The sequence below is a fragment of the Drosophila grimshawi genome, unplaced genomic scaffold (assembly GCF_018153295.1).
Source record: "Drosophila grimshawi isolate 15287-2541.00 unplaced genomic scaffold, ASM1815329v1 contig_1367, whole genome shotgun sequence".
In the NCBI taxonomy this organism is placed as follows: Eukaryota; Metazoa; Arthropoda; class Insecta; order Diptera; family Drosophilidae; genus Drosophila; species Drosophila grimshawi.
The window spans coordinates 6,474,201-6,761,926 of record NW_025062889.1 but is presented as its reverse complement, the minus strand read 5'-3'; the positions used below and the strand labels follow the sequence as shown (position 1 = coordinate 6,761,926).

General features: G+C 39.4%; 24 protein-coding genes across 29 annotated transcripts; 15 read left to right on the top strand and 9 right to left on the bottom strand.

Moving 5' to 3' along the window:
• The first annotated feature begins 31,693 nt into the window (after positions 1-31,693).
• On the top strand, positions 31,694-51,052 carry LOC6560190 (metabotropic glutamate receptor 2). Its single transcript, XM_043215450.1, has 18 exons — positions 31,694-31,903; positions 32,012-32,897; positions 35,218-35,360; positions 37,750-37,920; positions 38,345-38,489; positions 42,578-42,720; positions 43,164-43,272; positions 43,358-43,529; positions 43,596-43,702; positions 44,892-45,041; positions 45,165-45,298; positions 46,319-46,509; positions 46,675-46,809; positions 46,876-47,038; positions 47,147-47,360; positions 47,736-47,887; positions 50,250-50,433; positions 50,570-51,052. The coding sequence occupies exons 1-18, from the start codon at positions 31,730-31,732 to the stop codon at positions 51,043-51,045; spliced, it is 3,849 nt and encodes a 1,282-aa protein (XP_043071385.1). The 5' UTR covers positions 31,694-31,729; the 3' UTR covers positions 51,046-51,052.
• A 2,404-nt stretch (positions 51,053-53,456) lies between these two features.
• On the top strand, positions 53,457-55,605 carry LOC6560189 (maltase A1). The gene is made up of 3 exons (XM_001985914.3): positions 53,457-55,023; positions 55,161-55,304; positions 55,382-55,605. The coding sequence occupies exons 1-3, from the start codon at positions 53,465-53,467 to the stop codon at positions 55,446-55,448; spliced, it is 1,770 nt and encodes a 589-aa protein (XP_001985950.1). The 5' UTR covers positions 53,457-53,464; the 3' UTR covers positions 55,449-55,605.
• A 3,778-nt stretch (positions 55,606-59,383) lies between these two features.
• On the bottom strand, positions 59,384-61,401 carry LOC6559038 (maltase A3). Its single transcript, XM_001985913.3, has 3 exons — positions 60,265-61,401; positions 59,599-60,194; positions 59,384-59,530 (listed from the first exon to the last, which is right to left on the bottom strand). The coding sequence occupies exons 1-3, from the start codon at positions 61,384-61,386 to the stop codon at positions 59,464-59,466; spliced, it is 1,785 nt and encodes a 594-aa protein (XP_001985949.1). The 5' UTR covers positions 61,387-61,401; the 3' UTR covers positions 59,384-59,463.
• A 4-nt stretch (positions 61,402-61,405) lies between these two features.
• On the bottom strand, positions 61,406-64,022 carry LOC6559030 (maltase A3). The gene is made up of 6 exons (XM_001985912.2): positions 63,722-64,022; positions 63,189-63,649; positions 62,675-63,118; positions 62,152-62,606; positions 61,943-62,086; positions 61,406-61,719 (listed from the first exon to the last, which is right to left on the bottom strand). The coding sequence occupies exons 1-6, from the start codon at positions 63,930-63,932 to the stop codon at positions 61,530-61,532; spliced, it is 1,905 nt and encodes a 634-aa protein (XP_001985948.1). The 5' UTR covers positions 63,933-64,022; the 3' UTR covers positions 61,406-61,529.
• Positions 64,023-64,706: 684 nt separating this feature from the next.
• On the bottom strand, positions 64,707-66,786 carry LOC6560350 (maltase A3). The gene is made up of 4 exons (XM_001985911.3): positions 65,892-66,786; positions 65,578-65,776; positions 65,043-65,494; positions 64,707-64,974 (listed from the first exon to the last, which is right to left on the bottom strand). The coding sequence occupies exons 1-4, from the start codon at positions 66,755-66,757 to the stop codon at positions 64,755-64,757; spliced, it is 1,737 nt and encodes a 578-aa protein (XP_001985947.1). The 5' UTR covers positions 66,758-66,786; the 3' UTR covers positions 64,707-64,754.
• Positions 66,787-67,580: 794 nt separating this feature from the next.
• Positions 67,581-69,641, top strand: LOC6560349 (maltase A3). The gene is made up of 4 exons (XM_001985910.3): positions 67,581-67,746; positions 67,820-69,185; positions 69,251-69,394; positions 69,463-69,641. The coding sequence occupies exons 1-4, from the start codon at positions 67,596-67,598 to the stop codon at positions 69,527-69,529; spliced, it is 1,728 nt and encodes a 575-aa protein (XP_001985946.1). The 5' UTR covers positions 67,581-67,595; the 3' UTR covers positions 69,530-69,641.
• A 215-nt stretch (positions 69,642-69,856) lies between these two features.
• Positions 69,857-71,785, bottom strand: LOC6559349 (maltase A2). The gene is made up of 3 exons (XM_001985909.3): positions 70,271-71,785; positions 70,081-70,209; positions 69,857-70,024 (listed from the first exon to the last, which is right to left on the bottom strand). The coding sequence occupies exons 1-3, from the start codon at positions 71,767-71,769 to the stop codon at positions 69,952-69,954; spliced, it is 1,701 nt and encodes a 566-aa protein (XP_001985945.1). The 5' UTR covers positions 71,770-71,785; the 3' UTR covers positions 69,857-69,951.
• Positions 71,786-73,903: 2,118 nt separating this feature from the next.
• Positions 73,904-74,390, top strand: LOC6560077 (larval cuticle protein 1). Its single transcript, XM_043216103.1, has 2 exons — positions 73,904-73,927; positions 73,991-74,390. The coding sequence occupies exons 1-2, from the start codon at positions 73,916-73,918 to the stop codon at positions 74,330-74,332; spliced, it is 354 nt and encodes a 117-aa protein (XP_043072038.1). The 5' UTR covers positions 73,904-73,915; the 3' UTR covers positions 74,333-74,390.
• A 960-nt stretch (positions 74,391-75,350) lies between these two features.
• Positions 75,351-77,300, top strand: LOC6560363 (maltase A1). The gene is made up of 3 exons (XM_001985907.3): positions 75,351-76,701; positions 76,773-76,968; positions 77,033-77,300. The coding sequence occupies exons 1-3, from the start codon at positions 75,375-75,377 to the stop codon at positions 77,238-77,240; spliced, it is 1,731 nt and encodes a 576-aa protein (XP_001985943.1). The 5' UTR covers positions 75,351-75,374; the 3' UTR covers positions 77,241-77,300.
• Positions 77,301-77,345: 45 nt separating this feature from the next.
• On the bottom strand, positions 77,346-79,841 carry LOC6559401 (cytochrome P450 4e5, mitochondrial). The gene is made up of 6 exons (XM_001985906.3): positions 79,589-79,841; positions 78,904-79,013; positions 78,488-78,840; positions 78,060-78,429; positions 77,827-77,998; positions 77,346-77,761 (listed from the first exon to the last, which is right to left on the bottom strand). Exons 1-6 carry the CDS (start codon positions 79,746-79,748, stop codon positions 77,346-77,348), a joined length of 1,581 nt encoding a protein of 526 aa, XP_001985942.1. The 5' UTR covers positions 79,749-79,841.
• Positions 79,842-82,427: 2,586 nt separating this feature from the next.
• On the top strand, positions 82,428-86,140 carry LOC6559400 (probable cytochrome P450 4ad1). The gene is made up of 9 exons (XM_001985905.2): positions 82,428-82,696; positions 83,690-83,799; positions 83,854-84,133; positions 84,559-84,628; positions 84,698-84,824; positions 84,884-85,048; positions 85,106-85,346; positions 85,404-85,586; positions 85,658-86,140. The coding sequence occupies exons 1-9, from the start codon at positions 82,531-82,533 to the stop codon at positions 85,879-85,881; spliced, it is 1,566 nt and encodes a 521-aa protein (XP_001985941.1). The 5' UTR covers positions 82,428-82,530; the 3' UTR covers positions 85,882-86,140.
• A 2,422-nt stretch (positions 86,141-88,562) lies between these two features.
• LOC6560686 (COP9 signalosome complex subunit 7) lies at positions 88,563-96,501 on the bottom strand. Of its 2 annotated transcripts, none has more exons than XM_032735055.1 (5): positions 96,216-96,501; positions 95,913-96,165; positions 89,112-89,332; positions 88,893-89,046; positions 88,563-88,805 (listed from the first exon to the last, which is right to left on the bottom strand). In XM_032735055.1, exons 1-5 carry the CDS (start codon positions 96,399-96,401, stop codon positions 88,783-88,785), a joined length of 837 nt encoding a protein of 278 aa, XP_032590946.1. In that variant the 5' UTR covers positions 96,402-96,501; the 3' UTR covers positions 88,563-88,782. The 2 variants fall into 2 exon arrangements, with proteins under 2 accessions (XP_032590946.1, XP_001985940.1); XM_001985904.3 differs by having other exon boundaries at positions 88,887-89,046; positions 96,216-96,457.
• Positions 96,502-108,749: 12,248 nt separating this feature from the next.
• Positions 108,750-122,298, top strand: LOC6559298 (UNC93-like protein). 3 transcript variants are annotated; one of them, XM_032735195.1, is made up of 7 exons: positions 108,750-108,884; positions 119,133-119,464; positions 120,557-121,093; positions 121,274-121,433; positions 121,508-121,775; positions 121,830-121,992; positions 122,054-122,298. In XM_032735195.1, the coding sequence occupies exons 2-7, from the start codon at positions 119,145-119,147 to the stop codon at positions 122,118-122,120; spliced, it is 1,515 nt and encodes a 504-aa protein (XP_032591086.1). In that variant the 5' UTR covers positions 108,750-108,884; positions 119,133-119,144; the 3' UTR covers positions 122,121-122,298. The 3 variants fall into 3 exon arrangements, with proteins under 3 accessions (XP_032591086.1, XP_032591087.1, XP_001985939.1); XM_032735196.2 differs by having other exon boundaries at positions 108,769-108,877; positions 119,130-119,464; positions 122,054-122,256; XM_001985903.3 differs by lacking the exon at positions 108,750-108,884 and adding an exon at positions 108,986-109,029 and having other exon boundaries at positions 122,054-122,256.
• A 535-nt stretch (positions 122,299-122,833) lies between these two features.
• LOC6560251 (dual specificity protein kinase splA) lies at positions 122,834-203,561 on the bottom strand. Its single transcript, XM_043216387.1, has 14 exons — positions 203,324-203,561; positions 178,226-178,546; positions 177,766-178,144; positions 131,279-131,708; positions 130,753-130,815; positions 130,525-130,695; positions 130,111-130,431; positions 128,195-129,461; positions 127,894-128,129; positions 125,223-125,403; positions 124,176-124,229; positions 123,663-123,746; positions 123,428-123,576; positions 122,834-123,332 (listed from the first exon to the last, which is right to left on the bottom strand). Exons 2-14 carry the CDS (start codon positions 178,513-178,515, stop codon positions 123,208-123,210), a joined length of 3,750 nt encoding a protein of 1,249 aa, XP_043072322.1. The 5' UTR covers positions 178,516-178,546; positions 203,324-203,561; the 3' UTR covers positions 122,834-123,207.
• LOC6560250 lies at positions 150,545-151,598 on the top strand. Its single transcript, XM_001985901.3, has one exon. The coding sequence runs from the start codon at positions 150,672-150,674 to the stop codon at positions 151,398-151,400; it is 729 nt and encodes a 242-aa protein (XP_001985937.1). The 5' UTR covers positions 150,545-150,671; the 3' UTR covers positions 151,401-151,598.
• Positions 152,480-156,494, top strand: LOC6571023. 3 transcript variants are annotated; one of them, XM_043216386.1, is made up of 2 exons: positions 152,480-154,775; positions 155,031-156,494. In XM_043216386.1, the coding sequence occupies exons 1-2, from the start codon at positions 152,544-152,546 to the stop codon at positions 156,417-156,419; spliced, it is 3,621 nt and encodes a 1,206-aa protein (XP_043072321.1). In that variant the 5' UTR covers positions 152,480-152,543; the 3' UTR covers positions 156,420-156,494. The 3 variants fall into 3 exon arrangements, with proteins under 3 accessions (XP_043072321.1, XP_043072320.1, XP_043072319.1); XM_043216385.1 differs by having other exon boundaries at positions 152,481-155,160; positions 155,212-156,494; XM_043216384.1 differs by having other exon boundaries at positions 152,481-155,183; positions 155,235-156,494.
• Positions 157,162-158,305, top strand: LOC6560282. The gene has a single exon (XM_001985900.3). The coding sequence runs from the start codon at positions 157,277-157,279 to the stop codon at positions 157,997-157,999; it is 723 nt and encodes a 240-aa protein (XP_001985936.1). The 5' UTR covers positions 157,162-157,276; the 3' UTR covers positions 158,000-158,305.
• LOC6560281 lies at positions 159,645-160,744 on the top strand. The gene has a single exon (XM_001985899.3). It carries the CDS (start codon positions 159,780-159,782, stop codon positions 160,611-160,613), a length of 834 nt encoding a protein of 277 aa, XP_001985935.2. The 5' UTR covers positions 159,645-159,779; the 3' UTR covers positions 160,614-160,744.
• LOC6559364 lies at positions 161,896-163,039 on the top strand. Its single transcript, XM_001985897.2, has one exon. It carries the CDS (start codon positions 162,053-162,055, stop codon positions 162,929-162,931), a length of 879 nt encoding a protein of 292 aa, XP_001985933.2. The 5' UTR covers positions 161,896-162,052; the 3' UTR covers positions 162,932-163,039.
• LOC6560797 lies at positions 163,078-164,258 on the bottom strand. Its single transcript, XM_001985896.2, has one exon. It carries the CDS (start codon positions 164,217-164,219, stop codon positions 163,317-163,319), a length of 903 nt encoding a protein of 300 aa, XP_001985932.1. The 5' UTR covers positions 164,220-164,258; the 3' UTR covers positions 163,078-163,316.
• Positions 203,562-269,091: 65,530 nt separating the features above from the next.
• On the top strand, positions 269,092-270,962 carry LOC6560910 (venom serine protease). The gene is made up of 5 exons (XM_001985893.3): positions 269,092-269,381; positions 269,451-269,775; positions 270,082-270,180; positions 270,255-270,420; positions 270,484-270,962. Exons 1-5 carry the CDS (start codon positions 269,157-269,159, stop codon positions 270,869-270,871), a joined length of 1,203 nt encoding a protein of 400 aa, XP_001985929.1. The 5' UTR covers positions 269,092-269,156; the 3' UTR covers positions 270,872-270,962.
• A 350-nt stretch (positions 270,963-271,312) lies between these two features.
• On the top strand, positions 271,313-273,492 carry LOC6560472 (venom serine protease). Its single transcript, XM_001985892.2, has 4 exons — positions 271,313-271,570; positions 271,657-272,086; positions 272,157-272,325; positions 272,716-273,492. The coding sequence occupies exons 1-4, from the start codon at positions 271,313-271,315 to the stop codon at positions 273,083-273,085; spliced, it is 1,227 nt and encodes a 408-aa protein (XP_001985928.2). The 3' UTR covers positions 273,086-273,492.
• An 817-nt stretch (positions 273,493-274,309) lies between these two features.
• Positions 274,310-275,430, top strand: LOC6559077. The gene is made up of 2 exons (XM_001985891.2): positions 274,310-275,106; positions 275,198-275,430. Exon 1 carries the CDS (start codon positions 274,464-274,466, stop codon positions 275,076-275,078), a length of 615 nt encoding a protein of 204 aa, XP_001985927.1. The 5' UTR covers positions 274,310-274,463; the 3' UTR covers positions 275,079-275,106; positions 275,198-275,430.
• A 4,114-nt stretch (positions 275,431-279,544) lies between these two features.
• On the bottom strand, positions 279,545-281,674 carry LOC6559076 (spermosin). The gene is made up of 3 exons (XM_001985890.2): positions 281,441-281,674; positions 280,336-281,122; positions 279,545-280,231 (listed from the first exon to the last, which is right to left on the bottom strand). The coding sequence occupies exons 1-3, from the start codon at positions 281,672-281,674 to the stop codon at positions 279,570-279,572; spliced, it is 1,683 nt and encodes a 560-aa protein (XP_001985926.1). The 3' UTR covers positions 279,545-279,569.
• Positions 281,675-287,726: the final 6,052 nt, after the last annotated feature.

Genomic DNA, 287,726 nt, shown 5'->3' with positions numbered 1-287,726 from the left:
CAAGCAGTATGCCAGTTGCAGTGATACGAAAGTCAGAACTGTTATACAACTTCTCCAGCGCACGCTAACAAGTGTTTGTTCCATTCATAAATTGACGACTTGCCGACTAACCCAATGGCCCCGTTTTGCACATTCGAACTGTGCTACAAAGCCGAGTCTGTTTAGTACACATCCCCAACACGACCGAAGCACGTACGATTACGAGTCCTGCACTCGGGCGCCAATATAGCTGTAAGGCGTTCGAGCATCGATATCGTTCTTCAGTTGCACGCCGGCCCTACAACGATGCAGACGCACCTTCGGCACCTTGAGAACAGTTATCAGTAATCGCCTCGAAGTGAACTCCCGAACATTAGTGCGGCTTGAGTTGGGTTTGACAAATGTAACGATTAACGGCTTAGCTCTGATAAATTGGGATAGTTTGCAAGTGTAACAAATTCAAATAAATTGTTTTATGCCAAAAACACTATGAAATATATTTTTATTAAAAAATAAAAAAATAATAATAAAAAAATAACATCAAATAAAAATAAAAATTATAATCAGCTTAATGAATTCTTTTGAAGTTGAATTATTTATATACATAAATAAAATTGAAGTGTGGTAAGAATAGAACAAAAGAAAAGCCGTCTTATGTGATTTAATAATGATGGGCCATGATAAATTATTAAAACATCGCGAAACCATTTAATTCTTGAAAAATAAACAAGTATAAGCAAAAAAAAAAATAAATAAAAAATTCATAAGCCAAACCTTAACTTGATAACAAAAAAAAGAAGAGATTATAATAATTAAACATTTAAAAATAAAATAAAAAAATTCATTGCATTTAGCATTAAATGGAAGCTGAATAAAATAATTAGCTAAATGTAAAACCATTAGGGCCTTTAACTTTAAATGCCTCTCTGGTTAATCTACTCTAATTGTGTTACCCAAAATCCCTTTATTGTGGAGCATTAAAAAGCAAATACAATCCTGAATTTTAAGCCACAAAACATAAATATAAATATTGAGCCTTAAGTCGTCTCTGTTGGGGATACTAATTTAATTATCTAAATACATAAATAACTGCAAGGACTCGTTATATTTTCATTGCTGTCCCCTCGAGTCAGACTGAAACTTGGTGTCACTTCAAAAAGTCCAAAGTAAATAATAAATATAAATAATTCTGTGAGCTTCAAGCAAAAAGAAAAAAAAAAAAAAAAAAAGAAATAAGAGAGCGTTGAAAAAGTGAAGTTTGCGTTCTGCTTCATATTCTACCTTTAATTATAAGTTGTTTTTTAATCATTTTTTTATTTTCCGTCCGCCGGACTTTTGTGAGTTGTTTGCTTCTGTGTTTTTGGCGAGGACGATGACTGGGCACTTTTTCGTTGTCTCGGAAATGAAAATAGGAAAAGTTAATTGCCAGAGTTTGAGGCGTTGAAGTATTTTAATTAAAGTGTTGACAGCACAAAAGGCAATCAAAATCTTCTTCGTTGTCCTGGCCAACCAACCAACAAACTCTCGAAGCAATTTGCCTTCCAAACATGTATCTATTTCGCTACACAAAGAAATACAATAAACGTATCTATTTAATTTTTATTTTGTCTTTTCGTTTTGCATACCAAACTAGTTTCCAAACATTACACTAATGGCTGGTTGCACATTCTGCGAAAAATGTTATGAAAACTCCAGGAAATTACCTTTTTGTTCCACGTGAAAGCGAATCCCAAATTGTTTGAAAATGTGCAAAGCAGTTGCTCAAACGATACGTGGCTCACAGGTGTGTTCCTGCCGCACTCTGATAAACTTCTGGCTAAGCCAAGGATAACTAGGAAAAGTTCTCCCCGGCGTCAAGGCAATTAAAAACATTTTAAATTGATTATAATATTATGCAAAATACACAAAATTTCAGCAGTTGCATGTGTGGCAAATGTTTATCAAAAATCACAGGCCAAGCAAAGCCCGAGACTGGAGACCAATTTATTGCTGCCCGACCTAATAAAAATGTAAATACAATTATGCAGCATGTGTGTGTGTGTGTGTGTGTGTGTGGCAGTTGATTGCCATAAGCCGCTGGCTTCCCGTCTCCAGTAGCACATACAGGATATTTAATTTCCTTACTTGGGCAACAATTGTTTGCCTTCTGCAAAATGTTATTTCCACTTTAAGTATATTAGTAGCAGCAGCAGCAGCAGCAGCAACTTTTTATCTGACAGAAAGGCAAACGGCGAACTCAGCACTATTATCTATGTGGTATTTACAAGTGTGAGTCCACGTTGCTTATACAAATCTGCAGCTTAGTTCCCATTGTTATGTGCGTGCAGATGTTTTCAAGGATAGTTGAGTTGTTTTTTTTTTTAGCTCTGGTCACGTATTGTATGCTCTGTGATAAATGCTGCCACAAGCCCAGTGGGCCAGTCGTTGACACATTGTCGTCTATGCTCGAGCTGACCTTTGTTTAATTATAAAATGGTATCCCCTCTGTTAATGAACTGGGCAGCGCTTGTATCCCATTTATCATATAAGCTGTCCGACCCTTTTCGTACGCATTCAAACACACGAGTTGTAAAATTGTGAAATCACCAGCAAGTATTTTGCTATAAAACAAACTTTTGGCTCTTGTGAGCAGTAGTTTTGGTATTTTGCTATAAAACAAAATTGTTCCTCATATGCTGAGCACTTTTCTTATCTTATGGCCTGGAAACAGGCATCTGGAATCAACAATTCATACACACAGGATGTCAGTTTGATGCCTGTCCATTTTCCCAAAGGAGATAACGTTCTGTACCTTATATTTTTGTTAACTTTGTTATTATTAACTTACCAAGAGAAATAAAAATAAGCCGATTATATGTTTTATTTAAATCGAGCAGTAATTTTGCCACTGACACGTTAACGACATCAAAGACTTATTACGGACTGTGAATGTTGGCCAGTAAATTACAATTAAATTGGAATACATTGTAATATATCTTGCAGAGGTTGAAGCAACAACAGCTTGGCTTAGCTAATATTTAATATACATATATAAATTATATATATTTGTTGAGTAATTATTCAAATGAAGAGTTGAAAATGCTTTTGATTTAACTTTGTTTACAGCATATAAATGCATCTGCCAAGTATTCGAAGCTTATACAATGACATATGGCCGTAATTTGTGCAACTATTTTTTGTCTCATTAATTTTGCATGTCTTACCTAATTGCGATTTGATAACAGCAGCATCTAATTGCATTTTAATGTCTGATATTTTGTTGCACACTGTCGAAAAAACCCTTTGGGCAAATTAATTACGCTTGAAACTTTGAATGCGAAAACTTTTGTATGTCCTTGTGGATGGTGTGACAAATATATTGTCGAGCTCTGAACATCGATGAAGCTTACAAAATGTAGTTCATATTTTATATTAGCTGAGATTTATGGAAATTAGTTCAGACTGGTGAAGCTTGTCATCGTCGGCGATAGCACCCATATTTTAAATTTATTGATATGCAATTTGGTGAACTCAAGCGTAAAAGTTGAATTGACAGTCTTTGAAAATGCAACACATCCCACTTATGTCTATGTTTTGATATTATTTTAATTTATACATATAAACAAGTATATATGAATAAGGCATAAAAAGGCAGCTGTAAGGGTTGGAAATTCAAATAACGACTGTATGGAGCAGCAGTAAGCTATAGCAATAGGGCAAATAAGTGCGTCTAATGAGCCACTTGACCCACAATACTCACATACACCCACACACACACCCCCACACACACACCCCCACACACACACCCACACATATCAATCTATGTGGGCGCAGGGGAAACCGTTAATTTATTTATGGCCAAGCCAAAGCCTTTAAACCCCATTTACATTTTGTTGCTTACCTGTTACCTGTTGCCCAGACACGCAATAAATTCTCATGAGTAAAATAATTAGAAAATCAAATAGCAGTTGCCCCGGACGCGAAAATAACAGGGGCATTGGAGTATGAGAGCGGAGTGTGAAAATGGCGCACAACGGAAACGGAAATGGTGCCTCAGCGTTCAACCTTAACTCGGGCGTGAAACATCAACGGAAACAGGCAAAAAAGTTGTGTGTTTCGCGCCGAGTTAGAAAACAATCATTCCGGGCAACAGTTTGACATTTTTACACATAAATTATAAGGCCACAGCGAAGCTTTCTAATTAGTTTGACTAAGCAGCACTTAAAGGCTGGCAAACGCACAAAAAAAATACAAGTGTGCTATTTACACTCAGGTAGTTGTTCTGTGTTGCCGCACAAACTTGTCAAACTTGGCCCTGATTGCCGCACTGGCTGCCTTTGTGCTTTTGGCTCCGATCTCGTGTGTGAGTTGGCTAAAGTTTTGCATTCTTTATGACTGCGAAAACTTTTATAATTGAGTTCATTTGCAAATGGCAGCCAGAATGTGAATGTCAAAAAATTGCCAAGAAATGCTGTTCAATGGCAGCCAATTTAAATGGCAGACTTCCCCAACGATTTTTCCAGATGCAAAAATTATTATTTTGACTTCAACTGGGCGACTGCAGTCTGCTTACTGTTCACACACACACACACACACACACACACACACACACTCACACACACACACACACACACACACGTACACAATCACGTACACACATGCACTGCATAAGACATGCGCCACTAATTATCCAATTAATTTGTGCAGTTGCTTGTTTTTTTATTTTTTTATTTATATTTAATTTTTTTTCCAACAAACAGTTTTACGACTTTTTTTTAATGAACTCTGCGTAACTTTTGCTGACGCTGAGAGGGATTTTCTCTCTTTTTTTTAATGGTGTCGAGCAGCGCTTAAGTTTAAATTGTTTTTAGATAAGGTTTAATTGAGTTTTGTGGCGCAAGGGCGGCCAAGCCAAAGTTAAATTGACTTTGGCGAGAACTGGTAGTAAAAGACAGTTGCAATGGCAAAGTTGACAGATAATTGATGATTTAACTGCTATTAATAGCAACCACTTGAGCTTTGGGTTTTATTTAGTAGTTTATTACAAATCCCCACCGAAATTCTTTGACATTCCTGTTGCAGTCTCTTGTTAAGAGGCACATTGAGATATATGCGAGTTTTTCATTTCACTGGCGAACATAAAAAGTTCGAGTGTGGTGGACATCAAATAAAATTAGATGCGTGACGCACGCTCTATCATAAAACATAATGAAAACAAATGCCGCACAAGAGACCCAAATCAAAGGACGCAACAAAATTGATAGCTGTCCAAATTAAAGCACACTTCAGGGCGCAGAATTAAATACAAGTATGTATTTGTTATTTACATACACATATGCCAAATATATGTATGCCTCTCCTTTGTTATACCTATTGGACTCAGCATGCCACGCTGGCATTTAATAGTTAGTTGCATAGCAGGCAAAAAAAAAAAAAAAGATTATATATATATATATTTATGGATATGATGAAGATATATAAAAAGCTATAAAATATTTAGTACTAAGTTTTTGTGCAGCGCTGAGTGTGTGTGTGTGTGTGTGTGTGCAGCGGCAAATAAAAGCCTCGACAGAATGCTAAGCATTCTTGAAACTGCCAGACAATAGACACTGTGGTAATGATCTTTTTGTTGCTCATATCCGGGACAGAAATTGGGAGGCAGAGACCGAACAGGCACACACAAAATACACACACAACCCAAAACAGACGCAAACAAACGAAAGCTCACACGCACACCCACACCACACACATACACACACGCACACACACACACGCACACACTCACTCACACACGCACACTCATGGTAAATTATTTGGTTGTGTTTGTCATGACTTTGCGCTTTTGGATACCAGCAACAGCAACACCATAAAACAAAAAACACACCCAAAAAAAAGCACGAACTCCAGCTTATATATTTTTCTCGTCTTTTGTTTTTTTTTTTTTGTTTTGGTTTTTGGTTTTTGGTGCTTTGTGTCTTGTTTTTTTGATGGCACACAATTCGGGAGCCGCCTGAGGTGACCATGCCAAGCAAATTATTATTTTGTTGATTCAATCAACAATTCAGCAAAACAGAATTTGTGCCTATCTGCTAATGAGAATTCGTATTCATTGCTTAGTTTTAGCAATCGTTTTAGAATTGGCAAACATGCAAATCTTGTTGCTGACAAGTGCTCTGCCCATTTGAGGGCAGTGCTCTGGAATTAAAGTAATGTTGTAGACAAGAATGAGGCGTTTTACACTTGTTACGAAAAAATGTAATTATTACTCAGAAATAAATAAGCTTTACAAAGAGGCCACCACACAATAAACATAATATATTACAGAATTCCCGGAAATAAGCCAGCTACAAATCCTCAACAGATTTGCACATTACATGCGAATTTTTTTGTGTGTTGCGACCGGCTTGGAGATGGGCGTGTGTCGATAATTTTTAACTCCAAGGACTAAGCAGACAATACAATTGTACCCAACACAACTAAGTAAACGATACGTATTGCACTTTGAAAGAGCTTAGCTTGTTAAATATAAACATGTCGGAATGCTGTTGTCGAGTGAGCTCAACTACGAGATACCCTGAACCCATCTCTTAAATATATTATTCTAGTTTTATAGCCTAATTTCCCTTTAAATGCGTGAAAGTGCTCTCGTTTCATATTGGAGATGCGTCCTCCTGGTCATTACATACTTTTGCATGAAACCATTATACCCATATTACCCATTTTTAGGGGGTTCGGGGTAAAATAAGATTTGGCTCAATATACTCCTAGAAATTATATATCTGAAGTAATCTAGATAGGTATTTTATTAATTTTATTTGTCGTGTATGCCGAACATACGAATTGTTGTTAAACTCATGGGTATCGTTGACTCATGTGGTTCTGTGACACGAAAGAAGATACGCCCAATTCTAGGCGACGATATTACAAAGGGGCGTTGCCTGAAAGTGAGCAATAGATTTGTTGCTTTCAATTTGTGTTACTCGACAATGGTTATGCAAGTCACGTGCTTTGTAAACCAGATCAGGCTGGCTAATAATTTGGCTCAAATGTGGCAGCGTGGTAAGAGGCAAAATGCACTTGCAAGCTGTGGCAAGGGCACTGGGGAACGCCACTTGTGTGTGTGTAAGGGTGTGTAGCTCTGGTGACTTATGCGGCATTTCCTCATATACATTTGTCCGTCATTAATATTTGCCTTGTCTCGGCAGCTGACTTGTGACTAATTTGATGTCGTTCTTATTGATTGTGTTTCTGCGCCTGTTTTCAGCATTGTATTTGCCTATTCACTTGTTTGCCCTGTCAGCAGGGCAGCTGGGCGTCAGCCCGGAAATGTTGGTTCATGTCATCACCATCGTATCACCATTCATTGTTGGTCAAATAGTAGATGCCAGATTAATATAGATTGCCTGCACAGAGAAAAGGAAAGGCTTTTAGCTTTTATTTGCCAGCGTCAATTGTTCGCTAATTAACTGTCAATTTGAGCTCTTGACGTAAACGGTGACTACTGTAATTACATACACAGGACAACAAGTTGTTATGGCTATTTTTGGCTGGACGTAGACTGCAGAGCGTAGTCAACTTAATTTATTATTTAATACTCATTATAAACAGAGTCCAAGATTATAGTTATTTCAATTTAATTAGTTGCACATTTAAATTCACTTTGTAGACGATGATTAAAAGGATTCCATCCAGACTAACTCCATTTACGTTACTCTGTTTCTTCGATTTCACCTGTTTATTTATTTATCTATTTGTTTATTCACCAACATTATCCTTTAATTTAAGCAACAGAAATTTCCATTCTTCGAGGACTTTCATTTACCATCAGCCTCAAGGTACAATTCACACCCGCCATTTTTGTTTATAATGCAAATGAACGGAATTATTTTATAATTTCATTACAAGCACATTGTTTTTTTTTAATAAATATTAATATAGACAGGCAAAAGCTTAAACTGAGGCAGAAGTTTGGATTGAAACAGACAGATATTCACAGTAAAACATAAGTCTACACTTCAGAGTAATTATTTAATGATTAATTATAATTGAAAACTTATGAAGGCATTAAAAGGAAATAAGCTGCACTTCTTACGCTTGAACTAATGAATAATGATTGCGTCAAGTGAGTGCTGATAATGCATTTTAAAAATAATTGCATGGCATCAGGCAGTGAATAAAGTAAAAACTTCCTGGCAACGAGAACAAATAAAATAATAATTAAAAAGTTTTCAAACAGCTTATGGGTGGTAAAAATCTTAATTTTCATGGATGGCTGCCACTTGGCTGTCTGCCCATTCAATTTATTAAATAGTTTAAACAGACAGTTTGTCGGAAATTGCACAAGTTGTGCATAAACAGTTTGGCCTGTCTTGGATACATTTTGCCTTAAAGAGCCAAATTTATGCACACTCAAATCGACGTTAACTTTGGCAAGTGGCTTTGACTGACTTTAACAGAGACCAAAACGAAGGTCATCGCATGCGGGGCCAAGCACACAATTAAGCGCAGCCATCTATAAAATATCAAAATATCCATCAGAAGTTTATCATGCGAGGCAATCTATACACGCTTAAAAAAGCTAGGGTATCAATAGCTAAACTGTCTGGTATTGCAACAACAAAAAAAAAGAGAAAAAATTCAGTTCGAGCTGGTAGACCTTGACTCAATATCATTTTTTTACTTACTTAATACTCAAGATGTATTTATAAAAATTCTTTTATGTTGTTGTAATGATTTATGCAACGACAGGGTAACTTAGTGTCTGCCACATACAAACAGTTATGAGTGTACGGCATATGAGAATGGCTGTTTCTGTATGTAAGTAGCTGTCTAAGTGGGTGCCAGTCGTGCCAGGCGTATGCATTGCCTCGAGGATTTGAGCTACCCGTATTCTAACAATATTTACGCAGTCTGCGTCTGTTGCCTGAAACTACAAGCTTCAAGCCGAAGCTATACACATCAAAGTCCTCATTCCATTCGCCGCCACCCCCTCAACTGCTCATCCAACGAAAATAGGACTCCGAAAAGGTGCAGGACTAGGCAGGCAGAGGCCTTTGGGGTTTTCGCACTCTCTCGCACTCCATCTCTCTCTCTCGCTCTATCTAACTGTTTCTAGTGGCACGATGGCTTGAGCTGAGGCTGGCAGGCGGCTGGTACATAAAAATAAAGAAAGGAAGAAAGCAAAAAAAATTGAAATTTATATTTATGCAACACATAAATTTCGACTTTTCGACTTGCGCTATGTGTGTATTAGTGTTTATAGTGCGTACGTGTGCGTGTTGGCCTTATGAAATATGCATGTATGCGTGTGTGTGTGTGTGTGTGTGTATATGTGTGTGTGTGTGGCGGTATGTGTTAGCAGCTGACACACGCTGAGATGCGGCTTGTCAGCTATTTTTGTGTGTGTGTGAGTTAGCGTGTCTGTGGCATGTAATCAAATTAAAAGTTCTTCACAGCAAGAAATAGCTCTTAAAGGTACTTAAATATTAGGCACAACTCTCCTTTGAATTTCTGCAGTTGCTCTGCGTCAATCTGCTGGTCACTAAAACTCATTAAATGCACTTGCCTTGAAAATCATTACGGATTGTAATTTTCGTCTATTGACAGCGCCGAGAAGTGTGCTACAAAAAGTTCTCAAGCGTGTGGTGAAAATGAGCTGCTGACACGTAATCGGCCAGCTGCCACAAACTAAAACCGTGTTCACGAAGCAATGGCAACTGAGAGAATAACTTAATTACATTTTTGGTGGGTGTGCTATGTTGTTCTTTTCTCGGTATTCTTTTTTTTTTTTCGCTCTCTATATTCTCTTTTGTCAATTAGGCTGCATGCTGCGAACCTGTCGAAAACAGGCAAGCGCAGATAGTCAGGCAAGCGCAGATAGTCAGGCAAGCGCAGATAGTCCGGAGGTAGATAGTCAGGCAGTCAGCCAGGCAGCCAGGTGGGTAGAGACATGTGTATTATCAACTGCCAGTCATTAGGGGCACCCACTCCACCACAAGTCGAGCTTCTACTCGTCACAGACCTATGCCCACTTGGTTGTCGTTATTTATCTCAAGCGCTGTTGTTAGCTCTACACGTGTGCACACATGTATACATAAGCACTCACACATTCGAACGACAGACAGACAGACATAGAGAGAGATGGAGAGAGAGAGCGACGCAGCTCTAAGTGAAAATAATTAAGTGGCGTTATGCGAGTTACACGTCCCCATCTCCATAAGTTTATGGCACTGTGGAGTTCTCATAAATAGCTAGAGATGACAACGTGTTCATAATTGGCATGTTTTTCCACTTCGAAAGAGAATGAGTTTTGTAGTAGTTTGTATAAGCGTTTGATTTAGCCAATATCTATTTGGGAAGCCTGATGATATTGCTGAAGAAATTTCAAAAAATTCAGAGACAATTTTATGTGTCAGTCTCAATTATTTGACTACACGAGCAACTCATGGTGTTGGAACATATTTATTTATTTATACCTTAAGTGAAAACACATCTCTAGCAAAGAGCAAGTCAGTCGCCAGGCGACACCTGCCGTGCTTTAATTGCCATTTGGGCGTCACATTTATGGGCTCTGCTTGGCTTGCACTTTTACCTGACACCATTACAGAAAAGTTGACTGAATGTTAGCTGCCGCCTGCCGCCTGCCGCCAGTCTCCTGTCTCCTGTCTCCTGCCACCTGCCACCTGCCACTTGCCACCTGTTTTACACATGCCCTTCACAGCTACTTGGGGGTGGCTACTTAACCAGTTCTGTATCCCAGCAATTCTTTGCTTCACTTGGTTTCCTTTTTTTCCTTTTTTTTTTTGCCTTTTTTTTGGATGTCATGCAGTAGGTAAAATGGCATTCATGCTTAGCCAAGTATATTATGATTATTATGCATATTTAGCTAATTGAATATGTAGGATTCCTGACTGCTATGCGTGACAAGAAAAGCACAGAGTCAAGCAGTGGAATTGTTAAGCCTGAAACAGCATTAAATTAATTAGCTTTTCAATACGACTTAACAAAATTGCTGTGCGACCAGCCTTCAATCTACAATCCGTAATACATACTACGCATATAAATGTTGCATGTAAACAAATTTCTATACATACATAAAAATTGAGAAAATTGCCATAGTTTGGGAGCAAAAGGTAACTCACCTTATTATTGAGAAAGTATATTTATATAACTGAAGGTTGTGTCAACAGATTTCTATCTTTCTAAGGTGATTTCTTTTCTGAGTGTATATATATTTCCATTTCGTAGCTAACCACATTTCGTAAGCGAGTATTGAATTTAAATATTGAAAGCATGCAGACTGGCATCCACAGTAACTATATGAAGTACTGTGGCATTGAGCTCATGTGGTGAATGTTGCATGCAATTTGCATAAGTTAACTTTCTGTTATATATTTTGCTTGCGTTTGCGGTTTCATTTTTCAAAAGTTGCAATCATAGCTGTTTGGAAGATGTTTCAAATGCAAGCAAAAATAAAATAGAATTAAATGCTTTGTACATAAGATTGAATACTTAATATTTGCTGGAAGAGTCTCAGGTCTAAAACTCGTTCGAAATTGAAAATTTCATTACAAGTTGAATTTCAGCACTGCATGATAAAAACCCTCACATAAAATACAATTTGACCAAAAATGAACCAACTTTGTCGAGTCTATTTGCATATCACTGAAGTGCAAATTATTTTTTAGTTTATAAGATATTGGAATTACTTTTTTTACTTATCAAAAAAAAGGGAGATTTTGTGCAATATTTAGATGTAAAACTGATGCAGACTTTTGGCAAATTGACTGAAACCAAATGAAAAGCAAAATGGACTTTAAAAATTATGGCACTCCCATTGAAAACAGTCATTTGAGTAATCTGCAAAAAGGGCACATTTCCCAGAACTAATTAAGCCGCTTTAAATTCAACGAAGCGCATTTGTTTGTCGAACACATAAACCATGGGGGGAGTTACTTGTTTGTCCTTTAATTAACGACAACTTCTGCGCTTCAGCTGCTGCAGCTGCGCTCGTTTGTTATTCGTGCTGCTCCTCCTCGCATCCTGTTGACTTAAGCGAACATGGTATTTGTGTCATAAAGTACAATTTGCGCACTGAAAAACGATAGAATAGCGAAAAGGGACATCAGTTTAGAGTAAATATGTAAGCCGAAATGAACGAGGAGAAGGCAAAAACAAACATGTAACACATTTGACCCTTTTTGCATATTATCAATTTGTGCACGCACACATCAACACACACAAACACACACCAACACACACAAACGCACACCAGCACACACACCAACACACACTCGCATCTGCAGCAGCTGTCTCGCTCATTCATCTTTGCCCATCTCTGTCTGTGCAGTCCCTGCCATTGATTACATATTAAAACGGCTGTCAAACGGAGTGAAAACGGCTGCCGTTTGGCTTTTTATTGCTCTTTTGCTATAAATATTATATTCTTTAATTTAGCATAGCAATTTAGGCAAACACAAAAATCGTATATGTAAAGTGCTGACTCTCAATTAAATACACATCAAATATGGTTAGCAAACGCATATTTCGGAAATGCTTTACACAACCGAAAAAATATATATTTTTTTAATTTTGACAAATTATTTGAATATTTTACAGTTTTCTCTTTTACTGTGATCCCTTAAAAAATCGTTAAAAAGGGTATAATGGTTTTGTGTAAAAGTATGTAACGGGTAAAACATATATATTGTGAGTATTCTTAGACTTTGTCTGTCTGTTCAGATTAAGTTTATTTCCTTTTATCGACAACTGCTGCCACAATTGTAATTAATATATCTTAAAATTTTGTTTGATCAACTGCACAAATTGAATCAAGATCGATTAAGAGATAGCCAAATTCCTGTGCACAACGTATTGATTTCATCACATAATATTTCAGGTTATCTAGTAGTCGAAGCTCACTCGACTGCAGCATTGTGTGTGTGATGGCAACATTATTGTGGGTGGCCTTATTTAAGAATTTAATGTGCTTAAAGCATTTTGACACAATTTGCACAATCAAATCGAAAACTGTGACCCGGACTTGACCCTTTTCTGTACTTTTCGACCCGCATTGTGCGTAGTCAGCGTCAAATGCCGAGCTTAGCAGCAGCTTGACCGCATTTGAAAAGGACCCAGACTATAGGGTGCTGGATGCTGTGTGCTGGCTGCTGGGTGCTGGGTGTTGGGTGTTGGGTGCTCGACTCGCCGCAGGCCTCCCCTCCAATTTACACAAGTTTTGGGGCATTTGTAAGCTGTGCTTATTATTGCGCCATGGCTGCTTTTTGCTTTGTCTTACCAGTTGTGAGCTGCGAGCTGCGTGTTTTTATAGCCTGCCATTAACGACTTCAACTATTTGCAGCTGTGCATAAGAAACACCGGGAATCATTTCCCAGGATTTTTGTTGCTTCTTTTCTTGCCGTACACTTTTAGTCTTCGCTTTTTGTTTTTTTTTTTGCCCGTTTTTTTTTCTACTTTTTTTTTTTATCTGAGCGCGCGGCATCGTAAAAATAGGAATAAAAATAAAAATATTTATGCAGCTCTACGGTTTCGGTCGACGCTTTATGGGCGCGCTCTCCATTTCGGCAGCATTGGCTATTAAAGGGCGTACGGAACAACAAAAAAATATTTGAAAATTGGCTACCAAGCACAAGAATTTGCCGCCCAAGGACGCACACAGATTTCAGGCAGCACACGCAGCTGAGTAGCCCGAAGAGTTGTAGGCGAATAAGCAGGCAGCTGGAGCTGGAGCTGGGGCAAAGGCAGATGCAGGACTCTGTCCCTTGATTAATTCCAATACATTGAATTTTGTATAGACAATGGCATGTTTTGCATGTAAATCCGATTAAAATGCCGAACACGTGCCCTCCTGCATCATATCTTCTGCCGCCTGCCTATGCGGTCATTACAAAGCTTAAAGCCTTCTGGGATGCCAAAAATTTAAAGCCTTTCACTGCTCACAATCTGTTGCCCTGGCACTATACACACACAAATGTCGAATTTGGGTATATGCAGCCAATAGATATAGACACATAGCTTCAATTTTATGTAAATTAAAATAAACTTGTTTGCAATATTATAAACAGATTAATATTTTAAACTTTAACTGTAGTAAATTAGATAATGTTTTAACATCTGTTTAGAAAACAATAGCAATCTAAAACAATAGATAGAAATATTAGATTAAAATTAGTATACTTTCCTACTTTTTTCATTACAATTTTAATTTCTGCTATGCACTACTATTTCACCATTATTATTTTGGCCGGCACTTTAATTCATTTTTTATAATTTTATAGCTTTCCCAACTTTCAACGTTTACTTATCTTTACTCGTATTGACTCGTTCTGTTCAAATACAATTTTTTTAAGCTTTATTTGTACTCTGTTCTTCAAATATTTTCGAATATTTTCTTTTGATCATAGTTGTACTTATGTAAAATGTAAGCTGAAATAATCAGTTACATTTTTTCAATTTTTATAAAGAATATTTAAAAAATTGATGAATTTAGTTCTTGAAAATCAATGCAACTTAATAAAAACTACAGATAAACTTATTGTTTCACATTATTGTTTACTGCTGTGTTTGAAAATAATTTGAAAACTCTTAGCAAACTGATTTATGAACATTAAAAGTTAAAGTAAACTCCAACTTGTGGGAAAATTTGTAGTCAAGCGATTGCCGCAAAGAATTTTTAAAGTTGTGCGCTTAGCTGCCGCCAAGTGAGGCAGACACAAAAGAGCCTAATGAATTTAATACCCAGCAGGCAGACGCAGAAGTAGCGATGGCAAATAATTCGCTTTCCATGATGACAATAATTAACGGCAGGCAAATTCGAGCGGGTTGGCTTTGGCTTTGTTTATGAATATGTTTCTGACTCTTAGCAAAACGTGGCTAGAATGCCACATTTTTATTTATGAGCTGTCAAATTGTGCGCCATCAAAGATAACTCAACGATGACTGCAAATTAAACGCGAAATTTGTTCTTCACTCACAATTTCTTGAATTTGTGGCCTGCCAGCTTGCTTCCTTATATAGTAGATGCTGGAATTTAAATAAGCGTTTGCAGTTTTGGCACATTTGATGCTGAGAAGTACTTGGCATGTTTAATATGAGAAGCACTTCTTACATTGTGGCGTTGAAAATTAAAATACACAACCTTGAAAGCCAGCCGTATCCCTTAGTGCCCATATATCACTGTGATAAAACTGTTAGTTGAATTTTTAATTGAATTAAATATTTTCAAAACAGTTAAGTGTAGTTTATCGAAAGCCGTTTGCTCATTTTTGTGTATGTCGACAAGAAGTTAATTTATTTATTCTGAATGAGAATATTTACATCAGAATTGCCTGTCACAAGTTTGTTTCTCCCTCTTTTGCCAATCTGTACATTTTTGTTATGTGGTAGAAAATTCAAACAAAAATCAATTTCCGCACTCGCAAACTATTAAAAACATTTTCGTCACAAAAGTAAAAATCTTTGTTTTTTATGGTTCCATCGTCTCACTCTTCCGCTATCTCGCTCTCCCTCTATGTCTCTCTCTCTCTCTCTCTCTCTATTTTGTCACAAAAATTCATTTACGTCGCGTGCATTGAAGCTAAAACATCAAAATGGCGTAAGTAGGCAGTGAGAATGTGGCATTGCCATTTTCCCGGAAGTGCGAAAGTGATGCAATATGTATAAAAGCACCGTTGTCCTTGCAGAATTTCCAAAGCATGTAGGCCAAGAAAAGGATGCAATCAGTTACTGTTTTAACAGGTGATTTGTGTATGGCACACAAAGGGGCAAAATGTTAAATCTTAAAATGGTTGAAAATTTTCTTATTACATTCTCCAAGTGTCAATCGCTTTGAAGCTGGCTGACAGCATGCTGCACAGACATTATTAAAAGCACTTCAACGTTTTTGAGTCTCTCTATCCCTCTCTTTTTTTCTTTTCCACATCTCTCTCTCTCTGTTTCTCTATCTGTCTTCTCACGCTATTTTTTCTGACTTAATGCAAAGCGTGATATCCTGACTGTTTGTCATAATAATAAAAAGAATGTCAATTTATTTTATGGCTGACATTTAGAGCTTTGCTTTCATTTTCCTTTGAAGTTGATTTTTATCGCAAGCTGGTTGTTTTCGTAGCTGCCTCTGCCTTTGTTTATTTGCTTGTGAGCTGGCCATACAAATCGTCTTTGCTTCACGTGTGCCTGGCACCAGACGAAAAACACTCATTTGTCTCTGGCCAATGATATGTCTACAAATACACATAAATACTTATAAACATATATATATAAATATATATATATGCGTTGAGGAGCATTTAAATCCGTATTTGTTGGCCCATTCAAAGTAGATAACAATTCGATTATATTCTGATATATTCAAATACATTTTATGATAACGTCAAAGCAAAGCCAACCAAATGTGATACATTGTAAGCAGCAGCTTAGCAAGAATGTAACTTTCAATTGGAAATCAACGTAAAAACAAGCCTTGAAAATATATACAGATATATATATAAATACATACATATACATATAATAAATATAATGCAGACCACGTAAGCCGTATGGCCATATCCACAGCCTTGAAGCCACATTATGCAGGAAGTACACTTGTATTGAACAGCCCATAATAGCACCTTCAATTTGTTTCGCCAACACATGGGAAAATGTACCTTGTGGCCACAGCATGACGCAGCTTCTGGACATTTTCCAGCTTACATTAAAGCCATAAATCAACAGTGGCCCAGTCAGTCAACAAGCACGACCAGCAGCAGCAGCAGCAGCAGCAGCAGCAGCAGAAAGTCAATGTTTGGAGTTAACACACTTCGATTTCTTTGCTTTTTTGCATACTTTCTGCCAGTGATTTATAAGTCCGATAAAGAGAGTGAGAAATTCAGAGACAGAGACAGAGATAGAGAGAGAGAGATAGAAAAAGTTGTTGGCTATTTGTTCATTGTGACTTTTTAAGTGACTGCATAATTTATGGTTTATTTATGTTGCATATTTGATTTGCTTCAGTTCGGCCTTTTGTCGCACATTATTTTTTCATAACTTCCCATCCTAATGTTAGTGGTCTGGTTTGTTAGCGTAAATCAAAGTTATTTTTCTGGCCAAGGTTTCAAAAGTTTGTCCTTTCATATGACAAGGTAAATGCATTAACATTAACGCTTTATACGGTTCAACTAGAAAGAATTTAAGACATCAATCAATTTCGGATGAAATATTTAATCGAAAATTTCGAAAAATCTCTCGTATAAAAATTACCTGTTCCTGTCTTTTGATATCTTTAACAAAACATATTCAGAAATAATTCAAACTTTTTCTTTCTACAATTACTAAAGCACCCACGATATGAACGAAAACTTACTGATGTCAAGTAAATAATAAATATTTCAAAGAAAAATATTGGGTGACAAGTTCAAGTTTAATTCGCTCTGCATGCAAATTAATGCGAAGCTCTTCTACCCCTCCGCCAGTCAGTCTGCCCCCCCACCCTATCCCGCCCTACAGGCGCGGAAAAAACCAAACATAATTTGAATTATTGATTGGCAAGCCAACCAAGCATAGTGCGTTTCGTGAAGACGACCCAAAACAATGTCTAAATTTGTGTCATGCCACAAGGATGCCACGCCCACTTAACCGCCCACTACGGGTACCACCTACCATAACGCCACACCTATTTGTATATGAACTTTATGCAAAAATTGCTTTTCAGCCAATTTCGTTTTATAAAATTTTCGCCTTGTCACAAAAAAAAAAAAAAAAAATGTATTTGCCCTTCCCCTGTCCAGGGCCCAAGGCTTTGTCATTTGAGCTTTGTTGTTGGCGGTTGTTAGTGTTATTGCTGTTGCTGTTGCTGTTGTCGTACTTCGCTTCCGGCTGTTATCAGCAATCGACACTCCACTGCGCTTCCTTCGTGCTCATTTGTATACACTTGCTTTCTCTCAGAACTCTCAGTGTTCGCTTTATATTTCTTTGGCATCTCTTTCCTGCGCTTCGCTCTGGGTGCGGTGTTAATGTAATTTCTTAGCGGGGGGACTAACCCCCCCTGCTGCCACTCCTCCCAAGAAAAATATTTTCAACGCTCTGTTTGAACTTTAACTCAGCTGTGCTTCGGGGCGTTGCCGCGCCCACCCGCATCTGCCGCCTGTCCGCCAGTCCGCCTGTCCACTGACTGAGCTGTCTGCGCTGTATGTGTGTTGACTTTATTGAACCATTTTGGCAAACTTGATTGACTTATTGTTGTTGCTGCTCAGGCCACACTTTTTTTCGTTTTGCTTTTTTGCTGCTTATTTATCGTGGCCCTGGTTCGCTGCGAGAATTTCGCTTTAGATGGCCAACAGGCCAACAGGCAAACGTCTAAGCTCAGTCTTTCGCTTTGGCTTTCGCTTTCTTCGCGCCTGATATAAGTCAATTTCGAATGTCAATAAAATGGAAATTTTATAATTTTCCCATGAGATGCTCAAACACACACACACACGCGCTTTGGCGTCTAACCATATAACCGCTGCATCCACTCGACTCCACACCACTCCACTGCTGCCACGCTGTTGCGGCTTCAACTTAATGAGATTTTATTTATTGGCTCTTGATAGCAGCCGCATCGCAGGCTGAAGACAACGCTGCTGCCACTGGTGCTTCTGTTGCCACGCCTATATGCCCTAAGTGCTTTATTAATGCTTTTTATGGTCGCTTAGGTAAATGTCGCTGACGTCAGCTGCTACATATGCACACACTCACATATTTACACATATATCTATGCCAGATATCAATCCATCGTGCTCAAGTGGCAAATACTAAATAGATCGCTGTCAAGTCTTGACTCGTTGCAATTAAAGCTAACTCAACTCACACTTATACTGTGAGTACTGCTATAAGCTGTAGCTTAGCTCATATTCTCGTACTTTTAGCTATTCATTCATGTATAATAAAAAGTGTATTTTTGCAGGATAATGAATATCTAAATTGAAAAAGCAAAAAGAGAAAATGAAAACAATAAGGAAAATTTCAATATACTTTCCATAAATATTTTATAAAAATTCAGCTCTCCATTCCTCCATTTCATATCAATAGTTAATGAGGCCGCATTGCAAATGCAAGTGGCAGCTTCAATTGCTTGTTGTTGCCACAAAGTATTCGATTTCATATCGAGTGAAAACTCATTTTTGGTACAAGAGTGTTTCAAGCATGAAAGCTTCACAAAATGCACACACCGCTGGCAGCTGCGTAATCTTACCAAAATTTCGTTTAAAATTAAAACTGTAATGTTCACGTGCTTAAGCAAAGCACACACACAGGATGTGCATAACCACTGAGTATGCTTGTATTTTTGTGGCGAGTAGCGAAATCCTGTGGCTGCAGTTAGCCAGTTGAGCTGGCAGCTTAATGAAAAAAAAAAAACGTATATGAAACATACAGAAAAAGCAGAGAGAAATGTTTAAAAATAAAATGCATTTTTTTGTAAAAGTTCAAGTTGATAGCTTGGGCGTTTGATTGTTATTACTATAACGCTTTCCACTGTTTGCCCTTTGGCCTCTGCGCAAATATGCCAAAGGCAAACTAATCGATGCCAAAAGGTTTGTCTCCCAAATGATAATAAAGAGAGATAGAAAGAAAAAAAAAAAGGAAAGAAAACAGCTGGCAGACAGAGGCTCATAAATATCAATCCATCAAGTTAAACTTGACAAAAGTGATGCCGTCAACAGCTCTATGGGCTGACGGCGGGTTAGCAATTCAATAAAACTCCCCCAGCTGGCAAGTGGCCGACACATAATGCATAGTCAATCACCGAGTCTGGTCACACTGGCGCAAAGCAAACAGCGCTGGCTTTACTGCGTTGTTTGTATATTTGCTTGGTGCAAAGGGAAAAGTTTTCAATTCAGAGCAAATTTTATGCATGGCACATTTTTATTGAGCAGTGTGACAGTAATTGTATATTCACTGAATAAAATTGGGTAATTGCATCAGTTTTTTAATAACATCCTTCCCCAAATATATAGATATTTGTATATATATTTTTTATCGCATATAAATGGAAATGTAATAAAACGAAATTTTTCTCTATTTACCGCATTCTGAACATAAAAAGCGTTTGTAACTTAATGTGTTTTTCCTACTTATTATTTATTGCATCATTATAATTTAATCAATTTTGCATTGGCAAAAATTACTGAAATCAAACTGCAGTTGAACATTTTGTCACCATCATTACATCTAAATTTTATTACAAATTCGTGTTGAGAATAACATTATGAGGACATTTTTAATATGCCAAAAATTGAATAACTAAATATCGAAAAACGTCAACATGTTATTTAAAATATTGATTCAAGTAGATTAAATTAAATAGAGGTCGAAAATTGAATTCTTGTATATATTTATTATGTTTGCTGTAATAAAAGTTGTAATATACTGCCAGCAGCTAAAAGACGAATATAAGCCACATTTAATCAAGATTACTTCAAAACTGAGGGACCCGTTGGCATTGATACAGACAGATTGACAGGCGGACAAGAATTTTTCGGCTCGAATGGTGCTGATCAAAAGATGATTTTATGTTGCCTGCTGAGTTGCAGGTTGGGTTCGATGGTTGTTGGCCAACTCACTTAGGCCATAATTGGACCTTTGTGCTGTTATGCTACCATATTCAGATACTACTTCAGTGCAAACAACGAGATAAGAGGGGGACCAAGAGATAATACAGATGCATAAAAAACGTTGCCGAAAAAAATGTAGTACCCTCTTTACAAAAAGCTGTAATCTGTTGATGTAACAGATCGCTCAATTGAACGAAAATAATATGTACTGCATTTTTTATTTAAACTCAAAATCCACCGGGCACTGAGAACTACGTACATATTTATAGGGTGGGTGCAACGTGCAAAGTGTATATATTTTTTATGCCATTATTATTATTTTAATGAACCCTTTTATGCCCGACGCACAGCTGGTAACGTTAGTTTTTCTATTATTTGCCATTGCAATGCGTTCGCTTTTTCTTCTTTTTTTTTTGGTTATGACAGCAAAAAACTACGCCATTTTGCACAGCTTTGGCTGTAACGGTAACGGTAATGGTAACGGCAGCAGTAACTGAAATTGAATGAACCAAAAGCGGAAATTGCAATTTGAGTGTTTTTAAATTACACTCAGTGCTCTCTCGGCAAAGATGTATGTACATATGTCGGCCTCTTAAGGGATTTGGTGTTGGGTTAATGGGGACACAGTTTTGACAAAGCTCAACAATTATCAACGATTTTCTTTTGAAGGCGATCGAAAAACCAATATTGCAAAGCAAACTCGAATGTGGTTTTAAAAAGTTTGCCACTCGCTGCGAATAATGCTTTTGGTATTAAGCTTCAAAGTTTCGTTGAGCTGAGAGCAAATTTTTAATTGCTTAACGAAAGCTGAGTTTTGCAGTAAAATGTTATTAAAGAAAATATGACAGCAAAAAATAAAAATGAAATTGTTGAAATTACAAAAGACAAAAGCAAACAATTTAATGACTCCTAAAGATGTTCTAAATTCAGTGTTTACACGTCCACTTGACATTCGTTACATATGCTCAGGCATACACTCGACACTCATAAGCCGGCGATAAACTTAATTTTATTATTCCAAATTTTACACAAATCGTAAAAAAGTTTGATGTGACGTATAAGTAAGTATCTTGTTGCTTGTCACATGTCACTTTTCACTCGCATTGCATATAAAAAAAAAACACAGACAACTGACATTTTATGGTAGATGACTAACATAAGGCAGCACTAATTATTTACGATCTTTAGGCAAAGAAAGAATTATATTGTTATCGTAAAAAGTAAATATGGCATTTACGTGCCTCGCACTCAGTCTTCGCATGTTGCCGTGTTAAATTAATGCACTCGGGCGTCATGCAACAACAGCCACAACAACAAGAACAACAAGAACAAAAGGATACAAAACACATACACTTAAAGCCGCATAACACTTTATTACCACCAACATTTTCAGGCGCCAACACTTTGCACCTAATTCCATCTGCTTCCGCTGGGGAAAGTAGGATGTCGAATGAGTTTGAATACGACGCCAACTTATATTCGTTGCACCAAATCTCTTCTTTTTTTTTGTGCCCTACGCAATTACAGTAGCCGCTGGGGGGCACTTCAAAAATTAATGGGCATTGATACAGCGCTCAATTCCAACGCGGCTGGTCATTGTGGAATACTCTCAGCACATCGGGCACCAGCAGCTCGCAATACTCGAGTGCTTTCGCAATGTTAAAGTGCTTGTTGTGGCATGACTACAATCTGAACTTAAAGCATAATCATAAAATGTTCTCTAGACGAAAATGCAAATCAAAGCTAGATTTATGTAGTCCGCTTGGTTCTCTTCGAGGAAAACTATGATTTATCAGTAATTTCGAAACGTTTTCTTCGAATTTTAAATGAGTTTTTTTTTGCATTTTAATCTTTTTTTTCAAACTTGCTAAAAATGCAATGGAAAGCTTGTCAACTTCTTCAAAATACCACTAGCCACTTGCCGCTTTCTGCCACCTAAGCTGCATAGTTTGTTAGCCTGGTCAGTGAACTGCATAAATAAGGTAACCCCATTTGAAACCTGCATGGTTTCTGGCAGGCAAGTGGAGCCCAAAAATGTTTCTTGGTACTTTGTTGCATGTCAGGAGCCAGTAAATTAACTAACTGCTTCTGATTTATGTTGACTGTCCGAAATCGGCGCGCATGTTGGATTTAATTATGACCCGGCTAGTTAGGTGCAACAGCTAAAATAACAATGATTTAATTTCCGCGGGCGGAACTTAGGCAACAGCATGTTTTATATGATTTGCATGTTAAGTTTTAGTATCGCACGAAATTTGCATAGAAATGTAAAATTCTGGAACTGAACTCGTTGGCCATGTGATTTATTTATGATGCTCTTAAACTTGTCAGTTTCATAAAAATTTTAATAAACCATTGACGTCATTTGAGCAATGCATATGCATAAGGCAAGCTTAACTTTCCTCGCTGTGCATCATGATTTTGCTTCCTTCTGCATATTATACAGTTTCGCATAAAATTATTATATCCATTTTAAATGGATAAATCAAATAAACTTATTAATTAAAATACTAATTTAAAGTCATTTTCTATTTCCGAGCTTGAACAATAAACAAATTAGTAGCTTTAGAATATATTTGCAGTTTATAATAATGTTTCTATTATTAATTTTCAATTTGTAGGAAATTTTACCAACTTCTCTATATTATATATATATTTATTATTCTATTGTGCTATATAGGGGAAGGGAGTAGAGCGGGGTGTGGCTGCTGCCCCCTATTGTTACTACATCTGCTACTGTTTGTTAGTAATGTTTGTTTAAAACTCGAATGAATTGAATTAGTCATGCCAAAATGATATGATTTCTTGAGTTTATAAATTGCAAAACTATTGCTGCAATACCTTTATAGACTATTTATTAAATCATTTTTTCATCTATCTAAATTTAAGTTTAACAACTCAACTGAATGAATTTGATCGGTTACCCAATGCAGCCACATTATGTTGTTGGCCCTTCTCTCGCCCGGTCGATTCCAGTGACGTAAAGTTAGCTTACATGTGTGCAAATTTGACTTAAGAGCCAATATACCATATTAATTTGTCACACCAGCAAACAAACTGATGCCATCTAGTGTGGATATTGACACTCAGAGCTTACAGAGTTGCTAGCCAAACGTGCAGCTTCTTGTTGGTAAAGTAAACATGAAATAGATTATTTACAGCGCCATGCACAGCGATTTAAGCAAACAGAATGCCACAGCTGCCATTCAAGCTTTGATCCAACAACTCTAATTTTCGAACATACACACAACCAACACACCCACATCGATTGCAAAAGTGCCAGCTAAAAGCATAAAAAATGTGAGAAGTGTGAACCGGTACTGATAAGCGTGGGGAGCGAACTGTTGTCGCTTGTCAAAAGAAAAATTGTTTATGGCCCCACACGAATGCACAAATGAAATTGTGCAAGCAAGATTGACGACATGTGGCAGTAAATGCTGATGAGAGCCAGCTGCCAGGCTGCCAACAGCTGCCCCACGTTGCCCACTCGCTCGATGTTGGCCACTTGCTCAGTTACGCAGTTGCCAGTTTCCCAGTTTCCCAGTTGCCAGCTGACTGAGCTGACTGGAAAATATATGCCAGTAGGGCGTGAGAGCAGCTGATGTGAGACCCTTTAATTTACTAACTCGCAAGCAAATAGCTCAATTCTAGTTTTGGCCATGATTAATAGTCACTGTGCCAAAGAAAAGTCCATCAACTGTGACTTTCAGTGATCGTCTATGTCTTATAAATGTCTTCTGCGCACAATCTCTTATAAATCGTTTTTGATTTTCTTTTCTTTTTTGCTTTAGATTGAAATTCTTTTGGAAATTTCACATCACAAACTCAGCGACTCTGCAAGCTGCCATTTAAATAAAATATATTAAACAGAAATGCAAGTTCAATTCTGAAGCAAAACTTGATCAAATCAATAACGTTTAACTAAATGCAATAAAAATGAAATTATTTTAATTGTTTTTAACATGAAATTCAATTTTTTTTTTATGAAATATATACGAAGTATATATTTTTCTTCTGCTCAAATTTTTTGTAACTGACAACAATTTACTGCAAATAGATTAAATGAACTTGTGGGCATGTGAAACCTCAATGATCGTAACCACAAGGCAACTATTAAACTGTGCATAATAAAAATGAGTAGAGGAAACTAAGCATAAAGAGGAATTCAAGCATTTTGCATTCGTTAGACAAGCATAAATAACTATAAATAGTCACATTAGGCCTAAGTCACCTCAGGAATTCAATTAGCCAAATGGCCGAAAGTCATTGCATATAACGGACAGCAGACGTTCTCTGAAATTCCACCAGCGAGACTAATGCATGCCAAATGTGTACAAATGTTAGCTATGCAAAAATGCCAACTATTCGCCATTTGGCTAAATTCAACAACAAATTCAGCTCGTTCGCAGCCAGGCGCATCAATAATTCAGTAGACGTCTGTGTCTGTGTATGCAACACTTGATTGTCGCTGGATTGAGGATTGTTAGGCGCGGTCAGCCACGGTGTTGGCCAAAAAAGTGTGTGACTGGCCTGCCTGTTTGTCTGTTTCTATTTTTGGTCGCTTTTTGAGACTATTCTTGTTGGCATTGGGCAAACAGTCGTCCAAATTGACGCGTCAAAAACTGGACAAATGACTCGCAAACATGGTAAATGTGAAAACAGTGGCCAACGAGGCCTGGTTCGGGCTTGAGGTTGAGTTCGCTGTCTCTCTGCGCTGGGACCGACAGACCCTAACAACTTAAAGCCCACAAAAATTAATTATGAAAATTTTCACTGTACGTCTGAGTTTTGGTTACTTGTAACTTTGTTAAGTTAATGCGTTTATTTGGCGTGCACAATTTAATTATAAAAATGTCTCATATTTCAGCAAAGTGAAACGCTTCCAGTACTTTTAATATACTTCAAACTATGCAAAGAGCATGTCAAATGATGAAAAGTGTAAAATGGCTGAAAGTTTTCTCTTGTTTTTAATATTAAATTTGTTTGCAAATTTGCAACGCGTTGAAGGAGTCGTCTCTGATCAGCGCCTCTAGCCAAGTCGACATAGTCAAACTCAGAACAAATCTTTATATGTCTGCAACTTAATTCTGATCTACAAGGGTATGTAAGCTTCGGTGTGGCCAATATAAGCGTTCTCTGCTGTTATAAATATAATAGTAGTGAGTTTAATTAAAACTTTTGAGTGACTTTCAAGAGTCAGTAAGAAATTTAATACAGAGCAAATTTAAATAAAGAAGATTCGATGACGTTATTAACCTTTATCGCTTGAAGGTAATTCAAATTTAAGCTGATGTTCTCATCGTTTAGTGTAAACTATCCAAAAACTATAAAACAAAAAGTTGCATATTGTTAATTAATACCTCAATATTGTGCAATCAACGTATGTGTGTAGAGCATGTGGCATGTGTACATGTGCTGCACTGTGCAACCTGATGTTTGATTGAGTTCGGTCTGCCTGCAGCTGTCATTTGAAAGAAAACAATTTGCTGTTAAATTGTTACATGGCGGCGCTTGTCGGTTTCCTAACGTGACGTGGTCTGCTTTAGTTGCTGCTCCTGCTGCTGCTGCTGCTCCTAGTTGCACCCTTTCCCCTTCGCTTCATATCTGTCTCTATCTTATCGGCACGTGTATGACTAAGCGTTGTATGAGAACCCTTGTGATGGTGTGTGTAAGTGTGTGTGTGTATATAATCATTATGTATTTTTATGACACTTCCGCTGCGCTGTAGTTTATCTGGCTTTGACATTGCCCTTTGCTTAATTTTGCTCATACATTTTACTTAATTACTTGCACCATAAATATCACTGATTGCTTTTCATTGTTGTTTGCTTATTCAATTTGTTATGCACTTGACACAATAATAGAAATTATTATTATTATTTCTTTCTTTTTTGAATTATCATCCAGTGAATGAGAGACCAAAAATAGATTTGATTACAATTTATTAACGTTGACTTCATTTTGTAAGCAAAAATATGCAAATATTAAAATACGTTCGTTTCGCACTAATTAATTAAGTGCTTTTCCTGTCACATTTACATTATTCGTATAAAATGTTTTTGTTTGATAGCTTAAAAGTTTCGTATATCAAACTTATATTTTACTAGAATTTCCGATTTACTTTTACATTCATCTCATGGCCAAAAATTGTATAATCAGGCCCCAAAATACACATTTTGTCTCTCCAAACACACGAGAACCTGTTGTTTGAGCTGCGTGCCTAGACGGGATTATTAGCCGCATTTTGTGGCCTAAAGGCGCAAAGCGTTAAACACACGAAACCAATTACAATTCTTCCATTTTGTATGTTCCACAGCACATGCACAACTTGGATTGTGGTGCGGGGTTTGTGGTTCGGGTTGCTGGCTAAGTCGCTTGCCTCAGTTTAGTCTGTCGGCACACAAATCTCAGGTATTTTGGTAGCTAATAAAGTTTGCCTTAAAGTATTTGGCTGCAGAAGTTTCTTTGGACCCGTGGTCTCCACTCAAGCATATTTGTTTTAATATTAGTTAGCCTCAGGCATGCATGAAATGCGTATACACAACATCTAAGGGTTGTTTACCTAGTTTAGCAACAGACTCAACTTCACCTCCAGCTTCAGCGTCAGCTTCAGCTCAGGATACGTGCTTTGAGCTACGCCCACATTGAGTAGCAATTTTTATGCGCCCAATATCAATAATTTTGTAGGTTTTATTGTTATTTGCGCATATTTTTATGTATTTACTGGGCCGTTCCACGAACTTAGCTCAAAGTGAAACCCCAGCCCAAGTCCAACTGGTATACGGGCAAAAAGTTGGCACGGCATCGAAAGTTTTTACATTGCGTCGCTTTGCTTAGGACTGGATAGGAAATGAAAGTGAAATTGTTTTCTTGCCATATTTATGTTTGCTGACCTTTATTAAAATGACTTTCGTAGCTTTGTTGTGTGTCATTGCTGTGTGGCAAGCAAATGCCTGCCGCTCATTAATATGTCTCACGTAATGAAATCACCAATTATTTTCGATGGGTAGACACAATTACGTTGCCAAGGAGTGTCCTGTCGAGTGTTAGCTTGATTTGAAAGATATTATAATTAATTAAGCCGCTGGAGTAACTGATTGACATTGTTTTTATTTGAATAATACAGAGGTACATAGTAGAAAATTGCATTCGTATGCCTTGATACCAAGATCTCGAATATCGATATATATCGACGACTTCCGATTGCAATAAAAGCCACAATTTAAATGGCAAAGACTTCTAAATCATATATAATAGAACATGACACATAATCTCAAATGTATTTTAGGGTATCTCGTATTCGAGATCACTTGACTAATGTAATCTTATCAGATTTTTGCCTTCTCTCAAAATGCTTCCCTTCTATTAGATTCTTCATTAACTTTTATTTGTTTCTCGGTTAAAATAATGCTCTCATATTAGATGATATATTAGAATGGGCCACTCACACATCTCTGCCATAGCTAATCAAATTAAAAATGTTTGTGCAACTGTCAAAAGTGTCGCTGTTGCTGATTACCTGACATCCAGACATAACCAAGTACGCACCACCTACGCCTGGCAACGTCGTACAGCAGTTGCCAGTGTCGCCCACATTTTTTTCCGGCTCTACACCCCCCCAACTCCCTCGTCGGGTGTCGCTAAAATTTATCACACCGTCGCAGACATTTGTAACTGACGTACACGGGCATAAAGAAACATTTTGAGAGGGGATTGCGGTGTGGAAGGGAATTTGCATATCTGCTCATATGTGTACACCTGTCAAAGTTATTCATATTTTAGACGTTGTGCAGCATTTTGGCTTTGTCTTTCTTTGTTTTTTTTTTTTACATGTGTTGCTATTAATTTTTTGCTCCGCCGCGTAGCAAATTGGAGACGTCGCCTAATCTGCATTACAGTGGTGCGTAGGTGCTGTCAAGCCATTAGCTGCAGGACGCTGACATCCTTGTCCAGGTGTCAGCCTGCGCATAAGAATACACCAAAAGTATGATTGAATATTATTTGATGTGAATTTCGAAATTTCCTTATGCACGCTTGCCATTTATGTAAATGTCACAATTTGTTTTGCTTACTTTATGGCTGTCATCGAAATGTTGACAGGTTGGAGGGGATGAGGATTTTGGGGCGATGGGGGTGAAAATAACCTTGTATTTCAAGTGTTACAAATAAAACTTTTGTGATTGCTGTTGAAATTTATGATACTGTGGGGGAAATTCAATTGTCGCAGCAAGTAAAGTTAATTGTGCTACAGTTGTGAAATGAAAATTAATCACTTATCAACATTTTTGTTTGGCACACAATCTGCGGGTGCAAAGGTATCTTAGCGTATCTGGGTACTCAATGGATATTTTTGTAATTTCTGCACGGCTGAAATTGTAAGCCTGGCAGAGACTATATGCAACAGTGGCAACAGTGGCAAAAACCAATCGGCTTGTCCCCGGGGCGTTAAAATGAATGCATAAATTACCAGCTGTGCGCATCTTTTTTCACAGCCTACTTATCAGCGCAACGAGTATTATTTTGTGTCGTTATGCTGCCTCTCCTTCATTTTTTTTTTTTTTTTGTGTACAGTTAATACGATATTGGTTTTTGAGAGGCCATCGCATCGAGTGTTTGACCTTGGGCCCGGCTTTGCACAAACACATTAAGTGGCAACTTATGCAACTTTGTCTGCTATCGATGGAAATCAATTTGGACAAGCTGAAGTTGAAGCTGAAGCTGAAATCCAACACGGAGTCTCGCAGGCGGACGGTCTACACAGGATACGCAGGATACGGGCTGTCACGCACCCACACGATACAAATTGGTCGCATTCAGAAGTTGTCCCTGGCAATCACAAATTATCTTTAAATCCGGGCCTTGGCATTTCCCGGATTTTTCCAATGCATTCGTATTTTGATTTCGATGCCCGTCTCCAAATTCAAATAAGCGCAAAAAGGGACAACACAAGTGAGCGAATGCTCAATCAACTTAAGTTTCCCACCCCGTCCCCTTTCTTTTCTTTCCCTCCCCGTAATCAAATGCGAAATAAGACAAAGGACGTAGGACAAAGGACACATCGCAATGACGGAGTGTCAGCTACAGTCTTGCCATTGTACAGCAGACTCAACAGCCGTGTAACCAAGGATAAGCCTAGATAAGACATCCGGCACTGCATGCATACACTGTAATATTTTATGCACTGAATTTCCAATGAGACTATTCTCATTCGTTTACATACAGAGTTGTTCAACTCCTGCTGAAGTTGCCTTTTCAGAGTTGTGCGATGAAATTCGAAATTTTACTCTTAAAGTAAATTCGGAAAGAATTTAATAGAACACTTTTAGAATTGTTCGATAATAAATTATTAATTCATCCTTAATATGATTCAGCTAAATATATTATATTTTATTGTTCTATGAGCAGTCTACATAGCTAAATAATTACTTATAAATTCAGTGATGAGCCTATGTAGTTAAATTACGACATTTATTTTTAATTCTAAAATTAATATGTTCAAGTAAACAGTTAAGAATGTTGTCATTAATTATGCAATGTTGCCTTGTGACCTAAAAGCGGCTATCAAATGAAATATAATTATTCTAATTAATCATTCAGCCCTGCTCACTATTCATTCATACAAAAAGCATTTTCCTATAGCTTTATTTATGTCCAGCGGAGCGATATCCAGACAAGCTTGTACTTTTCGTTAAGGTAACTTAATTACCTTTAATATCATATAAATAGGCACAGCCAGTGAAAATGATACTTATTCGAATTGTTTGTAGTTTTGGCTGTATTCGGCTTTCAAATTAAGCTACGAATATTCCTAACAAACTTTAATACTCTTTACTTAGACTAGCCCAAATAGACCATTATGGTGAGTGAAAATTTGTATAGACAGAGAGAGAGAGAGAAAGAGAGAGAGAGAGAGAGAGAGAGAGAGAGACAAAGCGAGAGAGAGTGAGAGAGAAAGAAAGAGAGATAGATAGCAACAAATGTAATCAAAATAAATTACGAGCGTGTAAGCAGCCTCCGGTGTCTATTAAGGGCAATAAAAGGAAAGCACCATTTGTTTAACGCAATCTCATTATTAGATGCGTCCCGAAGCCGTAGGCACAGCTGCTGCAGCCATAAGCCGCAAGCATCCCTTCCAGGCAGGCAAGCAGGCGCCCTTGACAGTGACAAGTATTGAGGTCAGGGCGCAATGGCAAAACCGACCCCGCCACCCACCCACCAGACCTCCACCCTCCACATTCCTACCCTTATCTTGATAATGCTGCTGATTATGCTGACGATAAGTAATTTTGTATACTCCAAGTGCAGACCGAGGATGCCTCGTAAGCGGCGCTAATGCGCCCGTTGATTAGTCAGAGTCAAACTCAGAGTCGGAGTCAAAGACGGAGTCAGAGTCGGAGTCAGAGTCAAAGTCAGAGTCGCAGACAGAGTCCCTGGCGAAGTCTCCGCTTGGGGTGGTGCTCCGACACGCCGACAAGCTCATTATGCCGCCAACAATTTGATTAATTACCTCTTGCTACAGTTTTCCTCTTCTGTTTATTTTGTTTTTTTTTTTTTTACATCTACTTGTAAAAAGTCGCTGCAAAGTATTTGTGCATTATGTGTGTGGGTCGCAGTTTTGCTTCCGTTTTGTGTTGTGCCTTCGCGAATAAATTATATGCAAAATTATCATTTACCTAAGGCCAACTACGAGACAGAGGCAATAATTTTTATGAGCAAATTCCCAGCGGCGCTCGGCTCACCGCTTATTATGGGGTTGACATTTATAAGTCGACTGCTGTCCTATTAATATCCGACTTCGGTTGCAATAATGCTCCGCCTCTGACAGCAACACAACAATTTCAGCCATTTTAATGACAATGCAATACTAATAAAAAACCGCTAACATTTAATTACAATGAAAACGCACATAAATACTTTCCAAATTAAAATTATAAATCAAGCACATTGTGTGCATAAACAAGTGTAAATATAATTTGTGAAATTATTTAAAGTGAATTAAATGGCATATTTCTAGATCAAGTAAGTGGGACTAAATGCCAAGTCATTTGCTGCAATCATGCGCGCAAATCGACAGCAATCAACTTGTTTCTCTAACCCAACAATGGAACTAAGATATACAAAATCGAAAATCAATTAGTAAGCAAACCACAACTAAACAAAAACTTCAATACAAAGTGGATGCAAACATGAAATTATCATGTTTCAGCCGGTTGTCTGTGCATATTTGTGTTGTTCTGCTTTTGGTGCTGGTCACGATAAGAGCTGTCAGTGCTGAGAAAGTTGTAATCGGTGATATATATGAAAAGTGGACAAGCAACGATGACGATGACGAACAGAAGGATCAACAGCAGCAGCAGCAACAGCAGCAGCAACATCAGCAGCAACAGCAGCAGCAGCAACAGCAGCAGCAGCAGCAGCTGGCGGAGCAAAAGGGACAAGACCAGCATCGACTGTTTCCGGCTCAACAGCTGGACAACTACATAACCTCGAGGAATCATCATTACCATCATCATCAGCAGCAACATCATCATTATCATCATCAGCACCAGCATCGTCAGCACCGTCAGAATTTGCATTCAAATAAGCACATTCATCATGTCCACAATCGCATTCACAGACGCAATCATTACAAGGCTCTTGAATTGGAAGAGCGACAACAGCAGCTGGGCAAACACTCGCACTGGCTGCACTCGACAATTACCACGCCAACATCTTCAACACTATTACCCGACTATATCAATGATGATGGTGGGGAGGAGCAGCAACAACACTGGCAACAGCAACAGCAACCACAACAGCAACAGCATAATCAAAATGACGACGACTTTGTCAGTCATTTCGATTTGGAAAGCTATCCGGGCTATGCGAACATTGAGTTGCCCAACTCGGGGGCGCCACGCTCTGGCCGTCATAGGGGGCGACATGTGATAACGCACAGTAACAGCCACAACATGAATAACAACATTAATAATAATCATGTTAACAATGTAATGCTGCCACTGATCTCAGAGCTGGGTGGCAAGTATCTGCGCTCGCTACCCGACTCCGTTGACTTCCTGCAGGATCGTCTGTATGCCACACAGCCGCAACGGCATTGGCCCGTCAAACGGGAGGCCATTGTCGAGGGCGATGTCATCCTGGGCGGTCTGATGATGGTCCATTCGCGTGAGGACAGCATCACCTGTGGCCCCATCATGCCCCAGGGCGGCATTCAGGCCCTGGAGGCCATGCTCTATACCATCGATCGCATCAATGAGATGGACTTACTTCCCAATATAACGATTGGTGCACATATTCTCGATGATTGCGATAAGGATTCGTATGGCTTGGAAATGGCTGTGGATTTTATAAAAGGTAAATTTTATTTATCACTTAGGCATCTGGGTAAAATCTAAAAATAAGGAATCGGATTTACTTGGTTTCCAGTTTGAGGAGGGTCAGCACAAAAACATATTTAATTATAAAAACAGTAAGCAATTATTTATCAAAACTTCAATTAATTATTACTGCTGTTTTATTTGATGTTTGTGAATAATCAATGCTATCGCAATAACAATCAAGCATCAATAATAGCCAAGCTTCAATAAATGAATACAAAAGCATCACAATTAATGTTTGCAAATTGTGCAGAGCTTATATTTTGCCATTTCTTTTTTCCAGCTTTATTTTATTATTGTGCATTCATTTTGTCTTAAACAACACTTGGTTTCATTTGAACAAAGCTGACGCAAATTCTCCGCCGTTTGCGATTTACTCAAGCGTCGAACACTTTATTAACAAACAAAATTAATAAATAAATTATGCGATTTCTCAGCGGGCAACTCGGCAACGCTTAAGCTCTCCGAGCGCTGTTCATGCGCCTAAACTAATATACATAATTCCCTTAAGACAAAACGGTGTCATTTATTGAATTTTGCACACAAACACACACACACACACACACACACACACGCACACACACACACACACAAAACACACACATGTAAGCGGAAAAAAAGCAAGCAACTTAAGGCCCACGTGTCAATGTGAGCAAAAATTAAGAACATTGCCGGAGATCAACTTGCAAGAAAGTTGGTGAGATTGTCTTTGGATTTCAAGGCGCTGCCACATGGCCACATAGATATATATATATATATGTGTGTGTGTGTGTTTCCCAGTTGGCGCAAGTGCCTCAGTTTTGTCTGGCACTCTGCCAGGGCACATAAAAGGGACGCTTATTGCTTTTATCTGGCAACAAAGCGGCACATGAGACAGCGGCAATGACAACGACAGCCACAACGATCTAAATCAATAGCTGCGGGATGTGGCAAGTCTTTGCCTTGGCTGTTACAAATGCTGTTGTCGTTGTCATTGTTGTTGTTGTAGTTGTTGTTATTGCGTTAGGCCTGAACACTTTCTAATCTCCATAATTTCATTATTTATGTGCGCGGCAAGGATTTATTTGAGGGACGTGCCGTATTGACTAGCGTCCCTCACTGCCTTCGCTCATTCGCAACTGACGTATGAAAAATATAATTTTCCAAGTCACTGAATTATATTGACAGGATTAAGCATGCCGCAAACTATGTGCCAAAACTCTCTCCCTCTCTCTCTCTCTCTCTCACAGTGTCTATAAACAACCAACTAACGTAAATACAACAAAGCCATCAGCTTCATAATGTTGAGCAACTTTCCTGCCGATAGAGTTAATTAATTTGTATTTACGTAAAGCTGCCCAAAATGTGGTCCGTACCGATGCCGTTTGTGTGGGGGGTGGCAGAGGAAAGTGGGTGATAACTGATAACGGAGGCGTGGCAGTCTCATAATAATAACCAGCTCAATAGCCGACCCAAACATTTGTATGATCTGCCATCTGTGTGCTGGCGTCTCTGAATTGAATCGATTCGAGTTTACTTTAATTGAATCTGATGCTGGCAGCTTAGTCCAGAGGGATAGAAAGGAACGTCACATCTTTCACCACACAAAGCAATGTGAAACCACAGCCAATAATTACCACTGTGCAACTGTAATTTTATAGAAAATAGAATCGGAATGTGTGAAGGGAATTCTGAGGTGAAACCAAACAATACTCAATGTTAATTATAAGCCCGGAATGCAATGCAGTAATGCAAAGTAGAAAGCTGTATGACTATATATATCTATGTCTACATCTATATCTGTATCTATATACAAATCTATTTTTATATTACCAAATGATGCGCAGGATACATTATGTTTTATGGACACCCTTAATAAACACTAATCAATTAGTTATAGGGTATGCGCCAGCTCCGAGTGGAGACTGAACAGGAAATTAAACAAAATAATCGGGAGAATATTCGTTTTTATTGATTTTTCCTTTTTTTTGGGCAGTTAACATAAACATAATAAAATGTAATAAAACGCAATTAAAAGTACAAAAAACCAGATATAAAAACGGTATAAGGGCGGAATACGTATTTGCTTAGGGTTCAATTCGCTGTTAGCACAGTTTGAGCTTAAATTAATAATTCTCTTTTCACTATGTTGTATTAATTATTTATGGTTAGTATAAGCTTAAACAAGTTAAAAACTTTCGAATAATTCGTAACGATATATATAGAGATATTTTTATAAATTAAATATAATCACATACTGCAGTTCTATCTACTTTTCGAATTGACTCTAATTGATTTCCATTGTTTGATTTTTACAGGTTCGATTAGTAACATTGACGATGCCGAATACCATTGCAACAAGACGCAAGTGCGGAAGGTGATTTCTGGCGTGGTTGGTGCTGCCTCTTCGGTGACATCCATACAGGTGGCCAATTTGCTGAGACTTTTTCGGATACCTCAGGTGGGTCTATGTACATGAAGTATACGTAACATTTCTCAAAGCAAACATTTTTTTTTTCTGCGGAACCAATCTGGTTATCGGTTTGTCGCGGTTGTCCCAACTTTTTGCAGCTGTGTGTTCGCCATCTGCAATTTTGTTGGTTTGGCAGTGGTAATGAAAAGTTTTTGTGGCTGTAATTAAAAATTGAACAAAAATCATTGCGTGATATAGAAGTTGAAATTAGTTTTAGGAGCGGCACGTGGTACATTACTAGTTGGCTCCATAAGGGACAAGAAATTAGGCAAAGTGCAGCTGCTGCACAGTATCAAATCTATTAGACGGCTTCCCTTTCAGCCTAGTTTTCGTTTTCTTTCTCTTTCTGTGCCTGTCTCCGAATAGAGATTCATTCTCCAAAATGTCACGTCGCGTTGGAAAATTGAGCAGCCGCAGCGCTGCCACTACGTGCGCAATGGCCAAAAGTCAATATGGGCCATTATGTCGCAACCGTGCTGGCGGCAAAGTAAGGCTTCAAGTATGCCATAAAACGCACACACAGCCAGGAAATCATTCAGTGCAGCATCCAAAACACGACCAGCTATAAATCAAATGCATTTTAGTGTTAGTTGATGGCTATTTGGCTATGCTACACTAAGATATAAAATAAATGAAAGAAGATATACTTTTTTCTTGTGAATGAATATTCACAATTTGTTGTAAATGATTCAATGTTATATATTGCTCTGATTAAAAAAGTCTAATTAATTAAACAAATAGATTAAAGACTTTTTCAAAAGGCAACAAATTGCTATCTATACAAGAATTCATTGAAGAAGGCTTGCATATAAATTCTTCGTCAATAAAGCAAAACTAAACTGCTTTAATTTTGTTTTCTATGAACGCAACGCCCACAGCAACAAAAAGTCCAGAGTATTGCTATTTGCGTAGACCACATTGGAATTTGAAATGCTTGAACAACTTCACGCGAAACGGCGACAGTTTGCTGAGCATTCTTTGAATTTCATTATCTACCTCGGAGACTGTGCAAACACTTGTCGAGCAAAACTGTTGACACGCAAACGAGGGCAGAGCCAGAGAAGGTTGTGGGGGACAGTGGCAAGAGCGCATTCGATATGATAATGATACTTAATTAGAAATCAAGTTGTTAGTTAAATGCCTGCAACTTTGGTGCAACCCATCCGAGCACTCAGCACACTCCCACCAAGGATACCGTGTGCGAATTTTAGCAGCCCTCAAATATTCAACTGCAATCGGAACGAAATTTGCTTTGACTTTTATTGCCACTCCCCACAAAACGCCCAAGTGTGTTACAACCGCAAACATCGTTAATGTGTATAGGTGTTAAATTGGATTTTAATGACTTTGGGGTTTCTCTTCTCACAATTGGAAAACTTTCAGGCGATAGAATGGGTTGTCAAAGGTTTCTGGTTGTTTGTCTTGAACTTTGACTTCGATTTTAGTGCATTGGCAACGGATTTGTAGTTCGTTGCCTGCACAGCTGTGCAACGTGAGGCAAACAGCATGTTGCAAAGCTGAAAGACGCAGAACGGATGGAAAATCTTGTTGTCAACAGATGTCGAGCATAAAAAGGGCAAAAATTACATGTACTGAAAATAAGAGTAGCAGAAAAAGAAACTAAATTTATTGATTTATTGAAAATCTACGGTTAAATCTAAAGAATACCTACAAGTAATATTATGTATTCCCATTCTGTTTGTGTTGTTAAAAATATACATTCTCAAACATACGATGAGTTTTGTGAGAAATGACGAGAATTTCGTAAGCAAATACGCCTGAACAAATACCTATTTTGTGAAGAGTAACAACTAGCTTTATAAATCATTTTAAATGATGTCACTTTAAGTTGTCATGAAACCCACTCGAGAATACTTTGTGACTGTAAAAAAGTGCATACAAAGCTACTTTTCTTCTTTTTTTTTTGTGCTAGCTAGCCGCGAATGCAGTTTTTGTTATGCTCTATATTGGTTTCAGCAGTCAATGTCAGTCATGATGTATTTCTGTCTGTTTGTCTGTCCAAAGACTAAAAGCTTTTTGTCTTGAAAACTGATATAATCGATAATCGAAAAGTTACCAAACTAGATATGTTGATTACTAGGAAACTTCTCTTAAGATTGGTAGGAACATTTCTTGGACATGCCCATCAGGGAAAGCCACTTTGCCCCGTATTTACAGAAAACTAAACTTGAAACTTTCACTTCCACAAGAACGTTCTTTGCCAACTGTGATCAGCTGGTGTAACAAGAGCAAGAGAGTATTCTGCAGTCGGTTACACCCGACACTTGTTACTTGTACAATTTGGATGTCGCTTTTGTAAAAGTCTTCTTCGAAATTTTACGTGTGCATCTCTTCGTTTTTCCTGTTTTGCTTGCAGGTCTCATATTTCTCCACAAGTCCGGAGTTGAGCAACAAGCAGCGGTTTGAATATTTCTCCCGTACAATCCCCTCGGACCACTACCAGGTTAAGGCCATGGTTGAGATTGTGAAGAGTATGGGCTGGACCTATGTCTCGATTATTTACGAGGAGAGCAACTATGGCATCAAGGTGAGTACAACGTAGACAGACATTTATTGAAAAAAAAAAACTACAATATTTAGAATTTAAGCTGTGTTTTTTTTTCATCTTCTCTATATTATGTCTATATTCTTTAATACGATTGAAAATTATATTTCTTTGTGAATTGAAATTGAAATTGCAAGAGTTTAAGATCTGAAGCGATTTCGAAATCAGCACGACACTTGTGTTAAGGTATATTGCGTGTTTGGAGACAGTTTCGATTCAACGGTTTCCATTCGCGCTGGGTTTTCTTTATTTTTTGTCAAGAGACATTTTGTGTGTGCTTTGTATGTTTTTATTTATGGACTTCGGGGTTGGACACCACATATGTGCCGGATGTAGCACGACTGTGTGAAATGCTCTCCTACTTCCGCAACCTATACTAAAATAATTTTTCCATTTCCTTGTGCAGGCATTTGAGGAACTAGAAGAGCTGTTGGCACGTCACAACATTTGTATAGCCATTAAAGAGAAGCTCGTCAAGGATTCGGGAGTGGCTGAGGATATTGCATATGATAATATTGTGCAGAAGTTGCTGACGAAACCGCGTGCTCGAGGTAAGTTCAGTGCAAATGTAACACAATAGATGCAACTGAGACACATAAAAACAAAATCTGAAACGAGTCAGAGTGGCCCACTTGAGACTGATCAGCTAGGACAGAATGCTGTGTTCGCTACTTGATACTTGATTTGTGAATGCTATTTGCAAACTATTTTTTTTTAATGTTTTAATACTCTTTATTTACTTAATGCCTCTGGCTGTCTGTTACAGACACTAGCTCCACTCCACCATAAACATTTAAATTAATTTATTATAATTGTTGTTTATACAGAAAAAATTTTAATTGAAATGTCAGCGGATAACCATCAAAAGTCCACACCAAAATTCCTTGAAAACTGAATTTTTTCGTTGCACCAGAACATTTTTTATTTTGTCCAGTACAGGCTGCAAATGTGTACAAGGGGTATTATAAAAATGTACAAATTCAGACAGTTGGTAGTAGAATATAAGTTAACCAAATACAAAGAAATTTGCATGCAAGTGTTGGAAATTGTCACATTATTAAAATATTATTTTGTGTACAGATGCTTATAGATGAAGATATGCCTGTTATAGTTAGAGGAAAGTACATCTCATAGTCAAGCAATCCCTTCAGTCGAGTTTCGAAGAGTCCAGTTTCGCCGAGTCAATTTTACAACGTTGGATCGCAATTTTCCAGCGCAGGAAATTAAAATGTTACGTTCAGCGACTTTACAAATAGCAAAACAAACTGTCAAGCGCCCGAGTAAAATTTACTAGACTCCATTTGACGCTGTGCTGCGAATAAATTTATAATTTACGTGCAATTTGCGAAAAGAGTGGAGAATATTTGTCTTGGGCGTTGTCTTGCCAATGGTTGGCACAGTCAACCAGTGTATAAACTTATTCACTGTCACTGTATGCAAATCAAAAATCGCCCAAATGTTTTTGAATATGTATAAAATAATAATTTAATTTTTTGACTAAAATCGAGTCTTTAATATACGAGTATATTAAAAGTTCTTTTTTTACCTTGCTTCACAAGTCTCCTTAAATTTGCATTCAACTTAATTGAGATTAACAGACATGCATGAAGTTGAATAACATAAAGATATTTATTAAGTCGAATAGAGTAATATACGCTCGTCTACCCATAATGAAAATCACTTCAGCCTCAACAGCATAAGTCAATAAAGATAATCACAAGAACGGCACTTGAACACAAAATGTAAATTAAGCAGCCAATATAAACAATATCGAGAGCCAATGACAACCGCAAATAGCCATGATAAAAACAATCGTTTAAAATGAATACAGTGAAAAAAATGTAAAGGTTTTTCTTGTTTTTGTTGATGCTTTATTCATTAAATAAACAGACACCGAGAGAAGACAGAAGGAGTTGCTGTAGAACGATTGAAGGATACTTCGAGAGCCTGTTCTCAAAATGCAAAAACCAAGCAAAAAATTCTTGTTGGATGACCAGCTAGCCACTTAACACTCTTTGTCTTGAGTTTGTGCCATATTCTTTGAGGGCTGTTAATGACGGGCAAGAAGTCTCCATTTTATTGACGCATGACAGTGCTAGCTCCTGAGCAGCTGAATCCCTTGACGATGTTACTTTCATTGTTATGACTTTCATTGTTATGGACAAACAAACTACGTCTCCCTTCACTTTGTATACTTGGCCGACTGCAGTTGTCATTTCTTATCAGCAACAGTAGCTTTAATCATCCTCATTCCCCCGTCCCCATTCTCACTTTCAGTCCACTCTCTGCCATTTCGCATTGATGCTTTTGTTTCGCGCCATCATTTTTCCTGGCAAGCTCTTGGCTTTGCCCACGACATAGCTTCCAGTTTCTGCTTACTATGAAAAACTTATCGATTGGCTTTTGTGTCAAGCTGAAAGTTGGGCGAAACTTAATCAGGCGCAGCAGCAACAGCTGCACACAGAATACTGAATACAGAATACTGAATTCGAAAGAGAAAGAGAAAACTTGACGACGTCTTTGAGCGCTTCCATTTGATTTACACTCAAGCCAATTCTTTGTTCTATGTGACTGGGCAGCTAAAAGCTTCGAGATAGGAGCTGTTCAGTCTGTTAGATAGTAATTCACCAATTCTAGCTACATCTGCAAGAAAGTCCAAGTTCCAAGACGAAATAGATAAGAAGTCAATAAATGCAAATTTTAGAACGAAGGCAAAAAAGAAATAAAGCATATAATAAATCTTGGAGTACTCAGATGTAAAGTAGTTCAAAATTTATTGCAAGAACTAAGAAGGCAGAAAGTGAGAGAGGAAATAAAAAAATCCGAAATATCGCCTTGAAGTCGTTCCACGATGAGATTCGATTTATATGGAAGTATGTATAAGACAAAGAAAAACATTTCGACCAATGTTAAAATTGTCTAAATCATTATTCGGAAAGTATAATGAAAGCCAAATTTATGGATTTAGTCTAATGCAAAATTGAACCAGTTATCTTCTGAATAAATATCGCTAAAATATACACAAAGACTCTAAATTGGACGTTCGAGTTCACGTGAGTATTTATTTGGTATTTAAATTATTCACTATGCTTTTCATTCAGAGCGAAACGAAAAAATTCAAGCACTCAGTGCCAAAATTAATTGACTGTATTGTGCGGTAAAAAGCAAAAACATGTCAACGGGAAAAACCTTCATATAGGGTCACACCCAGTGGGCACATTAAACGACAAACTTCACCCACGCTGGCAATTGGCAGTTGCAGTTACTCTAACACTTTGATGTATAATTTTTCAAGCAGACCAGAACTTGAAGCCCTCACATATGTAAAATTCCAGCGCAAATACTTTGTCAGTTCGATTAATCACCTGACTAAGCAAAGGGAGGCCAGAGGCCATTGAATGGAAAAATGCTGGTAAATGGCGTCAAATCACAAATCACAATAAATAATGATTGCACTGGCAACCCTTTTTCGTCTGATAAAGGTGCCTTCTACTACCGTATAGTATAGTCAGTCAATTTTTTTTAACGACTACTGATGGCGTATTTATGTAAATCAGCAGACGGCGCGCGCCCAGATGCCAATGTTATTGGCCCCGGCAATTTAACACGACGGCACCGCCATCTGGAGTTCATTCTTTGGCAGCGTCGCCCCCGCTGATTAATGATATACGTTAGACCCGGGGATGGTAATTATTTTTAATATATTTCTTCTTGGCAGTCTGTAACTGGCATTTGATTAATATTTGCAAATCAATGCGACTTTTACGTACATTTCGAATACCTGAAGGCAATAAAAAATTCAAGTAGCAGTTTGCACGACGCGAATGCTCGACAAGAAAGTACCCTTTTAAAAATCTAATTAATAATCGCATACAATTTCGAAAGAAAACAATTTTACAATTAAATATAACATTAAATGTTTCATATAAATATCAGCTCAAAGAGTCTCTTATATTATTCATCATACCCTTCTTACATTTTTTGGTTGAAAGTCAATTTAAATGGATTCCTATTTAATTTTGTGTACCACTGTGCGAATTTGAATTTTAGCTGATAAAACGATTTGAATAGGAGATTTTTATTTACTCTGCGTTTTTTACCGTTTGTCATGTTAGACGTCAAAAAGTTTTGGCAATAAAGCATTGTGAGTGTGTAGAGGATGAAGCTGGGGCTCAAAGAGTCATTTTTTACGAGTTCAACGAGTCGAACTGATGAATTGACGATAAATCAAATACAATTCATTTATACGTATACATAAAACTGTGTCTGAAACTGAATTAATATATAGTTCAATTTTAAATTGCCTAGATACTTGTGGTGTTTTAAAGCTACGATTGCATTTAATATTCAAAAGTTAAGTAATCAAGTGAGATTGGCCCTTTTGTAGCCGCCGTGAAAATGCAATATACAATCATCAAATTGCTGTTGAAAGAGGTCAGAGTGAAATGAAATGCAATATGGAACGAATTATTGAAAATTGTCATATGCGAGATATTGTTGATTGTATGCCAATTCGCTTATTTAATATTTTATGCAATCACAAATAAATTCGGCATTTTCGCCTCACTCTCTCTTCCTGTTAATATGATGCTCTCAATCCAATTGAAAATGGACAAATGAATAATCGGATCGTTGCCAGGCGCCATAATATTTGGCTCGGATCAGGAAGTGCGTCAAGTGATGCGTGCAGTGAGGCGTTCAAATGCAACAGGCGCCTTTTCCTGGATTGGGTCGGATGGATGGAGCGCTCGGAATCTTGTTTCGGACGATTATGAACCGGAGGCAAGTAGAAAAACTACATTTCCCCATTTGTAACTAACCGCGATTCATAAATCATAAGCGTAAATGTGCGAGAAGGTATTATTAATGAATCGTTGAGCAAAATTGTTGATGTGTCACGCCCACAGATGAGTGATGTCGGGTGTGCAGTAAAATGAGACCAACTACAGCTAGAACTACAAATTTATAAATGAACGCAACACAGACAACAACGGAATGCGGTTACTATGATGAATTATGGTTTAATTGAAATAAATTGTGCATGCCTGACACTGGGCGAGGCTGTGGCAAATTAATTTGGCACCCTAGCAACCCCAAAACAACCCCAACCCCCAAGCATTAAATGGCTAAACTCAAATTAATTACGCATACGCATCGTTGGCGCCCTTATATTAATTTGTCTCTCTGTTTGTCTATAATGCTCGCTCCTCCTCCGTGTTGTGCAGGTTGAGGGCACATTGTCCGTGCAGCCGCAGGCAAATCCAGTGCGAGGCTTCGAGGAATATTTTCTGAACCTGACCGTGGAGAATAATCAGCGCAATCCCTGGTTTGTGGGTACGTGAAGCGATGCACTTTAGCTTTTGCACATTCTCCCTTTTGGACACGCCTGAGGCGATTACTGACTGAACTGTCATTGCAGAATTCTGGGAAGACCATTTTCAATGCCGTTACCCGGGCAGCACAAGCACACCATACAATAACTATACTCGCATCTGTACCACAAAGGAGCGCCTGTCTCGCCAGAACACCGATTTTGAGGATCAATTGCAGTTCGTTAGTGACGCGGTAATGGCATTTGCATATGCCTTAAGGTAAGCTGCTCAGACAATCCACAGGCAATCGATTACACTTATTTTTAATTGCTTAAACCTTCACAGGGACATGCATCGCGATTTGTGCGGCGGTCGACCTTCACTCTGTGATGCGATGAAGCCCACGAAGGGAGCCGATTTACTCAAGTATTTACGTAAAGTCGAATTTAAGGGTAAGTTGCAAAATCATCAACTTCAGTGCTTGGTGTACTCTGATACCGAAGGTGAAAGAGTATATTGGATTTGCGCAATATCTGTTGGATGTATTTGTTTAAAGCTTAAAGCTAGAGACTTGAAACTTGAAACATATACTCGACTGTGCCTGCTTTGCTCTGCGAATGGGGGAGCTACGTTAATTATGAGGTTAGGTAATCGATAAAATCGTTAATTGAAAATCGATAGATTACTAGGTCAAGTCAAGATTATCAGGACATTTTCGTGGCCAAGCCCACTCTGATCTTTGTCACAGGATATCAGCTGGTATTACATTGATATCACACTCTTCACCCACTTCAGTGTGTGCTAGTTGGCAAATGGAAAGCATCAGAGCTGTTCACTCAATAAAATTAAATCATTTATTGAAAGATATTGAGTTAAAATACCTGCAAAGGAATTAAAGCTTCCAATTAAAATACAAAACAATCAATTTATCAGTCATGTATTTAATAATGTAAACCTTTAATTTTAGCATCCAGGTCTCTGGTACATATACAAAATGCAAAGAAATTTGTGCCTGCCCAAAATCTGGGTCACCAAAAGTTATTCAAAAAACTATGACATGCACTAATGGTTCTGAACGGAAATAGAAATCTAAATAAACTACAATTTTAGTAGATTATAAGAATTTAAAAATGAATTATTCAAGTGGCTGCTAAAATATTGATTTAAGGTCTTATGGGTTGCAAGTTGGCATACGGATTTTATGCTTTTTGTTTCGGTGTCGCAAGTGTTGCACAAATAATTTAAGTGGTTATATCCATTGCGAATAGATGAATAAGGAGCGGGAAGGGAAGGGAAGTTGAAGGGCCCTCTGCCCCCTGCCCTTGCTAGTCCTAGTCCTAGTCATAGTCATTGCTGTACCCACAATGCGCATTGGCCATGCTTTCGAGTGGAAAATTGACTTGCTTGTCATCGTCATTGAACTCAATTTGAAATTCAATAAATTATACAAGAAGGAACAGGCCAGACCAGCACGCAATCGGCAATTGGCAACAGGCAAACAGGCAGACTGATGCCAAACGCGCAAATTGTCAATTTTCTGATAAGCAGCCGCTGGATGGAGTCTTGGGCCTTGGGTCCTTTTCATGGTTCTGCGCGTCAGGCCGTAAACGTATTTAACTCCGAGCATCTTTCATTGTGCAGGCCTCAGCGGCGATGATTTTCGTTTCGACGGCAATGGGGACGGACCCGCCCGCTACAATATCATCCACTTTAAGCAATCTGTGGCGGGTCAGTACCGCTGGGTCAAGGTGGGCGAGTACTACGAAGGCGAGCTGCGCCTCAACATGTCCGGTAAGTAGATGTATTTCACAGCCACTCTACAGGTGCTCCTCAACAGCTGTAACTGCCACATTCATTCACATGAATATTAATATATGCTTCCTTCTTTGCTTGTTTGATTGGTATGTACGATAGAGGTAAAGTTCAAACTGTTGCATCCGAAACCACCGGAATCCGTTTGCAGTCTGGACTGTGAGCGTGGTCAGGCGAAGAGATACGTTGAGGGCGAGAGCTGCTGTTGGCATTGTTTCAACTGTACAACTTATCAAGTAAGTGAAATCACATTCCTTCAATTTCCTTCTCCTCTCTTAGCACAACAGCAATTCAAACGCATTGCAGTGTGCATTCAGCTGGTCGACTAACTTGTGCAAGTGGAACTGAGACTTTCCGCAGGAGGTGGCGCAAGTTTCGTAATTTATTTGCAAGACAATTGTCCTGATTGGAATGTAATATAGTGTAGAAAAGTGAATGAAAAGTTGCCATACTCCAGCCGGACTGCAGAAAAAAAAAGAAGAAAATTAAAAAGAAATCTGTGCTAAGGATTTTGAGAGGCGAAAAAACAAGAGCATACAATGAAATTGAAAGACGAGCTGCATCTATTTTTCATTTAATTTTACCTGTCCGTGGTGATATCTAAAAGACTTGAAGGCTTTTTTTGTTTAGGTCTTTAACTGTGCTCTAAGTTCACAGTACAATTTTTTAAAGTCAGAAAATAAATTTTAAAAAATAAAATGGTCCGAAGATTTACCCAGAGAAAGCACAATCAGATCAAAAGTTGATCAGCGCTAGTAAATTGTGAAAGTAAAAATGGTAAGGAGGCAGAGGGAAAGAGACAGATTAAGTAAAAAGAAAAAGTAGGCAAATCTCTAAATTTGTGGAGGAAGATAATATAAGATGTATCCCAAGTAAGTTTAGAACGCCAGAAATGAGAAGCAACTCAATTGTCCTGAGTCTTTCGAATTTGAATCTGATTAAACACTTTAAATTCAACATTAAATGTGTTTCAAGCTTTTAAACATTCTTTTTTTTTAATAGTACGAACATGTTCAACAAATTATTTATATCTGCAGTACATCATTCCGATGAGCATTTGCTTGTTCAGCATGCTTAGCTGTGTGTACTTTTGATATATACCCATTACTACTTTATCTTAACAATCATTTATTTCGCCAAATTACAATTCGTTGCGTGTCTGCAAAGATTCGGTCTGTTACCTTCAATAATACGTTGAGTGACTCGCAGTATTTGTATCTATTTTTTGTCATTTTTTTTTTTGTTTTCTTTTGCAGATACGCCACCCGGACGATGAGACGCACTGTCTGGTCTGCCAGCTGGGCACACTGCCCGACGCCCACAAGCAATACTGCGTGGCCATACCAGAGGTGTACCTGAGACCCGAGTCGGCTTGGGCCATTGGGGCAATGGCGTTCAGTGCAACTGGCATATTGATAACTCTCTTTGTCGTTGGTGTGTTCGTCAGGTGAGCCTAACTGCCATTTTGTGTGTATTTGATGTGGTTTTTTTTGATCTTCCCATGCAAAGTTTTCACATTGTGTGTGTGTCAATTAAAAAGTTGGTTGCTGGATGTCGTTGCACATGGTGCAATTTCATTTAATTGGCATTTTGTTTTTATTTTTTCTTTAAGACACAACGAGACGCCAATTGTGCGCGCTTCTGGGCGTGAGCTGAGCTATATATTATTGGCTGGCATTTTTATGTGCTATGGCGTGACCTTTGCCCTTGTGCTTAAGCCAACGAATATTGTCTGCGCTATTCAGCGGTAAGTGTTTGTTGCACATTTCTATCCTCAGATCTGGCACTTGAACTATATTTTATGTGATTGCAGCTTTGGAGTTGGTTTCTGTTTTACGGTTGTTTATGCCGCACTTCTGACCAAAACGAATCGCATTGCCCGCATCTTTAAAGCTGGCAAACAATCCGCAAAGCGGCCCTCATTTATTAGCCCCAAATCACAGTTAGTGATTTGTACGTGCCTGGTGAGCGTGCAGGTAAGCGAAAATGCTCAGCAAAAATGCTCTCTTTCTTTCTAATTAAGTATGCGATTTTCTTTTTATTTTTATTTTACTGTTTTTTTGGCTGATGCGCTCTCATTGCAGATACTCATTAATGGTGTTTGGATGGTAATTGCCCCATCACATGCCATGCATCATTATCCGACACGCGAGGATAATCTGCTGGTGTGCGACTCATACATAGACGCCTCATACATGATTGCGTTCTCTTATCCCATTGTCCTGATTGTGGTATGCACCGTTTATGCGGTGCTCACCCGCAAGATACCGGAGGCATTTAATGAATCAAAGCATATCGGTGAGCTCAGGCATAATTATAGTACTAATTTTTAATGTACTTGTTAATGTTGCCTATTAATACTATTTAGCGTGTATGTATCTAATAATACTTAATCTTTATGCCCATTGAAACTCAAGCTTTAAAATGCAAATAGATTTTGAGTGGTTTGTTGTTGAAGATGCACAGTAAGAAATTTGAAATTGAATGATGACGACTAACTAAATAAGTTGAAGCTCGAGATTGAGTGGTGTGATTAGTAAGAAATATCAATTTGAGTGATACAACAACTAAATCATTAGCGGATGAATATGAATTGTGATTCGAATGAGACATGATTAGGGTGTAATCAGCTTTGGACTTATGGGTGGCACATTTAATTGGATTTCATTTCAGGCTTCACCATGTACACCACCTGCGTCATTTGGCTGGCCTTTGTGCCCCTATATTTTGGGACTGCCAACCACGTTCCGCTGCGAATAACGAGCATGTCCGTGACCATAAGCCTCTCCGCCAGCGTTACGATTGCCTGCCTCTTCTCCCCCAAGGTAAGCGAACCGGTGATTAACAATTTATGACTTGTCTGTAGAGTTTGCGAATTGATTGCCAAACGGACTGCTCTTAATTGCCATTATTTCTATATTAATAATTGAGTCATGCAATGTGCGGTCTGATCTTTCGCTGATTACAATTACCTTGCGATTTGATCTGTAATATTTAATGCTTTGCCTCATCTTAGTGCTTTAATAGCTTTTAGCGTAGAGTCAGCTAAGTGCAATGTACCTCCTCCTCGTTCTCCCTCTATGTAGGCCTTACCACACGCCTGCGGCTGCTGTCTTTGCCACAACATTTTTAATAACGCTTCATTATTAGCCATCAAGTTGCGGCAAACTGCAAGTCAAGCTTAATTTCTGCAGCAATTTATGGGCATACCACTGGTCTCCAATGGGGCCAAGAATTGGGCTGTGCGAGGGTATGGGTAGTGAGGAAGAGTTGGGATTAGTAATGGCGCTTGTGCATTGACTTGAGTTGTCTGCACACAGGGAACATAAAAGTTCACCAACAATCTACTTGGACAGTTTCAAGATTTACAACTTGCTTAGCCCGCAGGCAGAGCAGGCTTAAATTGTAGCATTAAGTTGTCAACTTAAAGTTTGCCAAAAAGTACAACGATGTCGTAAGGATGTCTGCAAGCTTGCACAAGACAATAAATAACAATATGAGCAGCATGAATGCAAGTTTGAGTTGCAAACCTGATAGGGCTGCAATTCCCCAGAAGCCAGAAGTATAAATAAGTTAAGTTGAGAGTTTATAACTTTTTAGGAGGCAAAAATCGGTTTACGAAATTTAAATGTCGTATTTTTTCTGTGGCTTTTGAAAATCGTTTCACATTTGACGAAGTTGTGGCTGTGAAAATTTTTAAAATACCCCAAATAACTTTTAATGAGAAGTGCAAAAACAAAGTTCATTCTAAACTTATCAAAACCAATGTAAGAAGTTATCGCTTTAAAAATCCTGTTCAGTGCTGCGGCTGTGGAATAACAGTTCCCAAGTGACTTGTTCTCAATTTAAGTGCAGTCTCATTCAGGATGCCAAAACTTGACGAGAACTTTGGACTTTTCAGCTCCGAATTTGTACATGCATTTTTAACAAAAATCCAGTTGCTAAAATTAGATGTAGTAATGACTTGGAAGCCAATCTACGTCCAAAATTAATATGGATGATGAAGTTAAGGCAGTTCACAATTCTCCCCAGTACCTAAGTGAATTCGATTTTTTTGGGTAGGCCTTTTGTATTCAGCATGAAAAGTAAGCTACTGCTTTGTATATTATTATTTATTATTTACACGTACGAACTGTAGACAAGAAGTTACGATCGAAACATTCTCCTAATAATGCCACTATGCAGAACTATGTAATGCGAGCTCCTGTGGTGTGCAACAATTTCCAACTAGTTATTATAAAATACTTCTGGTGCTCAGCAATGATAAACGCTAAGCGGAGTTGTTATTATTAAACCACAGAATGGGAGCTATTTTGCTGCTGGGAAGGCTGACAGGCAAAAGACCGCATAGCTATCCAATGTCGCATAATGCACACTTTGCAACCACACACATACACACTCACACCGAGGCAGGCAAATAAAAAAATACACACACACACACACGCACCTGATGGCCATAAACACCTCAGGCCATAAAAATGCAATTTAGTATTTGCTGTTTTGCCAACTACGAAAGGAGCGACAAACAAATAGCCAGATACAAAGCAAGCAGGGATCAGTGAACTAAGGTAACAACTAGTAGATCCCTTTAAGTCTCCCCCAGGTACGGTGTTTGGGTGGGGCGTGGCACACACATAAACACACAAACACACAAACATACACACACAGAGGTAAGACTAGAAAGCAACTGCCTTGCCTTTAATATATTTCTTTGGCTGGTCCGCTTCCTGTGTGCCGTGTTCCGTTGTTTGTTTGTGTTGAAGGTAAAACAATAATAAACGGCGGCAAATGGTAGCCAGGGCGGAAATGGCAGCGCATTACGTAGCGCAACGCAAGAGCCTAACGTAACGTATAATCGTAGTCAACACGCCGTTCAGCGCTTTGACATTTTAATGGCATGGAATTGCTGACCGTCGCCTCAGTGTCAGTGGCCTTTGATAATAATTACCGTACAGCCGCAAAATACCAGAAATTTACTAATGGCACCAGCACTTTGTGGGCGTGTCGCGGCGTAGAAAGCCATAAATACCTACCGTACACCGGGGCGTATGATTAATGAATGAACCAAGTAATTTTTGGCTTGTGCTTTTGTATGGGGCTAATTTAAGTTGTCACTGTTACAAGGTAGCTCTGACCCTTCTTTACTATCCCCTTCCCACTCTCTATCTCTATGTTTTTTTTTTTTAGCTGTATATAATACTTGTGCGTCCTGAGCGTAATGTGCGGCAAAGCATGATGCCGCCACGTTATGGCAATATGCATCGCACTGCGGGCACTGGCCCCTCTTCGATGATGGCAGCAGCAGTTGTTACCGCCGCCACCTGTGCACAGGAGGAGAAATTACAGAAACATATTACGCCCACGGAAACAGGTGGGTGATCCAAATAAAAATACGTTTATTTCCCTTATTTCTTGTAGTATATTTAACAATAAGCTAGTCAAGTTAGCAAGCAAGTTGAAATAGCCTTACTTACTAGCCAAAAATATGCATGGGATTCTTTTTGCAGAGCACTCGGTAAAGGCGAAAAAATTGTGCGAAATGGCCACACAGACAATTGCATTATCTAGCATATTTGCATCCTTGGACTGCAATGCGTACAATCAAATACCCTATGCCGATCAGTATGTGCCAAATAACACAACAGCAACAACGGCCACAGCAGCCACAGAGCCAACCGACGAGCAAGTGGTGGCAAATAATAATAAAATAAATCAGCAGCATCATTGCCAAGCAAATGTTGTAGCTGCTGTTGTAGCGGTTGCCGTCACCCCGACCAGCAAGCACAACGCGAGCAGTCCAGTTGCTGCAAGCACAACAACAATAACAACAGCAGCAACAGTAGCAGTAGCAACAACAACAGCGCCAGTGGCAGCAGTCACAGCCAACGTATCGGATGCTGCAGCGTGCCCGGCGGAAGTTGTTGGCACGGCGACGATAAACGGCAGCAGCAGACGAGCTCCAGTGTTGCAAACAAATTTATAGCTAAACGCGCAGCAACTGCAACAGCAACTGCTGAAGGAACAGCAACGCCAGCAACAACAGCAACCTGACTTGACCAACCAGTTGGAGGCAGATCAACCGCAACCGCCGGCTGCCGCCGAGGGTAGCACCAGCAACAACAATGGCAGCGATGTTGCAAGTGTTGGCAGCAACAGCGGGAGCACCGCAACGATCGGCAACGGAAGCAACAAGAAACGCGCTGCGATACCAGTTTAAGCTGACGTAAGCAAAATGTATCTTTAGATAGAAATGTTTAAATACATATTTATGTCTGAAGTGTGGTTTGATTGCCAACTCTTGCATTGTCGTTTATATATATTTTGAATTGGTTATAAATTAGTTATCTCTGTAATTTGTAAGTAGCATTTTAAAAGAAATTTGCAACTAAATATAATTCTATTGCGCGATCAAATAATAATCAAATACAGGTGACCAGTTTTAGGTTAATTAATTGTTATTGAAATTGTTAACACAAGAAATACTCATCGTTTTGTCAGAGACAGGTAATATGGCTGAATTATTATATTTATTTAGCACCATATTCATTTATGTGAATTGTTTCCATATATGTATTTTTAATCAGTACTGATTAGCTAAATCATTTTGCGCCATCTAGAGAATATAAATATACATATATATTGTGAAATTTGGCGACACAAAAAAAAGTGTTGCAAACAATTCTTGCAATAAACCCCAACGAAATGTCAAAAATAATTGTCAGCCATATTTAATAAAATTAAATTGCGAAAGGTTTTTAAATGTTTTATCCTTAAGCTTAACTAGTTTTAGAGTGTGTGGTTCGGTTGCAGTCGCAGCAATGTTTACCAAAAAGAAAAAAATGTGATATAATTTCAAAAATGTGTGTTTTCTAAACCGAAACCAAAAAATAGAAAAAGAAAAACTAATCTCGTACTTGCTAACTGTTAGGTTAAGTTGTAAACATCTAGTTTATAAATGACATCAGCGCACTCCAGTCTATTGTTGGTGTGATTAAGTATGTTATAAAGGGGTTGCATGCAGCATATGCTACATGCTACATGCTACATGCTACCGCAGCCCCCTTGCAACGTAGCGGCATTGGCGGCGTCTTAACAATTGCATTTATTGTGTTGTTTGAGCCCAGCAACATGGTAGATTTAATTGTTAAGTGTTCAGAATATCAAGGCGTCAAAGGCCAACATTTTAATTGTAAGCGAGTTGTATATACACTTAAAAAAATCTAGCTGTACGTTCTTTTTCCGTATTCATTATTATTATTAATATTAAATGTGCTACAGTTTAGCATTTCTACCAAGAATTAAAAACACTTATAACAAATTTAAATTGCTTAACTTAAGGTCATGTGAAGAGGTGATAAAGAAAAAAACACGCAAATAAATTTAATTCAATGTTAAGTCAAATATTAAAAGTCTAGCCAAATTATAAGAGTTTAACTGTTAGCAAAATGCATGTGTATTAACTATTTGGTGTGTAATAAATGTAATTAAGCTACAAACTAAAAACCAAAATGCATATGAAAATACAAGCCATATTTATACATATATATAACTAAATGTCTCGAGAAAATACTTTAAAATATATTGCGTATAATATATATAAATAAATGTACATTAAAAGCTGCTAAATGTTGTTGGGTGGTATATATATATTTAATTGAACTTACAAAGCATTGAACAAAAAACTATCAATAAAATAATAACTGATTTCAACAATATTGGGCTTTATTCCATGCTTAAAACTAAGACTTCCCCAGGCGTCAAGTGAACTCCTGGCAAGCATATTTAATCAAACAAAAATGTCCTCAGTAAGTAACTTATATTTGGTGGCACCTTTTGGTAGAGTTTTTGAGCTCGCTTTCAGCCTTATTAGCTAGTTAAACTAGTTAGATTTTCAAGTGAGATTTTCAACCTTATCTACAAGTAGGAAATTAGATAGGTTCCGATAAGTTTTTAATTGTCCAAGCTAGCAATGCATTGCAGGTGAGGGAAGCTATTATGCACTAATATCGATGGACGATGAGTATATTGTAGTTGTCATAGAGCGACCAGGCGTCAGTAGAAGAATTCAAGAGGAAAACAAAATGCTATTGTAAATGATTTGAAATTAAAGATGCATTCCAAAAAAGATTAAGACTTTAAAGTAATGAAGATAATCTTCTAGAAACATCGCATGTCTCTTTGAGGGTATTTTAGAATCGGTTTTCTTACAGACTTATTTGTTGCACACATCTTAAGTATGCACTTGAAGCTATGAATGTAAACTCCTCGAGTGCATGACAAATTCCATAGCTACTTGAAGGGCGCTTATCATTTAAGCCCAGTTAAGCTGGCCAGCTGTCAACTCGTAGCTGGTTGGCTGTATAAAAGTCAGAGTGATGACCGACCACAAGCCATTAATTAAAATGCAATCCCTGCAAGTGCTGATTCCAGTGTTCTGCCTGGCACTCCTTGGCCAGGCATGCCAGGACACAACAACAACAACAACAACAGGCACCAAGGATTGGTGGCAAAATGCGCAGTTTTATCAAATATATCCACGTTCCTTCATGGACTCTGATGGCGATGGTATTGGCGATCTAAATGGCATCACCAGCAAGCTGGAGTATCTCAAGGATTTGGGAGTAACAGCAGCTTGGCTCTCGCCTATTTTCACGTCTCCGATGGTGGACTTTGGTTATGACATCTCCGACTTCTTCGACATACAGCCAGAGTATGGTACAATGGATGATTTTCGTGCGCTCATTAAGAAGGCCAACGAATTGGGTCTAAAAATTATTCTGGACTTTGTGCCCAATCATTCAAGTGATGAGAACGAATGGTTCAAGAAGTCCGTGAGGCGGGAAAAGGGCTACGAGGACTTTTATATGTGGCACGATGGTAAAGTTAATGCGGAGACTGGCAAACGGGAGCCGCCATCCAATTGGCTCCAGGGGTTCAGGGGCAGCGCCTGGCAATGGAATGAGGAACGTCAGCAGTACTACCTGCATCAGTTTGCTGTGCAGCAGCCGGATCTAAACTATCGCAATCCGGATGTTGTGGCTCAGATGAAACGTGTGCTGCGCTATTGGCTGAATGAAGGAGTCGCTGGATTCAGATGCGATGCGCTTCCAGTGTTGTTCGAGGTGGAGCCAGATGCGAACGGCCAGTATGCGGATGAGGAAGTGAGCGGACTGACTGATGATAAGGATGACCGTAACTATTTAAAGATGGACCTTATTGAGAATCGCCCCGAAACCATTGATATGACATATCAGTGGCGCACAGTGATGGACGATCATCAACGCATTTATGGCGGGGATACAAGGGTTCTACTAATTGAGACCTATGCTCCGCCAGCGTATACAATGCAGTTCTATGGCAATCGCTCTGTGGAGGGAGCACATCTGCCCTTCAATTTCAATCTGATTACGGAGCCGGCGAAGAAAGGTGTCTCGGCCAGTTCCATTAAGACAGCTGTGGACAACTGGCTGCTGAATATGCCCGCGGGACGCACTGCCAACTGGGTAATTGGCAATCACGACCAGCGAAGATCGGCTAGTCGTTATGGCGTGTCCAATCTAGATGCCATGAATATGATAGTCATGATTCTGCCCGGTGCCAGTGTTACCTATCAGGGTGAGGAGCTGGGTATGATTGATGGCTGGATTAGCTGGGCAGATACTCAGGATCCCGCTGCTTGTAATTCCAATCAGGAGATCTATGAAAAGTTTTCCCGTGATCCCTCTCGCACACCCTTCCAGTGGACAAGTGGCTTAAATGCGGGTTTCTCCACAGCATCGAAGACATGGCTGCCTCTCGCCGAGGACTATAAAACGACTAATGTGGAGACGGAATCAGCAGCAGCTCGCTCTCATCTCAAGATCTACAAATCACTGGTTGAACTGCGCAAGAGCTCGAAAACTCTACAGAATGGTGCCACCAAGTATGATGTGGTCAGTGAGAATGTGTTTGTGGTCAAGCGGTAAGTTAAGAATAACAAGAAAGAAAATATTCAAGTTTCCCAGTCGATGAAAGCAAACCGAAACATATCAAAGTCAAAGCTTTTATAATTCTTTCAGTAATCGAATAAATAACTACATTTTCTTTGTTTCGTAACAGCTCACTGTCTGGCTCGCCCAGGATTATTCTTGTGGCTAATTTGGGCAGCAGAGGCATCACCATTAATCTGGACCAGTTTGACACGACTTTGCCAACACATTTGACCCTGAAAATACGTAGCCTGAACTCGAGCAAGGCAGAAGGGTAAATTATAATTTTTTTTTTTTTTTTGGCTCTGCTCAGAATTTGGTAATCTTTACTTATCTGCATATATTTTCCAGGGCTCTGTTTGAAACGAATGGTCTTAGCCTGGCTGCTGGGGAGGCTCTGGTCTTAAGCGACAGTTAAATACAATAAAGTTTTTTCAGTTGGACTAATTTTTTAAGTCTAACCAATTAAATTTGCTATCGCACTTTCAAAAACTTTCGACAGCTCAGGCAGCTTTCGGGTGTTCCCAAAAGCAAGTATGCCGACTCTTGTATAAATAAATAAGCAAACAAACAAATCGACAAACAAACCACTCAGTCCACCGCACATACACATGCACATAAACCTTCGCACACACTCACAAACAAATCCACACACACACTCACATGCTCTCAGATAGGCTCAAGTGCCCGGCGACCTCATGTAATTTCCGGCAAGGCGCGGGGTCTGCAACGAGGCTCGCCATTTAAAGTGTTTACACACAAATTAAAGTCAAGCTGCGAACCGTCTCGTATTTTGTATTTTGTGTTTGTGTTTTATTTTTTTGTGTTTGGTACTTTGTATTTTACATATTGCTTGCTCAAAGGGAAACAGCAACCGAAAAGCAAAGTATGCGTAACGCAAAGTAAATACAGATACAAGTGGGGGGCCTATAGGCTCCAACAGAAGTCCTGGTCGCCTTTGAAGTCGCAAAGCTAAAAGCGAGGGTCGCTTTAAATCGTTGTAAAGAAAAATCAAAGACAAGTAGTTAAATTATACAAATACCTTATCTTTCCCTAAATCCCTTTATCGTTATTGTATATTGCTACGAACTTACAAATAAATAAAGAATTGTATATTGTGGACTTCTATATATGGACAACCTTTGGCCTACTCTAAGAATAATGCAATTAACCCTCACTGTCGAACTTTCGTATTGGTTAGGCTTCTGAAAGTGAAATTTCAATTACGCTATAGATAATTAAATTGCGTTTGCACGTGGTAATTTGTAGTTGTCAGCCATGCAAGGGGAATGACGCATACCACGACACGTACACAACCCAAAAACATAAATTCTGCAGCCATAGAATAAACATTTGTTGCCAAGAGATCCCAAAGAGATAAGAGCTGGAACACAATTTGAGTAAACAACAATCGAGTCATTAACACGCATCTGGGCGAAGTCCCTTCAAGTACCTTTTCGGATTTTATCTGCACACTTAAGTGGCCTTATGACTTGATTAAAGAGAGAGTTAACTACCAAGACAAAAATATATACCCTTTGAATTTAATGAAAGCGTATAACCAAAAAGCCCTCAACGTTGTCGAGACATTATTAATAATAATACAAAAATAGCCTAAGCGCTCGGTTAATGTCTAGCGCATGAGCAATTATAAAAGTTGTAAGAGAATACACAAATCAAGTTAAAAATAAAAGAAAACAATTTGTGTATACATATAAAGCGGTTTTGTTTTGTTTTAATGGGAAATGGGAAATGTGTCAACTCAACATCGTGTTGTTTGCAGACTGCGGATTAACTTCGACACAGATTAGGTTGCAGCATTGGCTAAGAAAATGGAAAATGCTGCATGCTTTGAGGGGCCAACAGGTGATTGAACTATATTCAAAGTTTAAGGGGTCATCTAAGAACTTAAACACTTGCAAAGGTTTTTAATCTATGTTATTGGTACAATTAAATAGTACTGATAAAGGGTTGATGTGTAGATATCCAACTGATATAAGTCGTCATAAGCTTAATTCTATTGCTCACTCCACAAAACTGCAACAGCGACCAATGGACTTTTATCTTTTATCCCCTTTCGGTTACATTAACTGTCATCGTTTTGGTTTCAGTTAAGTGGGCAGCGTATAAATTAGCCCACAAACCCACATCTCAGCCCTTTTCTTAACGATGCCCAGCGGTTATGTGCCAAGTTCGTGGTGAGTTTAATGACAGAGAGATGAGTTACTCTGGCTTTTGGCTGGATACTAATTAATCCAAAAGTATTAGCTACAGTAAGTGCACTCCAAATAGCTGCAGTTTAAGTTTCAAGGTATAATTTAATTATGCATAATTTATGTACTGAGAGATGCGCCTTTTAATGCGGGTTAAAATTCTTAAATCTTCTGTTTTTAAAAGGCAGTTGAAAATTATTTGAAAATGTTGTGAACCATAAAAACTTGATGTGTTTGCCTTGATGGGATTAAAGCCACATAAATTCGAATATACAAATCATTGAAAGGTTAAAGTGACTTTCCAAGCTTACCTGACCAAACCCGTACGTGATTCGCATAGAGCAGATCAAAAAGCAGAGAAAACGGACGAGGCTCGTTAACAACTTAATAATAACAACAACAACAACAACAACTGAACAGGGACCTAAATATATCCGGAAAATTAGAGAAGGTAAATGCAGGTGAGACGCACTCAAATATTAAGCATACGATGCTTGTACAAACAAAAATTAATATGCAAACGCTGTTGTGGCTGAAATACATTTAGTAAATGTGTCGCTGCATGCTTTCTGCTTACAAAATTACAACAGCTTACAAACTTAATGCATTTCAAAGTTTTCGTCGATGACGAGGTAAAAGTTTTCGTCCTGCTTTCATCGTAAATCTGCGAAAAGCGTCTTAAACTTAATACGTAGTGCGCTGATTTTTTAAGCGTCCTCTTTTCTCGAAATTAACTTCATTATCTTCAAAAAAAGAAAATATACAAAGGCCCGCAAACGAGGCAACATGAAGGCAACAACCTGGCTTCTTCTTGCGGTTTTGGACTACACATATATGTATGTATATAGCATATTCCTTATTCATTTTTATTTATTTATTTTTTAGTTAAGTTTCAGGTCACGTAACCGGGAGTAAAGTGCCTCAGACTCTGGATTGGATTGTGTCTGCGACCCTTTTAATGGGTTGTCGAGTCACGCGGCCATTTACACGATTTTTATACATTTTGTAGGCCGCTTTGCCGCATACTGCTAATTTTCCAATGTCCGCACAATACCGCAATGACTACAAAAAGATGAATGTATGAATTTATATCGGCATCACTTTCAATTCCTATAGCTTTGGGCTTCAAATTGTGATAAGCGGCTTAAGCCGACATCCGCATATTATTTTCAATTCCTGTTGTACTTTTTGAAACTAGTTTTGACTTGTGCTATGTTCTTGTACACATTTCCATCATAGACAATTCGACTAGAGTTATGACATTGAATTTATATTTTCAGTGATATATATAAATGTATCTATATACAGATATATGTATATGTTCATTATTTATATAACAGTTTCATCCACATCCAGCAATTTTTCTCTACCTACCCCGGTCAGGTATATCCTCTATTCGAGCAGTGAACTCTAACTTTGTAGTTAAATCGTTCAGTTAAAAATCCTTTAATTTTTCCTTGTTTTCCTTGAACATTATCTTTACACAACTATTTTTAGCATGCATGCAGCCATTTTACGGCTACCATTTCAGACTAAAATACGAACTGCTTTAACCCACATTTATTTTTTTTCTTTTTAGTTTTTTTTCTTCTTTTTTTTACGTAATTTGTAATTTGCTGCTAACAGGGTACTGTTTGAGTTACAGTTCCGGGCATGTTTCTGATGGTTTCGTGGTTGGGGGAAGTGCGCAGTACATCATGAGAATAGCCCCGAGGTGAAAACTCATAATAATTTCACTTCATTTTTTATGAGTAAATTAAAAAGCTAACCCCCATTCGTTGCTGGATGTCGTTTGCCATTCTGGTCGTGTCTGTGCCCGCACCACGCTACCGCATCCACCCACATTATAGGTGGGAATCGTGAAGGGGGCCAAGTGGCGGAGGCAACGTCAACAAGGGAAACTTTACGGAATCAGAGAGTCGAAGGTTTTTCTGCTGTCTGCTGCAACACACTGCGTATGCGTGATTTGTGTGTCTTATCAATCACGTCTAATGGAATTTCTTTTCTGCGGCCACATACTTGAGGCAGACAAAGTTCCCTAATATTTCATAATAATTTCGTGTTAAAATTGAAAAGTTGTCCAATGTTGTTTGACAATGAATTCTATACAGGAAAGAAAAATCACACATACACATACATATATATATGTATATATATATTTATATTTATATTCATATTATTTTGGTTAACTTATGACAAGGCATATAATTTGAAGGACACCTAAACAGACTCCACAATCAAAGCCGCGTATGGCTGTAATGTAAGGTTGTTTAATGTGACGCTATCCCTGTAAGTAGAATAAAAACGAATGTCATAAATTGAGCTATTGATTAAGAAATGGTTTTGTTAACTTACCCAACACTGGCCTTGGCTTCCGGATTGAGCAGCTTGATCTTATAGTTGCCCGAGGCATAAAGTACGCTGGCCACATCAACTCCACTGACACTGGTGTCCAGCACATTGGCCACCAGCACATAGCTTTGCTGTCCACTCAGCGATCTCTTAATGGCCAACACATTATCATTGATAGCCGCATATCTCGTTGCACCATATTGCAACGTCTTCAGTTGACGCAGCTGCACCAACTGTTTGTACAGCTTGAGATGACTCGAATCAGCGGCACTCTCTGTTGCCACATTAACCGACACATAGTTGGGATTGATGGGCAGCCATGTTTTGCTGCTTGTGGAGAAGCCCGCGTTCAACTCGCTGCTCCAGTGGAAGGGCGTTCTCGCCGGATCTCGCGTGAACTGCTCGTAAATCTCCGGATTCGAATTGCAGGCAGCCGGATCACGTGTGTCCTCCCAGCTGATATCCAAATCAGTCATGCCCAGCTCCTCACCCTGATATGTAATGCTCACGCCCGGCAGGAACATTTGCAGCATGTTCATCAAATCGATGCGCTGCTCTCCATAACGGCTGCCAACGCGACGCTGATCGTGATTGCCCATCTACAAAGAATATTCAAAGCATATTATTTTCCATTTTATTTACCAGTTAATTAGTCTTTAAAATACTTACCACCCAATTGGCTGTCTGCCCGGCTGGCATCTGGCTCATCCAGCTATTGATGATCTTCACAAAACCGCCTGCATTCATTTGTGTGTTGTTCTTGTCACCCTGACCGCCGACAATGAACTGAAAGTTGAATGGTATCTGAGCGCCCTTCGTGGTGTGATCTCCATAGAATTGCATGACATAGTCCAGGTTTGAATAGGTCTCCACCATGAGGACTCGAGTATCGCCGCCATGCACGCGCTGATAATCGTCGAGCAGTTGACGCCACTGATAGACCATGTCCACAGTTTCGGGCAGATCCTGCGTGTAGATGTGCTTCAAGTAGGAGGAATCATCTGGATCATCTGTATATCCACTCAGTGGCTCGTCCGGATAACGGCCCTCAGAGTCGGGCAGCACCTCAAAACACCAGGGTACGGCATCAATGCGAAAGCCGGCCACGCCACGATCCATCCAATAGGTGAGAACACGTTTCATTTGGGCGACGACCGCTGGATTGCGATAGTTGAGATCGGGCTGCTTGACCGCAAACTGGTGTAGATAATATTGTCCACGTTGCTCATTCCATTCCCAGGCGCTGCCTCGAAAGGCCTGCAGCCAATTGGATGGCGGCTGCCGGTCGCCAGTGGCATTGAGATACCCATCGTGCCACACATAGTAATCCTCGTAGCCCTTCTCGCGCCTAACGGACTTTTGGAACCAAACATTCTCATCACTCGAATGATTGGGCACAAAGTCCAGGATAATCTTCAGTCCACGCTCCTTGGCTGCTGCAATCAGTTCATCAAAATCCTGCAGTGTGCCATACTCTGCCTGAATATCATAGAAGTCGGCAATATCATAGCCAAAATCAGCCATAGGTGAGGTAAAAATGGGCGATAGCCAAGTGGCCGTCACGCCCAGATCCTTGAGATAGTCCAGCTTGGAGATGATGCCCTGCAGATCACCAATGCCATCGCCATTGGAGTCCTTGAATGAGCGCGGATAGATCTGATAAAACTGCGCCACCTGCCACCAATCACGAGAGCCGCTCGCTCTCTCCAGGTCCACAACAGCCGCCTGGCTGCTCCAGCAGATCGGACCCAAACAGAGCAACGTAACTAACAACTTATATAAATATTCCATGACTGACTAGCAAATTTTTTGAAAGCGGCTTATATACGAAATACACAGAGTGATAAGCATTGAGTGCATTGCTTGTATATAAGTATTTATTTGGTTAAGCGTTCTAAGTATATTAATTAAATAAAACAAATGAGTACCCGCTATCAATTAAGTGTGAGAAGAGCTCGACGATAGCTCAGATAGAGCGCTACTTGAGCCAATAGCAAATAAATACCAAAAACGGGCAGCTGGCGAAGCTCTCCATTCGTATAGTAAGTGTAATAAGTAGTTGTGCTTCTCACAATCAGCGACTCCTTGGGAAGCAATTGCAATGAGCTGGTATCGATGAGATCACTAAGAATTTGAAAAGAAATGAATATCGTGTAATTTCCTATATATAAATTAAAATTTGCAGAAAAATTGAGTATGACTGGCAGTAGGCAGGCAGAGTAACTCTCGAGTTTCTCGATTATCTTGATAATATATAAACCATGTTCTTCTGACCAGAAGTATCATAGATGAAGATATTAATAATTTCGCCAACACAATCTGTAGTTGTTAGTTTTTCATTACTTACCCCACTTTCAATTTGGAGTTGCCTGCTACGAGCACCACTTTCATTTGGGCTGGCAAGTCACTAAAGCTCTGCTTGAGATTGACTGTCTCCACGTCATCGAAGATATTCATCAGTGTCAAATAGATGAAGTCATGCTGAAGATAGCTAAGTAAATACAGAGGGCATCAGATAAAATGGACTTCAAGCACTGAAACCCACAGAGCACATACCGCTTAACACCGAGTACAGCACCACACAAGGCCTTCACTTCCGTTTTGCCCAGTTGCAGCGTTTTCGTTTGTTTTTTCAGCTGCATCAGCTGCTTGTAGATATTAAGGTGACTCTGGGGCTGCTGGCGTTCCTGGTCTACGTTGACCAGCTTGTAATCCGGGGCAATTGGTAGCCAAGTTTTGCTGGCATTGCTGAATCCTGCATCACTGCTGGCACTCCACTGGAAGGGTGTGCGTTCGGGATCGCGTGAGAATCGCTCATAGATGCTGGCATTGGTATTGCAGGCCGAGGGATCCTGTGTGTCCTTCCACGATATCCACACATCTGTCATGCCCAGCTCTTCACCTTGGTAGGTCACACTGGCACCCGGCAATGTTGTTATCAGCATATTCAACATGTCGACGCGATCGGAGCCCAGGCGCGAACCCACACGCGACTGATCGTGATTGCCCAGCTGTAAATTACAAGATCAGGGGATTAACTTAAGCATATATATATATGTATATATCAAGGGATGCTTACCACCCAGTTGGCAGTGCGACCCTCTGGCATGTGCTGCAGCCATTTGTTAATGGTTCGAGCATAATCCTCCGCATTCGACTTGTTTGAGATTTCGGTTATCAGCAGAAAGTTGAACGGCAGCTGAGCACCATCCACGGTTGCATTGCCGTAATACTGCATCTCAATATCGATGGGTGAATAGCTCTCGGCCAGTAAAATGCGTTCAGCGCCATCGTGGAACTCATCGAGTACGGCACGCCACTCGTACACCATCGCTATTGTCTCCGGCTGGTCAACAGTGTAAATGTGCTGTAGATAGCCATAATCATCGGGATCGTTGACCCAATCGTTGCGCGGTTCATCGCGATACTGACCCTCAGCATCGGGCGCTATCTCGAACAGACTCGGCACAGCATCGATGCGAAATCCAGCCACACCCTTGGACAACCAAAAGCGCAAAACATTCTGCCGGGCAAGATTTTGAAGATGATTAATGTCAAGATCTGCGTAGATCAGACACGATCCCTCTGCTCACCTTCATTGTGTCTCGCACTTTGGGGTTGCGATAGTTGAGATCCGGTTGCTTCTTCAGAAACTGATGCAGATAATATTCCTTTCGGGTCTCGTGCCATTGCCAGGCGGAACCGCGAAAGACGCTCACCCAATTGCTGGGCGGGTAGCGAGTACCGTTCACCATTCGCCCGGGATGCCACACATAGAAGTCCTTGTAGTCCTCCTCACCAGCCGCCGATCGCTTGAACCAGTCGCATTCATCGCTCGAGTGATTGGGCACAAAGTCCAATATGATCTTCATATCCAATTTCTTGGCGATCTTCATCAGTCGCTCAAAATCGGACATGGTGCCAAAGATTGGCGCTATCTCCGTGAAGTTGGCAATATCGTAGCCAAAATCCGCCATCGGTGATGTGAAAATGGGCGAGAGCCAAGTGGCCGAAATACCCAATTCCTTCAGATAAGGCAGGCTGTCCGCAATGCCTGAAATTGCCAAGTGTTTTTTTCATTCTACACCGCTGCTTTGTTCTCATTTTTATTTTGATATTGGCTCACCATTCAAGTCGCCCACGCCATCACTATTGCTATCTTTGAATGACCTTGGATAGATTTGATAGAAGGCGCCAGCTTGCCACCACTTGGGCTGATTATCATCGTGATCGATGTCCACAAAGTCTGCATGATAGTTGGGAAATGGCTGACTCAATGTCGGTCCAATGAACTGCAGCATCAACCACACTAGCAAAACGCCCATGCGGTTCACCATTTTCTCCTCTTTCCACTTTTTTCCTCAGCTTTATTATTGTGTATACCGTCGCTGCTGGATCTGAACGTGACAAGCAAGCAGAGATGACTGATAATCAAATGCAAAATACTTGCGTACCATGCCAATTTACAAGCGATTACCTCTCCACTCTCTTTGCGTACAGCTCTCTGGCAACGCTGAGCTTTTATTTTTAGTATTCATGTGATCGATGCTGATCTCTTGAGAGAAAAAGAATAGAGAGAGAGATAGGGAGAGAGAGAGAGAGAGAGAGAAGGAGAGAAGGAGAGAAGGTAGACAAACATATTTAACATTCAATATGCAAAATCTGTACTTCCGCCACATGCCAAACTTTTGTGTTGTTTTCATTTATTTACTGTATATGTATATTTGTAGTTGTCAACCACTGTATCAGTATACATGCAATATTTATTGCATGTTGTCGTTTATCGGATTTGCATGTTTCTAATAATATACATACTTACATACATATGTATATATGTACACTTGTATGCATGTTTATACTTATGTGAAGTGTCCGAGGCGTTAGAGATTAGATGATAACATTAACACTATCGATTCATTGTTTATTATTATAGATAATCGTAATAAATAACTCTTGTTTAAATTGTATATTAATTTGGATTGATTATACACATACATATTTCATGTCAATTAAATGATTTTCAATTAAATTCAATACACAAGCATATGTATGTTTACAAACACGGTCTCAAGACTTGTCCCCATAAAATCAGTCCACAAACGAATCAATCATCAAGATAAAATGCATTTTTATTATAATACAGAACTCTATGTTTCGGCTCATACAGTCGTTGTGGAGCGCAGAACAATGGACTCGTAGGGCATTAGGGTGACACTGCTAGCGGAGACCTTGTCGCCCAGCTGCTTGATGGACTTGCGGGTGACCAAGGCGTACTGGAAATTATCTGGCAATCCGTCGAAGACATCGTGCAAGTTCACATTCTCAATATTGTCGAAAATATTTAGCAGTGAGATGTAAACGTAATTGCCACTCAGATAGCTGTCAAGTGATTAATATAGATAGTCATTAGGGGCAAAATTGGGAAACCCATGGGGATCTTAGCTTACCGCTTGTTAGCCAGGACATAGTGGCTGACTGCCTTGACATCGGCGGCACCCTGCTGGATGGCTGGCTCCTTGCGCAGCTGCTGTAGCTTCTTGAAGACATTCAGATGGCTGAGTGCAGCACCGCGCTCCGTCTGCACATTGCGCTGGGCATAGTCCTGGCCAATTGGCAGCCATGTTGTGCTGCCGGTGGTGAAGCCAGCCATGTTGCCATCGGTCCACTGCATGGGTGTTCTAGCCGGATCACGTGACATGGCCATATAGTTCTCCTCATAGCCATTGCATGCCTGAGGATCTACCGTATCCTTCCACGAGACATAGCCATCCAGCATTCCAATCTCCTCGCCCTGATAGGTGATACTGCATCCGGGCAGTGTCAGCAGCAGAATATTGAACAGGTCAATACGATCGGCACCGAAACGGGAGCCCACGCGGTTCTTATCGTGATTACCAATCTGTGCGCCGTATCGGCGTCAATTGATTACCGTTAGCAATTAGTCACATGGTCTATTATGAGTTCTTGAAGTTCTCAACTTACCACCCAGTTGGCGCTCTTGCCGTTCGGCATTAGCGATAGCCAGTTGTTAATCAAGTACTCGTAGTGATAGGCATCGGAGTCTCTGTTCAGATTGCTTATCAGCTGGAAATTGAAGGGTATCTGTGCCCCCTCCGCCGTCGAGTTGCCATAATAGTGCATCACAACCTCAATTGGGGACCAGGTCTCCACCATGAGTATGCTACAATGACAAAGATCATTACGTAAAGGAGATGACTTTGGTCAGAGTTTATATTGTTCAAGTGCCCCGGAAAAGAGTAAATGTTTCCCCAGTGAGCACTTTCTCGCTGACTTACCGCTCTTCACCGCCGTTGTCCGCCTGGAACTGATCCAGAATCTCACGCCATTCGTACACCAAATGCGGCGTCTCGGGCTGATCGACCGTATAGATCTTGTGGGTGTAGCCGTACTCATCGGGATCGTTGGTCCAGTCGTTGCGGGGCTCATCTGGATAGTTGCCATTGCCATCAGCCTGAATCTCGAAGGCGTGATAGATGGCATCCACACGGAAGCCATCGACGCCCTTCTCCAGCCAGAAGCGGAGCACATCGTTCATCTCCTCGCGGACGACGGGGTTGCGGAAGTTAAAGTCGGGCTGCTTCTTATGGAATTGATGCAGATAGTACTCCTGGCGACCCTCGTGCCACTCCCAAGCGGAGCCACGGAACACGCTCACCCAGTTGCTGGGCGGTCTGCGCACGCCGTTCTCAACGAATCCTGGATGCCAGATGTAGTAATCCTTGTACTTCTCCTCGCCGGCAGCGGATCGAATGAACCAGTCGCAATCATCGCTCGAGTGGTTGGGCACAAAATCAAGGATGATCTTCACATTGAGCTGCTTGGCACGCGACACCATATTCTCAAAATCCTCCATCGTGCCAAAGAGGGGATCCACCTCCTTAAAGTCGGCAATATCATATCCAAAGTCGGCCATAGGTGAAAGCAGGAACGGCGACAGCCAAGTCGCAGTAACTCCGATCTCCTTGAGGTATTCCAACTTCTCAGTAACACCATTCAGATCGCCAACGCCATTGCCATCGCTGTCCTTGAAAGAACGCGGATAGATTTGATAGAATGAGGCTGTCTGCCACCAGGGGGCAGTGGCATTTACGGCCAAAAAGCCCAATCCCACTAATAAGACAATGCCAAACCAAGTGGTCATTTTGAACTAAAGGAGTTGCAAGGTCCATCCAACTCTTATATGCCCTCAACGGCGATGAAAATGATCGAATCTAAATTGTAAAACATATGGAATTAATGGCTTATCGGTCACCCTCTTCACTGGTTGCCAATTTTATAAATTTATGGATCAATTGGCTTAGATTTCATATGGCAAAATATTCCGATTAAGGCACTTCAACCGCTCATGTCAAATATTAAGTAAACATTTAGGCAACCAAGTGTTAATACAAAGTGGGGACTATATTCTAATTTTTGCTTAATGCATAGTTAATTATGTTAAAAATTTAATTTTGTTTTGGGCTACAAGCCAATATATTTCACAAATTTATTTATGTCGTCAAATAACTTCAGATCATTTCAATTTAGGAAAATATGTTAATGCCAATTTTCTGTATTTTACTATCTGCGTAGGCATTTTATGCCTGCTCAAAATGTATTTGCTAAAAATACCCCCAGCAGAAATATGGTCATAAATTGATAAATCGACCATGGGCCTGGGCAGGGTCATATCTTTTATGAAACAACGAAATGTAATTGATGTTTATCTGTCGCATGATCTAGAAACGTGAAACCAGAATAGCGATAACATAAAGCTTCCATAAATGCCCACTACGTAGTTTATTATGCAGAGACTATTGCAACTTGAACATGCTTTGGCCATAAACAATTCCTAAATGGAGCCCCAGTTCTAATCAGTGTGCGATAGTTTCCAATAATGGTGGGCTTATCTCGTCCTTAGCTTATCACTTATCAGTGCGGCCCGAGTGCATAAATAGAGGCCGTGGTTAATCCGTTGCCGCAATCGCCATTCCGACACCATGTTGGCAAAAGCTTTGACATTGTGCTGCCTGATGGCACTCGCACTGCCAACTTTGGCTGAGGAAGGCTGGTGGCGCTCGGCACAGTTCTATCAGATCTATCCGCGCTCCTTCAAGGATAGCGATGGCAATGGCGTTGGTGACTTGCAGGGTATGTCTGAATTTCCTATGTGGTGCAAACCAAACCCAAACTAAATTTTATATTTGCTATTGCTTCTTTTTAGGTATTACGCAACAGCTGGCATATCTGAAAGAGATTGGCATCACAGCCACTTGGCTATCGCCGATTTTCACGTCGCCCATGGCGGACTTTGGCTATGATGTGGCCAATTTCTATGAAATTGATCCGGTCTTTGGCACCATGTCTGATTTCGAGGCACTTGTGCAGAAAGCCAACCAGATGAATATTAAAATTATTTTGGACTTTGTGCCAAATCACTCGAGTGATGAGTGCGATTGGTTCATCCGATCGGCAGCTGGCGAAGAGGAATACAAGGACTTCTATGTGTGGCATACTGGAAAGGTGGTCAATGGAATTAGGCAGCCACCAAATAATTGGATTAGCGTATTCCGTGGATCGCAGTGGACCTGGCATGAGGGTCGTCAGGCCTACTATCTGCATCAGTTCCATGCCAAGCAGCCGGATCTGAACTACCGCAATCCCAAGGTTGTTGAGGCCATGAAGGATGTGCTCCGTTTCTGGCTGCGCAAGGGTGTATATGGCTTCCGTATCGATGCCGTGCCGCATGTTTTTGAAGTCGAAGCCGATGTCAATGGCAACTGGCCCGATGAGCCGCGCAATCAATATGTCAGCGATCCAGAGGATTATGCCTATTTGGATCATATCTATACAACTAATCAGCCCGAGACCATTGAGCTGGTCTATGATTTCCGCCAGGTGCTTGAGGAGATAGATCAGGAGCTGGGTGGCGACGACCGTATCCTCCTAACCGAGGCCTATGCCCCACTGGATGTCCTTATGCAATACTACGGCAACGACACCCGCAAGGGTTCTCAGATCCCATTCAACTTTGAGCTCCTCGCCAACGTTCACTACGACTCGAATGCGTTCGATTACGCGCAGCTGATCCACAACTGGCTGGACAACATGCCCGCTGGCCAAGTGGCCAACTGGGTGCTGGGCAATCACGACCAGAGTCGAATTGGATCACGACTCGGGGCGGATCGCATCGATGCCGCCAATATGCTGTTACTGATGCTGCCCGGCATTAGTGTGACCTATCAGGGTGAGGAGCTGGGCATGCTGGATGTTTTCATCAGTTGGGAGGACACGGTGGATCCACAGGCCTGCCAGTCCAATGAACAGGAGTTTGAGCGCCTTACACGCGATCCCGTTCGCACGCCATTCCAGTGGAGCGATGAGGCAAACGCTGGCTTCACCAGTGGCCCAACCACCTGGCTGCCCATCTCAAAGGACTACAAGCTGGTGAATGTGAAGCGGGAGCGTGGCATCGCCCTCAGTCATCTTAATGTCTACAAGCAGCTGCGTGCCCTGCGAGATGAGCCCACCATGAAGGATGGCGATGTCACCGTCAAACCCATTGGACCCACTGTGCTGGCCTTCAAACGGTTCGTCGCAAATCATTTGGGTTAGGAATTCCTTCTGAAACTGAATTCTTTATATCTACTTGCAGGTCTCTTCCTGGTCATAAGTCGTACATAGTCGTTTGGAACCTGAACGATGATGTTGAAACGGTTATCCTAGACTCTGTCTTCATCGACCTGACCTCCGAGCTGCGCTACGTTGTTGTCACTAACAAAAGTATTCGTCGCAAGAAGTAAGTGAAGTCTTCAAAATGTAATGCTTAAATTGTAAATTAACTTGAATTTTTTCTCATTTTTGTAGTGATTTGACCTATGCCAACTCAGTGCTCTTGATGCCCAAAGAAGTTATTGTACTTAGCACTGTTTAACAACCTGATTTCTCATTTTTATTAAGTTCATTTGTGTTCGTTGAATATCTGCAATGTCAATTCAGATTAGGCAACCAAAAATATCATATAAAATATAATACACATATACGCACACGATTCTTGTCGATATATATATATATGTATATACCTTATAACAGGTCGTAATTATTCCTTATCAACCTATTGAGGTGTGTTTGATAAGCCAACTCGTTGGACTTATAACTACCACAACTTCGACACTCGCATGATTGAGTTGAAAATAAAAATGTGATATTGAAATATTGATATTTAGCGAGAACCTTTAAATAACTTCTTACGCATATTAGCTAAACTACCAAGCTGCTTTTAATTGAGTTATATGGCACATAGCTTCAATCATGATTAAGATTGCGAAATGCACTGACTAAATTCAAACTCGTGACTCAGGCCAGCCAGCGTAGTACGATTGCTTCATATGGCATCAGTATTATTCGCCCTTTCAGATCAATAGTCTCTCTATAAAAAATATAATTGTATGAGCAGCACTTCAAGTAAATGGAGTTTAAACTTACCCAGGTGTGTGTACAGAGTAGGCCGTCACAAGTATGTATTCAAATACTCTATCCACCAGAGCATCAATTATTTCCATTTTATTGCCCATGTTGACTAGAATGCGATACTCCTCATTGTGATTATTGGTGCTGCGGTGTAGAATATCTCATTCAGTGACAATTTTTCGAAGTTGCTTTGCTTGTCGCTTACCGCACAATCTGGAGGACCTGTTCCGTGACTGCCGTGTAGGAGAATCCATTCGTCTGCTTGAAGGCCATAAAAGCAGCGGAACTCTTTAGCTGCTGCAGACCCTTGAACACCTGCAACGAGGAACGAGCCACGCCCCTTTCAGTTTTCACATTATAACGCTGAAAGTCGGAACCAACGGGCAGCCAAGTTTTCTCAGCCGTGGAGAAATCGGCATTTGTAGCTGGAGACCATTGCATGGGCGTTCTTTCGCCATCCCGATCATCGCATGAGATCTCAGTGCACTCAGTCTTCACATTGGACATGCCAATCTCCTCCCCGTAGTAGGTAACCGAGGCACCTGGCAGTGCATTCACAATCACATTGAGCAGATCCACCTTATGTGCACCCATCCTATCAGCCACACGCTGTGTGTCGTGATTGCCCACCACCCAATTGGCCGTCTGGTGATTCGTCCACATGGTCTGCATCCAATAGTCAATAGCACCGACAACATCCTTGGCTGTTGAGTAGCCGTTAAGATACATCAGCTGAAAGTTCATAGGCATTTGGGTGCCCTGCCGCTCGCCACTGCCAAAGTAATCGCTCAGCGTTTCCACTGAACTGTACGCCTCTGCCAGGAGCACACGTGTCTCGCCACCATGCTCTGCCTGATATTTTATCAAGTAATCCCTCCATTCGTACATTAGCTGCACAGTCTCTGGTTGATCCTTGGTGTAGATGTGATCAAGATAGTCGTAGCTATTGGGATCGCTGTTCCAGCCACTTAGCGGCTCGTTAGGGTAGCTACCATCGGCATTCCGAAGCTCGTAAATGTGCGGCACGGCATCGATGCGAAAACCATCGACTCCCCGATCCAGCCAGAAGCCCAGCACGTCCAGCATATGCTCGCGCACCATGGGATTACTGAAGTTTAGGTCCGGCTGCTTCACCTGAAACTGGTGCAGGAAATACTGCTGTCGCGTCTCATGCCAGGTCCACTGTGATCCACCGAAAACGCTCACCCAATTGCTGGGTGGTTCGCGTTCACCCGTCTCCGCATTCACCCTGCCATCGTGCCACACATAGAAGTCATCGTAGCCATCGAGTCGTTGCACAGATTTGTGGAACCACTCACACTCATCGCTCGAGTGATTCGGCACAAAGTCCAGTATAATCTTCAAGTTCAGTTTCTTGGCTTGCACCATCATGGCATCAAAATCATCCATTGTGCCAAAGATCTGATCAATTTCCTTAAAGTTCGATATATCATAGCCAAAATCTGACATGGGCGACTTGAAAATCGGCGATAGCCAAGTGGCTGTGATGCCAATTTCCTTCAGATACGCCAGACGTTGCGTAATGCCATTTAAATCGCCAACGCCATCGCCATCGGTATCCTGGAAGGATCGCGGATAAATCTGATACAGCGCCGCATTCTCCCACCAATCGATGTCCTTGGAGCCAATTGTGGGACTCACCAACAGTGCTGCGAGCAGACCTAGAAGTAGTCGCGTTAACATGTCGCTCGCGTTTGAGTGCAGCTCAATCAATTAGTTAATAACAATTGCCAGTTTCCCATGTTGCGATAGTAATTGGGTCGATAAGACCAGCTATTCTCGTATACGATATACGACATTCAGTATATTGTAAAGTATTGGTATATGGCATGTCACACACTTTATTGGCATTGTTCATAGATTACACGAGTTGCTCTTGTGCTTTTTAACACCCTGCTGCCAATGGCAAAATGAGTTTATCGATAAAATGTAACTAGAAACATACAATTTATTTCTTCTAACCTAAGAAATCAGCAATAAAATTAAAATAGTTCCACAATAATTGGGAATGAAACCTGTATTTTATATAAATTAATTTAAAAGTACACTATACTATAATATTAAAATATGTATAAGTTTATGTTACAGTCAACGAAAGATAGACACCTGTTCAAGATCAATCCATAATTATTTTCTTTCAACTACATTTCAAGGTATTAGTTAGTCGAGTAATTTTCTCTAAAGCACACTTCTTTTATGATATGATTTTTATGCGACCCGAGTATAACATTGCGATACTCATCGGCTTAATCTTTAACATTTTACAATGTGTGTTTCTGGAACATTTAAGGGAAAGTATATTTTCCCGAACGAATCATGTTATACGTCAAACCTATATTTAAAAGCAAATCTAATGTATTTATAGATTCTAATAAAAAGTATCGTGTCTAACTACGATTTGTTATATGAAGGTATGCTACAAAATAACCTTTAAAATTACTTTCAGTCTATAATCGCTTAAGAGTACATTTTCGTGATTGAAACTAATGAACTGTGTTATATTACAGAATTTTTGAGCTAATTTTACAGGTATTTCGAGCGAACACCGAAATAAAAAAGTTGAATTATCCTTGACACAACAAAATCCAATGGTTGAAAAGTTCATGTTCATGTCCTTCTGACCACTTGACAGCTGTGACAACTGTGACAGAGCTCTCACTTGCCATTTTTAAAAATGCTTGACTTTATTTTGACAAATTTTTTGTCAACCCACGGCCATTAATAACTCGATGTGCTTTCAAATAAATTACACTGGCTTAAGTGTGCATTTCGTTAATTAATGGCAGTAGTTAAATGTGGATTTGTTTGCTAAACTAGAGTGTTGGCCAGCGGTGCCAAAAGTCAACTTAATTAAAATATCTTCTGTTATTTCACCGGTATTATTATTATTATTGTTAATAATATTAGTATTATTATTACTGTCATTACTGGCATTACTCAATCAATATTAGTATTATTATAATAAGAACATAATAATATCAAACAAATTGAATTAGTTTTATGTTCGACTCAAATGTTGATGTTATACCAAGTAGCCAGAAGATTGGCATGTCAGATTTGGCAAATGTATATTAAAAAGATGACCAATAATTGCAAATGTGTAATGTGTTTTACTTACTCGCTTATTTATGAGAATATAGAGGGAACTCAGGCGATATTTAAATAATTACAAAATGAAACCGGATGATTCTTTTTCACAGTTTGTTCATCAATCATAAATCATACTCGGGTCGTTTTGGAATTAATATTATATTTATAAAAATGGGGAACGGCCAAAGAGTGTAAGACTTATACTCAGATTTGATAGGCAATATATTATTCTATGATGTGGAATCATTCCAGCATTTAATTTATATTTTGATATTATTGTATTCAAATTTTAATAGAATTCAGTGCAATCTTTGACAGGTTTATAAACCCAATAATTTATCAATGTACATTTTCCAGTGTTGTTTCTTTTTTTTTACTGAATTGAACAGATTTGGGGGCTCGCGATGTTTTGCAACTGAAACGAGTTTTGGATAGAGGATTGAACGCGTTTCATCGTTCAGCTTTTGATGCACTTTGGCATTCTTTTTAATAATAATATTAAGCGATATGTTGTCATATCTATCTAAGCAAATAATATTGAAATAACACTGGGTTTGGCGGGTAATTCCACACATAATTCGGGGTAATGGGATTGGATGCAAAGGGGACAAGTCATAAAAAGAAGACGATTTAGTCAACATCCAGTTCGGAATAGTATAAAAGGCAGCAGTTGGTCAGAGTGGATCATCAGTCAACGTTCGTTCTTTACGCACCACAACTGCAACACCTTCAAGTTAAAATGTTCAAAATCGTGAGTTAATCGTTGACGAAAGTAAGTAACGATAATAATATCGACAATCTGTATGTTTTCAAGGTGATGATCTGCGCTTTTATCGGCCTGGCTGCCGCTGCTAGTGAGGATGCCCACGCTGAAGTCGTTTTGCGCAAAGATGATGTCCGCCACGACGGTTTTGATTCCACTCTTGAGACCACTAACCACATTACACGCGATGACCACGGCGATGAACACGGCAATATCTATGGCAGCTTCGGCTGGATCTCCCCCGAGGGCGAACATATCAACATCAAATACGTCGCCAATGAGCACGGATACCAGCCATCGGGATACCCAATTCCCGAGGCACTTGTGCGTGCCGTTGCCTATAACATTGAGCATGCTCATGCCCCCGAAGCCCACCACGGCGGTCACCATTAGAACAATGTTCGCCCATGAGCCGATCGCTTGGACTGGACTTGGAACGTACAACGGTGTAGTCTCAAAATAATTCACTATTGTCTTCAAGTTATTCACATCTAAAGAATGTTTATTTCAAACAAGATTAATAAATACATTTTTGCAATGAATGCCACAATGGTTTACTGATATCTCATGTATCTATACAGCTTCGAAAATTTAATAACATTTGAACGGCGTCATTTCTTTCTGGTAATCTCGTTCATCACCACAGCATTAGTTTATTTATACCCTTCTATTGACAATACCTTCTTATCTATATAAAATATGTTGTTATAAAATTCGTATAAATAATTTATTGCATTGCTTGCTTAATTTAATCTACTCGTGGGAATTAACTAGTAAATAATTGTTATTCGAAATTATCACATTAAATGAGCAAATAGACATACAACTAAATAGATACAAAATAAAACAAAATATGTATTAAAATTAATTCTGATACTTCCCATTCCTTGATGTAGCATAGTGAACTACATTTTGTTGATGACATTTGCAAGGTTATCAAATGTGGATGACAAATAGTTTGAGTGTAATAACAATTTTTTGTTAGTGACTTTGTCGGTTATCTTCCAATAAGGCCCCTTAGGGGTAAACTTCTATAATTTCAAGTATGCTTTTAATTCTCGCATACTTCCTATCAGATGATTATTATTGCAAACTGACTAATGCCCGATGCACTTCTGTTGCTGTGATAACAACAGAAAAAGCAAAAACAACAACAAATTTTCCACAATCGAAAATCACAGTTTCAAAAAGCTAATGCGAAATCGCATTTTCTGATTTGTCATTATAAAGTGCTTTGGTGTTTATACTTAAAACGAATGACATTCGAAAGTGGTATTATTATACTCAGTATGGTTGCTCAGGAAACTATGCGATCAGGTTGTTTGCCTAACAATTGAGATATCCACTCCATGTGGGCACAAACTCAATGGGCATGGTCTTATCGGGCCCCATAAAAGGCCCCAATCAGTTGTCAGTTGGAACAAATTCATTCAGTATGCGATTTGTAACAGTCGTTGCGATTCTGTCAGTAGTGCTGGGTATCTGCAGCGCCACTGAGTGGTGGGAGAGTGGAAACTATTATCAGATTTATCCGCGCTCATTTCGTGACTCCAATGGAGATGGCATTGGAGATCTGAATGGCGTTACAGAGAAGCTGCAGTACCTCAAGGATATTGGGTTCACTGCCGCTTGGCTGTCGCCCATTTTCAAGTCACCCATGGTTGATTTTGGCTATGACATTGCCGACTTTTATCAGGTCCATCCGGAGTATGGCACCATGGAGGACTTTGAGCGTTTGATTGCACGCGCCAAAGAGGTCGGAATTCGGATCATATTGGACTTTGTGCCCAATCACTCGAGTGATGAGAGCGAATGGTTCGTCAAGTCGATAAATGGAGATCCAAAGTACAAGGACTATTACATTTGGCACGATGGCAAAATCAATGAGGAGACTGGTGAACGTGAGCCACCAAACAATTGGATATCAGAATTTCGGTTCAGCGCTTGGGAATGGAACGAGGTCAGAGAACAGTATTATCTGCATCAATTTACGAAGCAACAACCGGATCTCAACTATCGCAACCCCGCTGTGGTGAATGAGATGAAGAACGTGATTAGGTTTTGGCTGGCCAAGGGAGTTGCCGGTTTTCGAATCGATGCGATACCCTATCTATTTGAAATCGATCTGGATCGCTACAATCAATATCCAGATGAGCCCCTTTCCAACGACAATAACTGCCCCGATCCCGACGATCACTGCTACACGAAGCACATCTACACCCAGGACCAACCCGAGACATTCGACATGATCTACCAGTGGCGCGAGGTAGTCGATGAGTTCCGCAAGGAGCACGGCGGAGAGCAGCGCATACTCATGACTGAGGCCTACACCAGTTTCGAGAATATGCTCAAATTCTACGGCGATGGCGTTCGCAATGGCTCGCAGATTCCGTTCAATTTTGACTTTCTTTCGAATATTAACAACGCCTCAAAGGCTACAGACTATGTGGAGCACATTGAGAAGTGGATGAATGCCATGCCCTCTGATGTCTACGCGAATTGGGTGCTTGGCAATCATGACAACAAACGTGTCGCTTCACGTTTTGGTGTGCAGCGTACGGATCTTATCAATATTCTGCTTCAGACATTGCCCGGACATGCAGTCACATACAATGGTGAGGAGCTCGGCATGACTGATGTGTTCATCAGCTGGGAGGATACTGTCGATCCGCCAGCATGTAACTCCGATCCAGAGCACTACTATGATCGCTCTCGTGATCCTGCACGAACACCATATCAGTGGGATGCTTCCCCAATGGCAGGTAAGTACAGGGAAACTGCATTGTTGTCAGACCCATCACCCATTTCATTATTTCCTTCATATCCCGCTCAGGATTTACCAGTGCTGATCACACCTGGCTGCCAGTCTCGGATGATTATAAGACAAACAATGCCTTGCAACAGCTGCGAGCTCCACAATCGCATCTGCAAATCTTCAAGACTCTGGTGCGTCTCAGGCAGGAGCCCTCGTTCCGTGCTGGTGATTTGAAGATTCAAGCTCTCGATGATGATGTCTTTATCTACTCACGGTATTTCACTTGTACGCCTTCAAAGTATTCACTGACTACAACTTTTCCTCTGTCTCTCTTGTAGCCAAAAGGAAGGAAGTGATCTTTATGTGGTGGTGCTGAATCTGGGAGGTACTGACAAATCCATTGACCTAACCAAGTACTTCAGTTTGGGCGCTACCGCTGAGGTCATAACCAGCTCGTTGCAATCGCAGCACATCAATGGTGACATCGTTAAGACCTCTGCGTTTGTGGCCAACGGCTATGTCGCCACGGTTTTAGTTGCCATGTAAAAAATTTCTATCCGGATTATGCAACTGTAACTTTAATAAACTTTTAATAAAACAAACAAATCTGGAATGTCTAACATATAAATATAAATAGAAAAACATGTGAAACTATTTCCTTTCACGCAACCGCAGATGTAGGCCATTGTCGGACTTAAGGGTCAGAACGGCGGATAAGATCGGATCGTATTTGTGACCCTGCGACTCCTTCATCTCTTGCTCTGCCTTGGGGAGGCCCAAATATGTATTTAAGTAGCCATCCTTGGAAACAAGTTCATCCACAGCTGGCAGCACCTCAAAGGTACGCACTAGCTTCGAAATCACAGTCTTAATCTCCAATAGGGCAAACTTTTGACCAATACAATTGCGGGGACCTGCGCTGAAGGGAATATAATCAAAGGGACCCGGCTTCTGCAGTTCGAAGCGTTCTGGATAGAAGCGATGCGGTTCTTTGAAAGTGCGATCATCATAACCCAACATGATCAGAGGTAGATTCAGGGTGACGCCCTTTGGCATAATGGTGCCATCTATTAACAGATATCAAAAGCACGATGATGGTTCAGTTTCTGCTGTAAGCATTTTTCAAACTCACGTATATCGTAATCCTTATCAGTGTAACGGCCAATGAAAGGTACACTGGGATACACTCGCTGCGCCTCCTTAATAAACAGATCCAAGTACTTCATCTCAGCGATTTCCTGAAAGGTAGCATCACGATGCATTTGATTGCCCATAACAGTGCGCTGTTCCTCGTATAGTTTGCGCTTGGGTTGAAGATGAAAAACATTAGCCAACTTTTAGGCTGATCAGTTAAAAATTACTCACCTGCTCTTCCGGAAATCTGGATAGTATATAGGCGGCGAAACCTACGCCCGATGTAGTCGTATCGTGACCCTCAAACATAAATGTTGAAACCTCCTCATAGATCTCCTGCTGATTCAATGGACGGCCGTCAATAGTTGAGGAGAGCAGTGTGTCCAAAAAAGCCATCTTTTTGCGGGAGAACTCATCGCCCTCAATTTTCTTAGCGGTACCAGTGCGATGTGCTTCGATTCGCTTCTCAATGATTTCGTTGGTGAAGTCTTGTAAGATTTTGAGGGTCTTCGAAAATTCAACGTAGCTACCTGTAAGGCGATGAATCCAGTTGGTCCGCATGAGGGGATCATATGCTCGCATATTGATGTTGTAGCAAATGCTGTAAGCATGATGTCAACAAAACTGTAAGCTTAACAATTAACCGAAAATAAACTCACTCTTTGAAAGCCTTTACAACATTGACAGTGTCCCGCTTTTCTATTGCATTTATATTTACTCCCATCGCTGTATTGCAGATGACATCCAGGGTTAGATAATGTGTTTCATTCTGAAAATCTATAATATTGTCGCCAGCTGAAATCTTTTTCAGCTGATTGATAAATGTGGTCGAGGTCTCATTCATAACTTGATGAAAGTCTTGTAGTATATTAAAATGGAATGCGGGCGTAATCATTTTCCGATGCTTATGCCATTTGCTGCCTTTGCTCGTGAGCAGTCCCTCGCCAAGCCAGGGATGCAACATATCATAAATATCTGATTTTTGGATCAAAGTGTTGCTGCTCAGTATCACCTGAAAATGGACAAATCCATATATAAAATATATATATTTCAATATATTTTGCTTAAGATTTACCTCCAGGTGTTTCGGATTGCAAACTATAATATTGCCATAGTAGCTTGCCCATATACGAAAATTATCCTTGTCATATTTATGCCACCATTCAAATAATTTGTTTAGCATTTCTAAATAAAAAGAGAATAGAAAATTGAATTAAACGCAAGCTAACACAACATTTCAAGCCAAGTAATTAATTGAGCATTATAAGGTAATTAGTTTGCACAATCATCAAAGCAGACACTTACTGACGATTAGCTAATATTTTGATCAAGATATAATATAAGATCGACGACGTCTCCTCCAAAAAAATATTAAACACTGTAAATTTCAAATATGTACTTATGTCTGACTTGTGAAACAAATTATATAAAAATAATAATAATTAATATGACCATATTTGACGCATACTTTGCGCTCGCTTACTTATCACTAAACTTAACACCGATTTGTTGAACAAATATACATATTACTACCAAAGATTATTAAGCGTCTGGCCCATATCAGCAGTTTGTAAAAATAAATAAGATAAAAAATAATACAAATGATTTTTGGTTGTTAATGCATAAGTGCCTTAACTCGAATGGCATTTTAACTGATGAATTTCTAAATTTTCATCAGTCACAATGCAATTCGAGAAAAGGCAATAAGCCATTCAAACTTTGCAACTTTCCATTTCAGTAATAAACTAAGGTAAAGTTACCCGTCGGATTTTTTCCAATTTGATGGGCATTGCCGAGAAGTGGCAGTGTCGACGGACCCCTTAATTTGTTAAGCATGCGCTTCTTGTGGGCAAACTTCACTTCAAAGTACATCCACACTAGCAGCGGCAGTGCCAGAATCGCATACAAAATAAACCACATTGTTCGAACACGCACAAAACGAAATTTTAACACAATGAATACTCGATGTGGTCCGGTTCGGTGCGATCACGACTACCTAAAAAATTAAACTGCCATGGAAATGAGAAGACGCTCAACTTAAATACGAATCGCTCAGATTGAAGTAACTTCTAGTTTAAGCGAGTCACAATGAGTCAACCAAAATAACAATCAGATAGCGAAGTAGAGGGAGACACATAGATTGCTAGCTCGAAGTCAAAAATGTCTTGATTGCCGTAAATATATCTGAATGTATTATACAAAGTATTTTATTTAAAATTAAAAACAATTTCTAATATTTAAAAAAAAAAAATTTAATTAAATTTAGAGAATTTCGGTACGCAGAATTGAGTTCATCTGTGCAAGACTATGTTAATTAGCACTGACATACCAAATATTTAGATACAGTTGCAGTCTACACTCTCTTAACAACGCTTTGGGAACACTCTCTCTCTTCTTAATGCAAAATTATCGCACTCTTCAGTTTGAAGAGTCTGGTCAAGCTTCATCTCCTACACCGTAACTTTACATACACAATCATTCGGCTGGTGCGCAAAAAGAAAATTGGACTATGAGAAAGCTAATTAATTATTTGATGGCAATTTAAGAAACATGCCTTTCATAAAGCAAGGTCCAAACGGTTTCCGGCAAATATAGCATGTACTTGACCATCTGGACTACGGACCTTTTTATTAATAATGTTCGATTATTCTTAATTCAGCTAATGCTTCAAAATCAATATTCCAAATATATGTTGTTTAATTGTATTAGCACATGTGTCCGAGGCATCCCAAGGCAACTATATACGGTAGAAAAAAAAAAGAAATACTCCCAAAAAAGAGTTTGTTTTCGATTAAAAAGCAGGTTTCTTGTTTACATTTTTTACCCCTTTAAGGGTATTACAATTTTGTGGTGACATGTGGAACATGTTGTCTTAGACCTCTGCAGCCCCTATTAAGTATATATATTCTTGATCAGCGTATGTAGACAATATAGTCTTATCCGCATCTAAGATTTTTTTCTATGAACATAACTCATATTTTCATATTTCAATGTAACTCGGGATTTACCAAATCGGATATATACTCGACTGATTATCTCTGAAAACATATAAATTAGATTTGCTTAAAACGTATTAATCATATTTCTAATTTCAGTTTACAATTTAAAGGTCAGCAGATAAACTCCGGTCAAAAAGGGTATGTTATAGTCGGAGTCCGTAAGATATGTCTTTTTTTTATTGTCTTTGGGGGTTTGAAATGAGACAAAGAAACCAGAAACAAAAGTTCACCGCATTTAAGAGTCATGCGTGTTGAGTCTACTCTTAGTTGGCATTCGACGAGTTTTTATGTCGAGACGTTTTTTCTGAGACAGCCTAAAAGTATACAAAATTGTGCGGCATTTAGTTAGGGGTCCGATCTTTGCTGAGTTAAACTTAGTTATACAAGTATGGGTGTTCCTAAATGTGTTGAATATAAGCACCAATCAGACAATACATAGAGGCGTCAAATCGACAAAGCAAATTGATAACTAAAAAAAAACCTGTGACCGGGCAACCCATGGCTGCTTCGGGGTTTGAAAGCAGCGGCACGAAGCCAGCACGTCGCAAGATTAAAATGCAGGCTAGCCAGTCGAGCAGCGAACAAAAGTCAATGCTTCACTTGTCTTCTTTGCAACATATAGAATAGAGACCCAACCCATCTCTATGAGTATGCGTCCGAGCAAGTACAGAATTATTCTACGCCTGCGAAAGTAGCAGCAATATTCTATTTTTTTCTTTTCATTGGCGAGCTGGCACTCAATTTTCAATCTGTTAGTTTTTGGGCCTGATCTGTAAGCTTTGGTAATTTTGTGACCACAGACCGCAAATGTAATCAGCTTTTTGTCGATTTGACGCCTCTGTGTGTTGTCTGCTTAGTGATATACGAGTATGTAAGTAAAAATGGGGTGATTCCATTCAAAGATAATAAATGCATATAGCCGGACATTTACATATTGCAATGTTAGGGAGTTAATCTAAGCTTGATATACAATGTATTGAATGTGTTTTATAAAAGAAAAACAATTGAATAGTTCTTTAATATATTATTGTAGAGGGAGCAGACAGACCGAAAAAAAATCATAATTATAATATTACATTATTATATTTAAACTTATGTTGTCCTCGATGTGGCCAAGATAGATCACCCGACTTGTTATTATTCTTATTGCTTTTTATAAGATTGTCAGCAATAATATCAATTCAATCTATTTTTGCCACTGTGAATCAATACGTAATTGCAAAAACGCAATCGTTGGTCAACAATCGCAACCACAATAAACTGGTTAGTCTTATCAGACTAATTACGTGGGTGTTGCTTCGCATTGCCCTTTAGACTAACACGTCATAATTATGTGTGTCCAGTGAGTCAATTAAACCATTAATTAAAACCATTAAACCATTAAACTATTAATTAAGAGCAGCCACTTCTATGGGATTATACACACCGGCAATTTATGTTGTCATTATCTAGCGATAATTACAAGTTATAATTACAGCTGAACACTTTGTGCATCGAGTAGTTGTGCATAGAGTAGCCATAACCAGATAAGCTATCGATTATGCTATCGCTCTATTGATCACATAACATTTTGGCGAAGACTTTTGGACATTAGGCGATCAGTTCGTAAAGCATTCGCTAATTGTGTAGACCGTGGATCAAGAGTCTTAAATTTTGAAAGTCGCAAAGAAAATTATCAATTCTGAAGCGTAATATATCGAAAGATGTTTCTGTTAGCGGCGGCAATAATCTTGGCCACCATTTTGGTGTTCAAGGGTGTCAGGATATTCAATTACCTAGATCACATGGCTGGTATTATGGAAATGATACCGGGTCCAACGCCCTATCCCTTTGTGGGTAACCTATTTCAGTTTGGACTTAAGCCAGCCGGTAAGCACAATAAATCACTCGCAACCTATATTTATGTACTATTTGTCAGTGTGAATAGAAATACGAATACAAACTAGACGTAAAATATTATTTTTGTACATTTTTGTTTTGCAATTCCACGTACCAGATAAATATAAATTGCGTTTTTATATCTAAGATATAAAATATCAATATATCAAGATAGATTACAGCTGCATTCATTTTCTTTTCTTGCAACATTTCTTGTAATTTTCATCAGATTTTGTCTGCGTGCACATTGGACCCTCGAGCCATGGATTGCTCCCAATGCAAATCAGGCGCCCGTACAATTTGTTGAATATTTTTTGTGTTGTTTCCCTGCACGTACTTGCCCACAAGTAATCATTTCCAAATGCACAATAGCCGGAGTTCAAACCGATGCACAACAATTGATAGCTTTGTCATGAGGGGGAAGGAGTCTTTATTTGTTTGACTGTTCGAATGTTGCATATTGTAGGCATCCTTGTTGCATATCCTGTTGTCATTTCTATCATCCTTGTTTGATTTTTCTCTTATTGCGACTTAATAGCTATTGTTTTGAATACAGATTTTGCTCGCTCATTTTTGCTTTATTATTTCGCTTGGCTTAACTTGTACTCATTGTGGATTAAAGTAACATGTGCAAGTAGCCAAACCCCCTCGAGCAAGGATTACCCTTTAGCATTCTGCAGTCAGTGCTCGGCAATTAAGCAATTCAATGCAATACTAAATGCAAATTGCAAATTGATATGCTAAAATGCTTTTGTGCTTCGGAGTTTGAAACTATTTATTAGTCCAGAATACAAACTTTATTATACAAACTTTTGGCTTGCAAGTGGAATGAAGTAAGTGCTATATAATAAAAGTCATAGATAATACTTATCTTGATACTTGCTCAAGTGAACCAGCTGCTTCCCTCTGCACACGCACTCATCTGTTAAAATGGAGTAATCAGTTCTAACCCTTTCATTATTCTTGCACTTTTCCCCCATGCAGAGTATCCGAAAAAAGTATTACAATATTGCCGGAAATATGATTTTCGAGGCTTCCGTTCTTTGGTGTTCCTGCAGTATCACATAATGCTCAGCGATCCGGCCGAAATTCAGGTAAGTCGAGATTTGTGGTCTTCTACGCAATACCAATATTATGCTCTTTCACAGAACATGTTGTCGAGTTCATCACTGCTGTACAAGGAGCACTTGTATTCATTTCTACAACCCTGGCTGGGTGATGGCCTGCTCACCAGTTCCGGTGCCCGTTGGCTAAAGCACCAGAAGATCTATGTACCCGCCTTTGAGCGGTCTGCCATTGAAGGATACCTACGGGTGGTGCATCGAACCGGCAATAAATTTATGCAGAAGCTGAGACAACAGGCAAAAGCCTCAAGACCTTTTGACGCCCAGGAATTGGTTGGCAAATGTACTTTGGATATTGTTTGTGGTAGGTGGTTGTCAGTTGGCAGAAACTTTACGCTATATCATGGACATTTTATATATTTTGGTAATTTCTTACGGTGCGGTGAAGGCAGCCAGTTGCACCCGTTTATTTATATAATTTATTACGGCCATTTTATAAACATGATTTATAGCAAAGAAAATTGCCACAAGTGGCACAGATTGTGCGGTGGAAAAGTATTACAGCACATGAAATGTAGCGAGTTCCTTCTTGTATATTTTGTATAATTTTTAAATAAGGCATATCAACTGTGAACTTTGAAAAATGAACAACAACGAAAAATGTGGAGAAATACATAGTGAAGAAATATTTTCGAAAGCCTTAAATGATACCCTCTTGCAAAAAGGAGTTTAGCTCCTTTCAGAGTATTATTTTCATTTAATATTGATTTATATTTATAACCTAAATAGAAAACGCAACGGGCAATGTATCCAATTCACTGAATGACGATCCTTCAGATTTTCATAGCGCCATCAAAGAGTAAGTTCAAGTTGAGTGTGGAACCGACCCATAAGAAAATATTCTTAATTTCATTACACGCTCAAACAGCCTTTGCGATGTCGTCCAGGAGCGCACTTTCAGCATTGTGAAGCGCTTCGATGCACTCTTCCGATTGACCCCATACTACATGAAGCAGCGACGAGCGCTCAAGTTGCTCCGAACTGAAATACGGCGGGTAAGTGTATCAATAAAAGTTGATGAGACTTTAAACTCAAAGTTAAATTCCTTTGCCAGATAATAACTCAGCGGCAGGAACACTTGGCCAAGGCGAAAGAGAATAAGAATGCTGTGGAGCTGAGCAATAAACCCTTCATAGATGTGTTGATGGCCGCCAAGCTCGACGGATGTGCGTTAAAGGAGCGCGAGATTATCGAAGAGCTGTCCACATTTATATTTACAGTAAGTTGAGCATATATTTTTGATATAACAGTCGGTATTGATCTCTTTTCTCAATAGGGTCACGACCCCGTTGCCTCAGCAATATCCTTTACGATCTACACGCTCTCTCGCCACCCCGAAATACAGCAGAAGGTCTTCGATGAGCAACAGCGCATATTTGGCAAGGATCTAACTGGCGAATCAGATATAGCCCGGCTGCAGCAAATGCACTATCTGGAGCTGGTTATACGTGAAACACTTCGTCTCTATCCATCGGTGCCGTTGATCGCGCGTACCAATCGCAAATCCATCGACATAAGTGAGTAATTCAGAAATTCACTTTGGTTGACTGACTACAAATAATTCATCGTCTTAGATGGCACAAAGGTTGCCAAGCGCACAACGGTCATCATGTGTCTGATTGCCATGGGATACAACGAACGCTATTTTGACGAACCCTGTGTTTTTCGACCGGAACGCTTCGAGAAGACCAACTCGAACAGTGACATTGAAGCCTTCAAGAGTGTGCCGTTTAGTGCCGGGCCCAGGCGTTGCATTGGTAACTACAATATGTTTTGGCCAAGAGCCACACAGCACTCCAGCTAATCACGTAACCAAATTGCTTTGCAGCCGAAAAGTTTGCCATGTATCAGATGCAGGCGCTGCTCTCTCTGCTGGTGCGACACTTTGAAATCCTGCCAGCCGTGGATAATCTGCCCCCAGGCATTAATGACCACTCGCGCGAGGATTGTGTGCCGCAGAGCGAATACGATCCGGTGTTGAACATTCGCATAACACTCAAATCAGAGAACGGAATTCAAATCAGACTAAAACAGCGTACAGGAATGCAATAAAATAATACCCAGCTCTGACTATAATTTATTACAATCAATTACTCGATGCTCTTCAGCGGAGAGCACTGCTAATTGTTTCTACATACAATATGTATTGAAAATGTATAGAAAAAAAATACACAGTTGCTTCACATTAAGTAATTACCATTAAATAGATTTAGGTCAAATTTATACGAACAAAAGTTACTCAACTGTCTTTAAAGTATTAAAAATATCACTGATAACTTGGCAATAATAAAGCTAAATATTAAACATTTAACATCGCACTGTTTAAATAGTTTACCAAAACAAATAATTTAAAGAAAAATTAGTTGCTGATATGCAATCAAGTCAGAAAATTAAAATTTTGCCTTTACATGGCGCACCGGTGATCCAAATTTACATTTTCGCGCCACTTTCTAAAAATAACTGAATCTTTGAATTGAATGATGTCAACAATTATTTGAATGTTTTTCTTAATATTGAATATATTTAAGCAATGTCAAATTTATAATTTGCAAATTTCTTTAAAACCTTTTAAGGGTTAAAATCAAAGCATACAACTTAAACCTTTATTGAGAATCATTTCTGTGTTTCCAAATATCTTCAAGAGCGCGAAAATATTCTTCAGGAACTGAAGATTCTGGTGAACGTGAACTATCCTCTATTGGTTGGGATTTATTCTCATTAGTATTTTTTTGAGCTTCTTTCTGGCTGTTGTTGTTAAGTTGCGAAGTGGAGTTGCTGTTATTAAACTCTGGAACTTTATCTTCAGAAGGAACGGCCAGTACTCCAACGGCTAAGGCGCAAACGAGCAGCTAAAATGGATGTCAATTGTTCTAAATAGTCGCACAAAAAAACTGAAAGTTACCCACGATTTGGAACATCTTGATTAGAGAATTGCAAACAGACTGATGATCGATTTTGGAATCTTTTTGGCTTATATGCGCGACAGGTTGATTTTTTTTTAGTAATTTTGTTTACAAAAAAACTTGTATTGCAAATCTACTTTGTGTAAGCCAGACGACAAATATAAATTTAAATTTAACTGTATATGTATATATAAAATTTTTCTTGTTCTTTAGTAGAACCGGACAGCTTAGAGCTTATCATAAAATAGCATTACATAAATTTATTATTGCCTTATGCATAAAATACACCAAAAATTAACATGAATGCCGAAAATACATAAGCATATTTGTTGCCTCAGTCAGTTTTTTCTGTATACCAATATTAAACTCATTCTAGATATAAACATAAAATGACTATTTCTGTATGTATCATTTGCAAATATCATCAGCTTGTGAAAATTCAAATTATGTCAATTTCACATAGACTCATGAATTTTAATAAATATCTAAACTTGACCTAGTTACGTCAGCAAGTTATTATTATATTGTTTACAAAGAGCAGCAGAAATGGAATGATTTGATGTGGCTATGCATAATTAAAGATTGGTTATTTTTACATTATCGTTATTACTTTTTTAATTCATTTATCGTTTTAATTTTTAATTACTTAATGACTTAATCATGTCAGCCATTGATGCAATACGATTGTATTTATCCACTGCAGCAAACTAATTTGTGCACTCTTGTTAATCAAAACAATAGAAAATTACCTTATTTCGCAGCCGACAGAGCAAAGGCCATTTTTCTTTTTATTTTTATATTTACTACTATTCATGCAGCAGCACCAGACATTTACTAAGTGCTTTGGTCAATATTTTCAATTTATTTATGCAAAAGACTGTACATGAAGCTTGCTTGCATTATTTATAGGGTCAACTGGGAATAAATTTCATTTAGATAATTGCTGCATCGCTTTAGTCATCTCATCTATTATATTTACACTCTGAGTTATATGTGATTTTGAGTGCGTTGCCTAAGAGTTGGGGCCGTGCTGAAAATGTTGAGCATATCGCAAAACACGCATGCAATTTTAAGCCACATACTCTCACTTCAGTATTGACTTACCAGCTCATTACATGTCCATGTTTTACATGGATATAGCCAAAAAGCAAAACATGCTGGCAAACAATAAAGAGGTGCATGTATGCATTTTCCCCATTCTGTTTACACTTTTATCTACTGCAAACAATGGAAAATTTATGTGAATAAGCCTGGTATTAAAGCATATGAAGCCAAGGTTACTTCGGCTTCCACACTGTTTTCTATAGAGGCATGACAGTCAAATTTATAATAGCGAAAATGTTATCCAACGGCATCTGCGTCTTAAATTATTTCCTTTGCAGTTAACCAATAAATTGACAAAGGTTTTTCGGTACGGTTTCCAGGAGCGATGTGTCCATAAATTGCAGCTGTTATGAGTTCCACGACCAACTAAAAGCGCTTATGCCCCATTTGCGTGTGGCAAAAGGCAAAAGCGAAGGCCTGAATGGATTGTCTGAATTGTTCTGGCACAGATTCGATTTCACGTTGGCTCTTCTACTAATTTGCCACAAATCACAAATGTGTGCCATTTATTGCGGTCCAAGCAAACACACACCCAGTTTACACACACATCTAGATACACACATGCACGCTGTGTTTGTGTATATGCGTGCGAGTGAGTGTGTGTGTGTGTGTGTGTAAAGGCTCCCAGTTATTATACGAGATGTAATTAAATGTTATGAAAGAAGCACCTGCCCTAAAACAAATAATGCAATTAGAGAAAAGCATTTAACATAATAAACTTCATTGTTATTCTTCGGTTATTTCAATTGCTGAACCTTGTGTTTATTTATTTGATAATTTTAATGACTAATGATGAGCTCCAGCGAATGCAGATGTAAATTGCTGTATTGAAGTCTTTAAATGAGTTGCATTTCTGTTTGCCCTGTACGTCCCACCGAATGTGCCAAGTTCTGTTTTAGCTTTCTCGACTGCCCCTCCGGCTGCTTGGCACATGGCGCTCCTGCACTCACTTGCTGAACTTGAGGCCAACTTTACGAAAGAGAGAGGGATAAAGAGAAAGATAGAGTTCAGTAAAGACATTATTCAATTTGCTGGAATTGCAAATCTCACTCGCACCGCTTCGTGGGTTCTTCATCTTGGTGGGCTTCTTGCGCACCTCCGGTTGATTGATGCCACCGCTGTTACTGGTGCCCGGTCCGTGTGTGTCCACCTGCATGCTCTCATCGCTGTCGGAGGCCTGGCTCTTGAGCACTTTCTTCAAATTTATAAGCTAGTCAAGTGGAGGGAGTGAAAATCGTTTAGCCCACTATTTACTCGGTTTGTCGCCAGACTCACCTCCTGCTCGATGCGCTCCTTGTTATACAGCCGTTTGGCCTTCTCGCTATTCGCATACTTAATCTGCATATCGATGCAGTTGGATACCCCATCACAGGAGTTCACCCAGGCCTGCAGGGTTTCCACTATCTTGCCCGTATAGCCGGGCGGTATATCACGTCCTTGCGCATAATCCACTTCCAGAATGCGTGTGTTCTGAAATAGTTTACCATGAATAATATCTGCAAAGATGATAAAGAATAGTTCATTTATATTTATTAGCCCTAAAAGTTCCATGACAAAGTATTGTAGCCGAATGTGCAGCTTTTTGCGACACATGCAAATTATTTATACACTCCCCCAGATGTTGCACAAGCTTGATTAATTAAGTTGATGCTGAGCAGACAGAGAGTTTCTCGTACAACAGTTGCTCAAAAGGCAGTCCACACATTTTGAACAACAAATGGAAAATAAGTGCACTCCAGCGTTGCCTGCAGCAATTCAGATTCAGTCTAAGTCTGAGAACTGTAATGAGAAATGAGTGAGCCTTTGTGACTCATTGGGGACTTAACTAACTGGCCACTGATATCTGTGAGCACAGTTCGAAGTGCATCCATGTGTCTCTTATTGTCTTTTTAGTGAGAAGTCAGCTTCCCTTAAACTGTATGAAAAAGTTTTGAGACGTGACCGAGAATTGCTTGGGTTATCACGTACTTATATCTTCTCTCTGTTCTCTTAAAACGTCTAATCGACAAAGTTATTTGAGAAAACTTGAAAGAAACAAGTTGTTCGTAAGTAGATTTATATAAGTTTAAATTATAATATTTCACTTACAGCTTGGAATGCTTATATGCATAATTAAATCCAAGAAAAGCTTTCATAAATGAAGGCAAATGTTATTTTTTGTATTTTGAAACCAATCAATAAATCAACTCAACTCTTCATTTATTATCCAATCAATCGAATAACAATTCAAATGATGTGAAACGGAACAAAATAAAAAATAGAATCGATAATAAGCTTAATGTCGGAACTAGTAAAAACACAATCGAATATTTAACTTTCGTTTTAGATATTTTACGGAGGAGCGAGAGCTTATGAGATTAGCCAACTGTGCTGGCCGGGCAGATCTACACAATTACCAAAATCCCCTATTTAAAATTGAAGCGCTGCTGGTGCTGCTGCAGTTGGCAACACCAAACCGAAAACAAGCCAAACAGAATGGAATTGTTACTAATTAGTTGAAAGTTGTTATAGCAGACTTTAGGGTTTGAAGTGCGCCTGAACCGGATAACGATGGATTAGTAGCAATTCTCAATTGAACAATTTGCCAAAGAGTAAAATCACTAAAGTGTTGCAGAAGCCAGCAGCACATAAGGACAACAACAACAACAACTGGCTCAAATGATAGCCAGAGTGTCGGAAACTTTTCGACACGGCCAAGTGAATCCATTAACTGTCATGGGCGCATTCTAATTAGTTTTTCCTTGGGTTGCTCTTGTCGTTTTTATTTTTTTTTGGCCAAGTCAAAGCACAAGTTAAGACCTTGAGCGCATTTTGGCATTGAATAAACGGCCAATTGGCCTTGAATATGACCAACTTTTGTCATAACTACGGCATACACACATGCTGGGCAGGATTGTAGCCAGAGTACACTTCACTTCACTTCTCTCGACCCCCTAAGTCAGACTCCCCCTCATCTCTCAGTGTATGCTTCTGTGTATGCCTCAGGCATTTAGTTTAATTAGCTTGAGCACTAGGAATTTTGATTGGATTTACAGGCCTAGAAGTCTGTGACAATTGAAAAGACAAGGTCTGAAAAACACACGACAAGCAGCACGCCTCCTCCCTACGAATAGGACTGGCTATAAGTGGGCGTGGCAGCCACAAGTGTTGTAAAATTTTGTGGCATATTTGCCGTTGACATGTGTCTTGGTTTTGTGGGTCGTGTGTGTGTGTGTGTGTGTGAGTATGTGTGTTCGCTGTAAAGCTGGAAATTCAACACCAAAACAATCAATCATGCTGTTCGCGTGCAAGCCGCTCCCTCGAGGGACCACCAAAAATTGCGACTGCTGTCTGTTGTCTACTTTCTGAGGGAGAAAATCTGTTGATGTTGCTTCTGTTTCTGCTTTTGGGTTGTGGCTGTGGCTGTGGCTATATTTTCACGTAATGTACATTTCATATATTACAATTTTTAAAGCACGCCTTAAAGCCCACCAGCGACGGACAACGGAATTGATGCAATATATAAAAATGAAAAAGCAAAAATAAAAAATGCCATTAAAGCACAAGCGGAGAATATAAGAATATCTAAATATTGTTTATTTATAAGGATCAAAAAATCATTTACAGTACACTACTTATATAGCTTTAATATCAAAGGACACATTTTTGCAACGGTAGCAGGTTTATTAACGCAAAAAGGACATCAGCAGCATTCAAAATAAAACGGAAATTAAAATAGAATTATAAATTTAAAAAAACACCAGATGCACTCAGCAAAAATTTGACCTGATAATCACTTTGAAAACTTTGCTAGATTTTAGCAGCAATTTCACAAAACTAATATTCTAAAAATAAGAATCTGAAGAATGCAATTTTTGTATTTGTGAAATCTTAAAATACTAATGTTTAACCATAACTAAACAACATTTGATGTTCTGTGTACACATTTAAAAAAACTGGTTGGTTTTAGAAAAAGCTTTCTCAATAGTCAGGTAAGTTATCCAAAGTCTGGTCGGAATATATTATTCAATTATTTGTATGTCCTGCCACATTAGTAAGCCCAATTCTCCGTGCTTTATGGAGCGTCGCAACTTAAGGAAATAAAAGCTACGCATTATGGAAAGTTTACATGCACCTGTCGCTGACAGCTCAGCTAAAGCTGACCCCAATTTTCATTTTTTTTTTACAGAATATTAAATGAAAACTTATTAATTGAAAACTCAGAGCAGCGACAAGAGTGTACTGACAGACAGACGGGTATGGTGACAGAGACAGGGTGGCAAAGCAGCCATTCAGCAAGTTGGGCCATCAATATTAAGTCGGGGCAGCAGGCAAACAACTATTGAAAACTTTTCACCTAAAACTGACAAAGTACTGGGCCAAATTGTGGAAACTTTCGCTTCACTCGCTTACAACAATGTGCGGCAGACACCTTAGAGTATGCGTTGCAAGAGCGCACAGCAATCAGAAACAGTTGCATAACCAACTGATTTGGGCGTGTCCCATGGGCGGGGTATCACACGCATCCTGTTGTCAGTAAAAGCATGCTACACGATGCGAAAACAACTGCAACCGGCCACAAAAAAGCGCAATCAAAAGCAAAATTGCAAATTCAAAAACGAACACAAGAGACGAGTTTTACTTAGTTTGCCGGAGATTTGATATGTGTGTGGCAAGCTTTGGTTCTACGGCATAGTGGGCATAGACAATCCCACATTGATTAGTTAAAGTAAAGTTAAAACGCCAAATATGAAGTTAGTTAGTTGGCAAGTTTGGTAATAAAAAAAATCACACTCATGCGATGATGGTTGTATGGCATTCTAGTCCTGTGTGGATGGGTTTTTGCTCATACAAAGGCTCACAAAATATACACACAAAATCGACATACCAACGCCTTCGACATATTTCAACAACAAAGAAAAGAAAGTGCAGTCAGTCGAAAGAGCTTAACTAGGAGATACGCTGAACACAGCTGTTATATTAAATTACAAATTTAATTCAAATAAAATATAGACGAATACTTTTTGTACTACAACATTGTTTCTTAATCGATTTTAATGAAACTGAGAACATTTATTATACAATTTAAAATCTCTGGCTATCAAGTCCATACAGATGGAAAGACTATATATATTCGGCTTTTGATCCTGATCATATATAGACTTTATGGGGTTGAAGGAACTAACTTCTAAACGTTTCGGCAATGCACAAGCTGAGTGTTTATTAAGGTTGTTATTTCGAAGCTACTCCTAGTCCTTTGTTCAATGGCTTTTACTATTTTTGGCCAATGCAACTTTTGTGTTGGCCTAGTTGACAAAAGCAATATCGAGAAACGAAAACAATGCAGAGGCATAAAAACAGCCAACCGGCTAAAAGTTGAGCAGTTGATGCTACTGACAACGGACATATCCTTGAACTGTGTTGATGAGGGTTCAGAACGCTGGATACAAAATACCAACGAACAACAAGCGATCCACAAAATGTTAAAGCTAATGTCTATCAACATTTTGGTAACCTAATGCCAAATGTGCTTTGCGGTTAACCAAGAACAATGAACAAGATGCACAACTAAACCAGACAGAGACTTAATAATAGTTGCTCGACACTTAGAATTGACCACTTAAATCAAGTGCAAAGATAATGAAATATGTCAAAGTTTCTTTCGTTATTTACCTAACTCTCAGACTTTCCAAGTGTTGGCAAACATAAAGAATGAAGAAATCTTGACATTTTTCATAATTTATTAAAAATAACATATCTTTCTTTATTCTTGATAAACTCTCTTTAACCTAATCTTAATCAAATCCAAGTGTCAAACTGTTTTGGCAGCATTTTAGTTCATATTTTTAATAGGCAGTTTTGATTGCTAAGCATTTTCAATAAATAAATACTTAACAATGAGCAATTGAAGAGCTGAAATCAATCCAACTCGACTTAGTCCAAGTAAAGGTACACAAAATTACCAAATTTCAATTACAAAATACTTTTAATTAGCGTTTGTAACTTGGGGCACAACAGCCAACGCCACCAGACACCAACAATTTCTGCTCCTGACCCTGCCACCGCACTGTCAAGACAAATGATGCTATAATGGGTCGCCGTGAAACGTGAGGCATACCAAAGAGCAAACATTAACGGCACCCCAGTGTGGCGCCACCCATAGCAAGAGTCTAATGCCAGCTTATGGCTCGCCCACACTCCACTTTCCGCTCACGCGATTTAAGATTGCGGCAACTAATGGTATGCAATGCTCTTTAGGCATCCATCCAGATTGTTGCCACTCTGTGTTAGCTCAATGATTCCAATCATAACATAAGTCTTGGACGTAGCCCCGTGGCTGTAGTGGGGATTTCACTTTGGATTTGGAAAGCAATTAAACAGGTTGTGCCTCGCACCTCACATTTATGAGGACACTCAGCCATAAGACCTGCGGACTACTGCGCCTGGAGCATACAGTTGTCACTCTATTTGCTTAGTTGATTACTTCGATAATGGATGCGAAGATTTCATTTGAGCTATATTTGGTTTTTATGATACCCTGTAGTTAAACAAAGGTGTGTGCGTGGAGAGCAAGGCATATCCGACTCTATATCACTTATAACATATGCAAATATAATAATAAGCATAAAATGCAAATTGCTAAGAAACTCGACTGTTAATTTGTGTTGCCCGATCACAAGTAATAAATAAAAATAAACATAAGAAATAATAAAACCCTTGTGACAAATGTCTCTTCATTTATACTCATATTTTTGAAGAATTGCAATTTTATGAACTTGTATTGCACTCGATTTCAAGTTGTTGACAAATAAAAATAACAATAACAGTGTATCTGCTGAATCTGTGTTTGATAGTGTCTTCAATTCGAGCAAATCCGACATATTTGCTGCCCATACTTATCTCGTTAAATGCCATAGTTTAAGGCGATAATGTGCTTATTATGCTTTTGGATTTTTTCAAAATTCTGCTTAAGCAGCCGTTTAATCATAATAGCTATGTATTTAGTTATTTGGTTTGCGCCTTAATGTGGAATGTGTTTTGGCATCTAAAAGAGATATATTTTATGCAAAGCAGCGAGAACACAAAATTTATAGCACGAATGGGAAAAATGGCAACTGGAACTTTTAAAAAATGCTGGCCAGCAAAGCCGAATAACCAACAGAAAACGCGCTACATTCCCAGCGATTTTTCTAATCAACGCTGCATATCCTAAAAATAGTTTCGAATTGCGTTTAACTTTCGACTCTTGCTTTTGTGCAGCACACGTTGCAACAAGGGTGGGGCAATTGAGAGGGGAAAGGATAAAAATATAAAGTAAAATCGTTTGCTACTCGTAGTCAGAATGCAGCACGGACTCAGGCAACAATTAATTAAAAACGGCAAGAGTAGCTTCCGCTATGAGAGAGATAGAGAGAGAGGGGGAAGAACGAATGCCAACAATATGGCTATAAAAGTATGCAGAGTAAACCAGCAAATAGCGCAGCTGCAGTTGCTTCGGGTAATGCTACAAATCGAGATTATCCAACAGTTCTACAGAATATGCAAATGAAATGAAAGCCAACAAAAATATTAAGGGATATTCTGGTTAAATTTAAAGCAAATATTATCCGCAACTGCAGAAATTACAGTAAATTTATTTAATATTCTTATCGTCTTAGATACTGGTAGATAAACTGAACTAAGTTGATATGAATTATGATGAAATCCTACAAATTGAAGTATTTGCAAATTAGGTTAGATTTTAATGTGAACTATTCATATACCAATTTAACCAACCAAAATATAAATATATTTATTTATCTAAATATATATTTTAATAACAACTACGCATCTCTAAGATATATTAACTATTATATTTAGCTTCTACATAAACGGATAGACAGATCTATAGATTGACTTAAATGCAAAGCATACAGATACAAAAGATTAAGAGTATTTGTTAATTGAATTTTACTTATATTAAGCTGTAAATATTGATTCATTTACAGAACTTGCATATGTATATATAGTAATATAAAAATCATATATAATAAAAATCGCATTCTGCAATTTCAAACATATTTCTAATTGCTCACTTTATGCAATGGAATAACTCACCCGCATAGATAGCCTCAATGATGATGTCCTCCAGATGTCGCACATTATCGATTTCCAGTTCGTTCAGCAGCACAGCATAGGGAATGCTCTTGGTCTTAATGGCTAACGAGACGATGGTCAAATGCTGTAGTTTCTTTTGCATGGCTGGCGTTAGCTCGATGTAATCCTGCTGCTGGTCACGGAACTGCTTGTAGGTGCCGTAGGCGAACAGATTCAGAGTGTTGTAGTACTTGGCATCGGGTCCGTCCTTCAGCTGCAAGAGCAACGCTTAGTATGCGCATATAGTTATTAATATTAAATTACCTCTGTGACATTGGGCTCCGCGAGGAGTTCACCGAAAACAAAGACATTTGGTGCGTCCAAAACTTGTTTGATGACATCTAGGAGTGCTGCACCAGTCGCGTTCTTGGCAAGCAGACAGAACTGCTGCAGAAATGTCTCCTTATTGCTGCTGGGCTCCTCTGTGCCAAGCAGCATGTCCTGTGCCATTTTCTTTTTATTTATTTGTATTTGCGTTTAATTTGCTTTTAATGTTTGGCTGCCTTCAATTTCACAGCTGCTCAGCTACTTTAACAATATCGATAATAAATACAGCACATCGATATATCGAACACGATGTTGATGCCAACAATTCGACTATCGATATGTAGGCACCGTCAGCAGTGCGCCGCTGCCTGGCAAAAAGCTGAAAGTTACGAAACACTCGCGCGCGCAAAATTTGAAATTTATTAATTGCGAAGAACTTCTGAATATTCATAAGATTTTATTTAAATACTGATAAATATTAAACACAATTTATCTGGAAGTACAGTAGCCCTTCTATAACCTCATTAAGCCTTAGCTTTTAACTAAACTGTTACTAGATGTATATAATACAACATTTTGACATATTAGTACGCTTCAGCATATTTTGAACATTTTCATTCAAAAGATATTTATTACACACTTTTCTCTTAAAGCTTCAAAATCTATCAATCCAATAATGCTTCTGTTTTTTATTAAACACTTTTGCACTCTCCTGCAACAATTTTCACATCCTCCTCCCACTGACTCACATTCTTTGGGGAGCCATTGTAAAAATGCCGGTAGCCATCAGAAAATTTTTCCCTCCCTTCGACTTTAAACTTTTTGTGTGTCTTGCTACTTTGGCCACACTTATTATTATTTGCCAAGTCTGCACAAAAAATATATATATATATATATTTATATATTTATAGAAAAAAGGTGCAGGTCAAAGTTTGAAACCCTTTATAATGCGGCGCCGTCTGTGGGGCTTTTGGGGATTCGCATGCTCATCGATTATGAAAAGTTAACCAAGGCGCCCAAATTCATACATACACACTTACATGCATACACACAAATACATACATATAAAGAAAAGGTCAATTGCCTGGGGGGACAAGCTGTGGGAATCCTCCAAACCCAAACTCAAACCAAAAGCTATTAAATACCACACGCCCATTTTGTTACAAAATGCAGCTTGTGTCAACAAAATGGGGGCCTCGCATTTGCAATATTGTTTGTAGTTGACAGTATTTGGCTAAAACCAATATGCGTACATGCAATGCAATTGGAGTGACCTGAGTCGTGGAACTTGATTTTATGGTGAATGCCTCGTCGAGTGCATGCCAAAAATTGTTTCCTCTTTGCTAGTTTCGCGCATATTCAGATTGTGTGCAATCAATTTATAATTCATTTGATGCGATTTCCAAAAAATCAAATCAAAATATTTACGGCAATTTAACACAGCATTTTAAAAATTGACTTTTATTTGGTTTCCGTTTCGGATTTGCCACGCACAATTTACGTTTGTCACAGCTAAACAAATAGAAAGGGGGAAAAAGGACTTGTCATCTAGAAAACAGCATTTTATTTTGTAATTCATACTCATTTTTATTGCAACGTCATTAATTTGACACAAAATGACGCAGTTCGTTTCCGCTGCGATGTTTCAAACAGATTCCACATCAGGGGCACGGTTTGACATCTGGTGAACTGCGTTAAGTGCGGGTTAAATTTGCTCAACTTCAGCTAACAATATTGATATCAATGCTCAAAGTATGTATTTTGCTTACATCTATTTTTTAACAGCTCGTTAACGTTCTTATCGATGTTGATAAGCCGCTAGATGCAACCGTGTATTGCAAAGTGGCATTTGCTTTATGCTATGCATACTTTGCATATTACACATATGTAAATGTTCTTTTACTAAAATAGAACGTTTGGCAAGGCCGTTTCTTAGCCTAATACAAAAAGGTCACATTATTTAATCACTATTCAAATACTCGACGCTTATCAAAAAATGCTCTTAACATGCCACGAAGTAGGGGAAGCGAACTGTTATACAGCACAAGGATGACAGTGTACTAAAATTGCCTCGGTGCGTAGCACAGTGCCTCCTTCTCCCCTATCCAACACTAAACGTTTACTTTGACTTATCAATTTTATCAGCACAAAGGCAAGTGCCGTTGGGAGAGGGGAGGAGGCGAGGGGAGCGGACTTGACCTCGTCTTTTAGCTGCGCGCTGCTCATTAGGGCTAGAATTGCTTTGTGTGTATGTTGGCAGTTGCTTAGCTCAGTTTGTGGTTTATTATTGTTATGTTTCTGATGGTTGTTGCTGCTATTGCTTATCGACACAAATGACCAAAACTTTTGTGAAAACATACATATAATTAACATAAATTTTTACACTCGAAGAAAATGGCAGAAACAAGTTGTGTTTGAAAATTCGATAATAAGTATTTAGCTCAAATAAATTTTGATTGCAGTGGACGTGTTTTTAGCTTCTTATATTGCAAAAGTTCTGCTCGAGAAACTTGCTGAATCAAAGCGAACTTGTTACAAATAAAATTCAGAAAATTAATAATTAAGTGCTTGTTTTGTCAAAGTTTCTATTCTTTCAGTTCACAACGCAACGATGTAAAAAGGTTGGGGAATGTATAAACTTTAAAATATAATTTGAATTCGTATTTTTTGCTCTTATATTTTGGTGCTTAATATAAGACTTGCAGAAAACTATTTCATTTATGTACAAAGACTTTCAAATCAAGACTTTTGCTTGTAAGAATTTATATTACATGAAGTGATAAAAGGGAAGAAATCTAAAGTTTATATTTCAGTAAGCGTTTCACTTGTATTCCTTTTTATTTTTCTTGCTTGCCAATTTAAAATTAATGCCACATTTCATCCATATCGATCTTTGCGATCAACAGAGTTGCCTCGCATGCTTACAGATTAACGCTTAATATCGATTAACAGAGTTGCTTTGCTTAACATTACATTGAGTAACAATATGGCGGTTAAATGAGTAAGCAATACTGCAATACTGTGATTTGTTCAGGGCAATCGCTGTTTGACTATGGCTTGCTCTATTTTTTAATATGGCTAAAGATATTCAATTATCTTTACAAATAAGCACCAACTACACCTTCATCAGGCATAGCCTTCAAGCTAACTCATCAATCTTAATTGACAATGGCAAATATCAAATTCAGCCAACGAAATGCAGTAAAGCGGAAACCCAAGAGTCTCAATTTCCCACATACTGGCTGTCAATGTTTTTGACAAACACAATGAACTTCGTCCAGCACAAATCTCAACTTGTTGTGCAAAATCAAAATATGGCAATAACAAAAACAGAAAGCACAGAAATCTAAAACTATGTCATTTACCATCCCATCTACATATGCTAATTCAAAGCTCACATATATCTACATATATATATATATATATTATACGTATATTTGTATATGTCTATATATATATGTGTAAGTCAGTCAGGCGTCACATATGATTATAACAAATTCGTTTATTCTGCTGTCCCTGGGGAAAATCATCTGAATATACAACTTGATAGATGGCCGTCGCCAGTGTTGACACTTCCGTGTAAAAACGCAAGCGTGTGTGTGTATGTGTGTGTGTTTTGGCGTGTGCGTTTCCGTCTTATAAATACTTTTGTCGGACTTGCAAATCAGAATGTGCAAATTTTGGTTATGTTCGTCGCAATTGTGGTATTTACGCGGTTTTCACATAGTTTTAGACTAAATAAAAAATAATAGTAATAATGACATCATTTAACTACTGAATAATACATGAAATTATGTTATTATTATGGAGCTGCAGGCAGGTTAGATCTAGTAGCCTTAGCTCTTCCATCAATCCTAATTCCAGCACGAATACGAGAATATTTGTCCCTGTGATACCATATTTTCATCTGTATAAAGCGACGCAATCTGCTATGATGAGCTTTAAGGATTATTTTTCAGTATCACAAAACTTGACAAAGTTCGCTACAGACAGTACCTAGTTTAGATTTAAATTTAGAATCAATTGTAAAAATTGTCCATATTTACTTTTCAGCCATTCTTGTTAACTATAATTGATAATAAACGGTTTTATTATTCAATCGATTTGCCTTTAAGCATGACACATTTAAATATTAGTTTCTCTGCCTTGAGGCTTTGACTTGTTAATAAAATATTTGCTTAGGCATGGACAAGCTATCATCAGGCAAAAACGATTTGCAAATTAAACTTGAGGCATTCCATTCGTTTTCCACTTGCTGCTTTCAAGCTGATTTTTCCTATAAATCCACTTAGCTTTTGTTAAACGCTCTAAGCTGCTTTTGTGCTCTAATCAGAACTTAAACATTTCAACGAATTCCGGGGTGGGACATGATGATGATGATGCTTGCTGCTTGAGTTGAGGTTACCCCAAGCAACAGGCCAAGTCTTGCCTTGTGTGCCATCAATTTCAATCTGCATTGCCTATTTTTAGGCAGCCTAACATGTTGACAAGCACCAGCAAATTTTTGCCTTTGCTACCTGGCTAAGAAATCATGTTCAACGCTCATGTTTGTCGGTATAAGGATCAAGCCAGAGGCCGAACTCCGATATATCAACCACTTCCCCCACAGAATGATATGAAAATTGATGAATGGTTTGCATGATTTGTCCCAGTGCAGATTAAGCCCCCATTAAACCCGGCAACTTGACTAACAACAGCAAACATAGCCCAGAAGCTACACAAGTGAAATGAAAACAAAATAGTCCAAAGACTCACATGTGCCGGAGCTGGCACAAAACCCACCTAAAAAAGGCCACCCCCTGCTAACCTGCAAAAAAGAAAATAAGGAAGAAAATATAAAGTAGAAAGTCGAAAAGAAAACCTATCAAAACAAACGATAATGTTGCTGTGGCTATGGCATTGATGATGTGTACAACGGATAGATGATAAGGATGTCGGAATGTGAATGAGCTCCAATGCCACTTTAATGAAACGCGAAGGCCTTCTGTCTGCCCTTCTCATTGCCCCCCTCCCCAATGTTTAGCCTCATGTGGATGATGTGCTGATTGCCCCGGCGGATAGCTCAAAGACATTTGGAATGAGCAATGGTCGGGGCAAACGGAAGTAAAAGCAAGTCAATTGGTCACCAAACAATAAAATCAAGCGGAAATTGACCAAAGCGAGTAGCACCTACAATGTAGTCTCGTTATAGACACATACATATGTAATACACAAGTACTCACGTATTTCGCGTATAAAATAAATTAAAGCACGTTTAAATGGGATACCAAATAGTCAAATGATCTTTGGTGGGGCAAACGGAATAGCAATCGCAGTCAGAAAGCGGTCTCTAGTCATATAGATTCCTATGAATGTATCCCTTATATAATTTAGTTAGCAAAGAGAACAATTAAGAAATTTACATATTTCGCGGCTTGAAATATTAAAGAACTGACTACGACTACGAGATACCCTGTACTCAGCTATTAAATATATTCTGGTATTAACTGACAAACTTCACTTTGAAAAGCTTTGCACAAACAAATGTTGGCATGCCAGGAAGTTGTCTCTGATCTTATTGCTTTTAATTAAATAAAATTTAAATTCATTATTTTGTTGTTTTTTTTTTCAAATGCATTAAAACATAATATATTTAACATCAATTGGCTGTCACTGAAGCGCTTATATTGATTACCGTATTTGTGTGCGGACTTTTGTTCGTTTTCTTGGTTGCGGCTGCTATCAGTGACATAATTAACGATAATTAGCTCAGCAATCTGTTCAATTTGATAGTGGGGTTCATTAATTATGCAGATTCTTTTGTCAATTGCGGCTTTAATGCAATTTCATTCTATATGTGCGCGGCTTTTTTTTCCAATTTTTTTATTCTATTTTCTTTTTGTATATTTTTATATGTATATATTCTTCATTTCACAGAGTGCAAATTAGCTCATTAGCCAGGCGAACGCAATGTGTTGACTGCTTTCGAGGCTTTGAGTCAAATTAAAATGGCTAACAAAAGATGCGAGGCATTTTGGGCAATTCAATTGGCCTTCGAATGGAATTGGCAGTGTCATTCGTCTTCGTTTCATTATGTTTAACGTACTTGTAATCCTACACCGAACTTAGATCCCATCCCGTAAGGTGCCCCACGCCCCCCGCCAACCAGCAAGGATGGAACGTCGCCATTTTGTTTTCACTTTGAATGGTTGCCCGCCCAGGCAGCAGTTGTTAACGCAGCTGTTGTTGGTTGTTGGTGTTGCTTTTGGTGCTGTTGTTGTTGTTGTTGTTGGCGGCATTTGTATTGACAAATTTATTTATTAACATTCAAGTTCATTAAACCTTAATATTTGGTCCGGCTGCTACTCCATGGCTTTCACACGCTCCGCTGAGTTTTCCAACAGCAGCAACCAGCCTTCCTCCCCACGCCTCCTGCCGCAACTTCCTTGCCCCATATAATTCGCATGCCGCATAAATCACTTCGGCTCTTGATTCTGACCGCCGCCATTTTGTTTGCACCTCTCCCGTCGCACCCCACGCACCGTCCCCACTATCTTTCAGATTGTCGTTGCGTGGCACCAACAAAAAAAATGTCTGTGGAAAGAAGTAGTTTTAAAGCTCTTCAAATTCTTTTATTTGCCACAGCGCAAACACAGCAGCGACTACAACAACAACGATTACAACAACAACGATAGAAAGATAGAAAGAATACCAATATATATAAAGTCTTACATATATGGCAACTTTCCAACTAATCCAAAAAGATTTGTTGCATAAAGCTGTGTGCTTTTCTTCTACAGCAGTAAAATATTGATTTAGTTGCGTGTGGAATGCAGAAAATGTACATACATATAAAAAAAAATATGGTTTTTGTTTAACTTACGCTCAATTACTTTAAAACACACAAAAAAAACGTTAAGCATAAAAAAAACGTATTAAATTAAAAAAAAAATAATAAACATATAACTTGCCTTAAAGCTTATTTGGAAACAAAAATTTGATTCCATATAAAGTTTATCATAGTCAATAAATAAGAACTTGAAATTGAAATTGAAAGTATATCTTAAAATTGTATTGTAAAATTACTTTTTTCGCTTCTGCCAAGCGTCTTCCAAACGTCGGCGCATGATTTTTATCAAGGCAATTACTATTATTTATTAACTTATGATGAGCTAAAGGATTCTTTTAAAGAAATCATGAGTTTCCCTATCATATCCACCAGCATGTCCAGAGTGTGCTCAATGAGAGACCCAAAGTGAAAAGAGTCTTTTGAGGCAAAGTGTACAAATAAATGTTGGTCTGGCTGTATTTAAATTTGTATATTAAATTTACATAATTTGGTATAAGCAGACTACTGCTCTCCAGAGAATAATAATGAGAATGACTGCCCAAATATTTATTTATATTTACACATAACAATTTGATCAGTAACTAAATCGGTAATAAAAAATGGCTGTGTACAACAATGTTTCATATTTATTTTTTTTATTTATTTTTTGTAGCCATAAATTATCGAATGGTGTTGTTAATATATATTATCAGATACGCAAACCATAAACCAAAAACGTAAAAAAAATTACATATTTCTCAACCCACTCAATAAGTGCAACAAATTGGGGGTAAAATAATCAATTCCATTGGTTGCCTTTTTTATGCTTTCATTATGTTTGTTAAACTCAGAATATTTACTTATTTCATATATATATATATATATATATATATAGGTATTTTTTATATTTTTTTTATTTTTTACAACTTTTGCTTCCGTGGCAGGTTTGCGTTTCTTTTGTCAATATTTGCCTGCGCATGTAAAAAAGGCAGCTGGCACTTTGTGGGTGAAAATTGTGGCTTAAAGCGCCAAAGCCTCAGTGGAAACACGCACCAATTTTGGCAAGCTGCTGCTTTCTGGCTGTTTGTCTGCCAGTCTGCCTGCCTGTTGACGTTGATCGATGAATTTGGCTTTAAAGTTTGTTGGGCGTGTTGAAGTGTGAAAACTTATTGCCTGATTATTTATTGAATTTGCACGCATCGATTCAGCCTAATGGAATTTGTAACTACACTCACTCAACCACACTTAATGGGATCCTAATTGCTAAAATAAGTTTTTGTGGTTGCATCATTTCACATTTTCCACACAATCCAATTATATATTTTGGCACATGCCTCACAAATTAATTGCAACTATTTGGTTTGTGTTCTGTGTGCTCTGAAATATTTCAAATATGTTTACTTCAATTAAATTCGGGCTATGAGTAGTTATTGTAAAAACTTTGTTAGCCCATCAATTTGTTAACAATATTAGTTTGTCAGGAATGTGTGTAACCCTATGGAGATGTCCTGATTTGACATCAAACAGCTGTCTGCAACTAATTCAATTGCATCAATATAATAGCCGAGAGCATAATTATGCATTTGGTGTCCAGCGCAAGTTGAAAATTCCACACAAGTAGTATTTGCTTGTCATTTACACCAACATTATTAATTATACTTCCATTGCAATTTAGCACATATTTAGGCATTTTCAGCCCACACGAATTCAAGTGTAATTTATATTTAATTCAATAAAATAGGTTTTGTTAGTCATAAATGAAAATCGATTAGACAAATGTTCGCTAAGCGCATTAAATACCCCTTAAACAATTAAACAAATGGCATATACTACATATTACTGTCAAGTTTTATATTGTGCAAATAATCGACTTGTCTGCTGGGCATCTTTCACTCGATCATTTCTGTTAATTTTTCCTACATTGGCATAATAACAAATAATACGATTTCTGTTTTATGATTTGCCACAGGCATTTTGCATAGTTTTGATTTTGATTATTTCCTAATCATTACCAACGATTGACACTTTTCATTGTAATTGAGCTGAAAATCATTTCATTTGAATGGTAAATATTAAAATGCATGAAATGAATATGAAAATTAATTAGTATAATTTGTATAATTATGGGACACATCTTAAAATATTTAATAATGAATTGTGAACGAAATACAATTGGATTTAAATTTAAGCCAGTTAGTTTAGAATATTACTGCCAGCCTGTGGGAAAATATACAATATTAAAATAAATCGCCATGTGTCCCCGAGTACAGCTATCATTGTATACAAATACAGTTTCTCTTGTGACATTAGGTTATTTAGTTTGTTTCTTTGACGCTTGCCCCCAGTTGCTGATGCTCTTACACAAGGTTTATCATTAATTAAAAGACAACTTAGAGTTGTGCGTTGCCAGTGGTTGCCAGTTTATTTGTCAAAGGAACTATCTCCATGGCATCATCAATTAGTGCTTGTGCCCATCCCTTTTAATTCCATTCAATGCTATTCCGCATGCTGCAGTTGCAGCTGCAGATACGGCACTTTTTCAAACCAAGCCGAAACTCAGCATTCCAAAATAATGTAGAATTTCTCTAAACAAATATCAGAATGAAAAAAGCTGTTCCTAAAATCAAAAATTTGCAAAATATATTAATAATGATTTCGGTCTATGATTTCTTGCCACTGAATAAGTATGGAATTATTTGATCTAACAGCTGTAAGCAACTGAAGTTTACTGCCAAATTTTTTTACATTGTCCCAAATAAAGGTTTGTGTATTGACTAGCAAAAGCTTACTAGCTGCCTGCTGTGGAACTTATGTTAGAACTGGTTTAAATTTATCGGCATTAATTAAATTAAAACTGCAATTAAATTATTAAGCACTCGTTAGATCTATCAACTCTTGAGATCAAAGACTATAATTAATTCATTAAAGCTTATATTCAATTTAGGCGGCTCCTTGTGCGGTCATTTCTATATGAAGATATATTGATGGTGTTCAATGTGTCATAAAATCAACATGGTCGAATGATTTGCATACACTAATAATTACAAATCGAATGATAACACTATTTTGGCGGGCTTGCTGTGGAATATTTTGCTTAAATCAACATTTGCAAGCTGACACACCTACAACAATAATAACTAAACGCTTTGTTATGATTTCTCGGAATATTACATTTCTGCTTCAATTGGCATTTTAGCGCGTGCAACAAATTAATTAATGCTACATAGGCAGCAATAATAATGATAATACACAATATACGAGTATATGCTATTCATAATGCGGTTGAATGATGCGAATGAACGTTTGTTAACCTAAAATAGAACAATTTACTAATGAGAATGTAATTAAAATAGTTTGATTGCTTTTTTCACCAAATGATTGTCATTGAACAGTAACAAACCATGAGCATATTAATAATTTGAATAACATGAGATGAACTTCGTTAAGTTAGCATTTAATAACAATGCAATTTTAAAGCTTTGGCCGGGTTTTGTATTAAATACGATTTTTTTGAGAATAGCTAAAATATATAAGCTGAAAATCACAAAAAAAAAATAAAATAACTTAAAAGCCTGTAGTATCATCAAAATCGAAAAACTAAAGAATATATGAATTTAAAGCGGACGTAAAAAAAATTTAGCTCAAGCCAATTAAATTGTTTCACGTGCAGACACACTTTATAAAAAATTCACACACATATGCAATTTATGCTGTATAAAGTGGCACTGAGCTGGAAAAAAACAGCAACAAAAAAACAAAAAAAAGTCAAGCAAAACTCACACAAAATATTTATAGAAATAGCGACGACCTTCAAATGGATTTATGGCAATAAAGCCAGAGCTGTAAATTCAATGCGGGCAGTCCAATTCCAAATCACAATTCGCAAACTGTTTCAAGTGAAAGGCGTTCACGAGTTGACAGATATTAAAGAACACTGAGCTTAACCTAAACACCAAAAAAGGGGGGCAACAAGGTGGAAGGGGAACGGGAAGCGGAGATCGCAATTCATTCGATGTTTGGTTTGGATTTGGCTTTCCACATATAAGCGGATTATGTAAAACGAGGCAAACAACGTGTAAAATCGCTATACCATTTCATGAGTGCATATTGTGCGCTGGACATTTTTTCATTTTGTCACTTTGCCAGCCAGATGTAAACCACCAGCTCTCAAGCAACAATAGCAACAACCATAACAACAGCACCCACAGTAACAATAACAAGACTTCACACGCAGGCAGTATGAAAACAGATCAGCACAGAAAATTAAACCAGTTTTGATACAACTGACGCATCGGCAAATAATTGGGGAAATACCTGGAAACAGTATGCAAAATGTTGGCTTAAAGCAAAACTTAAATCGTTGACATCTTCTTTTTCTAATTCTCCCACTTCCATACGTCATTATGGCCAGTTTGTTTATTTAAGTCTAGCTGTCTAATAACTGATGCGAAAAAATTTACAAATTGTTGCGTGTATTTTTTTTGAAGAATGGGAATTTTATTCGCGTGTTTTGATTTAATTAACATATGTTACTAAGTCATTATGAATATGTCAACAAATGTGAGTTATTCGCATTCGCTTTAAGCTATAAATTGTATATTATGTGTACAATGTGATTAATTATTTTAAGCTGACATAATTTAAGCAAATGTTTGGAGTTATCAGGAAATGTTTACAACGCTGGTCTAAAAATAATTTTTCATGAATTTTGACAGAAAATTTGACAAAGAAATATTCATCAATTTCAGTTGTGGACATTTTGTAACAAAGGGAAAAATAAAAATTGATGCTTTGACAGTTTTGAGGCAAAAATTCGTTCAGTGTTGCTTGTCAATATTTGTTACTATCTATTGCTATCTAAAAAAACAATTGCTTGTCGTTTTTTTTTTTTATCAACTCGTTATTGAACTTAGTTAAGGTTGAGTAAAGAATTTCAGTCACAATTTTCGGTACAAAGTTGTTTGCTTTCATCATTATTTTGGACTAATAAGGTTTTTAAATATATATTTGATAGTTTAATAATTACATATTTAAGTCTAACGATAATATCGATAAGTGTCTCACACAAAACAATTAATGATATTGAAATGTAAGTCCCAGGTTTTAGATATAATCCAGATATCCAGTCATGCAAATTTGAGATATATTTGCGTGTTCATTAAACTTGTTTGAAATGTTTTCGACTTTTGACTGTTTTTGAACGGGTTTGATTGTGACTTGTTGTGTTGTGTCAAGTAAACCACAGGGCGTATGAGTAATCAAGTGTGAACATTATCTGAGAGTTTAGCCTTCATTGGCACCCAGATGCTCAGCAACGTGAACTGCAACCCTTGGCAACCGCAAATTGTGGTAAACATCAGCTGATTAAGTGCGGCATATTGCTGACCAAGTTCTTGAGGTGCCACGCCCCAACCACAGACCACATGGCCACCACACCTCGTCAGTCTAAAGACGGCACGATGATGCAGGTGATTGTAATAAAAAATGTTTATAATAAAACAAGCTAACTAATGCTTAAGTTGAGTTGATCAACGCTTGCAAGTACAAATCTGGGGGAGCACGATTTAAAGCGGAGGTTTCAGCAAAACCCAAAACCTGTCTCGATCTGCTCTCTGCCTTGCTGGTTGTCTGTTGCCCCTCCACTCCCCCATTCCCCCATCTTGTCGCATTCATTTCCATGTCATTTCATATTTAGAAGTTCGCCGCCTTCAGATTTCAGTTCAGTTTTAATAGCCCACGACAACGGACCACGTTTCGATACGGAGCTTCACGTCTCGGGAACCGTCGTCTATATTAATCATATCTCGAAGAGTGCTATCTTTCAGTTTACATATTGTAGTGCCATCTTATACATACAGGTAAAAAGTGTGCATTTCTACTGGATGAAATCAATTTAAATGCAAATTGTACACATACCGTATTTAAAGAAAAAATAATTCATTGCTGGTGAAGTGATTTTATGCATTGCATCAATTTGTGAAGAGAAAACATCAAGTATACGCAGTGAGTGCTCAAAAGAAAACTGCATTAATTAAGCATACACAGTTGAGAGTCCATTTAATAATAAGAAGAGAGTACTGAAAAATGTGAGCAAACAAAAGAAAAATATTAAAGCGTTGGACAGATACCAATGCTGAATATTCTACATGAATTTTTATGAATGCTGGGCATCTTTTTAAGGAATATCAAGTTTATAAGATGGGCGTGTTTCGCTTAATTCATTTCCATATCTGTAAAGCGTTGACTTTCCAGTTTTGATAACCATTGTTGTTTTGGGAGCTTGTGACGCCTTCAGTTGGTAAATTTCAATTTACATAAAGTAAAGCTTAACTTAAGTGTTCTATATAAATTCAAGATTCAAGTTTGTTAATATGTATTTGTTTATAATCTTAGCACTTGTTGTTACCGCTGGCAGCTGAATCAGAATATATGTAAAACCAATCTCATATACATAAAAGTGTTTCAATTTAAGAGCGCTTAACACAATTTACGAAAGTATTATTTAAACTGTTAGCTACTGGGAAGAAGTTGAAGACTTGGTTGGTGATTTGTTCTTTTACAAATTGTTATTATGAATGCCTTGTCTCTCTGCCCTGTCGTTTGGATAGAAAAAACAGTATTATATTACATAGATGATTGATGTGCTGTGTTTTTTTTTGTATTAAATAAAATTCATACGGTTATGGATAGTATTCAACTTTTTTCAAATTTTCCGGTGGCATTTGTCTTGGTCAAACAATTTTCCCAAAGAAATCGCAGACGCTGTAAAGCAGAAGTTTATTGATGTAAAGGGAGCAGCGAGAAGACAGAGAAGGGAGCAACCATTTTAAGTTAGAAATGTGAGTTAGCGTTGTGGCAATTTTGGCCACATTGATTGCTTACTTTTTGTTTTTTTTTTTGGTTTTAGTCCCGGACTGTATTAAATTCTGTGAGAAAGACAAAGTTGCTAAGTTCAAAGTTTCGTGATGGTGTTTTAAGCGTAAAAGTACTGGTAAATAATTGCGATTAATTTAGAAATTTTGTAATCAATTTAAGTGGACAACTTTAGTTTGTTGACTCCCAAGTAGAAAAGTAAAAAATGACTGCTCTATAAATACAAAAAAGTTTGTTTACCGCCGAGACGCACAGACAAAACAGTTAAAGTGTAAACGAATAAATGAAGCAGGAAACTGAAACATTTTAAGTTCAACTTTAAATTGTTTTTGTTGTTGATTTTCTATAAATGCGGTTGAAGCAGCAGAAGGCATTTTTAAATGGGAGCAGTTTTGTGGAGTATTTAAAGCTTGATTTAAAGCTCAATAAATTGTGACTTAAGTATTGAATAAGTTTTTAGTTTAAGTTTTACGTGTTGTTGCTAACAAGTTTCAATAAATCCAATTGAATCGAAGCAGTTTTGTTGTTGAATTTGTTTCATAAGAGTAAAGTAATAAAGCTTGACTTAAATCCTGATTTAAAGCTTGACATAAAGCTTGCTTTTAAGTTTAAACTGTATTTAAGATCTAAAATATGATTTTCAAATTTGACTTAAGTACTTTATCAAGCGTATCTCTTAGTTGGTGTCATAAATTAACAGCTGATGCTGTAAGTTCTTTCTCACCAACGTTGCCCTTGGTTTTGTCTACTACTTCTAATTCTACTTCTAATTCTACTTCTACTTCTACACCTCCTTCTTCAACATGCATCCACACGCGAGTCTCATTAAAATTCTGAACGGAAACAGAAAGTGTGATTCGTTGAGCTGCGTTGCATGAATATTACGCACATACGCTGCACAAGTGCCAGGTGACTGTTGGTAGGTGAACGAGGAAACGAGGTCGCGACAAAATTGGCCTCCCAGCGTTATACTATATTGCACTGCATGATGCCTATCCTCACCCACAGAGGGGAGTTAATAGTGTCATCAGATTTGTTGCGTGCAGCATGTGCCACATGTTAATATTGCCTTCTCATATAAATTAAGTTACGAGTTTTCAACACGCAAAAATTACACCATCTTTCTCAATTGTTATTGGAATTCGTGTCACGAAAGCCAACTTGAATTCTGTGCAATTCTCATATGCAGCAAGGTAGCTGAATCGAGTGTTAACTATTTTACAAAGCAGTTATCATATTCTCGAATAGGATTAACAGGAATCAACAAGCTTGAAGAAATCCTTATTTTTAGCAAAAATCATTTCTGAAATTCAGAAAAATATAATAAAGAAGGTTAAATGTTGGTAAATGTGAAATTATAAAATACTTAACTTGAATAACAATATATGCTACAAAAGATCAAATATTAGAAGTTTGTCTACACATTTAGAAAAGCTACAAGGGAAGTTAGATCATTTTTTTCTTCTAAATTTACCCTGAAGTGAAGAATATTAAAACATTGGTTTCTAGAAATAATCTTCAGTTTTAGAAATATACTTTCAGAAGAGGTGCATTGCTCTTGGCGTTAATTTTCAAACTTTACTAAAAATATAAATATAAATAAACACTGAGCAGCATAATTGGTTAGTAATTTGTAAATTTTGTGGTTGTTTTGTTTTTGTGTTGCGACATCTGCTCCTCTCTGCTCCATCTACCCCATAATTTGCTAACTACCCCTAAAAAAAAACCACCCATTGCAATCTATGCAGCGTTTTTGCTCATTTACCATTAATAACACTTTGCAAGCATTGTGGGTTCAAGTTTTTTGCAGTTTACACAATTTCAACATATGGCTAGGTGCTTGTAGCCATTTACTAACATTATTTTATACATTATCTATATCGTAAAGTCCATTTTGTTGATATTCTCACGCTCAGCAATGCAATCAATTTAGAGTTGTGGCCTGTGCTTTGCATATTTAACGCCAATTATAATATTGTTCGATTCCTGATTTTCAGCTTGTTAGCTGATTAGCCATTCAAATATTTTAGATTGCATTTAGCTATAGGTTGAACCCTACCTATTATGAGAAGGGATTCAGTCGTTGTTATTCGTTTGCATTGCAATTCGGAAAACAATACAAAAAGTCATGGCCATTGGCAATAAAGTCGTTTAATTGCTTGCTTGAATGCTAAACAATAGGGTGCAAAAATCAATAGGAGAAAAATTGATGTGGGAAAGGGGGATTTGAAATGTTGGCAAAGGTCAGGTCAGCTTGGGTGTAAAGTGAAAGGGAAAATGTATAATTAAGCAGCGAAATCTACAATTGGATTCTACAATATGCGGAATAGTTATTATATTGACTAATTATCTGGGTTTATATTCGGCATTTTTACAATAATTTTTCATTTATTATTCAAATGTGAAATGTAAATTATGCATGTCTGATTTATTAATAATAATTTTATTTTATATGCAGATTGGATTTTGAAGCCAGATATAGAACAAATTATTTTATAGAGTCGGACAATTTGGGTTAGCCTCTACTGTAAATAAATTACGCCTTGTCAGCTTCATTTATTTTACCCAGACACAAAATAGAAACAATGAGAAGGAAATTATGGCAATCCTTTTGCAGTTAAATATTGCAATGCACTCGCTTACTTACTTAGCCAGTTAGTTATTTAGCGAAAGGGGAATCGAGCAGAAAGCAGAGCACCACAGAAGCGACATAAAGAGCACCAAAACGGAAGTACTCCACAAATAAAAAATTAAAAACTACTACCGGGCACTCTAGCAAATGCAAAAACACTATTGAGACTAACGCGCTGCTGTGCATATACATATATATACATATGTGCATGTGTGCAAAAGTACATTTGTATGTGGGCTGCCACAAGGCACACTTCCTCCCATTCTAATCCCCATTTCCCCAACTGGAAACCCTGTTTAAGCACCTCGCGAAAAGAATTGTGCAGACGACAAAATGCAACTGAGCAAATATTTGTATAAGCAAATGCACTTGTGTGAAATGTTGTGGCTTAAGCTGTTTATACAGCGGCATTCTGAAGTATTTTATTATTTTAATTACCACACAGCTGCCAAGCATCAAGTGCGCTCCGCCTCCGCTGAAAAACTAATTCATAAACGCTTAATCAGTGTATTAACGCCTTACAGCTCATGCTCTTGCCCATTTAAAATTGCAAAACTAATAAAGATGTAATATAAATTCTCGTATACCCAGCACATATACATTTTATACAAGTTTCAACGATAGTTGCCTCCGTTTCGTGAATATCAATACATTTAGATTTCCATTAGCAATAAATGCCACAGAACGTATTCATATTGAGCTGTGACTTAGTTTTCATTTTTCTTTCCCTTCAGTACCTTTTAAAAGTAGAATTAACACCTGAATGTAGTGCTTAGTCGACTACGGCATTCGTACTTTATTTCTTTATTTCTTTTCCTGGCAAGAATGCAAACAGTTCTTGTGTTGTCCACATGAACAAGTGATTAATTGGCCATCGCAATCAATATTGGTGTGCACTTCTAGCCCAATCTAGTTTCGCATCAGAGAGAACGTTTCATTTTGGTTTGGAAATTGCATTTGGAACTTTATCGTTTGCACCTGCTTCGAAATGTTGAACATTATAAATATCAACTGCAGTTGCATCAGATGGCATTTGATTTCCAATTTCGTGTGCAGTTCCGTTTCCGGATGCCGGTTGGCTTGTTGTGCATTTCTAACCCCAGTATTTTAATCTTTCTTTCACTTTGTTGCCAGTTGCCATGTTCCTGCTAAAACGTGACAAATTAGTTGTGGGAGCATAAAGGCACTCAACGCACCGCACTCAACTCGGAAGTGCGGCATACTTTGTTGCAGCCACCTCTGTGTGTAGAATTTCATTTTTACCTATGCCAGTGCCAAACTTTACAATTTGTAAGCTGCAAAATAATATTTTTTACAAAGGAGAACAGAAAAATTGTACTGGATCGATATTAGAGAGGCTGTGTAACTAAATTGAAAATATTATTAAAATATGAAACTGTTCTGCAGAGAATATTTGAGACAAGGCAAAGGCATTGTAAGATATTAAATAACACGAACAGTGCTTTACAAAGGGTAATAATTCGTGAATGAAGTTGATAGAAAAAGAAATGAATTTCATACAACAAATAAAAAAATAATTAAACGAGGTAATAGTCAATACTGGGATGTGTTATACGTTTAATAAAAAAGTAGCCTACTGTAGTGCAATAACGAAGCAATATAATGCTAATTTGTTGATCTATTAAAATAATATAACCTGTTTAAATAAAACAAAAAAAAAATTAATAAATTAGTGGTGCGACTTGAGAAAAAATTCAGTAACTCTGCTTGAGTTATGTAATTAATATTATAAATAATAAATTAATTTAAATAGTTACCTTGTTTAGATGAATGTATCTTGCGTCTAAGTAGAGTTATCTGTTATCAGTTTTGATAACGCAAAGTCGGCAAACTGTTGAACCGAAGCTGTTAAATTCTCTTAAACTGTTAACGTATTTAACATGCTGTGAGAGCAAGGGAAATTTTAACAGCTCGCTTGTACAGCTGTTGAGTTAACAGCGACAGCACATGTTAAGGCAGTAACTGAGAGCAGGCAACAACAATATTGAAATTAAAGTAAAATGTCGCATATTAAATTACAAGCAGAATCGCTTTGATTGAAAGACATAATAAATAAGTAGTATTTTGGCAATGCATGATCTTATCATTGGTATTATTCTCATTTTTATTTTTATTGGCACTCGAATTCCGCTAAAGCAACGAAAAACGTTTACGTTTACTTTTACGTTGGCATTTGCATCACATTTGGTATTTATTTTTTTTATTTTATTTTTTTTTTTTTTTTTTTTGGTTATGGCCAAATTCCGCAAAAGTTTGACGGGCCTATAAAAACCGACTGTGTGTTAAGTAACTTGGCTTGTCACACGCAAGGGGTTTGGTGATAAACATAAAAATCGTTATATAGGCTCTGATGACATTATAAATTTATGATTGACTGGGCTGAGACGACACTGAAACATGGCCTTTAACTCCAAACGAAATCACAGCATTGATTTCCAGGCGAGATGACAGCATCTTCAAGTGTTTCCATAAAATTGTCACATGTCCTTGGCTGCCGCCAATTTGCAGCACTCACTTTTGGGACGGCATGGCTCATTAGGAAACGGCAAAAAAAAAAACATAAGCTAAATTATCGCATACTCAGAGCAACAATAAAAGTTCCAGCCAGAGCACTCATAAGCATGTAAAATACTTCTGCTACTCGACTCATTGCTGGGCTAGCACAGTGGGGCAAAAATATGAGAGATACGTATCTGAGAAGACTTCACGTGTTTTATAAATTGTCCCTCATTAAATACATTTGTGTTCTTGCACTCCAGCTGTAAGAAACTACACTTGGCCTTATTGCATTGCTTTGAATAGTGAAATAAGGGCACATATTTTATGGAGTGTCAAATATTTTTTGGTCTCATCTGAGTCGAAAGAGAGCAAAGCTGCAGCAGATTTATGCCTGAGTCCTGATGTGCCGGCATTAATTGCATTAATTTTTCTTAAGCGTCTACCGAAAACCTCTTTTTTGTAGCCTTGATTTTTGCTTAACTTTGTAGTCAACTTTTTTGGGTAGCCTTCTTTATGCCATTGTTACAATGTTACGGGAACGAGACAGCTGCGAAAGAGTTCCAGGTGGGAAGAAGGGTGCCTTGGATGGGGCGTCTCATGGCTCCCTGCCTGGTTAGCACACAAAGTAAGCTTTCATGGCAAGATACATTTTATTTTCTTCAGCTTTTGTATTTTTTGCTTTCCATCTTTTTGAACAATGCACACAAAAGTGTGAAGCAAATATTAAAGCAAATGTCGAACAATCATTGTGATTGCAAAACCAAACTAAAGTTCACACACTTTGACACACACACATATTTCGAATAGTGTTAGCTATTTTTGGGTGCTACTCAAATTTGATGGCCGCTAATCAGTTGATCAAGCAAACTGATTTGATGATGTATTCGACTCATTTGTATTTGTGTTTGGCTTGTGCATGAGTGACTGAGTATTAAGCGAGCATAAACAAACATATAATAGGCATGACAGATCTAAAGTTAATTACGGGCATTATTGTTTCTCAACTCGACATGTGCTACTAAGTACCAACTTATCGGCATAATTACCGCCTTTTGCCAGCCTTTAATTTGTATTTTCCCGGCCTGTGCCATAAGTCAAAGTATACATACATAGATATATATATATATATATAAATATATTGTTGTGTTGTTTTTGCGCTAAGTTGGACAGTGATTGATTAGCTGGCAGGTCAGCAGCTGTTTTTTTTCCTCGAATAGGATGTAATTCTGCTCGGCTCAAGGAATCGAATGGGTAATCAAAACTGACTTTTATGCAACTCGCAATCAGAAGTGCATGAAATTGTCTAAAGTGCACAGCATGAAATGCAAACTGAAGCTCAAGCTGCTTCCTGTTTATCTCATATAAACGATATCCTTTGGATTCAACAGCAGAATGCGAGTGCCGCCCCCAAAAGAAAAGTTTGTCATGTTGGTGGCAATAATTTAATAAAATTACTTTGGGGCGCCACATAAAAAGCAAACATAAAGCAAATACCCAAAAATTATTGTTATCGGGCTCTGGCACACTCACATACAGTTTGACTCACTGGCTGGACGGCATTTTATGGCAGCCACAAGGCTCAATCTGGTTGCCAGTTGCCAACTTTCATTGTTTTATGCAGCAGCATTTTGGGCTTATACAGAGCGAGAGAGCGAGAGAGAGAGAGAGAGGGGTGGCGAGAAATTGCTGTCATATTTGTCTCCATTTTGTGATTAAGCCTGATTTTCATTTAGATGATGGACAAGATGCCCAACCAGCTTGTTGAACCCCCACTCCGCTCACACCAACCAGTCCCTGGTATATTATATGTCTGCCTCGCGTGAGCTGTCAACAAACCATAAAAAGTTTTATTTATTTTAATGGTGTCTCGTGGCTTCAATTTTGCCAGCCAATTCTATACAGATGGTTGTACTTGTGTGTGTGCGTGTGTGTTCAGTGAGTGCTGAGTGTGCTGAGTGAATTTATACTTTCAATTCATATTACGCTTAGCATGCTGCTCTGCCGCTGATAACGCTGCAGCTTACATCTTAAACACGAGTAGTCAATTTGTAAGGAGTTTGCAACAGTATTCACGAGTTCCTCATATTGGGATCAATTTTGTCAAAGTTATGGCAGTGGATGTTCTAAGCTCTATGTTAAGTTTTCAATTTTATACGCTAAACCCATGAAAAATTGGAAACTTGTTAATGTTTCTGTGGTCTTCAATATATTTTTTGACCTTGAATCTGATCACCAGATTCAAATGTATACAAATTATGAAAAATCGCAGGCGTTTGAAGATCTGATCTTTTTTCACGAAGGCAGAAAACTATTTTTATATACAATTTTTACATGGGACATACATATAAAATAAAAGGGATTTATTTGCCACCTGTTTGCCGCTGTTATTAATAAATATTCAAACTGATAATTAATGTTGTTTAAAATGCTTTTACTTGCGACGTATTTGAAATGAATGTATAAGTAATTTATCAGACGTAATGCGTGTGATTTTTAATTTATCTCTGTCTTATGCCTGTATTTGTAACGCATACGTCTGATAAAGTGCACTTTCCGATGCCAATTCGTTGCATGCTGGAACAATAGTTCAACAGTGGGTATGATTAATGTGTTCGGTTGTTAACGGCGTATTGTGCTAGGAAATGGCTCGTAAAAGTGATTTACGGATTGAGCTTGAGCCTCAGTTGATTGCCTATCAAGAGTTCTGAAATTGTTTGAGCGACTACGTGTTTTCAAATTTAAAGATTAATTCAACTTTGGTGCCAGTGCTTTCAAAAATTGAAGCAATTAATATTTGTTGCTGTCACGCCCCAAGGTATTTTGAACCAATTTCGCTTGATTATTTAACCCTCTTATCGCCGTTCCAAAAATCTTGGAAACAATTCGCTAAGTAAGCGATGGCTGCCGCCCAAAAGCAGCTCAGCTCCATGGAGGGGGCAAGTGGGGGGACGACTCTGTGAGTACATTAAATCAAAATCATTGCCACAAGTGGGTGGCGCTGGGCGGCCATACAAACATACAAACCTTTTACATTATCAAAGGTGCTAAATTTGCAGCAAAGTGTCGTTGGCATCGCGAAATCAAATGCAAACAAGTGGAGCCGAGCATTCTGCTGAGCCTTTGCCAAGCACACACTACCCATTCCTCCTTCCCCATTCAACACTCCTCCTCAGCTCCATTGCGAATTCAATATTTGTGTGTGTGTGTATGTGGGTGTGTTGTTTGGGCTTCCCTTCAGTATGTGGGCGTAGACAGGCATAAATTTACACTGAGCTTCGAGCACAACGTGCTGTGTGGCAATGCCTAAAAGATTAAAGACGGCAGTCGACTCAGCAGACATCGTCTTTGCTGCTGTGGCATGGGAAAGCCAAACACCCAGTTCCATGCCGCGCCCGAATTTATACAACTTTCCCTAAAAAAAGGGGTGGACGTAACGCCTGCAGTCAGTATTTGCCAAGTTAGAGCTGCTGGGGAACTTTTGACTTTGATATATCTCAAACCCATTTCAAATACTCTCAAATTCACGGACTAGATGGCATTTTAGTACTCATATATATATATATATATCCATCTGACTCTCGCTCGCATAATCTAGCTAAGATACTCTGCCAGTTGTGTAGGGTATGGCTATGCGAGGCGAATGTCGACAGGTGTGTTGTCTTATCTTGTTGCCAACTTTATTGAAAATGTACCTGTGTTGCTCGGATGGTTGATACAGATCGCACTCAATTGAATAAAAACATGATATTCGATTTAAAGTATCAGGCCAATCAATAAATTTAAACGGAAACCGCTGCCACAAATAATAGAAAAACAGGATATTCGGATTTAAACATACAGCGTCCTCTCGGCGCATTTTCCTTACTGAGTTTAGATAGGAAAATGTCACTTGAATGGGAATGTAAAAGCAACTAATACCACTACACTCAAAAAGAGGAAGTTATGATTGAAATCGCGTCTTGTTATCGCATGCCAGATTTATGAATTCAATTTTTGTTTGTATTTTGCTTCTGCTTTCATACATTACATTGCATAGCTTAACGATTAAAAGTTTAAATTCCTCTTTAAACACACATTTCAGTTGATCAGCAATATGGTCTATCCGAAGGACATCTCGGACGCACATCATGAGGAGCTGTCACTGGACACTGCAGCTGCTGCACCGGTCAGCATAAATGGCGATGGCAAAGGACCACAAAGTCAACGTCAGTATGAGCCCCGAGAGCGTTTCATAATTACCAAAAATGTCGTTGTCATTGGTTTGGCATTTATGATACACTTCACGGCCTTCCATGGCACATCGAATCTGCAAAGTTCGGTGAATGCGGACAAGGCTCTGGGCACAACAACACTGGCTGTCATATATGGCTCACTCATCTTGTCCAACATATTTTTACCCATGACGGTGATTAGGTGAGTAACTAAACACTTTATCTTCCACATGGGTGCAGCACAAAAAAACACCCAGTTGTTGTTGTTGACTCTATAAAATGCGTGAATAATTACACACCAGTCATGTCTGCAGATGGCTTTCTATAAAATGCATAGTTTATAAATAGGGCGTTATTTAATTAATGAGAATAATGTGAGACCATAAATAGATGGATAAGGATAGTAATAGTCGGCGACAGAGCTGTTTAAACAAGTAGGACGCAATGTTATTTAAGGTTATTAATTGTGACAATATTAAAGTTTTTTTAAAGTTACTAATTTAAGAATCGATATTTTGATTCGGATTAGCTTAAAGTCTATTAAAAAGTCAAAGAACTTTTCAGTATTAGTATGCAGACACTTCAATAGCTCGTTATAATACGCCTATTAAAACTTTTGAGCAACCCAAGACGGTTGCCTTTTTTAATTTCTGATAAACATCTCATTGTCAAATAATTGCTTCCATTCGCATCGGGGAGTGTTGCCATAAATTCTTGGCGTTACCATAAATGTTTGCAATTGAGTGGCATTTTTATGGCGATTTTATGCAGATGTGACAGTCAAAAGGCAGTCAAAAGTCGACACTTAATACTTTGAGCCGATGCCCTGAAATGTTCGACTGCGAAATGTCAACAAGGAGAGACCTTTAGAGTTGGGTTTCTGTTCTCTTGCTAGGTTGCACATTCCCTTTTATCCCCCCTGGTGTTCCGCCCCTTTTTTTTTTAGGTTTTTGTTTTTGTTTTGGCTAGCTGCCAACCAGCTTGCACTGGCTGACATTTAAACAAATCGCTAATTTATAGAAAACGCTAGTAGCTTTCTCTCTCATTCCCTCTGCTGCTTTCTCTTTCTCTCTCTCGGTCAAATAAGGACAAAGTTTCGTCAGGCTTTTTCCGACCCGTTTAACTTATTCCAGGCACGCGCACTTCAAGCCGCTGGTCCTAAAATGCTGCTGCTGGCAACTTTAATCAGTTAACTCGATTTATTTAGATTTATGGCCGACCTTGCGTCATGGGCATGGGGCCAAAAAAACAAACAGCTAAGCATTAAGCTTCTACCACTTGCTCTAATCAACAGTTGGTTCGGCTGCCGTCTGACTATGGCCCTGGCCCTATTTGCCTATATGCCCTATATAGCTGCCCAGTTCTATCCGCGCTTCGAAACGCTCATTCCGGCTGCTCTGATGGTAGGCTTTGGTGGCGGACCACTCTGGTGTTCCAAATGTACATATTTGTCCACAGTTTCGGAGGCATTGACGCAGGTGCGTGGCAACAAATCGCGGAAGGATGTCAATACGGTCAAGTTCTTTGGCCTGTTCTTCATATTCTACCAAATGGCCCAGGTGTGGGGCAATCTCATCTCGTCGTCGGTGCTCACACTCAGCGCATCTACAACGCCAGCCAACGAGACACTTGAAATGGAGCCACTTGAGGCGAGCATTAGTCGAGTGGGTGAACTGTGTGGAGCTCGCTTCTGTCCAGGCATTGGCGCTGAAGTCAATCCCAATCTGGTGCCACCAGCACCCGAACAAATTCAGCTGCTCAACTCCATTTTCCTCACGTGCATGGCTGGCGCTGTCGTCATGATGATCTTTGGCGTTAGTTCCCTGAAGCGGTAAGATTAAACTAAAATTAAAGTATGCATTTGAAAAAAATATTTTTCTTCATCATATTATAAAATAGATTATGGAAATGCCATAACCTTTCAGATTTGTCAGTATAGAATCTGATTTGCATTAGGTTCCTCAAATTCTTTATGATAGTCTTATAACTACGCATTTTTTATTATTAATAGATATGGCGTCAAGCGCGGAGACACAGGCGATGGCATATCTGGCCTGAAGCTATTGACTGTTACCATTAATCTGCTGCGCAAACGTCGCCAGATTCTCATGCTGCCTATAACCATGTTTATTGGGCTCGAAGAGGCCTTTTTGGCCGTTGATTTTACACGCGTGAGTGAACTTCAAATCGTTTAAGCTGCGAGCGAAACTTGACTAAAATTCAACACTTTGAAAACTCACCACAGTCGTTTGTTGCCTGCGGTTGGGGCATATCGAAAATTGGCTTTGCTATGATTTGCTTTGGCGTTGCGAATGCGATTGCCGCGGGCATTGCTGGAGCTTTGGTGGAGCGAATTGGACGTGTCACACTAGCTGCCATTTGTGCGGTGATAAATATGTGCCTGTTGGCCTACATGTACAGCTGGGAGGCACGTGAGGGCGATTATCTCAGCTATTGCACTTTTGCCGCAATTTGGGGTATCTGCGATGGCATCTGGTTGGTTGTTGTCAATGGTAAGCGAGAATTTAGAAAGCTTTGACACCGACTTTAATTTGCTTGTCTTACAGCGTTCTATGGCATCCTGTTTCCCAACCACCTGATTGCTGCTTATAGCAACTTCCGTTTATGGGAGAGCACCGGTTCGGTTATCGGCTATGTCATCAGCTCGCAATTGTGCACTTCCACCAAACTAACGATTCTAATGGTTGTCATGATTGTTGGCTGCATCGGGTGAGTTCTTAATATTTTGAATATTAATGCATATTTTAATAGCATTGCTCTCTTTTCATAGATATGGTCTGATCGAATATCGTGTGTGGCAAAAGCAAAAGAACCTGGAGGCCATGTTGAGTGATTGAATTTCCGATTCTCTGCCATTTTAAACTTACTTGATGTGATATTGCCTGCCTACACTAAGAGCAATTAAGAACAATGTATCTAGTATTAGAAAATAGTTCATTATTTTTTATACTACCATAATGTTTCCATTTAAAAATAAAAATATAAGAATATGACGACTTCTCAACAAAAAAAAAACACTGCGTTTTCATATTTTAATGGATTTTTTTTTATTTTTTATTACAATTATTTAAATATTTGTTCAGTTTTTCATGATTTTGTTTCTTTGCTTTGTGTACCATTTGAATTTTGTAATTGAAATATTTATTTTTATGTTTGCGTTTTTTTTTCTTGCCATCATTTTAAGTTGCTACATAAATTTGCTTATTCTAAATTAGTGCGCTGCCATACATTTTAGTTGGTTTTAATTTCTATGTATTTTTTTTTTAAAGGTTGAGGGATTCGGGGTCTTTGATGGCCAAATGAGAATCGTTAATTGCTAGAGTTTATAATTTGTTAATAAATTGTTTAAATAAAATACACATTAGTATACACGTTATATTATAATATAGCCAGCGCATTAAATGCAATTAATTTTAGATCAGCGCTTATAATTTATAAAGAAATTCCATATTTTTTCTTTGCCATTTTGGTTTTTGCGCTTTGCCATACAAATTTTTAAATGTAAAACTCGTTTAGGTATGAATTTGTTATACATATATTTTCAGTGTTTTCTTGATTTGTTTTTTGTTTTTCTTTTGTATTTCGTATTTTAAATTTTTGGAATGGCACATCAATATCATAAAATGGGCCCTAAAAACTGCCTATAGACTTTAGACTACTTTTAGGCTATTTGGGATATGATTAATATTACTCGTAATGTTATGCGTAAATAGTATTAATTTTTAGTTAGGGGGCTCAGATGGTTGGGGAAGGATAGGGGAGGGGGTGTGGGGGGCATATGCTGACATTTATTGTAAATGCTATGACACACCTTTTTACATTACATGGCCTAAATGCTAAACGCTAAGTGTTTAAAACTATCACAAAATACACACAAACTATATACAGTATGTAGCACGTCCGTCCAGCAAGATGATGCCCCACCTAGACCATACCCTTGGACATCATGCGAACGGTATTTTTGAGTGCCTGCCGTTTGTTGCAGAACCAAATGCGAATCACTTCTCGCTCGTAGCCAAGTTGATGGGCCAGCCCAGTAATTTCCGTGCCTGCGAAGCGATATATATATGCAGATTAAGATATATATATATGTATGTATATGTAGATTGATATGTATATGTGTCAACTGAAAGTTACCACTCACCCGAAGGATGCGTATTGCGCTCAAAGTGCGCATTCAGCAGCTCTAGGGCCTGAGGGGTGAACGAGGTGCGACGTTTGCGTTTCTTCGACGGTTCCACACCAATATAGTCTGTCAGATGGTTCTGGCCCGATTTGTAGCGATTCCAGTGACTTTAAATAGAGCAAGAAATATAGTTCAGCATGGTTGGCTTTTTGTTTGGGTAAAACGGCGCGTGGAACTGCCTCCATACTCTCACCTCTCTTCGGCCTCCTTCATCCAGCGCTCCAGCACTGGCTTGATTTTCTGTGCACTCTTTGGTGTTATATCCAGTTTCTCGAACCTACATATAGATAGAGGATCTTAGTATTAAATGACTACTGACTCACTCTCTCAGTCTGTATGCGCTAGTTTAACGTAAAAGAAACGTAACTAAAGTGCCAGGACATTGTCAAGTAGCATACTTTTTAATCGCTTTTGTTTTTTGTTTTTTTTTTTTTTTTTGCCACAAAAATATACAAAATTTGCTAAAAATTGCTCATTGGCAATGCCCTGGCCAATTTAATTGGGATGTGTTTTTCTTCATTTTTTTAATTTTTTTTTTTTTGGAAAAGCGCATACTTATAACATAAAAATGAAACTAACGAAAACGTTTAATAAAAATGAGCTCTTTTGCACTTTAGTTAAGTTTCTTTCGCGCAGACACACACACACACACACACAATCATAACCGCACACACACACACACACACACATACACACACACACATACATGTTCTGTTGTTGCGTCGACAGCTGAGCGGCATACATCTGCGCAGCGAGTGCACTGCTTGCATTTTGGCATTTGGCATTTGACGTTTTTGGGTATTCGACAGTCGCAGCGTGGAGAGCGAGTGAAACAGTAGTAGTAGTAGTAGTAGTAGTAGTAGTGTGAGAAGGAGAGACAGTTGGCGATTTAAAAATAAATAAATCAAATAAATAAAATTAATTTTGCATTTTAGTTGTTTTCTTTTTCATTTTTTTTTTTTTTTGTGATTGTCACTTGTTTAAAACATTTAACTAATTAAGCATTATATTCGATATATCAATAGAATTAGGTTATATATATATTTGATTCTCTTTTTTTTATAGCTTGTTCAAAATGTCCTGGCACTCTAAGAACTGTTCCAGAAATGATTATAAAACATATTTAAATTAAAGCATTCTAAACCAAAATCAATTCAAATGCAAATATAGTTTTTTTTTTATTTATAAATTATAAAAATTGAAATATCCTATTGGCTTTTTACTCTATTCGTTTTTTTTTTTTGACGATTGATTTCCAGATAAATTATAAAAATACAGTAGTATGTTGAAGGAAACCAAAATATTTTATAGTATATTTTAAGAACATTTAAATCTTTTGCCATTTGTAATAACACACACATAATGTTAGTATAAACGTATATATGAAAAATCCTGGCACGGAAAATTTTAAAAGTGTAAATTAAGTAATGATTTTCAAAGATTAAAACTAAGATCAAAACACTAAACTGGAATAAGATCTTCTATATTATTAGAATCATTATCATTATTTTTAACTAAAAAAGATTCCAATTCAGCTTAAGCAGACTTCACAAAATTTAAGTTTTAGGCTACTTTAATTTTTGTTTACAAATACTATGAAATATTTTTAGATACATTTTTGTTTTTCTGCAGATTGTTAAAACTATTCCTATGATATAAATATTCATTTATAACTGACTGGTTCGCTACACATATTTATACTGTGTAAAAGATTGTTTGATGGCACAATTCGTGTCCTCCATTCATAGCTCACCTGCAAATGGCACTCTGGCTGTACGCTGGTCCCTCTGTCACCGATAGGGCCTGGCCCACCTGGGTCTGGGTGAGGCCCAGCGAGAGCCGTCTCAGTTTGAATGCTTTGGCAAACTCCTTGATCTCATCCAGGTCGATGCCGTCGACTACGTTGGTGGTGGCCTGATTGATGGTGGGTTCATCTGTGGAATACATTTGGGATTCATGGGTTAAAGTCAACGCGAGTTTAGCTTAACGGTACTTAAGTGCTAAGCTAAAATCGAAATGGAAAATGGAAAAACTATTTTGCTTTCTCTCTTTCTCTCTGTATAGCTATCTGCCTGTCGGACGTTCAGTTAACGGGCTCGGTTCTAGGTAATAACTGTCAATGCGAAATGACGACACAAATTGTCGTCTAGTCGAGTCGAGTCGGGTCTCTTAATTACAGTTAATTGCGGTAATTGCGAAATATTATTAGAGTGTCGTAGGTAAATTGATAAAACTAATTTGCCACAGCTCAGGCCGAGGCACTTATACTCGCAATTATTGCCATGTCACTTAGCTCTTGTTATGCTTGTCTAATAGGTAAACTAGCAACTTATTGCTTAACTTTATCTGCTTAATTTGTTAGCAGCTGTTGCTGCTCGACAGGCACAAAAATTTGATTTATTTATTAATGATATGCAAGCCGACAACAAGGAGACAGCGATTCCTTACAGCAGACACCAACGGCAGCAGCCAAAACCAAAGTCATTCACTTGACTGTAACTGCAGCCCCGGCGCTTTAGCGGTAATTAAGATGCACCCCCTATCCGTTCACTCCACTTTTAGCCTTGTCTGAATCCTTGCCACGCCATAACTTGGGCTGCTGCTGCTGCTGCTGCTGTTGTCGCTGCTTTGTTGTTGTTTGTTTGTTTGGCTTGGAGGAGTGAAATATGTCATTAAATACGAAAACATCTTAAGTTTTTGTATGCATCAATTAGTAGTAATTAAGCTGCATATTGTCTGCAATTTGTATGCGATACGACACTAGAGAGCTGCCATCAAGTACGAAGTAGCAAGTAACCAAAGCCAGCACAACCAACTGAGGCAAACGATCTACCAATGCAATTGAGACTAGGCAACGCAACGTACTAAACCAGTTAGCTGATGGTTTTAGCCGAGGGCTGCGAGCTGCGAGCTGCGAGCTGATGCCTCTACTTGGTACATCTTGTTGTGCTGATTGCATTTTTAATGCATTCAAAGTTTCAATTAAGGAGAACACATACATGCACATACAGAGTTATATTTTCTAGTGAGCATAACATTACTTGAACTGAGAATATTGGCAGCTATAATCAGAAACGATTTAAGCAAATAATATCAATGTGGAGAGCAGACTTGGAATACTCTTTACATGGCAAATAGTTAATTTAAATAATTACACTAGATGTTTACTCTAGCAATAGTTTAATCTTAAGTGCATAAATATTTAATACGTATTTATTGATTAATTTCACTGTGAAGATCGTCTAAAGATTCGTCATAATTTTTTAAATTATTTAATAAATTTATGTAGAACCTTAAATATGCATGAATTACCTTTAAAATTGAGAGGTTAGGTTGGCTCTTTCCCAGTAAAAATTGAATTGAATTAAGGGTTGGCACACAAAAATAACCTTAATATTTGGCAACACAATTAGTGAGGGTATTCCAGAACCACACACATAGAGACACACACACACACTCATGATGTAATGGCGAATAAGCACAGAGTTGGGATTAGGGCATACGAAATTGAAGTGGCAGGTGAAAAAAATTCAATTGGAGTTTGCTGTTGTTGCTTCTAATAATGTGGACTTGATGCAGTTGCCTGGTGATTTGATATTCCAGGAGCTGGCCCCAAAAAATTCATGCCTTTGTGCAGCGAGGGCAACGAGTGATATACATTTGCTTTCAAATCAACAGCAAGTCATTTGATGGCAACTTTTTCAACATTAATTAACGCAGTTCGAAAGCAGAAAGCACATGTAAAACTTTTGGCTGCGTTTTAAATAAAAACAAACCCTAACAAGTTCAAGAGATTTTGTACAATTTTCAAGCTGTGCGAGGGGAATATCTATCTATTTAGTAGTTCTTCGCCTAGCCCGAGTCGTCAAGTGTGCAAAAGTTTTGCTGTGCATTTACACGACTTCTCAGGACATGATTCATAATTGATGCAGCCGCGAGCTGCTCGACGAGCTCGACTCCAGCCAAAGATTTTTGGCAAAAGTTGAAAGATGTCAGCCGTAAGTGTTGGGCAAATTAGCAGCAACGTTGAAGCTGTCACGCATCGCAGATGGTGTCGTGAACTGAAATGGACCCTAACTGGATGGGAAGACCTGTCGGAAGACATTTGACTCAGCTCTTTGCGATTAGCTGCAGCAATGCAGACATTAAATCCAATCATTACTCACAGAATTTTAAAAGCATTTAGCATTAAAGTTCATTTAAAGTTATTAAAATAATGTGAATAATCTAGGACGAATATCTTCTGCTGTTAATTCAAATGAAATCAATAATTGTTAATAACTTAACTTTTAGGCTTAGTAAGCTTAAACTCAAAGCCAAGTTTGCCTTTAAGTATTATTGTATTGTATTAAGTGAGCTCTAACTTAACTATATTCGTAAAGTAGCTAATTAGGTAGGCAAGAAAAGAATCGATCTTTACTCACTCGGTGAATCCATGAGCAGGTCGTTGTCATTGTCATTGTCATTGGGTGACAGATGCGGCGGTTCGCTGCGGGATGAGGGGCTCAGCTTGAGGGGCTGCATGAGAGAAGCACCCGATGTGGATGGCATCAGCACGGGTGAATCGTCACGCGGCGAGGCGGATGAGGCACGCGTGGCTGTTGCAGTTGGCGGGCCCAAGGATTTCGTGATGGTCAACTCGCCATTCGAGGCACTGAGTCTGGAAGAGATGTCAAAATTCTAGACTGATTTTGATCTAAAGATGACCTCTTGGTAAGTGCTCACCTGTTGATGCTGCTAAGTACATTGCCCGCGGAACTGGACGCAACTGCTGCCGCTGTGCAGTTGGTGGTTCCGCCGGAGACGCCACTGGAGCCACCGCTCAAACTTGGTCCATTGCCCAGATAGTCGCGTTCCAGTCGAGGCGAGGTGCCCATATTCAGGACATGCACCGGTGGCGAGTGTGTGCGAAACAGTGGAGATGAGTAGCCTCTTTCATTGCCACCGCCAGGTGGAGCTGTCGCCGATGAAGTGGGCGTCAAACGGCCCGTTGGATTATTCCCTGAACCTCTTTCGTGTGGCAAATGATGAACTGATCCGGCACTCGACCCGCTCAGCCCAGTGCTCGCTCTCGTCGCCGTCGCTGTCGGCGTGTGCGAGCGTCTCTCCATGCGCTCGTGATGCTGGCTGAGATTCATGCCTGTGCCGCGTCCTGGACTGTGCTTGGGTGAGCTGCCAGCCGCACTGCGCAGATTGTGTCCGAAATGATGGCGAGCCAGCGCAGATGCCGAAGGCGGCAAGGCTGGCGGGGAGACGCTGCTGCTGCCGCTGCTCAGCTCCAATGGCTTCAGTTCCAGTTGCGGGGCCGTCAGCTCATCGGGATGCCGCAAACTGATTTGCGGATGTGTCGATGACTGGCTGACAGCTGTCGAGCTTGTCGTTCCATGCAGATGATGATGATGATGTAGATGCGTCTGCGTCTCGGGCTTTATGTGCAGCTGTTGCTGCAGCAGAAATGCAGCTGCTGGCGGCGGTGGTGGTGGTGGTTGCTTGCTCGGCAGCGCCGGACTGCCCACAGTTGGTGAGCCACTCGGTGGCGTTCGTTCCGCCGAGCGTCTCAAATCGGCGGCAAGGTGGGCATGTGGCAAGTGACTCGCTGCTGCGGCGGCTGCTGCTGCTGCAGCCAGCTGTTGTTGTTGCTGCTCCCGCTGCTGTTGCTGATGGTTGGCAGCGGCAGCGGCAAACAGCTCCGGATGCAGTGCCGTCAACAACTGCTGCACGCCCGTCGAGAACAGATTGGGCTTCAGTAAATTCGTGGGTGTTTGCGCCAATTGTGGCAAGGCCGTCGCATGCTGCATGGCAGCCAACGGTGGAGCCAACAATTCACGCTGCTGTTCGCGTTGTTGTTCACGTTGCTGTTGCTGCTGCTGCTGTTGTTGCTGCTGTTGTTGCTGGTAGCTGGCAAAGGCGCCAAATGCGTTGGGTAGAAACTGTTCGCTGGTGGGTATCTGTGGACTCACCGGAATGGTGAGAATGGTCTGAACAGCAATGCCTAAAAAAGTCAATTGTACAAATAATTAGTTTGAAACTTTTGTTTTGAGTAGTAGAACAATTTTGGTACAAAAATATATCTTTTATTCATTTCCAAGAGTTATGTTGTGTCCGTGAGAGACGGACAGCCTGGTTGTCTGGTTGTCTGGTTTCCTATCAACCAGTGTCCGGTAATGACTCGATTAAGCCGCGTTTTTCGATCGGCAAAGATCAGGCATGGTAAATGATTGCCACTTCCATTATGAATTTCATCCTCATTAAATGATAATAAACTTGAAATAGATATCAAATCGAAAACCTCAAAAGAAGTCGAGGGCTGCATTTGCTATTCTTCAGTCAAATGAATATGATTTTCATATTTATAGATGATAAAATCAATATAAGAACTTTGTAAGTCTCAAACATAATTTGTAATTCATTTCATTCGCTATTTTTAATCTGCCAAGAACGGTGCACTGTTAAATCTGCGCAAAAGTCGAGGAAATTGAGAGCACACTAATCGCTTTAGCATTGGCTTTAATAACCAACGACTTTGGCTGCGGCCCGGGCCAGAGTCAAGTGAAGTCAACTATGTTATTGATACCCAGGCAACTAAAACTAATCCCACACAGCACACAACATGCATGTGTAGTTATTTGTTTTGCACCCACCTTGCGCTGTGGGTATGAGTAGCTGGGCACCCTGGACGCCCTGCACCAGCTGGCCGGAGGCGAGTATCAGTTGCGGCATTTGGGCGCTCGCCGGCGGCGCTTGGAGCGCTGGCGGTGGCGATGCGGTCGCCGCAGCCAAAACATTGGCCAGCGTCGTCGCGTTGAGGGGATGCGCGTGGGGTGAGCTGCTGCTGCTGGGATTATCCTGCGGCTGTTGGCTGGATGAGTTGCCGGGGGCTGAGCTGTTGCTGTTGCTGCTGCTGTTACTATTGCCCTTTGACGTCTTGTGCTTGTTGTTGCCATTGTGGCAGCTGCTGTTGTTGCTGTTGTTGTTGTTGTTGGGCGAGGTACTTGCTGCTGTCGCCGCCACAGCAGCTGCTGCTGATGTTGAGGTGACTCCGCCAACTGCTGCTGCTGCTGCTGCTGTTGTTGTTGTTCCCACAGCCTCGGCGCCAACGCTCAAATTCAATGGTGAGTTAAACACGGAGGCAGCTAAGCCCTGAAGACTTGCTAGTGCTGCTGCCGTCGCCGGATGATGATGGGAATGATGTGAATGTGAATGTGCATGCGGATGTTGCTGTTGTTGTTGCTGCTGCTGCTGTTGCTGCTGCTGTTGTTGCTGTTGTTGCTGCTGCTGCTGATGTTGCTGCTGCTGTTGCAGAGTGGCCAAATTTTGTAATTTTTGCAAATTTATCATGTCTTGCACTGAGAAGATAAACGAGAAAAGACATACGGAAAATGTTGTCATTAGTTTTTGGGTTGAGCCAGTTAGCCAAATTAGTAGAAATTTCACAAGCGTTGGTTGGGGCATGTTGGAAAGCAGCCCTAAAAGCTGCGCAGCACTAATTGCCACAGTACTTTACTGAGGGGGCCAAAAGTGTGAGTGTATTATTCAGAGACGGAAACTAGATGCTTAGAATACGAAAAACATAAAAGAGACTAGTTCTAGTAATATTTTTATATAAGAAAGATCCTAACTAAACTTTAATATAAATAATTTGGAATATATTTGAAAAAATAAGTGCCACAAGCTAGACTTTGGCAATCTCAACATAATTTATATGCCAATAAAGCTAAAGCTACAAAATATCTATCTTTTTTTTTGTATTCCAACTTGTTCCATCTCTGTTGTGAATTGGTTTGAGTTTGGCTTTCGATATGTACTCACTAGTTCCATTTAGATGCGCTGCAAATGCCTTGGCCTGAGCCTGTTCCTCGCGTCGCAGACGCATTGCCTCGGCCGTGGGATCCTCCGCATCGTCATCGTCCACATCGATTTGCATGGGCAATGGCGAGGCGGAGTTTGTGTCGCGCTGATGATGATTGGCCAGCGAGGCAGCCTTGGCGGCTAGATTCTTATAGAACTCCAGTTCCTTGACATGATCCTTGGTGTCGTAGCCTGAGTGGGTGGAGTGTGCGGGCGAGAGCAGCGTTGTCTCCATATCTTCTTCATTGCTATTGATGTGGTTATGGTGGTGGTGGTGCTGCTGCTGCTGCTGTTGCTGCGGCTGTTGGTGATGCAGGGGATGGTGTTGGTGGGCGTGGCTGCTACTGCTGGGCGAGAGGATTTTGTTGCAGCTAATTTCCTTGTCGTAGTCCTGCAACAAGAATAGAACATACAATTCTTGATTAATTAAAGTCTGATGGCATACGATATGTGACTTAAAGCTAGGCACAATTATTTAATGAGCAACTGCGTGGGCCCCATAAATCAGAGCGCACAGGACCAATGAATTGAGAGCTGTGATTGCTTTTATTATTAAATTATATTTGCACATTTGGTAATTACATAATCCACAGTATTGTCAATTGTGTGGCCACGCCCATTGCCCATTGGCCATTGCATGGGAGGGGAGACGCCTATTGTGGCACACAGGGGTCCAAATGTTTGCTGATTGGATTATTATTTAAACGACAGCCGCGGCATTTACTCGTATTACATTACATTTTGTCAGCTCAACGAGATGCGTGTTCATTTACATGTTTGAATATATCACATTCGTGGACTCTTCTATGCCAGTTAATAAGTTAATTTAATTTTTGCTGTAATTGTCAACGCACTTTCATTGTTTGACACTTATTGTGTTTCCTGTTGCTGCTATTGCTGGACTTGTAGCTTGATTTATGCAAATTTAATTGGTTGCAATTGCATATATCGGGGTAAGTGTGTGTAATGAATGGGACGAAAAGATAGAATATATATATATAATTTAGATAAATGAACACCTAGATAGATGTGTTCCATTCTAATTCGAATTGATTAAATACGTTTAAATATCACATTCCAAAGAATACTTAAAAAAACCCAAATACGCCTTCAGTTGAGCTCTTAAATATGCAGCAAATTCGAACGTGAAACCTTTTGAAGCTTTCGCAATTTAAAGAAGGAACTTGCCCTTAGGTAAACAGAATGCTATAGGGAAAAAATATTTATAAAAAAAAAGAAAGAAAGTAGAAAGGTAAACCAATATAATTATTGGCAATTAATGCTGGCGACGCTCTCCAAATGTGCTGCAAGCCATTCAGGAACAGACGCCAAAGCCAGTACCGTTTGTCCTGCAAATTTTAGTGAAGGTGTTGGAAGGGGAGGGGTCCTACATTAATGCCAGGGCGTCGCAGTTGCCTAAGTGCGGGTTGCTGCCGTCTCCGGCGACGTGGGTCGCGACGTGCCCCGGCGAGAGCTTCAATTAAATTTTATTTGCATAGGAAATTAACATAATTGTAGTGCAAAATAACAACCCAAAAACAAAAATAAAATACAAAAATACAAACAGAAACAGAACGCAAAAAAAAAACACACACAAGGAATATAGCAATAAAAATAAGCAGCGAACGTGACAGTAAAGAAAAAGTGTTAAATATGTTAGGAATAAATGCAAATAGAAATTTGTTGTCCAGTGCGGTAATTAAATGAATTTTTATCGAAGTGTTAAATGCTCGGTGAACCAATATCGAACTAAAATTGAATGAATAATTTGATTGCGATGCGATTAAAGTTAATCGACAATGCTTGATAAAACCTTGATAAGTTAATAGGTATAAAGTAAATCATTTGTTTAAAATTCTTGGATTCAAGCTCTTTAATAATACAAATATCCGACTTAAGCACTTCGAAGTAACAAATATTTTCTGAACAAGCTTTAAAGCTAGTTTGTGATAGCCAAACATAAAGTACTCAAGGGGTTAATTTTATGGTAGAGTTAGGCATCTCTCATTATGCATAATCAAAGTTGACTAACGTTGCCTTCAATCAAATATGGACACTAATAATGTGCTTGTCCATCGATTACACATTGACGCCCATAAGTATGCAACATCATTTGCCATGTTCAGGGACATTAATTAAGCGCTTGATAAATTTCATTGCCGCGTGCTAAAACAACATTAAAAAATTGACATTTATTGGCACCCGTAGAGGTAAAACAAACATCGATAACTACTTAAGCAGCCTGACTGCTGGCCAGCTGAACGGCCAAATTCATTAAAAAATAACCAGCAGATGCAGGACTCTCGATAGTTGTTGCTACCTGAGCGAGGACGTGCAAGTTAATGCCATTGAACAGCAAATCGAACTAAATTTATGACACACAGCAAATGGGAGCAAAAAATACAAAAAATGAAAAACTACAACAAAAAGAAAAAAGAAAAGAACAGGAAAAATGAAAAGCAAGCAACGTAAATGTCCTGTATGCAAGTCCTTTGTGCAAACAGGCGGCAAACAGACGGCAAACGCCGACGACGCTGACACTCACTATATGCCACACACACACATACACACAAACACACACACAGCCACAAAAGTAGTTGTTGCAGCTGGAACTGGAACTGGAACTGAACCTGGAGCTGGAGCTGGGGCTGATGCACTGATGTGCAATGAATTAACTTTTCAACATATTTACACACGCTCAATTGAATGGGGGAGCGGGCATAGTCGATAATTGTGGGCGAAGGGGGCGGTGCAGTGGTTTGACGCTTCGCTCGCGGCACCCAAAGTTGCTGAACAAAACGGGGCTTATAATGAGGCGCTGACGCTGGTTATTGTTGCAAGTCGTCGCAGTAGTTTCGCAAATGAGCGGAAATTAAAAACTGATTTAGTATGAAAGCTGACAGAATGGGGGTGGCTGGACAAGAATGCTTGAATGGATGTTACCTTGTGCGATAGACAGGTGTGATAATACATCATTAGGCGCATTGAGACACATAAAACAGATTTGCAATCATTACTAGAAGTTAAGTCACTCACAAAAATATGTCAGCTGGAAATAAGATATATCTACAGGCGGAAACTTAATAACTCAAAGTTAGACAACATGTCAATTATTAGTCGTGTTGGAAAATATTTTAAAAGGCCAACAAACTAATTAATTTTGTAATTGAAGACTCCCCAAAACCATAACTTACAAAATTAAATGCTTAATATGTGGAAAGAAACAGTATTTGTTTTGTAGTTGATTTTAGGCACTATCCGACTACAAATGAATTAAACCTCCTTATTGCAATTACCCGTGAATTAAACATTAACATCTGCTTGCAACTGCGTTGCGCCTATGTTGAATTATTTTACAGACAATGCAAACTGGTATCGCCTTACACAAATATCTCAGTTGGCAGTTTCGCTTCGACGCATGCAGCACAAATGCCCACAAAAGGTAACGCGCCAAAATTTATTGCCATGCTACTTGCCTCTGTCCAACAGGACTGGACGGTGGCCGGTCAGGAGCTTGCCCTCAGCCCCTCAACCCCTCCCCATATCCAGCAGACCCCTTCCCCCATATCCAGCGAGCACTTGAAGCTGCCGAACGATGAATGTGCAACAACTTTTACTTTTTTGTTTCTGCGATGCCGTCAAATGAAAATAAGTCAAAAAATAGAAAATGAATTGAATTATTGCAAAGAGCGCGAGCTGCGTTGCCCACCAGATAAAAATGCGAAAGGGTCGCTTGGGTGTCAGGGGTATTTGGTAGGGGATGCTGGGCACTTGACAGCCCCAGTGATAAGCAAAAGCCCCGGCGCGAAATGGAAATGCGATGGCGGCAAAGGCAGCGGCGATGGCGATGGCGATGTCGACGGCCACGGCGACTGTGATGGAAAACGGCAGCTTTTGCTTTCTTCTTATTATGCGCCTGGCACTTTTCCCCATCTGAGTGTGTGTGTGTGGCTCTGTGTGTGTGTGTGTGTGTGCTTATGTGTATTGAGGCTGTTGTGTTTCTTGTTTTGGACACCCTGTAGTTGTGCATTTAAGTGGGGTAGTTTGAACTTATCTTTCACTGACTGCAGATCAAATGCTAGAAATTTGGTTAGATAAAGGACTGAACGGAGCCAGAGATATTTCGTCATATTTTAATATTTCGCCAGCCGATTTCCATAAATTATAAAATGCTTCGCAGGGTATCTCTATTCGCTATCTTTCCACTGTTTACAGGTTTATTCTTGCTTGTTTCGTTGCATGCTTTTGAGCGCGACGCCGAATGCGAAATTATAATTCACACATGCGACCAGGGCGAACGACTTGTGGCAAGGGTATGAACCTGCCACCACCCTGGCATTACTCTTTGGGTGTCTGAGTGTTTTATTTTTTTGCTTTGTGGAGTCGTTGGTTGGTGGCAAGGGTTCTGGTATGCTTGGCCATTTGCAGGGTGCGTGTTCGTCGCCTGTTAAAAAATGCAATTGCCAAAAAGTAGCCAGCAAAAAGAAAGAAACCAGCAGCAGCAGCAGCAGCAGCAGCAACAGCAGCAGCAGCAGCATCGACTGCGTTGCTTGTTTGCTTTAATTGCAAATGGCATTTTTTGGGGCGCGCGCGTTACAAGCTGACCAACAGCCACCCGGGGACCCACCCAACCCAACACCCCTCCACCAGTCCCACTCAACGGAGTGGAAATGCATTTTGTAGGGGGTGAGAAGGGCGAAAACAGGCTCATAAATTGTCGAAAAATATTTGACTTGTTCTATTTTTGGTCACCAGCGCCTGCTGCGGCCAGCAATATGCTATATTCTTGCTGGCCAGCTTGCCACCCAACCCCTACCAAACCGAATCCCTGATAGCCACCCCCCCTTCTCCGCAGTCCATCGCTTTGTTCGTGTGCATGCAAACATTTTTGGTAGCAGCTACAGCTTCGGTCTCATCGGTAGCTGCCTGCACTTTTGCATATTTAATGCTTTGTTTAATGCAAATGTACATAATTTCATCATTGAGCATGCGTGTGTGTTGCGTAAGTGCAGATGTGTGTGTGTGTGTGTGCGGGTGTGTGTGTGTGTGTGTGTGTGTATGTGTGGGTGTGTGTTGTATTTGTTTGCATTTCTCTGTTTGTGTATAGTTTTCTTTTATTTCTACTTTTGCGCCCGTTAAGTCGCACAGAGATGTGAAAATATTTTTCAATTAATATTTATGTTGCTTTATATGCCTGAATTGTTAATGCCCAAGCTCAAATGCAACAATATGGCATCCTGGTAAATGGCTTTGTACAATGCTACTAGCATTTCAGCATTTGCGACAATTGCACTTTGCCTGTGGCTTAGTGTCGTGGTCAAGTTATCGGCAAAGCCATTTCCATACAAGCTGCTCACTTACATGGAGTTCATTGAACTAAAGCTCGCTGCGATTGCAAATAAGAAGACGATAAGAATCGGTATATTTGGTATATGTGTAGTAATAGTAGCAACTTTTTTCGTATATACAAATTTATTGGAGCTTTGAATTTGGTAATTTGATTGCTAATAAACTCGACTTAGCTTTTAATAAGTTGACAGTAGGATATTGTGATCCATCTCTATTTTAGATTTTATTACTGTTGACATATTGAAAGACATTCTGATCAATGCATTATTTGTATATTATTATTTGGGTGCTTCATGCACCCGAATTCGACCATCTTTATAGCGTTGACGGTCTAGCGAGCTTAAGACAGGTTTCCCTAGGATACTGTACCTTCTGAAAAGATATGCTCTATGTGCCTTGAGAATTCCATACATTAAAGCTTAACCACAACATTCGAATCGCTACTCGCAGATCGCTTAGCGACTAAATAATTCGAATGTGCATTGATCAACTCCATTGACCTGCAGCGTTAACTGGAGAGCCCCCAAAAAAATGTTGACACAGAAATAAAAAAGAAATAAATAAATGAAAGGAAAACAAAATTGACAGACAAACAAACAAAAAAAAAAAAAGAGTCCAGCCGCCATTTGCAATAGCCAAGCGATTTCTTGCACAATTTCCTCGGCACACACAGTGTGAATAAAAATTTAAGCCTCAGTTGCAGTCCAAAACCAAATACGAATACAACAAAGTCGGAGCCGAAGCCCATTACTGATATAGCCCCCCTTCTTTTATAGCCCTGCCTTCCCCCCTACGCAGTCCAATCAGCCACACACACAACAAACAAAAGTTGCAAACTGCAGACATTGCAATTTTCACGAGCATTTGACCGGTTCTCTATATATAAGCGAGGCATATATAGCGCCAATATATATATATATATATATGCATATAGGTAGTCGATTGGGGAGGAAGGGGAGGGTTCGCAGTCGCAGCTGACAGTCGCATGGCGAATGGCCAAACGAAAACAAAAAAGCGTGCAAAACAACAGCGAAGCACAAAAACCAAAACAAAAATGTGTAAAAAATAATGGAGCAAAAGTGTGGAGAGAGCGCATAAAAATGGAACAAAACACAGGAGAGTCAAACAGACAAGAGAGAGAGAAAGAGAGAGGGAGAGGGGGAGAGAGAGACAGAGACAGAGAGAGAGAGAGAGTGAGTTGGGCAACGACTGGGAACTGTAGATTGCCCCCCATTTGCCTCGCTCTACTCCTCCTGCACCCACTCTGTGTGGCGGTGGTCTAAAGGCCCATCAACGGCGACAGCAGCAATAGCAGCGACATCAATGGGCGCGCCACTCAATCAACCCCACGTTGCCTGTAAATTGTGTGCTGGTCTGTTTGGTGTTTGCCAAGGGTTGGAGTGGGGATGGCAACTGCTGTTGCTGCTGTTGCTGCTGCTGCTGCTGTTGCTGTTGCTGTTGCTTGACAACAATGAAGGCCAAGTATTGTCCAGGGCAGCGCATCCCAATCCCCCCCACATAGCAGACCCAATTCTTTTTATCCATCCTACTATTTTGCTGAGCATTTTTTTATGTGCCGCTTCATTTAATTTTTTTCGTTTCTTTCGTTCGCCCTTTCTCACTCTCTCTCTCTCTCTCTCTCTCTCTCGCTCTCTCTCTTGGTGTATAATTTTTTTTTGCTGTTGGCCATTTTTCATGTTGGCCTGAGCGCCGTGTTTGCCTGCTACAACTTTCTGACTGCTTGGTCGCTGGTCAGCCGCAGTTATTCTTGGGCCCCGCTCGACGCTCGCTGGTCAAATAAATGCAATTTTGCGAACCCCTGCGTCCGCTACTTCTCTGTTTCTGGTCCTGTCCCTACCCCCGTCCCTGCCCCTTGACAGACTCAGGTTAACGGCAACGCCCTCTTGCGTTGCGTATGCGAAACTTTTGCTTGATTTTCACTTTTGACAGCACTTTTCTTCTTTTCATTTTTTTGCGTGCGCCTCAAAATAAAAGTAAAAGTTGCACACACACACACACACAGACACAACTCCCCAACCCCTGCTCATATATGTACCAACTTTTCGGCCCACTCCTTTGGCTGGTCAGTTGGTCTGCCTCTGTCCGTTTTTCTTCCTTCCATTTTTGGTGTCTGTCGCGGCATTTATTGCCACGTTGCCAGCCTTGGGGGCCACTCCGTTTGACTCTGCTGCTCATTTACATCAAATTTTTAATTGGAATTGGTGCCAGAGAGAGAGTTGAGATTAAAAAGAACGTTTAAGGAGAGTGAGAGAGAGAGGAACACAATAAGCCGGAAGCAGCTTAGAAACATTGATTGGCTTTTTCTGCGCCTATTGCGACATTTATTGCCCTCTCTCCTTAAGGCTATTGATCATTGCATATTACACATACGCCGCGTTGCAGCTGCTCAAAGTGTGCCAAAGAACTTGTCTTTCATTGTTAACTTAATTTATCACAGAGTATTTTTGCTTGTTCACTATAAATTACTATTTATAGGCTTGTAGAATTTTTGCTTCTCTTATGGTGACTCCATTATTTTGGTAAGTTATAGTGGTTTCTGTGCCTCCGAATCTGTAGACAAGCATTTGCCTGACCACTTAGTTAGTTCTTTCATACTTCTTTTACTAACTTTCTGCTTTTCTCTTGCTTTTGTGTGCCTACTGCACAGTTCACAGCATCAAATGTACTTACTATGGATCACTACTCGTTTCCTATACAACCCTTACAACCCTCCTGAACTCCACGCTCCACTTGGCTGTTGCTTTGTCACCTTTAGCGTTTGGCTGAACTTTTGCTACTCCTGCCACAGTCTCACTTGGCTACCCATCCCTCATGCACTTATGGGCAGTGACTCCAACCCCTGCCCGGCACCTCATGCGTTTTCTTCCCCAAACCCCCTTTGAGTTGTGTATGTTGTCTACTTTTGCTATTTTTAAAAATGTTTTTGTATGCTATTTTTGTTTGTTTTTTAGCAGTGTCCAGCCACCCACCGAGTCACATCCTCTCAGATTTCGATGTTCCCCTGGGACGCAGCTTGGCTACCGATATGTTTGTTATTTGTCTGTCGCTTTCTTTTACTTCTTGTTGTTTGCTGGTATTTTCGAAGTTTTTGTTGTTGTTTTTATTGTTGCTGCAGATGCGGTTTTTTTCTTTTAGATGACCGTTGAGAAAACACAAAAGCTTTGCATTTTTATGCAATTGTTTTCTTCTCTTTGGCTTACACACACACACACACACACATGTATTATGGGTTGTGCCTGGGAGTATGTGTAAGTGTGTATGTGTGTTTGTGAGTGTGTGTGTGTGTGTGTGAGTGTGTGCTCTTCTACGCTTTTCTCTACACTTCTCATTCGCTGCCGACGGTGCGTTTTTATCAAGAAAACGAAAAAGTAACGCCTGTACGCCAGCTGCTGATTGGTCCTGTTACCCCTGCCCCGCGCTGCCCCCTGCCACATGTTGTGCGCTTTAGTACCCTTAGCAACCCACATGTACCACAATGACAACAGCAGAAACATTTTTTGTTTTAGCCGTGGAGCAACACACCCATTTTATTGTCCATTGTCCCTGTCGCACGCTGCGGGGCAAGCGGGGTTCGCCGACTATTGAATCCACTCAGCTCCACCGTCAGCCCCACCATGTGTATCCCAGCGATTGTCCATTAGTCCGGCCTGAATGCATCCAAAAGAAATGCTGCTTCCGCTCCTGCTACTTCTCCTGCAGCTGCTGCTGCTGACCAGGTGATATGATAAAGAACACTATTCGATATTGCTATTTGAAATCATTCAATCATAAATATTAAATATTTTCTGTTAAAATATTTACTTGTACAGGAGACTTTTTGAAAATTAAATGCTCTGCACACAGTTGACCAATAAAAATGAGGGTTTGACCCAACCCAACTCAGTAATTGATTGCACCCACTAATAGGTATTTGACCATAACTTGATTTTTTCTTATCCGATCTTGCTGAAACTTGTTCAGGAGATACATTTTAATGTCAGTAGCAATATGTATTATATATAGATTATGTATCATATACATATATAATATATCAATTGGAGGGGTCTGCCTTGAAATTTGTGGTTTTATTTCTATCGAAAATCTAAATCCTTCAAATGCTAAGCAATTTATTGATGCAAAGATGTTTCCCATTGCCTGTTATATTCTATTGTGTAATTCCAACAAATTCCTTTTACAGTTCAGGGAATATTCCAATATTTATTGATATGTAAATGCATTTTAATATTATTATAATAAGGCTCACATTTTTGCTATACTCAATAAGTATTCTTTTGGGAGTTTGCGATATTCTCTCATTTAATGTTGGTTAACCAATCCTTAAGCGTCTCTACTGCCTCAACAATTGAGTCTAACAAAATGTAATTACTTTGCGCTGCATAGTTGCAACGTGTCTCATGCTACTTGTACATGTTACACTTTCGCGTCCTACACCTTGCCTTTCACCCTGCCCCTACTCAGATGCCACATGACGCTACAGCACTTTAAAATTAATATTCCTATTTTTCAATTACAACTGACACTTGTCTATGGCAGCCGGGCCCAAGCCTCACTGTTCACCCTTCGCCTCCACACCTCGTACCCGCCCGCACATATGGCATAGAGCCTACCAAGAGACAGCCGCGTGAGTTTTGCAATTGTTGCTAGTCGGACGTCGTCGTCGTCGTCGTCGTCATCGTCATCGTGGTGGATGTGGATGTGGACGGCACACACCCAATGTAGAATGTCATTACCGTTGACATAAATGAATAGCTGCATTCATTGCATTTGGCAGTGTTGGGCCATTGTGTTAAAAAAAATAAACAAGATTAAAACCACCAACAACCCACCGAGCACCATCGACCACCACCAACTGTTCTTAGTTTTGTTGTAATTTCACATTAGCGTTTAGTTAATTAAAGCCAAGTAGCCGTAAAACGTTGCAATGTTCAAACAGTTCAGGTTTAGAATTCATATCGAATATGTGTGAGCAAAAATGCGATTTAGTGATAAAACTGAACGAGCTTAATTAATTGTGTGGCTATACCAATATCAAGATGTGAATTATAACTTAATGATTTCAAATGGTTATAAATCATTATTCAATTGTGGGTTCCGTATTACATTCCAATGTTTGTTTTGTTCTATTTATGAGTTATGGCTGCAACTTACTCACAATGATAATAATAATTAATCAACAAACCCTTTTCTGTTATTTTACAATTAAAATAAGAAACAGCAATATTTTTTTTTTACCATTTTTTACATAGAGATACAACGTTTCTCTGGATAACTCTCTAACTAATTGTGTAATCCGAGCTTTTCTTTTAGATTGTGTACCATTAGAGTTTAATTACTGTTTCGTTGTTGAGCTGTAAATGAGCAAGTGATGGCCATCTAGCCCAACCCCTTCCTCAGTCCACCCACATTAACTCTGGCCAGCAGCATATGGAGAGTCCAAAACATGCGCCTCATGTAACATTTCTAATTAAAATTTTGTACGTCAGCCCCCCGAAAAAATGGTATTAACATATTTGCCATAACGTGGCCCATTTGGCTGAGTCTACATCGCCCCTGCTACCTACCACCCCGTCTGTGGTCCTTCGTCTGAGTTATTTACCAGCACATTTGTCCCAAGCTGTTGGCCATTAGTTGGCATGCAATCGAGCAACTTGTCCGAAAACCATGAGCTGCCCAACGCAGCTCAACTAAGTAGCAAAAGTTCTATAACCAGATTTCCAATGCAAGCACACATACATGGAAAGAGAGACAGAGAGAGAGAGAGAGAGAGAAAGAGAGATGGAGCTAGACAAGGAGCGCGATAGGTGGCGACATGCATGCATGCATGGGCGCCTAAGTAGCTGCGCTGTCTTCATTAAAAAGCGCCACCGAACCCACAACTCACAGCCCAAAAACAGACCTAGACCCATGTAACGTTAGAAGTTGCAACTACAACAACGGCAACAACAACAAATCGAGCTTCATTCCTAATTTAAATGCAAATGAGATTCATTTGCCAGAGAAAGGGAGTGAGAGAGAGAGAGAGAGAGAGACAGGGACAGTTGCAACATTGGACAGGCCCATAACCTAGCGCTCGGTCAAAGTCGCACAGAAGCATTACCCATTGCACCCCTCACCTACAAAGGAGGAGGTTAGGAGTCGCCCACCTTGGAGCTCAGCTTTTCTTTTGATGGGGTGTGCTACCCGCTGCAGCTGGCCGCTGTAGCACCATTTATGCAAGTAGCTTAAATGGCTACAGAATGCGTTGCTTCGGCGAGATTTGTTGCATACATTAGGGCCGACTAACCGACTGTTGGCAACGCTTAGGCGCAACTTAAGCCCAACAATTTGAATGGGGCAGACACAGGCAGACACAACCCTCATGTACCCCTCGACTCTGTGGCAATCATCAGGCCTTCCACCACTATCTCTCTCTCTCTCTCTCTCTCTCTGTGCCTATGCCCTGTTCAGGTGTCACGCTGCCTGCCTGTCCGCACAGACCGGCTGCAAATATAATCAGCCTGAAAATATGCTATGCTTTTTGGATTTCTTGATTAGTGCTGCTGCCCGGCGGCTTTGCTTTTCGGCGTCTACGAATCTTTCGCACTCACTCACACGCTCATCTTCCCTCTCTCTCTCTCTCTCTGTCTCTCTCAGTTGATTGTGCTTGGAACTGATGCCATTCGGTGGCCATTGGCAGAGAGCATTACAAATCTTTTTAATTATTGGACTACAATGTCTGAAAGTGGCTGGGATGGAAATTTACGAAAATGATACCCAAAATCAACTGATAAACTTAACTTTAATCCCTGAAAATATATTGAAATCGATTTTTTTTTATTCTCAATGTACTCCGAATTATAAACTTAAGCTTGAGTTCAAACTTCTCTGCCCAGTTATAAATACGTTGCTCATTCATATACTAAAGATAAATTGCTTTATTTTATATACTCATCTGTGTATATTATTTACTAAGTACATACATATGTGTACATATGTACTTCAAAATGTCTGTAAGTATAAAGGATAAATTTATTACTCATGCGCCACATTGCACAGAGCACCAATCAATATGCAAGCCATCAAATATTTAAACTAAAAGTGCAAAATAACAAAAATGGCTGCGAAATTTAACACACAACATCAAAATACAAAACAAGTGTGTGTGCGTGCGAAAGAGACAGAGCCATCGAATTTTGTTGCTAGACACAATGACAAAGTCTTCTAATTGAGTGCAACGGCATGAGCGACGGACAAAAAACCAGAGAGGGAGAGAGAGAGGGAGCGAGAGTGAGAGCGAGACAAAATGGGCTAGAAGACTATGTGTGTGTGAGCTAGACAAGTGGATAAAGACAAATTCAAGGCAGCAGCTGTAAAGTATGCAACAAAACCTAAAAACCAAACCCTTCCTTTGTGGTTAAAATGCATTTGCAGTTATGAATATACACATATATATATATATATATATATATATATATATAAATGTATATATCAATTCTTACACAGATATGTGTATATTTGTGTATTCGTGTATATCTTGTTGATTTTTGAAATTATCAGGCTTGCAAGGCAGGGGTTTGAGCTTTTTCTGGCTCTTCCATTTGCTGGCCGTCTGCTTGTGGCCATTTTTTGAATGAATTATTAAATGCTTTGTAATTTATTTGATTGTGATTGTGTTTATTGCAATGTGTACAGTATGCACATGAGTGTGTGTGTGTGTGTGTGTGTGGCTGTGAGTGAGTGTTAGTCATGTATTTATTGCACTTAACTGTTTAGGGTTACATACATACTACATGCTACAAAGAGCCCTCGACACCACATCTAGTTCCATTGTTGAAATCTTATGCATTTGTAATGAATTTGAAATATTTTCGGTTGGTTAAATGGCTCGCCTCTTCACTTGTCTGAGCTCCAATGACAAGGCATTCTACTATATGCGTGTGTAAGTGTCCATCTAGCTGCAATTTCTACGGGGGCACAGCACACCACGCGGATAGTTTCTACAATGCTTTGTTGTATCAATTTATTGATCAATATTTATGCTTAGGCATTGCTTGCATAGCAGGCAACATGTAGAGCCTATGCGCGAAGGTGCCACAATAGGCGTACAGTGCAAATTACAACCTTTCAACTAGTTAGTCGATTCCGATGCAGTTCGTGTTATAACTAGCAATATCGATCCAGGAAATGATTTATGTAAGCTAATAATATTGAATAATATTTTTTGAAGAAGAGCAAAATTATATAAATCTCAAAGTTGCTAGAATTTATTTGGCAAAGCTTGAAGTAACTAGTCGCACAACTGGAAATTACTTGAGCATAAGCGAGTTAAGAACTCTGTCGCCATTTTGTTTGGCAATGTCAGACAGGATAGTTAGTACACACTCTTATGTGTGTGTGTGTGTGTGTGTGTGTGTGTGCTGACAAACATAATTAGATTGCATTATATAAGTGTTGCCCAGGCGGACAGTGACTACAACTAGCCAACATCCAACGGCAGATGCTCGGTCTTAGCTCTTAACCCTAACCCGAGGCAATTTCAGTAAAATTCGGTGTTAGTCTGAGGGTGAACTAAACCCAAAAAGCAGTCAAATGTCTCAGACACAAACCACAGCGATGTCTCGTCCTGGCATTATGCCTTGTCCAATACACACTCACACACACAAACACACATACATAGTGTACCCAAACTCTTTGGGCATGTGAGCTGTAGGATTTGGCCAAGGCAATGGCCTTTCAAAATTTTCGAATTTACGTAAATTTAACTTTCTTGAAATACACTTAACTGTAAAATTAATTATAAAAGGCAATTGTGTGTGCGTGTGTGTCTGGGCTTGTATGTATATTTCCGTGTGTGTGCGTGTGTGTGTGTGTGTGTGTGCGTGTATAACATGCCGCACACCCACTTAAGTTTGTCTTGGTCTTTGGCCGAAAAGGTGTTGGCATGGAATTTGCATAACCAACTGAACGTCAATGTCTTCTGCATGCGACCAGCATATGAGTATGTGTATCAGTGTGTGTGTGTGTGTGTGTGTGTGTGTGTGTTTAAGCATGTACAGTTGTGCGCGTCGACATTTGCATACGACCACGTTGTATACATGACCAACCTGTTTCTATGTATGCGAAAACACACTAATTAAATGTTGAAGGCAGTTTATATTGATGCCCCGCATGGCCAGCGGGCGGCGAATCAGAGTTCTGCATGGGACATAAGGATGGGGCTGGAGCAGGTAAATGAGAATATGTACATATATGTGCTATATGCATTATATACCAGAGAGAAGACAAATGTGTTTGTGTGTGTGTTTGTTCGGCTTGCCTAAGAAAATCTATAGCCAAGGGGACTCAAACTCAAACCGCAACCAAATGTCTTCATTTTGCACATCAAACCAAATGCAGCCGCACACACATTATCAGGTTATTGCATGTATGTGTGTGTGTGTGTGTGTATGTGTGTGTGCGTGTGTGTTTGCCAAGGATTTGTAATTACATTCGGCATCATTCGGACTTGTCTTTGTTGCCCAAGGCAGCAACAGCAGCAGCATTAGCAGAACAGTCATCATATTCAAGGCTATTTTATACGACTATTTTATATGTAGATAAATTATTATATTTCTCCTATGCAAGTTGTAAGCATTTATTATGCAATATAGCATTTTCGAATGCTGGAAATGATCACAAATATGGTTCAGGAAAATGTTTGATGAATTCGTATATTGATTTTTAAAATGGAAAGCAAAAACATTTGAAGCTGTTAAAAAAATGAGAGCCAAGCCCAAGAAGAGCATTCTATATATAAATAATTTATATATTTAAATGAAGTGAATTAATTGAATATGCTTTTAGTCAGCTGCTAAATATTATACTGAGCTAATGTCTGTGGCTTTTGTTTAGCTCCAGCTATGGGTTCTGATTATGCATTATACAATGCAATTATCAGACTGACAGTTTGGTTAATGCCACAACTATATGGCTAACTAGCTACGACTTAGACATGTCTCCTTCTAACTCCTTGCCATTTGGCAGAGACAGCGAATAGTATAGAAGAATAGGCGCCTAAAACACACCCAGCAATGAGCCAGTGTCTTGAGGTTCTGCCACCTGCCTGGTTTACACACGCAGACATTTTTAATTAAACGTAAAATTTTGCGCTATTGATTAGTTTCGAAAGAAACAATTGGAGTGGTGCAGGGGGGGAGAGGACAGCCGTGTGAGCATGTAAAATTGTGCAGACCTAGTTATTGCCAACGCATTAGTATTAGCGCCTCAAATGACGTGACTTACCCCTACGAGTAGTTGGTAGTTTGGAAGGAGGGAGGTGTGACTTACAATTTGGCTTGGCAGGGCTGCCGTCTGCCAACTGACACGCAAACAGTAAGGACTACGGACGACAGGACTACAGGACTACGGGCCTGTCATTGTTCACGTGCCCGGCCGCAGGCAGCGGCAGCGGAGAGAGTGTTGCAAGTTTTGGTTGCCAGTTTGGCGTCTTTTTAACACAATGACAGTTAATTAGATTGTAAGGCTAGGTAAAAGGATATATGCAAGTCGAATGTTGAGTCTACTATGCAGGTGCAATAGTTTCGTCAGCGAAACTTTCACGTCTACCTGTAAATGAGCCTAATTGACTTGGTTACGAAAGTGGTTAGGACAAGCCAGGTGGTTGTTGAGTGTGATTCCAAATTTATACGATTTCTATAAGTCAAATATATCTTCTAAAAATCCTCTGAGAGTGCTTAATGGTGATAAATTTGCTTTATTACCCAGTCTTAGATATTTTACATTAGATTTCCAGATTTATTATATCCTTTAAGTTTTTTCTCTTTCTTCACTTTATTATTTATTTAAAATTGTGGACTGCCTTTAACCAACATTAAATAGGTAAGAAACATCAATTTTCTGCAGTTAATAGCTCAATTTAAAGACACTACAAATTCTCGATTATAAAATCAATTTCATTGCTAGAAAATGGGCTGACTAAATTGCCAGCTGTGTGGCTTCAACTAATGAAATCATTAAAATTGCTTAAAGGCAAGTTTACGAATGGCAAGCGACTGGCACACACACAGTAACAGTGGCATGCAAAATTTATGTGGCTAGTTGAAACTATGTTTTGGCTCATACACATACACACACACACACAGGCAGTAAGGATATACAAGGAAAGGACATTGCCTTGAGCCGGCCGAGAAAAACACAGACACAGTCAAAGTTGCGAGTGGCGCATTTAAAGGCAAAGATACCAAACCACCCCCTTTACTGCCTCCTCCTCCTCCACCTCCAATGCCAAGTGCCTGCCGCGTGCGCTACTTAAACCCTTGCCCAAAACTATATCCCCAACTACTCCTAACTCCCAGCGTGGAGAAGGACAACGACGGCCAGACATCGAAAACATGATTTTAGTGTTTTCAAATTTGAATTTTAAACAAGTCATAATATAATTTGGTTAAGCAGAAAACGCAAAAGCAAAGCAAAAGCCCAAAACCGAAACCTCATACCTCCTCCATACCATCGACCCACCTTACTAGGCTCTTGTCTGTGTCCACTTGCCGGGCTTTAATCCGGTACAGAACCCGAACCATGCCCGTATAACCCAAACCCAAGCTGAGGCCCCAGCTCATTTTTCGCATGGCGTTTTTCTTACAGCACAAAATTGTGAAATTTAAATTAGATAGAAAAGTATCTATAGCTCTATATACATATGTATATACAAACTATGTGCTTGTAGAGTTACATTGTGGGTGTGCGGCTTGCCCGCGTCAGGCAAACTATCTCACACGGAATATTGTAATTTTCCTTCAACTAAAGACGTAAACGGATATTAGCAGCAAATGTATCCCCACGTCATTTGTGGTCCTTGACGCTGTCCTGCCGATAACTCTGCCTACAGCTAAAAGGCAATGGAAGCGCCTTTTGTTATCGAATATGCGCTGATTAGTTTGAGCAGGGTTGATTAGCGAGTTTTCAATTAATTAAGCAATTAGAGTTGGCAATTCAACAAGCATGCTTCAAAGTCAAATGAAAGGACTGCCTCGCAAATGGTTTATTTACTAATATGAACTATAATACATTTATATTCGAATAATATTAAAATTAATAGTACATACATGACCACTAACTTCTAGACTTTCAGAACTATTAAATATAATACTGGCTTATATATTTACTTTTAAACTGCGAAAAGTGCAAGAATAATATATTATTAATTATTTGAAGCTTATTTAGATTCATTATATCGATTGATGTTATCATCATGCCAACTCTAATTAACTAAGGTTTCAATGTGAATCGAAATTACTCATGAGATTGGCAACATCTTTCAGCCGCCTGGCAACTCTGCGCCTGGTCTTGGATTGCTAGCTGAATGGGACTACGTATGTACGTATATACATACATACATATATATTTTAAATCATATAGTAGCATAGTGCTGTCTCTGTCGCAGTCGAAGTCGACGTCGCCCTGGCTACACTTTAAATATGCTTCGATGGGCTGAATGGAAATGGACTGTGGGCGTCATACTTCCAGGGCGTTGTTATCGTCAACTTGGTTTGCATACATTTTCCATTCTAATTTCTAATTATTTATATAATATATATGTAAGTGCCTATGTGTGTGTGTATGTTATAGTTGTAGCTGTCTGACCAGTTGGGTGGGCTCTGTCTCCGCCCCCCTGCCACACAGCCTGTTTGTCTGTGCGAATTAATTAAGTGTTTTCGTGCGCGGGCAAAATCCTTTTGCGGTTCAGTTGCCTCGTGTGCTGGGTAAAAGTTATAAGGTTTAGCTAAGGCTAAGGCAAAGGCTAAGACTAAGGCTGAGGCTGAGGCTGAAGCGTTCTGTCTGTGTGGATACACGTATATGTGTTGTTTGTAGTATGTGAATGTGTTGAGGGAAAATCAATTATAAATTAAACATTTATTAAAGAAAGCACTGCCTTTGCAGCGTCAGCAGCAGCAGCAGCAGCAGTAACAGCAACAGCTCGAGATCCGTCTCACTATGCCTATGCAAATCAAGCGCGGCATAAATAATGCGACATCATTATTTAGGCGGGTAGGCGAAAGATATAGCTACGGATGCGAACAGAGGAAGGCAGCCAAGGAAGTACTACCAGGTAACTAAAGCAACCGATTCAAACGAAACGAAACCAAACCAACCCATGCCATCCCATCCATCCATCCATCAATTATGTTGAAGTCGAGCTTTGCCTTTTGGCAGCTGCTTAAATGTGATTCCACTCATTTCAATTGTGTTTCCAGCGGGCTCGCTTGATTATGCACATGCATTTGGTCGACGCGCTCGTACATCAAACTCCAAACTGGAACTGGAAGTCGAACTCAAATAAATGCGGCCTGCATGCATACATGTATGTGTATGTATCTAGAATGGGCATATGCTGATAGATGCTGAGCTTAACTGATTTGTGTGTATATATCTGCATTGGTAATTTGTTATAAAGCGACTTTAATATGGCACACAGTACCCCTTGACTTTCATTCCTTTCAGATCTGTGTTTTTCATTTTATTGTAATTTTTGTTTATTTTACTTATATTTTTTTTTATTTTTTTCGCATTTGCACATGCGCAGCAGGAACCTAAAATATGATTTGCATATGAGATGAGAGACTTCGGTTTGCATTAACATTGATAAGTAGTCCAGGATGCAAGAAGATGAACAGACAAATAGATAGACGGTTAATAGGCGTTCTGTGATTAACAGTTAAGATATCTGCTCGAGATGGAAAGAATGAGGTAATATATTTATCAATTAATACATCTATTAAATAATTAAGTAAAATATGTAACTGATTTTTTGTGAAATAAAGTAGGCTCCACTATATCTGTCAATGTAAAGCTGAATTTAGTTTTATACTATGCGAAGTTTAGTCATTGTCTAGTATAGGGGCTTAGAGCTCACTTCAATAATACATTTTACCCCTTTCAGAGTTTCGGTAAAAAAATAAATTTTCTATGTAATATTTCATGTTCTAAATTTGTAAAAGTTAAAACAATGATGTTTTGTAAGTCAACAATTAACGGCTCCGGTCCCCTGCTAGCAAAATCACGATTTATGGCAGAATCTCTTATTCGAAGCTACGCAAAGAAACACAAGCCCTCTCCCATGTGTATGAAAAAGAAGGAGGTTTCTTGCGTAAATAAGCACCCCAAGCCACGTAGCGCTAAGAATATCCGGAAAACATTTCCATTCTATGACCTGATCAAATTTAAGAAGGAATGCTGCGAAACGGATTGCCCTGAGAAGGACTTTGCCAGCTTTGACGAATGCCTGTACACAGAGTCGGACAAGAACAAACGCAAATACCAAATCACATGGGTGGACTGTCCTCCCATGGCGATCAAGCCCAAGAAGATATGTTGCTATATCACGTCAGAGCGTCCTCCTTTTGAGCGTCGCCAGCGAAAATTCAAGCCACCCACGGCCTGCCAGATGTTCAAGTGCCCGGACCCACAGGAAAAATGTCCAAGGCTCAAAATGCCACACTGTAGACCGGTGGCTTCCAAGATCAAATGTCATTTGATTCGTGCTCCCAGTGACTGTGTCAAGATAAAGGCACCATATCCTGCCTTCTCTGAGTGCGTTCGTCCGAAACCGCGCAGGAAGAAAAGAACTGAGTGCCAATGCTGGGATGAGATACCAATGTGCGATCTGCTCAGGGTGTTGAACAGGCGTCTCAATAGTGGCACAACGAACATGAATCCATGCCATAGGCCTAAATAAAAATTACTGGTTTTGTTGGCGGCTACCTGGATGATAATTATAATCCTTACTCAGTTAAAGTTTCATTTTCATATTGATCATATATTCAATTGATATGTTACTTTAATAAACTAAGACACGGCTGTGCTTACAAATCGTAATACGTATATATCCTACCAATATGGGTTCATGAAATAAAGATCTAATGTCACTAACTCATTCGCATTAAGGGTTTTCAAAACAAATTGCAAATGGATTCGTTGGGCTTTTCAGTATGGCGTTTGACTCTGTAAACCACTCTTTACAAACTTTATCTTCTGCGATTTTCAAATGACCCAATTAGTTGGATATCAAAATAATGAAGCTGTCCAGATACTTCCGGACTATCGCAAGGAATTCCCTTGGTCCCTTGTTATTCATGCTATTTATAAATGACCTTCCGTCCGTTATAATTCACTCTCGATGATGTAAAACTTTGCTTGTCCTCTGCTGACTCTCTGACTGAACAGAGGCTTCAAATAGAGCCTGTTGATGATTTGGGTATTCTTTTAATAATGTCAATATTTTCGCTTAAGATTGACAAGCATATTTTTTCCTCTGCTAATCGAGCCTTTGACGTCCTGGATTTCAACAGGAGCTTGTCAAAAGAATTTGACGATCCCAACATTACTAAAACACATATTTCACTTGTGCGTCCTATTCTTGAAGAGGCGTGTTGAATATAGTTCCCTAAATATAAAGTTCATCAGGACAGGAAAGAATCCTTACAAAACCCATTTCTATTGTTTGCCCTTTGGGGTCTTAAATGGAGTACTTACCTACCCACAGTTAGAATGGGTTGAGTAGAATTGCAACCAGTTATGGGAAAAAGCACTGCTTACATTGTAGTCGAAAATTAGTACAATTACCTACATCAAAACTGTTTTTCATAGATCATAGTAGGCATATGCCAACATATTTCGATTTTTCAGGCAGCTAGTAAAGTTTGATTTCTAGTAATGTTAGTCTACGACAAGCTTTGGTCGAATCAACAATAGAAAAATACAAATTTAAAAATATCAAAATTTTCAGCTTCTGCTTTTCGGCAAAAAAAAAAAAAAACAAAATTACAAGGGATTCCTTTCTGTTTGCATTCGGAAACATATTAAATATTAAATTCAGAAAATGTCCGGAATGCTATCTATTGGAAAAATGAACGGCATTCGTGCTGTAACGCCAATATGCCGCTACTTGTGCACTAGCTCAAATGCTAGATTTATGCTTGTGAGATCCCGTGCTGGAGAAGTCCTTGGCCGCAAACAGATCGAAGAGAAATCTGTTGCTAATGGAGTATTTTTTTGCCGAAAACAGAAGGGAGAAAAATCTGCCACTTCATCTGGAGAGAAGACCGGGACTGTGAATGGATTAATCTTTTCCACCAAGCATAAAGAAGAAAAACCTGCAAGCTTCAATGGAGAGATATTCTGTAGCAAGCAAAAAGAAGAGAAGCCTGCTAATTTCAATGGAGAAATATTCTGTAGTAAGCAAAAGGAAGAGAAGCCAGCTAACTTCAATGGAGAGATATTCTGCATGAAGCAAAAGGATGAAAAGCCCGGCTCTGTGAATGGATTAATCCATTCCACCAAGCACAAAGAAGAAAAGCCTGCAAGCTTTAATGGAGAGATATTCTGTAGCAAGCAAAAAGAAGAGAAGCCTGCCAATTTCAATGGAGAGATGTTCTGCATGAAGCAAAAGGATGAAAAGCCCGGCTCTGTGAATGGATTAATCCATTCCACCAAGCACAAAGAAGAAAAGCCTGCAAGCTTCAATGGAGAGATATTCTGTAGCAAGCAAAAAGAAGAGAAGCCTGCTAATTTCAATGGAGAAATATTCTGTAGTAAGCAAAAGGAAGAGAAGCCAGCTAACTTCAATGGAGAGATGTTCTGCATGAAGCAAAAGGATGAAAAGCCCGGCTCTGTGAATGGATTAATCCATTCCACCAAGCACAAAGAAGAAAAACCTGCAAGCTTCAATGGAGAGATATTCTGTAGCAAGCAAAAAGAAGAGAAGCCTGCCAATTTCAATGGAGAGATATTCTGCATGAAGCAAAAGGATGAAAAGCCCGGCTCTGTGAATGGATTAATCTTTTCCACCAAGCATAAAGAAGAAAAACCTGCAAGCTTCAATGGAGAGATATTCTGTAGCAAGCAAAAAGAAGAGAAGCCTGCCAATTTCAATGGAGAGATATTCTGCATGAAGCAAAAGGATGAAAAGCCCGGCTCTGTGAATGGATTAATCTTTTCCACCAAGCATAAAGAAGAAAAACCTGCAAGCTTCAATGGAGAGATATTCTGTAGCAAGCAAAAGGAAGAGAAGCCTGCTAACTTCAATGGAGAGATATTCTGCATGAAGCAAAAGGATGAAAAGCCCGGCTCCGTGAATGGATTAATCTTTTCCACCAAGCATAAAGAAGAAAAACCTGCAAGCTTCAATGGAGAAATATTCTGTAGTAAGCAAAAGGAAGAGAAGCCTGCTAACTTCAATGGAGAGATATTCTGCATGAAGCAAAAGGATGAAAAGCCCGGCTCTGTGAATGGATTAATCTTTTCCACCAAGCATAAAGAAGAAAAACCTGCAAGCTTCAATGGAGAGATATTCTGTAGCAAGCAAAAGGAAGAGAAGCCTTCTAACTTCAATGGAGAGATATTCTGCATGAAGCAAAAGGATGAAAAGCCCGGCTCTGTGAATGGATTAATCTTTTCCACCAAGCATAAAGAAGAAAAACCTGCAAGCTTCAATGGAGAAACATTCTGTAGTAAGCAAAAGGAAGAGAAGCCTGCCAACTTCAATGGAGAGATATTCAGCATGAAGCAAAAGGATGAAAAGCCCGGCTCTGTGAATGGATTAATCTTTTCCACCAAGCATAAAGAAGAAAAACCTGCAAGCTTCAATGGAGAGATATTCTGTAGCAAGCAAAAAGAAGAGAAGCCTGCTAACTTCAATGGAGAGATATTCTGCATGAAGCAAAAGGATGAAAAGCCCGGCTCTGTGAATGGATTAATCTTTTCCACCAAGCATAAAGAAGAAAAACCTGCAAGCTTCAATGGAGAAACATTCTGTAGTAAGCAAAAGGAAGAGAAGCCTGCTAACTTCAATGGAGAGATATTCTGCATGAAGCAAAAGGATGAAAAGCCCGGCTCTGTGAATGGATTAATCTTTTCCACCAAGCATAAAGAAGAAAAACCTGCAAGCTTCAATGGAGAGATATTCTGTAGCAAGCAAAAAGAAGAGAAGCCTGCTAACTTCAATGGAGAGATATTCTGCATGAAGCAAAAGGATGAAAAGCCCGGCTCTGTGAATGGATTAATCTTTTCCACCAAGCATAAAGAAGAAAAACCTGCAAGCTTCAATGGAGAGATATTCTGTAGCAAGCAAAAAGAAGAAAAACCTGCAAGCTTCAATGGAGAGATATTCTGTAGTAAGCAAAAAGAAGAGAAGCCTTCTAATTTCAATGGAGAGATATTCTGCATGAAGCAAAAGGATGAAAAGCCCGGCTCTGTGAATGGAGTAATCTTTTCCACCAAGCATAAAGAAGAAAAACCTGCAAGCTTCAATGGAGAGATATTCTGTAGCAAGCAAAAAGAAGAAAAACCTGCAAGCTTCAATGGAGAGATATTCTGTAGCAAGCAAAAGGAAGAGAAGCCTTCTAACTTCAATGGAGAGATATTCTGCATGAAGCAAAAGGATGAAAAGCCCGGCTCTGTGAATGGATTAATCTTTTCCACCAAGCATAAAGAAGAAAATCCTGCAAGCTTCAATGGAGAGATATTCTGTAGCAAGCAAAAAGAAGAAAAACCTGCAAGCTTCAATGGAGAGATATTCTGTAGCAAGCAAAAAGAAGAGAAGCCTTCTAACTTCAATGGAGAGGTATTCTGCATGAAGCAAAAGGATGAAAAGCCCGGCTCTGTGAATGGGTTAATCTTTTCCACCAAGCATAAAGAAGAAAAACCTGCAAGCTTCAATGGAGAGATATTCTGTAGTAAGCAAAAAGAAGAGAAGCCTTCTAATTTCAATGGAGAGATATTCTGCATGAAGCAAAAGGATGAAAAGCCCGGCTCTGTGAATGGATTAATCTTTACCACCAAGCATAAAGAAGAAAAACCTGCAAGCTTCAATGGAGAAATATTCTGTAGTAAGCAAAAAGAAGAGAAGCCTGCTAATTTCAATGGAGAGATATTCTGCATGAAGCAAAAAGATGAAAAGCCCGGCTCTGTGAATGGATTAATCTTTTCCACCAAGCATAAAGAAGAAAAACCTGCAAGCTTCAATGGAGAAATATTCTGTAGTAAGCAAAAGGAAGAAAAGCCAGCTAATTTCAATGGAGAGATATTCTGCATGAAGCAAAAGGATGAAAAACCCGGCTCTGTGAATGGGTTAATCTTTTCCACCAAGCATAAAGAAGAAAAACCTGCAAGCTTCAATGGAGAGATATTCTGTAGTAAGCAAAAAGAAGAGAAGCCTTCTAATTTCAATGGAGAGATATTCTGCATGAAGCAAAAGGATGAAAAGCCCGGCTCTGTGAATGGATTAATCTTTTCCACCAAGCATAAAGAAGAAAAACCTGCAAGCTTCAATGGAGAGATATTCTGTAGCAAGCAAAAAGAAGAGAAGCCTGCTAACTTCAATGGAGAGATATTCTGCATGAAGCAAAAGGATGAAAAGCCCGGCTCTGTGAATGGATTAATCTTTTCCACCAAGCATAAAGAAGAAAAACCTGCAAGCTTCAATGGAGAGATATTCTGTAGCAAGCAAAAAGAAGAGAAGCCTGCTAATTTCAATGGAGAAATATTCTGTAGTAAGCAAAAGGAGGAAAAACCCCTAGCTCTGCTTGAGAAGATCTTCTGCAGAAAGCAAATGCAAAAGAATCCACGCGGATCATTTGCAGAAGTCTTCGGTACCAAGCGAATGCAAGAGAATCCCATTGAATTAACTGACGATGTGTTCTGCACAAATCAAATGGAAGAAAAGCCCTTGAGAGCAGCTTGTAGCTTACTTAACTAATTACTTAAAATTCGAATTGCTAATATCATTTATCACATCAAAGCATAAATCATAAATAAATTAATTTTTAATATAGTTCAGTTGTTTCATTTCGTATTTACTGAGGTAACGAATTGCTCGGTCCATGATTTCCAGGATGGAGAGTATAGATGTTCTGTGTGACTTTCCGTCCCATTTATATATCGTAAATGACAGCTAGAATTTTGATGACATGTCCCTAGGATCGTCATATCAATTTTCAGCTACACGAACATTACATTACACCCTTCAAAGCGTAAAGTCGCATAAATTGCTTAAGCATATATCTCCCATTGTTTTTGGGGAAAGAATCGCCAAATTTTAAATGTGTATTTATGTATGGTCGCGGCACGTCTAATCTAATTGTCACAATCCAATCTCTGCAGCAAGTTTCTTTGCCACTTGTTATTAGACTGAAGTCAGAGTATTTCTCACTCTATACGATCAATTCCAACTTGTTAATAATAGATATTTGCACAGGTATTTCAGACACAATCTGTGTTTCTAAATTTAAGTGTAGGATTATAGAGGTCGCATCGTAAAGAAAAGGACATTGTTTTTGTTTTAATTTCGAATAATTATTGACAATCCCATGCACAAAACATATGCAAATTGTTTACATAAACTGAAAAATAATTTTTGATCTTAGGAGCCAATGTTTCAAAAATTTCAGTAGACATATTTTTTGTACACCCCAGAGTCATAGTATTTGTGATTGTCGTTCCAAAACTTTCGAAATTTCTTAATATTTTCGGGTTTTTCGTAATTTTTTCTTTTTAAATTCCAGGTGAAACATTTTCAGAAATCTAAAAAATATTTGTTGGCTGAACATTAACAAAATGTTTTCTGCGCCATGTCGTTCGGTCAACTTTAATTCTCTTTCTCGACTTAACCCAATTATTCCCGGGCTTCAGTCACTGCGAAAATATGCAGGAAAAAAATGTGGAAAGCAGTTAACTTCAAAGTGTGGAACTATAATAAACGACAAATGCGGCACAACGCGTCCGACGGTATTCCATGTTCCCAAGCCGCCGGTCAAAAAACCGCCCCTGGTCTCAATGTGGAAAATAAAGGACTGTGAGCCATCTGATATCTGTGTTTTGGATCTGCGCTATGATATGAAATATTACAGTATATCGGATAAGAGAAAACGAAAATATCAGATAACATGGAACGAATGCCCTCGCCTCCTAATTAAGCCAAAAAAAGTCTGTGTCTACGATAAAATTAGGCGCCCAAAGATCAAGCGTCGCAAGCGCAGAGCCGTCGCTAAAGGATCCAAGGTCGCCAAAAAGGGAAAATGTGTTTATATTACAGCGCCTTGCTGCAAAGTTGGACGCCGTCCACCTAAGTGCAAGAGTGCATTCCCCAGTCTTGGAAACTGTGAAAAACGCAAGACGCCCTATCCCAGTTTTTCCGAGTGCAAAAAGGATCCCATGATACCGTTGCCTCCGGTCGAGTGTCGCTGCTTAGACCTCCCTGCCCTTTGTGATGCTTGGGCAATATTACGTCGACGTATAGCCAGGGGGAAGAAACCAATTAAAAAGTGCGGCGAAGTCTAAGCTAAAATCGACATAATCGATTGATATTAACTTCTAATTGGGAACAAACGCGAAAGGTTGAAAATAAAGAAGTCTCACCAAGATAACAGCAGAGCAAGTAAGAACTTCAAATTCCAAATTTGAAAGAAAAAATTAAACAATTGTATTGGATCTAATGGAAACTAGTTGGTTAAAGTTCATATATAAACACACGTTTGGATAGTTGTCATAGAATGGTGCTGATATTATCTTGGGTTCAAAGTCAATACCATTTGGAAATACGGAAAGAAAAAAAACTCGAATAATATATTATAAATTGTTAAATCATACTATTAAATCTTATATCTTAAGTTGTCTGCGTCTATTATTCTCGCATTTATTCGCCGCCCGTTTGCTGAAGGTGCTTAAAATTGCAGTTTTAGTAATATTGCCGATTAGTGTATATCATAAACATAGTCAATCGCAATGGTTCGTGAGTTAAAATAATCTATGGGTATGGTAGCTACCAGTTGTTTATGATTGACCAGTCCTACTACTTTTTTACAAGAAGATTTTGTCATCGGACTCCAGGCATTTCAAAGTGAAAACAAAGTAGCCCCGTTATTTGAAGCCCATACTCTCTATTTCTAATTTTCTAAAACTCATTTACATTTCAAATATTGTGGAGCAACTACAAAAGTCTACATTTTGTTTGTTTGCTTTTTTTTATAACTTTTTGAGAACATTGAGCAGAGTAACCAAATTCCAAATCCGACCATGCGAAACTTAAATCATATATGTGAAATTTTAATAGATTCTAGACGTAGCCTCCATTTGGCTGCCAATTCGAATATCCTAGATAATAGCTGCTGGGAGCTACGCAAGCAAGCGACGACTCGGAGCAGTGCCGATCAACTGATCTATCGACCACGCTTAACGGAAGACATCAAATTGACTGGCTTGGGCGTGGCAGGAAAGACGTATAAGGGCACCATGGGGTACCAAGATGCAGTTCCTAACTCGATGTCAGAGAAGCGATTTGATCTGGCATACTACAAGCCGAAAACCCTAAAGGAACGCATCTACAACCGCACTTGGACCGATTTCAGGGGATGGAACGACCTCAAATCTCATCAATCCATTTCTGAGGCTACCCATACCCATCCCCCTCGCACACGTAGCTTCAGGCTTACTCGTAAGAAAGTTGGTCCACTGGTGATGAGCGAAGGGGTTGCGGTGGTTCGAAAACCTGATGTCCAGAAGGCAAACAGTACGAAAACCGATTTATTAACCCATAATCACTCCAATCGGTGCTCTCTAAGTGCTTTCTCTTTACTAAGTAGTACCTTTTGATGTAAACCACTTATGTAAATAAAATAAATTAAATTATGTGTACTGATATTCTTATGGAACTTAAATTGCTGCGTTAGTTTTGCGTAAGTAAAATAATTTTCATCTTTATTTGCCTCTTAACAATAGATCCCGGTTTGTTTGTTGATGGCTTTTGCAATATTATATGTGGAACACGATTGTATATGCGTAAATCTTCCTTTGTATTTGAATTATATGTGCGTAGTTAATTAGATGTAAAAATATTCTTTCGAAAACTTTAATCACTTTAGCCTGGATTTTTACTTAAATGACATTTCGAATATCCTACAAGAACCTGAACATAATAATCATTTTTACAATAGACTTTCTGGAAAACGGAATAAAAAACAGCTGAAGTTTTTTCAGTTTCCATATACTTTTAAATTCATTTTCGGTCCAAATAAAAAAAAATTGACTATTTGATTTTAAAAATTTTTGGTCTAAATTCAAGATGCAATCTTTAAAAAGGAGCTTCGGTCAGCTACAACGCATAGTTAATGCGTCTCCTTATCAACAGTGCCCGGGGCAGGTTCTTGCAGCTGTCGGCAATACAAACTTGATAACATCGAAGCGTTATTTGGACACTTTGTACGGTGCAGAGTCTTGCGAGGATTGTGTACAAGCCTACTATATTCCGCCAGCCCGCAAAGGCCTGAAGAAATTGAAGAAGCCTGATCCATTCAAAAACAAGGATCCATGCTGGCAATCTCTACGTCGAACAGAGTACAAATGCCGCACCGATCCAGAATTTATGCTAGATGCCTTTATCGATTGGAAAACGAGATGCCTTAAGGATCCTTGTTCATTTGATGTGCCCCGTGCTGATCTGATACATTACAAGCCAACCGATAAGCTAAGGCGCAAATATCGGCGCACCTGGTGTAAGTTCGTATTGAAGCGGCAAGCAATTAAAATGAAGTGCATGCACAAGCCAGTAACATTTAAGCGTCGCAAGCCAAGGCGTTTCACAGTTGTGAAATCATCCTGTCAGCGAAAGGAAGTTGACCCATGCGCTCCAAAACTGAACCTTCGCACATGCAAGCCAATGAAAAAGACGCTTTGTCCACGTCTTACAATGCCCCATTGTAAGCCAAGCGTTGTCCCGCCCTCTTGCAAGAGAGGTGGCAGGAAACGTAGCAAATGTCGCAAGCGTCTAACCAAATATCCGGCATTCTCCGAGTGTCTCATAGATCCTTTGCCGTCGGCGCCACGAGTCGAGTGCAACTGCCTCCTGACTCCATCTATGTGCAGTGTTTGGGAATACTACCGAAACAAGAAATCATAAGCGAATAATCCAACCAGTCGACTGCCGATAAAATCCATTAATAAATCATAACAAAGCTGCATTCAACTATTACAATAATTATCCACAATTCACAATTTGAAAATATTAAAATCTAGGCTCGCTGAACATTGCTTGCTTTGTGTTGCTAATTGGCAAATTATTGAAATGTCTTAGAATAAATGCTCTTATTTGAGAGGTCTGCAATTAAGGGCGAAGGCCAAATTAGATCCAACATGACATTTTGGGATATCTAGAAATGAATAAATCTCGGGAGCTGAGAGTGCCATCGATTCTTTTAATTTAGTACTTTTGGTAGCTCTGTTGGCCAAAATAATTAAGTGATCCACCAAATAAGGTATCCATATCCACGGATGGGATAACACTGCTAAAATACTTTCACTCTCAATAGCTATAAATTCCATAGCTTACTGAAAGTTGTTTTATTTTAGTACTCATTTTGGCAAAGAAAATTTCAAATTTCTCTAAAATTAAAAATATAAAATGCTTTTAAAACAACTCTTTGCATCTCAGATCTTGCAGCGCACTGTGACGTTAACAAACGTGTTAGTAAACTCTTCTAAACATGGCTACCACGGGAGCAACTATGAGCCCACGCCTGGTAAATGTGTCCAGGTGCGCGACAAGCAAACGACTAAATGCCTGGCGAAGTATATCCATTGCAAGCCCATTGCATCACCAAAGCCTTCTGATATGAGCTTGTGGAAAGACTATTCAGAACAATTGATGCGGATCTTAAGACCCAAACAGATTGATTGCGAGCTAATTAAGCACGATATATGTTATTATCAGCCCTCGAACAAGAGTCGGCGATATCAGCGCACTTGGCCCGAGTGTGCAATGATTTATCTTCAGCCAAAGAAAGCCTGTTGCTTTGACAGAGAATATTATACGCCGAGCTGCCGCCGCCCAAGGTCTCCTCCGGTTCCACCCCTAACTGCCACTCAGAAACATGCGTTCCATATGGCATTGTTAGGCACAAATTGTAAGCTTGGAACGAAATTACAACTAAAATGTCTCAGGGTTCGTAGACATTTAAATTGCAAGAAGGAAGTTGCACCATTTCCCTGTTTTTCCGAGAGTGATCAAGCCGGTATGCGGGGCAGCTGTCCCACGGAATGTGGCTGTAGGGTGTCGCCCTCCATGTGTGAAGCGTGGTCGGCTTACCATCGGAACTCAGGTTTGGTTAAGAGGTGCACAGAAGCAATAGTCGGTTACTGTCCATTCAAGAGTCGATCACGTCCCTTGTCTTAGGGACTATCCTTCAAGAGTTCTGGGTCGAGCGCAAGTTGGATGATTACGACGCTCTCGATGCCCGTTTCGCAGAGTGCTAGTCCCTTTTAATCATATCTGGAGCTTTCTTAAATCTTGCTATCAGCATATATCAAATTCTAAATTTCTATCAAAATATTAGTTCGGCTATGCAGTTGAAATTTTCCTCGGTTTTATCAACGCTGGCTCCTATATGGCGCACACCCATCGTTTCCTCTGCAATACGCAATCTCACATGCCAGAGTTCATTTCCAGATCCACCCTGCAAACCACCACATCCGAAGTGCCATTTCGTCCAAGATAAATGCTGGACAGCACGTAATACATTGGCCCTGAAGGTACCATTTGATAAGCAAATGCTCGACTTGGAGCGACAGAAACGGGAGAAGCTAACGGAACCACCGTGCTGCGTGCAACGAGCATCCTCTTGCACTCCCTGTGCGCATGCTTGGCCGAAGCGAAACGCGAAGGAGAAGGAGCTGGATAGCCTGATTAAGCCATTTCGCTCGATGTGGGCACATTCCAGCATACCCCACAATCATCCAAGCTGTCCAGATCTTTATCCACGCTTCGATGCAATGTTCTACACTCCGTCAAACAAAAGCAGATCCTTGCAGCGCACCTGGGTTGAATGTCCGAAGGTGCAAGAACGCTTGAAGAAAGTCTGCTGCCCAGATAAGATCATACCGCCTGAGGTGCAGAGACGCGTCAAAAAACGGTGTCCCCAGGCTGCCTGCGCCTTCGACTACGTCCGCATGCGAAAACTCTGCGCACACAAGTCCAATGACAAATGCAGAAAGTTGTTTTGGCCCTGTTGCAAGCCAGAGCGCTGCGAACTTGGCTGTAGAATCCATAGAGCGCCCAGCGCTTGCAAGCGGTTACGTGCACCCTGTCCATGTTTTTCGGAGAGAAGACCAAGCCACCGAGTACGGCGTCAAAAGGAATGCCGGGAAATCCTCAACTTTTGCCAAATGTTTGCATTGCACAACCGACGTGAAATGTTTAACATAAAGAGCTCCTATTGCTAATTCAGCTATTGTATAAAGCAGTTCACGAGCTATCATCATTGATTGCTCTGGAACAGAGGCATCATCATTTAAGCTTCTGTTCCAGAGCAATCAATGCTGCTGAAAATAATAGATGATATTTGCAAATATTTGTATATCTAAATTCAAAGATTTATTTGGCTATTTCTTTTGAGCTGGAGTTAATGTCAGAGTATAGATTCATTGTCATGTTATCAAAAGGCTTGTCTCAAATACATAATAGTGTTATTTTCTCTGTTTTGCACATTTCTATTGAAAATACTGGAAGAAGAGTTGTATATCGATATTCTTTGTTTGCCGCTTTGGAAAATGGTTTAAAACGTTTAAAACTATATTGCATAAACAGCATGAGCTCTTGAAATTAACATTATAGTTTAAACGGATCAACGCATTTAATTGAGGGGCACCAATAAGGTCCAAACCGATGGCGGTTAGCATCGCATGCGCTAACAACTTGGAAACAACGGCATTCGGGCGGACGTTCCATGATAACAGCTGGCTCCATGCGATCGCATTCCGAATAGCTGGGAAAGGGGCACTTAACCTTCTCACAAAAGGTACGTTGCCGAGTCAGATGGCATTTGCCCGGAACGCGGGCGGCTCGACAGCAGGGCATCGTGATACGGGGGCAACCCGTTGACATCCTGTTCTCACATTCCATACGCTTCTTCTCATGTGTCGGCGTGCAGGCGGTGCGTGGACATAGGGGCAGGCAGCGACGCGATACCTCGGGCGGAATGGCATCGCACCAGCAGCAAATACGCTTGGGCACCATCCTTGGACAGCATTCCGACCAGGTGCGCTGAAACTGCCGACACTTGTCCGACGGACGATAATACATTGCGTCGAAGGGCACATCTGGGCATGTGGGGCAACACTCGGGCGGATAGTTCCACATCGTATACTCCATGGGCTTCCCTTTTATTGGCTGTGGCCACATGGAGACGAACTGTTTGGGCTTTGGCTTGGCCTTAACGGGCATCTCACAAATATTCTTCGCTATATTCGCATCTCGGCAGCAGGAATATTGCGGATTAGGTGAACAATCCTGTTCATTGCATGGCCGCACTGGTGGATCTGTTGGACTGCATTGCCGCTTCGAGAGCGGCTGGCAAATTTCGGTTTTCGTTTCCGGGCACTCAAGCGGTGAATTATTATCATGGTTCGAGGGCGGCTTACCGCTGCCAAAGTATTTGACGTTGGATAAATAAAATGGCTTGTATTTTGTAATCGAACAGGTGGTAAGACTCTTGACCAGATTTCTTAACATTGCAGTGTTGTTATTGATCTCATCGAACAATTTTGAATTTCTTATGCAATTCCAAAGGTACAGACCAAAAGCTTATTAAAACAATACTATTAAAGGGAGTAACGATATTCGAACGATCTACTTAGCCAGGCTAACTAGCTCGAACAAAATATGAGGACTTTCAACGTGACGTCAAAACTCTATCGCTAAATTAGAAATTATAAAGTCGAATGCACTAATTACAATATCATGATTTTTTTAATAATTTTCTGCTGCAGCAGCGACAATCTACCACAATCGATTGCAGTTTATTCACAAAGTTATGTGATGAAATTACACTCGAAGGTTGTAGAAGAGAGATGCTGCCAGAATACAAGTAAAATATAAGAGAACACCTATTAATATTTTGGACACATTGTTGGATAGTTCAATCTTTGCAATAGCTCCCGATATAGAACACAGGCAGATTGACCAAGGGCCTGGGCACGAGCCTTTGCTGCAGCTAATTTCTCAAAAGAAGTCAGCTAGGGAAGCCCAGCCTTGTTTGTTCAACAGCTTCGATGTTGATTGTTGTCGGATGTTTCGCCGTTGCAAAGTGAAATCATAGATATTGTCCAGTGACTTGGGCTTCTCCAGAAGCGGCAATTGAAATTGATTTTCAGCTAACGATTGCCATAGCAAATACTTGCGATCCGCGGCGGCCATTTGAACAGTGGGCGATGTGATGTTCTGCTTAATCGATTCCACTGGCATGTTGCAACGCAAGTTGCCCGCTTGAGCTTTGGAGTAGCGTGTCAGGAACTTGGTCAGGCGCTCCGCACAGATTGTTGCCACAATGGAGGTGCCCGCCATTATCACTAGCTGCTGATCCCGATGCTCTTTGTTGAAAATTTATTGAAAAACCACAAAATTGATTTTGAAAATATTTGACTAATTTTCAGAAATTTTCTCGTATCGAACCGTAATTGTAATATGTGAGTGAGGTTAAAGTCGATGCAGCTTGTACATGAACAGGAACTGAACTAAAAGTTTTTCGACAAATTTTTTTCAATATTATCTCCTGAAATAACAATAAAGTCCAAGCACTGACAGGGAACAGCAAACGGTTAACAACAAGCTGCACATGTTTAGATTTAATTGAACATTTAGCCAAATTAAAATACATTTTATTACGCAGTCATGAGACAAAGTCTTGCAAAGAAATGCAAAACAAGGCAAAACGCTCGCCCAATCAGCCAAAACTCACTAAAAAGGCTAACAGACAACTGGAGACAGGGACAAAGACAGAGAGACAGGAATTGAGACAGCGCTGTTGCTGACAGAGAGCTGCAATCTCAAGTCTCAAGTTTTTGTTTTTGTTTTTGCCTTTTGGCCAGGCTGAGGCACGCAACGGATTATTTTGGCTTTTCGGCTGTGAATTGTTGCATTTTTTTCTTTTTACCACTAGTCGAATATTTGGCACAGATTCGCAGCATTTGAGACGGAACTGCGAGCCGAGTGCCCAAATGGCCAAAAGATACTCCAAGAAACTGGTTTGCAGTGGGCGGCTGAAGCATCGGTGGGGAAATGGGGGTCTCGAAAGTCAGCTAACATGCGTTCTGCAATTGTTTAATAGCCTAATTAAAATGTGCGCAAGGAACAGGTTAAGAGCCAGGAAAGCACATGCAAAAGCGCCAGCTGCCAACATTGATTTGGACAGTCACCGCCTGTGACAGCTGACGAGTTGCAGTCGCAGTCGCAGTCGCAGTCGGAGTCGGAGTCACAGTCACTGTGAAGCGGGTGGTTTGTCACTGCTTGTTTCTGCACTCTCTCTCTCTCTCTCTCTATCTCTCCTCTCTCCGCTATTTGTTTTTTTATTTTTTCTCTATTTTTTTTTTTTTTGTTTGCAATTACATTTGGTTGTTAATTGCATTATGCATATTTATGGACGGGCCCCTAGTTAGAGAGACTCGACTACCGGACCCAGCACAATGCGGCTCATTAGCATACATCAGCGCGTTAAGCGTAGAATGAGTATGAGTAAGTATGAGTGTGAGTGTGAGTGTGAGTGTGAGTGTGAGCGCAGATGAGCACGAGTCTGAATGAGTTATAACAGCTCGCTGTCTGCCAGTGAGTGCCAGCATCTCCATGAATGTCAGTGTGCGAGTGTGTCTCTCGCTCTCTCTTCGTCTCTCACTAATTTAAATTAAAATATGAAAAATACTCGAGGCGACAAGGAGCAGCAGCCAAACACAAGAGCGAACACCACAATATATATATCTATACAGATATATATTTATACATATATATATATAAGTATGTGTGTGTGTGTGAGTGTGAAAATCAAATCTAAAATAGCTGCCGGACATAACGTAATCAAATTGTGAATGTGGCCAGTTGTCTAAAGCATGAGTTGTGCTTGTTTGCGGAATTTGAAGAATTGGACTCGGATTTTCTTCTTTATAACAGAGCAGTGCTTAAATCAATTATTATAAAAATTAGTTTTCGTTTATTATTTGAAATCAACGTTTTGCACACTAATATGGATTTCCAAATTGAATTCGAATGTATTTTATTATAAATTAAATATGTCTTAGAAAAATTATAATTTCTTTTAAAAGTTTCACACTTTGCTTAAAATAATTGAAATGTATTCTAGAAATATTCCTATTCTTACAATATATTCTTAAATATATATCACTTCCTTATCGAATTTCATGTACTAAAATTAATATTAAATGAAAACTGTTCGTTTTGCTATAGTCTAAACTTAATTTACTCTGTCCAAGCAGCATCAATAAGTTAAGCCTATGCTCCTGCCACACTCTCACACATGCCGAACCACCACACACAGACAACACCACATCACACCACACCACACCGCATCACACTCTCCCAGATACACACAGACACACGCACACGCACACAGAAACATGCCTATAGGAATTTTCTTGGCTGCTAAGAAGTGTCCAAGTAGAAGTATTTATGCCTGCTCTCAGTATAAGTATTTCCTGTATGTGAGGGCTTCCAATAACCACCGAGTGCCCTTTGCTGAGCGCCTGCTACCACGCAGAGCAACAACGAGAGAGAAAGAGAGAGAGAGAGAGAGAAAGAGAGAGGGAGAGAGTGAGAGAGAGAGAGAAAGAGAGCGTAGGAGAGCGAGCAGCGATAAGAATGTACGAAATGGCCAGAACGACTTGCAACGCTCGTGGAAGGAAAGTCGCGGCTAATGGCCGTAATAAATAAATATGCCATTAACCCACTTGGAAAGCGGACGCAACGTCATTGCCACATGCAAAAATATGTGGAAATATTAGGCGGCATTTGTATATCAATATGTGGCAGCGGCAAACTTTCTAATCGCACAATAATTGCAGGCAAAAAAAGGAAAATAAGCTGATGCTGATGCAGCTGCCAAGCCAAGCAATAATTAAATGTTGCTGCTGCCACATGTTGCCAAACAACAACGGTAAACATATATCAAAGCTCAACTACAGCTGACTGTATGATCTTGTGCTTATTCAAGCATATTATCAGCAGCTCAATATCCTTGTTCTTGTTCGCATCAGCTGATTATCAAATAACAAATGAATAATAAATAAGCTCAATAATTGATCAACAACTGAAACATGCATATCAAAATAATAAAATAAAAAAAGCTTACACAAATAACGTACTGAATCAAGGTTGTAATTTTCTCACAAATTCTCACACATTCTCACTCTGCATTCATTTGCATTCACACCTCGGCAACATGTTGCTTAAGTTAAGTGCTTGGCAACATATTATTGGCGATTGCTTGCGTCCACATTAATTTATATGTAGTGATTAGGGGCAGCCCCAAAAGAGTTCGTTCGGCTTATGGTTCGGCCGGCAATTTGCAAACTTTGACCAAATAAAATTTATTGTAATGACAGTCGCACGACATTTTATAATTAAGTCAAATTGTTGGTCAGCTCAAAAACCGGTTATCCAGGCATGCCATTTAGCTGATCTGACTGATGGATGTGACTGCTGCTGCTGCTGCTACTCCGAATATGCGCATGGTCTATCGTCGATCTGCGCAGAGCCGAGCTTGGATATATAAACCCCATTCAGTCCAATGCCAATTAGGCCGTCCCTAATATCCCTGGTTGGGCAATCAAACGGATGGGAGCGATACGTAACAAGGACTCGCTGACGGACGTACGCTCGGGTCCGGGGACAGCAATACGTATCGTTTAATTGAAATAATTACATATTAAGTGTATTAATTATTTTTTTCACTCGCATTTTGGAAGCACATGCAAACGGATCGACGCGCCTGAAAGTCGCCTGCGCCATTTTCTCCGCAATTATTAATTTAAAGCATTCGCGACTCCGCTGGGTATCACGTAGCATATAACCACAATTAGTTGTGTTTGTTGTTCGAGGCAGTTGTAGGCACGCAGCAGTAACAACAGCCATTGCCTGAGCAACTTGCAACTCGTTTTGTTATTGCTTAGGTCATAATTATTAACGTGAAATCATAATTAAAAATGTATTTAGCCGAGTTTTTAAATACGCCTAGATGGCCGCCGGGGCGACGACTCCTTGATGCCACAGGACCTGCCAGCTAGTTAATAAACTTGCCAGTACAGAGACTAAAAGGTGCAGCAAGTTGCTGAGAGATTTTATGCGAAAGCAAACATTTTAAAGGGCTGACAGTAAAAATGCAATTGAGAGCTTCCAGTAAGCAAATATATCATTACTATAACTTTTTGCAGAGTTTGAAGAAGTAAAATATTTTAAAAGTATCTGTTCTTTCTGTGAACAGAAATTTAATTAGGCTTTAATAAAGTCCCTGCTGAATATATGAACTTAATGTCCATCCGATTCATCAAAATATCTTTATTACTTTATTAAATTGCTACCCGCTACAAGCAAGTAATAATAAGTAATTATTAACTAGAACGCAATTGTCTATCACTAATTGATAATAGCTTCAAATAAGTACATTTCGTGGCACCCTGTATTAAACATGGGGGGCACCATGTAATTAGTCTTTTGGCTAATTGCAACTAATGTGCATTTGAAAGCGAAGACTTTTCAATATACATATATCGTTACTAACTGTTGCCAATGTTGTTGTTGTTGTTGTTGTTGTTCTTGGTATTGTTGTTCTCTTTTTATTATTGTCAATGCCAATTAAGTGAAATTTATGTGCTTCAATAAATTATGAGTGCCGCAGCTGACATATGCGCAGTGTCAGAGTCAACAAGCCAAAAACAGCACAGCAAACTTTTCGCCCAAGGATAACTGAAAAAAGGTGGTGTTGGCTTTTGGGGAACGACACATGTCGCTAAGGTAAAATAGTTATTAGTGAATACACACATAGCATATATGTCGAGGCAGAATATTTGAATAGAAGACACATGACGCTGAAGCGTTGCACATACACCACCTTGCTCACCCCTTACATAACCACCCAACGGCATTGTACGAACTAATAAAACAATTGATGTGCTGCCACAGCCACTATAGAAAGAGGTCGCTCGTATCGCAACCAAATGAAGCCGGGGACAACCCACAACAGTTGACTGCAATAATTATTCAAACAAATTTCGCTTGGCGCCATCAGAGAGGTGGCAACCTGCTGCAGGCGGGGAAAGAGGAGTGAGTGTGGCAGCAATGTCGTCGCCAGGCTGTGGCCACTGTTGACCCAGCCAAAGTGAGTGGATGGATGACTATTATTGCGCACAAGTTAACCTGTTTTAGTAATTAATTTGGGTATTGTATGTTTTAATTAGTTGCGCGGACCAGCAGCGGCAGCAACAAAGACAGCAGCCAACAGATGTTGGCCTCCAAATTGCCAGAGTATGGTCTGTAATGGGATTAACGTGTGTATATAAAGCAAATTTTATAGAAAACTAAATTCAAACTAAATATTAAAAGTATTTCATAGCAGGTTAATATTCTAACAACGACTACTGCTAAGTAGTCTGATTTACAGCTATACTTCCTTGTCTTTCTATAAACTATACTTAGTATATCGAGCTTATGTGTACAGATTGTTTTGTATATAAACTAAAAACTGTATATATTATATAGTTACTGGATTATATATTTAAAAAATGCATTTCAAGCACAATAAACTGACTTCTACTTTATACAAAAAAATAAATAAATAAATTCCACATTAATTATTGCTTAAATCAATTATAATGTAAGACGTTGTTAAAAGTACGTTTTATGTTAATTCTCAATTTGGCTTTAATGTCTGTACTGGCAGATTTATATACATAAGATAAAAATACATTATTTATATATATTTATTTGCTTTTCTCTGTTCTGCATTTTCTTATATCCCGATTTCCTGCCTGCCGCCCAGCTTGAGTCATTAAGCAAACAAAAGCAGCATACTTGTTGCCCCCTCGTATTGCCATTGCCATTGTTAGTGCTTTTCCTGACCAGGGGCCACACCCAAGACAAACAGAGGAAAAAATTATGCATTTTCCTCTTGTGAATTTAGTTAGCCATCTGCAGAGTGCATCTATGAAAATTGCAACTCCAGCCAGTTGGCCTGCTCATAATAAACGAATTAGCGCCTTCGGCTAAATGGCCAAAGAATGCGCCTTTATTGCAATTATCGAGTTCGAGTTTGAGTTTGAGTTCCAACTGCAACCTCGACTTCGGCTCTTTCTTTCTTGTGACTTGGGACTGTTCGTTGCATGGCTGGCTTGAATAAACAACTGGGCTTAGTTCCCCTTGCCCGCCCTCGTTGGCCACGAATAATCACATAAAATATTAATGCTGGCTTAAGACCAGCTACATTTCGCTCATGGCCAATTTCTTTTGGGGCCACAAACGCAGCTCTAACAAATAGAAAAATTATCGCAATTGTGGCATCTTTTTTATGCTTAGTCTAGTATGGGTTTTGCTTATTGTTGTTGCTGTTTGTGGGTTTTACCTTATGCCAAAACGAGTGTGCATTTAATTTGTGACGCAGACGTGGTACACTCTAAGAAAATTAACAGCGATAATTGCTTAAAGTTAGGAATACAAAAACGTGTGGAATAAAATATGCTAAGCTAAAATATTTATTATTTATTTATTTAATTATATAATTAAATTTAAATTTTCATTTCATTTTGTCTCTCTTATTTTATTTTATTTTGTTTTATTTTATGTAGTTGCTAAATTTAATTTAGAACGAAAATAATAAGGAAAAGTCTTCTAAACTAGACATCTTCGATAGAAAGTATGTTGCAGTGTTTGTTTCGTTTTGACCAAATTGTCCCGCTGATGCATAAAACATCAATGAACGCGGTGGTCAAAGTGGTGCCACGTACGACTCCAACGGTCGAGGCTGAAAGAAGCGCAAACTAAATGCTAAAAACAACAATCAACAACAAAAACACGCAGCAGTAACAAACAATAAAAGCAACAAATATTATGCCTTTTGGCAACGTTTTTCATGCGCCAACAGCAGCAGAAAAAGACAACAACAACTGCAACGGGTATTCGTACTCATACTCATACTCATACTCATACTCATACTCATACTCATGCTCATACTCATACTCATGCTCATACTCATAGTCTTACTCGTAGTCGTACTCGTTCAAACATGGTCATAATCACGCGTTAAATTAATGAGTTTAAATGCTATTTTTGGCCTTAACTATTGCTGGCACATACAGAAACACACACACACACACACACACACACTGAGAGACACACATACAGAGAGACACACCGAGGGGCATTTAATTGAGTGTAGCAAAGTTGAACCAACAACGTTGGTTCTCCACTCTGCCGCTCGGTTGCAAATTATGAGCGTCCCGCCAAGTTCAGGCTCAAAACGAGGCGCATGCGCAACGACCAACGGGCAACAAGCAACTGGCAAGTTGCAACTGGCTGCTTGCAACCGGCTCCATTCGCAAATATTAAATTTATTTTAATGCGCACGCTTCCCCAATCCGTCCCACCGCCTCCCGCCCAGCTTCTCATATGGCCAGTAGGCACAAGTATTGTAGTTGCTGCCTTGATTTTCACCGACTCAGCTTGTCACGGAGAATTTTATAAATACAAGTCCGCGCCAAATGTTTTATTAAGCACAAGTATTTACACGGCCCAAAAGGGCAACTAGCCAAACTTAGCCCAATTTGCGTTATTTCTAATAATTTGGCCAAGCACTATAAACAAAAAGCGAGCAGAAAATCAAACTCAAATATACGAAAAAAAAGTACTTTATATCGTTAACAAAAAAAAAACCCCATTTTAGAGTTCTGCTTGTAATAAGAAAAACCCTGAAAATTATACATTATTTTCATACATCTTAGAAAAATCTAAACCTGGATTTTAGACACAGGCTTCCGTTTTAGAAATATACATTCCGAATAATATGGTGTTTTTCGAATATTCCGCACGATGTTTTTTCTGAGTGCAGTTAGCAAGTTTCTGCTTCTGAGGCTTCAGGTCAGCTGAATGTGCAGATGTGCAACAGTTTGCACTTAGATACCGATACAGATGCAACTACAGATACCGTTATGTGTATAGAAACAGACAACGCCATAAATAACGAAGCTGCGATTCAGGTAGCATATGGCTATATGACTATGCAAAGGTTAATTATGTTGATTTAAAATGTAGAAATACCGAGCTCGTAAAGAGCAACCAAATTGATATATTAGCAAACATATAAGTTGAGAGTTCAACTCGTAAATTACCCAAAAATGAAGACAACTCAATTTATTACAAGCCAAAGCCGAAACCCATTGTTAACATTGCTCTGTATATAATATTAAAGACAGTAGAGATAATCTATACTAACAAGACCAACAACAAGATTATTCCGTTTTCATTTCAATTATTCCAGTTGATCTCTCGAATTTCATCGAAAGTATCTTTTCGACCATTTAAATATTGCAAGTTAACTGAAGCTTCCTTTAAAGTCTCTCGAAGAAATCAATCGTTTTCGCCTAATTTTATCTATTAATTGTGTGAACTTGTTATAGTAAGATTCTAGACACCAAAAAAGCTGTGTATTTGGTTTTCGATTTCGGAACAAACCTCATTTCCGGTAGTAGTCGTCTGGTGCCATTTGCTTGCAACACCAGAACTGCAACAAGTTTCCTCCAACTTCGCTTAACGCAACGTAAAGCAATACAAGCAATAACAACGACAACCACAGCAGGCAACTTCAAAAGCAACAACAACAATGGCAAAAATGTCGACAACGTCAGTAACATTGTTAATAATTTTTTAATACCCACCATAATTAAGATGAAGGCAATTTGCCATTTGTTGTTTTTGCGTAAATGAAATGAAATTAAGGCGACTGAAAAAAACACAAACTGATGCAAGGCGAGAGCTGTGGGGTTTGGTACAATGAAAAATGAACTCAACGTAAAAACAAAAAAAAAATCATCTTGCCACATAATATCGCCCCTCAGCGCAGTGCCTGATGATTATTGGCATTTCGTGGACATGCATAAGTACAACTTGCATTATAATTAATTTATAATTAAATACGCTGCCAATTTCAAGTTGCATGCAGCTGACGGGGCGACCGCAACAAAAACTTAAGCCACAGCAGCAACAACAATAACAACAACAACAACAACAACAAAAACAACCGCCCGACACACAAATTGCTTTGTAATTTATTTGCAATTAATTTTGAATTAATAAAAGAAAAAATAATACTAAAGAAAAACCACAAATTGTTCGCATGGAATTTGGGTCTTGTCTTCAGTTGCACTTACACTTGAGACTGGCCGTTTATGTACATAAATACTGCATTTTTATTGGCGAGGAGGAGGGAAGGGAGGCAGTCGAAGAGCCTGTCAAATGTCAGCCATGTGAAAGCGATGGTGAAGGCGTGTCGAATGTGGGATTTAAGCTGGGAACCTGCTGCAAATGGCAGTAAAACGGCTTGAAGGCTTCCCATAAGTAAGTTGGCGATGTAAGTTGAGATTAATTAACTTTTGGCGAGATAACTGAATTAATTGATAAAAAGCTATTCACGCAACTAGATTTATTGATTGATTAATTGAAAATAGCGTTTGCCAATCAGCTCATTTTAAGCCAAATTAATTGCTTTCCTTCGATTTGCCAATTAAAAGTATTTTGAAGGAAAAGTTGTTCAAAATATTTTCATCCTGCTTGCAAAGATAGATGCATTTATATCATATGCAAATTTAAAGATTCAAATATTTACAATGAACATTTCTACAAATTTTGAGCCGTTCCCATATGAATTTTCTTCTTTCAGTGCTCTTACATGAATTCTGATCAAGAATGGTGTGGCCAAATTTATTTGCAGGCTTTATCGTGCTGCTCACTCACCTCATTTGCAGTCAATTTTCGCTTTGCCTCACTGTCATAAAAATTGTAGCAGAGAACATTCTTTTTAATAAGCAATTATTGTCTGCTCCTTTTAAAACGTTGACGCGTCGAGCATTTTAACTAATTACAAACGATTTACATGCCAAGCAACTATGGCACATAGGAGAGGGTAAGCGATGACGGGGGGTATATAGATACACAGAACTGGGCCCAGAACCAGGCCAGGCCTCCGGTTCACTTGTGGATAATCCCGCTTTAAATATTTGCAACATTTAAAGTAAATGCAGAAACCGGTTGGCAGTTTAGCTGCCAGTTGTTGCATTGTGCTCTTGTGCCGATCATCGTGATGATGACGTTGCAGATATGAATGCGAGTACAGACTAACACTCACACGAACACACACACACACACACATACACACACTCACATTCACACACGCACACCCACCCAGCAGGGCAGAAGAAGAGAGGCATCAAGCACATCAAATCCGCTTGGCACGCACGTAGCCACGCTGTATGTCAAACGTGGAAGCCACCGATCAGCAAAGAGGCATCCTCATTGCACATGCGCAACATGTGCCCCGCAAATAAGCGATTGCAAGACTAAGTGTGAATGTGAGTATGAGTGCGAGTGCGAGTGCGAGTACCGAGTACCGAGTATGAGTACAAGTACTATAGCTTGTTGTAATTAGCGACTTTAGACTGTAAATTAGAGTACATATGCGCTTTGCTGTGCTTTCACCAGTGCCCGATCGGGCCAAGCCATTAGACGGCTGTCTGTGACTCATGCAACGGACTGTTTGCCGCCTTGGCCTCAAAACCAGCCACACTGTTGCCAAAGCCGTAAAATTGCGTAGCCATTGGGCTGCTTGGCTGCCCCGATCATAATTAGCTGTAATATATTGTAGACTGCACCCAGCACAGCTTCCCCAGTTGTTGTCTACCACATATACTCTTACTAAGAGTCTGTCGAATATGATTTTAACTTAAGCTTAAAAGCGGATAATAAGTCGACCAAAACAGTCCAAGATTTTCTATAATTAATCATTTGAGATTATCGAAAATTAAAATTAATATTCTTATTATTGTTATAAATAGCTGATCATATCCTTGAAAGTGTAGGCATATTTCGATGTTTTGCGTCGTGTTGAATTTTCAGCTCATTTTTTCTGTGGCCTTTAATTCGATCTTTATAGCACCTGGATTTTCTTGTTTCCAGTCGCCAATATAAATTTATTTCTTTTTTTCTTAAGTGTGTGTTGTGCTGATTATTTTGCGCTTATTATTTGCTGTTGTTGTTGCTGCCGCTGTCGTTTCTTTTTTTGTTAAATTTTCAATGAATGTTGTTGTTTTGTTGCCAATGCTGTTGTTTTTGTTGTGCGTGTGTGTGTGTGAGTGTGTATTTTGGCCCAGTCGATTACTCATTTGACTGCATGTACATAAATTTTATGCACTTTTTTGATTGCTTTATTTTTATTAATTGCTTTTTACAACATTTTGTTTGGCGTTTTGAGCATTACAACTCGCATTTACGTTGCATGATTTGCTCAAGGGGCAGGGGCAGAGGTTGGGGCATGTGGATCGCCTGAGAGGGTGTCACTGGCTGTGTGTGCGTGTCGTGTGAGTTAATGCGGACAGAGACAAAGCGACCAAAGCCAAAATGCGGTCATAGATATCGATTGAATGCGTTTTTATTCTTGTTATCGAGCATGACATGGCCATCGAAAGGAGCTCTACTTAATTGACGATTATTTTATAATTTGATCTCTTTGAGCACAGAATATTTATCTTCAATTATTCAAGAGGTCTCCTGTCAAAAAGATACGCTGCACGCAGCCATAGCATTCACAAGGATCACTTTCTTGACTTTGCAGATTTATATATTGTTTTAATATTTAAGATCTGAAAGAAAGTGATTTGCTTTTGCTGCGTCCAAAGACACGAAAGGGTATGTTTCACTTGATTCTTGACTTTACATCTGGGTAAAGTGGTCTTCAAGTGAGGCACAATCGACTAGGGCACTTGTTTAAAATGAGAAACCATGGAAATTTTAAACTTTCGGCCTCCGAAAGAGCTCTCATGACTTGCATGCCCAGCTCTGTCACACTTTAGAAATTTCACAGAGATTTCAAGCGTTTTCATTTTAAAATTCTGATTATACGTTCTACAGACCTAAGCCCTTTATGCTGCCCATAATTTGTTCAGTTTTACGAGCAAAGTAAGAACAACAATCGCCTTAGACGACAAATTAAACAAAAATAAACTTGAAAACCAAGACCCCAAACACTGATCCAAGCGATTCAGCTATCAACAGATCGGCGTCTTGCCTTAAAGCTGTTGTTGTTGTTCTTGTTGTTGTTGTTGTTGTTGCTGTTCTGGCTATTCTCGTTGTTATTATTGTTGCGGTGGTTCTGCTGATTCGCTGAGCAACTATGCGCCAGCAGGCACAAATCGAGCCCAAGCAAAGCCGGCGCGAACTGAGCCAACGAGGACATGCGAAATTTTTATTTATTGCTGACAATTGCACAAACTTTTTTTGTGATCTCATTTTTTTTTTTTGGGTTTTTTTTTGGTTTGTTTTGTTGTTGCTGTGCTCAGTTTTTATGGTCATTAAAATTGGGACAAATATTTGACCGAGTGTTGTGCGCTGTTGCTGTTGCTGAATTGTTGTTGTTGGTGTTGGTGTTGTATTCGCTTTTCTGGTTTTATTTTGTATTTAGTTTGGTTTTTTTTTTTGGTATTTTTGTGCACGACATGGCTCGAGCCTGCGGCTGCTCTATAACATTTTGTAGCGCAAAATGTTTGACGCCAAGTTTGCCCTTGACGCTTGTGGCTACAGTTGCAGGAATTGTCACAGTCAGTCGTTGTTGGCGGCAGCGGCAACATTTTGCGGCAAGCTTGGTGATTTCATGATTAGCTATTCAGTCGGTGCCGCAACTAATTAATGATCGCCGCAACGCTTGCATGCTAATTAAATGCAAACCAATTTAAGTATCCAACTAGAGATGTGCGCGTGATCACATTATTTGTCACGCCAATCACGTGAAGAACCAAGGCGAGAACATTTTCAATCTATCGTGAATTTAGAATCGAATTACGCGTGATAAATTATATGATATTTTATATATATATATATTATCACATTATGTGCTTTTTTCAGGTAAATTATCACTTGGCCTTTCTTTTGTGAGATCCTTTGACTACAGCCCAAAGGAGAGCATCACGCAGTTGCTCAGATTAGTATTAGAAATCAATTCTATTTGCATTTAGCGACTCACCGACTCGGTTTTGATGTTGAGCGCCAGCACATGCGACGAACTGTTGGAGGAGACAGATGGGGGTGATGCTGGCGTGGCACCGCCACATGGTGACTGCGCCGCAGCGGCCGCCGGTGAGCAGCGGCTGGACAGCAAGGGGCTGGCCTCGCGCAGTGGGCTGGCAAGGCTGGCGACACCGATGCCAATGGTGCCGCTTTGGGAGTAGGGCGAATCGGGTGACTTGTTGGCATTTGTGGAGCTATTCGAGGGCACTATGGCCGCTGTGGTGCAGCTGGTTAAAGTGCTCGCCGACGAACTGGACGAGGTGGATGAGCATGACGAGGATGAGGATGATGAGCTGCTGCTGCTGTTGGCATTGTTGTTGCTGCTGCTGCTGTTGTTGTTGTTGTTGTTGTTGTTGTTACTGCTGTTGCTGGAATTATTGTTGTTGTTGTTGCTGTTGTTACTGTTGCTGCCGGTGCAGATCAATGCTTGCATTTTGGTATTGATGTTATTGTTGTTGCTGTTGTTGTTATTATTGTTGCTGGTCGTGCTATTGTTGTTGTTGACATTAGCACCTGGCATAATGCTGCCATCGCAAAACTCTCGCTTTACAATGTTGCTGGCAGTGTTGCTGCTGTTGTTGCTGCTGCCGGGCGTTGCCACAATAGCCGCCTCGCAGGGCAACACAGTGCCCAGCATCTTGTCTAGCTTGTACTGTGACGTGGTGGATTCAGCGGCACCGGCAGAGTCCTCGCAGCCCTCGGCCATGTCACTGACCCGCTCGCATTGTGTGCCCCGCCTGCAAGTAAGAAAAGTCAACAAAAATTAAGTCACCAGCAGCTTTAAAATATCTTCAGAAATAGGTTAATTTAACAGACTGTCAAGTCTGAAAATATATTAGTATCCCTACAGTCTGAATAAATTTGAAATATAAAGTTTACGCTTTCTCCATCATTTTTAGATTCTTACAAATTTGATATTTACTATCAAAAGTTCATAAGAAATCCAAAAACTTTTAGTATTTTTGTATGTATTTGTTAAAGTTCTTCCCTTATTTTTTCACTCGTATAAAAAGTCTCGGTATTCAAAAAATCTTAAATATGTAAATAATAATTATAAAATAAGTAACTATCAAAAATAAGAATTTTGAAATCATTTTTATATGCTTTAAATACTCTAGAGTTAAAGCATAGATAATACCTTAGATAAATTATAATTATCACTTCGACACCTTAATGGACTCTCCATAATTGTATTTCTTGTTAAATATATATGCGATATGTGTTTAAGGAATACAGCAATTCAGCAGTTAAATGCAGCCGGTTGTGCAAACAACCCCTTTCGGGGTATTTTGGACATTTTGGCAAAATGGTGACTGTACCTGCGCCTTTTGCCTGCTTTGGCTCATAATTTAGAATTTACATTTATCGAATATATTTCGTGCACTTAAAACTCATGCCCAGGCGCATTAATTTCATTAATTATCCCTGTTGCCATCCGGTTGACCACGGCAACAACAGCAGCAACAACAGCAACCAGAATAGCAACAAACAAATAACAAAAGGCAAATGGGAAGCATGAAGGGGTGGCGTATGGAAGTGGCAAGGGGGGGGCAGGAAGCATCGCACACATGCCGCATAATTTTGCAAATGCAAAACGTTGCTTCGACTCCGAGTGCGAGTCCGAGTCCTGTTCATGTCCTTGCAAGCCACGACGTCCTGCACTGGACAATGACTGTATGCAAAGCAGAGGAGGGAAGGGAGGTGGTTCGCAAAGTAGCCACAGCAAGCACCGTATGGCTTATAGGGGATGGTTAGGGCCACGAGTATTCGGCTCGGACTGTCGTAATCGAAAATTTTACACCTACTCCGCATTATAATTTATATGCCTGGCGGGTGGCCTGGGCAAAAGTCTCTCATGAGAGTGAGTCACGTCTGGCAAGAAAGTTTCACTTATAGTATATATGAAGGTATATATATATATATACATATGCAAGAGTCTTTTGTGTGTGGATAAGATCAAAGAATATACGAAATTTTGTTCATAAATTATGCAAAGATGTGTCTAAGATTTTAGGGATAAAAGAAGTGGGCAACTTATGAGCGACTTGGACGCGTTCACTAAATGAGTGTATTGAGAATACTTAAATATCGCCAAGGGACACATAAAGTTAAACAATACTATAATAATATGCTCAAAAATAGCTTGCACCTGCTAATAGTAATGAGATAAATATGAGAATAGATTTAATGGATGTTTCTTATCTGATCTCGATGAAATTTGTACAGTTGATCAATAATTTGTCATGTGATCCTGGATGTCTACAAAATGGGCATTTAAGTTTAAAATATGTTTTTAGATACCTAAGCTGAAGTTCCAGACTCATTTTATTCTCATAAGCTGCACGAGCTTAGCTGCAAATTGTCTGAGCCAAGTAAAGGCGCCTAAATGTAGGCACTCAACAAAATGTTACCCAAATCGTTTGCATATATACCTTGACATTTCTCTCAAATACACACACACACACACACACAATTGTAGATTGTGTTTTGTACACAGAGAGGCGCCTGGTCGAAAATTGAACACTAAATGCGAAGTAGGGCCTCGATTCTGGACGTATGCTTTTGCTGTCTTCGACTTTACATTGCCAAGTACACAAAATGGGCGTTGATTTTAATGCATAATGCAAGTGAATGTATGTGTATGTGTATATGTGTGAGTCGATGTTGTGGCTGTTGTTTTTGTTGTTGTTGTTGTTGTTGCACAACTATGCAGGCAACTCGCCTACGAATGTCTGCAGTTGTAATAATGCAAAGCCACCATGACCAATGCAACAGCAAGCAGCAACAACAACAACAAGCATTCGAAGCTACTGACCTCAGACTCAGAGTAGGAGAGTCGGAGTCGGAGTCGGAGTCAGAGTTGTAGCTGGTGTCAGAATGGGGAGTTCGAGTCGGAATCGGAGTCGTCGGCAGACGGCAGCAGTCAACGAACGCACTTTTCCGGCCACGTCGCCGACATCGTTGGTCATAATGAGCCACAATCAGAGAGAGAGAGAGAGAGAGAGAGAGAAAGAGAGAGAGAGAGAGTGAGAGTGGTGGATTGGGCTAGTACGAGAACGAGAACGATGCCTTGCAAGTTGTGTGCAGGACATGTAATGCCTGAGTCAGGGCAGCAGACGCTATGTTGTAGATTTTGGACAGGAAGTGGACAGCAACCCGACCAGGAGCAGCAACAGCAGCAGTGGCAGGAGCAGCAGTGGAGCAAAGAAGGAGTAATAATTAATTTTGTACATTGCATGCAAATGTCTGGGCCATGGCCGTAACCAAGTGCTGGGACAGGCTGGGGCATGTGGCATATGCATAAGCAGCAAACAAAGCACAACACGAATGCACAGCAATAGCAACAAAATAGTTTCAAAAGCAGTGAGAGAAAAAGGGGCAACTACTTCAAGAACTAACCAGGATTCGCATTGTCTATGAAGAACATGTCAAAGAAATTGTGCTTTAAGTTTATGTGTGTGTGTGTGTGTACCACATAGAGATGCGATCATTTAGATGAGTGCGAGCGAGCTGGCGAACAATTGTTGCTGTCTGCTGCACCTTGGCAACATGTTGTGAAAGTTCGTCGTAAACATTGGCAAATTGCAGCGACAAAATGTGCCAGCCAAATTAAGTACAATTTGTGCATATTAAAAGTCTGTCTAAATTGCACAGGCGAGCAGCAAACATGCAGCCGCATGCAACAGAGCTTCCTGGCAGCAGGCAGCAGGCAACAGCAACAGCAACAGCGACAGCAGCAGCAGCAGCAGCAACAGCCACTATGTTGCTGCTGCAAATCTAATCAATAACCGACAAACTGGTAGAATTTCGTGTAGCACACTAAATAGCACGATTAATTATCGCTATGGCCAGCCAGCTATAATTCAAATCAAGCGCTTGAGTATTTTTTTTTTTTTTTTTTAATGTAGCAGCAATGGCAACAACATGCAACATCTGCAACATGCGCTGGTCTATCGCATATAACGCATTACAAAACCGGTCTAATTATACTCATTTTGCTGCTGCCGCAACGCAAGCTTGCAACATGTTGCCGCTGCTGCTGTTGCTGTTGCTGCTGTAAAATCTAGCTATAAATTGCAATCTCCATGCAACTTTCTATTGCTAAAAATTTATCATTTGAGACACTTAACCGGGCAATGTCTTGGTCAACGTTTTGTCATGCCTCATGCCTCATGCCTCACGACGAAGCCGGCAATTCGTAGCCAATATTCAAATTAATAAAATCATCAATAATTTTTGCATAGCTGCAAGATGCCGAACATGTTGTTGCTGCTGCTACAACTCGTTGTAATTAATAGTCAAACTTAATTGTAGCACATTCTGTCATCTATTCAGAGAGGTATCGGCTTCAAATGTGGCACAAAGCAATTTTCGATTAGAAAACTCTGCGTCCGGCTACAATTTATGCAAGAGGCAATTTAATTGGCTTCGGATTTGTAATTAGCACAGAATGCATATTAAATGCAAAACAGGCGACTACTTTAAGGAAGTGAATATTGCCAAGGGGCAGTTGAAGAGGCAGAGTGGCGGAGGAGAATCCGCAAAGTGTTGCAACTTTTTTGGCAGTTCAACTTTTCGAGTGCCGGCCTGCAAAAATAATCAATAATGCGCCTCATGCCACAGGGGAGGCCAGCACAACATTAAGTCATTCAGTTAAAATTATTTATGCAACATTTACTTACGCACACACACACACAAGCACACACACACATATCCTGGCACACACCCACAGTCTAATAACACACACGTGAGCTGAAAAGTTTTCTGGTTGAGTTGTTGTTGGCTATTGCATTGTTTTAGGGTTGTTGTTGTCGGGGATGTTCATGCACTCACACGTGTGTGTGTGTGTGTGTGTGTGTGTGTGTGTAAACGTGCAATTTTCTTAAAAATTACACACGATTACACATGAAATACAACCGTGAAGGTGGAACATTATGTAAGCCAGATAGAACGGACTGAGGGCCGGAGTGGAGCACACAAGCGATGGTAATGAAGGAATAGCAGCAAGGCTCAAATAGTTTTTCAAATTAAGCCCCGGATCATTAAAGTTTCGAGGGTGCATTAATAATCGGATTACTTAGATTGCAGTGGAAAAATACTTAATACTAGCAGAAATAAAAGCAAAGGAAATTACCCATTAAACCATTTTTTTGTTTGCACAAAAATATGAATTAAGGCCGTGTTTGAGTTTCTCCAAGTATATTCCTGATGCCAATATTCAAAGTTGATAAATATAGTTGCATAGGTCAAATGTAGCAAAGTCGAAGCCCTACTTAAAATGCTAAGTAATTCAATTAAATTAAATGTATTAATCAACATTCAGCAAATGCATATGGAGAATCTTTTAACAACTCTGAGAAGAAACTCGTTTGCCACTATCAGCTGATAGATCAGACAGACTAAATTACACTAGTCCATACGGGGACCATTATCAAACACATATCACGAGTCATTACATTACATTACATATGTACGTGATCCACTGGGCCAATGCAAATCGACCCCGACTTAATGCTAACAAAATGCATTGCAATCCGGTCAGTGGATTGTGTTGTAGATTTTGTTGTTGTATTTGCTTGCTTTTATACATATACTATTTTTTTTTTCTTTTGTCGACTCTACCACTCAAATCATTAAAAATAATAATAATAAAATTTGCGTGATTCAAACTGAGCACGCACTAGGCGATGCCAATAACAATACCAGAGGCGTACTCAATATAACAATAACAACAACATCGAAAACAATAAACATGTGCAAGCTGAACAGTCAAACGCCCCCGGAGAGGGAGGTAGATACAGAGAGAGAGAGAGAGAGAGAGAGACCAGTGGAAAGGAAGTCAAAGTCATGCCAGGCCGAGCAGAGGAGGCGGGACCAAGTCAGCCAGACCAGACCGGCAGCAGGATGAGGCTAAAAAGCAGCCCTCTTATAGCGTGAGCACACACACAACACACACACAACACACACACAACACACACACACACAACACATACACTCCTGTTGTCCTTAATGCGCCTCGTAATGAGTTATTCGCATTTTGTATTTGCATTAAAAAGCAAGCCTCTCCCTAACCAAACCCGCCCACATTTGGCAATTTTAATTCATTTAGAAGGGAAATAATGAGAAAAAATATAAAAGAATGCTAAATTTTTACATGACATGTGGACGTTGATATACCCTGTGAAAAAATGAAACTACCTAAAAGTAAAAATTAACTTAAGCTCAATTTGAATATACATTTATTTGAATTCATATGCGATATCAATTTTAAATTATAAATAATGCTCAATATTGAAATAATAATACATTAATTTAAGATTTGTATGATTCTTCCCAGAATACAAATATTCTGTATTGCTTAAAATCTCAATTCAATAAAAAAATCAAAATTCTGTAAGTCTCCTATAAATCTCAAATTTTCAATTTACTGTCAGCCTTTCGAGTTGAACATTTCTACTCAGCCTACGCAAGAATATACGGAAAGGCATAGGTCGAAACTTGCATGTCCCATTCGTGTTGCAGTTGTATAATAATAAGTGGGGAGGGGGGAACTGAACAACTGCTGACTGCAACACGAATCGCACACGACATCGGAGAGAGGGAGCACAAAACATAATTTTGCTAAATTAGCGAAAAACAAAAGAAATGGCATGTGGGCTTGTGGGCGGGGTTTGTTTTTTTTTTTTTAGAGAAGGGTCCCGGCCAGAAAAACTCCCCAATTGAGCACGCACCAAAATCGTTTGCCCAGAGCCGCGTTTTCAGCACGGGCTTAGGGCGCCATAATCAACGTCTAAATATTTGACAAAAAAAAAAGAAAGAAAAAATACCAAAAAGTGGAAAAAAGTGTGTACTTGTAGAACCTGCTGTTGCTACTGCTGTTTGGCTTGGATTGCATTTGGTGCTGGGCAACGGGCAACGGCCAACTAATTATAAAAAATTTTACAACCCCTTTCGAATTATGCAAAACCCTTTTGCGAATTGCATGTGGCCAGATCTCGTGAGGGTCTGAGGCCAAGTCCGGGGTAAGTGATTGTGTACGTGCTCATTATGGAAATTTCTTTCTATTTTTTTTTGTGTTGCTGTTGCTTATGTTGTTGTTGCTCTGGCGTTGCAAAATTAATGCAAATGCCGACTGACATGCTCGGATCGCAGTACTCCACATTTGGGCAGTGTGGGCCGTTAATGACAGCCAAGAGAACGGGCAATTGCAGAAGTCGGTGGTACTCGGAGCTTGGCGAGGGGCGCATGACAAAGGTTTTATTGGAGCTTTGGCACAGACGATACGCGATTATAATTAGAATTTAGCCGCGGGGCTCAAATAGACAGGGAACGGAGGAACATTCAAGGGTTGCTCTCGTCTCTCTCCCTCTCTGTCGATGGGGTTGCAAAGTGTTTTCGGGTTGATTGCAAAAAGCGCGCAGACAACTGGCTTGAAAGTGTTCGGGTAATCGAATTTCAAACCGATTAACTGGCCAGCGATTTTGAGGCAGATGTCAGGCAGCAGATGTAGTTGACAAAACCTCAAAAGACAAGTTGACTTTAGTCTAGAGTCGCAACTGTAACTGGGCTTGAGTCATTAGCCCAGGGCCCCCAAGAAGGCATTAGGAACATAATAAAAAAAAAAGTTCAAGGTGCAGTACAAAATGAACTGTGTGCAATTGATCGATTAACGATAATTATACATTAAAAATACAATTATAATTTACATACATGTACGACTCTGTGAGCAATTGTATTTATTCTCTGCACCTCTAATGAGCCGCACACACACATAAGATTTATAGTACGCTTAGACACACACATTGTCAGCAAAGTAATATTGAAATGGCGTCTTTAAATCGCTTAATAAGCCATGATTAAGTAGGGCATTAAGTGGGGCGTCGAAAAGGGGGCACACATCTCAAGTGAACAGTGGCACTTGGCACAACGAGGCTCATATCGTATCGTCAAGTGCTGTAATTATAATTAACTTCCTCTTGCTATAGTCATTGGCAGAGGTGCAACTTACGACATTTATTATACCCTGAAACCCGTTAAAAAGATATAAAAAATAGGTATAATAGAGGTGTAAAAAAGTATATAAGAGGCAATAAAAGATGTATATGTATATTCTTGATCAAAGTCAATGGCCATATCAATCTCAGAGACTATAAAATCTATTTGAGAAAGCGGTATTTGAATTCAGATAATGCATTAAAGAGCTGGGTTCAGGGTATCTCATAGTCGAGCTCTCTCGACTAGGTCATTCTTACTTGTTTTCTATTGTGGTTGTTGTTGTTGCGCTAGCAGCCAACAATTATTTTTTATTTATTTATTATAATTATTTATTTAGTTTTTTTGCTTACTGCCGGCAGCGCTAATTAAAATCAACTTAATGCATGGCCTGCCCGCTTCAGAACAATGACTACAATGACATACATCTGCATATATATACGTAAATGCCATTAGGGCCGCCCCCAAGCCTGCCCCCACAACAGAACCTATGGCGTATACGGCACATACCCCTAACCCCTCAAGTACGTCATGATTTATAACAGGTTGCACTTTTTCTCTGCATTGTGTAGTAAAAATGCCATACCCTGTACTCAACAAATAGTTTTAAAAAAGAAAAGATACTCATACATTAAAGATAGCTATCTAAACTGGGTGTTGGTTTTAAGTCCAATAAAAGTTTCCATATAATTTTATCGATAATCTTAAGCTAAATTCGGAGTATCTAATAGTCTAGTCCATGTTAGCCATGAAGCATGACTCACAGCGATGTCATTTGTTTATGAAGTAAGCCAGACATAATCACTAACTGTAAATTGAGTGGCATATAAGCTGATTAAAAGTCGATTCCGCTGTGGCTTTTAATTAAGCTTTGAGCGTTCACTGGGCAAGTGAGAGCTTTTAGACTTGAAGTGCCTGATGTGCTAAGGGAAATTATGAAAATTAACTTGCGAAGAAAATGTCGAGCAACGAGTTCGGTTCACATTTTGAACCCGCATGCAAATACAGCATGTGTATGTATGTGTGTGTGATATGGTTCTCAACTGGAGCAGTTAGCAGTTTGCTAATGTTGTGAAATTTTTGATTCCAATTGAAATAAATTTCTATTAATATTTTTAATTGTTTGTTAAGCGAAAAATTGCAACAGAAGTCACAAATTGGCGAAATGTTCTAAGAAGAAAGCGAGAAAGCGAGAAAGCAACAGCAAAATCGTTATATTTGTTAATTGAGATTTGACCTGATGATATAGTAAAATGAGCACAACAACAGCAACAATATAAATGACAACGACGACTGAATAAAATTGACGTCAACGAAAATTGTCGCCAGAAAGAAATGTGCTGTGAAAGTGTGTTAATTAATTGAACAAGGAGCAGACAACTGTACTACACACAGACTGGCTATGCAGGGTTATAAGAAAGAATCTGCCAAGTGTTGGAAAGTTCTGAAAGTGCGCAGCTAGCTTAGAAGTAATATATTTTAAGTGTTATAAAATGCCCAAAGTGGGCTATATAGTTTCATAATGAACGATTATATAAGATAGTAAATGTGAACTGATCGTTGAACAAGTCCAGCAAGATTACTCTAAATATCTAATTAAAAAAATATGGCTGCCACAAGATAACTTTTCTATAATATTGTGATCCACTTAAGGCACACTCTACCACATATTTGTGTGGCATACTAAATATGGCATGAGAGAATGTCTCAGACAGACTAATTGAATGCCGTTTGCTGTTATATAAAGACCTATAACTAGATGCCTGAATATGCGCCGCTCTATTCCTTGCGGCGCCCCATAACCAAAAAAATAGAAATAAAAAAATAGAAATAAAAATTAGCCCACAAAACGCCCCAATACTTGCAGCACAGACACTGCGCACCAAAAGTATGCGGCCATCGTACATTTGAGACGGTTAAAGTCGTCGTCACACTCTCCTATAATTTGCGCTGCATAGTGGCAACAACTGGCAACTGCAACAGCTGCAACAACAGCAAACAGCTAAAATCAAATGGCACGCATGAAATTAAAGTTTAAGCGCGCAAAAAATTTATATGTACGACGCCGTGTGCCAATTAATGTAAATTACGCGACGTCGACGACAGCAACAGCAATGGCAACGACGACAGCAACAGCAACAGCAACAGCAACACCAATAGCAATAGCAATAACAACAGCAACAACGGCAGCAACACGACACCAACACTAACAGCCGACACCAAGCAGCAAGTGACGCCCAGCTCTGGCGCGCGATATGGCAACGCCGTGGGGGCCCACGGCTCGAGCCTGCACGCATGCGTGCATCTATCTATCTCGCTTGCACCATGGCTGAGGGCAATTTTGAAAGTACGCGCTCAAAAAAATTAGTGGCTACAAAACTGTGTGTAAATGATTATTAAATGCGACAATTTGTTGCCCCTGTCGTTGCAGGTACAGTCTCCGGCCGCCGGTCGCCGGCCTCCCGTCTTCGGTCTCCGCGGAGGCTCATTAAGTGCGTGACGGCCCCGACTTATGCATAAATGCATGAGCTCCGATTGAGCAACGTCAACCACAAATTCACCGAGTCAACTGTACCACAAGCGCAATGACTTTCTAATGGTTACCTTTTCAAAAATGCTATCATAAGCCATAAAGATAATAATTTACTTAAGTATATATACGTATGCAATTTAATGTTTAATTTATGCTCAAGAATATATTTGTCAATTGAATAGGGGAGAAACTTATTCGTCAATATATATTCAAAGCAATTTGAATTGTGGCTCAGAACCAAGATGAATTCTGCATTACAATTTTGAAACACGATCTTAAGTCGATAAAAGAAAAAGTTCAATATTTGTGCTTCTATTTCACAGTCAACTCTTCAAAGTACTTGTTCAATCAGCTCAATAAGTTATTAATTGAAAATCTGTTTCACTTTAGAACCGAAAATTAATTGCATTAAGAGCAGTCTTAACCGATTATTCGGCAATAGTTGTTCTAACGATAGTTGTTCGGTGTTGGCGGCTTATTAAAAGGTTAAATAACTTTGCATTGAACTCGTTATCGCAATTTGAGCGTCATCGTCAGCATCGACATCATCGTCATAATAATAATGCAAAAGCCAATCAACGAAATATATTTATTTAAATGAGTCTAAATTACGGCTCATTGAAAAATATTGAGACGGGGCATTCTTTTGTTTGTGTCCCTATGCAGCTAGTTCTCTGATTGAAAATCAACAAACCAAACAAAAATAAATTAAAAACCCGGTTGCCCGTTCAATACGTAAATTAATAAAAATCGAAATCAGTGAAAAACACTAAATGCTCAATTTATGCGACAATAATTGAGGCAGGAGGCCTGCAAATGACGCCAATGAGCCAAAGAAAGCAAACTGAACACAAGCCGAACAGAAACAGAACAGAAACCAAAGCTCACAACCAATCAGGGCCATATTAATCAACTTTTAATGAAAGTCATTTAAATGTGTTAATTTTTGTACACACTCAAGTGCCTTGTGCCTTCTTTTGTAGCTAACGCTGTTGTTGATGATGATGATTACGTTGATGATGTGGTGGTGATTTCTTGGAATACCCAATGCTAGCAGCAAAGGCGGGGAGGTGGTAACGCCTCAATCTTGAGCAGTGTTACGTACAAATTTCATTCCCAAGGGAACTGGAACCGATTACAACTTAAGTTGCCCTACATCACATGTTTAGTATGCTCAGAAATATTATTGAAATTCACACTAAAATTATAATCACCCTTGAATTGAGAGAAGACAAATTGTGGACTTTATAAAGAAACAAACTTCCTGCATTTAAGCTTTCATAGAATTGTGCTCATTACCCGATTTTGTCCACTATCTCAGATTCATTTTGTTGCATCCTCGCACTGAGCGTATTGCTTCACGCGTCACAAATGACGCAATTTGAGGCGTTTTGTCGCTGACGCCGCAACGTTGACAGCGACTGGCAATAATGCCAATTAATAAACAACAATAACACAATACATATTTATTAATAATAAGTAAAATAATTTGCCCAATTAACGGCGTCAGCATTCCAGCTGCAACAACAACTTCCAATCGAGTCTCGGTTGTCGACCAATCACAAATCACAACGCGCCCAGTGGGCCCCCCTTTGCCCCCTCCAACAACAACATGTTGTTGCTGTAATTGGATTTTTTTCCAACGTATTTCTCAAAATGTTCTACGCGCCAAGCGGCAATTGAAATCGAAATACATATTGAAGCTTGACAGATTTAATTATTGTAAATAAATAGACGCATTCGATAATTATGTGGCCATGTTTGGGTTGCGACCCTCGGGACAAAGCTACAGCCGTCTCACAAGGGGTATAAGCGGTCCAAATGTAAATTATAGGTTACATCGATTTTATTTTTAGTGCCGTTCACAAATTTATTGTCAGCTTATCGCTCGCCATCCTGCCAAATAGGCAAAACCTGCATTGATACTGTTCAGCACATTGTGTGCCAAAATGGCATAAAATGTATTTGAATTTGAAATAAATAATACACATATAACTTATCGTTATTGTATCAAGGTCATTTCGATTAGGAAATTGGCATGCAAGTTGGATAAACAGTTCGTATTGGATAAACATATACAAATCCTTCCATAAATAAGGAGAAATCTGCATTAAATTTAAGGCTAATATATTTATTTTTAGGTGAGGTATTTTTCTTAATATTTGAACTTTTATCTTATTCTACATTGTATTATTTAAAAAACAGAAATAAATAAAAAACACTTGACCTGCAACTAGGGAAAGACACATTAAAAACTTGTTATAAATTGCAAACACCTTGTTCAAATAATTTAAAAATATACAATACTTATCGGCTTGCCTGTAAATTATTCAGAAATTATAGTCAATTGGGCACTGAATTCATGTGTGTGTGTGTGTCATAAACACTCACATACACATATAAATGGAGAAACACACTGCCAACCAAATGCGCTGAAATTTGCGCTCATTGGGGGCTCATAAATTGCAGGCAAGACTCAAGCTGAAACTGAAATGGGCACTGAGCTGTGTGTTGTAGGCCTAGCAATAGGAATTGTTTGCTTCGACAATCTAACACACAACACACAACACATACACACTCATTTGGCATACCATATGCACAGCAAATCTTTATCAAAATAAATGCCCGTTTCTTCACTTCGCTCTCTATCTATACCCTTGTACAGGGTATTTTAATTTTGTTTTCAAACTTGCTACGCATTAAAAGAGAACTCTCTATATTCTATATCTCCCATTGAGATATACATGTCTCCCTCTCTGAAACAATATAACTATACAAATGTGATATATGCAATTCAAAACCAGAACTAAAAATGGAGTAATTGGAAAAAATGTTTTAAAATATTTGTTTGATTTGCTTCGTTGATTTTTCTAAACACAAATATTGAATAGGTTGGCATAGCTTTAACTCCAGCGGATTTCATCTTCGGCTGAGATATCCCAAGATAATCGTTCATTCTTGTTTTGTCCATCGAATAAAAATCATAAACTGTTTTCTGAACTTCTGTGTACAGATTTATTATTATTTTCTCATTAGGCTTAGATAATTGGACTTTACTTAAGGCGCTACTCATTATTACAATCCGCTTAAATCTATAACTTGTTCAATTATTCTGTTATGCGGACAAATTTGACACGCAATATACTTTCAGTTAGAGGATGTTTTCTTCGCTTTAACTATTATTTCCAATTCTTTACTATTCCTGCCATTTATTAATTTCCAAAGAACCCATTTAACATTTATTCCTAGCAAGCTTCGTGTGCCTCGTCATTTCTATTTGTTTTGCTGTTTGTTTGCTGCGTTTGCATTTTGAAATTATGCTAAATTAAAATGCTAATCGTGGTGTGGCAGTAATGAAAAGTCGGTCGATTTGTGGTTTTTTGCCCGGCAATTTCAGATAATTCGCATAACTTATACGCAATGTGCGCCAGTAATTGCATGTAATAAACGACCATAGCTCATTTAGATAAGTTTTTTACCTTTGTGAATGAGTTGCAACTGAGCTGGAACTGAGCTGCAACCGTAACTGGTTGCCTGTCGCTGGCTTCTGGTTGCTGGGTCGACCTGCTAATCGGGCACATCAATCGAGCGACGGCCATAACAAACCATAAATAAAACACACGAATGCGACGCCAAAAATGGCGCTAAGCGTTCGCTGTTGTTTTTTGTTTGATGTTGTTTGTTTTTTTGCTGCTGCTGCTTTTGTTGTTTTTCTTTGTTTTGCTGTTGTGTTGTGTGGCTTATGAATGAAGCAAGCAAAGTTCATGAATGGCAGGCGGTGACGCTTGAGGAGATTACACAGATTGCGACTAAGTTTGTAGGAAAAACATACTCGCACACACACACACACACACACACACATACAGAACTACATACAACTATACACAACATTGTGGCAGACAGACACACACACGCCAAGTTGACGTCGCCGCAATAACAGCAGCGCAGCAACTGGCAACAGCCACAAGCAGCAGACAAACAACACACACACACCCAGAAAAAAGCGTGCGAAAAATCGACAGCAGCAGCAGCCGCAGCAGCAGCAGCAGCCGCAGCAGCCTCGTGACGTCACGTGGCTGACGAAGATGCGCACAAAAAGTGGCCGCAGCAATAACAGCTGAAATTACATGGAAAAAGAAAACAACAACTTATGAAGTTGTAAAAGCCCCATCAGCTTAGATGTCTTGGCCATGGTCATGGCAGGCGGCAGTTGCTGCCGCTGCCGAGTCTCTCACTTAACTTGGCCAACAACCACTACCACTGTTGGCGCAACAGGCGGCGCCTTCGCTGTGTTACTTGGCTAAAAGCAGCAGGCGCACAGCATTCAAAACTCATTGCGACGCTGCTGTCGTCTCTTAATGTGACAGACACAAGTGTTGTCGAGAGTTGTTGTTGCTGTTGTTGCTGTTGTTGTTGTTGTTGTTTCTGTGTTGGTTTGACGAGTCACTGAGTTGGCGGTGAAAAGCCCTGTGCCAAAGACAAAGATGAGCAAAAACTGCCAATAGAGATGTGATTTCTTTTTTAGCACATCACAAACTGAAGGTTTGGGCGTAATAACAAATAAAATAATAATTGTGATGGCTCATGAAAAATAAGACAATACAAAGTGAGTAAATATAATACTAACATAATAAATAACTAAAAAAGAGGACAAGTTTAAACATTATAACAACATTTCAAAATGAAACTACAATATGCAGTTGTAGATACTAGTCAAAGTTTGTATTAAGTTTAGTCATAATCGATAATCGATAAGAATAATCTAAGCTTGTGCTACTCAAATAAAATGTTATAACTATTTTCAATTAAGTTTTCAATTTGTTATTTGCTTTCCCTCACTCCAATTCAGGGAAAGTAAACCCCTAATCTTTATTATAGTTTAATGAAAAAAGCTTTAAACAAAATTAACATAATTGAATACAGAGCACATCTCTTAAAGCCACTCTTTGAAAGCCCACATAAGCCTTCAACTGTATCAAACAAGTTAATGGCTCACATCGCAGGTACAGTTCTTGACCTTCAGCTTCAGTTTCAGTCAACATGCCAAAGCCACTGCACAGTCCGCAAAATTCCTACATGTATATATATATATATATATATGTGTGTGTGTATATATATACTTATCTACAGCTAGAAGGCATACCAACTGATTTCTCAGTCTTGCTACAAGCAGCATTCAAGTGGCCCATTAGGCGCACTTAAAACGCCCACTCGCCAAGGCATACCCACACACCTACATAAACATACTCACACACACACACACATCCACACACACACACACACCCACACACACACAGCCAAACACACAAAGTCAAATAGGAAAACTCTATTAAAACACCCACTAAAAGAAAAATTACAGACACTTGGCAGTCAGCTCAAAGAGCAGGACACCAAAAGCGTGCAGTGGCAAAAGATTTCCAAGCCAATTCTGTTTTGGCCCCCGTTAACAAATCTTACACACAAAAGACCCAAATAAAAAAAAGAAGAGGTGGGGAGAGGTGGGGTCAGCAAAAAACAAAATGCAGAAAAACTCCCACTTCGTGTTTTAACATATAATTTTGGCAAGTAGAAAAAAAAAAAATAAATAAAGAAAAGTGCTGCCACACTTTGGCAAATTTGTGTTGAAATATGCAACAGGTTGTTTTCTACTTCAGAATAGTAACTCCTTGTGTGTGTGTGTGTGTATGTGTGTGTGTGTGTCTGTGTGTTTGGGTGTGTGAGTGTCCCTTTTTGTGAATGAGCTCATAAAACGTTTTTCTTTTCACATTGCCCGGGTGTTGATGTCGTCGACGCCGACGTCGTTTGTCTGTCCTCTGTCTGCCTGCCTGCCTGTCTGTCTCTCCGTCTGTCTGTCTGTCTGTCTCTATCTGTGTGTGTGGCTGGCTGACTGTGTGTCCCTTTTGCTGACTGGCGTGCAGCCCCAAGTTGCTCTTTAGTTTTCAATTTTTTGCTTTTTAACAACAGCAACAACAGCAACAACAACAACAACGACACCTCCTCTTCCTTCCTCTCCGTCAACGAAATGCTTTTGTGCAACTTTGGGTTAAACATTCTGCCCGGGCAGCCTTTGATGGCCACGACTACGAGATAGACCCGTCTCGGTTCTCTTATAACAATCCCTCCCCTTGTCTAGTGCTGCTCATTTTGATTAAGTGCAAAACAATTAAGGCTACTGTTTGCTGCTGTTTATGTAGTTAATCGAGACAAGGACAACAATAAACCGAGTTTTCAGCTCCGTTCAGTTCCATCAAAGGAAAAAGGCTACGGATCAGAAACAGCTGTTTTTGTTAACCACGGATGTGGTCAGAGCGGGTTTAATGCCCAATTCTAGTTGACTTATTGTGAGCGCCAAATGTTTTTGATATTTAGCAAATAAATGGAAAATATAACAAGAAGATTCTAAGAACTAAAGAAAAGAGAAAAGAAAGATTGAAGCATAAAGGAAACTAAAGTGAATATCAATATTATAAAATAATAATATATACATATAGAAGAATCAAAATTGAGTATTTCAACAACAATAATGAAAGCATATATAGAGGAAGGATTCAGATTTTCAATTAAATATTTTAACATATGAGAAGCGAACATTGAACTTTCTTGTAATTGATTGAATTCTGTTAGCCATTAGCCGTAGCGTTCTTAAAGCATATAGTCAGAGGCTAATTGATCAGAAATGTAGGCGCTTGTGGAAATTAAAGACAAGTTGATTTGTTTTTCGCCAATATTCTTAATGTGTTTCAAACCTTTTCAAGACAGTTAACCCATTTCACGGAATGGCTTTATCTTCATTTCATGCCATGTTTTTTAGTGTTTTTCGTTTAGTTTTCGTTAATCAAACGCAATTAAAAATGTCGCTGCTACTCTCAACGTGCTACTTGCAACAGTACAACAGGGTAGCAGTAGAAGTGCCATCTGCCTCGTTAATGAGACATGTCGCAGTCGTCACATGCCTCTGACAACTGTCGAGCTAATTGCGCAATTAACTGCAAGATGCGGAGAGTGTGGAAAGAGAGAAGGAACACAACAACAACAACAACAAAAACAAAGAGTGACCCACAGAAGGCCACATGTTGCATGCAACGAGAGGGTTGGGGATGGCACGCTGCAAATTTGTTTGTATTAAGTGTAGCAAAATCTCGAGCACTTAATTCACGCTTTGCTGAAGGTGTTGAAAGGCGGTCGCTGCAGCAGTACACACTCACACCCACACACACACACGTAACACACACCCAGCCATAGGAATAAGACCCCAAAGGCATTAGCAACCAGCCAAGTTAAACCAAATGCGAAAACCGCAAAAAAAAAACAGAAATAACACAACCAAACTCGTAATGTGTGGTCCCTTTTTTTCTATAATAGATGCATATATATATATATATCCCGGATCCTGGAGTCCGCAGCTCATTTTGACTTTGGGCTGCTGTACAAGCTGCTTATCCTTTGGCCGGCGCCAGCACAAGAAAAATGTTAATTACCCTTTGTGTTTAAATAGACCCACACACACACACCCACATTATACTCTTTGCACACATGCCAGGCACACCAAAAAAAAAAAATTAGATTTGGCCAAGGGTCAAAGTCGTTGAGTAGAGCAATAAAAAAAGAGGACTTTGTGTTATTTTAAGCAATTAAAATTATTATTTGAATGTCAACACTTTGCTGGCCAGGATAATGCATGTAAAATGAAAACATTGCCAACGCCCCCCATAAAAAAAACGGTCGCCAAATCCGTTAAATGTTTTTAAAAGATTCTTTTTTTTTGGCTGCCACTGTTTCTCTCTCTCTCACTCTCGCTCTTACCCCCTCTGTCCTCCTCTCCATGCTCTGTCAATATCTCTTCTTTCGATACTTTTGCCGTCGGCGACTTTAACGACTTTGCTTTTGGAGTTACTTTGGTTAAGTTTTTGGGGTTGATTTTATGCCCGTGCCATGGCTTACCAGGCGTTGAGAAATTCCGTAAAGTGTTTTTACGGTATTTGCGCCAGCTCCTGGCTGGGGTTAGGTCAGGTTTTACAACAACCCGACCCCCCTCCTTGATATACTTCTATATTTTTTTTTTTACCCGTTTGAGAAATGTTTTTGATTGCTTTGGGTTGCTTGCGGTTTAGCTCGCCTTGCTGTGTGTGTGTCTGTGTGTGTTGGTATGTGTAACTGAGTGTATCTGTGTATGTGTGTGCGATGGGGCTTGAGCAAGGTCCTGAGCATTGTGTTGCCTTGGTTGTTGTCGTCTCTCGACTGTTGGCCATTTGCTGAGCATGTTGCGGAGGCATTGCAGATAAGCAGGTGTTACATTTTTATGACTAAAGTGGCTAAGCAGCTTGTGCCGCCGGCTAAAAGAGGTGTGCTTGGGTGGAAGTGGAGGGGGGAGGGGTCAGTTACTTGTGGGTGCAGTAAGTGAGCTCTTTATTATATTTATTTCTTTTTTATTTGCTATTTAACCCTGTTATCTTGGATTTGTGTAATGTTTGGGACAGAGTTCTTAGATGAAAAACAATTGAGCCGAAAGTTTGGGACTCTATTTTTGATGGATGTTTCTATATTTTTTTTCATTTTACTAAAGAAGTTTTTCACTTATCCGTAAATAGTAAGATAACAAACACCGTCAATCTTGAGATCTCTCCGCTGTACAAGCATATGCCCCAATTTTGTTCTTAATTAATTTTTTGATTCACATTTCTCGTTGCTGCTGTTACAAAACACGACACACACTATCAATGACATTTATCTGCTAGCCATCCATCATCAAACATGCAGAGCTCTGTACCAATATTAACCCCTAAATAATGTCCCCTCTCTCAATATATATATATATATATATATATATAGATATGTTTAATGTGCAGTTCGACTAGATAAGTTGGGCACTTTGACACACGCAATGGTCTGTGAGGAACTTTAATTGCTAATTGAGCAAAATACTTTATTTTTTTTTGTTTCTTTTTTTGGCTACAAAACGACCAAAAACAGAACAGAACCGAACAGAAAAATAAAATTAATTATGGTTTCATGTTTGGTTTTTAAGGTCTAGCGCTCAATGCTGGAATGCGTCGCAGTGAAAAACGCAAAGCATAAATTATTTAATTACTAATTAAGAATGAGCAGCAACAACAACAACAATAACAATAACAAAAGACAAAGTGTAATGAATTAAAAGAGAGAAGGCGAATCGAAGCCAGTTGCCGTTCTTCTCATTTCTAGCGTGTGACAATTCGCATTAATTATAGGAAATGGCTCCAAAAACTAAGCCATTAAAAATGTTAAGACTAGGGTGGGGGACAGGGGGGACAGGGGGGGCCTGGCGATCAGGGCATACTTATTGATAGACGAGGGGGCAAAGGAGGGCGGCAGCTTCGCTATAATAGAAATGAAAGTGCGCATCAGAGGAACAGCTGCTCTCTCTGCACGTCTCTCTCTCTCTCTCTCTCTTGCGTGTCTTCCTGCTGCTCTTTGCGTGTCTTCATCTCATCGCATGGCCAGCTAGAAAGAGCGCTAGAAAAGAGGGAGAGAGAGACAGGGAGGGAGAGAGAGAGAGAGAGAGGGCGAGCGAGGACGCTTGGCCCGTGTGCCGTTGCCATTTGGACACTTGTGACATTTTCTTAATTGAAATGATGCGCGTTCGTTGATAAAAATTCGTTTGCCAACTGCGTGTGTGTGTGTGTATGTGTCTCTCTCTCTCTCTCTCACTCGCTCTCTTTCTCTTTCTCTCTCTTCTTGCACGTTTTGTGTTGATTATTATTACTGTTCATTATTGTTCATTATTAAATGAGCGTGTGTAGAACTGAGTTTCTGTGCATTTAGCACTTTAGATCGTCGCAAAATGTTTTCGGTATTTTTCGTGTGGGCGTTGAGGCATGCGACATCGAAGTGGCACTACTCTAAAGTTGTGGCATGCGCGCTGATGCTGCGATTAACAGCAGCCTCAACTTGATCTACAACTGGCAGCACACAACTTGCCTTCCACATTCAGGCCATTCAGCTGCGAGCGGAAAGGTATGCAATGAAATGTGTCCCACAGATACAAAATGCGTAAACCCCTCAAATGCGGATAATTGTTCTGTGCGACACAGCAAAGTATTTATATTCCTCATCAGCATCAACAGCAGAGTTAAACTAGTTAAATTTGACATGTATACCTCTCGGATACCACTAGCAGATCAATCCTATTTCATTTTATCGCTTATATATATCGATTTCCGATAGCAAGAAAGGTAGAGTCTTCCAATATATATTATTGATTAACTATATAAATTGCATCAAGATTGCATAACTAACATCCAAGTATAAGTTTTTGTACTCTTGAGTCAGGTACCCAGGTGCCGACCATAAGAAATGAGATCAATTCCACGTGTGCTTAACTTTGAGAATATATCTAACAGTATCTCGTAGTTCTTCATACTTATGTAAGGCTCAAAATAAGGATATAAAAGAGTTGAAAATCAATTCATCAGCATCAACAAATGATTATTATTTAGGCTTAGCCTTCAACAGGCCTAAGCATCTTGAGTGTATTTGCGCCAATTACGCACAATATTGGTGCAGAGGCAATTATGAGATAACAAGTTGACTGCCTGCAGCTCCACGCATACTTTAATGAGTTCGTCTTTAGGCTGATTTGACTGGCGCCTTTCACAATTGAAATGCATTTCCTGTTTGCAGCCCACATAGCCGCAATAAACATGTAAGCATAAAAACCCATCAATGCCACATCCAATTTGGCAGCACATCAAAAGCTGTTTTCGAAAACAACAAAAACAACGAAATCGAAAATCCTTTCAAGATGCTTCTGCTCCTGCTGCTGTTGTTGCTGCTGCTGCTGCTGCTGCCCCGAATGGTGGCATTTGCTTGCGCTTCAATGCATTTACGAGCCGTAATTATTATTTTAATTTTGTTTAATCCCAAAGCAGAGAAGTGCACTTGGCCAGCTTGAGTTACTTGTTTCGACAATTTACGACGCATCCAAGAAGCTGCAACAAAAGCGAGGGGCCAGCGGGCCAGCGGGCCAGCGGCGAACAGCATGCAGCACACCTTATTAGCTGGTGGGCGGTTTCATGCAATTGCAAGTCAAAATCTCTCAACATAATTACGCACTCTCCCTGTCTGTCTGTCTGTCTCTCTCTCACTCTCGCTCACTCTCTCTTTCCCTCTCTCTCTATCTTTCTCATTATTATTTTTGTTGTTTGCCGCTTTTACGATTTGCCTACTTAAAGTGACAACGTGACGCCGGATGAGGAGCTAGTTGGGTTGGGGCGGTTGCACTGCAGCAGGAGGTGCTGGGGGCGATGATTGTAATTTGCCGCTGGCTTTTGGTTATTTTTAATGTTTCGCTTGTCAGTTTGCAGATTTTCGTAGCCGTTTCTTGTGCCGCATTTGCAGCGTTTTTATGCGTTCGTCATCCGTTTGTCATAAAAATTCAACAACAACCAGCCCGACAGCAACAGCGATTTTTAATTTTAATTTAATATCTAATAATTGTTGTTGATTTGGCTCGCTTTGTAATTTTTCGTGCAGCTATTTATGCATTCAAACTTGGCGAACTGCATTTCGCAAAACATGCCTCTTTAATGGATTTCTCTGATGATGCACAATATCATTAAAAAAAAATCTTTTGAAAATGTTTTAATCAGGCTATATGTATGTGTGGTGGCATTTCGGATTGCTTGCCAATCGTGTGTGGTATGAAATTCCTAATTGTTTACCTATGCGAAACATATATTTTCTTAAGAAATATTTAATGTTATTTTATTTTACTTTTCAATCGTTTTAAGTCTCTCACTTTCATTTTAAAACTACATTATATAATTAAATCAATTACCAAATGTTTTTGTCACATTTTTTAAATGATTACAATTTTATATTGTTTTATTTATATTTCTTATTTAATGTTTCGCTTGACTTCATGTTTATTTTAATTAACTTGCTTACAAATATGTAGTTTTTATTGATTTGAAATAAAAGACATTTTGGTCTGCAGGTTTGGTATAATTCTTTCGACAGATGGATTTCTAGCATGCAATTAATATTTTTAAAAACATTTAAGCTATTGTGAAATTTAGCAAAAGCAGTTACTAACATGAAGATAATATATAGCTTATATATAAAGATAATATGAAGCTAGTAAATTGATAACCTTACAAAAAAGTGGGTTAGCATGATTAGAAATTTAGATCATTACGTATTTAACTAAATATTGAATGCAATAAAAAATATTTTAAAAATTTCAATATAGTCGAAATGGCTAGAAAGAAACATGTTCTAAGATTAGATAATAAGGTAGTAGACTCTTACTCAATACCATTTTGTAAAATTGACTTTAAGATGAAAGAGGGAGTCACTTTATCACTTCGTCTTTAAGTAAATTTTACCAAATATTTAAAAAAAAAAAGCATCCTTTTAATGATCGATCGAAACAAGCCTCAAACAGATCATACAAAAGAAATATGATGAAAAATAAGAGCGTTAATTAAAATTGATGAAGATTAATAATGGCGATTTTTATTTACATTAACCCCTCTCATTTGAAAACTCCACGTGCTCTTTGAAATTAGACTTCCAATCAATCGCAACCGGTTTACAAACTTAATACATGGCTCATAATATTACCCAACTGACTTATTTGGACACATGTACATTTGTGCAATTCGTATGTCATTTCAATAATAATAAAATGTCAAATTCACAAGCAAACACTTCAGATATTATATTAGCGGCGGCATTTTAGCCTCGATCTGTGGCAGGTCAAGTTGAAAATTCTATGAAAATAGCTTGATTTCTACGAAGCTCTTAGCACTTAATTAGCGTGCAAAAATCAGAAACAAACAAAAATGATTAACTCATTAAATGCAAATACAAAACGAAAATTCAGCGAAATAAATTTAGATACGTCGGAATGTCATTGAGGGGATGGATGCTTGCAAATAGAGTTCTGAAACGTTGGCCGCATAAATTTATGTGTGCTACGAATCTTAAAGCAGTCGGCCAACAAAATAATTACGCGATAACTAGCCGTGGAAAACAAGTTGCAGGCTGAAACAGCAGTCCCTTGCCGCATGCCCCTTGCCCATAGCCCGGCCCCTACTTGGCAACAATGCAAAGCTAAACTCTGTATTAATTTGCAATTAATGCAGCTAATTATATTTAATTAAATGAACGAGCCAAGCGGCAGCAGCAGTGCCGAACAATGCAAAACTGCAAAGTTGGCGAGCTCGTGTCGAATGCACACATACCCTATAGATACATCTAGCGGCCAGTTACAGATACAGATACAGATACAGATAGAAATATAAATGATAATTTGTGGAGCTTGGACACACTGGGAAAAATTGTAACGCGCAGGTTGCGGCCACTGCCAAATCAAACTGATTATTGCTAATGCTATTGTTGTTGTTGTTGTTGTTGCTGTTGTTGTTGTTGCTGGTGTGAATTGCTGCTGCTTATTGTATCCAACAGATACATTTTACAAGCGAGCGGCGCGCGCGTATTTTGCAAAACTGTCCGCGACTCATTCAAATGGCAATTGTAATATTTAGATATATATTTAATAATTTTGTTGTTGTTGTTGGGGTGGCATCATTTGCAAGGCTTAGGCACACATTAAACTATTTATGTTGTTGTTGTTATTGTTGTTGCTTATTTTTTATTTTAGTATCTCACAGATACAGATTTAAGCGGCTCATTGTTGCAAATTGCCAGCGCTGCGACCGTCGCTAAACATATGATTAGTTTAGTTTGGCTGCCTGCCTGACTGCTTTATTATTATTTATTGTATTTACTTATATTATTAGATGGCTTCTATTTTTGTGCTCACAACTAAAGCAAAACCAAATAAATAAATACATAAATACATAGCGGGGATGGCTACAATTTTCTTGTATAATTCTGAGCTGTTCTGCATTTACAGATCGAATGACGCCGTTTGCAATTTGATCGGTTAATTAAAGCATTACCACTTTAATCGCATCGCAAAAAAATCACATCAATTTATTATATTAGACGGTAATACGATGTCAAGGCAAAGATTTGCATAAAACTTGCATTTGCCGCAAAATGCGTGAGAGGCAAACTTTTATCTGAGATCTTCACTCCATATATAAGAGTCAGACTAATGACATTATAAGTCTTGCCTAATAATTAAACTGCAATTAGCTAATGAGACTTTAGCTAATACTTGTATTAACATTTGAGTAGCTTAAATTTTTACATGATGAGTACAAATAATATGTAATTAAAATATTAGATGAATATTTAAGATGAGACTAATGATTTTAAGAGTGTTGCCAAATGCTTAAACTTCAAACTAGCTAATGAGATTTTAAGATTTGTGTAGGTTAATTTTTTTCATAATGAGAACAAATAAGTATCCAAATAAAATATTGAATGTGCTTTACTTTGAATACTGACGAAAATTTGAATTTAAAGGTCAATAAGCTAATGAGATTTTGGGTAATACTTATTTTAAGATAACTATAAGGTTAAAGTAAAATATTTTTTGGGCCTAGAAGACTTTTAACCGTTTATAGGAGATATAAATTAAAGTTAGAAATTATTGAAGTGCATCAAATAAATATAATTTTAATATAATTTTCGGATGTTACATACAAAACATATATCTGACTACTAAAGGAGGACTTAAACCAGCTGAAAAAATTAAAATAAAGTGATCTCGAAGCAATTTTCGAAAAGCTTGAAAAGATTTCAAAACACTTAAAGAACATGTACATCAAATCAATATTCTATATAAAAATGTTGGACTGTTTCTAATCGGCTGATAATTAATAATAACTTATGATTATTGAATCTTGATATACAAAAGACTTGAAGCAGTAACTAATGTAATTTTACAATTACAGAAAAAAAAAAACTTCTTATTTAAAGTGTAGAGACTACCAATAAGTAATCAATCAAGTTTAAGATTCTCAACTTATTTAACATTTAATGTGCAAAAATTAATGAGCAAAAATATCTTGAAGAAATATTTTTTAAAAATTACCGTCTTTTTGTAGAATTAAAGCAGCAATTGACAATTTTGTGTACCGATTTGGTTTCTTGAATTGATGCTCAAGCCGGCAGCTTTAATTGTAGGCACTTTTCTAACGTTAATTCAGAAATTTTCGGAACTCTTTGCCAAGTATTTAAATTCATAAAAACCACTGATAAACACTTTATGAGTTTGAGTAAAAGTTCAATTTCAATGGATCACCAAAGATTGTTACTTTTTATATATTTTTTTTATTATTTTTGTGTGGGTTTTTAAACACTGAAAGCACTTCGGAACGATCGAGCTGATATTGAGAGTAATTAACGGAACATTTTTATGCACTTTGTCATCAAACACACAAACACCGATGCTGCAGTTGCAGTTTATAGTTGCTGTTGCAGTTTTTTTTTTTTTTTGTTTTTTTTTGATTTTCCTTTTTTTTTTTTTTTGTTTACTGAGCCACACGCGACGATTTTTAAGAGATAAGCGCGCGCGAAATCTGTTAAATACTTTTGCTCAGGTTGCACAGGCTGCTGCAATGTGGTTGTTGCAGTTGCAGTTGCAGTTGTAGTTGTTTTGCAGATGCAGCTGTTAAATGTAGCCTGCCTGGCACACGCCGGCAATGGAATGCAAGAATGCACACGCGTTGCACCCTGTGTGTGCGCGTGTGTGCGTCCGACTGTGTTTGTGTGTGTGTATGTATGCGCGCTCAGCAACGTAACGGTGCGTGAGTGGTACGTACAGGCGCAAAGTCGTCCACAGACTGAATGAACGTGTGGCGCACAAACGGCGCTTGGACCCCCAACAATCATCAACATAAGTAGCAAAGCGCGGCCACAACAACAACAACAACAACAGTCCACGACAACTACAACGACGACGACATCGACAACGACGACTTACGACAAACACGAGCAAACAAAAAAGGTTGCCGAAGCCTCGGCCGAAGCCGAAGCAAGTGGGCCCAAACCTCAGGAGGAGCAAGCGAGCGAGACACAACAGAGAGCGAGCGCGCGACTGACAGTGGCAGTGGGAGTGGGATAGAGAGAGAGAGAGAGAGAGAGTGCGAGACAGAGAGCGAGAGCGCAAACCAGACAGAGTCAAACTGACGTCGACGCAAGCAGCGAGTGAATGGTTGGCTGAGTGGGTGGGAGAGAGGGGTGGCTGTTGCTGCCTGTGGTCTTGTCTCAGCTAATATGTGAAACAAAATGCGAGCAGCGTCGACAGCGGCGTTGACTGCGCAGGAGCGCAGCGCTGCGCACACACACACAACGTGCACCATTGAAATAATCGTACTCGTTGTCGTATTTTATTCCGTCGCTGCTCCGCCCGCTGCCGAGTGTTGTTAAAATAAAAATAATGACGTCATTAAGCGCACAAATGAGCACTGCTGCTGCTGCTGCCGAAGACTGTAGCAGCGACTGCGACTGCGACGTGGGCAGCATTTATAACTGTTTTTAGTGCAGGAGAAGTGAACACTTGACGAAGCTCCGGCCCCCCACACTGAACGAGCCAAACTCAGCTCCACACACACACAGAGAGATAGAGAGAGAGAGAGAGAAAGAGTGAGAAAATATGTGTATATGTGTAATATGTGTGTGAGCGTAGAGAGCGAACACGCGTGCAATGTGAGCGCAAATTTTGAGCAATTGTTGTTTTTTCTCAATTCTTGTTGCCGGCATCGGTGGAGGGGCAAACATCTGGGGGCTGGCGGAGAGGGTGGGTGTTGCACTGATGACCAGTGCCTCTCGTCCCACAAGAAGGGGAGAGGAGGGGCGCGTGGGCGATTTGGCGACTTCTAATTTATATTTACATATTTTAATTTTTCGAGTTGCAAATTGTTTTGAGGTTTGCATTTCTAATGATACAAAAATCAAATTTGCATCTTTGAGATAAGCAACCACATTTGATTCGTAGTCGCATTTCTACTTATATACGTATATAAATATATCTGAAAAGCTGAAAAATGAGTTGATCAATTATATTAAAGCATTTTTAATGAATATGAATAATTAGTTTTACTTAATTGCTTATTTCAAATTATAGTTTAAAAGGTTTTCTATATACTTTGCTTTAATTATTTACTGATAGAAAAATTTTTTACAGAGTTTAAGATTAAGTTATTGATGTAAATATAGGTTTTTCAAATATGTATATATTTATTGAATATGAATCAACCGTTATACATTCAATATAATAATTATAATAAATAGTTTCAATTGCTAAAATTGATTATTTCAAAATAAAAACATAATTTTGCACACATTTTCTTAAAACATTCCATTCTCATTCGTTTAAGTTGCTTAAACACTGCTAAAATCCGATTACTTCAGAAGTCTACATTTGTCACTTGTCGCCGCATTGAGAACAATTCGAAAAGTTTTCCTTTTGGTCAAGAAATTAATAATTAAAATGCCAATCCGCAGACCTTTCAACTCATCACTAGCTCTCTCTTTCTCTCTATGTATATAATATATGGATATGTATATATATATTTAAATCTGCTGCTCCGATTACCAAACCGATTTCGACTCGAACTCGACTCAGTTTGTCAACTATCTGCAATTGCTCTTCCTGTTTCACAGTTGCTCCTTTTCTCGGCCGGGACACAAGCTGAAAAGTGCCAATAAATATGGAGCATTTGCAACATTCTACCCCCTCCCCCCATCCCTACTTGCCAAACCCCCAACCTGCCCCTCTGTCAACTACTCTCTTGCTCTAGCTTCTGCACTAATTCACATTTGATGTTTTGTTGTCTGTTGCGATGTTATTGTTGTTGTTGCTGCTTGCTGCTTGCATTTTTCTGGTCAATGAGGTTACAGTCAAGTCACTAGACAAGCCAAAACTGAAACAGCAACGAAGCTTCAGTAGCAACCCACCCCGCCCAGCCCCCCTTGGCGACCTACCTTGACTTTGACCAGTTGCCAGTTGCCAGTTGCCAGTTGGTCAGTTCGCAGGGCAGGCAAAAGAAGATGCAACAACGCCAACTCGTGCGGTCTATGCAACCGGTCGGTCTATCGGCCACTCGGCCACCTCTCCGTCTAAGCCATGGCCAGAACCAGAGCTAGAGTTGTAGCTGACGCTGGGAGCTGGAAGCAGGGAGCAGGGAAAAGGGAACTGGAAGTCTGCTGTCGCAGTCACTGCCACAGCCACCCACCCAGCTCATTTCAGCTTCAACTATCGCTCAGCTATCGGAGGTGTCGATGACGTCGTCGTCCATCGTCCATCGTCTGTTGTCTCTCTTCTCTCCTCGTCTCTCGTCTCTTGCCTCTTGTCTCTCTTGTCTCTCTTGTCTCTGTTGTCTGTTTTCTCTTGTCTGACCACCGCAAACTCTTCTGTCTGCATTTGTTGTTTATTATTGTTTGTAATACTTAGCTGAAAGGTAAGTATATGGACTTTCTAAGCATATTTGCATATGAACAACAACACTGAAATTGTATCTTTTACTAAATACTACCCAATTTATTTCAAGGAAATCGTCTATTTAATATCAGGGATATCTGCATCATCTGTTATCATAATATAATATAATGCCTATTTTATATATCAATGAAAGTCTATCTAATTCCAAATACTGTAAATTTTAGATATTCTGAATATTCTTTCTCAATTTATTTTCTATTTTTCTTATTATTATTATTTTTACTAAACTAACAACTTACTAAGTACTATCAGTTTTATACCAGGGAAATACCAATTTTATATATTTTTACTCAAGTGACTTTCTATTTGTCTAAAATGTCATCTCTCTTTTTGTAAACCAATTGAGACGTTTTAACATTAAATTAAGCAGACTTTACTCAAACGACATTAATATTTATTTATCTAACATTTATGACTGGTGTAAAACAGAGGAAATTGAATTAAATAGTTTTCTTTAGCTATAATTAACTTTACAACATCAATAGTCATTGAATCCTTGAAACTATTCAAAACTCCAACTCCACATTTCGTTTTGATGTTGACCTATTTTATACTACCTTTAAGTGAGTTGTGTTTGATTTATGTTCTAAATATTTATACTCAATTTTGTTTCACATCAATTATTTGTAATACATATATAGATATATATATGTAATATATAATTTGTTTAATCAAGTGTTACACATAGAGCATCCAATTAGTGGCAAGTCTGTCGTTGGCTATCCATTATAGCCAATTTTGGTCAAATATTTAAGTGCTGTTGCCACTTCAGTTGGCTGTTTTCTGTTTTACTCGGTTCGTTGTTGTCGTCAATCTGACTTGGCCTGCTGCACGGACGGACTCCGCACTTGCAATCCTGCTCCTTCTCCTTCTCCTTCTCCTTTTCCTTCTCCTGGCCGGCTCATCAACTAAATTTTCGAAATTTTCACGTTGTCTCTGGCACTCTTTCCCTCCTCCGCAGCCCTCCCCCCGTTGCATACCCTGCCTGTTACACACACATTGCAGTTGTCTTTATGTCTAATTTTTGTGCAGCGTTTAACCGGCAGCTATAAAATTGTATTACCGTTAAATGCAGCACCGGCGAGCCATCGTCTAATTTACGTTAGCCGGCAGCAAGTGGCTGGCAGGGGGGGGATGAAGCGGGAAGCGTGGGGCAGCAGGCTGCCCACTTTCCATCTTGGCTTGATTGTCATTCGTTACGTTGGCATCGTTCAGGCCATGGCCAACAAACTGATTAAATTCAGCACGCGCCCTGCGGGCATCTTAGAAACTTCTTCTTCTTCTTCGTCTTCATGCTGCCTCTGCTGCTGCTGCTGTCGCTGCTTTTGCTTCTTATTGCAGTCTCGACTCGGCTCGACTCTCTGCCAAGACTGGCAGAAGTGGTGGTGTTGGTAGTGGGAGAAGGACAACAATTGGGTCTCTGACTCACTCACTCACTCAGTCTGTGAGGCCAGCTCGAACCCTCATCAGCTAACTGAGAAGCTGAGCAGGAGAAAACTCGACGCTCTACATAAATTTGAAATTAATGTTTTCTAGCACATACTCTCCAGCTCTTCCCCTCCCTCTGCCTCACTCCCTCTCCCTCACTCCCTCTCCCTGACTTCCTCTCCCTGACTCCCTCTCCCTGACTCCCTCTCCCTGACTCCCTCTTTGTTTCGCTGTCTTTGTCTATCTCACACCCCCTTACGCTGGCAATTTGTATTCGTTGGTGCTGCTTGTCATGGCCTGTCTGTATGCCTTCTCTGTCGCCCTCATCCTCTACCTCTCCCGCACCCCAATCTAAGTGCTTACATGCTTTCTGTAATTATCATTGCCATTCCATTTGGCATGGAACACACACGCAGCTCCACTCACATCGGACTGCAGTTTCGGACACCATCCATTCCCATTCCCATTCCCATTTCCATTCGCATTCCCATTCCCCAAACTGTGCCCCGCACACTAATTAAATGCAAATCTTTGTTGCGTTCATGTCTAACTAATATATACATGGCCAAATTGCCAACGGGCTCATTTTGGCCACATTTTCAGCAATGCATGAGAAACTTGTCAAAACGCAATCAAGCAGCACAACTAAAAAGTATCAACAGACCACAAATAAAAATTAATAACTGACTGTGGTTTAGCAAAACTTATAGATTTATCGCAATAAAAGCTAAACCTTAACAAACGTTCTGTGAAAAGCGGTGGAAAATTGATAGATTGTAGTAGTATAAATATGAGGAACTCCCCTTAATTGTTATATATACTTCTAAGTCGAAAGGTGATGTTAAAAATCCACTCTGTTTTTTTATTCACAGGTTATCTTTAAGCTTTGAAGACGAGCGCAGTCGAAAATGTTATGGATACATTTGCCAACTGAGGCCTAATCGGATTGCAGATCGGAAAGACTCCTATCAAAAGATTTGCTTAATGACCATTGATGAGCTCTTTCACGCTTTGCTCTTACGCTATAACTATTAAAAAAAAGAGCAATAAATAGCCAAATAGTCAATTGGCTTGCGGCCAGTTCTCTTGTTGAGCAGCTGACCGATATACATAAAAATTGTTGGTTCAAAGACAGAGAGAGAGAAAGAGAGAGGGAGGGAGAGATAGAGGGAGAGAGATAGAGAGTACGAGTCATGATAATTAACCGTGGGCGAGGCTGCTAATTACAAAAGCATCCTGGAACATCATTTGAGATATTTTTCCATTAACTGACGAAGTTGTTGTCGACGCCGCCGCTCTACAGAAAACATATTAAAATTAACCTGATTACTCCGCAGGCGCTGCCAACTCGGAATTCGAGCTGCAAGTTGCTGTTGTTGTTGTTGGTGTTGCTGTTGCTGTTGTTGAAGTTGCAGCAGTTGTTGGAAGTTCAGTTGGAGTAGGACTTCAAGTCGGCGTTGCGAGCCACAAACTAATTTCAAATAACATAATTCATTCGCTAAGCCAGGGCGACAGCGGGGTAACGGGGCGTATGTGCCAACAGGGGGGGGAGCGCTTACAAAGGGAACATTTGGACGTGGCTGAAACGGCGACTCGGGCTGACCGGTTTTGTGGAGCACCAAATTAGTTGGAGTTTAATCACAGCGCACAACTTGCAAACAGCTCAACAAAGCGCCAAAGCTGTCATAACATCCAAACTCGAGGAGCGAGGAATCAGCAGCTGGCTTGTGTAAATGTGGCCAGAAATATACCAAATAGCCCCACTGTCGGCCCAATGAATGCTAATTGTTATTGTACTTAAAGGCATTTGCCAATGCCAATGCCAATCATTGCCAAACGCGGCCCAAAGAGGACCCTCGCCAGAACCCAACCCAAATATGTCAAAAAAGAACAAAATGAAAATATAAAAACTGTGCTTGGCACGCAAAAATCTCGCACGCATAAAAATTTGTGATTATTGAATTTTTATTATTGCTTTTTTTTGCTGCATGCATGCGCTTTTACAGCCAACAACAGCAACAGCAACACGAACAACAGCAACAAGAACAACAGCAACAAGAACAACAGCAACACGAACAACAAACGGCGACAACAACATAAACGGCAACAACTATAATGTGTACAGTGGTACAAATTAAATGCAACAAAAGCTTCATTTGACAAGCAACTACCAAAAATCATGTTTTATAAGTTTAAATGTACACTCAGAGAAAAAATCGCACTGAAGTGTAGAAAATCTGAATGAAATGAATATCGCTCTGAAAATTTAAAAATAAACATTTAAAAATCATTTTTAAATATAGAAAAAACAATTTCTGAATATTAGAAAATAATATTATATTTTTCAGAAATATTTTTCTTTATAAAAGATAATATCTTTTTAGATAAAATTGTTTCTGAAAATCAGATAATATTAATGAAATTTGCTATCTCGACTGTTATGTTAATGGCGATCTTTAAAAATTATTTACCAGTGTAGTATCAAACTAGAGATAAAGACATGATCAAAAAGCTGTTCTTTATGAAAATCAGTTGAATTTGTAGTTAGTAAAATTTAAATATAGTATTATTTTAGATCAAAAATTGGCTAAGCTTCAAAAAAGCTTTGGCAGTTTCGAGCTTTTTGTAATCGGGAACTCTTAGCTTGTTTTATTGAGAGTTGCGTTTCACTTTTGCACTGATTTGCTCCACTGTGGGTAGGCGTGTGTAAAAACCTGAAGCCCTCATTCTGTGCTCATTCCAAGTGCGGTAACCAAACGGCGCGTGTGCAACGACTGCCTTGGAACTTGGCCTGGACTTGGACTTGGAGTTGGACGTGGTCGCGAACGTAGAGCAGAGCCTGGATTGGGGGGACTGCTGCCCCCAAGGAGCATAGACCTGTGCGTTGTTAAGTCTGGCTTTAGGTGTGTTGGGCCGCCTTGGACTAGCACACGTATCTACGTGGTAATTTTGTAATATCGTAAAGTATTTTTTAATTGAACGCACCTCCTTTGGCAGGCGTCGGCCTCGTCGCATTACGGAACTGGATACGGAATCGAGTTTAGGGTTCGGACTCGGATTCGGGTAAACTTTACGATGTGGCGGTGATTGCTGTTTTGTCAACTGGCTTAGAACTATTTCAGAATTGGTTTCCGTCTCTGTTTCCCCAATAATCAATCAGAATCTTTATGACTCACTAAATTTTTGTTTTTCTGTGTTTTTTTTTCGCTACGTGTGATTTATGCGTTGAGAGTGAAGCATTAAAATTAGCTCTAATTATGACTATCGCAAGAGCACAGCCAATTAAAATGCATTTCTGTGCCCTGGTCAAGAACATAAATCAATAAAAGATTTATGAGTCTGTGCCAAAATGTGGGGATTTGGGGGGAGATGGGCGAACACCAAATGAAAGGAAACAATATGAAGGCTAAGCCTAAGTATTTTTTATGATTAGTCGAGCTTTAAGTTTTGCATAACATTTTGGCTGACTCTTGGCTTAACCTCGGCTTTAGTGCCTCAGGTCCAGCCTCCCTTATACCTTATCTCTTATGCTTGATGCCTTCTTGTTCCCTCTGGCTGACCATTCATCGCCTCGCCTTGCTTCGCATCGCATCGGCTCGCATCGCATTCATTCATTCAGGTCCAGCCCTAACCTGTTCGGGCCGACTCACGACTTTATAATTAGGCACAGTTGATCTTGTTGTTGTTCGCTGCTCACTTAATGCATTCATAATAATATTTCTTTTGCTGCTAAATTTATGATTTTTTCTTATAGTTGTTTTTGTTGTTGTTGTTCTCGTTCTCTTCAACGCTGTGTTTGCTTTTTATTTATTTTTGCCAGTTTTAATTTTCTCGCTTCGTTCCGTGTCCGAGGCAAAAGGAGGTGAGCAAAAATCGTTTTGCATTCTTAAACATAATTGCATGTGGGCGTGGCCACATATGAAATTTCTTTGATTAAAGTCGATTAAAATCGCAGCCTGTTTCGCAGCCTTCTGTTGCTGCTCTTATTGTTGTTTGTGTTCTTGTTGTTATTGTTGTTTTGGTTATTCCAGTTGCTTCTGTCGACTTTACCAAAGAAGTCTCTTGCTGGCTTATGGGTTCAAGGATTAGGGCGTATTTAAATGTAATACATGGTTTCCTACAAAATAAAAACGATTAATTTATTTAATTTTTAAAAATCATTTACTTGAGTGAACTTCTCATTTGGATATTAAATGTGAATAATTTGATTTAATAACATGTTTTGCTTATTATTACTACTTTTTATAGTTGTCTATATCTTTAATTAGAAGAAATTTGATTCATAGACTTATTAACTTACTAACGAGATAATTATGAACAGGAATTAGAACACCATTTCCTTGACTTTTAATTAAGCATTAATTTAGTTTAGAAATAGTTTCCAAACAGCTTTGCGTACATATCCAATGTGGATGACCAGTTAAATGTTCTACGGCTGTTAACTAGAGTTTGCATCTTCTATTGAAATGAGTTGAAAGCAGCAACTGCAGCCTCATCATCATCATCATCAGCGGCTGCGTGGCCGTTGAGCCACTCCCTAACGTTGCTGCCTCCGCTTCCCCACCCAATCCACCACACCGCCCTTCTTCCGCTCGAAGACATGCCGCTTCTAATCTGCACTCAAGTGAATTGCAAATTACGTGTCTTAAATTGAAGTTTTACGAGTTGCTACTCTAAATGTTTGCACCAAAGTGCTCGCTAGCTGTTTGCAGAAGACTCGTCTTTGGCCGTGGACCAATTTCTAAGCCAGCAACGGCTGCGCACACACACACATGCATATACACACATCGAGGCTGTGGCAGAGGTTGAGGCATCCTCCATGACTTGCTGCGTGTTTAGGCCGAGTGTTGTATTTCATGTTGTGTTGTTGCTGTTGCTGTTGCTGCTGCTACCTCTGTCTCTGCCACTGCCACTGCGACTGCCTCTGCAACTGCCTCTGCCTCTGCTGTGTTGGCTCTGTTGTCGTCCACTACTTCTGCTTGTTGTTTATGCGATGCAGGATATGATAATAATTACACCTTCGCCGTTTGTAGCCTCCACATGCCTCCACTCGCTGCCACTGCTTCACCTGGCCAGGAAGTCGCCTGTTTGCTTGTTCGTTGCTTGGCTGTGTTGGTCGCCTGCCCCGTGTTTGGCTTCGTGCAACGTCGCAGCGATTAAAAATTGATCTCATTATAATTATTTTTTATAATTTATGAAGCCTTAAAATGTGTGTTGCTTGTGTTGCCATTGCCATTTGCCTGCTCCAATACACGGCTACAAAGTAGTCATTATAAAAGCCATAAATTTGGATCGCCTCGAGCCCCCAACTAACCAACCAACCAACCAACCAACCAGCCAGCCAGCCAGCAACAGTTGGTTTTAATGAGTGCAGGGGCATCGCAAGGGAAATGCAAAAGATGGCAAAGTCTCAATTTGTCAAAATTAAAATCGAAAAAAAACTAATATTTACTACTTTAAGTAGTGGGATGATATACAAAATGTTGTTCTTGATATTTTCTTCTACATTTGTATTTGTTAATTGCAAAAGTAGCTCACCTAAAAAAGGATATAAAGGGTAGAAAATTTAAGAGGCAGTTGTTCCATTTAAAAAGTTTTGAGATAATAGTTTAATATAAATACTATTTTGTATAAATTTGAGGAATGGCTGCAAATAATTAGTTGTTGTCAAAAATACGTGATCTTTTTAGCAAATTAATTTATGTTTTATTTATAAACAAGTGGTGAGCTCGAAGATCCAGAATATTGTCATATACTTACTAAATAAACATATATTTTTCTATCTGTATTTGTTACTTTAAAACATATATTTTTCTATCTGTATTTGTTACTTTAAAAGTCAATTACCCTATTTACCGTAGGTAATCTCACCGCTCAATTCCCAGAAAGCGCTCATCTTAGATAAAATGCCACAAACATTATGCATAAAACATATACGCAAAGTTGTCCATTTAAACAAGTCTCGACTAGAATAATACGAAGACATAATCAGACACCCGCACTGTGAGTGAGTGTCGGACAGAGACCGGCGACCGGAGACCGGAGAGACTTGGAGTCTGCTCATTTTGCATTTTAGTTTGTAATTTAGTTTCATTTATTGCGATTTTACATTGACGCCTGACACGCAAATTCGTGTAATCCTGGCGATGGCAATGCGACCGGCAGAACCCACCGACCATGCGCCACACAAAGTCCAATTAAATTATGAGGGTCCACACGCCAAGACGACGCATCGCAGCGGGGCAGACGGATGGGAGGGGTTAGTGGCAGTGGCAGTGGCAAGTCTCGAACTGGAACCAGTTGAGGGGCAAGCGTTGTTGATATTGTTGTTGTGTTGTTGTTGTTGTTGCTGCTGTTGTTGTTGTTGTTGTTGCCGGCGATTTGCGATTTCGAACTGCTTATGCCTCACTTGAGTTTGGCGTTGGCTCATTTTCAGCAGAGCTTTTGGCCATTTGCCATTGCCAATGCCGATGCCATTGCCATTGCGGTGTAAGAGTAATTAAAATCCCTTGATTAATATGTAAATTTAATGAGATTACGAATTCAGCGAACAAGATTAGGAATGCACGGTCTCTAGCAACTGGCGACGACTGCGAACCCAACTGTCATTGGCCAACTTGGCTGACTGGCTGGCTGGCTATATGGCTGTGTGGCTTTGACTCCTTGGCTAACTGCCAAGAGCTCGTCGTCGCCGGCCACGTCTTGGAGGACGCACACACAGTTGTAATTTTCACTTTGTTAACAACGGGGCATGTGTGTGTGTGTGAGTGTGTGTGTGTGTGTGTGTGTGTGGAGCAACAAGACTGGCATATACGTATCCATGCTTGTTAACGTTTCTGTGGAAAGCCGCAAGTGAAGCCACCCAAAAAGCAAATCGACATTGGAAAATTGGAAGCGCGAAATAAACTTGTACATAAATTGTGTGAAATGGATTTGCTTGCAGTTCAAAAGGTTGTCGAGTTTGTCGTCTCTGTTGTTTGTCGTTGTGGCTCGTTGTTGTTGTTGCTCATGTGAATGTTGTTGTGGCTGTTTGGACCCGTTCACTTACTGATTTGGTTAATCTGTCAGCAAGGCATTTACCAAGAGCGTGTTTATGTTCTGATCTTTAAGTGATAAATTTTCATTAAGCTAGCGACATTTTACTCGCTCTTGACTGCCTAAGTTATAGTTCTATTATTGTTGACTAGCTCGACGTTTACTTAAATAGAAAGATTTTTAAGTTAACTGTCATAAAACTACCATATTCATATAATTATAAATATATTACAAATATATAAAATCGAACTTTTTGTGTCATAAGTAACACATAAATAAAAAAATAACTAAACTAAATATTTCAAATTCTGCAAGTTCAATATTGTTAACGTAATATTTCAATTGAAAATAATTAATATATAATTCATTTAAAATAGCACATCTGATTCAGCAAATCCCAAATATTAATTACTTTTTCTACACACAACTTATGCAGCGCTTTTTGTTTATACATTCCACGAGGGCTTTAGCAAATATGGTAAAATGAAATTCCCATTTACAGTTGGACGCGAATAATCGCATTTGGTTTTTTGTTTACTTACCTATTTGTTATGTCATTTATATCACTGCCACCTCTCTCTCACACACACTCTCTCTCTCTCTCTCTCTCTCTCTCTGAGTAGATTGTATTCTGAGCAACTACATAAACAAATCATTGCCACCGAGCATCATTCTAGCAACATTACCCCAATCCGCATAATGCTATAACTCAACGAAACTCTTACGTGCCCCAACAAAAAACGACGAGCACAAAATTAATCGCAGCAGCAACTACAAAACGCAACAACAACGGCAATCAGCAATAGACGCAATAACTTTTCCCGTTTTTGCGCTATTTTCCCCATTTGCTTTTCCCATTTCATCCCCCAGTTGTTGTTGCTGCTGCTGCTTTTGCTGCTTTTGCTGCTTTTGCTGCTTTTGCTGCTTTTGCCTGCCTCCCTACTGATTAGCAGCTCTGAGTTCTGCGCGAGGTTTTTTTCTCATTAGCGAAAAACGCGCGCGCGATTTTTGCCGCGCCAATGGCTCCACTTGGCGTCTGCGATTGGGTCGCTGGCTGCCGCCGATGCTGCCTGCGATTGGTGGGAAGCCTTTTTAGGCACTAAGCTCAACACAGCACTTGAGTGCAGGGGTTGAGTTGAATTCGTCTGCGCTTTGGCCAGGAGCCGATTAGAGAGAGCTGTTAAATTGAATTAGACAATCTTAGGCTGTACAATGATGTACATGCTTTCAATAGTTATTATTTATAAGATTTGTAAGAATATAGAATACTAAGGGCTTGGCATAAATTCATTTAAATGTATTTCATTTCAAGGGGTTAACTTTGTTTTAAGTTGTCAGTATAAGAAAGCCTTGTTATTCAAACACTTCTTCTACATCTGACACACGTTGGGCGCCAAACATTGATAACTCTGAAATCTTTAAAGATTTTAAGCGACCCTATAATCGATTGTAGGTCAAAGCAAGTCGTTGAAAACCATGATATACACATCAATGGAGATAAGGCACGAACGGTGCAAGAATACATCATTTATGAGCATTTATGAATGGAAGGCAACAGTGAATGAAAGTGAGCAGCAGCACACAGACACCCAAATGGTTAGACACAGCAAGAGTAGACGCAGTCCGACAGTCGAATGGACAGCCATTCAAATACACACACACACACACACACACACATCCCAGCAGAGACAGACGATGGACAATAGTGTATATGTTTCGGTTCATGGTTCGTTTGGATGCTGGGCACTCGTTGCGTGAGGCAATGCAAAAAATGCAGCAAATGCACGTTGCATCACAGCAGCAACCTGCAGCAACTGCAGCTGGACGCAGGCAGCAGGATTAAGGCACGCACCACATCAATAACAGAGGATACTAAACATTGCGATATGCTGGACAGTTTGTGGATATGAAAGTGTGAAAGTGCACCAGTCAGTCAGTCAAGGTCGAGGTTGGCGAAAAGAAACGTAACTGATACCGAAAAAGCCGCCAAAAGTGAACAGACAAATGGCAAGGCGAATGGCAAGCAAGTGGCGAAAAATCACACACACACTCATACACATAAAGTCACACACACACAGAGTAAAGATAGGAAAATGGCAAGAAGCAGCAGCAGTTGCAAAACGGACATTCGTTCAACTCTACGGCAATCCTTACTCACACATACACACACACACACACCCATCTATACAGACTGTCTGAGCTTAGACATTGTTTTCAAGGACTTTCACCCACACACACACACAGCCAGAGAGAGAGAGAGAGAGAGAGAAAAAATAAAAACAAAATCCGGAAAAGCATAAAACGTAGCATACTTTTTCGAGCGAGTCGCATGGGTTTTTCCACGTTTGCTGTCTCTGGCATTTGCTTGCCACTTGCCACTTGCCACTTGTTCTTTGGCCAAATGCTTTTGCCGCTTTTGCTTTTTTAGATGGCTACGCTTACAGTCTCACCAGCTTGTCCCTTTCTATGTATGTGCGCGAGTGTGTGTGTGTGTGTGATGGTGTGTGTGTGTGTGTGTGCAAACTTCAGCCACGAAGTATGCAATATATATTTTGGGTCTAGACGCTGGTTCGTGCGACTGTCTGGCATCGTCTACGTTTTCAATTTTACAGCTGAGGGTCAACTCCGTTTTTTGGGGTCTGAGAGGCACTCAACTTGCAGCCCCCCGAAATGGGTCAAGGTCTTCATATTTTTCACACTTTAAACGCAGCAGCAGCGCTTTAAAAATTGTTGCGCAACTGTTGCTGGCAGCCCCCAAAAACCAGAAAAACGGAAAACAAGAAAACAAAAATATATAAACAGAAAACCGGAAATGCAGCGTACGCAATGCTGGCCAAAATGCTCAACCTCCTACTTCTGGCCCAATGCCAGCAAAGCGCATTTGTAAACACAACAAATAGCACATTTTGTGTGCGTGTGTGTGTGTGTGTATGTGTGTGTGTGTGTGTGTGTGTTTGTGGCATATTTTTTGGCGCCTAGCAAAACGCATTGTAGTGATTTTCGCTCTAGCCTAACTATAAATTCGCATGTGGTCCAGCTGAACACTAATTGTGGCACCCAGCCTCGCCTCCCTTCCCTTTCCTGTATCACCCACACTCTCCACACTCTCCCACTCCTTGCCCCGTGCACCCACTCGTGCGGTTTGTTTGCGGATGGTCACTTGTCGTTATGATGATTCATGCGGCCTGCCACGCACCCCAGAGCCTGTTGAGTGTCCCTGTTGAAAATCGCTCAATTGGAATGCTAATTTGGGGTGTGTGTGAGTATGCGAGTTGTATGCGGGAATGTGTCAAGCACTGCAGCAATGCACGCATTAAGCATACGCTGTGTATTGCACAATTTTAAAGCGATTGCGCTTTGGCATTTGGCAAAATCGCCGATTTTGGTGTTGATGTTGGCTGAAGTCAATGTCCGGTCCACTCGATTCCGGCAAAGCCAAAGCGCACTTTTCACTTCAAAAAATACTCGTGTGTTGTCAATTGCAGTCAGCTTCAGTAACATTCAGTGGAAATCAACTTCTTATTGCAATTTATACTCTTACAATGGGCACCACACTCGAGCTGTGGCATTTGTGCAAATTCTTTGCTGAACAAATGTGAAAAATTAGCAACTAAAGATTATTATATATTTATGTTGTATTTATCAAATTATATTCAAATGTCGATTGAAGTTTAAAGTACAGAAATTCTATTTAATAATTAGGATTTCTAGAAAGATTACTGATTACTGACATAGGAATAAATTATTGCAGCTATATATGAAATGAAAACTTTGTTAGAGTTATCAAGAAACTTAATGTCATTTACAAAAAAGTGTAGCCAGCATTTAGTGTGGTTCTGACAGCTCCACAGTGCAGTTTTGTGTTTTGAACTCGAGGTTTGTTTAACCCCTGACAGCCGCCCAGTTGGAGCCGCCCATGTTTATCAATAAATTGGCAGCCATGCCTCAAACTGCACAAGGCAGCTTCCAAAAATGAAAAAAAATCCTAACCAAAAAGCAAGAAAAAAGTACTCACACACACACAGACACACACATATATCTGTGTATACACTTACACACACACACACACACACTCAAGCACACATGCATATAAACATACACTGTGAAAATAAAATTCAAAAAGTCAGAGTCGTATTCATTGAAAGAAAATAATGCAAAAAAAAAAAAGAAAAAACGAAAATGTCGCACAAAAAAATTGTCAAAAATCAACTATAAACATTTTTTGTCGTCGACGGGTATCGCCGATGACGTCGACGCCGGCGTCGCTGCCGCTGCAGTAGGCGGAGTCATGTGTGAGTATTTTTTATTGTCGCTGCTGCCGCTTGTTGCTGTTGTTGCTGTTGTTGCTGTTGTTGCCGTTGTTGCTGTTGTTTCTCGGTGTTGCTCTGCGGCCATTGCGTAGTTTTTTGTTCACATTTGTTTTTTTAGCCATGGGGGCGTGTGTAGGCAGGCAGTTGGAGCTGGATTGGGCGAATCGCCAAAGAGAGCCAAGTATGAAAAAATATATATGCCGGCAAAAACAAACACTCTACCTGCATATATCTCAGATGAACACACACACTCAGAGATACACACACTGACGAATGCATACATATATTCAATAATTATAAATACATATGCGGCTGAAGCAGAAGTCAAAGTTCGATGTTTAAATGAGGAATGTCCTGCGGTTGGCGGCACTTCACGGCTTTCTGCTTTACGGTTAATCATTTACCAAATTATGTAGCCGCAAAATGTAAAATATACGACTGGCCACACTGGCAACAGATCTCCCTGCCCTCCACCCACACACTGCCACCACTTCCCTCGCCGGCCCTCGCCCAGCAGCAGTTGTCGCAAATGTTTATTAATTGAAAATGTAAAATTGCATTTCGGGGGCTCTTGACCGCCCGTCGGCGCAATGATTTCGATAATGCGGTTGCCGCTGGCCGCAAAAACAGTTTGTTGCTGTCATCGCCGCGTGGGGGCGGTGGCGGCAGCACGTGCGGCAAGGTAGGTGTGGCACGGTCAGTCAGCTGCAGCAGCTGCAGCAGCAACAACAACAATAGCGATGCGCTGCACAATTGCAACTGGCTGATAATTGGCGTCGGGTCAACTGTAACTGCCTCATCGGCATGTGGCATGCAAGCAAAGGAAACAGATGAAAGACAGAAGGATGTGGACTGAGGAGGCTGTTTTAAATGAAACTCTATAGGCAGGCCAATAAAATTAAATATGACTTTGACTCAACGGCGATTTTTACTTAATTTGCTTGTTGTTGAACATCTTCATTTAATTCTTTTGGATTGAAACAATCAGGACTATCAACTGGCTTAAGTAACTCCAATTGATTATAATATTGAACAAAATATTGGACTGTTGTATTTGAAGCCGGGGATTGCACTTGATGTTTTTCCAAACTTTGTTCCCAAAAATGCACAATTCACTTAAAAATGTAAAACATTTTTTGTTAAATTTGCTCTCAAAACCATCCAAAAAATATTATTTCTGGGTTCTTATCTGCATAATAGAATAGTCCTCATTCAGCCAAAGAAAACCATATATAAATATATACATAAATATATATTTTTGAAAACAAACTACGCAAAAGCAATATCATATTTTATCAAGGTGATTTAGATAGTAATATATATATTCGTCAGAGTAGTCTTAATTTCTATTTGATAATTTGAAGCACTATGCAAAGCAAGTTTTATTTAAATCATCACACAGACTCTCTTAATTAAGAGATAACATATTCGATTGATAAATACAAAAGATCTTTCAAGTTTGGCAATCGACTTTCCACTTTGCTGAGCCAATTTGCAAGGTTGTTGTCATTGAATCACTTGAGTTTTATTTTAGACGTTGCATGAAGCATTTGCAGCACGGCACTGTTGCTGATTCGCTCACTCTTGAGTGGGTGGGGGGGGGCAAGATACCGCAAAACATTTTACTCACCTCAAACATCAATTCGCTTTCAATGCAGCATTTTCAATTCATTTGCCACAAAAGACACAATCGCATTGAAAAAGCCCAGCCCCCAATCGCAATACTCTCGCTGCAATTTGAAAGCATTTTTAGGTAGGCTCATAAATTTCGAATTATGTGCTTTCACAAATGCCTATATCGTATAAATGTATGCATGCATCTCTATCTAACTATACATTGTGTGTGTGTGTGGGTGTGTGTGTGTCTGTATGTGTGTACATGTATCTCAGCTCTTAGGGTGACTCTGGAACCTGAGAGACTGCCTGCCCTGGCCTAGAGGAATGTTTGCACTTTAAAACACACACACACACACATACACATCCACACACACTCACTAACACACACACACACCCCAACAACTCTCACACACACTCACTCATAGATGAACTAAGAAAATTAAGAAGAATTACTTTCATGTGCTGCACACATTATGTGCAACAATGCAGGTGTGTGTTTGTGTTTGGCTCAGAAATCATAAGCCATCAGTCTACCTCGCCTTGCATCCACAATCCACACACACACAGACACACACAGACACACATAGACAATAACACAACACCTGCCCTGAGGCATTGAGAAAACTTCAACATGATTTTCAACATTCTACGCAAGATTTTTGGTTCAGGTATTTTGGCACAGGCGATGGATTATGTCACATGCCAGCACTGACGACAGAGATAGCAACATTCAGAGAGTATTCAGAGAGTCAGACAGATAGAGAGAGAGAGAGAGAGAGCGAGAGAGAACATTGGCTGCTGCTTTTTGCATAACTGTAGCTTTCACATGTCAAAAATGCTGGAAATGTCCTCGCATGTTTTTCCATTACATGTTTTGGGCCAACGAGCGAACAGATGAATTGTGAATACAAAATATATAGAAAAGAATTTCAAGCATATAAATGTACACATATTTACTTAGTTTATATGCAAATTAGTTAAATGACATTTGTATGCGCCCAGTGCAGAGTCTTTAATTGCGGGGCAACAACAAAGAGAGCTGCAGCCCACTTAGCTGCAGCCAAACTATTGTTGCAGTCACAAACTGCATGTGGAAATAGACAGCAGCAGGCAAAAGATGAGAACTTATTTAGCACGCTTAATTAGTAGGAAACAGAAACAAACAAACACACAACACAACACAACGCAACACAACACAACACAAGAACATGCAACATGCTCAACAAAAACAACAAGAGATCGACAAGTGTGTGCGCACTTCCGCCGACAATTGTGCCACTAAAGAGCCCACCAAGCTGCAGCAGCGCAGGCAGCAGGACGCTTTGCACCTTTGAGAGCCAACTGTCGACTGTCACAACTGTCACAGGGCCCTGCTCGGCTAATGATGTCAAATTACTTGCGGGCATTTTTATGTCATAATTAAACTGCAAGAAGAGATTTTTGAGTAGCGTCAGCGCCACTTAACTGGCAACCAGTGCTGAAAAAATACCCTACGCCCCTATTTTTTGTACATACCCAGTAATTGGCGCATATAAACTACTAATATGTATTTTCAAAGATACAATGTGGTACGACTCAGATACTCGGCTGCAAATGTCTGTCATTTGCAGTAATGAGAAGAATAATTTGATTTTTATTTATTACTAAATTAAACTTTAAAGTTATCTATAATATTATACGCTACATATATATTATATATCATATTTATTTCTTAAACTTGAAAGATCTTAAGCTATGGTATTAGTATTATTATTGGGGCGATTTACAACCAGAAAAGTATGACTTCCTTAAGCAAGTGATCACCCATCGAGTTATTCGAGAAGGTCTAGCTGAGTCTGTGAAGGAGTTAACAAAGCAGTCTAGCTTTAGTGGTGGTCTGCATTCATTACTGCATTCAAATACTAAAGGGTATTTGGAAATCGAGCATTGTGTCGATTGGCAGCGGTGCTTTTTGCGCTTGTTTTTAGATGCACAATTGTTGCAGAAATTGCATTCACCCCGCACCCACCCAAAGCCTTGTTAACATACTTAAATGCACACACAGCCAGCATCCCCTGAATAGGCATAAAAATAAACACACACACACATACACGCACACACGTATACACGCATACAAAGATAGCTTGGTCGAGTGCCTGCAAGTATGCAATATGTTTTTACCATTGCCACTAATTACAACAATACCGCGCTGTCGCATGAGCAGCTTCTGCTCTGCTCTGCTCTACTCTGCTCTGCTCTGCTCTGCTCTGCTCTGCTCTGCTCTGCTCTACTCTATTCTGTAGTACATCCTGTGCTCATCATTGTTGTTGCTGTTGTCAACAGTTACTTGCTTAGTTGGTTAGGCTACAAAGGGCACAACAGCAACAAGGATATGTCAATTCATTTACAACTAAACTTATCAATGTGGGTTTTTATTATAATCATAATATAATTCCGATAATAAGTTCACAAAGTTATTTAGAATTGTAAACCAACAGCTTCCCTATCAACTGATGCCGCTTGTATTTTCTTCTTTTGGGCGACAACTCGAAGAACTTTTTTTAACCAAATAAAAATGTCAAACAGAGCCTTTCTTCCTCGTCTGGGTATCTCGTCCTTATTGTTTACGTTCTTCGTTTATTACTCATGCCTGGCGGTATCTCTCAAGCAATTAACCAACTCTCATAAATGACACTCAAAAATATTATTGATTCACTCTACGCTTTAATACTTTACACCTGTAAACCAAACTGAAAGAATTTATCAAATTATACTTATTAATGCCTATAAAAATACCTAACCGCAATGGACTTTTGCGGTAGCTAAAAAAACCAACAAACTCTTTCACAGTAGTCAACCTATATATATATATATATATATATATATGTAAAAAAAAATAAAAATATGTGAATAAGAATCTTTTAAAGTATTTTTACTGCTGGAATTCGAGATGCTCTTGCTGAGCATTCACCGGAAACGCGAGAGCATTATCAAACCAAATAGCAGAGACATCAGTTATCAGCAGTATCCAGTGCTCACTTGTAGACCCGCCTCACCTCCCTCATACCATCTGTCCCATAAGCCAGCTTGGACAACAGTTCAACAATGCGGAGCTGGTGATGCAGCCGCATCATGATCATTGGCAATGGTTAAAAATTGTTGCGCACTTACCTGGCAACAGCCGGGAAGCAAAAGGTGTATATATATATAAATATACACTATATGTATATATATAGGGTAGGTACGAAGGGATGCATACGAATTGCGACATATATTTTATTGCTCTGGTAGTTGAAAGGAAATGAAAATTGTTTTATGCGGTTACGCCAAAAAGTATGCAATGTACGTTTTTTCCATGCCCAACTGCCAGCTGGCGCCGCAAAAAAGTTTAAATAAATATTTGATAAAATGAACAAAGGCCCCTCCTCCTGCCTGTCAATGGAGTTAAATGTTAATGCAGCAGCCCGTAGCCCGTAGCCCGTTGCCCGATCGCCCGATTGCCCGATTTACCGCCAAGCATTTACTTATTTAAAATACATTTTAAAATATTGCAGCTGGCGCCACATCCGCTGTACCGAATTCAATGCATTATACAATTAAACTAATTTTTCGCTGTTGCGCAAAGACATCTTGTTTTGCATCCAGCATCCAGCAACAACAACAGCAACTTGTCCTCGACTGTCCTTTGCCTGCACATGTCAATCGCCTGAGCCATCGATTTAATTTCGCTGCGACGACGACGACAATGACAATGACGGCAGCTGTTGCTGCTCATCAGTTTCTTATTTACAAAAGAAATCATGCAATTTGCATTTGTCTCTTTTGGTGGCTCTGTTTTGTTTTTGAAACGTCAAGTACAGGCAAATGTGGCCGCGTACAGTGGTCTGCGTATCAGCAAAGTGTTTAATAATAATACGATAAACCTTTCAAATAATATTTTAAATAATTTATATATTTCCTTTCCTGACGCTGAGTCAACTGGTTTTCATTTTATACACTCTACTGTTCTGTAATTATTATAAAGAGAGGTCACCAGACAATAAGTTGAATTCCAAATAAGCCCTTGCATCTTAAATTGGCAACACATATATACAACTAGTCAATCTTGCTATCACCAGGCACATTCAATAATCGGGCTCAGTAAATTGGCGATACTCATTAAAAAGAGTCGCTATGCTCAGTTGGATGGACCAGTGTGCCAGTGTGGCCAGCTGATTTGCATCCAAACGAAGGCAAAGCCACCAGCCAAGTCAAATTGCCAAGCGCTGTGCGGATTAATTCATTACACAAACCCGTTCAGCACAAGAAATAATAACAACAATCAACGTGGTGGAGCTGCCAGTTTGGGGCTCAGTAGCAGTTTGCTGGCAGCGCTGCCAATCTTTTTTTTTTTTCTTTTTCTTCGTTCCTCTTCCTCTTCGCTTTCCATACTCATTGCTTCTTAATGCCCTCCCCGAAAACTCATTTGAATTTAGTTTTCATTTAATTTAATTTAATTCGCTTTTTGCTTTGCGCTTCTTTCACTTAATTTTGTTGTATTTATTTTATTTTTGGTTTATTTTTTGTATTTTTTTTTTTTATTTTGTGCTCTCTGCTTTGGTTTTCCTTCATTACGCCTTTGCTGGATGGTCGCTGTCCATGATGATGTTGCCTGATTTTCATTAGTTTTTTCCTTATAAGTTTCAAATCGATAACGAGCATTCGTCGGAATCATATACATACATATATGAGTTGTCCACTCTCCTGCTCTTCATTTGAGCCACCAGACGCCCAGCCAGCTAGCTGCTTGTTTGGCCAGCTGAAAGCCGTCTGTCCGTCTGTCCTTCTGTCCTTCTCTCCTGTCTGTCGGTCTGTCTGTCTGTCTGATGGGTTAGCAGTTGATGTTATTGTTGTTGTATTTGTTGTTGTCTGGCATGCGCATTGCCTGCGCTTAGTCCATGGAACCGTCCAAGGAGCAGTTGTGAGTTATGTAAAGCGGCGCTGCAATGACATAAATTGTTTGCTTTGTTTAGCTTGATTTCATGGAAGGTCGTGGGAGGTAGTCTGCCACGGGGGGGCGGCATGACCATCAGAGAGTAAAACTTAGCTGTCACTAACACTGAACTCTCATTGGCTTTACTGTTCGATATGGTAAGCATATTTAACTTGCTTAGTATCTGTTTTAAGCCAAATGAAGAGAAAGTCAACCACTATCGCATTATAAATTCAACTAGTTAAGCAACCTCAAGGACTTCGTGCGCAGAAAGTTTATAATTGATTTGCAAAGGTCACAGTAGTTATACCTCAACGAATCGATCGACGTTGGCAGTCATAGATTTAATTTCAATTGAAATTATAACAATTTAATAATGATTATTTAATTGTAAAGATAAAAGCTAAATTTATAATTAAAAAACTTGTAAGTAGTTGTCCTGTCTTGTCAAGCAAAAGTATCGAAAATCATTCTCTTGGAAAAGAACCTTTAAGAAAATGGAAATATTTAATTTGTGCACATTCTGAATACAAGTCTGTGAGGCCGTTTCCCCCGAAAACATTTTCTAATTTTAAACAGAGCACAGAGACAAATTAGCATACGTTTAGACCAAACCCAAGACAACATCTATCTAATACACTCAACTCCCCTCTGTATCCACTAACAACAAAATTAACCCTTTTGGGATAAGGCTGTCAGCGTCTGTCGTCCACATCGTCGTCGTCGTCGTAGTCTGTCTGGTCGACACATAATTAAAATGCATAATTATGCCGAAAATGCGACAACATTTCAGGCCAAATTACGACAAATGCTGGCGCCGCATTTACAAATGCAAATCAATTGATGGCCACATATTCCGGGGTAGCCACAGCAGGCGGCTCAGACGGATGTCGGCATGGGTTGGGGGAATGTCTCAAGTAGGCAGCCCACAACAGTGGGAGAATGAGAGAGTCCAGTGACTGGCATTATCATTTGGATACGCAATGCTACCAAAAAATCTACTTCTGATTAGCATAAAATTTCATTCGACAAAAGTTTATTGAGTTTTGCATTAATTGTGCAACCCTTTAAGATGTGGGGCAAGCGCGTGGTTCGGTAAGGTGCGTAGACAATTAATCTCAAAATTGGGCAATATTTGACTTTTGTAGTCCTCGCCATACCATCATCATCATCATCATCAGCTGGCTTTTTAATGGCCAAATTTGAATTGCTAATATCCGGTTTTTGGGCGCTGGTTTTTGGCCGCTTTTTGGGGTTTTTGATGTTGACATATCGAGCCATATAACATAATGAACGCTTTATAGCAGTTTTGCATATTTTTGCCCACCAATTGTTTGCTATACATTTTAATAATATGCAACACAATTTTTATTAAAAATATTTTCAGGCTGCTTCAATTGAATTGGTCACAGCTCTAATTAGTAGATTATTTTGGCAATGATGCAGCAAAATTATTAATAAAATATATTTTTTAAATATGCTATATTCAAACTATTAACTCTCCCAGTCCACTTTCGCATATTTTTTGCCACATTTAAAAAATAGATGCTTTCCTGAGCAGGTTACCAATTTGGCTAATTAGAAAATTGCATTTAGGACGCGCTCTAATTTCAGGCAAACAAATTGGCACACCTTGAAGTGGCCTGGCACAGGCTGCAGGACGAAGGCTGCCCGCTAGCTGTGACACAATCTAATTGCATACTTTGGTGCGCATAACTTTGCACTAAAATTAACCCCTAACCTATTTTACTTGCCAACAGGCAGCACAGCCCATAATGAATGATGCGCTGCCGCGGATGCAAATGAAGCGCCGCAAGATGCCAGCAGATGCCACAAGAGGAGCTAGCTGACTGACGTTGGTTGCATAAGCAAATGCCAAAGGACACGCCCGGCACAGCGCGTAAAATACTGTTACTTGCCACATACAGCTGCTGCTGCTGCTGCTGCTACTACTGCTGCCGAGCGTGTGGTGAGGTCAGCAAGACGTGCAACCCAACACTCGACATGCTCATCATCATCATTATCAAGAGCATGATGATTATATTCGGCACTATGATTATGGCACGGCCACTGAGTTTCTACAGCAGCTTCTACTTAATTGCGCGAATTTCATTTCGTGCAAATTAACAGCAATTTCAGTTGGGGTCACCCAGCGAAAGTGCAGGTGAATAGTGGCGAAATACGAGAGAGCAGCTAGGAGGAGGACTGCCCGGATGCACAAGGATGCCCTCCAAGTGGCTGTGCACCATCCGTGGCCTTTGAGTTGCATATTAAGTGCGGTTATTGCAAGCATCTCAAATTAAGCAAGCAACTAAAATAGCAGTAGAAATATTTTATCAACTTGTATCTTGATTGGTTGTGCATTAAGATCGTTCGTTGAAAGCTATATCAATTATTTATGGTATGACAAGTTATAATTTCCTTTCATAACTTGCTAATGATATTAAGTAACCTGTCATAAACCATATAATTGAGTTACTTTCCTTAGTAATTAGCTTCAAGGTTCTAAAGCTAGTTTGCCCTATTTTATGCAGCAATAAATTTTAATTGCATACACAAAATGCATAATCATGCGCGTGAAAAGCTTTGAGGCAACTCAACTCTCTCAAAGTGTGTGTGTGTGTGTGTGTGTGTGTGATTTATATGTCAAGTAAGGCAAATTCGTGATTTGAATACTAATATTTGCACAGCTCAATGCAAAATAGGCTAGTATACCTAAAGAAACCATGTCAGCCAGGCAACAAATAAAGTGGAAAATAAATTCATAATTAGCTCAAATGCAATTGCTCAGCAAGTTAATTAAATTAATATTTGACTGCAAAAACAACTGGCATACATTAAGCAACGTATATTCAATCTTAGTTATGTAAAATAATTGGAAAAAATAATCTTGGTTTCAGTTAATTAGAAAGAAGTCAAATCGATTGCACATTTTTGAAATTGATTGCATTAATATTTTAGTGGGTTGCATGCAAAGATATTCGACATATGCAACAATATTGGTGACTCATCTCTCCCTCACTCTCTCTCTCTCTCTCTCTGTCTCTTTCTATATTCTCCATCTCATTCATTCTTTCTATTTGACGCTCCAAAAGTTTGGTCTGTTGGTGGCAACGCCTTTTGCATTTGGCTGCTGCTTAACAATCCAACCTGTGCCCCAAACCGTTGGACATTTTTAATTTATTACGTCTGTCGATGATTTTTCTACTACTTTTTATGGCGATTTAAGCGCTCACCCCTAACCACCCAAGCACCCACCCACACCCAACAAAGCACAACAAAAAATTGAGCACCCAATAGCACACACACACACATACATATATGCATATGTGAGCACTTGTGTTTTGCATGTGTGTGTGTGTGTGTGTGTGTGTGTGTGTGTATGGATACATACAATACGAGCTGAAATCGCGAATTCGTAATTTTGCATTTTTATACAAATTCCGCGATTTTGTTCTTATTTTTTGGGACATTTTGGGGGGAAAATGGCAAGAAAAGACACAACAAAAAATGGCACGAAAACCGAAACAGAGGCGAATACTCATTTTTCCACATATATATACCAAATGGTAGCAGCAGCAACAGCAACAGAAGCAGCAGCGACAGCAACAGCGATGGTCAGCATTGTTTTCCTTAATTAATGTTTAATCAGCAGGACTCGACAAGCCCCGCTGCTGACCAAAGCAGCGAACCACATGCGATAATGGCCAAAATAATAAAAATCAACAGCTGAGCAGCAGCAGCAAGCCCACCACTGCACTCCCACAAACCCCCCACCACCCCCACCCAACAAAAAAGAGAGTGGTGTGTGCGAATGGGTGTGTGTGTGTGTGTGTGTAAGTGAGTGTGTGAGTGTGTGTGCTCGGGTGTGCGGCTTAAGGTGGCGCGAATGCCAAACGCGTTCTGCGTCGTCTTTGCCATTGCCGCTGCTGCCACTGCTGCCACTGCCACTGCTGTTGCTGTTGTTGTTGCCAGCGTTTTGCGCTCTTTTTGGGCGAATCTCTACTGAACCGAAACCCACGCGTTGTTTTCTGGCATCAACAGAGTAAAATAAAAAATATATGCCAACGGCATTGATGGTGGGTGGGGGAGGAGGGCGAATTTTTTGGGGCTTGAGCTGTTGTCCGAGTCTGTGTTGGCTGCAAAATGCAAAAACGTAAATGAAAACAAATTCGCGGCCAAGAAAAAATTAACAAAACACAAAACAAACTTTTGGGCGCACGTAAAACGCAGGACGCTCCCCCATTCCCCTACCCCTCACCCCCACTCCTTGTTGCGCTCGGGGTGTATGTTGGTTTACCCAAAGGATTGGGAGTGGGAGAGGGGGTAGTGCAAATTTTTCAACGCGCGCGTACTCATAATCAGTACGAGCTGAGCTTTTGGGGTACATTGGATGGCATTGTTGAAGTTGTCTCAGGGGCTGTCGGGTGGCGACCATTTGGTCAAGCGCTCAACCACCCGTCCCGGAGAATATACTCTCCCCTACCCTATCGCATAAAAATAAACCATGAGCAAGACGAATTTTCGCGAAATAAAAAGAATTTGTATGTGTGTGTGTGTGTGTGTGTGTGTGTGGCAAGCGCTAAAAATGGCAATGCAAAAATGTTTGGCTGGAAGGCAGGCAAAGTCGTGCAGTATGAGCACTTCTGTGCGAGGTGGTAGCCAGACGACAATCGAATGGTTTGCGTTTATTTTATACGTTTCTTTTTTCACTTTTTTTTTGTCCGCTTTTTTTTAAGGCAGACTCTTACCGTGTTGTGAAGGGGGTGGGATGTAGGGAGGGTGGCAGTTGGTACAATTGGACTTGGTGCGCTGGTCAATTGCAAGCCAAGTTTCGACTTCGATCGGGCCAAAAAGAGTGTGAGCTGAATTCTAATGGTGGCTTGCAAACTGATGTATTGCTCTGTGTGTTTGTGTGTGTGTGTGTGTGTGTGTGTGTGTGTATGTATGTATGTATCTGTAGGCTTTCATTGTTATTGCTGTTGTTGTTTTTTGTGGCGTTTGGCTTAGCTTCTGCGGCGGACAATGCAATTGATGTCAGTTTGTGAAGCGATTGGGGCACAGGTACAGTTATGATTGCGAAAGCAATGCGATATAAGCGACAATTGACAACAGCAATTACGACAAATACCAAATTAGGGTAAACATTATACGCCTGAACTAAAACACAATTTGAAATGAATTTTGAACTGCAGTATTCATCTAGAGCACAAACCATGAAAATAGCTGCAAGAGGAAGTAACTTATTGGTATCCGTATATTAGCAATCGAATATCAAACATAATAATAGTAAAATATAATATGTAGCAAAGCCATTTAAAAGGCTTAAGTATATAAGACAAGTAGGGACAGGTGTGAAGGTGTTCTTAGCATGCGTATAAGCAGAAGCGAATTGCGAATCGACCCCACTCTTGTAAATATATACACCAAATCAAATGAAAAGGCATTTAAATATCAACGAAATAGTCTCTTTCACTCTTGCAACATACGCACACTTGAATCTATTTGAATCTATTGGTATATCAAATAACCAGCTGCAAAATAAAAGCCCTTACAATTTGCAAGCGTTTATTAGAGCAACGAGAAAAGTATGCGTAAATAGTGAACAAATATTTAGTGTGTGTGTGCGTGTGTGTGTGTGAGTGTGTGAGTGTGTGTGTGTGTGTCTGTGTATGTGTGTTATGGACAAAAGTTACAGTCTGGCCTAACCAGGCGCAGTTAGTCCTTAGCTTAAACTTCAGCCCAGCAGCGTTTAGCAGCAACCTTCAAAATTTGTTAGCACTAAAAATCAATAATCGATTTGCCAAACCTGCTAAAAATGCAGTTTGAAACGCCGTACAAGAACAACAATGGCAGCTATGTGTCTTATATAAGTATTTTATATGCATACACATATGTATAAGCCTATAAATACGAGGCGTTGTTAAGAAACTGTACGCCAGCCCAGCCCAGCCCAGGCTGAACTCAACTGAATGGTTTGTCTTATGTGGCTGAAAATTCTAATTTACTTAAATTACATTTTATTCCATTCAATAACTTAAAATGACTTTTGAATGCGCTCGACACGGACACGTAACCGAAAACTTACAACATGCACAATGAACGACAGATAGAGACGGATAGAGAGCACAGAGGGTTAGAAAGAGATGGCGGCAAAGCTTTTGCGACGTAATGAAAACCTCCGAAATGTATGCAATGCAAAATGCATTTCGAGGCGGGCCACCCATCCAATACTGAACTGAACTGAACTGAACCGAACCGAAGCAAGCCAAACCAAACCAAACCAAACCAAGCCAAACCAAACCAAAACGAAACCCAAGCAGAGCAAGAGCGAAAATAGAGCCCCAACCCTTTGAGCAACACGACTGCAACTTGTACTAATAATAATGCAAATGTCTGCCTGTCATTTCTGTTCATTTACTTAAAGTTCCTTCAGCCCACACCTCTCGCACACACACACACACACACACAGAAAATGAGCTGGGGGTTGGGGGGCTGGCGTCAGAACTTAACTACGCATACTAATACATGCATAGAAAGCCCCAACGAAAATGCAGAACACAGTTTTTGGGTCCTTTAACTGAATTAACTTGTACGGCATGGCCAACAGAAGCCAGCAAACACCTCCGCACACCCCACAACCCCATACCATACACCACCCAAACTCCCAACACCCCACAGCCTGCCCACTCTCTGGAGGGACCGCTACACTAACCAACTATTGTGCGTCACTCGACGACGAGCCAAAATCCTGGCCCAAGTTACGTTCTCATAACATTTTCGTTTGTAAATTTTGAATTTTCGTAATTCCAAATGAGAATGCAAGGCAGCCAGCTCAAACCCCAAACCTAAAGAATACAAAACCACCCCCCACCCCAACCCTCAACCCATTCCCCACTTCGACCCACCCTCTGCACTGCGGCAGACTTAGACTTGGTCATTTTATGCGTTTGATGCTAATTTTCCAAGGCGGTTTGGCAGCGTTGGCAAGGACACTGCTTTGGTATTGGTGTTGTCAGGCAGCTATGCTATATGTCTGTATATCTGTCTGTGTGTGTGTGTGTGTGTCTGTGTGTGTGTATGTACGAGTGTGTGTTGGAGTGTGTGTGAGTGTGTGTTCGTTGGTTTCCGTTCTGGCTCTGACTCTCTGACTGTTAGTTTGGGAGCCGGGTGTGGCTGGTAGCTTTGTTAATGCCAAAAACTTAAGCAGCCGTAGCGTCGTCGCCGTCGTCGATGTCTAAAAGGGGTAAGGCATTGAGTACATATATATGTATGTATGGGTGTGGGTGTGTTTGTGTGTGTGTGTGTGTGTGTGTGGACAAGATTTATAAATGGTGCATTTATTGTTGTAGTTGTTGTTTAGTATACGTATATATAAATATATATATATATATATATAAATGTAGAGGGACAGCAGCAGCAGCAAGTCATCTGCATGAGTGCAAGTAGCTGGCTGCATGTCCTGATGCTTCCTGCTCTGCCTGTCCAGCACAAAACGCACTGAACGTGTTGCTGTTGTTGTTGTGGTTGCTGCTGTTTTTGTTGTTGCTATTGTTTTTGTTGTGTTTGCAGTTATCGGTGCGGAATAGGCTTTTGTATTTGGGCAAAATAAGGAAAATGAAGAAGCAGCTACGAATTGCACTAACAGAACGACAGCCACACCAACGTCGACGTCAACGTCGACAGCGAGAGCAGCAGTGGCAGTGGCAGTGGCAGTGGCAGAGCCAGCAGCAGCGACAGTGGCTGCTTTTAATGTATGCAGACAAGTGCTTAATTAAGGCAGTGTCGTCGACCAAAGAAAACTGAATGAGCAGGGGCGATTCGAGTTAGTCTGCACAAAAAGCATAATAAATTGAATAATTTCACAAAATCTGAGATGATCCACAAAAATTACAAGAATATTAATTAGATATTTAAATGGCTTATTAGATTGAGTGATGTTTTCTGTAATCCAAGTAAAAATTAAATAAATAATTTTGAAAAGTATTCGATATTGGTTATGTAGAACGAGAGACAGACAAAATGTATTACTAATTACAGAATTGGATATTTCTATTGAAACAAACATTTAAAGCTTCATAGTAAAACTATGGTCACAAAAAATACTCCAATCTGTTGAAAAATAATTTATTCCAAGAGAAATATTTTTGATATTATCGGAAAATTCATAAATTATCTTTGATAGCCAAAGATTTATGCAGATAAGTTGACTGTTAAATATTGCTTAATAAGAGTTTGTGTGATAAAAAAAATCCCTTTGCAAATGAATCCTTCTGCGCCTGTGTCTTCGACTAATTCATTTACACTGCAATAGTTCATTTATATATTGCAAAAGCGAACGCAAAGTGTGGAAAAGGCAGAAGACGACAGCCCAAAGCCCACTTATGTATTATATGCGAAAATTTAGTTATGTACATGCAACTAAATACATGCACAGACGGCAGACCGATGTCTAATTGTAAGCACACACACATATGCATTCCGCATTCTCACACATACACACACACACGCAGATACACATACAGTGATAGAAACATGGAGACAGGCTATGCAAGCGCAAGACATGGACATGGACAAAGTATGTTGGTGTCGTCGTCAAATGAATCTCATTTGCATTTAAATTAGGAACCTCGAAGAAGAAGCAGCAACAGCAGCAGCAGCAGCACCAGCAGCAGTGGAAATAGTAGTTGAGCTTACCCACAGTGTCCGGGTGGAAGCCTGTCACACAGTGTGCCACTCCCAATCCCGCAACCAGCCTCATGTTGCACTGCCTCATCGTCGTCGTCGGCCTGACGTCAGCGACTGACGACGCTTTTGCTGCATAAAATCTGTTTCAACATTTCGATAAATTTCTTAGAGGAAGCATGCTTTGGGCAAGGCAATCCCACAATTTTGGCTTAGTGCTTAGTTTGTCTATTCCACAAAGCTGTGTGTGTGTGTGTGTGTGTGTGACTCCTGAATGCATAAATGTTAATAATATTGTTGAGTAAAAGTTGATTTGTTTAGTGTTTCCCAATATATGCACATAGCACTCTCACAATACATATAATGTATATAATGAGTAAACGGATGAAGGCAAAATGTATACTGAATGGCAGAGAGAATGTCCAGTGGCACAGTGGTTCAAGATGTTATCTTTAAGTCGAATAAAACTAGAATGAAAAGGGTTTCTTTTTTATATGAAATAAATAACAGACGCCAAGAAAGTCAAGAGCTATGCATTAAGTCTCTGGGAATTGCAGGCAGAATGGAAGTTCATTGTCACTGTCAACATATTCAAAGTTTCTAGTTGTAATTGTTTATAAGTCATATATGGAAACTACTTTGCACAAAATAGTTTTTGCAATTTTACTTTACTCTTATAACTAATTAGTTAATTATGACCAGCACTTTTATATATATTTTTAAATATTTTCTCTTCTAATAAATCCATGTAACATACAGTTTTCCAGCCTTTGTAACTTTTCCTGTAGTTATTATTAATAATTTTGTAGAGACAAATACTTCAACAAATTTATTTATATTTTATTTTATTTTATTTTTTTCAAAAATGTCCATGTGACTTAAAATGTGATACTTCATTTCAATAATGACATTTGGAAAATAATGAAAATGATTTGTGCCACTGTGAAAATAAACACCAAGCTGCACTCAACACTCATCTGCATATTGACCATTAGTTCTAATCATTTTATATGCCTAAAGAGACAACGCACAGTCGAAGCAGCAGCAGAAGAACACAAACAGCCTGTCTATGTCGTCTAAGGACACACACACACACTTCCACTCACTTATGCACTTATATGCTGGACATGCATATACATTTTTGGCCATGGGGCTGGGTGGGGATCCATTGAGAAGGAGTTGCATGTATACCTGCATATAAAATAATCTGTTTACTATAAATATCATTTCATATGCAACGTAAATACATAAAAGCCAACACACACGAACTGGACACTCGCACACACACACACACACACACACACAGACATAGACTCAACGACAACATCAAGTAAATTTGCAGCACATCAAAGTTATACGAAATATGCATTAAATAAGCAAAGCTGCAAAAGGGGGGGAGTGATTCAGTGTCGTTGTCCTGCTCATGGCAGTTGTTGTCTGTTGCATATCCTTAGCACCATTCAGTGCTTATGTGTGGCATTGTGTGTATGTGTATATTTTTGAGTTTCTAATTAGAACTGATACTCACACACACACACACACACACACACACACACTCACGCCCAAATTGGTTATTTTGCAGACAATTTTTAAGGCGCCTGCAAGTATGCAGCGCTCAATGCAGCTGCTGTAAATTTGTTGCTGCAACGCAAGGACCCAGCCTAATGAATACCAATATATATATTCATATATATATATATGTACGTACGTGTTATGTATAAATCTCTATATCTAAAAGTGCAACACTCTCTCAAATATTGCGCATACGCGCCGATGCTTGTGAGTTGCTTATGTTGTTTTTCCTCGCAAACTTTAATTATAATGAATTTAATTAAAATTTTGCTTGTCCAGCTCGCATACACATAATTTACAACGAGTGAAAACAACAACTTGAACATTTTTAAGCATAAGCGAATTATGCAAAAGTTTTGATGTTTTTTCGCCAACCCCACTCTGGGAACTTTATTTGCCTCGGCCCACGCACTTTTGCCCAACGTTTCCTGATTTCTAGTTTTCATTATAGCCAAGTTGGGGGGTTGGGCAGTTGGAGGTGGCTGGGCTTTGTCAACCGCATAGCATTTACCGCCATGCAGTGGTTTGGTTTGGTTTCACTCCGGTCCAAGTTACTAAGCATTGTCATCCATTTGCTTATTTTGCATATTCATAATTTCATTTTACGTATTTCAATTAGAATATCATCATAGCAGAAATGTTCTACTTAGAACAATGGAGCCGACTAGCTCTCAGCACCGAGCGTTGCGTCTGGCAATCCAAAACGAGAAAGTTGTAAGGCATACAACGATTATGGTTATGGATTTCATGCTAAAATTTATAGAAAAACAACTAAGAATGTTGAAGTCGAGTGAGCTCGACTACAAGATACCCCGAACCCAGCCACACTCAAATTTAAGCACATTTATATAGACCGAAATTGCTTCCGCTTGGTGATAGTAGTAAGATCAAAATGAAAATACATTTTGATCTGCATGAAATTTATAATTTATAATAATAATAGTAATAATATATCATATAAAATATAGATATATATATACATATATATATGTTACTTGGAAGACTATAAGACTACATCTATCGATATTCGCGAAACGGGAGCAGTAATCGATAAAGTTCAGTAAACTAGATATGCGTGGGCTATATAGGAACTTCTTTTCCAAATCTGCACCTAGCTCTCATAGTCCCTGAGATCCGTGTGTTCATAAAGATAAACAGGCGGAACTGGCTAAATTGAATAGACTATTGATCTTGATCAAGAATTCATATACCATATGGGGTCGGAGATGCTTTCTTCTTACTGTTACATTCTATTGCACAAAACCATTCTAAGTTTCTTAGCCATTTTCAATTGGTTATACAAGAGTCATAAAAGAAAAATAGATGACTCAAGCATTACATATATAGTTTTATGAACATATCGATAGTAGCATAAGTAATTAATTTTGACTATTGAAAATTGCGGGCAATGCAGTGTAAACACATTCATGAGACTTCGGTTAACCGAAAATGCTGCGAAAGATTGATTTGATTGCTTGGCGAAATGAAATCTTTCAATGACACTGACAACACAAAGTCAAACGTCAAAGTAACAGGCATTATATTGATTATAAATATGAATAGCAGCAGCCAAGCTGCCAGCCCGCAAGCCCAACAAAGTGCGTCTTCGTGTTTGGAGGGGCTGATGACGTCGGCGAATGGCGATGATGAAGAAGACTTTGGCTGTGACGTCGCTGCTGACGTCGACGTTGACATCGACATGTATGCGACTGCCTTTTGTCACAGCCACAATAACTTACTCATTTTGCTCAATAATAAATGCAATTATGTGCCTGCTGCCTGCTGTCTGCCGTCTGCCGTCTGCTGTGTCCTGGCAGCTCCATGTGGGCGCGAGGCTGATGCAGATGCAGGCTGGCAGCGGCGGTCCTGGCCAGGATGACGCGAACTACGAAATTAATTTAGACACAAAGCCTGGCCACCATTGCGGGAGCTGGAGCCGGAGCTGGAGCTGAAGCTATAGACGAGTCCTTGCACGCTGTCAGACCCAAAAATTTGCATTTTAGCGTTGAACGCTTTTGTTTAGATTTTCTTGTGAATTTAATTTATTGGAAAATTAGCGCATGACGTCAAGCTGCAAACTAATTGAATGCGAAGAGTGCAACAAAAACAACAACAACAACAACAGCAACAACCACAGCAACAACAACAATAACAACGGCAACCACTACTCGACAGTTCGGGCAGCTTCAACTATTAATTGAAGCCATAAAAGTTGAGGCAGCTCGCGTCTCAGCAGTGGCAGGGGACAAGCAAACAAACTTGCCACACGCAACAAAATTAGCACACGAAATGCCAACTAAACAAAGAGCAGAGTGTCGAATGTGTGTGTGTGTGTGTGTGTGTGTGTGGAGAGACTGTAAAATGAGTCGCATAATTAAGAAATTCGCATAATTTTAGCATATGAAATTGTTTGCCACAGATCTTGGCTACACTGCAATTACCAGCAATTATTTGGCTAAATTTAACCATTTTCTTACTTCTATAATTAGCACATTTTTTAATGTTAACATATGCCAAGCACGCAGTCTCAAAGAGACCGCTTCGCTACTCTAGAATGTGAACTTTGAGATACTTCTCTGGCCACTTGAGCAAATAGAAAAATTTTAGTAGTGGAATGTACTGGCAACTAAACAGAAATTCTGCCTTATTCATAAGAACTACAAAATAGTATCTAAATTTAAAGAACAAAAAACGATTGTCTTTGGCAAATCGAAAATTAATTTTAATTCATTTTGATTACCTTTCTAGATAAAAGTCTAATCTGTAGACATATTAGACATATATTTTGTTGTAAGCTGTTTGAAATATTATTATTGAATTTAATGTTTTAAGCAAATGTTGATAATGTTATTATATTATTATAAGTATTGATAATTTGTATATTATAATTATTTTTCCAAAAGTTATTCGATTTTCTAATGTTTCTAATTTGAGCTCTGAGTATCTAAAATTTGAGTAATTATTTTGGTTTCATGTAAGCATAGACGGATGTAAGTCAACAGCTATTTCTATTTCACAAACATGTTGAAAATCTAAAAGCAATATTAAAACTCCCTCCATAAGGGTATAAAAAGTAAGAGATCCGTTACCCGGCTTTTTTTTTGTGCTGATCAATTGATAATGGACGAAAGACATTTAGAAATGCAGAGAATAATTTACAATCGCATTTAACAAGCTATCTGTAAGAAACGGCTGTAATTTCGACACCTAACACTTATATCTGAAGCCGATCTAAAGTGATGCAAAATGGTCAATTAGCTGCAGAATTATGCACACAAATTACCAAAAGCGTCGTCGGACAAATGTTAATGAAATATATTTCACAAGGCGCGCAACGGAAATGCTAAATTTTCATATTATTATACGAAGTCGCGTATATGTATGATATGTGTGTGTATGTATATAGAGATATCGATGAACGTTTGAATCTCGGCTCTGGACAGACCGGCTGTGCTGTCTTCGACTCTAACTGTATCGACAAAAGCAACAAATTAACATAATTGAACGCGGCAAGAGAGCAGCACTGAGAACCAGTTGCCACAGTTGCCCCACTCTATCGGGTTGTCGACTGACTGCTTGGGTAATAGAATTACAAATTAAAGCGCACAAATTATACTGAAGCGCGGATATCACAACCCCGGTTCTCCTCCAGTCCTTTCCTCCGATCTCTTCTCTCTCGCTAGCATTCGAGCTAAAAGACCCCCAGCAAGACTCAATCTCAGTCTCGTTTATGTAATACAAAATTAGAGTACATTTTGAATGATTGGCTGGCAGAAAGATCTGCAAACCAAATGTGATGCCCCAATACGGTTACGTATGTATCTGCTATGTGGAAACACCCCAGCCACGATCCAATAAATAGTTCAACTAACAATCAACCGTAGAACAACAACCCCAGCTTTCAAAATATATATGTAGATATGCTCTCAACTAAAAATGCAAATTCATATTTTACATTTACCCACACGCACTTTTTTGTTGCCATCAATTATTGTGTATATAATGTGGAAAATGGCATTTTGGGCGTTAAATGTTTTAATTTCCTGTACCGAATGACATTTTAATGAAGCACTTGCCAAAAAATATATGTGGGCAAAAAGGGCGTATCTGAGCTTCGAGCACTTAATTTTACATGCGATTTTAATGTGTTGTGCGATGTGACGGCCCAACACGCAACGGAAGTTAATTAATAAAATATTAAAAGTTATTTATTATCATTTAAGTTGATTACGAGCCGGTTGCAGAACTCCCCAGATACGATTGCTATTTGGGGACATTTACTCGGTACTTGCATCAAGTGCAATAATATTCCAGTTTATATTGAATTACTGTCCGAATAACTGAAAACTGAAATCTTAAATCTTAAATAAACTTAAGCTTAAGTTCAATAATTATCATAGGAAACAGGGAAACTACTTGAGGAAAATGTAATTCCCATAATTATTATGATGTTTAGCTTAAATATAAATATGAAAGCGAAGCAACTTTTAATAATATTTAAGGGAAATCGCATCAAATAGCTACTTATATTTATGAATACCATGCGAATGTTTATTATTTTTCAGCATCGTATCTTGTATGGATAAATCGGGAATAATGCCATACCCAAATTATAAGAACATTTATTCAAAGTAGCCAATATCCCCCTACGCATGTGTATTAATCTATCCAACAGTTGTCAAGAGCTGAGTTCACGTAAACTCTCCCAATGAACGCAATCTGTCTAGCCAAAAATTCGCATATTAAAACACAGACAGACATAAGAGCTGCGTACTTGCCTCAGCGCCATTCGAAGGCAAACTGATAAAACGTGCAAGAATTGCTGGCAGCGCACAAAAAGAAAAGCCCAACAGAAGCAGCAACAACACCAACAACAACAGCTCGAAGATGTGGTATGCCGAGAACTGGAGCAGCGTTGTGACGTCACTGAAGTGAGCACGTACACACACACACACACACACACACATGCACACATAAATAGGCAGCGTAGGAGAAATGTTGGGGAAAAAACAAAACTGAACGAAAAAGTTAAGAGACAACGCAAGCAAAAAACAACGACTACCCCGACAAGCAAACAAGAGAGAGAGAGAGAGACAAAGAGAGAGAGAGAGAGAGAGAGAGAGAGAGGGAGGGAAAGACAGAGAGCGCCTATCAATTGAGCTCTACGCTGATGCTGCTCAAGGAAGGAAGCAAGAAAGCAAAGCAAACTTGGAAAGTTGAGCAGCAGCTTGAAGAGGGGGCGCAGGCAGCTGACAGCTGGCTGGATTAGTGCCTGCTTTTTGGGCTCCCACTGATAAGCAGGGCGTTGAAGTTGGTGAAATTTAGCGAGTATCAAGCCGAGGCGAAGCAACCGGTTTGAACTCCAAGTGAGACTCGAACACCAACTCCGACTCTCTGCTCCAGCCTCTCAATATGGCATGCTGTCAATTTGACTAGACTCTTGTTGTTGTTGTTGTTGCAGTTGCTGCTGCTGCTGCTGTTGTTGCTGCTGCTGCTGCTGCTGCTGCTTGAGTGCTTAGTGGGTTAGGTCGTGTAGGTTTACTAATTGCTGGGTGGCGGAATTTTTGAGTCACTGCTAAGCAATTGGAGCGTGAATAAAACTGGGTAAATGCTGCGGAGGCAGCATGGAAGATGTTTGTGAAACGTGTCAAAAGTTTAGATTACTAAATGAGTTAAAGTATTTAAATGAAAAATCTATGAGATTGCAAGACTTTCAAATACTTAAAATGTACAGAATTTTGTAGTTTTTCTTCATTTTCATAACATCTGGATGAACCAGTTTAAACTGGTTATAAGCTTGCCAATATAGAAATAAAATTATTTTATTTTATCGATTTCTTAGAGATGATGTGATTAATATGTCAAGTCCCGTACATAAGTGTCGGCTAGGGTATAAACCAAAGTATTGCCTGAAAGTTATAGTTAAGACAATAAATTTCAAATCTGATTGTGATATTCGTTGTAATTCATTTGACTCTATTTTCATAAGCAAGAATGAAATCTATCTGTATTCTGTACAATATTTTCAATACACAAACTTTTAAATACTTTTTGAAATCAAATTTATATTATATATGAATATCGTCTTAATAAGTTGTTACAAATGTTTTCTCACAAGACAAGGGCGTAGCCAGCTTTTTCTTAGAATGCAGGCACGAATTTCGTTAAGGGGCAATATAAATTATAGGTAATCATAATTACCAGATGGGGGAATGCCAGACAGAAAAACCAAAAACATTTCAGTTCGATGCCACAAATAAGTGGATGGAAAATGCAGTCAGCAAAGACATTTGCGAACAGCATCACTTAACATGCCAGCGCGAAAAGGCTGGCCAGAGAGACATTCTTAGATGTGGCAGCTGGACTGTGTGGGGCTGGGCTGTTGACTCGACTCGAGTTGTGATGCTGCTGCTGCTGCTGCTGCTGCCCAGCGTCATCAACATCATCAATAGATGCAGCAGCAAGCAGATGCAACGAACTCCTGCCGCGTCTGCGGCTGCTGTCTGCTGCTTGTTTGCTGCTGCTGCTGCTGCTGCTGCTGCCATCGCATGTAACTTAACCTCATTGACCAAGCGCATTCGACGAACATCAAATGTGAATTAGTGCACTACGATTGCCACACACAAATACACGCACACACACCCAGCATACACCTGGGCATCATCGGCGTTAGCCGCTTTTGTTGTCGGCGGTTGGTCTACGTCCACCTTCCATTTCCATTTGGAGGCTGGAGCCTTAGCCTCAGCTTCAGCCTCAGCTGCAGAGAGTCTTTGGCCGCATCTCTTTGGCCATTGACGCTGCTATGCATGCATAATTTGCAAGCATAATTTAATTTATAGACGCAGGAAGGCAGCGACGGCGGTCGCAACGGCAATTGCATTTGCATAGGACAGCGCAAGTGACTTAGGCGAGTGCCGAGCTGGAGTTGCAGTTGCAGTTGGAGTTGGAGTTGTAGTTGAAGTAGTTGGAGTCCGAGTTTCAAGTAGAAATTATTACAAAGACCCATAACCCCAACCCGCAGCCGGAGCCCAAAGAAAAGCTGAACGAAAATTTTAATTGCACAAAATTTCCGAATGCATCAGAGAGAGAGAGAGGGACAGAGAAAGACGAGGTGTGAGAGAGACAGATAGATAGAGAGATAGAAGTAGGTGTGTGCTCATATGTGTGTGGCCTCTGTTGTTGCATATCTTGCCAGAGCCAACGCAGGTTAATGGCGTAAATGTTAACAATGCACTAGGAAGTGTAAATCTTGACTAGGCTGCCAACGGGTCCCAACAACCAACACCAACCGCTTACCAGCCTCCACGCCCTGCAGTCCGTCTATTGAATTGATATCAATAGTGGACAGAGGACCACCAAGTCTGCTGTTGCTATTGCTGCTGCCCACAAATATGGTTCAATGTTCGCTCTGCTTATTGTCATTTTTGGTTATGTTTGGTGTGCTGCATGCTGTCCTTCGATATCTGGCTCTTATGGGTTCTATTGTTCTCAGTTTAAATCAAATTATAATCATTATTGATAACTTGCAGATGAGGCACATAAGAATGCTAGCTTGAGAAAGACCAACAATTATTGCATGTGAAAGACACTAGTTAGTATTAAAAGTATAAAAACACTCCAGACTATTCTTTACTCAACAGATTAAGCTCACGTTAAATAAAATGTAATGTATATACGACTCTTTCTATTGTCCACATGTTCAAATCATTATGTTGCAGAACTAAGGGCACATCACAGTCTGGTTTAAAGTAAGGATTGGATAGGTTATGGCAGCTGTCAGCAAGGAAGAAGTAAACCCCCTTGGCAGTGGCAATGCCAGCAGAAGTGGGCACCGATTCATCTTCAAGACAATTCTACAGTAGTCATGTATCATCTAAATTATAATTTATATATATTATATGTGTAAAATGTCTGTTCAAATACTTATTTTGCAGCTTTAATCAGATATACTTACTTACCTTTTAATATTATTATTTTGGTAGCACTATCAATAGTATTTTCATTCAAATTGATGCGTTTTTAATAAGTGCCTGGTCCGATCGCCTCATAGTTTCTGGCGTCCAATTGGCTAATAACCCGCCACAAAATGAAATTGAGAGGCAAAAAAAAAGCGATTGGCGACGCCTGGAAGTCGCCAGTCGTTTGTTTTATGTTTTATGCTCATAAAGCAAAGTTATTTATTTATGTTGATATTTAAATGGACTTTTATTTTTTATTGACAGTGCAACGGCAACGACAACGACACGGAAATAGTTTAATTGCATTTACCAGTCAGCAGGCGGCAGGTAAATTGAAAGCCATTTGCTACAATCTCTACTTGAGCGGAGCGCATTTGTCGCCATGTCAATATGGTGACAGCAGCACTTCCGTTTCCGGTGTCATGGCATCGTTGCTGTCAACGGTGCACCGCCATCTGCAACTTACTACTGTCCAACCGTCAAGCCATCCGATTGTCCAGCTGCCATTGTCTGGGGTCGTCGGCAACTGCTAATCAAATTGTGTTTTTTTTTATCAAAAGCAATGTTCACGTTTTCATACAAAATTAAATATAAAATGTTTATCTGACAACTGAAAAAAAAAAATCTGAATTTTTCATTTATCGTTAATTGACTTTTTCAGAGCTTCATTTAATTTAATTTAGCCCCAACGTTAAAATCCTGACAAAAGGATATTTAACATTAATTTTTAGGCTAAATTCTTAGAGTTGTAAGACATAAAAATAATATATTAATAATGTGTATTAAAAATTTATTTATTATTATAAAAAATATATAATTTATGTCAAAGATATGTAATAAAATTTCAGATTCTATAAGCGTTTTTAATATTTCAACTCAGTGCTCCAAATAGGGTCACCCTTAAGAATGGGCCTTTGAACTCGCTGACAGCTGCAGCAAAATACTTTAAGCAAACAATGCTCGACAAATACAAAAGCAAACTCTTCATTTCCACTTCAGGAGCATCGCTTACTCTTAGAACAACAATAAAATAAAAAAATAAAAGTAGCATATGGATCTATAGGAAGGGTGTATGTGGAGAAGCAGCGGCAAACAAAAGGACTAACTGGAAGTGCTCGAAACTGTAGCATAACTTTGAGCGCAAAGAAAACGCTTCCGGTCGTGGCTAGCAGACAGAGAATTGAGAACTGGAGCAAAAGGATTAGCAACAGCCAGCAGCCCATATCGCCCACTCTAACCACCTCTAGGACATGTGTCGATGTGCAGCAGAAACAACAAAAAAAGAAGAAAATCTGAGGCAGACAAGCAACCCCCCAGGATCTAGCTGCCCAGTCAGAGTCCTCAGTCAATTGCCAAAGTGTCACAACGAACATTTGAAGCACAATAAAAATATACGGTCGGGACGATGTCTGTCTATCTGTCTATCTGTCTGCCAGTCCCATTGCTTCTCTCTGCGTCTTGTCCCGTCTGGCAGCATGTTGATTTTCAAGGACGCACAGGCAAATTGCTAGACACGATTGAAGTACTAGCACAGGATATACCTAAATGTGTCTTCAACGTTGCAACTTTGGGTCAAGTTTATATTTAAACCGCTTGTCCTTAAAGTAATGTCCCATGCAAATATTTAAAATCAACATTTTCAATTAAAAACGCTAGCTAAAATCTAATTTCTAATACAAACACAAACAAATATCATACACACACACACACACACACTCACACACATACAAGAAATAGCAGCCAAACTAAAAATCCAATTAATCTTGAGTTGCTTGGCAGGACACTAAAGCCAAAGGAAAGCAACGAAAAAAATGCTGTTGCTCATTAAAAACAGCGCAAAAAACTAGCAGGCAGTTGGCAGCAACCAGAAAAAAGAAATAAAACAAACACATAGAAAATAATATAAAAAAAAGAGGCTAGGAAAAATTGTGAACATGGAGCAAATAAATTGCAGAGTCAACTGGCCAACCAAAGCCACGGCGGCAGAAGGATGCTGTTACTCTGGCTGTGGCTGTGGCTGCTGCTGCTTCCACTGCAGCTCCTGCCGCATATCCTTAATCATAATAAGAAATGCGCCAGCGCCAGCGACCGTTGCCAAACAGAGACAGCGAAAATGTGACTCGCGAGCAAATAAAAAAAACACAGACCGCACACACACACACACACATACACAGTACATGTGTGGCAGCCTCATCGTCGTCGTCCTCAGCATCCACGTCGTTGTTTGCCTGCTGGTCCTCGTGTTGCGACGCCAGCGCAGCTACCGCGACCAATCACAAAATTTCGTGGAAAAGCGCGCAAAAATAAAATAGCGCACAAAAAATAAGTAGCTGCAACAACTACAACAACAACAAAAACATCTGACAATGACGAGCGCTGCTTGAGGCCGCTGCTAACTAAAATGCGTCGCAGCTGGAGAAAGCAGCGAAGCAACGTCGCAGCCAGCTTCAGCAGCGTAGGAGAAAATAACGAAAATTTCCATCGTCATTTTTTGAGGGTAGGTTTTTCCTTGACTTTGCCGAGATGCATTTCATTTGCAGGGGAAAGTCTTTGAGTGCCTTTCCAAAGAGAGGGACACCGAGTGAGAAAGAGAGGCAGTGTGCAAGGTGTTGAGCTATCGTTTGGAGTAAGAAATGCGATTACTTTGAGTGAGTTGTCGTAAAGCAATCGTTTCAAGGTTGGCTGACAATGCAATTGATAAGTGATGACAAGTCAGTGCTCAGACCCAAACAATAGAAAGTAGTCAGGGCGGAATACAGAATAATTTTATGTTTTTATGCATGCAAAAATGTAACTAATAACATATTTAAGAAACCTTTAGCATTTTTATTTAAAGAATTTTGCTGCCATAGAACTGAAATCAAGCATAGTTTTGCAGATTTATTTTTAATCGATATCAGTATTTGATTTAACGCATCAATAAGACCGCAGATTTATGGATTTACGGACATGTGCAATAAATATCTTGTAGCAGATGTAGCAATGATTGATGCCTTTCTAAATAACATTTAGTTTTCGATCAACAAGTAAACGAGGAAAATATACTGATAATTTATTACATTACAGAATGTCTGTATCAATTTATAGCTAAAATTTAGTCTTATTGCTTACAATGGGGAAAAATGTTAAGCTTGAGCTTAAGAAACTTATTATATAATCTTTAGAAAGGGACCTTCAATTAATAAATTAATAAATTAATCAAGTGTATAGTTTTTTAATTGACATTATATCCTTGACATTTTTTTAAGGCACTGCACCACATTTTTTTGTAGCTCAAGGCTATCGATTTCTTACACTCGGCCAGCTTAAGCTCAATTATTGGCAATAAGTAATTCAATGCGACGACTTCGTCACCTTGTCAGCCAGCTGTTAAAGTCCCAACCAATTTGCTAATTTTGTCAGCAAGCTCCAATTAAGTATACGCAACATTAACTCAATTCTCTCTTCGGTGTTACTCTTAATGCGGCAACGGCGCTCAGTTTAAGAGAAAATCCAGAGCATTTGCTTGAAGCAACCACACGCAAAAGTAAAAAAAAACAACAACAACAACTGCAACGATGGAAAGAGTATTTTTTTTTACTTTATTTATGCTTCTAGTTTTCATGATTATTTTTGGTTATTACCGGAAACAGAAGCAGAGCCGTAGCCAAGCCTACTCGCAGCCGCAACGCAATTTTCTAAGCCAATCGGAGCGCAAACCTTCCAGCAACGATGACGACGACGACTGCGACGACTGCGACGACGACGACGACGACGACGACGTCGGCGCACGACGACAAAACAACAACGAGAAACGAACACTTTGCACGAACGAGCTTTGCACACACACGAAGCCTGATTATGCCGATGACGAAGGGGGTTGGCCGGGGTACGGTGGACGGAGGAGGGGCCGATGCGTGAGTGTTTGAGTTGGCCGACTAGGCGTATGAGCAACAATTAATTATCCGGACGCCTCTGTCGCAGTTTTTTCCACTACAAGTTCTACAGATAATAATGGAAAAAATTTTGCTGTGTCGTACGAATCAAATTCTTCACCTTCCCCCCCAGGCGACCCACCAGCCAGCGCCCATTAAAAACACACACACACACACACACACATAGGCACACAGGCATAGATCATTTAAAATGCGCGTCGATGACCATTTGAAATGGTTTCGCAGCCGTTCCCCCCTTTCAGCCACGCCCCATTCTTTGAATGTAGACAGTAAAAATAGTAAAAAATGTTGGCGAAAAACAGCGATTGCCGCTTGATATCAGAGACACAGCGCGGCAAATAAAACCAGCGCAAATATAACACAAATATGTAAAGCACAAAAAATTCTACAATTGCTGCGCCTTTGCTATTGCTCCCAACCCACACCTCGCCTATCAAAAATAGGAAAATAAAAACCGCGTGTCTGCGCCAAAAATAAAGTCAAATGGAAAGCATTCGGGGGCAACAATAACAACAATAACAACTACAACAACAGCAAAAACACAAACAACAACGCCAAGTTAGCAAAACAATTGAACAATCGCAGGCATGGAAGCTGGAGGCAAGGCTTGTGGTTCTGATGGCATATAGGGTAGTTTCAATGATGCAGAACTGCCTGGACAACTCCTCCGCTGCCGAAGCTCGCCATAGAGGCTACTGGTTGCCATACTCCCATACGTATAGAGCAACGGACGGTAACTGACCACCGTGGACCGAGCAAACGTTGTGGTTTCTATCGCTGCTCAAGCGCATAGCAATCGTAAGTTAAGCATAATTCTTGTAATTCATGGATAAGATAGAAAGTAGCGGAATTATGCTTTAACTTTTGAAACATTTGTTAATAAGCATAAGAACTATTAGAGACGAATTAAATTATCTTAACTGGACTTACATTAGAGCTATGTTCTTTGAGTTATGTCTAAAGTAGTTCATATGGTATGGACCAAGCAACAAGGCTTGCCTTAAAATGGGCTTAGGATCACACGGTGAGTGAAACGGCAGTAAAGCGGCCAAAAATGAGGGCAGATAGGCACCTATCAGGACCTGAACCGTTTTATGGCAAAGAAAGACACGCAATACGGCAACAGCTGAAGGACGAAGAAAAAAACAAAGCTGAAATTAAGCTGAAGGCACCATATATCTAATAATAATAATATTGTTCATGGGGCCAAAAAGAATTTTACTTAACACCTACATGGAAATGTTTAATCTAAACCTTACAAGTATTATTTATAAATAGTCAAAACCATTGATAACCAACACTGACCCCTTCGCAAAATAGTTGCCATACCAAACTTACTTTATTTAGCTACATCCGTTAAGCATACGCACCGTTTGCGCAGACTTCGCCCATGGAAATAAAATAAATGTGGCATGAAAAGCCTATCGCCACTTTAAAACTTTGTTTATTCTTGAATTTGATATACATTTTATGGGCTAAAAATGAAATTGAAAATAAAAAGTGCTTTCGATTGAGCTGTTGTCTGACCGCTTGGCCACGATCAGGGTCATGAGCCAAATACTTCAACTGAATGGAATGCATTTTGTGAATTTTTTGCACAGTTGTTATTTTTGTTTGTTTTTTTTTGACTCTACACACTCTTTATTCGTTATTGTTTTTTGCTGGCCCCTTTTTTTGCATTTGGGACACAATCAAGTGCAATGGCACGAGCTGCAATAAATCAGACATTGATCCATATATATTTTCAACACACACACACACACACATTCATACACATAGACAAACCCTCGACTCGACTGAATTTTTTTTTTTTTGTTGTCGGTTGTTTGTGCAACGACCTTGAACCCCGTATGGCAAGCGGTCAAACAAAGACGAAAAGAAAGCAAAACAAAAAACATGAAACAGCAACAAAGAAAAAACAACAACAACAACTACTCCACACACACACACATACGCACACATAAAGCAAAAAACAACAACTGGCAGGCATATAAAAATGTGTTAAATAAATACCCATATGTATATTGTATATATAACTTATATATGCCATATATATTTTATATATCAAAAGGCAACATCCAACGCACAGTCAAACAAAAACGTGAATGAGCTTGGCTCCGGGGGCCATCACAGGACACAGCATATGGTCACAAAGCCGGTCTGCAGTGCGTGCCACATGTTGCAAGCACTGCATAAAACACACAAGCACACACAATGCAGCGCCAACAACTGCATGCAAAGTCAACTACGACACGGCACCCTCGGGAGAGGGAGACGGTGAAGGGAAACAGGCCACAGCGCATGGATTGAAACTGTGAATGGAACTCAAATGCAGTTGCAACGAGTGCATTCTCTCTATACACACACACACATACAAAGAGCATATTTTATGCGATGCTGCATGTTGCAAGCTGCAGTCAATGTGAGACATTAAGCCTCCGCCGACAACGCACTACAAAACGGAGCCAATCATCGCAATACATCACAGATCATTTGCTAAGGAAGTAATGACAGTTTTTACAATAGATCGAGAACTGAGTGCGAGTATTTAAGCTCCAGATAAGCAAAGAAAAAACTTTTGATATTCTACTTCTAACCATTTCCATAAGACTTTTGATGGAATTTGGTTCATGGATTATCTCAGAACTAAAGTTGTTGGCAAATTGGTTATTTGCTACTTAAGCTGCAATATATAATTTCTATAGGGGTTGGTGCCTGACATGATAATCTCAAGAAATGAATTGAAATCACAGATATAAGTCAAAAATTACAAAAATTATGAATTAATAAAAAAGTCTGCATGTCTTGTAATATTCCTACCATCATCATGAGCATCTTAACATTCGCATCTTAACATTCACAATCAGCTTAGCTTTCTGCCTGTTATATAATTTTTGTAAGCTGTAGCTTAAGGTGGACTTTAACGACTTCAAACAGTTACGAAACAAATCGCAACCCCTCCACAAAACAAAAATGGGTGGAAAAAAATGAAAATAGAAGTGGAACCACATGAAACCGCATGTGGAAATGTCATTTGCCTTGCAGCTCTGTAACCACAGACGCCATCAACGCAACCAAGCGCTTTCATTAAAAGGAAAACTGGGCTCAAATTTGTGCTGCCGATTTCTCGTTTCAGCTGCTGCTGTTGCTGTAGCTGCTGTTGCTGTAGCTGCTGCTGCTGCTGCTGTTGCTGCTGCTGCTGCTTCATGGCAACAACATGCGCCAAAGCAACTCTAGTACATAAATAAACAACAGCTACACAAAGACAGTTAACAGCAGAAGCGCAAAACCAAAAAAAAAAAAGAAGAAAATAAACAAAAAATTGAAACGGAAATACAAAAGCCAAAAACATTTTTCAGCGCTGGCTGAGCAACAACAACGGCAACAAATGCCGAGCATCTTTCGTTTTAATTGCAAACTAAGCGTGCGGTTGGCAGCGCAGTGGCAGCAGCAAAAGCAGCAGCACCAGCAGCAGCAGCAGCAGTAGCTAAAAAACGCACATAGGAGACGCCAAAATGTAGGCTTCACCGAGTGATAAACAACAACTGCAAATCAAGGGGGTTGGTGTGGGGGAGGGGGCATGCACTGCTGCAGGCTGCAGGCTGCCAGCGACTGCGACGGCAACAGCGACGGTGACGGCGACTGCGAGGACCGGTTTTGCAACCCCCTATGCACCGATACCGAAACCAATCCCAAAAAGCCAGCGGGCACCAGCTGCACAGCTGCGAGTAGTTATTGTAGTTGTAGTAGTTTTTGTATACGCAGGCCTCGCAGGGCGGAGCCTAGCCGAGAGCATCCAAGCAAGCAGCCAGGCTCCGGCTCCCATATACATCCATACATATATGCATATATATAAAGAGCCGCGCACTTTTTTCTAGCATACTTTTTTGTGCTGCCCTGCTTATGTGAGCGAGTGTGTGTGTGTGTGTGTGTGTGTGTGTGTGTATGTGTGTGTGTGTGGGTGCAGCTGGCTGTGTATGTATTTGTGTAGTTTGCACGCATTTCATCATTTACGGCCCAAGTTTTTTCTACATTTTGGTTCGGGGCTGGGTTCATTTTTTGGGACGAGAACGGGTGGCATAGAAATTGTTTTTAGAAATACGCGAAAATGTTTGCTGAATTTTCTTTCTTGCACTTTTTTCCGGCTCTGGCTGGCCTGGAAATGAAAATTTTTTAGTGTCTACATAAAAGTTGGCAGATAACGGCGCATTTTAGGTGGCAGGTTGGGTGGCTGCCTGCTTTGACTGTTTGTATGTTGTCCTTTGCACTTATTTTTTCTTTGCACCAACTGACGAAAGAAATACATGCGCATACGCACACATATATATACATATATATATATATATATATATATATATATACATACATGCACGCAGACAGAATGCGCAGAAAGGTTGCAAGCAAGCTGCACGTAGGCATAGATAAACACATAGACGGCACATGAAATCAATAGAGGAAAAACTGTGGAAAACTTTGATAAGCTACCAACAAAAATGAGAAACTCAAAAAAAATAGCAGTTGAGTTGTTTAAAATTCGTATAATACTGTAAACAACTTTAAACAAGCATCGAAATCAAAAATCGGCAACTGCTGATAGGATTGTAAATTTAGAAAAAATATACACAAATCTCCAGGTTAACAAAACATTTTAACTCAAGCTCAAATGTGATTGATACTTGCCTCAAAGTCTATAATTCAGTTTCATATTTAAGATACATTCAGGAGGTGAAATCATTGATCAACTGAGCCTGAGAAGGCTAATGAAGTTGCTTGGGTCACGCATTAAATGTCAAAATGAAGACACGCATAAAACCCAACAAAATTAATGCAAATAACCGGCAGGTATTTTAATCAAGCTCAGAAACAAACCAGCAAAAAAAAAAACAAGTAAAAAAATTATGTACAACCAACCCCCGGGAAATGACAAGCGCCTAATACTTTTTATATATTTTTTTTCTATGATTTGATATGTAAAGCGAAAGCGGGCAGGAGAAAACGTGTTGGCATTGATGGGCCCATGGACTCGTTCATCGTCTGCGCGAAATTAGAGGCAAGGCACTGGGCATAGCACCTCAAGGGGATGGGGCAAAGTCAGAGGGAGTTTGATAGGGGAGGGGTGCGGTGTGCAAGTGCGCATAATAACCATCAATCAAGCGGCATAGACAGGTGGACAAGCAGCTTCGTGGACAAGCAGCGTCAAACAAACAACGTGGACCAGTCGCCAACTTGCAGACAGACAAAAAACCAACACACACACACACACAAAACACATATTTATACTTGCATGTGTGTGTGTGTGTGTTTGCTTTGAAAAATAACGCGAAATTTCGCATTTCACGAGAAATTTTCGCATTAATTTACCAAAAGGCGTTGGGCCAAAACAAAAAACCAGAAAAAAGATCTGGACAACAACACAAAAACGCAAAATAAAAATCGGCGAATGTGGCCGAAAAAATGCGCCACACACATACACACACAGAAACACACACACACACACACACACACACACACACAAAATGGCGAACAAAAGCAACAAGCCAACAATTTTTAGAACAATTTTTTTCAAGTGCCAGAGGCATAAACACATTTGAGTTGGCCAGTTTGGAATTGGAGAATTGGTTGTGAGAATGGTGGGGCGTTAGACTTGGCGGCTGGGCAGCTGGGCGTAGATACAAAAGCTGCGTCCATGTGCCTGCCTGCTACTTTATCGTTTTTTGTATCTGCGGGCAGTTGGGGCCTTTTAGGCAGCTTTCTGACCATGGCACGAGTGTAAGTCGAAAACGCGGCATTTTTATATGTGCGGCTATACAAATGCGTTTTATGTGCGACTCTGAAGTGGCCAAATGGGTGGGCAGCGGCAGCTCGAACCGTAGACCAGTAAAACTCTTCTGGGTTGGGCTACCAAACATAATTCACAATAAGCCAACAACTCCAGCGATCTGTGGTATAAAGCAAATAATTATTTGCCAACAAATTTATTTGCGAACGACGCGAATTCTAAACAAAAACGTATTAAATCATTACATTTGAGGTACTTCTATCTTTAAAATGTGTTGTTGGTTGATAAAAACTCTATTTTTTTGATATGTCATTTGTATTTCCTCTACCCAAGTTAATTGAACTAATGCTTGATATCTCTCTACAAATTTGCAAATATTTGTTGCATCTCTCTAACAGCCTTATTTCAAATTAAAAACTGTCATGCAATTGCTGTTTCCGTATGCAAGTAAGGTATTTTCTTATATAAATATATACCAAATTTAATTGCATTTGCCATAAATCACCTTTAGCATGAAGCTGAGAGCATTCGCTCAGAAATCTGGCAGCCAACTGGCATAAATCAAAAAGATTTGATCCCATGCATTTGGGATAACATTTAGAATGAGTTCACTCAACTTGTCTATTGACTATTCCATTAAGTTGCAAATTGCATAGTTAAACTAACCACTTTCATCACAGTCCACTGTGTGCAATGGGGAGGTCAATAGCTCAGCTCAAGACAGCAATTAAATTGCCTTTTTTTTTAAATAATTGCAAAAATGTAATGGAAATAGTAGTAAACACATTTTAGAATTTTGTGCATATCTACTTGTAAATTCTGCAGGCCACAAAGTATGCAAAAACAAATTCGAAAATTGATCGAAGCAGTAGAAGAAGAACTTATGGAAAATACACACACAAACTTGTACACGTATGTATTTAGAGAGCATTTATTTAATACGAGATGATAGATGTTCTTGCTTTTCTACACAAAGCGGCCAAAGCTGCTGGCATATATGATGAAAATGAGAAAGTTTTTACCAATTGGTGTTGGGGGTGGGGGGATTGGTTGTGGGTTGAAATACAAGCCCTTTGGCAATATATTGTGCAATACACAAACTTGAAATTATTATTGCTATTAAATGCACAAGCAAGAAGTTCTTAAAGTTTTTGCAAAAACTTTTACAAAACCCATAAAATGGGTGCGAGGCCTGGGGATATGGGCTGTGTCGTTTTGCATTTTGCTTCATTATAAGGAATACATCTTGAAAGCATGGTGAACGGCCAACGGACAGCAACCAATCATCGGCGACTGTCCATCTATATAGACGCATCTTCATCATGGCCAAAAAGCTGGCCAAAGTTTTTGCACTGCCTTTTGCACTCGGCAACTTAATTAGTGTTCAATCAACAATAAACTATAAACACTCTCTGTTTTCAACTTGGACTCTTGCCTGAAAGGTTGCGGTTGCCATGGCTCGGACAAAACTTGAAGAAACAGTCAAAGACGGCCAAAAAGGAAAGCAACTACAAGCTAGCTGAAAAGAGCATCTACTGTAGCCAAATTAGTAGTTATTAGTTTTGAGTGTCAGAGTTTTATGTGCATTTTTTGTCCTTTTTGTTTCTTGCAAGTATACAAACATGGCCAAGGGCATTTCGATGAACAAGAGCCAATATCGAGCTTGTATCGAAGCCCATACCAAATCATGCCAACATATAAACAGACACTTCAATTGAATTATTTTGTCATGCCACAAAATTTAATTAGTGATGACTTTTTTGCTGTTGGCCTAGTGATACTGCATTTTCAGCTTATTGCTGCAAATTGTATTTTGCATTTACCAAAGTGCATTACAAACTTTTGTTTTACATTGTTTATATCGAAATTTTCCATTTAATATAAGTTTATTTAAAATAATGCAATTCAGTTTCAAAAAAAAAAAAAAATTTATGTGAATATGGCTTTAAGCCATCAATCATAATCAATAGCTGAAATCTGAACTTTTGCAAACAAAAAGTTTTGTTTAAAAGTCCTCTTTTAGTAAATTGAGAAGTGGAATTCAATTTCACGCCAATTTTGATCAATTTTTAGAATTAAAAAAACCGAGATAATAAGCAATAAATATCAATCAAAATCATTTTAAAATAATTGGTTATACTTCAAAAAACAGTCGTATAAACTTTTATGGTAAAATCTGTAAAAGTTGTAGAAAAAAAACAACAATTTCAAAAATCTTTAACATTTATCAACAAGAATAAAATAGCATGCTTAAGAACTTAACAAATACTTTCCGCATTTCTACTTTATTCTCATTTTACAAAACATAACAACGCATTACAAATATTCCTTAAGAACGTATACAGAAATCACCTGAGGAGGGCAAACTCATTTTGCCGCTGGTCAAAAGTCGTTTCTTGCTGCAAAAACTTGCATACTTTCCTAGAACTGCTCAAGCTGCACTTTGGCAACGTGGCAGCCTTACAAAAAACTTGTAACTTGCTGCAAATTGATTTACTTGGAACAACAATAATGAGTGTAAACATGACCACACAAGCACACACACAGCCACACACACATGCATTGGAATATACGCACTGTTCGGAGCCACTGACGCAAGTCGTGCAGAATATTAGCAAGAAAATTTAAAAGAAAATTTTCCATAAAATGTGCAAAAGTATGCGAAAGTTATTAAGTGCATACAAAGTAGAAAAACATAAACTAAACCAAACACACACACACACAGATACACACATACACACACATACGTAACCAACACAACATCGATTCAGAAAACTTTCTAATCACGTGTACATGGCAGCAGTCGAAGTTGTATTACTTCCTGGCAAGATGTTGGCTACCTCCTCTTCTCTTCTTTTAGTTGCCCCCTGCAAGACAGTCTCTTATATTTTACAAGTTTTCTATTTAAAATATAAACACATGCATGATTGGAATTGAGCAGTCGGCAAGCATCAAACTGCAGCGGAGTAAAAACTCTGTTCGGCATTTTAATAATTTGTTAAAACATTTTTATGTTTTTCTTAGAGCCAACCCTGGATGCGTTTGTTTTGCTTTTTGTATATATCGTACATATTTTAATTGCTGTTATTATACGCTCTGCAGAAAGCCAAATTAAGTTGACCAGAGTGCAGAATACCTGTTCATGTACATAAGAATTACTTGCATTTTTGCGTAAATTAATATGAAAACGAGTCCTTAAGCATTTTTAGTTGGTATAGTTTTAAATTGAAATTCGAACGTAGCATTAATCTATATATCATAATGGATTGGTTCTTGAATTTTCGATCACTTTTGATAAAGTTACAGCTCTGAAATATAGTATTTTTCTAGAGTTCAAGCCATGTTCAAAATGTTCGGGTTTGGCTCTTTAAAGTTATGACCACTTTTTCGATTATAATATTAACATTGTGTTACGCTCGACTGGAATGCTCTAACTTAATATTCTGAAAAAAAAGTAGACAATTTTTGCTTGCAAATTCTAATGCACTTGCAGTGAAATTCCCTTGAATATAAATACAAAAATTGCACATATATTTTTGAAGCCACATCACAACTCTCATGAGATTTTCCGCACATATTTCGACAAAACACACATTTTTTTTTACTCATTTTCAACCCAATGCTCAGCGCACATAACTCAAAACACCTGGCCAAACACACACTCAAACATGGAGTGGACGAAACGCCAAAAGTGCCGCAAATGAAAAATGCAAACGAAATTAAATTACAGTCAGTAACGAAACAGCTCACAAAAAAATAAAAGCAAAACGAAAAATAAAATAAAACAGCCAAAACACACATATCAAAAATAAAAGATGTATATAGGAGCTATAAACTAAAAAAGTTCAAACAGGCGGCGCATAGTTAGCAGACCGGGCCGCGTTCTCTGTTACTTTGCGAATTAAATCTGAGCGGAAGCATAGCGAACTCACACACACAAACACACACACACACAAGTGCACACACAAACACACACACACACACAAGTACACACACCTGTAATGATGCAGCAGCTGCGCTTAGATTGCATTAAGTGGGTGGGCCCTGGGTGGTTGCTCGGAGGCGCTGCAGCCGCCAAAGCAAGCAAAAATTTTAATTTCCGCGCAAAAATCACAAAACTGGCAAATGGCACTGCAAGAGGCGAACATAAAAAAAAAAATGGAAATCATACAAAAAAAACTGTAGAGCGAAAGGTGCAAAAAATGTGAACGCTTTCGCGCACATTAATGAAACGCGCTCATGTGCATACTAGAGAGCACACAAACTCGCACAAGGAGCAGCAGGACTGCCAGGATGACCAAAACTAACAGCACTGCCTGAAGTGCAAGGAGTGAGCCAAACCATCAGCGCACAGTGCGAGAAATGCAGCAATTTGCAACGAGTTGCTGCAAAAGGATGCAGCTGATGTTTAGTTTGTTTTGCAATACAGCTGAAATATGCAGTCTAAGTTTGTTGAAATACCAATTATATCTAAAAACATACCAGTCAAGGGCAAAATATGTCTATCTAGTGTAGTTACTGAAAATTTAGCAACAGTATCCTGCAATTAAGTTTAACTTACTTTCTTTTTCAAAGCCATCACAATATTTTCCATTAGTGGCACTAAACTACGTTTGGATGCAATTAAGATATATTTGATTAGAGCATAAAATCAAATGCAAAAGCATAACCAAGCCAATTAGTTGTGGTTGCGTGCTTGCCCGTTTTGCTGCTCCATATTTTTTAAAAAAAAATATTACACATACGAGCCGTACGTCACTAATTAAAACATCATATGTAATTTCAGCTTTTTTTACAATCTCTCTTTTGCTCTGTGCCTTATACACACCACTCCTGACTGTTGCATTAAAATTAATTTTCGTATATTTTTATACATTTTTTCCTCTCACTTGTCAAGTCAAAAGCTTTGCACTAACTACAAAAACAAAACCATAAAACTGAGAGAGAGAGAGAAAAAGGGTACGCTTGGAACCTAACCCTGCTGCTGGCTGCAATTGGACTACGTTGCTGGCCATGCTCAACCCGCACCTCACACAATATTTGTCTTTTTTAATAAAAATAATATTTCTACTCGTGCTCGTTACCTTAACAATGTCCTCCTAGTCCGTTGTCGTCGAGTCTCTCTACAGTTGAAGTGAGCGCAAAAAAAAGCTCAAATAACCAACGCCAACATTTCTGCCAGCCAGCCAACAAGTTAAAAGTTAATGAGACAACATAACTTTTGCGGTCAGCTAAATGAGTAGTCAAAAAAATGTCCTATTTTCGAGGGCCGCTTATACTACAAAAACAGATTTAGCATATTTTAAAAATTAATATTAAAAAGCAAAGAAAATCGCTTGATTTTTTTGGGATTTTACAAATATTCTATTTTTTATATATTAATGTGCATTTATCGCATTTTCTAAATTGGAATATGAACTTAATTAAGATTTGCCTAACTTTACTTACAAATCTCGCACATACTTACATATTTATGGGTCACTGTGAAAGTAGAAACCAGGCTGCAGCAGGTTGTAATCATCGTGCTCATGTGCGGCTCTGAAATTAAACAATTTGCGGAGAGAACAGCATAAAAAAAAAAGGTTAGAAATGGTTGCAAAAAGTTGAGCAATGTTTGTTGGTTAGAGTGACGCCTGCAACTTGTGTCTTATGTCGTGTTAACATTACAAAATTTATGTGATATGCACATGTCTGTCCACACCGGTACCGTCCCGGACGCGCCTTATCCCACAGCGCACTTTAGCCATTAATCAGCGGAGCGTCCATGCCACACACTTGTCACTCAGTCGACGCTTATCACTTGGTACATTGAACGCTCGCCGCGTCTGGCATAAATATCACTTAAATCAGTTGACTTAGCGACGCGAACTGCAAGTTGTGAAATGCGAGACGGAAGACGGTGGACGGACATGGACCCACAGTTGGCTGGGACATATCAACTTGTAATTGTGACAATTGCTGTCAACAAAGCGCAGACACAAACCCCATCAAAAATGGTCGAGCCACAGCTCCAAGCTCCAAGCTCCATCATCAGCCTCATGTGCCAGACCAACGCCAGCCAGACGACAGACTGGACGACTGCTTAGCCGGAGAGCTACTATATGCGACCTTTTCTCTCCTCCTCTGTCTCACTTGCGATGACAATTTTTTGACAAAATAAGATAAATGAGTTGTTCTTTCTGCACTACACAAGCGAAGAGTTGTCTAAGGACTCAGCGCAAAAGGTTTCTTTTAAATTACATTAAATTAAATTAATAATAAATTTCCCATAATTGAAATATAAAGATTAACTTGTAATTGATTCCTTTACCAACACACTTATAAATAATAAAATAGTTATCGTATATAGTTATATAGAATTCCCTTATATAAAGAATAGATGTGATAAATGTATTTGTTGTATTTTATAAAGTTGCAAGAAATTGAGAATAGCTTTCGATATAAAAGCGTATACAAAGTGCTTTATGTAAGTTTTTCGCCATTTCCTCAGCTCTTTTCCAAGGGAAGACATAAGACTAGCAGTGGGAAGTGTGCGCCATAAAATGGTGCTTACTATAAATTTTAAAGCTAGACAAAGTTATTTAAAAATCATTGAGCTGCTCGCAGTTCGCATCCTTCTTCGCTTCCCATCAGCTCCTTTTGCGCGCTCATTTACAATAAATTCGCGATTTCGGTTCGGTTTAGTATAGAATTTCTTTTTCTCTGTTTTTATTTTTTGGTTCTTTTTTGTTGGCTGTTTGCGCTTTTCTGCTCTGCGTTTTGCTTGTTTTTTTTGCACCATTGACTAAGCCAAACAAAGTCTGATGCTCGAATTTATTATGCTCACTCCAATTGCCGGCTCGGCTCGGGTTTTTGTCTTTGCGCGCGTTAATATTCTTTTTTTCCGTTTTTTATTTGTAATTTTTAGCTTTTTCTGGTTTTGCCTTTTTTAATTCAATTTATTTTTGGATTTATACGTATTTATGCACATGGGATTCATTTCCGCTTACGGTTTCTAACTTTTCACTCGCGGAAAAAACCTACAACTCACTTTTTGCCACTGTGTTTTTTTGTGGCGCGTTTTAATGAAAATTGATGCTGCAAAAGTGCGCAAAGGTTATTGGCGTGTCTAAATTAATGTACGGATATTGTGTATTTGTTGTAAATTTGTGTGTGGAGCCACGCCCAATTCAGCCATATCCCGGCATGGGCTCCTCCTAATACCCAGAAGCATCAGAACGAGCACCTGCATCTGCATTGTGTTCAATAAAATTTTGACATTTCTTAATTGAATTCCGTTGCACAAGTTCTTCGCGAACTCAAACAAAAGCCAGCAAACCAAAAATCAAATTACAACAAAACTGGGCAAGCGAATAAAATATTCCACAACGCACTCACACACACATATATATATATATATATATATCTATATATATATATACCAACTGGTTACCTTAGTGCTGGCATCCACATCCTTGTCAGGATACATATTCGTAGCTGATCAGCGAAGAGGGAAATTTTATATAACTTCATTAAATAATTGCAAGCCAAAATGCAGCAAAAACCGCAAAGAGCCGCCACCCAGAGGCAGTCCTGGAGTCCTCTAGTACCTTTAGTTGCCCCAAAAACTTTTCGGGGCGTTAACTGGCAAAAGACTATAGCGTGAAGTTGAAGAAGAAACAGAAGTCGCAGCCAAGTTCCTCGCTAACTTACCTGCCATGTGTGGCAAGTGCTCAAATATTGAATTTTTGGATTTTCTATTGAAATTTTCCGTGTGGCATGTTTAGGTTGTGTGTTGTATGTTGTTGGGTCAGCCTTTGGGCAAATGAGACGCCATTCACAATACTCAATTAGGCGATATACTCCACTGTTTGTGTCTGTGTTTATTTCTAGGTATGAGTTGCATGAAATTTGAAGAGCTGAAAGGGAAAGCTACAAAATATGAGAACTTGTCTGGTCGTCTGCTTAGCTTAAGAATCTATTAAAGTGAACAAGTTATGGTATATAAGGGAAATAGCTGTTATTCTTGCTATGATTATGACTTTGTAGTAATTTTTGCATAAATAATTCTGATAATTGCTTTAATTATCAATGCAGAGTGAGCAAGTAATGACTCTTGGTTCTAAACAATTTTCTGTTATGTTTAATAGCACTTAATTTAACTGATATATTAATAAAAAAAAATTATCCTATCAAATTAAAATGCTTGCAATTAACATTTTCCCAGCATAATTTCTGTGCTAGCTCATAGAGCAAAATGAGCACTTAATATATTTAATTTGCCAGTGATGATACGCAATTCACACACATTTAATGCCAGCCACAGGCAGTGCACACAACAACAACAACAACAGCATACGCACTTGTATATTTAGTGATTGTACAAATAACGCATACGCAACGTGCAACCACCAAACTGCAATGCGCTGCGCTTGTGTGCGTTTGAATCGCCTGTGGCACTCATTAGCTGTATTATTTACACATACTCCACTCCCACACTTATCCTTACAGCACAAATATTTATGCCACACATTTTCACACCTGTTAAGCTTTGAGTTTTGGTTTTCTGGTTTCTGGTTTCTGGTTGCCAACGCAGCCACTTAATTGAAATATTAAATAAGCCAATTAAAATTAAAATAATGACTGCATTATGCCACGCCTACCGCCCACTGATGGCAGACACCCGATAGCTGGCGAGAGCTGCCGCATTTATTGCAACATTACTGAAAATAATAATTCTGAATGTGCAGCAGCTGCATGCAACGCATGTGCGACTGTTGATAATTTGTAAATTATTGCATTACTGATAAAAGTGCAAATGGCGCCTTTTTTTCCGTATACTCAATGCAATATTAATGAAGTTGGTAAACAGTTTAAGGTTTGAGTTGAGCCACTTTCAATTATCGCCACAATTTGCTGACATATTTTTTTAGGCAAATTTAAGGTCACACAGCAAGAGGAAGGGACAGCAAAGCGGCAAGCCAAGCGCTGTTGTCCTTCGTTGCCCTTTGTAAACATGTTGACAAAACAAACGCGAGTGCCTCAACCTCACCCTGCCCCCTCTCACTTCCCGTTCGTATCATAAATGTCGTGCGGCAGCAGAGCAACAATAGCTTAATTTATAATTAAATTAATTGTTGTAATTACTTCATTAGCGTTCACTTTCCTACCTATTCCAGCTGTTCATTAGGCTCACTTCCTTTGCTCCATTATGGTAACACTTGCGTGTTGTTCTTATTGTTGTTGCCATTTGTTGTCTATGTAAATGACATCAAATGCGACACCAAATTACACAATTAGGCAACATTAACATTTAATGCGTTATATTTACGTTTTGTTTACCTGTTTCCATTGTGAAAACCCCATTCCGCCAAACGCCCCTTCCCCAAACTGACCGCTTAAAGTGGCAGCCAAGCACGCAAGTCATAAGCATTATAATCGATTGTTAGTTAATAGAATTTTCTTTGTGTTAAATATTCGTGGCTATTAATTTCGGGAGTTATGGATATTATCGTGGTATTTTCTTGAAAACTCTTAACCCGTGTGCTGCTCCTACAAATATCTCCTCTAACACCCAAATAAGTCTGACTAATGTCTAAGTTGATTGGCTTGGCAGGGTTTGTGTTAAATGTTTTATCATAATGTTAACTGAAAGCCTAAATAGCACAGTAAATTTGTATAACCCAAAATTAAGTGCTACTCGGGAAAACATGTAACGGGATAGTGGGTGGAATACTTCTTAGTTCAGTTCCTGAGACTATTCCTGGCTTCTGTATTCTTTTGTATATAAACATATGAAGAAATTAATCGAAAATGGAGCAGTTAATCTTTTATAGAATTCTGTGTAAAATATTTCAATATATTATTTGGATCTCAAAACTCAATTTTCAGTACGCAAATGAGTAGATATTAGAGCATGTAATTCTCTATTATTAGATTCCAAAACATTCCAAGTTCGAATTATCTTTTCACCACTTTTTCAAATAATATATCGTCGGTATATCAAAATATCGGAAAAACCTGTACATCATAAGGAAAAACTTGCCATATTAAAATACGATATCAACCCAATCAATTACCAAAAATCGTATATTTATATATTTATTATTAAAAAAATGTAAACCGTATTAACTAAAACATCAAATGTATTAATGAAAAACTGAGAAGGAAAACCCATCACTTTTCCCCATTGTCCAACCAACCAAACGACTCCAACATACACAAATTAAACAGCAACAACAACAACAACAATAATAGCGCTACCAGCGACGTTGTCGTCGTCGCCGTCGTCGTCATCGTCGCAGCGCCCTAAGGCGAAAACTCAACGAAGCGCCAGCATGCGAAAAGCGAAGAGCGCCATAGCGTTAAGAGAGCGACAATTTGTGCTCTTCTAGTGAGCACATTGGCATCGAACGCTGACGCCGCTGCTGGCAGCGCACGTGTCTGTTTTTCTTGTACCTTTTACGCAGCGCAAATGAGCAACAGTGGAAAATGTAAGCCAACGAAAAAAAAAAAAATGTGCCAAACAGCGCTGCCAGCGTCGTCGCCGTCGTAAGCAAGAGAGCTGCAGCGAGCGAGAGTATGTGAGAGTGTAAGAGCGAGTGCGAGAGCGAGAGCGAGAGCGAGTGCATGCGACGGCCATTTGATGCTGTGGGAAAAATTGCACAAAATGAGCGACGCTCTTTCTTTTTTTTTTTGTTGCTTTTTTTTTTTGCCAACGCGTTGGTGCTGCCGTTAAAATTTTCTTTGTGTTGCTTTTGCCCGGCGATTCGTAAACAAATTCTGTGATTGGCTGACAGCCGTTGTTGTTGTTTGCAGGGCAGAGCAGTGTAGAGTATATGTGTGAGTGTGATTGTGTGCATGTATTTGTGTGTGTGTAGTTTTTTGCGCCACGTTTTCTTATTAACGCGTTTTTGTGATTGGGTTTGGGGGTGCGGCCGTCAACTGGCGCAGCGAGCAGCGCAGCCAGCGTCTGCGTGTCGACTTTTTTCGCATTTGCTGGCTGGCTGGCTGATGTCTGTGTGTGAAAATGTGGAAAATTGCCTATGCGCACCCGACTACAACTACACACACACACACACACACACATCCAAACACAGTCAACTACTATGCGAAATGAGTGTAATGAGCGTGGAAGAGCGAGTACCAACTACAACCACATTCTCTCTCGCTCGCACATTACACATACGCCGCGTTATCTATGTATGACGTATGCAGCTGTTAGTTGTTGTTCTTGTTTTCTAACTGCGTTGTTGTTGTCTTCATCGTCGTCGTCGCTGGCGCCGTTGGCTGTTGGTTGGCTGCGGCTGCCAACTGCGGCTGCGGCGGTGTTAATGTTTTTGCGTGTTTATGTTAATGGGGCAATGCTGCGCCGCCAGCATCTTCACCAGCAGCAGCAGCAGCAGAACAGCAGCAGTCGCAGTCTCTGTCGCTGTCGCAGCCTCTGTCAAAGTCGTAGCAGCAGCAGCTGCACTGCTTGCTTAGATGACGCCTATTTCGTTAGCAGCCCCACCCGCCACACACACACACACACACACACACACACGCATCGCACACTTATGTATGCGCTTGTATATACATGTCTATTTTCGATTTGTTTTTTTTGTGTGTGTATTTGTATTTGTGCGTTTGTTTTTTATGCATTTACTAGGCAGCATTTTGATTGCATTTTTTCTACTTTTTTTCCAAGTTTTTTTTTTCGTTTTAGTTTCTGCGTCACTACGTAATGAAAAATTGTACTATAGCAACGACGGTGGCTCGGTTGGAGCGAGATAGCAGGCGTAAGGCTTCTTTTTTATTTTTTTTAATTGCAATTTTTCAATAATTAAAATTTGCTTAGTTTGCATTTGAAAGTTTTTATTACTGTCGTTCCTCTTTGGGTTCTCAGCATATATAACGGAAATTTGTATGGATTTATTGTGATTGAAACGCTAGCAAATTGAATGTGTGTTCTTCATGTGTGTGTGTGTGCGTGTGTGTGTGAAAAGTGATAAACGAGTTGCAAGTGTAAGTGAAATGGACAGGCGCAAAGTTAAACGAATAGCATTTTGTACGTTAAAGCAACTTTACACAGATAGCGAAGAGCCACAAAACGCTTGTTGCAATTACTGTTCAGCATGTTGCATAAATGAATATCCAACGGATTTACGACGCAATCACTCAAACACATGTTTAGCAAAGTTTGGCTTGATTAAATTGAAAATAATCGAAAATATTCTTGATCGTTACACAACTGATTGTTTTACTAAGATGTAAATGTGTTGAATGCTGATAATAAATATGATTATGCATAAAGTATATATCTTGGATGGCATATTACCACATTAGTAATTTGACAAGTAGTAGAGATTTGGTATGGAGAAAGCTTCGAAGTCAATATATTTATCTTTACTATGCTTCTTTCATGGCATACAATTGGTTTCTCTAAAATACTTACGTAATGTTATAAATTGGAACAGGCTTTACTTATAGCTCACTAATTTAATACTTGTGATCATGCATCAGGTTTCAATGGCTTTAAAGTCGCCCTGGTAGTCTATTTTGTAATCTTCCACTTTTTACACATCCTTCATTGCAGGGTGTTGTACACTAATTTGTGTGCTACTTTTTATGTCCTGCTGCTAGCGGCAATTAATGATATGGCCACAAAGTCACAGCCACATCAAATGACAGGCATTCGAAATGCACCCAAAACACTTACACACACACACACACACACACACACACACACACACACACACACAGCTGAAACCCAACCCCTGCTGGTCGTATTCGACAGCCAACCAATGCATGGAAAACGCATTGCCCCAGCCACAGACCCAACCACACTCCCCGCCAGCCACTCCAGCCACACACTAAAGTCAAAAAGTGCGTAGCCCAAACGCCCAACTACCCACACAAATACAAACAGAAATAACACACACATACTCAGAGAGAGAGAGAGAGAGATGGGCAGGAAAACGGAGAATGCGTTGTGCTGATTGGTGAAGAGCAAAAGGACGAGAAAAAAACTCTAACACATAACCACTGCTGCACATGACGTAGGCAAAGGAAAGGGGAGAAAGTGGGAAATTTAACTGTTCCATGGGAGAGATGGCAGCTGGATGCTGGGCGGTATGTTGACCACAACAATACAAAAGTCAAATTAGTGGAAAATGCAAATGCGAATAAAAAACGCAAAGAGAATTGCACAAAAAATGGCACTAGAAAATATAGACATACTAGCTGCCTTATATACCACACTGCAATAGATAGACAGAGCACAAGCGACACAATAAGAGTGAGATAACGATAATAAAGAGCATACAAAACAACAACAACAACAACAAAAAAGTCGGCGAAAAACAGCAACAAGGCATTTTCAAAAGTGTTGGCACAAAAAATTATATTATAATTACACAATGTAGCGTTGGAAACGGGTTTTGGGGTTGGCTTGGCCAACAAATGTAGCCTGATTTTAGGCGTTGGTTTTGCTCTATTTTGTGTGAGATTTTTTGTCATCTGCGCTTTGCATAAAGTCAATTTAGTGTGCACTTCTCTTTATCTCTTTTCATGCCACACATATTTGCTATTATGCGTTGCACTTTTTCTCTCAATTGCATTTTTCTCGAATTTTGTGTTGTAGCTTTTGGGAAAATTTGTCTCGGCCCCGACTCGGCTGACAGCTGACGCTTTATGTATCTATTGTATTTTTAACATATTTTATTATGTTTGCATAGTTTTTTCCATTAAGGGCAAAACTTACTCATGTTAAAAGTTAATTAAACATAAACAAGCAAGTTGATTAAGAGGACGTCATATTAATTATATTTTAAGGTATTTTTAAGGGATCTGTCTTGTAATTCATTAAACTTATATATATTCGACTAACTATTTCCGTTTTTTGAGTCCAGCATTTTGAAATAAAGGTTGTAAACAAATTTCTGAGCATTTGACAAAGTTATTTTGACTCTTGCCAACCTGCGATTTTATTTGCAGCCTATTTCTACCTGGTTTCACAAAACACTTTTGTTTTCATTTTGTGTATTGTATTGCTATTGCTTAAATATTTATACTATCATATAAGAATGTGACTTAACTTTCTCGTATTTCTCGTTGATAACAAAAAAAATTAAGGCAGGCCATTGTCTCCATTTAAATCTGTTCAAACAAAGTAGATGTTCGTTGCCGTCTACCCTATTACTGACTCTATCTCTCTCTCTCTCTCTCTCCCTCACTCTTCCCGCTTTTTTGTACTGTTGGCTTATTTTTTTAGTTGGAAGTTATTATTCAAAGTGTTTATTTGTTTTTAGCACGAAGCTTATCATGTAGTGGGTGTAACGGCTATGACAGAAGTCTTAAGAACAACCATAAAAAGCATTTAAAGTAAGCCCATGACTAAAAACCGTGACCCACAATGTAAACAGTTGAGGGGCATTCAAGTGATTAGTAATATCTTCTCATATATTAAAATTCCTTATTATTTAAATTAGCTACAAAAATGATCAAACGATGTACTATTTTGATTTTATATTGTCATAATAAATATGTATTAAGAAGTATTTTATTCAATATCATTTTTGCAACCTTTTCAAAACACTTGTGCCAACATTTTAATTCTTAATTGCATACCAGAAAATTTGTTATTATATTTCCTATGAAGTTCGATAACTTGATAAATATTTATTATTTAGAGCGCTTCATATATAATGCTAAACAGTTTGCTATTAAATTCATTACCAAATTATAGTATTGTCTAATGTGATACTCAAACAACCCTCGCTATTGTTTGGTAAATGTAAAGTTTTGAGCTTTTATCAGTTATCGCTCATTTGAGTCGGGAGCAATAATAACACAAGTTAGTCGTAAAATTCGAAGCCTTCAGCGACTGGTAAATAGCCAAGTTCAAAATCAACTGCAATTAGAGGTCGAGGTGAAACAAACTAATGTTTCCGTTATATTTGCACAGGTGCAAAATCCACAAACATTAAAAAAATAAATATTCAATATAACGTGGCGTATGCGCAATGTGTTCACCAACTGTGTTTTATCAACTGCTGTCGCATTTAATAGCAGCACAATAAAGCAAAATGTTGGATAAGCTTGCCTCTAACTCATTCCGAGTATTAGTTGAAAGCGGTACGCAAATTTCACCCAGTTAAGTGCTGGCATCGAAATCGAAAGGTCTTCTCACAATGCTCAGCCGTTGCCTTATGCTAGCCAGCTGTCTGCTGGCATTGCCTGCTGCCCGGGCCTACTTTGAGGGCTGCGATAACACGTATACGCTACAGCCGGGCTTATCGGTTTTTGAGTCGCCCTACTATCCCCAAAACTACCCAGCGGGCACCTCGTGCCGTTATAAGGTCACGGCCCCTGATAATCACAATATCCAGATGCAGTGCACCATTAGTTTGCCATCGGTAAGCGGTTTCTATTCCCGTTCGTACTTTAATTGGTAATTCCTATTCGCCACTACTTACACCACGCAGAACAATGGCCAGTGCACCACTGACAATTTTTGGGTGGACTCTGAGGGAGATGTATTAATGCGAACCGCTGAGAATTTTTGTGGCTCCGGCTCCTTCACTAGGGAATCTCTTTTCACCGAAATGACCTTTGCCTACATCTCGACTGGTTCTAACTCCGGTCGATTCAGGTGCACGTTGAATGTCCAGCCGCAACCCTGCAACTGTGGCTGGTCTGTCTCACCGCGCATTTCCAATGGCCAGCAGGCCGCTATCAATGAGTATCCGTCCATGGTGGCACTAAAGGATGTCACCAGCACTGTGACCAGCTTCTGTGGTGGTGTTATCGGTGGGTACATTTGTGATCGGTAGCAAAAGTAGTTGTAAAGCAACTGCTTATCTAAAATGCTATTTCACAATACATTCAAAAAGAACCGCGATAAAATCAGCATCGGCCTTGGTCCTTGCTTCTTCTCGTAGCTCACAGAGTATCCTTAAATATTGGCGGAAATATTACGTATACGAGTTGAGATTAGGTGGACTTGAGTCTGATGTAGATTCTACATTAGCATTCCCTTTCTTAACTTACAAAATACTTAAGCAATTTAGTATTTTACGTTCATATGTTGTTTTTTTTAAACTCATTTCACTCTAGTCGGCCCTCGTCATATTGTAACGGCTGCTCATTGCGCTGGACTGGTTCAACAGCCCACCAATATTGTCGCTATTGTAGGCACCAACAACCTGCAAAATCGTAAGTCATTCGCATTGTTAACTGATGAACTGTTTGAATGATGAACAAGTGTTTTACATGCAATATATTTACAGCCAGCAGTTCCATATATTATGCACAGTATGCCATACAGCAGGTTCTGATCCACCAGCAATACCAGACTAATCCCAATTTGATAAACGATATCGCAATTCTCATCACAGCAACCAGAATCAAATGGACACGTGGCGTTGGTCCCATTTGTCTGCCTCCCGTGGGAACGTAAGTTGAGAATCGAGTCTTATGCTTGGGAAGCTGATCTTATTTGCTCTATACTCTATGCAGGACAAGCAGCTTTGAGTATGATCTCGTTGATGTAATTGGCTGGGGCACAATTTATTTTGCTGGTCCCGCTTCCGCCGCGCTACGGAAGGTTTCGTTGATGGTGGCAAACAATGGAGATTGCCAGACGGACTATCAGGGCCAGGCCACAATCAATGCGAACCACGTGTGCACCTACGACTATGCGGGCCTAAAACAAGATTCCTGCCAATACGATTCAGGGGGTCCGGTCATCAAGCGCGCCGCCAGGCAATTCCTTTTGGGTGTCATCAGTTTCGGAAATACTTGCGCCTCCAAGGCTTATTCCATGGGAGTCAATACGCGCGTCACATCATATCTCAACTGGATACGTCAGAATATCGGCTATGCTAACTGTCAAGTATCCATGTAAAAACTATAATTTGTTGAATTTTCTTTAAAATGGAATTATGTAATCAAAAATAAATTAATTTTTCACATTTGAACGTGACCCTCTTGCCGTATTTGAACACTTCAGCCTCAATCTCATTTATTCTTCTTTTATATTTTACTTAAAGTATTTTTAGCTCTCGTGGCTTTCAATTGCTGATGAGGAGAATCTTTGTTTGATTCATTTCCTTATTTTTTTATTTATTTAATATTTAACATTACACACAAATTGCACGACGAATGGCTTCTGAGTTGTTTGCAGCAGTCACAAATCCTACAGCCTCAAAAGTCAATAGTCGATTACCTCACACGGCATTGACTTGGTAATCTACTTTCGTCAACGCAGTCATACTATATATGTATGTATGTTTATATAAAATGTATTTATTTTAGGCCGTTGCCAAATCTCTTATAAGAACTGGCAATGCTTGAGTTACAGCTTGCAGTCGCAGTTGTGTTGCAATTGAGGATGACAATGTTGCTACGAGTGCTGGTCTTACACCTGCTAATTAGCCTTGCTCGAGCTCAACGTTGCAGCCGGGAATACAATCTGCGGACGAATCAACGATTCAATATAACCAGCCCCAATTATCCGGGAACAGTGCCACCCGGCAGCAATTGTCGTTACCTGCTGAGGGCACCTGTTAATCATGTTATACAACTGACTTGTCGCTTCGAAGTGGTGAGCAATCAAACAATTTTAAATGCATTCTCTCAAAATTAGTTATTACATTCTTTAGACTTACTCTAAATGTGATCTGCTTTCAGTCACCCGATGTGTGCCAGTCCAAGTTTTTGTTCATCTCACGAGATGGTGATATAGAGTTCCGTAATGCCGAGCGCTTCTGTCGCAGGGGTCAAGTCACGCGCACCTCCAACTTTCAGTCGATATCCGTGGGATATCAGTCGAGCAGTACCACAACGCAGCAGAGTGCTAGACTCAGTTGCCAGGCGGTGGCACGTCGTGTTGCCTGCGACTGCGGCTGGTCGCAACCGATGCGCATCGCTAACGGAAGGGAGGCAGCTAAACACGAGTTTCCTTCCATGGTGGGTATTCGCGATGCTGGCTCCAATCTGCCCATATTCTGTGGTGGCAGCATTGTCAGTGATCGCTACATTGTCACCGCCGCACATTGCACACTCCAGCGGGTAGCCAGTCGCCTACTAGCCCTGGTTGGGGATCATGATCTTAGCAGTTGTAAGTCCAATATTTCTTAACTACTTTCCTTAGCTTATCAATTATCCTCTCTACGTTTTTCATCACTCAGCCAGCGAATCGATTTTTGCTCGCCAATATGCCATACAAAGCATTATTAATCATCCAGCTTATAACAGCGAAAGAAATTTGAATGATATTTCCCTGTTGCGAACTGTGGCATCCATGGAGTTCTCCAGGGGTGTGGCGCCCATTTGCCTGCCTTTTCGACAAACACCACTGTAAGTCACTGTAATTCTAAACCCAGTTCAAATACAGCAAGTCTTAGTCTTGTAATTTACCCACTTGTGATTTGTTTATAACAATATATACAGATACCTGGCGTTAAGTTCTTAATCTATCCGTCAAGAAGTACTTGCTAAAATGCTCTTATCTACTGAGTTTATCTATTCAAAGAACCTTTTCTGAACTAAAGCTTCTTATCGTATTCCTACATTTTAACTCTATGAAGAGATATGATGGAATATGAAAAATATTCAGTAATTTCCGCAAGTAAGAAATTAAATATTCCAACGATCTTTAAGAGTATCTTTATAATACCTAAAAGAAAAGTTAAATATGTAAAGTCGTATCTTATATTTACTTTGTCTTCCTTTTTTTATTTAATTTAGTGGCGAAGACTTTGATGTTGTTGAAATTGCTGGCTGGGGCACTTTGGGCTTTGGAGCAGCCAAATCGAATACTCTGCAAAAGGCCACACTGATGACCCTTCAGAGTGCAAGGTGCAGTGCGCTCTACAATACAAGCATTGCCTCAAGTCAGCTGTGCACCTACGATCATCTGGGCCTGGGCCAGGACTCCTGCCAGTACGATTCGGGTGGTCCAGTCATCCAGCGTCAGCGCTCTCGCATGTTTCTACTGGGCGTGATCAGCTTTGGACGAGCCTGTGGACAGCGTTTCGGTTTTGGGGTCAACACTCGTGTCTCGTCATATGTTACCTGGCTGCAGCGAAACCTGGGCGGCTCGGCTTGTGTGCGTTAAGGGTGGGAATGTGTGTGCGGTAAGCTCATTGATTGTTGGCCTATGCTAGATGCCAGATGGTCGACAATTGCTAGACAACTCTCATGGTATTAACCCCTCCAGCACCTTCACAAGCTGATGTTGTTGTTGTTGTTATTCTAGTTTTGCTGTTGATTCTTCTTCTTATTCTTCTTGCGCCACAGTTTGACTGTCTTCGAGTGTTGACAATAGCCTTAATTTGCATTTAAATTAAAATGCTGTGACATGTTTTGCCTACATTTAAACAATGCATAAGATTGCACCCCACAAACCCTTCTGGCCATGCAGCCAGCTTACAGCTCAAGGCATAGTTCGTACAATAAAATTTACTCTTACCCTAGATAAGTACTTTGGTTTCATGAATAATTCTGATTTTTTTTGAAGCTAATAAAATTAAAATAACAATGATATATATTATTAGATTACCTAATCTTGCTTGGAGAGATATTACTCACAAAGCTAAAGCTTTCTGTTAAATATAATACAGAATTTTAACAACAATAAATATAAGCACACTAACAATTTGTAAATAATAAATAATAAAAAATATCTTAAGTGACAGAAATGTTCACTTTCAGTATAACATATTAAGGATATTCCGCATTCGTTGATTTCTTAGTTTTTGCTTTTGTATTTGCATTTATTGTAAAATGCAACTCATAATTGTTGTTGTAATTGAGAGCTAACTCAATTCCTTTGTGACGGTTTTGTTGTCGGCTTTTTGTTATCTCCAAATTGCGTTAAATTTTGCATAGGCCTCCAAGGCATCAAGACAAATCCTTCACATACCCCGACCCCCTTTTACCTACCAACCTCTGCGCTCGCCTGCTGCAAAATTAATAAATGTTCATATGACGATGAAAATTGTTTTTTGTGTATATTTTACTTTATACAGACACAGGGGCGTAGTCATCTTTTCGTAAGGGGTACAGAAGAATTTCGTTATGGCGGAGACCGATTTGATCTAAATGCGCCTATAAAAAGTTGAGATGGAGAGGGGAACAATGCCCCTCTCAGCTTACGCCCCTGTCCACCTCAAGTAGATTCTTAATTGAATATTGCCAGCAATAAATACACAAATAACCAGATAAATAAATAATAGCACAAAAATGTTTGTATTGCTGTGTACTTTATGTGTTTGAAATTGTGTTGATATATATTGAAGCAGTCATTTCTTATACTGTCATTACCAAAATATTCAAGTATACTGACTAAATTTCATTTCACTGTATCGCGTCTCACGTTATCGGGCAAAATTATATATTTTCGAAAAATAAAATAAAATTTTAAGCATTAGTATTGTAGCATTCCAAATTTCCGGTAAATTGTATTACTCTGAGACCAAAAAAAAATAAAAAATATGCCGTCGAAGAGCGTCTCAGCCGTGCAACGCCTTACGCAGACATTACGCCATTACAGTGAGAGGAAACTGATGAGGAAAGCTTATGATGAACTCAATTTGAGTAGGGTGATGCGTGCATGGCCTCGACGCGAAGAGAACTTCGCAGCTGTTCAATTACTGCGTCAGAGCCGTAACTGGAATAACTATCGCCGACATGGCATAGCTGGTTACCCCATTCGTCGGAACAACATTCTGTCGCACAGAAGTGCGTGCATCAAGCGCAGGTTTATGGATAAAACATCAAGGAAACGACCAGCCAAACAAGTTTCAAGCGAAATGTTAACGTCTTCAAAACAGGACGACTCTAATCAGGAGAATGTCAATGATACGGAACAGGAGGTGCGTGCGTTGCGTGATGTCATCTTTGGCGGGCAAGATAACATCGATGATGAGTATGAAAAACAGCGTCAAGCAGATGCAGAGTTGCTTCATCGCGTATATGTCCGCCGACCCGTTCATCGAGAAACAGTGCTCTCAAAGAAGGTGATTGCTCCGTACTCCACATATCGAACTCATCGCAATAGTTGGGGAGAATTTCGTCATCGCATGATTTACGGCGAGTTAGGATTTTAGCTCTGTTCGAACGAGCTGCAAGTAATAGGTATATCCTATATTCATAATCAGATATAGAAAAATTTGCCAAATGGAAATTCTACAGATCTGTTAATATATAATTATTATTGTCGCAACAGGAATGGTGAAGCTTTTATGCAACTGCTCAAAATAAATGAAAGCAATTATATGAACTTTGTTCCAAATACTCCCCCTGTCTCAAGCACTTAGCCCAATTTAACGCTGGACACATCAAAGCGCTAATTACGCCAACAAGTGCCAAATGCAATGAGTTTCAAGTTAAATATGTATAAATAATAAAAAAAATATACATGTATATATATAAATGTACTAAAATAAACTCTCGCAAAACACTAGAAATGGCAACAACTTAACAACGACAACAACAATGAGCTCAAAAAGAAATGAAATCAGAATTTGCAGCGCAACTTAATTGCGTGCCTTGGCAATGAGGGAAGGGGAAGCGGCGGGGCAAGGGACAAGGGGCAAGAGGGACATCAGTCAGTGGATGCTGTGCCAGTGGGCCAGTGCTTTGCATAAGAAGTGGTCTGTCCTAGCACAGGACCCTCGACCCTCGATCCTCTCCACGTAATCCTTTTACACTGACGTTGCTTTTTTTTTTGTGCCCCCATTGATTTTTTGTACATTATAAAATTTATGCTGCTTTGTAAAAAATGCTGCCCTGCTTTGTTGCACTCTCTCCTTCACCCAGCCAGCCAGCCTGCACTTCATTTTATGCCTTTTCCATTCCACTTTTGGTTTGTTGCTTTATTGTGTTGGTTTTTTTTTTATTTTTTATGTATTTTCTATGGCAAGCGCTTTGCAGCTTTTGTTGTCGAGTGGGCCAACAACGACGCCAAGAGCTCAAACCCCAAAAGACTTGACAATACAAATTATGAAGCGTATTACTTGAGTGCACTCTTATTTGTATTCGGCCCTTTCTCTAGCCACTTTTGCCATATCTCCATTATGCGCAAAAAGGACGTGAAAATCTTTGAAAATCTGACAAAGTATGTCGCTAGTTTCTGAAGAGCAAACTTGCGTGTTAAGTAGCACAAAAACGGGGTAAGAGCCCTACAAAGATAATAAAGCAAATAGACGACAAATGCTGGTATATAAAATATTGACTTTATTATCAAAAAGTTACTAAATTCAGGTTAAAATATATAATACAAGATCTGTTGAAAGGAGCCAAGAGAAGTCCAATAAAATCACGTATATACCAATATAACAGAATATATATTCCACTCAAAATAAATCAAGTAAATTGTAAATTTGGCAAATGTAGCTTGTCATGAAAAATACGTAAAACTGAATCTAAAAAAAAAAAAAACAAAAAAACAATTGAATAGTTTAAAATATTTATTTGATTCCGTTTGCAAATATCGACCATTAGGCGCCAACAGTAAAATTCTAAATTAAAAAATGTCATTTCTGACGCGGCATAAGTGCAACTCAACAATTCTATGTGCTGCAACATTATATTGGACACATCGTACGTACAGGCTATTTCCCAGATGGAATAATCTAAGTACCACATCAATCAACTTAAACGGAAGCCAGAACAAGTATAAAAATATTGATAGAATTCCACCCAGATGGATAAAGCATTCATTGAATGACGAATACAAATCTATAAATGCAAAAAATCGCTGGTCCCAATTCAGACGCAAGATGATCTATGGCAGCTTCGTATTTTAATCGATAAATGCAAGCGTAATCGGATGAGTTTTAGTCCAAAATGCACTTTAATATTACCAAAGTGGGATTGTGGACTAAGAGTCATCATATTCAAACAAAGCAAGTAAAAGTCTTTTTTCTTGGAAAGTGTGTAATTCTGATTTGCTGTCAGTCAAGCTTCAACGTGAAATAAAATGTGAAACTCGCATTTTTGTTCATATTTTAATTGAAGCGCACGGATCTAATTGGCGTACCATATAGATAAAAAAAAAAAAAGCGACGTTAATTTCTTACCACACAATGTTACCGATAAAAATGAAAAAGCCAAATAATCGACAGTCAACAAAAAAAAAATGGGCCTTCCGAGTAACTAAATCTGATCACATTCGCCAAAAAATTTCGGCGAGTTATTGTGAAGCATTACTATTGCAACATGTATGTTGGAATATATATCGCATTGTATTGAGGTCAAAGAGATTTGTGGAAGAACAACGATTTGCACTTATATGTTTATGTGGCAGCCATTTTGTAGTTCGTTGTGTTTTGTGCAACAACGATTTGGCGGCTTTTGTGCGACGCGTGGTTTTATGTAATGGGCCGCATTGGCTCCACCCACTAAGCCCCGGCCGAAACGTCAATTCCATGAGCCGGCATGTCGATATTTTTACCAATTTTTAGCTGCCGCTCGCAAATTGCTTTTTGAGCTTGTTAGAGTTTGGCACACACGCTAATGAATAGTCAAAGTCGAGGCGGTTGCCGGTTGCCGCTTGCCGCATTTTTCAGTTGCGTTTCGCATTGCATACGTTTTGGCGAGGCGGCTGCGTTGCACCAAAACGAAAACTAAATGCCAATGTTTAGGCGCATATTACGCCAGCAACGCCAGTGGCAGAGACACTCCCACCCCCTCGACGCCATTTTGTAATCAAATGCTGCACAAAAGTATGCGAACCAAATGTGAAAACATAAAAAACAAAATTTTCACTGAATGCGCTTTCTTCATACAGTGAATTGGGCCTAACAGCGAAAATCGAATGGAAAATGCAAACACAACAAAATACTTACCGCTTGACAGGACACTGTGAATTAAGAGGTCACCTATCTAAACCAATCTATAATCAATGAGGAAGAATCCTCAAGAAGAAAATTCACTATTTTAAGTGCACATGTCTTCAGGAAAATTCTTGCATCACTACTACTACTACAACTAATTTATATACATTGCCATATTGTAGCATAGATAGAGCATCTGTGAGAGTTCAGTACTTTTGATTAACTATTTGATCATCATAGGCACTGTGTACTGTAGCTGAACTTTGGTTAAAAAACTGCATTTCCCCAGAGCAGACACAGACACGAGCTGCTGCTGCTGCTGCTGCTGCTGTTTTTTACTGTTAGTGGCTGCTGCTTTTCAATTAGTGCCCCAGTCCATGCCAGCGATTTGTATGCCTTGTGCCACGCCCAACGTTCACCACCCACCGCCCACTAGTGGCAGGCACCACGCAACACTTGATGCCGCCGACTGCAGTTGACGTTGTTGCCGCGTTTTACGTAAATTGAACAACAGAGTGCCAAATAGAAGAGCCTCACAAGCCAGAGGAGGCTCAGCCATCTGCCTCATACCAAATAACACAATCATATATACAAATACCCACGAACAGGCGAACACGAAGAAAAAGAAGAGCAGCCAATACTCTGGCATTGCAGCAGCGCCCAAATGCAGGCAAAAGCAACAAATACAGGCCGCTTAGTTAGACAGACAGATAGACAGACAGCGAGACAGACGGGCAGCTGGGTATTGAAAAAGTGCATTGCAGTTAGACAAATACATATGTATATGCGAAAAGAAAAAATATAAAGCACAAACAACTAGGGGAACATCTAACATCTATGAAAGATGCGGCATACCAAATACCCTCTAAATATACCAATTGAATTGATTGATTTAATAATCGAAATATTTATTAAGCCAATTACAGACGACATTCCAGTTAATTCAAAAATTAATTCAAGTATTTAAGTTATAGTAATTGATGTCATATTGCTAGTATCCGTCCATTATTGCGTTACATATATCGTATTAATTAATTATACCCTCTGCAAGAGCATACTTAAAAACAGAAAGAAGAGACTACTTTTCTGGACAGGGGCTTAAACAAATATAGCAGCGACCGCATAGAGAGCGACTGTCAGACGATTTGTATTGCCTTTAAGCCTAAAAGCATGCTTCATATGTTATGGCAAACGTTTAATTATTTATTTGAAAAGAAGACGACAACAGACAGCATCCGGCAAAAAAGGCAAAACAAATCAGCGCCAAAGAGAAAACCATTGCTGAATTGCAGCAGTTTCATTGAAAATACATCGGGGCATGGTAATTGGTGGTTCAAGTTGGGGCGTTGGGCGTTGGGCGTTGGCTGTGTGCCCTGCAGCCATTGGGGTTAATTAGTTGACATTTGCGCTTAATTGCAATCTGCGTCGGGGTTATAGAATGCCAGCGAGGCGTTAAGATTGCCATGCATGATTGATGACTGAATGATGGCTGATGTAGCTGTTGATAAAGCGTTCAAGCAAAGCGACAAACTTGACACCCACTTTACACCAAGTGGCAGGTGTTTTTTTTTCTCTTTTGCTCGCATAAAGATACTTTAAAGATGCCCAGAGGTATGCTTCAGTCAAGGGCTGCTTTGACTGTCATTTGTGTAAATTGAGAGATCGCAGAGGCTTGTCTAATAGTTGATAGTATAGTTGATACTAGCAGTAGTTGTACCAGACATAATGGATCATTCTTGTGCCTTAGTTTGCTTTATTATTTCATATATGCTTTAGACAGTATGCCACCTCCGGCGTCTTAGACCTAATCCATTTGATGAACGAGGCGACTCTGGTGTTCACCGATGGCTGTTGGGTGGCGCAAGCATAACCGTAGCTCACAATGCCTACGGCCATGAGGTGGCCATTACTACGGTCATACAGCGCACCGCCAGAGTCATATTGACACGTATCTCGGCCTGGCGTGTAGGTGCAAAAGCTGTGAGCGGGGACGGATCCTTGGGTAAGAGTGCTGCGACACTGCACCGAGCTGATCACATCCAGCGTTGTCTTTAACAGGCGATGTGTCTGCGGTCCACCATAGGAGGTGGTGCCCCAACCGGCAGCCAGCAGCTGTTGACCCACCAGTGGCAGCTTCTTGCCACTAGCCGTTGGCTGCAGGGGCAGACAGGCGGGTCCAACCCTCCGATTGAACAGAATGGGAGCATGGGTACGCAACAGGGCGATATCATTGCGCAACTGGCCATTCGTCTGGCTGAACTGCTCGTGGAGTATCAATGCATCCAGATCGTAGCGACGGGTGAACAATGTCTCGTAGGCACTAGACAGATCATGCTCCCCAACCACAATCCTCAGCAGCGAGGCGTGATTTGTCTCTGGACTGAAAAAACAGTGTGCGGCGGAGAGCAAATAATGATGATGAACTGCGAGAGAGGAAAACCATTTCGATTATGCAACATAAAAGATTAGTCTTGGAAGGCAAGTAGAAACTCCCTTCAGAACCTTTCCTGCCTTCCTAATCACTTACTGATCGCAGCACCGCAGAACACTTTGCCCTGTCTCTTGGTCAGCACACCAGCCATGGAGGGAAACTCATGCAGCGATGCCTCATCGTTTGTTGGACTTGCAATGCGCTGGACGAGGCTCCAGCCACAGTTGCAATTGGGTGCGACAGCCTCAACGAGGCAGGAGAAGCGACCACCACCTGGCACGCCCAATGGATAAATGGACACAATTCGCTGGCCACGTTTTGCGGAAGTCTTTGCAGTGCTGCGTCTTGGCAGCTGGGCCAAGTTGTCCAACTGGGGAGTGGCTGGTGCGGGCGTGATGCCAATTCGACGACCATTGTTGGACCCATCATCGTAGAGCAGCGAGGCGACATAAGCCAATGCATCGCTCACGCCCACATCCTGTAGCACGTGCAGCACCTCGTTTGAAAAGTTATCATCATCATCATCATCATCGTCCCCATTCTGCTGGCCCGCTTCCTTCTCATCTTCTTCGTACTCCTTAACTGGGGGTGCCTTTGTAGTCGTTGTTGTTGTGGTTGTTGTTGTTGTAGTGCTGCTGGTAATGTTGGTGTTTTTGATCCGCGTTGGCAGCTTATCCTTCAACTTGAGCACCAGTGCTGCTGGAACTGTACCAGTTGCTGCCGCCTCCTTCCGCTGCGATATGTAGGAAATCACGGCACGATTAAGAAAACTTTGGCGCTCGAACTTGCCAGCGCCACAAAAGTATTCGGAACTTGTCAACAGCTCGTCGCCTTCGGCATTGAAGTGAAACACCTCCGCGCGGCAGCGCGTGTCCTTAACCAGCTATGTGTGTGGGGGCAATGAAAAGAAAAAACAATAGTAAAACAATTGTTGATGGGAAAAACAATACCCTGTTTTGTATGTTGTTATTTGCTGTTAATTTCCTAGCATGGAGATTGGCTGCTGTTGAGATTTGCGTCTGCAGTTTGTATTTCTTTCACATTTAGTATGTTATTCATTATAATTTGTTTAAACTTTGACACACTTTGAAACAAAAATATTCAAACACTATTGAAATACTTCATCCTTTATCTATAAATCTTTGTTTGCCTGCTGCAGGTCAATATATCCACTCAGTCACAAGAATTCTCACAAGCTCACCGTGAACAGCTGCAGATCACACTTAAATCTTAACACGTGATCCTTGGGCGCTTGGAGAGCATAGCGACAGGAGCTGCCCGCTGGATACTGGCCAGGATAGTAGGGTGAATTGATGTAGATTTTCTGTCCCGCCTGCAGTTCCAGCTGATGGTTGCACTGCTCATAGAGTGCCACAGTAGCAAGGAGCTGCCGCAGCAACAATAGTAGAAACAGTTGAAATAAATTCCACGTCATGATCTTGCCAACGATCAGTGAGAAACTGAATGCGAGGCAGCAAAGACAGCGACTTAAGAATTCAAGAGTCCGAATACCTGTTACCAAATATCATAATATAGTCAGCCCACCAAAATAATGGCGCCTTTCATCGAAAAATGCCGCTGGCCGCTGGCCGCTCGCCGTTGATAGCTGACAGTCGAGAGTCACGCGAGCCGCTCCATAATGGGAAGCTTCACAAATCTCAAATCTAACACCCACGCCCCCAACCAGCGATTTGGCCATAAATAGCGAGTAATTAGGGTATTAAAAGCCAGCAGCGAACGAAAGCAACACCAAAAATAAAACCCGTGTTGAAAGAAACAAACTTGGCAGCTAATTGAAAGAAAGTGCAAGTATCAACATGTTTTTCGCTTTTTGTTACAGTTTTTGTCTTTTGTTGTTTTGGGCGCAAACCAGTTTCGGAAATGTGGAACAGGCACGAACAGGTAGTGCCACTAAGACAGACACCAGTTTGGGGTAGGTAAGGGTCATTTGAAAAAACGCAAGCAGCAAGGCAACGGTGTGGCACGAGCGGAATCAAAGTAGCATGTGCTACCTCAAATAGATACTAATAATGGGATAATTGGATTTCCCATGATAAACGTTCTTTATTATTTATACTGTGTACTCCATACGATAGAGATAAATATAATAATCCAATTAATAGCACAACTAAAAGAAAAAGGTTTTATAACAAATAAGCCAAATAGAAATTATATTAAACAAAGCTGCTAATTTGAAAGCTGAGATGGCAAATCAAATTGTCTTTGACAAAGGGATTAAATTGAGTGGAGTTTAGAGTCCAGTTTAAGAAAACGATTTATGAGCTTTTGGTATTTAGGTATTTGTGTGAAGTTGTTAGAGATGGCTTAAATCTTTAAAACATTAGTTTAATTTTAATTAGCTTAATGTATGAATGCGAGGCAGCAAAGCTTAATTCAAGATATGCTGAAAAGAAACTGAAATATTTTATAAAGCCCGTAACATCGTTCTTTATTTAAATGGTAAGCGTAGAGCAGGACTTGAGAAGCCCAGAGAAATGCTGAAGCGAATTCCAATATCTACGAAAGATGAGTGAACGAAATATGGTTACCCCAACAAACACTCGTAAATACTCAAATGACTCACATTTTGTGTTTTGCGTTTTGACACCCATCTGAGCTTTATCTGCCAGCTTTAAGAGGAGCCTCTTAGCATCACCCTTCTCCTTCGCGCTCATAAGCAAGCTACATGCCCAACTCTCTTAGACCACTTCATTTTTTAGAGCGTTTTCAAGCGCTGCTTAATTGGATGTACTCCATACTCATCCAGCAACTGCTATCGCTGCTGCTGCTGCTGTTCCTGTTTCTGTTTCTGCTTCTGGCGGCGCCACACATGTGGCATTAAATAAAAAAAACTACAAAATGGCAGTTGGGGTGGTTAAGGTGGTGAATTTGGCTAAAAAAAAAAAAAAGGAAAGTTTGTCGCCCATTTTGTAAAATAAATAAAAAGCCAGAGGACGACGGATGGCGCCGTGGCAGTCGCGAGGCGCGCAGACAAACGCTTAATGCTAATATTATTTTCTTGCTTAACAAGGAATACCTGGGAGAGGGAGTAGATGGCCATGGTGGATCCTACATGCTGGCTGGCACTGCTCTGTTCTACACTTCTGGGCCGGTCGTGTGACTTATTTGCGCAAGCCATAAAAAATTTAACTTTATTTCGCCATTTTTAATTTCCTACTCCGCAGCGCACATTTGGCGTAAACAGTCAACGTTGGACAATAACTACAAAACGTCCGAGTCAGAGTCATAGTGAGAGTCAGAACCCCAGACCCGTACATAAGCCGGGCCAAAAGAACAATAACGAACAAAAAATGAAGGCAACTTGGTGGCTCTTGTTTTATTTGTATTTTTTTGCATACGTTTTTTTTTCTGACTGTATGCGCGAGCACGGAAAACAAACAGCAAATAATTCAAAGTGGATACAACTAAAGCAAAGTCAAAGCTAATATACAAAAATGTAATAAAAATTAAAAAGAAATAAAAACGAATTAAAACGAATTCAAAGTCCAGCAGCCACTGCAAATGAGAAATATTATAAAGGCTTGGGCGCCCAACATATAAAGCGACAGTTGTGGGGCTTACAACTGGACTTGATGACACATAGGTTGTCAAGGAGGTGACGAGAAGAGAGCCTCATCTACATCTATTCAAAATATTTCTTTCAATGCATCTATTATATGTATCTATTTTAGTTTTCTAATTCATAACAAACATTTATAAGAATAATATTAGTGTGATTTCTGCAATGCCCAGAAAATACCAAGCCCCAACTCCTGAGCTGTGCAGGACATCACAACGGACAGATCAGATCATAATGGATTCTTGTGAACATCTAATGGTGGATGGCAAACTGTTAAATTGTACCCTTAAGACAGTAAAAATCCAAATCCATCCTGTAAGGATTTCATAGAGTTAATGCTATTTTTGAACAACATTCCAATCAGCAACACTGCGACTGAAATGCGAGTAGTTGTGAAACTCTGCTAAAATGCATTTTGTCTACTGCATTGTGAACTGCTTAATGCGCTACTTGCAAATTAAAATTAGAAAGCAGTTCGTAGGTGTGAAACTCCGCTACTGAATTCTGAACTGCTTTTCGTATTACTGTTCTCAAATCTAATAATAATGAACTACTTGTTTTAACTGCATGATGCACTACTTAATGCACTGCTTGCTTTTCAAATACTAAACAGGTAATAGGTATGAAACACTGCTAATATTCTGTTATTTAATTTAAAATGAAAATATTCCAGGAAAGGATAGATTGTAAAGCTATATAATATAGTAATTCGGTGTTGAAAGGTATTTTAACAAATCTCGTTAGTTGATAAGTTCCTTGATAGCTATATAACATTGAGTTCTGAACCGATGCTCTCCGGCTTTCCAAGCTTATATATAGTTTCTATTACCCTTCCATTAGTTTAACCACAAACAGTGGTTGCTTGGAAAGCTCAGTTTCTTGATACACCTTTCAAAACATCAAATACAATCGCCTCAAATCCACTTCCGCTGCTGTCAGAACAATTATCATCAACAATAGAATGTTTTGGCTGACCCACAGGAAGTGCAAAAGTGCAGGACAAACAACCTTGTGGGCAGGAAGGAAGCAGGGCGCAGGACCGCAATAGCTGAAGGAAGCGATGCGCAACAGTTGCATGAAGTGCGGGACACTTCAAATTAATATTAAAAGGAAATGCGAATAACAATAGGGAATAGGAATGGGTATGGGAATGGGAAAGGTCAGTGAGTGGAACGCCTGGAGATGCCCACTTGCATGTCCTTACTGCTTACTGTGTGCGGTCCTTTCACACAGGTGTATCTTTAGATGTCTGTGTGTGTGTGATTATGCGTGTGATTTTACTCAAATCGAGAGACTGCTGACCAGTTCTTTGATTCGTACCGCTCAAATGTAGCCGTAAATCCAATTAACGCTCCTTAGAAGCAATGCCGCCAACGCCACAGGATGCCCCTCAAAAGGCAAATTAGAACGCATCGATCGATCATGAGAAGTTTGTTTGCGCATTGCGATTTGTTGCGCCGACCGAGCAAAGGAGCTCACAGGAAAACAGAGATACTAATGTGGACTCTGAACTGCCAGGACTACCTGTCGTCGAGCACTTAGTCCCGCTCCAGAAGTGTGCACGCATCAAATTACCATTGCCGTAGGCGCAACACGTCCTTGTTGTATCCTGCGTCCTTTTTATGTAATTGCCTATGTTGAAATGGGAATCACTTCAACAGAGTTATGCGAGAGCTGAATGGGGTTTTCGTGTACTACTCCAATTTTATGGAGCTACATTTTTTGTAAGTGAACATTTTGTAGGCATCTTTAACGACCACCCACTTGAGCACTGCTGATGTGCTGTCTCTAATCCTGACTGATCCTAAGTCTAAATACCGGTTAACCTGTTTCTGTATACAAATATTGTTGCAGCTCACACAATGAGAGCAAAGAAAGAATAAAAAAGAAACCAATTTAAGAAGGAGAACGTTGAAATCTTTGCCACAGCAAACAAGATTTTCTCAGCAGCAAACGATAACCAAACGATGCTATCGGTGCGAGGGTGGGCCCACATCAAATTGGGAACAGCCTCGTCCTGGGTTCCCACAGCCACAATTTATAGAATATACATGTGTGTGTGGGTGTGTGTGTGTGTGTGAACTGTGTGTTTCATATTTTGCAATTTAGATTTCTACACATTGTCTGCCAAGCAATATCCCTTTTGCCTGTGGCTGTGACTGGTGCAGTTCCGCTTACCGGAAGGAAGTTCACAAATTTTATTGTTATAACTGCGTCCTTTATTGAGCTCATTTGGAAGAGTTTCTTGGGCGCTGCTTGTGGCACTGATGAAGTGGCCCACGCAAAGAGATATCAACGACGCTCCTCGTTCTAATGGCCAATGTAAAAATAGCTATGCCTTATGTGGCTCAAATATAATACCTTTCTACGGGTATAGAACGAACGATTAATATATTACACCCTTGATAATATATTACACCCGGGAGTTTTCTAATTTTGTCACATAATATCGAACGCTGCAAGTAATAAATAATAAGTCTCCGCAGTCATTAGTAAATATTCTTGATATGAATGTAATTAGAGTCTTCAAGAGTGTTCAAGCTAACTTGTTTAAATTACAGCAAATTTATAGAGAAATATTATTAGTTATGTAGTAATGGAAGCGAAATAAACTTCGAAGAAGTACTGACGAATTTTTTGTAAACCTTTCAAAATAGGCGAATGAACGCGAAAGTAAACTTTATTTGATAATTGGTTAACTGATTATATAAGTGATCATTTGAAAAGATACTCATTGACAATATTGGTTAGCTTATTTACAAGATTGGCTCCCGTTTCGTACATATTTTTTGCTCTCACGCTGCACGCTAAGCACTTTTCCCAAGGCAAAGAGAACAAAAAATTCCCATACAAAGTTTGACTTTTGCATACAAAGTGTCATATGTGTTATACCTGTAGCCTGTACCTGTTACCCTCGAACCGCGCTGCCCGTTCTCACGGCCAAACGGTAACACTCCAACGCACACACAAAAGGACATCCAACCCTCAACCAGCCACAGTTGTCGGGAACAGGTTCCTACGATAATGTGGACGACAGCGTCACGTCTACGTCTGAAGTGGGCGCTTCGTTTTCATTTCGTTTGGTTGCAGTTCGTTCGTTTTATTGATTCAGCTCGTTGATCATAATAAACGATTAGTCTGCTCGCCGAGATCCTTGCTGATCCCTGAGCTGCATTTTTGCGCTGCTGAGAATATTTTCTCAGTGTCTGCTTATTTGTTTTTTGTATGCATTTATGTTTTTTGTTCGAGTTCACACGCACTTGTTACTCAGTTTGTGGGCTGGGAAAATTAGTTTAGCGGATTTTTCCTATTTTTTTTATACTTTTACTGTGTTCGATCGTGTTTTCTGTTAGACTATCAATTGGTGATCGTTATGGGAAATGTTTTATTTCTTATCCTCTCTTTTTTTTGCTAATTTCTGTGTGTATTTTGAGTGCGATAATCTGTGCTGTAGTTTTAAATAGTTCCACAGATTTACGATGATTGACTGTCACTTTGGGGTTTTCCGAGAAAATGTACAATGCTTAGGGTTTTCAAAAAATCCTTTTGCATCCTTAGTTAGTACGAACTGAGGTTCCTTCTGTCTTGCTTACGTAACATTACCCAAAATCAGCAAAATATGCAGACAAAGCCTTTTCCCAACGAAATCCCAACTCGTAAATGCGGCGCAAGGAGTTTTATGCAATATGCAATCACATTCCTGGAATCAAATTGACTTCTTTAATCTGTTGAGCAATTGACGAACGTTTTTTACGCAATAAAGCATCAAACAACTCATAAAAAAACGAGAAAATTAAAAAATAAAAATAAAATCACGACAAAATAAGGAATTGCAAAGATAGTTGCTGTAATGTCTTCCAGGAAGTTTGGAAGTCTGGCTAACCCTAGTGGGTTTGTGCAGCCCTTC

Excerpts from the sequence above, each read along its gene's own strand:
- LOC6559076 (XM_001985890.2), bottom strand. The coding sequence starts at position 281,674 with ATGACGTGGAATTTATTTCAACTGTTTCTACTATTGTTGCTGCGGCAG. Across the intron at positions 281,123-281,440 it reads GTGATCTGCAGCTGTTCACG|CTGGTTAAGGACACGCGCTG; the intron begins GTGAGCTTGTGA and ends CCACACACATAG. Across the intron at positions 280,232-280,335 it reads GTTCTGCGGTGCTGCGATCA|TTCATCATCATTATTTGCTC; the intron begins GTAAGTGATTAG and ends CCTCTCTCGCAG.
- LOC6560190 (XM_043215450.1), top strand. The coding sequence starts at position 31,730 with ATGAAATTATCATGTTTCAGCCGGTTGTCTGTGCATATTTGTGTTGTT. Across the intron at positions 43,273-43,357 it reads GCGCAATCCCTGGTTTGTGG|AATTCTGGGAAGACCATTTT; the intron begins GTACGTGAAGCG and ends CTGTCATTGCAG. Across the intron at positions 47,888-50,249 it reads CCTGCCTCTTCTCCCCCAAG|CTGTATATAATACTTGTGCG; the intron begins GTAAGCGAACCG and ends TTTTTTTTTTAG.
- LOC6560281 (XM_001985899.3), top strand. The coding sequence starts at position 159,780 with ATGCAATCTTTAAAAAGGAGCTTCGGTCAGCTACAACGCATAGTTAAT.
- LOC6559077 (XM_001985891.2), top strand. The coding sequence starts at position 274,464 with ATGCCGTCGAAGAGCGTCTCAGCCGTGCAACGCCTTACGCAGACATTA.
- LOC6559349 (XM_001985909.3), bottom strand. The coding sequence starts at position 71,769 with ATGTTAACGCGACTACTTCTAGGTCTGCTCGCAGCACTGTTGGTGAGT. Across the intron at positions 70,210-70,270 it reads CAGGTCCTCCAGATTGTGCG|CACCAATAATCACAATGAGG; the intron begins GTAAGCGACAAG and ends TCTACACCGCAG. Across the intron at positions 70,025-70,080 it reads TACTCTGTACACACACCTGG|AGAGACTATTGATCTGAAAG; the intron begins GTAAGTTTAAAC and ends TATTTTTTATAG.
- LOC6560282 (XM_001985900.3), top strand. The coding sequence starts at position 157,277 with ATGTTTTCTGCGCCATGTCGTTCGGTCAACTTTAATTCTCTTTCTCGA.
- LOC6559038 (XM_001985913.3), bottom strand. The coding sequence starts at position 61,386 with ATGGAATATTTATATAAGTTGTTAGTTACGTTGCTCTGTTTGGGTCCG. Across the intron at positions 60,195-60,264 it reads GGCAGACAGCCAATTGGGTG|ATGGGCAATCACGATCAGCG; the intron begins GTAAGTATTTTA and ends TATTCTTTGTAG. Across the intron at positions 59,531-59,598 it reads GAAGCCAAGGCCAGTGTTGG|GGATAGCGTCACATTAAACA; the intron begins GTAAGTTAACAA and ends TTCTACTTACAG.
- LOC6559401 (XM_001985906.3), bottom strand. The coding sequence starts at position 79,748 with ATGTGGTTTATTTTGTATGCGATTCTGGCACTGCCGCTGCTAGTGTGG. Across the intron at positions 77,999-78,059 it reads CCAGATTTCCGGAAGAGCAG|CGCAAACTATACGAGGAACA; the intron begins GTGAGTAATTTT and ends CTTCAACCCAAG. Across the intron at positions 77,762-77,826 it reads TGATAAGGATTACGATATAC|ATGGCACCATTATGCCAAAG; the intron begins GTGAGTTTGAAA and ends ATCTGTTAATAG.
- LOC6559364 (XM_001985897.2), top strand. The coding sequence starts at position 162,053 with ATGCAGTTGAAATTTTCCTCGGTTTTATCAACGCTGGCTCCTATATGG.
- LOC6560472 (XM_001985892.2), top strand. The coding sequence starts at position 271,313 with ATGCTTGAGTTACAGCTTGCAGTCGCAGTTGTGTTGCAATTGAGGATG. Across the intron at positions 272,087-272,156 it reads GGATCATGATCTTAGCAGTT|CCAGCGAATCGATTTTTGCT; the intron begins GTAAGTCCAATA and ends TTCATCACTCAG. Across the intron at positions 272,326-272,715 it reads CCTTTTCGACAAACACCACT|TGGCGAAGACTTTGATGTTG; the intron begins GTAAGTCACTGT and ends TATTTAATTTAG.
- LOC6560250 (XM_001985901.3), top strand. The coding sequence starts at position 150,672 with ATGATGTTTTGTAAGTCAACAATTAACGGCTCCGGTCCCCTGCTAGCA.
- LOC6560189 (XM_001985914.3), top strand. The coding sequence starts at position 53,465 with ATGCAATCCCTGCAAGTGCTGATTCCAGTGTTCTGCCTGGCACTCCTT. Across the intron at positions 55,024-55,160 it reads AATGTGTTTGTGGTCAAGCG|CTCACTGTCTGGCTCGCCCA; the intron begins GTAAGTTAAGAA and ends GTTTCGTAACAG. Across the intron at positions 55,305-55,381 it reads AACTCGAGCAAGGCAGAAGG|GGCTCTGTTTGAAACGAATG; the intron begins GTAAATTATAAT and ends TATATTTTCCAG.
- LOC6560251 (XM_043216387.1), bottom strand. The coding sequence starts at position 178,515 with ATGGCCGAGGGCTGCGAGGACTCTGCCGGTGCCGCTGAATCCACCACG. Across the intron at positions 130,816-131,278 it reads AGCGCATCTAAATGGAACTA|TGCAAGACATGATAAATTTG; the intron begins GTGAGTACATAT and ends TTATCTTCTCAG. Across the intron at positions 123,333-123,427 it reads GCGCAATACGCATCCTTCGG|GCACGGAAATTACTGGGCTG; the intron begins GTGAGTGGTAAC and ends ATCGCTTCGCAG.
- LOC6559030 (XM_001985912.2), bottom strand. The coding sequence starts at position 63,932 with ATGGTGAACCGCATGGGCGTTTTGCTAGTGTGGTTGATGCTGCAGTTC. Across the intron at positions 63,650-63,721 it reads TGGCGTGGGCGACTTGAATG|GCATTGCGGACAGCCTGCCT; the intron begins GTGAGCCAATAT and ends TGGCAATTTCAG. Across the intron at positions 61,720-61,942 it reads AACTCCAAATTGAAAGTGGG|TGATCTCATCGATACCAGCT; the intron begins GTAAGTAATGAA and ends TCAAATTCTTAG.
- LOC6560363 (XM_001985907.3), top strand. The coding sequence starts at position 75,375 with ATGCGATTTGTAACAGTCGTTGCGATTCTGTCAGTAGTGCTGGGTATC. Across the intron at positions 76,702-76,772 it reads GGATGCTTCCCCAATGGCAG|GATTTACCAGTGCTGATCAC; the intron begins GTAAGTACAGGG and ends TATCCCGCTCAG. Across the intron at positions 76,969-77,032 it reads GATGTCTTTATCTACTCACG|CCAAAAGGAAGGAAGTGATC; the intron begins GTATTTCACTTG and ends TCTCTCTTGTAG.
- LOC6560350 (XM_001985911.3), bottom strand. The coding sequence starts at position 66,757 with ATGACCACTTGGTTTGGCATTGTCTTATTAGTGGGATTGGGCTTTTTG. Across the intron at positions 65,777-65,891 it reads GACAACGGCGGTGAAGAGCG|CATACTCATGGTGGAGACCT; the intron begins GTAAGTCAGCGA and ends TTGTCATTGTAG. Across the intron at positions 65,495-65,577 it reads GCAAGAGCGCCAACTGGGTG|ATTGGTAATCACGATAAGAA; the intron begins GTAAGTTGAGAA and ends TACGGCGCACAG.
- LOC6560797 (XM_001985896.2), bottom strand. The coding sequence starts at position 164,219 with ATGTTAAGAAATCTGGTCAAGAGTCTTACCACCTGTTCGATTACAAAA.
- LOC6560349 (XM_001985910.3), top strand. The coding sequence starts at position 67,596 with ATGTTGGCAAAAGCTTTGACATTGTGCTGCCTGATGGCACTCGCACTG. Across the intron at positions 67,747-67,819 it reads TGGCGTTGGTGACTTGCAGG|GTATTACGCAACAGCTGGCA; the intron begins GTATGTCTGAAT and ends GCTTCTTTTTAG. Across the intron at positions 69,395-69,462 it reads AAAAGTATTCGTCGCAAGAA|TGATTTGACCTATGCCAACT; the intron begins GTAAGTGAAGTC and ends TCATTTTTGTAG.
- LOC6560910 (XM_001985893.3), top strand. The coding sequence starts at position 269,157 with ATGCTCAGCCGTTGCCTTATGCTAGCCAGCTGTCTGCTGGCATTGCCT. Across the intron at positions 270,181-270,254 it reads CACCAACAACCTGCAAAATC|CCAGCAGTTCCATATATTAT; the intron begins GTAAGTCATTCG and ends ATATATTTACAG. Across the intron at positions 270,421-270,483 it reads TGTCTGCCTCCCGTGGGAAC|GACAAGCAGCTTTGAGTATG; the intron begins GTAAGTTGAGAA and ends TACTCTATGCAG.
- LOC6560686 (XM_001985904.3), bottom strand. The coding sequence starts at position 96,401 with ATGGCACAGGACATGCTGCTTGGCACAGAGGAGCCCAGCAGCAATAAG. Across the intron at positions 89,333-95,912 it reads CATTGAGGCTATCTATGCGG|ATATTATTCATGGTAAACTA; the intron begins GTGAGTTATTCC and ends TCATCTTTGCAG. Across the intron at positions 89,047-89,111 it reads AGGAGCGCATCGAGCAGGAG|CTTATAAATTTGAAGAAAGT; the intron begins GTGAGTCTGGCG and ends CCACTTGACTAG.
- LOC6571023 (XM_043216385.1), top strand. The coding sequence starts at position 152,544 with ATGTCCGGAATGCTATCTATTGGAAAAATGAACGGCATTCGTGCTGTA. Across the intron at positions 155,161-155,211 it reads CACCAAGCATAAAGAAGAAA|AACCTGCAAGCTTCAATGGA; the intron begins ATCCTGCAAGCT and ends AAAAAGAAGAAA.
- LOC6559298 (XM_032735195.1), top strand. The coding sequence starts at position 119,145 with ATGGTCTATCCGAAGGACATCTCGGACGCACATCATGAGGAGCTGTCA. Across the intron at positions 119,465-120,556 it reads TTACCCATGACGGTGATTAG|TTGGTTCGGCTGCCGTCTGA; the intron begins GTGAGTAACTAA and ends TCTAATCAACAG. Across the intron at positions 121,776-121,829 it reads CTGGTTGGTTGTTGTCAATG|CGTTCTATGGCATCCTGTTT; the intron begins GTAAGCGAGAAT and ends CTTGTCTTACAG.
- LOC6559400 (XM_001985905.2), top strand. The coding sequence starts at position 82,531 with ATGTTTCTGTTAGCGGCGGCAATAATCTTGGCCACCATTTTGGTGTTC. Across the intron at positions 84,629-84,697 it reads TTTCATAGCGCCATCAAAGA|CCTTTGCGATGTCGTCCAGG; the intron begins GTAAGTTCAAGT and ends ACGCTCAAACAG. Across the intron at positions 85,049-85,105 it reads TGTCCACATTTATATTTACA|GGTCACGACCCCGTTGCCTC; the intron begins GTAAGTTGAGCA and ends TTTTCTCAATAG.